This window comes from Haemaphysalis longicornis, unplaced genomic scaffold (genome assembly GCF_048455015.1).
Source record: "Haemaphysalis longicornis isolate Haplotype H1 unplaced genomic scaffold, Haemaphysalis longicornis Haplotype H1 scaffold_1, whole genome shotgun sequence".
In the NCBI taxonomy this organism is placed as follows: domain Eukaryota; kingdom Metazoa; phylum Arthropoda; class Arachnida; order Ixodida; family Ixodidae; genus Haemaphysalis; species Haemaphysalis longicornis.
Genome location: NW_027526203.1, coordinates 331,991,498 through 332,210,856, shown reverse-complemented (window position 1 = coordinate 332,210,856; position 219,359 = coordinate 331,991,498). Strand labels below are relative to the sequence as shown.

The following is a 219,359-nucleotide window of genomic DNA, read 5'->3' as shown; positions in this document are numbered from 1 at the left end:
ACTGGCATAAAAATGCCCTCATGATTACTACACTCCCTAATATGAAATATGTGCGCAGCGCGAGCTGCAGTCTTTTCGGTCATGGCGCATTTCTGCTGAGTCTCAGGAAGTGTTCGCGTTATCAGTGAACATACGGCGGCGTGGGTTACTCTGCTGCTACCTCGTAGTGCGCCGCCGCCGCCGGCCAGCATGTTGCAAATCATTTTTGAACCTCCCGCGCAATAGTCACATGGTTCGGATTAGCCCCGCACAATTGAGCAGCGAGCATGTTGCTGCATATGGTGTTTGAACCACCCGCGCAAACGTCACGTGGTTTGGATTAGCGGAGAATGGAACAGCGTCTGGGGAAAGTGTCAGGGGGAGGGCACTCCTTGGTGGCGGTGCATAAGACGTGCGAGGGAAAGGCAGTGAAAGAGGTGACACCATAGCCGCACGTGTCGTACTCCCCTTCAGCCTTCGCCAGACACTCCTCTCCGTTTTCTTCCTTTCGTCCCTGCTGTGTTCGCTCACTAGGATACGTGGACAAAAACAGACGCCGCTCTTGCAAAGCCCAGGTAGCGGTTACCAAAGGGCAGCCCCCTAAAACGACCGAAACTCACCGTCACTGTTGACGCTCAAATTCACTTCGCCAAATAGCTGCAAATCCCTGCCGGTAGAAGAGAAACTTCCCCAGTGGGAATGCCGGCTTGAGCCCATATTTCTTTTTGAGCTTGGAAGGCCTTCCGAGCGACATTTTCGCCGGTGTCTTTCATGCCTAAGTATGCGCCATCATCGGTGGCCGGTTTATGCGTGCACAGTTTGCGGGTAAAAAAGGGGGGTGTGCACGCACAGCTAGGCTTCTTGCCGCTGCTACTGAAATGCCGGTGGCGCTGGTGCGAGATTTAGATGTCAAAATTACATGGCTCAATGCAGTTAGTTGGCTGTCCTCCTTAATCAAGCGGTTCGGGTGGGGGTTGATGTGTTACACATACATCTTGCACACACAGGAAGATCCATACGAGCGGGAAGGAAAACGTACAGCCACATCTTTGTCCTGGAGAATAGAGCTCAAGGGCTTTAAGGTTTTAAATCGTTATGTGACGGATGCATGCCGTTTGTTTGGAGGACGAAGAGCAAGAATTGAAGCGTTGGCCCGATCACAAGCGCCAATGGGCACAAAAACAACAGAAAGCTGCTGGCGGCGCCGTTACCGCACCAAGTTCACCTCTTCGAGTAGCGACAAATCCCTTCCGCATGAACAACAGCTTGCCCGCTTGGAACGCCAGCGTGAGCCAATATCACTTCAGAGGGCTATCAGGGGATATTTTCGACGGTGTCTGTCACTTTTAAGCACGTGCACATGTCTGGCTGCCGGTTTACGCGTGCGCAGGTTTGTAGTGAAGAATAGTGGGAGGGAGGAGGGGGGGCGGGCACGCGCAGCCATGGGTTTCTTGCCCGCCCTGATGGATGGAATGTCCGTTGTGCTGGTGTGAGGTTTAAACGCGGACGTTAAACGGCCCAATGGGAACTGTCCGGAGCCCTTAGTGGTACAGCGGATTGGGTTTGTATGTTAAGCTATGTTCAGACTACAGACGCAAAAGCCGCATCGTGATCTATGGACGAAAAAAATGGCATGTCACGCAGTTCGTTTGGCTGAGACGTGAAATGACGTCATTCTTTAAAGTTATTACGACAGTTGTGGCAACAGTCTGAACCCGGCGTTACACAAAGAGTAAGATGGTTACGACGCGGGAGGGACACAGGCAGGACCATGTTTATCTGCAAGAACAAAGCTTGGATCCTTCAGAGGTTCATTCAGCTAATTGGCTAGGAAGGATGCTCCATCGCAAATTACGACAAACGTGTTTTGTTTCGTGCACTCCGTGGACTGCATCCAGCTTTGCAGGTCATCCTTCACACAGTGGAAGGGCACTCATTTTTTAATTGAAATTCAGTGCAGATGAGGTCGACAGAAAACAAAAGGACTATGCTGCACTTCAAAATAATTAACACAGAATAAAGCTTCTTCCCACCACAACGAAGCATGTAAAGTTGAGCAGCTTTATGTGGCAAAAATGGTTTAATATACCAAGTAATTCGGAGTACGAGGTACTGCCTACAAGAAACATGGTAAACCTTTCGCCAGTTCGTACCTTTCGTGTCTTTCGTTAAGTGTACTCTTCATGCAAGTACCAAGAATTTTATCACGGTAGTTGATAGGCACACTTAGCTGCCAATTGTTGCAGGGGTCCAAGCTGAACGGAGATGCATGCCTTCTGTGAACGAAAAGTTCGACATCCTTCTGAAGTGCAGCCGTACAGTAACAAAGGAAAACTGCACACCTTTGTGGGGAACTTGGAAGTAAGGAAATGAGAAAAATTTGTCCTTCGGAATTGTTGTCAAACATTTTCATCGCAGAAGCTTGCTCCGTCTTGGGTGTTACCCCGTTTGTCCTAGACGAGTTTTGTAGTAGAAATTGTACATTTTTGTCTCGCGGGTTTCACAAAGCGATCAGGGTGACAAGCACCTCAATAAGAAACGCTTCCCGTGGTCGTAATGGAACCAGCATCCCTTGCATTATGAAACCATTGTCTGTCAGACTGCGCCATTCTGACACGGTCGAAGCAGTTTAGATTTCGGACTTTGACTCAAGTTGCAAGAGTGAAAGCTTCGAGTTAAGGAGGCACATCGGTCTTTGATCAAAAACATTATTTTTACAGGTATGACAATAAATTTTGGGGGACATGTAGTTTTTCATTCTGAATTTGTTTCTGTTTGTTTCTGTGTTTCTGTTTGTTTCTGTGTAATGCGTTTCTGTGTAATGCTTGTTTGTTTCTGTGTAATGCGATTATATTCAAATTTATTTGGATTTTTATGTTTGATTTTACGACAGCCTTTATAAAAAAAACTGCTGGAGGGACGCTGCTGAACAAAGTACCAGTGAACTGTGCACAAGTCAAGGAGTGCAATAATACTAACATTATCATTCTGTAGCAGGGGTTACAACCATTTGAAGTTTGGGCCTAGAAGGTGGGAACCAGAAAAACTGGTGTTGCCGTCCAGGCCCAAACTCCAAACAGCTGTTACTTCTGCTACAGACCATATATTATGATAATGTTAGTCTTATGGCAGTCAGTCCTTGATTTGTGCACAGTTCACCGGTACATTGTTCAGCTGCATCCCTCCAGCAGTTTTTTTACACGCTCTCTCTTTACCTTCTCCTTTTTTTACTGCTTTTCATCTTTTTTCCCATTGTTCCCCTTCCCCACGTGTAGGAAAGCAAACTAGGCCACAGCCTGGTTGACATTCCTGCCTTTCCTTTACTTTTATTCCTTCCTTCCTTCCTTACAAAGGCTGTCAAAAAATCAAACATAAAAATCCAAATAAGTTCGAATATAGTTGTTTTACACAGAAAGAAATTTCATATCTACAGTTTCAATGAAAAATTACACCTATCCCTCGATTTTTATCGTCCTAACTTTAAAACCCATGTTTTTTTGGTTTAAGACCAGTGTGCCCCCTTAAAAAAAATCATTTGATTTTTGGTAGACAGCTCGGTAAAAGACCTCCTAAAAGCAAAGATTGAGGTGTGTTTCCGTGTTTCCACCATACTACTCTAGGGTGCTGGTGGCAACTGCCCGGGATGAACCTCTTTTAAACTTTATTTCAGGAAATGAGTGAAGGTCAATCCCCTTTTACGGTGGGGCGCTACATGAATGGTTCATTTTTAGCCACTAGATCCAAATGTCATGTCTTCATCTTCTCTTTAAGGGGTTTTGGCACCTCCCCTTAAGGGTGATTGACCTTGACTAGTGACAGCCACGCAGCACTTTTTCCATTTTTCCATTTGTAACATCCTGCCGATTTGCAGCCCCACTTCCAGTTTGGTTCCTCCTACTGTGCACTGTGGAGTTCAGACTACTGGGTGGTAGTAGTGTCGCCAGCAAGCAGTCCTCTAGCTCCCACGTTGCTGTTCATCTATTCCATCCAGCCGCACGCCTGGTTGACAGGAAAGTACAGTGGCTACTAAGACTCCCAACCCTTAATTTCGTCCATTTGCCTTATTCTCCCTCCCTGTTCGGCTGTGTGGGAAGGTTCAGACGCAACTGCTGTGCTCCTCTACTGCTCCCTTTCCTGTCCAGACAGTGCCTCTCCAGATTTCCTTCTCTGCAATAGGCATGTGCAAATCTGTGGCTGTTGTCAGTTTCATCATTGCTCCTTGCTCTCCGTTACTTGTTCTTTCATGTGTTCATTAATTGACATAATTACAAGTAAAAAAACATGCACCCCTTTGTCTTACGACAACAATGGTTAACTCGGTTTTCTCGTGAGGGATTCCTTGCTTTATTGTCATCTGAGCTTAAACATTGACTCGTTGAGCTATCACTTTGACTTGCACGCAGTTTGTACTTTTGTTCGCAGTGGCTTTGAAACTTCGCTGCTTGATTTTGCATGACGAGAGCTTCGCATTCAACTGCCGTCGTCGTTAGATTGCGAGGTACACTATTTTTGTCTAATTTCAGGACCCTCACACCGCAGAAACGAATCAGGACCCTCACACCGCGAGGGTCCTGATTCGTTTCTGACTACAGGAAGCATTTTATTTTCTGCACTTCTTCACCCACGATCACTATCATTGTCAGAGAAAGTTGGCTTTTCTGCAATGCCTTTTTGGCATGGCATATTCCACTGGTGAGACATAAAAAGTTTTGCTTTAAAATCAGGGGTCTTCCAGGACTTTTGGTCCAGTGAGTAGCAATCTGCACCTATTTAGAGCCATACAATACTGAGCAAGCACCCTTTGGTCCTTCCTGTCTTGTGCTAGCAGTCTCGTCATCTAACACATAAAGGTGCTCTCGACTTTTGTCCACACTTTTCACTTATCCCACAAACTGACCCAAACTCTTTTGTTGATTTCCAGTTGTGCACGTCACATTTGCATTCAGGGTCACCTTGGGGCAAATAAGTGCCTGTTTGTAGTATTTTTATCAAGTGGTATTAGCCACAAAGCATGCTTTGCACTCTTGCGTGAGCAGCGTTATGGGGCCTTGTTGCATGTCCAGCAAGTGATGTGATGCCATGTCAATAAACATTCTTCAGTGTTTGTGACGACTTTGGTGTTTTCTTGGCTTCACTTTCACATAGTAAGAGTTCCTATCCATCAAGAAGCATACACTTACAAATGCTAGGTATTCTTTTTTTTTTCTTGGAGGTGACATTTACAGTTTCCTTGGCAACACAGCATAACATCAAAACAAACAAAACCAACTAAAATGGCAAATTTGGCGTATTTTTAAAAATAATAAACAGTGCAAAAACAACAGAGCACGGGAGAGAGAGAGAGAGAGAGCACGAAAAGTGACAGCACTGCCTGTTTGTACTGTTTTGTTGTTTTCGTGCTAAAATTTTTCAAATAAATAAATATGCAAGTAATGCAGATAAAGAAGGGTAACTTTTTATTCGAGCTCGTTCCTTGGACATACAAGTACATTTCTTGAACCAATTGCTGGAATCCTGGATGCAATTTTCGATATTAGGCAAGCACTGGATTCTCGAAGGGACACAACAGTAAGTTGGTTCAATTCTTATTTGCAGTTGCATAGTGCAGTTTCACCCGCACAAAACATTTTGGCCAGTCCAAAGCATTGGTTTAGGTAGAACAAAAAAAATGCCTGTGTGCCAAGTTTTCGAAGCATGTCAAAAGATTCATAGGTGGCCTGACTTAACCTATAGCCCTCCACTGCAGTACACCTCATAGTTGGCCCAAGCTATGCCGAGCTTTGCCATGTGAAACCTAAAAAGTCGAATTTTGACGTTTACAGCTATGCTGTGCAATGTATAAGCCAAGCATAATTTACTCTTCAGTATTTTGGCTCTATCCAGGTTTTCTGTTTATTACACCACAATCAAAGTGCGCAGTCAGTGTTGAATTGATGAGAGTCAACCCATTCAGGTTGAAAGCACGAAATGCTCTCCAACATATACGGGCCCCGAGAATAGGGGACCGCCCCATTGGCCACCTTGATGGTGACCCCTTTATGGGCTCAAATAAAGTTCAACCAACCATCTCCAACAGAAATGGCAGTCTTCACATGTGATCAAATACATAGTTCTTTAACACTAAACAAGGGCAATGCAGAATGCCAGGAGCGTAAAATATACTCGACGAGGTGCAGTTGGCCAGTGCGTAATTTAAGCAGCATTGTTTTAAGACAAACGGGGATTGGTGAAACAGCCGTCAGCTTCTGACAGCAGCTATCATCGTGACTGGCCAATTCACCTGAGTGGGGATGTTAGGGCTATGTGTTGTAGCTTGAGCGTGTGACCTAATGAATCGCCAAGAAATTTCAAACTCATAGTATCTCGGGTTGCTTGTACCTCTGGACGTTTTTTCAGTTTAAGGTCACAATGCGCTCCCTGGGTCCACCTTTAGTCAGCTAGAGCCACTGAGCTATAGTGGTGTCAAGGATGTAATGCTGGATTTGCACTAGGGACGTCCTGGGTTTGGTTCCCATGCGGTTTCAACCCTTCCCAAAGTTGTTTTGAACTCAATTCACTCTTTGCACTGCCGGCCAATTTAGGAGCTGTTGTGCTAGCACAGACAGTGGATAGTGGCTGCTTAGTCAATGGGCCACATATTGCTTTCGCGTTGATAAGGTAGCGTTTTCAAGATTATGTGTTATGGTCGGCTACAGTTGCTACATTTAGGGTGCTTAAATCCGACCATGTGCAAGTTGCAGGCCTGTGATAAATAGGTACAGGTGATTATCTAGATGCACAAAACTGCGCTTACTGTCAAGGCATGCCGTGAATTTGTTGGTGGAATGGACATTTACAAACATGCATTGGCATGGTTTACACTGCAGCATAAAAATTGAGGCTCCCTATATGACGACACAAAAGGTGCATTGTACGATTGGACTACGGTAGCGTTGTCTATGGGTCAGCCACTAAAACATTCCTCAGAATGCTGGACCCTGTGCCTCATCTAGGGCTCCATTTGGCGTGTGGTGCCTTCCGGACTAGTCCAGTTGAAAGCATGTATGTGGAGTGCAACAAATGGAACCTACAACGCCAGCGAGCATACACAGATCTCCTTTATGCTTTTAAAATTTCATCCATGCCTCGCCATCCTTTTAAATCAGTTTTTCATGACACATCGATGACTGAACTCCTTTAAAATCAAACATCGTTCTCTGCGCCCTTCTCTTACAGAGTTAGAGAGGAAGCGTCAGAGCTTGCTGTCTCCTTTTTAGATACAATCCAAAGTTCACCATGGCATCTCCGCCCTGTATCATGCGACACATCTTTCACACATGTAGATAAAAACCGAGCTCCCACATGTGCAAATCTGCAGCACTTCTTGTATTTGCAGCAGAAGCATCAGTGTTCTGAATTTTATATGGATAACATGACAATTCCAACAGGGACAAGACCACTTTGTTTTGGGGAGCTTTACCCAAAAAGACCATGGCACTTGGCAATGAAAAGAGCCCCAGCAGAAAACAGAGCAAGGCCTCACGGCTTGTAGAGGATGCCCTCATGGTAGAATGAATGATCCAGCAGTAACTGCCTGACATCATGTGATTTCGATTGCCGAGGCGTCTTCGCCGCTGTGTTGGCATTGAAGGAAGGCGACAGGAAAGTGTCCACAAAGTCGTGCGCCAAGGCTACTATTCCTGTTGACAATGTCCAGACAAAAGCCAAAATTACTACTAAACTAGTTTTCTGCACAACAAAGAGGTCACTTTCTTGCTTTGCTAGAGTTAATAACTTGCCCTTAAATAATCCATGCACAACGTATCTTCATCACAGATGGGTTTGGGTGCATCAAATTATTTGTTATACAGAACCTTTTTTACTGCACTAAGCAGTGCGAACTCGCAGGAAGCAGTTTTATTTCGTGTAAAGTGTTTCCAAGAGCAACGCAATCACTTTGTTCTCTGTCTACCTCACTCATACTATCAATTCTTAAATTTATACCAGCAAATAGATAACAAATAGAAGGAAGAACACACTTCTGCACACGAGATATCCCCAGCTGTTCATTGCTTTGATACTCGCAGAAAGACTTGTAACGGTCAAGCTGGCATAGATCCGTAGATCGTTTGGTTTTGTTTTCACTGGCAGGCATTTCCAGTACACACGCTGCTGTCTTCATGGCTATCTACTGCCACGTTAGTGTAAACACTCGCTTTAAATGTACGCACAGAGTGAGAACGCAATGGTGGATCTAAAGTATACCATAAATTACAAGCCAGGCAAGTGCGGGAACCCGTTAGGTTGTGACAAGTGGCCTGCGAACATTAGTTCCCACTGGAATGGCAGGATGAGTGCTGCAGGCAGGCTAGGGGCACCGCGATTGCAGTCAAAAGATGCTGCAAGAGAAAGAAATGGAACATGAGGAATGAAACACCGTTGGTTACAACGCCCTCACGAACCACACGCACACACGAAAACCTTCCCAACAGCGTTCTGTCACGCTCCTACTGCAAGTTCATTTTCGTTACAACACGGTTAGCACAAGGCACATTGTCTAGAAAAAGCCTCGAGGCTAACAAGTGATTTTAATGACGCCACATTAAAGAAGAGACAAAGAAACGCCATGGGCGAGACGGGTTTGCATGCGAGCGAGTTTCTGCGGCGTGCAACAAACCGTCAACAGCTCGCGATCGCCGACAGAGGCGAACAGAGCAGCATAAACAGTGACAATGACGCAAGACGGTGAGAACGCGCCGTTAAGAATTTCGTAAACGTCGCTAATATAACTGCAGCGAGCAGAAAGCAATTGAGCTTTTCAGTAGGAGATATGCGAACTGATTGCGAACCCGCCAAAAAGGAGCGCTCACCTGAGTCGGCCGATGGTGGACAGTTGAACGCCCACGGCTGATTGCACAGCCGTAGAGCCAGAAGACGCTGGAGCTGTTGAACGACGATTGACAGGGCGACAACCATTCACACTCGCGTTGACAGTAAAAGTCCAACGCGGCTACTTGAATCTCTACGGCGCGCACGCCGTGTAGGCAGCACTCGGAAAAATGTAAACATACCGCGCGGGAGCGCTGGGAACAAACGTGACGTCACATCCGCCTAGCGCTCATCCTCACCCGCCGAAACGGTCGGTTAATTCCTCCCCTGAAGGGCAGGTCGCAACAACTGACACATGTGCACATGCATGTGTAGGCACCATAACATGTGGTTGCGCGGTGTTGAGATACGCAGCGACGCTTAAAAACTTGGTTGGGATATACAGAATACGAAGTGTAGAGTTTGAAACTTGCCTTGATTTTTCTATGCGCGTTGCCGTGTACTTTGAGGCGACCAGTTGAAGATCAAGCGTTTTCGTCGATGTCTGCCAACGTGAATTCATCGTGGACGTCGTTAAAAATTCACGATGAAATGCAAAAAGCAGTTCAAGAACTTAAGTTCGCGCAAATGACTCCTGTGCAGGCATGTAGCATGACTTTTTTTCTCTTTCAGCGTGAGTGACGCGAAGGAAAAAACCTCGAATTGTTGCGCGCCAATTGTGAAAAACATCGCCGCGGAAATACGCGCAACTGGGGATTGGTTTATAAACTTGCTGTTTAACCGGTGACGGAAAAACAGGGTATCGTGGTGTCTTTTTCCGTCTACTGTGTATTGTAAGTGACAGTGACAGTCTTGTAATGTAAGGTTCAACAGTTCTTTCGTTGTGTTTTTCACAGTGCTGCGCGGCGTGAGCACAAGAAAAAATGTGCTCCTGGTTACGAATGCTGCCTGAACGTTATCTATTTTCGCATCAGTTTTTGTTGTTTCTTTATTTGTCAAAGCTTGAAGTAGTTTACTGGTCACTGACCAATGTCAAACTATACAAATGATGTTACAATATACAAGTCAGTGTGAACAAGGGAGCCGTAGTGCTCCCGAAACGTCATTTGTATATTTTGACTTAGGTCAGTGACCAGTAAACTACTTCAAGCATGTCTCCTGACCAGACGGTATGCTGTCAAATCTTCGACTTCCTCAAAACTTCTTACATTCCTTTCCCAAAAATTTTCTCACTGATTTCCATCTAGTTCTAGTTCTCCATCTTTCAACGTGAGGTATAGTCCATCTTGGGCAATCCCCCATTTGGGTGCCAACCAAGGAGTATGTTCTAGATTGTATGTAACGTTGGTGTATTGAAGCCATCTCAACAACCCTCCAGATGTCGACAGTTTTCAAACCTGGCTAACTTAGCAGCATCGTGCTATGTTCAAGTGGCCTGTTTCCTGACAGCTGTGGCAACCTGCTCACATCCAGTATGGCAGTGCAGCAATAATGTGCAATTGGCAAAGGCGTGGACTAGCCAAATTGCTATGCAATAGTGGTGGCCTGGTAATCACTGACGAGGTTTTGATATATCTGGAATCTGCTTGAAATATGATTTGAGATTGCTTGAGACAAACTTATTGTACCTATAGGTGTTCATCTTGCACTGTAAGAGGGTTACAGCAGTCTTGGGCAGTAACTAGTAACGTAGTACCAGTAAATTGTTACTTTTTTCAGTAACTTGTAACTGTAACTAGTTGATTGATTGATAAGAGTGTTTAACGCGCCGACGCAACGCAGGTGATGAGGCGCGCCGTAGTGGAGGGATCCGGATTAATTGACCGTGGGAGGATCTTTAACGTGTGCTGAAATCTCGTACACACAGGCGTTCTTGCTTTTCGCCACCATCATAAAAGCGGCCGCCGCGGCCGGGAATCGAACCCGCGACCTCGTGCTCAAAAGCGCAAAGCCTTAGCCACTGACCCTCCGCGGTGGGTTAACTGTAACTAGTTAAGTAAGTAAGAGAAACTTTTTTACGCAGTAACTGTTACAGGAAATACCGTTACAGTTACTGTATTTTTATTTTAAAAAAATATCCAGCAGCAACACTCGTTAAAAGCTGACGTAAGCTCGTGCTTTCCACTTTTTTGGACTCTTCTTTCCCATATCCTCTCCACCCTTCACCTGTCCACAACACGACTTCACTCGCAGTTTAGGAGAGAAGGTCACTAAGAGGATTATCTTTCCTCCAGAAAACGGGGGTCGGAGGTCAGTCTTAAAACTTTTCCTTTGTCTTGAATCGAGCGGAAATGAAGCTTAGGAGGAGGCTGGCATACCGCATTGGGACCTACCGAGAGCGGGGCACCCGTAACGACACTGAGGGTGCATCATCAAAAAAGTTGATGCAACGAAATTAGGCGTACACAACAATTGTTGCTGTTGAGTCTCAGTGTGCCCCCTTTTAGGTTCCCTTCGTCTAGGGTATTGCCACATGGAATTTTCACTACTCGAACAACTTCATGCGTTTCTATTAAATAAACTAAATCATTTGGTTTGTGATCTATAACTACGTTTTGTACATTAAAGGCAAAGTGATGATGCTTTTTCACAGTAACTGTAACAGGTTACTTTTGGAGACTCTAACAGAGTTACTTTTTTTGGTGTAGGTAACTGTAACACTTACTTTTTGCTGGTAACGTGCCCATGACTGGGCTATCGGCTTGCCAGTGTTTCGAGACACCCTAAGTTAGTGTCATAGATAAGTACCTGCATGCGGACTGTCAAATTTTAGTGTTTTAAAAATGTGAAGCTTAAGCCAGAACTGGTGACTTGTGGACCGTCAGGGTAACAGAGTGGCTAACAAGAGATGAGACTAGAAGTAGACTAGAAGAAAAAAACCATTAACTTGGTGGAGGTGGTGGGGTGAAATGAGAAAATCCAGAGAAAAAGAATGGACTAGGGCATCATAGCACAGGAACGGTTGGAGGAACATGAGAAGGGCCTTCATCCTGCAGTGGACACAAACAGGCTCATGATGATCAAGTTTAACCTTTAGTTCAGCAAGTCCTGCAAATGGTGCCTATTGCCTCCCAGCCCCGACTCTCAGCTTTTTTTCGGAGAGGCCAAGATAAGAACAGGAAATTATATGAGCCAGCAGTTGTAATTTTGACCATACTTCAGGCACTCGGTAAAGGTGATTGTTTTGGTTTTGATGCGAGCTGTATGTGGGACAATGCGCATAATTATTTGGGATTTCAAAAAATAATTCTTGCATAACCATTTTGTTAGTGTTCACACCGAACAGGTGCCTTCTCTGTTCAATTTTGTTTAATTGGAAAGAAAGAAATCTAACAGTAGTATTTGCTTACTTTGCATACTAAGAAATTATATTAACTGCCCTCTTAATTGGAAATAGGTGTTTGAGATCTTCACCAATATTTTTAAGGCTCTGAATATGGGTGAAGTAAAGGCTCATGAGAAGGTATTTATTTCATCCCTGTTTACCTTTTTCCCAGTCATCGCTGTTCCATTCTAATCTTTCTCGTAGATTTTTGTTGCTTTATTTAATTTGGTCTTGTGTCACAAGCATCGATTGTTTAGTTTGCTGTGTGCTCCCCATAGTGTTTTGTAATTGCAAGAAATCCTCTTTTAAGCCCGCCTGAATTTAGGTCACCGCAATTCTCTTTGCTCTATTCTTCCTGAAACAGTTGGCATAAGTTCAGTGCCTTTGCCATGATTGTTCTGAAACAGCCCAGAACTTTTCGCCTGTGCAAAATCTGGACCTGATCTGTGAGTGCAAAGGAAGCTATTTTGCACATCGCCAATGTAAAGAAACAGTTTTCAAATTCTTTTTAAGGCTTAAAGTTAGCAAATTACTTCAGTAATTAGGTACAAGCTATGGCAAGGGCTGTGTGGGAAACTGCATATGGACTGTTCCTCGTCCCATTACCTCTAGCCAAAACTGCATTATGAACAGGCAAGCATTCGGGGTGTTTTTTACTTTTTCTTTTTAATGCAGTCAGGCGAACTCTGTCATTGAATGTAGTATACAAGCTGAGCTGTAAGAAGGACCCCTCTGGGGTAATATTTGAGCACCATGAAACTAAAAGTTTTGGCAAATAAAATTTGAAAAATGTGCCACATCAAGGCACATTTAACTCAACTTGTCACTAATGCAAAACACATTCTCTGCTTTCAGGCTACAACCATCCCCCTCTTCTTGTCCAATAAGGATGTCGCTGTAGAAGCAGTTACTGGAAGTGGGAAAACGTTGGCCTTTCTGGTTCCCCTTCTAGAAATTTTACTCAAAAGAGACGAACCACTGACAAAATACCAAGTAAGTTCCGTCAGTATTGTGGGTACTACCCGCAAAGATTTTGGGGTTTGCAGTTAAAGTTATCATAAACATAATTTTCTTGTTGACCCATGTACAATCATGGACAAAAAAAAAACATTAAAATAAACTGCAACGTGCAAAGTCCAACATTATGCTTCTTGGGGGCAAAAGGGTGGCGTGATTTGAGCATGCTTACAGGGCGCCATTCCCGCAGTTCATCACTAACTGAGCCATGTGATAATTTGGCTTACTTGGAAAGAAGTCGCGCAATTTGTGTGTTCAGGCTCATGTTTGGCATTTCTTTCATCCATCGTGTTCATCTATGACTGTACAGGCATGAACGAATTAAGTGGGATTACAGGATCAGCAGTAAATAATCTGCTTGGACGCGCAGCAGTTTGGCATACTGTGGAGTGAATTCTTCACACCACATCGTAGACACTTCTGGCATTGGGCTTTGGGCCTACTGCGATAGGACACAGATATTAATAGCTGGTTTCATTCTGTTTTATTCTGTCTTTAGTCACACAGTGTAAGGTGCTTTTTAGTGCCAATGTGTTTGCGTACAATAGCCTGTTTTCAGCTGACAAGTATTTCAGCCGATCTTGTAACTAACAAATGACATGTATGGCTAACAATTCCTAGTGATAAAATGTTTAACATAGTTCGAAAATTCAGTTCTGAGGCTGTCAGTGATGTATGGAGTAACATGATTGCAGTAACAGGAGAAAGTATGATTGTTTTGTGGCATCATCTATAGATATTATGAAGAGCTCAGTGAATTCCTCTCTGGCTATGGTGGTGCTCTTTTGGCCATTGTTTTGACTCGCTGCCTTTTTCGGTGTTAACTGCTGTCACAAGCGAAAACCCAAATGACGTCTTGTTCTTGATTGTTTTGAATGCTACTTGAGGTTTAGTGGGTAAAAACAACCAGACTGAACATAAATTAACTACACTTTACTATATGCCCTGCACAGCAGACACGAGGCATTTACCTTCCATGGTATGCATTAAAATGCAGGTGATAAATGAGCTAATGTTGTATTAAGTTTGATATTGGGCCAAGAGGTCATGTTTCTGATCTGTGGCAGGGAAGCACAAACTCACATGACACTGAGACTGTAATGAAATGCTTGAGTGGTCCAACTTGAAATGCATCACGGCAGTATGCATCATAGCCTGAGTGTTGCACAGTGAGCATGCAAAACATTTTATCCCACAACACAGACAGAAGTTTTTAAACGTCTTAGTTGCTGTGCACAAAACATGCATATCTCTTTTTTTTCCAGGTTGGCGCAATTGTTATTTCTCCAACAAGGGAGCTTGCTACGCAGATTTATCATGTCCTCGAACACTTTCTGAAGTTTGTGCCCCAGTTCACTGGACAGCTCCTGACGGGAGGCTATAACCCTATGAATGATGTTAAAGCCTACAAAGAACATGGGTAATGCATATTTTTGTTGCCATGTTGATGGCAACATTTTTTGGTGTCCTGTGTGGTGTGGACAACATGCGGTGCACTTGTTTTTGCAGAGCGAACATCATCGTGGCGACTCCGGGGCGTATGGTGGACATGCTTGAGCGAAAAGACGACAACTTCAGTTTTTCTACTTGCGTGAAGTCTTTGGTACTGCACAGTTACTTGCTTTGTATGGTCTTCATGTAGTGAACAGTCTGTGCAGGGTGAAAGAGCATGGCATTCTTAGTGACCACTTTTTCTCTCTTGACCTTTGGTCTGAAACCATTTTGTTTGAGCTTTCCTTCGTACTACCTACCAAAGGAAGAGGCTTTGTGCCTGTGTTGTAATTTTCACTCTTTCTGCATTTGTAGGAAGTGCTCGTATTGGATGAAGCGGATCGACTGCTTGACATGGGCTTTGAGAAGAGGTACTTTCTTTTTGTCTTGTGCTAGACACTAAGCAAGCTCACTAGCATAAGCTGAGGCTATTCTTTATTGCTGGCCCCAGTTCGGGTGGAAGAAGTGAAGAGTTACATTGTGCTCGACTCGCTGTATTTTTGGGTCTACAAATCACGCGGTTATGGAAGTCACACTGATTCGGACCGACCAATAAATGGCCATTATCTTAGAAAATCTGGCACACATGTAACGTGAGTTGCACACCTGTATGAGTTGTAAACCTGCAGAGCAACAACACTACCCTAATGGATCTGTCGCAACAAAATTTCTGCAGGCAAAAGGGAGTTTAGGTATTTACCCCCCAATGAAGCCATAGCCGCATCTCGCCGTGTGTGTGAGTGGCTGCTCACCCCTCCACTGCACAGCACTCGAACTAGATTCCTGTGAAAATCTTTCAAAATGTCGAGGAGGTTTAATGTCGCAACCATGAAATGTGATCATTTTGGGTGAAGCCGCCAAATTTATCTTCTGAGTCGGACCAACAATGGTGGTGATTTGATATCAATGGTCTTGGGAGCAGGGAAAAATCCTCAGACGCAGCACCCAAGCCCTCATTTATTGATTTTTTTTAAGAGTTGCGACTCTAAAATGGTGCGCGTTGTACCCTGCTTTGAAGCTTTTTCCCCCAAAAGTGTGGCTGGCAGTACCGATATTTGTTGGGTGAAAAGACGAGGCAAAAAATTTGGGTCACATATTCTATGCAATGCTTGTAAAAAGTGCTTATAAATTGTGCCAATGCCTAAGTTGTGCCTGAGAAAATCTCGGGAAAATGCCTTGATGCATACACTGAGCAATACAATACATTGCTCAAAGCGAGGAAAGTGTCTGCCACAATTGATTTCTGTGGGAACCAAATCAATTTGATTCGCACAGACCCAACTTGGGAGCAGGGAAAAAACCCTCAGATGCAGCACCCAAGCTCTCGTTTATTTTTTCTCAAGAGTTGCGAGTGTGGCGAAAGGGGGCAAATACAAGTGCACGCTCAGGAAAGGCAAGGAGAAGTGTATTTCCCAAGGTTGTGTTTTCTAGGTGGTTTCGGTCTTTATTAAGCATCATTAGTTGACTTTTAGTGTACGTTTCATGTCTAGGTACAAGTTAAAACCCTGAATTTGCTCGCTGCAGTCCTTTGTTGCCCTGGGTAATAATATTATGTGGGTGTGTAGATTGTGCATCCCAAGCTAGGCAGGATGTACATAGCTATTCATGCTTTTTTGCAACATGCTTGAAAGTGCGGAACCGATAACCAGAGTAGCTACACTGCGTGGAGTTTGAAGAGTTGACTCGTGTGTTTTGGTATTCTAAATGCAAAATGAAGCATAACCTCCTCCAGAGGTATTAATTCTGATAAACTGAGTGGTGTGCAGCGAGAACAAGGGCAAGGTGGAGATGAGTTAATGAGAAAACCCTGAGCAATACTGAGCTTACGTTTACCAGTGGTAGGAGGACAGTATGCCTTTTATAGCAAGAGCAGAAAGGTGCTTTCCCCAGGCACTCCAGAAAAAAATCAAAACCCCTTTCTTTAGAGAAAGATGGTAAAACGTGAAGCTTTTTCCCACGAAACTTGAGTCAATCTCAAAGTTCAAAATCCAAACTGCTTCGACTGTGTCGTAGTGGCACAGTTGTATAGACGTCAGCTTTATATAATGCAAGGGACCCAGGTTCGATTCTGACCACGGGAAGTGTTTTTTTTTCTTGAGGCGCTTGATGTGTCTTTGTGGAAACCTATTGTGCAAGTTGGCTTTCCTGCAGTGCGTTTTGGGCGTAATGATCTGGATTTTGAATTTGGAAGACAGTGGCTTTCGACCAGAGAAAGCTTAGCGTTTCAACCATTTTTCACTTCACCCACGATCATCGTTGATGATGATTTATGATGATGGCTATTGGTTTCCCCTTTGTAGCAGGGTGATAACATGTCATCTTACCAAAAAGGACTGCTATATCTATGTTTTATGCTCTTGGTTTTATCCTATCACTGCTTAATAGGCACAAAATACTTTTTTTTTTCTGTAACATGTGGTAACTGTCGAAGGCAATATTCCCCTTTCTGCTTTTTGTCCACCAGCATTCTAATATTTCCGTCACCTCGACAGCCTTGAAGTTAACTTCCTCTGTGCTACCCTTAAACCCTAGGGCTTCTGGAAGCTGAATATACAGTGGAATCTCGGTGATACGAATTCGGTTGATACGAATTTCGTTGTGATACGAATTTTCGAAATTCCCCGGCCAAAATGCATTGTGTGCAATGTAAAAAAATTCGGATGATCCGTACGCATTTATCACTCCGGTGCGGGTGATACGAACGCGCGAGCAGACGACTGCGGCGTGGACGGGAGGCGGGAGTGTTGGAGCGGCCGTGCGGCCTTGGTTGTGCGCGAGCACAAAAGCGTTCTCCCCCGTTGACAGTAATCCTCCTCGTGGGGAGGTGCTGTTACGAACGAACCGAACGTTTCGCCCTCTCGACGCCTGTGTTTTCTCCCTCCCTTCTTTTATCTCCCGCTGCAATCTCTTCTCTCGGTACCTTTCGTTTCCGCTGGCTGCAGCTCGGGTGCCTCTAGCTTCCTTTTTTTTTTTTTTATTATTATACCTCTTGAATAAACCGCGGCAATCAAGCGTTCCTTCATTTCTGACCGCGAATACCCTCGCCATTTTGCCTTCTCTGCATTCCTCGCTTCCGTCTATGCCCCGCGCTCTACCTATCCTGTTGTCGCCTTGCCGTGTTGCCTGCGCTACTTCCACGTCGATTATGTTGAAGCGTGCACCGTATGGAGCGTTTTCTGCTCGCGAAAACACGCCGCAGGCGTGCTGACGCCGCCGCGAATACCACCCGCATGCTGCGCGCGGCGGCAACATGGCGGCGTCACCAGCCGCGAAGTGGCGCGGGTAGCTCGACCGACCGCTTCTGATCGCTCTTTAAGATGCCACTTAAGAAACAAATGAAGTCGCTTGTACAGTAAAGGAGCTGATAATGTGGGCGAAAACGACACTACAAAGCATCGTCCGCGCGGTTAGGGGAAGCGCCGATCAAATATCCGCCACCGTGGTAAGCCTAACCATCTCCGGCGGGGCCAGCGGGCTGTCCGGAGCGCTTTCAAACTGCCGCCGTGAAAAGCGCGCCTCCCCAATGGAGCAAGTCGGCTGGCTCCTCCCACTGCCGCGCATCATTTTCCGAGCGAGGTAGAATCTGACGCAGGGGCGAAATCGCCGACGCAGAACGCACGCGCAACGCCGACCCGCACGTATGCGGTTCACGCTTGTTCGTGTGCGTGCGTCGCGTCGGCGATGAGCGCGCGTTCCTTTGACGCCCGTGTCGACGATTTCGCCCCTGTGTCAGATTCTACCTCGCTCGGAAAATGATGCGCGGCAGTGGGAGGAGCCTGCCGACTTGCGCCAATGGGGAGGCGCGCTCTTTAGGGCGGCAGTTTAAAAGCGCGCGCAGCAGCTGGCTGGGCCACCTCCGCGGCGGATATTTGGCGCGGATATTTTATAGTGCAGTTTTCTCCAACACTGTCAGCTCCTTTTTACCGCATGAGCAATTTAGTTTACATCTTGAGCTGCATTTTAACAAAAGGTTAGAAGCGGTCGCTGAAGCTACCTGCACCTCTTCACGGCAAGAGCCGACGCCATGTTGCCGCCGCATGCGCGGCACATTTCCATTTTTTCTCGTTTTCTGATGATACGAATTTTCGGGTGATACGAATATTTTTGCCGCCCCTTGAGATTCGTATGACCGAGATTCCACTGTATGTAGATTTGGATGGATACCCTCACATTCTAACACTACGTGCCGCATAGTTTCTGCTTCTTTTCCGCAGACCACGCATACCCCATCATTTTGTGAATAATTCCCCACAAAGCTCTTAGTTCATAAGCAACTTGCTCTAGCCTCAAAAAGCAAAGCAGTGCCCTGGTAATTATCGTAGAAATTTTCCTTTCTGATGTTCAATTTCTCAGCCCTGTACATCTCTAACGACGTTTTAGCTTCCATTTTTTCCCTCCATTTATTCGTTTCAATCTGCCTTGCCTCTTTTTTGGTTATCTTGGCTGTTTTGAATTCTCCACTGTTCTTTCCGTATTTCATCGTTAGCCTTCTAGTCTTCCTTAACCACTGCGTGTCCACGCTTTTCAAGTATAGGTACTTAAAAACCTTAGCTGCCCACCTTCGTTGATCCATTGCTCTCAACCTCATCTCAAAACATATTTTACTGTGCGCTTCTCGGACCTCCCTGTACTGCTTCCTTAGTTGTTTTTCCATGTGCTCCTAAGGCCAAACGTCCTACCGTTCTCTGGTTCACTTCAAGGCCTGATAGAACGTCTGATTTTAAGCAGAGTACAGCATTCGCAAATGTGAGACCTGGAACCATTACTCCTTTTCACATTCCTCTCACTACTTCATATTTGTTATACCCCCACAGAGCTCTATGCTTCATTATAGATGCGTTTCGCTTTCCCTTAACCTTAAGTTGATTGATTGATTGTGGGGTTTAACGCGTCGACGCAACGCAGGTGATGAAGCCCGCCGTAGTGGAGGGCTCCGGATTAATTTTGACCACCTGGGGATCTTTATCGTGTGCCGAAATCTCGTACACACGGGCGTTTTTGCTTTTCGCCTCCATCAGAAAAGCGGCCGCCGCGGCCGGGAATCGAACCCGCGACCCCGTGCTCAGCAGCGCAACGCCTTAGCCACTGAGCCACCACGGCGGGTCCCTTAACCTTAAGTTGCTCCTCGTGAGTACTTAAGTAGTTATCCCCTTCGTTTATCCACACCCCCAAATATTTATATTCCTTCACTCTGGGTAATTCGCCTTGCTGGATAGACACTGCATCAGTGGTAGCATCATTGAAAACCATTATTCCCGATTTTTCTGCACTAAAATTTAACCCAAGGTCGGTGGCTTCCTGGCCGCTAATATTTATTAGCCATTGCATCATCATCAGAGAAAGTTTGCTTTCCTGCAGTGTGTTTTGGGGCATAGAAAGCTTCGCTTTAAAAATTTTCAGAAGCGTTCACCAGCTAACAGTTCTTAGAGAGGACAAAAAGTACCTTTTAAATGACTCCAGTTGCCCTGACAAATTGAAGTGAGCAATTTAATGAACTATTTAGTATCTGTGCAGATAAGTGAACCACACGCTGCTTAACCCCCCTTTGCAGTTCATTGTCAGGCCATGCCCACACGGCCGTACACAGAAACACGGCTGTAGCGGTCTGCTGTCAGGGTACGCCCGACTTCAGGTGTTCAAGGTTAAATTTCGCAGTTTGTCTCCCAAGTGGGTAAAGTGTCCGAACTAGAAAGGGTTAAATGATGCAAGTTTAATATGTGCAATTATATATGCAAGGCAATAACAGTGAGCATAGTACTTGTCCCTGCAGTCTAACAGACTGTTCGAAACTTTGGAATGGCTGCTGCTAAACAGTGCTTCCCACGAGATTGCAGGAGCTGCTCAAAGCAGTCCTATCATCAGTTGCACCATTTAGGGACACAAAATGGTAACTCAGGGACACATCAAAGACCACCAAGCCTGTATTATGGTCATCAACAAATGTCACTCGGTGCTTGGGGATTGTAGCAGCAAATAGTGCTTTGCTACCCAAGGTGCTTTTCTTGCTCCATAGTCTTGCTTCCCTACAAACAGGAAGGCTAATTTGGTATCTTTTTTCAGCCATTTCTAAAGAGTACTCTTGTTAAGATGTAGCCTCAGTCACGTTCTAGCTGTCACATTTTTTTTTACATCTGATAGAATTTGGCACTGGAATTGTTTGTTGTCTTGTGCCCAGTCCAGTTAAGCTCAGCAAAAGAGAGTGCGTCTTAAAAGTCTATCCTGCATCCTTTTTCGTGTTAAACTTCCCAATGTGTTGCACTGGAACATCTGCACCAGTGAGCATGCTACAGTCGACTTCATTGTCATCATTACCTTGTTTTCTTGCGCAAAAGCTACTTGCCTTTCTGCTTCCACTTCCAAATGCCCATCTGTTCACCCGCAGCATCAACACAGTCCTGTCTTTCCTGCCCAAGCAACGGCGAACGGGCCTCTTCTCGGCAACCCAGACAAAGGAAGTGGAAGACCTGATTCGTGCGGGGCTTCGCAATCCTGTCAGTGTAACAGTGAAAGAGAAGCCCACCGAGGAGTGTGGCCACACCCAGCGGACTCCCGCACTGCTGAAGAATTTTTATATTGTAAGCCGAATCTCTCTGCCTAGAATCTCTCTCGAGTGTTCATTCGGCCGCATGAAACGTGCCTACTTGTTTTCCAGCTCTGTGAAGCGGACCAGAAGCTGAGCACACTGGTGGCGTTTCTAAAGAACCATCCCAACGGGAAGCACATGGTTTTTTTCAGCACATGCGCATGTGTCGAGTATTTCTCTGCCATTCTAGTACAGTGAGTCACTTTGCATTGTTTGGCCTTGTCTGCGCAATTTTCGGCTGCATTGTGTAGTGTACATGCTGAGTGTATAGTTTATAGCACTTGGTTAGGTATTGGGCTTGTGTTTTCTAGTGGCTACTTGGGTGAGTTGGTTGGACATGATCAAGCCGAAAAGGCAGCACAGCTGGAACACCGACAAAAGGAAGGCTTGACACACACGCGCACAGAGTGTGTGTCCAGTCTTCCGTTCGTCTGTGTTCCAGCTGCGGTGCCTTTTCTTCTTCAATATCTTTTCTTGTAGTAAATGGATTAATGGAAAATTATTAATAGATGAAAATTATCCCCAGCAATTGCTCCTTGGGAATTGCTAATTAGAGCATTAAAGATCTTTGCGATTGCCAGTTAAAACATGGCCTACCCACTCACATTATGTGCCATGCATTCAGTTCAATTCAAGATCCCTAACTCTGTTTGCTTTTGGTGGCATGTGTCTGAGGCTTGAAGGGGCCACGGGGAGGGAGACAAAATGCAGGTGTGATTCGTTAAAAAGAGCGATCCTAGCAAGGACAATTTTAGTGCCAAACTTCGGACAACTAAGCAAGGTATTAGGACAACGGGACGAGGCGGTGGTGACTCGCCGGCCACTTTCACGCTTGGTCCTTGGGGTGGCACAGAGGCCTGCTTGCGTGTTTGGTGGCCACCACCAAAAACCATAACTCGTTCAGTTCTGTTAGTTCTTTAGTTCTAAAAGTTAGTTTAGTTCTGTGGTTTATAATCATACCACCTGAATGCTAATGTGCAGATAACATTAACTGCTTTTAGTATCCCCTATCACACAGCATGAAATTTCAAATTATGTATGTCCATATTTCGCATGTTTTTTCGCTCAAAAAATCTGGAACGAAGTTGAGTGAATTACCAAAGGCTCGTTCTTTCAAATTTTAAACACGGTTGCATTTTGTCGTCACGGTCCCCTTACAGCATTGCATTCAGTGACTTGCATGGCTGCACACTTGCATTTTGTCCTTCTGTTTCATCACTGTGCTGTTACAGTAATTGCTAAGATGCAAGAACTGTTTGAGATAACGCTGCCTTAGCAAAGATGTGAAGTTTTGTCGGTGTGAAAAAAAATGGCCCCTATATAATTATAAGAAGACCGTATAGATAACATTATATATTAAGTGCTATTGAAATGGGGCTAGAGTTTTCTGTTTTAATCTTAGAGTGACTCGCATATTTTACACCACACTTTGTTATAGCCTTGATTTGTGCAACGGACGTTTGGTTGCTTATTGGCCTTGTTTTGACTTCATGCACAGACTACTAAAGAACATGACTGTCATTAGCATTCATGGCAAGATGAAAGGAAAAAGGCAAAAGATTTTCAACAGGTTCATGAAAATGGAAAAGTAAGTGGTTTGAATTTATCTAAGCTTGTAACTTTGGAAGCATTATGGGCTGCTTATCAAATATCTGTGCTTTACGTCTATACGACATCTTCATCCCAGCTCTTCTGGTGTGACCTTTAGTCTGAAGAAATGCAGAATAAAGGCACAAACCTTATACAGTCGAGTCCACTTTTATCAATACCGTTTATAGCAATAGTATATCAGATATAACAATGAACAACTATGGCGGCATCCAGGTTTGTATGCTTTCAGTGGTAAAAGAAACCACTTATTACAATGCTCCAGTGCTGCAATATTGGATACAATGATTGAATCAGGTTACAGCGCCAGCTCTCCCCACCGATGGCATGCGCCGCGAGCCGCGATGTGCCTTGCATCCCTTCCACCCCTCAGAAAGCGAGTCGACTGCGCTGCTTATGAGGATGCGAGGGGAGGAGGAGAGAAGTTTTCCTTCTGAACCCCCCTCCCGGCGCTGGCGCTTTGGCATCGTCCGTGCACTTGCTCGCGAGTCCGTGCCCCGCTCGCTCGCGTGTTCGCTTGTTGTGTCACGTGCACACTGCTTTGAACTTGACTGGGTACCTTTTCAACTGTCTCCATTTTATTGCGGAAGGGACGTTAGGGCCAATGTTTTAGGAACATCCGAGTGCCTCAGTGAAGAGGCAATCGTTGCGCGGATACAAGCTGCGGACAGCAGTGACTGTGACGACTCTGACGACGCGGTTGCGCAGCCTACCCAGGCAGTGTCTTCGCAGGAGTCCCAATGCATGATACAGTCCCTCGGGGACTTTGTTTCGGGCAAGGACCTTCACTCATCTAGGTGAAGCACTTATAGATGCTGTTGAAAAAGATGTACGCCAGCTTCGCTTGCAGCACATAAAGTTAACCGACTATGGCTTCTTTTCTGCAAATAAGCAGTAGTATGACCTTGTTTCCATGCGAATAAAATGTTTTGAGCTCTGTTCCGTCTTTTTATTTTGCAACCCACACATAGCAATTATCGGTTATAATGATGGAATTTACTTGGCACTTGGATATTGTTATAAGTGGACTAGGCTGTATATGCGTCTATAATAGAAGTATCTGTGCAACAAGAAGTAAATACATAACTACGGATATACAAGTGCAGAGGCTGCTCATTAATTTGACCTCATTTAGTTTGTCATGCTGTTTAATTTCACTGAAGTTCGATTCTAATCTATTTGGAAGTTTCTTTCCTTTTCACTTCATTAATTATTTAGTTGATACCTGGGAATGAGGCTGTCAATTGAATGGCCTGATGATTTTCAACCATATCAGCGGAATTTCGTGAACTGCTTTGAGTTTGAGAACTATTGAAGACAATCATTGTTCAGAGTGGTCATGTGGTAACACCAGATCACCTTTCAGTTCAATGGCAGGTGCTTTCAATGGCCATTGAAGGGGCCATTCGGCAAGGTTATGATTTAATCTGAATTAAATATCATTACATAATTTACCATATTGCAAGAAAACGCATGATATACCAGTCGCAATTATGGTGTACTTGACTTCCATGAAAATTAAATTTTCTATTTTTTAAGGTGTGGTCGTACTTAACTGAGGCACCCTGTACTTTGCGAAGCGTTCTGTAATGCTGCCAGCATTGCAGAGCCATATTGCGAAAAAGGATGCAAAGGTGTACCAAATTTAATGGCGCTTCTTTCTTCTTTGCCATCTTCAGAGGTGTGCTGGTGTGCACAGATGTCATGGCAAGAGGAGTGGACATTCCCGATGTGCAGTGGGTCTTGCAGTACGATGCCCCAAAGTCATCCAGGTTGACTTATTTTTTCTACATTTATAATTTGATCATTCTAGCCATGCTGCTTGGGTGGGTGCTGACCATTTTGACAGTTAGTAAAAATATGCATAAGCATTGCTCCCACTCAGCCACATTTGGTAAGGACGCAGTGCAATGGCCACGGTGACCTGTGCTTCCTAACGGAGCAAGGATCACACGGCCTCGCGCTGAACTGGATCCAGTGGTTGGGTAATGACGAGGTGTCACAGGAGTGGCCGTAACTGTTCTGTGCACCAGTGTATGTGTTGTGTGAATCCTAAGGCAGGCAGTGACAATAAAACAGTATAGATTGTTCAGCCTCCTCAAGACAGCTGAAAAATGCTTCTTGAGAGATGCTGCTGAGCCTAAAGTACTCTGGAACATGGCTTACCATAGGATTGGCCAAAAATTCACATTTCTCCACAGTGAGCGTGCGTCGTTGCTAAAATTATTCACTAATTCACTACTACATCATGATTCGAATGCACCACCATTGTAAACAGAAAGTGGGGAACACAATGAGAGGAAGTAGCAAGAAAAAAATTGAATCGCAACCCTGAAGCCAGTTTTAGGACGCACTAGTAGAGTCACTGCTGTCTCATAAACAAAGGTCCTTCAGCACGTTCTTCAGGCGGTTTTAGATTCCAGTGTTTTCGTTCTGCAACAAAAGTAGCTGAAATATTCTTTTTTGGTGAAAGCCCACAGTGACAAAATAAAGATATTGTTTAACAGGTAGCAACTGCTGTTCAGTACTCATATTATATATCGCACTTACTCTCACTGCCAGCCAATCTACCCATGAGATGGCAAGGCCATTAACAATGAAATTCTATGTCGGTGGTATTTTCTGTGGTCGTAACCCTTGTCTTGAGTGCTTACTACAAAAAAAGTGATATAATATGTAACAAAAAAAAGTGGTACGTAACAATATGATAGATATATCAGCAGTAGTTTAGATTTGCAAATCTTCACCATTCATAAGCACAACATTGCCAATTAAATTCATATGTGCAGTAATGGATGGAGACTAATGCGAACAAAGACTAATGTAAACCAGTCTTCGTGATGCATTCTTCAGTCACCTAACAGAAATACATTTAAAGTCAATGTGTTCAAACTGGTCAAGAAATGTACACACTGTGTTTGACCCATGTAGCTGAGCAGACCGCTGAGCTGTCAAGTCTGTTCATTTTCGGGCATTCAGGCTGGCGAAGCTCTGTATACATTTACGTCTTAGAAAGAACATAATTACGCTCATATGACCTTCTTTTAATGAAGGTGTGATGTGCACCGTGTAACAAGTTTTAGTAGCGTGGGAATAATACGTCAGCTTGAGCACCTTAAAAAAAATGGTCCCTTTAGCCATTGCCACCTAACACTGGTGTTGATGGTAAAGTTAAAAAGGAACAACCCAACGAACTTGGCTCTTTCAAGTACAGTGCTCGCTGAGGAAAGCACCTGGAAAAAACTCGTGTATTCTGTAGAGAAGCATTGCTGGCAATCATGTCTGGCCACTGGTCAGATAATCAATGTTTATAGATACTTCTTCAGTTCCGGAACTGCGCCTTCTCAGGTGGGCATGATTTCTTCCCAGGTGCTGAGAGGGCGCTGCGGGCGCGGGTTGCGCGGCGTTGGCGGCAGCATTGATGGCATGCGCCAGTCAGCTGAGCTCAAAGTTACAGCGTGGTTGCATGTCTACTCTACAAGTTTCTTCTGTTCGCCTGCGTTTGTCTTCACCCCTGTGTGAAGACAAACGCTTGCCCTTTCAGTGCATTCAGTTTGTGGTGCTATTACAGTGAGGCCGCGTACAGAAGCATTTCTTGACTCTGTCAACACACCACGCTTTTTTTTTTTTTTTTTTATGTGCTGGGCTTGGCACACTGCGAACCCTGCTGTACGAGCAGGTAATAATAATAGTAATAATAATAATACATTGCAATACAATACCACTTATTAAGAGTTCATCAGAAGCATAGATCAAGCAGGTTCGCCTAAGCCATCAAGTGGCTTATAGAGCGAAGCCGCTCTATATATATATAACATAGATGTGCTCATTTAAAAAGTTGTTATGAAGTGAAACTACAGTAAATGCAAATATAGCAATGAATTACTTGTAAATGTACTGAAGCATCGAAATGAAATGTTTTTTCGAATGGTATTGTGAGACAACTTCAAAAATTCAGTAATTTATACACAAGATCGTTACAAAGGGATAATACTGTCACCCAAGCCAAACTAATTCTTATTTCTTGGGTGAGCCAAGTGTGAGATTATAATTCCATTATTATAGGCATATCTCATGTTATTCTAGTTATTGCTACACATTTTAAGCAGAAGAGAGGCGACAAGAAATGCGTAAAATGCACAGTGATTATTGAAAAGCATAATAATAATAATAATCTTTATTTATAGGAAAAGTAGATACAATATTCTAGCCCACTTAACTGGTGAGCAGGCTGGGCAGCCCAATTTTTTGCTCGAGGCGCATGCTTATGCTCTTTACAAAATGTACAAAGATAATGAGGAGGAAATCTCCTCTGGCTGAAAAACTATTATAATACAACAAAGCAGGCTAATGAATAAAGAAAGCAAAATTAAAATCCCTAATTTTAACTTAATATAAGGGGAGAACACGTCGAATTCAAACGTGAATGCAAAACTTCATATAAAACCGTTAGGATATGGGCATGAGCATTTCAAATGTGCAAATGTCTAGCTAATTTATCAAGGACTTCGGGTTAGCCATAAGCTCTGGAACAATTTGATTTTTGTGAAACAAGGGTAGTGTCTGTTAAAGAGAGCGGTTTCTTTTCCCATAGTTAAGATGTGGGGAATTATGTATTTTTCAATACACTGCAGACATCTTTGTTTTATGTTGTCAAATTTAAAGTCACGTGAAAAATGTTTGCGAAGCGCATCTAAGATGAACCGTTTATCAATAAGCATCATTTCAAGTTGATAATCGGCCAGATATAGGGGAAATCCATCTTTCCTTTGTAGCCGTACGGTAGTATTTCAGGTGGATGTCAAATTTTACTTCGCATTTCAAGTTGATGCATGATTAAATCTTTGTTCTCTTTGTAAATGTGTGTTTCATATGAAATGCTGCGATATTCTTTTTTTATGCGGTTTAATATGTTTAGTTGGTATTGTGAGGCTTAACCACAGATAGTTAATCCGTAACTTACTATTTATTGATCCTCCCAATGATTTGTATACAATTTTTCTTATGAAGCTGTTGATGTAACTTATAAGGAATATGGGTAACTGCACACTACCTGTTAGAGCTTTTTAACTTCTTGAATGTTTGTATCCCAAGCTGATGGCTCATCAAATTTTAAACCTAGGTACTTCACAGTACTTGACAATGACATAGTTGGACAGAAGCAATGGCAGCATCCGCTGTCAAGTAAATGAATAGGCCTTGATGCAGTGAGATGCCTGAATGGGTTGTGAAAGCAAAGTAAGCTTGTGATTTGTTAATGAAAATACAATTAGATTGTATTGAACAAACCGATGTCAAATATTTCTTTAAAACAAACAGAATGAGCATGAACAATTTCGCATGGAACAATACAAGTTAGCACTCAGTGGTTCTGAGTTGCGCAGTTGCTGAACTCGAAGCGGGCCACCATCTACTGAGGCTCAAAAGCGATCGAATTCGTGTGCACGCTTGACAGCCACTGCTAGGTTAGCATTCATTTAAAACGCTGTCATTCTTTATATTGTCACGAGGAAGAGATGAAGAAGTGGGCAATTACACATGCCGCCATGTTTGCCCACCTTCGAAGAAGATGAAGCACATCGAGTGACATAGCCGTGCTCATGCCAAGATGGCGGACGGCTATTAAAATCATCGTCTCATCAATCATGGCTCGTCTCATCGTTATTCCACCACGTAACAATATTTTAGCCACCACTCAAAATCTCTGGGTGAACACATTACTTGCTGCATAATCGGGCCCGTTTCAAATAAATCGCGAGCTGGAATAGCAGCAACAAAATGCCAAGCAACTTTTGAGAACAGTTATTTCTTTTGCAGTACGCAGCCAGAACTGGTGAGAACCTGAGATGCCAGGGCGGAACGCTGCCTGCTCGCAGATGGCGCTCGCTGTCCTAGTGCAACCCGTAACCGCAGCGCCGTGGTGGCGAGAATCGCGACAGGCCACCTTCTCTCCATGGGCGTGGCAGGGGGACGCGGAACTGAAAAAGTATTTATAAACGCTGTCTGATAATCATATGGTGGCACCATTGGGAATTAAGAATATTCTATTTGCCAGCACATTAATTGTACACGCTGCCCTCACCTAAAGTCTCACACTGTGCTTTCGTTTTAAGGACACATGGCTTGGCAAAAGTCAAGTGCACAAGGCCTGGAAATGTGAGCTTGTGCACTGCAAATTACACCGCAGCTGCCATGTGCCACTCGGGGCAGCCCTGTGTGGCTGCTGGTCTTTTTTTTTTCTTTTGCCCTCTGAGAGTAACAAAGATGAGCAGTGCCTAGTTGTGCCTCTTTGCATCTTTTCTTTCTTATTTTCCTTAGTTCATTCATTCATCGCTGTGGACGCACTGCCCGAATGGGCAATGAAGGCAGTGCGGTACTACTGTTGATGCCCAGTGAAGATGCCTACATCAAATTCTTGGAGCTCAATCAGAAGGCAAGTAGCTGTCATGTTCAGAAGTCATTTAAATGAAAGAAATTGTTCACTGCTGCTGGCAACACCGGGACGGCATTCTGATAACCCTGGGCTGAACCTCGTTTGTGCAAACTAAGTGTCTAGAGTGCTGGTTCTCAAACAAGAGTTCACAAAAACGTTCCCTCACTTTACTGTGAAGCCACCTTCTGGAGCAGCCACTATAGATGCAGAAAGCTTTGTCTGATGAATGCTCAGTTTGGCATGTGATGTGTTGTGTCAGTCACAATCTCCTTCTTTGCTGACAGGTTACTCTGGAGAAGATGGATCCCCCTCCAGTGATTAATGAAGTGACATCGAGAGTAAAAAAATTGGCAACGAAGGACAGGCAAGGATCTGCTCTTATACATGCTTTCGTAAATACGAATACCTTGGGGGAGAAAAAAGGCATGCCATCAAAGGTTTCCAAATTCTATTTTTCTAGGGCAATCTATGAGAAAGGAGTTCGTGCCTTCGTGTCTTACATCAAGGCCTACAGCAAGCATGAGTGTTATCTCTTATTCAGGATGAAAGGTATGTTGAGAACACCTGGATGTGTAAATTATGTGCTGCAGTGGTGCCATTTTTTGTTATTTTCCAATCTTTTCCAATCTTGCAGATCTTGACTTTGGAAAGGTGGCCCAAGGGTTTGCACTGCTAAAGATGCCATACATGCCTGAACTTAGAGGCAAAAAAATTGAGGGCTTTCAGCCAAGTGGTGTCGACGTAAAGGCCATCCCATACAAGTAAGTTTTGTGGAACGCTGGCTGTAGCTGTATTGATGCCTAAGCGTCTGTCAGGAGAATTTCGAACCTGTCTTTCACTTCAGTAGCAGCAGAGTGTCCAAGGAGTTCTGCCCTTGGACTTCACGATGTGTGTTGCAGCAAACCACGCTTCATTCAGGGTAGAGAGTGATGGACGCATGACCTTCCTTTTCATACTAAACGACTATGCATGGCCTAGGTTAGTCTAATGTCACGACCCCCCTGGAACCTTGCAATATTAGCCTTCCAGGGCCTTGGCACCAGCAAGGAGGGAGTTGCCACTTTGCAATACTGAAACCTAGGCAGAATATTCCAAGGTGGTTAGTACCGCAAGGTCCTGAGGATTGTTTGCAATCCTCAGGACCTCATCTTTGCAACTGTATTTTACAGTAGAGTTTTCTTGAGCAGTTACTGAATAGTGGCTAGAGAGATCTATTCCATTTGCCAGGAGTTCTTTAGTTACATTCATGGACAGGTACTACTCACAGAATCAAGGCTGTTGCTTGTTCTATTTAGGTGACCATTAGGTGTCTGTTTCTTGACATTACGCTGTAATTGATAACGTGAAAAACAGAAGCACTCTGCGGACGCTCCTCAGCCTTAGATCACAAGTTTGATTCCTAGCTGCAAGACAAAAAAAAATGTAAATAAGTGTGAAAATGTCTTTCTGTGTGGTGACAATTTGGAGATGTTCAGGATTACAGGCGTCAAAGCTGAAATAATGCCATGGACTTTTTTATAGTGTAGATATTGCTTTGGAACTCCGGGACAGCAGTCAGACCTGGTCGTAAACAGGTTACTGCGCTAAAGAATAGTCCGGTACATTGAATAGCTTGTCAATTACCTGAACATGCATACTACAACCAACTTTTCTGGTGTTTTTGTGATGCAGGTGCTTATTGACGATGAGAAAAAAAAGTAAGGAAGTAGTTACTTTTTTGAAGACAAAGCTATGCGCTCTGTAGGCCTGTGTTTGTTCCCTAGTGTCACAAAGTGCAGTGTCTTCGACTCGTGAAATTGTGTGGATGTGCTTCAGTGCAGTGCTGGTAAAAGCACGTGTGCAATCTATGCCACTGGATAACGAGCAGTCATAGCCTAGGTGAACCATGCCCCCTTAGCTGTGCCATCATCCCCTCTTAGCCGGGCCTTGCTAATTCATTTCTGAGCACCGAAGTCTTGCTGGGTCATCATCATCGTCAGCACATTTACGTCTACTGCAGGATGGGGCTGTGGTGTCCCGTCTTGCGCCGCGTGAATCTATAATTTGCTTTCGAATTTTCTCATCTCCTTCCTCTATCGAGTTGGCTGTCTTCCCCTACTCCTAGTCCAACCCTTCATTAGACATTTTGTTGCTCGGATTCTCCACTGTTGCCAGTCTTCCGCTGTTCATATCAGCCACAGAATTCCTGCTCTCGCGTATCCACTTGTCAATGCCAGTGGCATCAACACAGTTTTTGTGTACACTGCCTTACCAGTGGTCAAGTAGCCAACCAGAACCACCCAAGCAACAAAAAAGGAAGAATACACACATGAAGCCGACTGCATGCAGGCAGAATTTTGGCATTGGCAGTGGCCACTTAAAATTCTATATATCCAGTGTCCAGTTTGTTATGGGAGATTTATTTGATCTCGATTGATTGATTGTGGGGTTTAACGCGCCGACGCTACACAGGTGATGAGGTGCGCCGTAGTGGAGCGCTCCGGATTAATTTGGACCATCTGGGGATCTTTAACGTGCGCTGAAATGTCAAACACACAGGCATTTTCGCTTTTTGCCTCCATCAGAAAAGCGGCTCATCCGGGAATCGAACCTGCATCCTTGGGCTCAGCAGCGCAACACCTTAGCCACTGCAGCGGGTTTGTTATGGGAAAGTTATTTTGCATAAATTGTATCAAGTCTCGTATGTTTGATACACAGAATAGTTCACTGTTTGCTGGGTTCGTTATATACTTGGATTCAACTGTATTACTGTTAGCATTATTATTAAGCAGTGAAAAATAAAACTCCCTTTTAATTATGCCTATTGTTTAGTCTAATGGGAACTTAATTGTCTCGATAATTTGTCATGCTTGAGTAGTTGTATGTACTGTTTTCTTTCCAGGGAAAAATCCAGAGAAAAACAGAGGCAAGAGAAGCTAAGCAGCATGCAAGAAGGCAGCAAATCTGACACAAAAAGTGCCAAAAGGAAAGGAAAACAGGTGATTAATCATAGCTGTGCACAGACCGCCTTTTTATTTCCTAATCTTTGTCACATCTATGTGCATAGTTAGGAAGCTACTTGCATTTTTCCTCCAGATTCACTGTGTTCACGCAAACAATTGAAAACAGATTTTTTCGAGGCTATACTGCCGCTACCATTCTATGTTATGCAGGTTAAGCCCCCCCCCAAAAGTTACAAGGTGCAAACTGTTCAATGAATGTCTTGTCTTCAAAGAGCATGTATTAGGCTTCCAGTCTGTTGTTCTTTTTCTGGCCACCCACATGAATACTTTGATGCACCAACAGTGACGTCGTTGCACATAAGGTGTAAGGTGGTTTCAAGAGAGTAAAGTAAAAAATGTAGTGGAAATAAATGGTAGAGTGTGGAGTTAGGAGAGCAGGTTGTCAACAGACAAACTGTCAGGGAGCATCAGCTTCTGACGTCTAATAAGTGACACCATGGTACCTCTTAAGCTTTGTTTGGCTGAGTTGTTGGTATGTAGCTTCAGATTAAAGTTTGCGTATTGGCCACTGCTTTTCTGGACAGGGGAAGCAGGTAGCCACAAATTGTTGTAGTTGGTGGCTTCATAACCATATCAAGAGTGATTGCACCGAGATCACCATGCATTGCGGTGCTACCAGGTGGCCAATGCGTGCACACAATAACTTCCGTGTATGTAGTAGCTGTTCTTTGTTACCCCAACCTGGCCACTGGAGAAGGAGTGGTAAAGTAGGGGTAACGTCACTCATTGCATGCCCGCCACCAATGCTGATCACATTTACGTGGGTGATCATCCCCTAAATGATAGCCACGCCTTAATTTTTTCCCCTAGACACCACTTGCAAAGAATATCCGACATAATGTGAGACGAGGAAAGAAGCGAAAGACAAAAGAAGACTACGAGAATGAAGAGTGGGACGAGTTAGCCTCGGATGCAAGGCTGTTGAAAAAGCTCAAGTGCAAAAAGGCAAGACTTGGTTTAGTTGCAGCATGCTTGCACTGCTCTAACACTGCCATTGTTATCTTTTTTTCCAGATCACTAAAGAGGAGTTTGACGAAGCATTTCCAATCTGAGCAGAACCACTTCTGCACAGCGGTCGCACGCCCTTCCGTGAATGTTGCTGCAAGAGGTGGAACTGCTGCAGATTTAATCAGCGGCGCCAAATAAAGACACAGATACAATTAAACTTTTTTCTTTAATGGCTGATACTTTGTAGACTAGCTCCAGCCCACAGAAATGCAGAAAACAGGCGCAAAAAGTACGCACGTGTAAACCAGCATAAAAATGAACATGAACAGAGTCCAACATTGTGAAAACACTAGTGAAGGATTACCAATGTGCGCAGACACAAGCGCAGAAACTGCAAACAAGAAAAGCAACATAGCGCCCATGGTGACCTGCACCAGTCTTAAAAGGTAGAACACAAAATGTGAAGCATTGACTTGTGGTGTGCTGCATTTGCCGAACAAACATTGGCGATAAATGAAAATATCTCACGAGAACACAAGTGTCAAGGGAAGCATCCAAGATTGCAATTACTGAAAAGGTCCCGTTATCTTACCATAGCACTGTGTGTGACAGTCGTTGAGACAATCCCTACACATTTGCATGTGCTGACAGGAACTGCTGCCATACTCCACATGGGTGCATTATAGCAACAACTCTGATGCCCCAAGCAAACTCAACCAATCTTGCCAAGGATTGTAAAAGTTTCTAAACAACTGTTTGTCACAATTAGAAAACATATTTGGACACTGCCAAAGCACATGGCTCGACACACTGCGATGAGCAAAGTAATTGTATCCTGGTGAGGTGCCTGGTCAATGCACATGAAACACTAGAGGGCAGGCAAAAAAAAAATTGTGCAAACAAAGTAATTGTATCCTGGTCAGGTGCCTGGTCAATGCACATGAAGCACTTGTGGGCAGGTGAAAAAAAAAATTGTGCACACTTGAACAACACAGGGTGTTGCATGTATGCATCCAACTATTTAAAGACTGAAGCCTAATAGGAAAGTTCAAGATCACATTTTAAGACATGCAATTTCTGACCTCCTACCTGTTCACACCTCCTTTTTCATGGTTGCGCAAATATAGCCTCTAAACTAAAATAAATAAACACGACTGTACATAAAGACATTCTGAGCATGCTGTGCACTATGTCATCATATTTCTTTGACTATGCTAGCAACTTTATAAAAATGGTGGTGAACAAGTAGCATAATGAAAATTCAATCATGTCTTGGAATGTGATCTAAAGATTTCTATGCACACTTCTGCCATTAAATCAGTAATTAAAGTTCTATGTAATTAGCCAATTCAAATGAGTAATTTGGCAATGGCTGAAAAAATACTTGATTTTCTACTGTGCTTTGCTAACAACATACATTTTTTTGTTTTCACCCACAATGCTCCATCTTGTCTTAAAAATTGTCGCATGATCACCGAGACCAACAATAGTATAATATTACAGGGGTGCATGTTACTTGGGGCAACCGGCATACAGAAAATAAATACCACTTGTACCATGACTCCACATTTCACAATATAGAACTTTGCATAGACTCGCAGCATGATATCAGACCTAGGACCAAAAGGAAACATCCCATGTGCTCTAATTTAACGCATTCTATATATAAAAAAAATCTGAGTACACCTAAGAACTTATGGGTCATGAATGCAAAAGCATTAAGATCCAACTGAATGCCACCGAGTGGTTTTTCCAGTTTTGCCCTGCAAGTAATTTTGGCTGTTGTGCCACTGTGCCAGGTGACTGGGGTGGGTGCTTGATATGCTGCCAAACATCGCACTCGTAACCACAGCTGCAACTCTCCGCTTCCCACGTGGCTCTTCGTTGCCTAGCAGCACAGTCATTGTGCTTTTATTCTGTTGCGAAGCTCAGAGCTTGCACTGGCATCACCGTAGCTGCCATGTTGGCACTTTCGTGCGAGATGGGAGGCTGTGAACCTGTCTGCCTCTCTTATTTAGAATAGCGCTGAGAAAGTTGAGAGCAGTGCACCAGAAAGGGCGGTAGTGGCGCCATGTGCAAGCCTTACTATGCTCCTCAAGGAGCCTCTTCTGTGGCAGATGGCGATGCCGGACGTCGGGCTGTTTCACACAGTAGGCAATTTAGTCCCTTCCACATTTCACTTTAAAGGGAAGAATGTAGTCACCCAACACATCCAGTACTTAGATTAGGGGGTCGCAATGTACTTCAGCCAGAAATTACTGCTCTTAAATGCTTGCAGAACGTAGTCACCCAACACACCCAGTACTTAGATTAGGGGGTCACAATGTACCTCACCCAAAAATTACTGCTCTTAAATGCTTGCAGAACGTAGTCACCCAACACACTCAGTGCGGTACTTAGATTAGGTGTCGCAAAGTACCTCAGCCAAAAATTACTGCTCTATGCCCATCAGATAACTTGGAAACTTGCTCAACAGATTTTTCTCTCTCCCGGTTTTGATGGTCTCCGACCGCTCGAATTACGTCATTAAGGCCATATAGCAGCTCTTGGCCGGTTTTCCTTCAGTTGCAGCAATGAGTGCTTTTCGATAGCAACTTTAAAAAGGAACAAAAACAATGCAGAAACAGAAGGCGTATCTGGCGCGACAAGCAAATTACGCAGTGCCGCTCCGTGCTGGCGATAACTAAAGCTTTCGCAGTGCTTCCAGACGCAAAGGAAAGAGTGAAAGCGTTTATCAAAAGTGTTGCGGGTCCCTTTAGAATAACTATCATTTCTACCTGACACTACAAATTACTGTGGAAATAGCTTAAATGTCACGCCTCATTTAGCACATTACTGACTTTTGCAAGGGCAAATTCAGGGCACTGTATAAATATCAAGGAGAAAGGTATTCCATTCGTTTCAGTGTAAACAAGCAGCTCACACACCAAGTTGCATTTAATCTCAAGCTTTTTATAAGCATCCAAAATTTACTGTAACAGACATGAACTGTGTGTTCTTTGCAAGGCCTTGTTGCAAAGCGCACACAATTGGACCCTTAATGTATCAAACATCGTTGGTAAAGGGTAAATATTGGACTATAATGTTTGAACCATTACCCCACTTTGAGTGCGTCTATCTTGAATTATCTACGACCACCAAAAATCTATTCACTGGAAAGGCAATTTGTACACTGGCAGAATTGTGCTGCCGGCTACAGAAATTCATGCGCAAGCATAGGTGGCTCATGGAGCAGGGAGGGAATCTGGCAGCCAGAAAAATCCCCATTAGCTGCAACGCATCGTGTGGCCCCATAGGAACGGCATCATCATTTCCAAGGGGCCAAACAAATTGCTGGAGGTGCAGTGAGTGGGAGGCGGGTAGTCATGACTTGACATTAGGCCTAACCTTACGAATAACGGTGTCATCACTGCTAAAGGACCAGCTGAGCTGCTGGTGACGCACCAGCAGGGGGAGATGTGGGCATGTGCCGGCACAGCGTTACGCTATGACAGTGACAAGATATGCGGTGGCTCCTGTAATGGGTGGAAGGAATGGGTCATCCGCACAAGTATGCAACAGTAGAGGTGGCAAACGAGTGGACCAACACGGTGCGACCTTTGTAGGGGCTATGCAACCCAATGATAAAAGCTCATCATATCTCGGCAATATGGCCAGAGTGCGTATAATCAGGTCGCAAACACTGCGCAGCACACCTATGCTTTCGCATCCTCGCACATAAGCAGAGTTAGGTGTCCTCTGCAATCTTTTTAACAAATCACGTAATTTCTCACAAATTTGTCCTTTGGCAACAAGCAGCAAATCACAAAATTCAAATACCGAATTCTTGAAGCTTCAAGACAGCATCATGGTTGTAACACCTCTCAAGCAGCATTACTATGAGAATTCAACATACCACTGGTAGGCCTATGTCGCCTTTGTCTCCAAGGGCACGGATTGCATGTTTAGGTTGTAAAGCTGAACAGCACATTCAATTACGTCGTATAACTGGTATAGAAAATTAAAGGCTGGTTTGAATGAGTTAAAACTGAAGCTGACAACAGTGACAAAAGTTCCGATGCACTGCCTGGGCACTTTGGACCTACAGTGCACACAAAAAAACTATCAGCAGGGAGAAGTTCAATAACAGTCGTGGTAGCTCCCTGCTGTTCAAGGCGCGCTCGGGAACCCTCAGAACTGCTGTGTGGTGGGCCAAGTGTAGAGGCAGGGCGAAGTGCGGTGCGCGGCTTGTGAAGAGGAGGACGAGTCGTTGGAGCACGTTGTGCTCGACCGCAAGACAATCCAGTCTCGCCAGTCTAGTGGGACCACACTGGAGCAGGCGTTGGGTTTTGAGCCAAGCCAACCCCCAGGGGGCAGCCCAATAGCCAGCAAGGTGAGTAAGAAAAAAAGACTGTGCAGCGGTGGCCATGGAAACACAGGCAGATGCCATTGAGCGGACGAAGCGTTGTCTTGAGAACTGGTTTACGATAGGACGTAGGAGGAGTGGCATTGTACGCTAGGACCTGTGCGGAACAATCTTCCGGACGTGGTGCTCCACCCGTTGCAGAGGGAACAGCCACTACGACATCATCATCATCACGTGCACAGTCCTTTTTTGCGAGGAGCTCTTGCAGCAGCAAAAGCAAACTTAGCACTGCACACTTGTAACTGGAGCCAAAGAAAACTGCGAAGCGTTGCAAATTTCTTTTCGAAACCTTGCATACCTGCGATGCGACTAGGAAAATTCGGTAAGAACACAACGAAGACGTAGTCAAGAGGTAACGCACAGACTGTAAAAGTGCAGCTGGAAGGTTAAGGGTTGAACATTTTTTCACAGATACCTTCCTATGCACCGTGCGTGCTGCAATAGCAGCAGATTTTTTGTTCAAGTTGTATAGGCCTGCACTCACAATTCGTCGCCTAGCCTCTTGGGCCTAGGCTTCTGCTTCAAGAACAGCTCTAGTATTTTAACCAGGTCAGCTTCTTTATGATCATGTATGACGCTGCCAACTGCAGACTGAACTTTTGCAGTCCTTCCAACATAAAACATAAGCGTTGGGTAACGATGCACTTGCGCTGCATCACAGGCATGCCAGTGCTCCTCACAATTGACAGCACCAAATTTTACACGTCCTTCAAATTTTTTGGCAACCGATTCAAAAACGGGCCTGAAGGACACGCAGTGGCCACACCAAGGAGCGTAGAAGTCGACAAGCCACGGTGAAGTGTCCTCGAGGGCAGTCTTGTAGAAACCATGATGATCAAGTTCCTCCACGCTGCTAGGAAGAAAATGCATGGCCCAGTCCCTCAGGGATGCAGCGTCCCTTGACCAGCCGTTGAAGGTGGAATAGTGGCGACTGCTGAAGTGCCCACGAGGGTAAATTCGAAGGTGAGGATAAGAGCGCACGCCATGCTCAACACAAAAGTGTCTATGTGCTTCGCAATCCAGCTGACCAACATTTATGTTTGGCTCATCAGCTACTATCTTGGCAAATTTGTTCCACTCTGGCGCTAGTTTTTTGCAGTGACCACACCAAGGGGCAAAGAAGTCGATCGCCCAGACATCATCCTCGCTTTTGTTCTCTACCAACTCCGCAAATGTTCCCGGATCAAGCGTTACCACTTTGGGGTCGAGAGATATTTCAACAAATTCCTCTATTTCCACGGCAGTCTTGTAGCCACTCATGGATGTCGTCGAGCCATTATGGAACAGAACAAGGCTCGGGTACGAGCTGATCCCATTGGTTTGGCAGACTGATGGGTCCGAAGTGCAGTCGACCACGCCAAACATGACGCCCTCAATGGAGCGAGACACCTTCCGGAGCTCGGGAAGCGTGCGCATGCACGGTGGACACCAAGGTGCAAAAAAGTCAACCAGCCACGTGCTTCCACTTTGCAACACGTTTCTCCTAAACGTTGCTGCAGTCAACGTCTGCAGGCGGCTTCCGGCGCTTTCCTTGGCAAAGGAGGCCAAGTCCCGTGCGTTCACACGGCCATGATAGACTTCATATTCCCCACCTGACCGGAGGAGGATAAATGAAGACTTCGTCACCGAGAACTGCGTACAAATGTCTCGTTCCTTGGTGCAGTCAACAGAACCCAGGCGCACCGACTGAACGTAACCCCTGATGTGTTTCAACTCCAACTCCTCTGATGCATCGGGCTGGTTGCCCAGTGTAAAATGCAGAAGCCACGGCTCTGATTCATCGCTGCCATCCAATTGCTTCGTAAGGTCCTTAAACATCTCCATTGTGATCAGCTCAAAACTTGGGAGCTCTTTGAGAACAGCTTTACGCAATTCAGACGCATCGTTGCCTTCTAATCGTCTGGGCTTTTTAAGCTCACTGGTTACTGCTTCAAAAAAGTACACGCCCTCACCAGTGCCCAGCTTTCTGCAAGTGACTGCATCTTTGCTGCAATCAATAGTGGAGACGTAAGCTAGACCATCTAGTGCAACAGCCAACTTCTTCACCTCTTCTTTTGCTATGCACACGTCAGCGCTTGTGCAAGAAGCAATGACGACTGATCGAAGCAGTGAGCTGGCTTCCGCCTGAAGAAGGCCTGTTTCAGATATCTCAACATCCAGGTCGGGAAGCCGACGCAAAACAAAATCGTTCAAGTCTTCAAGGTCTCGAGATCCAGTGTACTTTTCCCTTTCTGGGTAGAAAATGAGAGAGGGAAACGAGTGTATGCCCTCCTGCCTGCATAGCTGCCAATCTTCCTCACAGTTGACGGCGCCAATTCGTATGACCCCTTCGAAGCTCCTGGCCAGCTGACGCCAGGCCGGCGCAAGGTGGTGGCAGTGGGAACATTGCGGGGAGTAGTAGTTGACAAACCAGACATCTTCGGACTCGACTACGGAGCTTTGGAAGTCGTTCCTACTCAACGTCACCACTTCGGGATCGTCGTCGTAAATGCCAAACTTTTCGTAATAGTAGTTCCAGCTGTGGTACTGTCGCCCCCACCTGTTCTGGTCGCCGTCCAAACCTTCCTCTCCGTAGGTATCGTAACGTTTCCGGATGTCAGGGTCCTTTAGCACTTCATACGCTTTGTTGATCTTCACGAACTTGTCGTGCGCCTCGGGGTCGCCCTGGTTTTTGTCTGGGTGAAACTTGAGGGCGAGCTTCTTGAATGCGCGGCGTATGTCCCGGCTGTCAGCATCCCGTTCGATGTCGAGAAGTTTATAATAGTCTTCACACAGCACTGCAGGGCACAGAATGACGAGAAACACTGTGGCACACTTCATTGCGTTGTCAATGCGTTACCGTGGCTGAAGCACGCTCAAGGCGACAAGAGCCCTTGCGAATGCGTGACGAGGACGGGTGCTCGCATTACCAGCTCAACGTCAACTACAAATACGCGTTTGAGTAACGTCCACACGTTACGCGTCAGCGTTGGTTAATTTAACGCCTAGTAAAATAATGCTCTAAAATTAACGCGTGCAACAAGACCGCACACCGTGCACCGGGCACAATCACCCACGCAGGCTTTCGCGCAGAACCCGCGGCATACCCGCGGACACGAAGACGATTTGGATTGGCGTGGCCACAGAATGAGGAGGCGTGGCTAAATGCCAAATTATTTTGCTATGATGATGATAATGCTTACCTTTCCAACCTCGCCCATAGTATTTCTTTCTCTATGCCGATAGGCCCTTCCTTCATTTTCCTTCCTTCAGTTTCCTTCATTTGTCAATTTAATCCCAAATTCCATTTCGTCACCGCTTTTCTCGGTGAGCTGGCACACTAGCGTAAGGGCAGTAAGGGTAGCCAAGGGTAGCCAAGCCACTCTGTTAGCCGTGCACACCACTGGGTGTGCACCATGGTGTGCACATTCTTTGTGCAAATAAAAGCAGCGTAAAAACACGCGCACATCACCGCGTGCGTGCGTGCGTGCATGCGCAAGCAGGCTTCACGTACTCGCTCACCGTTGACATGCCCGTTCTTTTGGGGGATGATATTTCAACGTGCGCGCCTAACGCCCGATGCGACCTGACTGATGCAGGGGCGTCGGAACAGGGGGAGCGATGGGTCCCCACTCTTTTACAGATGGGGTAGCACGGCACCCCCAGTCAAGGGGCTCCTGGAGACTTATAGTGAGCCCCAGACGGCTCCGGGAAAGTTGGGTTTATTTGCAGAAGGCGAAATGCTTAAGGCTACGACAATATTCAGTTGAAATCCCGGCGGCACTGGTCACTAATTAAACATTTTTCAAATTTATGAACGCCCCCAATCTGGGGGCATTCACCGCCCCCCCTCCCCCCTCCACAAATTGAAATTCTGGATAAACCCCTGGCCCCAATTCTAAAGGAACAGTTATTTTGACGCTCCCGTCTTTAGCATATGTATAGTTGAAAGGCCTTTGTATGTAGCATTTGACAAGATAATCTTCCATTGCAAATATACGATGCGTGCGGTTTCAATCACTTGCCCTTTGTGTCGGGCTCACATTATCACGATAGTAGATAGCTTCACTGAAAAGCAGTCTTTACCAATATCTATTTACGCTCAGATTTCTTAGTGAACCCCGGTTCCCTGAAAGGTTCACACCAATTGGATAATTACTCACGTTCTAACAAGTTGTCAGCAGAGATATTAGCAGTGCGGGTATAAATTACGATATATGAATGTGAACGTATCATACCACTGGAATTTTCAGGCATAGCACATACAGGCAGGCATAGCACATAATCAGAAATAATCTGTACAAAATTAAAACAAATGATCCGTTGTGCATACTTGTACACTAATAACACATACACACGTGGTTCAATTTCATATTCCCCAAATATTAAACCAGAACATTACGAATTCATCACACAGTACTGACCTCACAGTACATTTAAATGCAACTTCTTTTTTTAATTGATCTGTGTAATTAACTTTTTTGCTTTGTCACTATTCATCATGTAGGCCTTCATTTCGTAGCATAAACACGCATGTCTCGTAGTATGTTCCCGCTTAGGAGGCATGCATATCAATGTGCAGGAAGTATATATGTATTGCTTTTGCAAATTTCTTTTTTTTCATATAGTTATATGTACACCGTTTTTTTTTTTAAATAAAAAGCCGTATGAAAAGGCATACTACCATTGCCTTGTGTAAAGGGCACAGTCGCTGTGAAGTCAAGTTAGTTAGTTAGTTAGTGAAGACAAGTTAGCTTTAAATGCCTTACTAACGGCATCGTTCGTCAGCCAGCCTAACAGAATGTGTTTAACAAAACGATGACAATAAGCGAAGACACATCAAGCGCCTCAAGAAAAAGAAAAAAAACACTTCCCGTGTTCTGAATCCAACCTGGCATCTATTCGAATGCACCATTCCGACACGGTCGAAGCAGTCTGGTTTTTGGACTTGTAACTCAGTCAGGTAGCATGGGAGAAAGCTTTGTGTTTTAACCATCTTTCTCTTAAGAAAGGGGCTTTGATTTTTTACTGCGCTATCCAGCATCTCTGATGTTGAATGAATACTTGATTATCATTGTAGTGCCACTGTACAGCCCCTGCAGAAGTACTGAAAGAAAATAAATGATCATAACAACATTTAAATAGTAATAACGTAATTATGATTCCACGTATGGTAGCATATTTTCTGCTCCCCCAGGGGGAAAACTAGTTCCGATGCCACTGCTGTGATGCCTACGACGCGGGAGGGAAATTGCGCAACCCCATGTTTGTCCCATAAAATCAAACTATAGTCCTTCCTAGTTTTGTTCAATTAATTCGCTAGGCAGTATGCTCAATAGCCTAGCCAGTGCGTGGAAATAGTTTTTCTTTGCTGTGGGGACTGAACAGAGTCAGTGGCGATCACCTGCTGCCTTGACGAGATGTAGTCCAATGTCAACCATAACATTTGCAGAACAATTCACGCACGTTTTAAGCATGCCAGGCCATCCAGGGGATGTGCTGCCTGTCTCATTAAGTGTGCAGTGAACTAAAAACATGGCCAAACTAAAATTCCTTTCACTGCTTTACATCAGTGGTAGTTGAGCTCCTTCCAACTAAAACATTGCCTCCAATTATGTTTCATTTTTAATGGGCCACAATAAAACCAAATGTAAATTTTGGCAGCAAGCAGGATCCAGCTGCTGCATGAACTTGGAGTTTAGCTGACAGAAATGTGCCTCTTAGACCACCGCAGTGGCCAAACATTCCTTTTAAAAAAGAAGGAAAAAAATTTCTAAGGAATCATGCCCGAAGTGTTGCTGGCTCCTAATAATGGGCCCCACCCTAAATATTTATTTGTTCCGTAATGTCATTGTATTCTCTTCTGAAGCCTCCCGTCCACAAAAAAATAACTTACCAAAAGTCACAATTTTTCCAATCAGTACTCTCTGCTTGCCACTCAAAGATGAACTTCTGCTATACTGTCAGAAAATTGGACTGAGAGTTTTCAATGGGATTTATCCAGAATTTAGATTTTAGGGGGGTGTCAAACTCCTCCTGGGGGGGGGTGTTGGGGCGGGGTACTCGTGGTTATGGAATCTTTTTTGCGGGGTGTCGAAGTTTTCCTGGGGGGTGTGTACAAATCCCTGGTTTTCACTGTTGTGGTTGGAAACGCAACTACCTCTACAGTACGCATAAATGGCAAGTGATGAACAGTGAACTCAAGCACACTATGAATCTCCACCAGGCATGACGGGTAACAGGAGCTTTATTTTCAAACTGCACTACAATTTACAGCCTACATACAAACGAATTTCCTTGCACCAGTGCAGACTTACACTGGCATGTGCCATTCATTATACAACTATTTTCCAGCAGTCATTTCACTTCTGAAAAGACGACTGTGTAGACAGACTACTTGACCGTGTTAGAAAAATACAGAACAAGCTTTGAAAACGCAAAACTTTAAACCTCTATCCACCATGCAGTGTTGATATAAAAAGCACATTGTCATCAGATTTGACTTCATAGCTGGGACCACCCTGAAAATGAAAAGAAAGCGTCAACTTGCGCCTCAACAAAAAGACCATAAATGTGTTCTGATACGAAAGCGTCACATCGGGCAACAAGCGATAACATTTTACTTTGAGGAAATAATAATAATAATAGAAATAAGGACATTTAAGCAATTCTTATGATGCGTAAATGCGAGAGCATGAGTTGCCCCTGAGCATGTTGCCGAGTTCCTCGGGTCAGCTTGCACTATCAGTCGATCCCCCACGATGCAGCACCCAATTGAGCTACACGACAGATCTCAGCCAAGAGGAACTTATGTGCTATTTAGCTGCAGCAAGTTGCGATACAGCAGGGTTTTTGCACAATGAGCCAAGTAATGTGACACATTTAAAAAATTTTGGAAGAGATCCCCATCACAAAAAAACATGGATATGTCCCACAGATATGGGTGGGTTGACCACAGTTGACCATAATCAGTGATAAAAAGATAAGGGTGACACAAGGAACCAAAAGTGAAAATAAAACACTTTGGCGCGAGCGGCTTTACCAGTTTTGTACTGTTCTAGAGAGCGACCAAGACCACTGCTGTAGTAGTTTGGATGGCAACCGAATGAGGGGGGATGTGCCAAATTACAGTCCTTTTCAAATTGCAATACGGCAAAACATTTTGCTGTTACTGTAACGACACTTGGTACAGTCATACTTGCGTTTTGGTGGACAAACCCAGAGCAAACAAGCAACAACACTTGGAAGCAGGGGTGTGTGAATAGTGATGCTTGCTTTCAAAGCAAACATACAGCGATGTCCAGCAAGAAAACTCAGGCATGCTTCAGTAACTAGTCTAGTAAAATACAAGGCTCGTTTAAAAGCATTTGCGTAATTTTCCTGCACCATAAAACAAACACAAATGAGCTATCCTGCCGCTTTTAGCTTTACTGATATGGTATTTTATACAAGAGCAACTCTCATCTTATGTGGTGAACTCAATCAAAAGTGCTTCACTGTATTAGTGTAATTAAGGCACAACAATATGTGTTCTGACAAGGTATATGATTAACGCAATCTCCTTATGAGAAAAAAATGTAAATGTTAGTACTATAAATTCTCATGTCAGCTCCAGGAAAAAACTTGGCGTATGAATCATTGGAAAGCCTAAATAATGAAATTTATTAACCCTCTCAGGCATGCCCTAATGGCGTTATAGTATCATCTCCCCTGGTGGAGTATCCCTTTTCAGAACTAAGAACCCGTGAATGTTACTTTCAAAACACACTTGTGCTCCCACACAGCAAGAATCTTTTCTGCGAAGGGAATTTTATGCCTAATATAACATAATGAAAATTGTTGAGACCGTGGACGGACCAGTCCGTAAACCAGCTTCACCAGTGCGCCGCGTCAACGCGTGTGTTAAGAAAGCTTTATTAAGGTTCCTAGGAATACAAAGCTAGACACAATGAAGTCTTTCCGGCGTCGTATGTAGAAAAGAGTTACATTACAGCTAAGAATAGAAGATACGCTTTGCGCACCGATTATAAAACCAGGGACTGCGTCAGTACGCATCTGGGCTTTCCTATCTGGGGAGCGGATTGAGTGCGACATTACCGGGATGCCAAAGCGAAACACGAGGGCGGAGCTGGCCCAATGCAAAGGAGATAGAATGGGCTCCTCAAAAGTGCCCTCCTGCAAACAAGTTCTACTGAAGTAGTTCCCTCTTGCCATTTAGCCTCATGTCACCGGTGCAGTGCGGGAAAGCCCGTTTCCGCTAGAGGAGAACGCCAGTGCACGCTTGCGGCGGTCGATTGCGCTCAGCACCACAAACACCTTTGAGCTATGGGAGGCAGCTCTGACCAGCCCTAACCCTGGGGTTCTGAGGGACTTGGTTCTTTGAGTGTGGAGAGAAGCGGAAGAGACCAGGGCCCTGGTTGGAGGGACCCGCCTGTAGCCACATCTCAACCACTCCTTCCCAAATAAATGTTTCTCTCTATCTTTCTCCCTCTAAGCATTCGAAGTGAGATACATCCGGTGCCCAGCCAGTTTTGACTCGTTGCAAAAAAATCGGCGTGCGTCTTTGCGGGTATTTCCCATTTTCAACAAGGCACTATCAGCCTAGTTCATTGAAACAACTGTCCCTTTGCGTTTCTGAACGCCGAAATACTGTGAAAACTTATTCGAAAATTTCAAATAGTGCTATTTAATTCAAAACCAAATCGAGTATTCACACACCGCTACTTAGAAGCAATGCAAAACGTGTCGCTACCACTGAGCAAGTCCATTGGGAGAGAGTTATTTACCAAGAGCTCCCAATCTGTGTCATTCACTAACACAAGAATTCCTGGTCTCCTGGAAAAAAAAAAAGATGGGTGACAATGGAAAAGTGGCCATTTGCTTCACAATCAAGTGGAAACTAAATCAGCACAAGTTGACACATTTGTGACACTACCAGTGAGGCTGCTTATAGGCAATACAACAGCCTACAGAATCGTGCTGTAGGCAATATGCCATAAGAGAATACGATGACAATGTTGGTGCTAAGTTTTAGCTATTACATGAGCCCATGTGACTCATCATAACAATTATTTTTTATACTTATTCAAAAAGAAATCTTTTATGTTTTCAGCTTACAGTTTCATAAAACAATCCTACATACTGGCCATCCTTCATTCGGGTGTGTCCCGAGTTAAATTTGGGCTGACCAGCATATAAGTCATGGCGATCCAACTAGCTCAGATTCTGCCTATTCTAAATTCTATAGTCACCTTTCACTAGTAAAACTTTGTCAATGCAAAACTTTTTTCTCCGAATCCCAACAGTACCAATGATTTTCTACAATCCAGATTAGCTTTTTAAGCCAGTGGCAGATGAGGAGCTAGGAAAAATTGCCCACATCATAACACCTTCTGAGTGAAAATGCACAACTATTTTTTCTGAAACTGTAGGTCAGCCAAAACATTTTACAAAACTCAAACAATGTTTTACTAAGGACAAGTCCCTTGGCTTGTACAAATGCACAACTATTTTTTCTGAAACTGTAGGCCAGCCAAAACATTTTTACAAAACTCGAACAATGTTTTACTAAAGACAAGCCCCTTGGCTTGTACAGACATTATACATGCACATATGTAAACTCCTTTCTTCTTCAATGCACTTTCATTCGTGACATGCTGCATTGTGGTTTTCTAACAACACTACTATATAATTTTGATATTTTATATTTCTAGCATATATTACCACTAGTGAATGAATTAGTGAGTGAATTATTACCTTATTGCACTTTTTTTTCTAACGTATTTCTGTACTACTCTGCCAAATCCCCGGTGTGGATTACAGTATTAATAAGTACATAAAAATTAGAGCTCAACTACTATTTACTATTTCACCAACACCTTGCATACTAAATTAAACCCTGCTACAACAAAACGATAAGGACAGCAAATTAATCCATAATAAGCAGTTCATTAGAAGCAAAGCTCTGTTCATTACATGCTGTAATGTTAATGTGCAAAAAGCATCGAAATACCACGAGACTTTAAAGCAATCGACTAAGCAAACAGTCATCACATTTAAAATGCAGACGCTTTTAAATAGCCAAGCATTTGGCCTCCAAGCACCATAATAGAGACAGAAAAGAGAAGGGGGAGAGATAGAGAAAGAAAGGCAGAGAAAAGTAAAAAAAAAAAAATAGGAGCCATTCCGTTCCATGAAGGTGAATGGCCAGCGAGGCTGCATGGAAACACCATAAACCAACTCCCAATTACTTAGGAAAGGAGAGGGCGATGCCACCGACTGTAGGGATGTATGTGGTGTACAGACAAATGATGGAATATTAACATTGTGCGTATTCACTTCGCCGAAGTGAGATGTGACCAACACACTCTGGTGGTAGCCATCGGTGGCGTCAGTGTGAATGTCTCCAAAACAGACAAGAATTTTGTTTCTTCGGCTTACGTTGGGCGAGTTTAAACTAGAAGAAACCAGCATTTCTAGTGTAGTGGTGGAGCCTTCATTAATTATTGATAAATCACCCACAGTTGTATGTTGCAAAAATGTGTACAGGCCAAAGACTCTTTAAAAGGTGATAGCCTTTCTAGGACTGCCTAAAAGCGAAAAGTTTGATTTGCCTGTACGTCACTCGATTCAGCCACACAGTCAAAAATCAGATGAAAAAAACGCTTGGACAGGATGCATCTTTAGGCAGGATCACTCCAAACTGCTAAAGCTGCTGCCACGACTCGTACACACCCACATTATTAAGGACATTAGGGCACACCCGAGGCAAAATATTACACAAGCGAGAGTGCCACCTTTCTTTTAATTAAGAATACATGTTGAATTGGTCTTTATGAGAGCAAATGAAAAAAAAAGTGCCAAAAATGGTGTCAAAGAGGGGCGAGATAAAGTGAACACTACAACAAAAGATGCCGGCTTGAGCTGTTCCAAAAACAAGAACAAGAGGCCCAGGACATGCTGTGGGACAGTGTGACGGCAGGAAAACTGAAGTGAATTGCATTTTCCACAAAGCAGGCAGATATGCGCCCAACGGTTTTGTCAATGGCTTCGATGTGGATGTCTCCAAACCAGACAAGAAGTGGTTCACCGTTTATGTGGGAAGGAGCCCAGCATTCCTAGCATGGTGCATGGAGCCTTTATTAATTCTTGGCCAATCCCCCCCAAGTGTATGTTGCATAAATAGGCATGTGCCAGGGACTGTCTTTATTGATAGATGGACATCAAAAACCCTGCCACCCTTGCCAATACAGCTTCAGTTCAGGCGATGTGCTCCAGTGAAGCAGCATCGATACTTCTAAGCTGAACGCACTGTTACAGTCTGAACAGGAAAACTTGGTACACTCTGTCTGAGTAAATGGAAGGGAGTTAAGCCGGTAATTCGGGAGAGTTGACTCCTATTTCGCAAGCAACATACAGCAATGCCTACCGGACAGCGTGGACTAATATCAATGAAATGACTGAATTATTCCCAAGGCTGTGGACTGCCCCAAGGCTGTGGCTAGTGTTCCATTTATTGAACGTGAGTCCAAAACTGCCACACACTAACGACAGCACCTCAACACAACCCCAGGTAAGTACGATAAATTGCTTTTCTAAACCAACCCAACCCAATGTGATGATATAGCACGTCGCCCTTCTGAATTCTACCAAGGTCCATTTATGAGCCAAGGAACAGTGTCACAAATATCTAAAAGCAGAAAAAAAAAGGGGGGGGGGTGCAGAAAAAGAGTGGTGACATCCAACGGAGTTACAGAATCTCCATACTTCTATATTTCGTTCCGAGGCAGTTTCAGTTTGGTTGGGGTGGCACTCTGCCCCTGAACGCACCTCGCGTCAAAGGGCAAGGGCAACCTGGTGGCAAGCATAGGAGGCCCAAACCAGCCGTCTGCTTTGGTTCTTTTAATGATAGCACAAACCGCACATGCATAGCTAGCTCCAATGAGATTGGTTGACTGAACTCCTCCAGCCAGGTTGATCCAAAAACACGCCTGTGAATGTGGCAGACGCGCAGCATGCTTAAACTCACACTGTATCATCTTGGACAAACAGCTCTTCCTTTCCTTTGAGAAGGTTTGCTCTCAACCACTTGATTAAGTCACACAACGTCCCTGGGGATAGAAAATTCAATGTTACAGCACCATCACAAATTTCATAAAATCCAAGTTGACGTTTTGGGGCTCACATTTCTCTGGTCCACTCGGTAGGACAACATCGTGCTTCTTTTTATTTCCGAAGAGGAGCTCCGCACCACCCCTGGAACAGCGAATGAACGCAGAGTAATTGCTCTGGATTTTACGAACGGCTAAGGTTCGTTAGGAAGTACCGTACCCAAACTCAACTCGTAGATGAATGTCGGTTGTCATCACTGTTGCTGGCACGCGCGGCAACTGCGGAACATGTGCTGCGCTGTCAACGCCAGGATAACGAAAACCCACGTCGTTTTATAAAGCGCAAGCAAGCTACGGCTACCAACTTTACCGCAGAGCAAGAAAATGCCAAACCGGCTCAGTCGCAGTCTCAGTTATTGCAACTCACTGATGGGTACACATTTCCACGCTTCGCCACAACGCCGACAACACAGCAATTAAGAAACAAACGTAAAAAAAAGCACGCGAAGCTTGCGCAATGCCTGCTCTCACGCTCATCACGTCCGAGGCTTTAACTTAACTAGCGAAAACTTATATTAGTAATATTGTAATTACGGCTTATCTCCAAACATTTTGGCACAAAATGTCGGGTACAAGCGTCTGTAAGCAATTACAAATTGAATTTAAGTTCTGCTTTTTGCGCCATCTTGCGCTGCCTTTTCAAACGCTTTCAAAAGGCGCCAAAGTCCCAATATGGCGTCAAGAACTCGGTGTGGTAGTGGTGATAGGCGCTTATTTGTTACGTTTTAGCACATTTGTATCCATTATTTGCTGCGTTAGGTAGATTTAACTGTAGCATCATGTTCCTCACGGAATGGTGCTGATATTTCTAGGATGCGCTGCGCCTAGTCTAGTTAAGATGGTGCAGCCCAGAGGCTACTGAACCCTCGAGTTCGAAGTTTGTTTCCTGCTCACCGGATGTTACTGGTAATCAACGTTTCCTTCGCATGCGGCGTTTACGGTCTCTTAATCAGGCGCCAGTTACAAATATATCTTCCAACGCAACAACCGTGCTAGGAGATACTTATTTAGGTTGATTATACTGCCCGGGTCACCGTTGACAATTTCGGTTATTTGTTTTGTTATGCCACCAGTTCTACATGGGCGCACTTCGGCAGAAACGCAGAGTTCCGCGGCCGTTTGATGGTTTGTTCGGTCAAATAGCTAGCACCAAGGTACGCTGCTGCCCCTGGTTATCTAACAAGTACCGCCAAATCGAGTTATTCAGTCAGGAGCAGTTCTGAATAGTTGGCGAGCAGTCCAGACCTTCCCTCGCTGTAAAAATGTAAGAGCGAAGAAAAACAAAATACACAGCTACTGTAGGGCAGTTCTGGGCAGCCCGAAATGACAAATCGAGGAGGCCGAAAATTTAGTGTTTTTTTTTGGCGACATATTGCTGGTCCGTCGAACTGTAGTTACATAGCCGATTAGAGCTTCCTTGCTTAAACTGCAGCGTTACGTATGCCGTATAATTGATATTTTAATGGAAATATTACTCAACTATTTAGATATTTCGTTCTTTACATGTGTGGCCGCATCCGCACGTATTCTCGCTTTCGAGATGCACGTATCCTGGAGACGAACACGTCGTGTGTGCGTTTCGCTATGATGAAAGCCATTACGCGGGCTTTTCGAGCGTTCTAATTTTAGTGCAGAATTCGGAATGACCCATTTGTGGCCGAGAACCTTAACTAAATAGATTTGACATTGCAGTATGCTGTTTTTGTCCCGTACTTCCCATTCCTATGTGCACTCATCACGCGAGCGTTTTCGGGACGGGAAGTGGAAATTTTATTAAATTCGTGTTGCATAATAATTACTTTTCGTTTATATTGGTTGGCAAAATAAAAACGCTATTACAAACAAGCAGCGTGCACGCGTTCACACGTGGCAGGACTAATTTTTTTATGTGTATCCGCGTTTGATATTCCTGACACAAAAACCTTAAGTGTGGTCTTCTTGCTTGGTATTTAAGCTTAATGAGCATTCACTGTTACTAAACCCTCTTGATGGCCTCCATAAAAAAAAGCCTTTCGTTTATGCCATTGTCTTAGTGAAAATTGGGGGCATCAGTTGTGAGGAAAAGTGCTCAGTGTCACGAACTAGACCTCATTGACACCTATTTCCTCAGTTCAGTTGCAGTTAGTTCGATTAATGTCTTTAAACTCTCATTGCAACTATTTTAGTGACTGCCTGGAGGGGGGGTAGTTTCTCATAAAAGTGTGATAATGCGAGGCGAGACATCAGAACAGTTATCAGACGAAACAGCGAATGCATGTCACTACCATCAGCCAGCTGTATTATTGTGCATAGATACGGAAAGCAAATGTTCCTTCCTTTGGAAAAACATTTCACTCACGAGCTTGTGTAAAGAATGGGTGTAGATATGTATTATTTTTGTTGTTGCAAAGGCTCCAGCCTTTGCAAGGTGGCGGTCGTACACCTCCATGTAAAGGGCGTATAGGACGCCTAGTTTGGCTGCTTATCCATGGTGTGGTGTGCGCCGGTGGACATGCTTCAGGTGTTTCTACTACTCCCATTGGGAAGCAAGTGACCAGCCAGGCAATGTTATACAAGTGACGTTGACCCAAGTCACCGCAGGCTAAATAAAGTGCCGAAGCTGATAACTGGCAAGCCCAAGTAGTTTTCAAATTACCAGCTCGAAATGCTTCCCGCCCCTGTAATTTTTTGCTTTGTTTACTGTTTGTGTTGGTTGCACTACAGCACATTATCAACCCCTCACTTTCTATTGCAGAAGTCAGGACAGGGTTCAACAAAAACGTTAGAAGTGACTTGGGCTTGCAGAAATTAGCATGTGCCCTGCCACACAAGCTGTTTGAAAATAGCATGAGCTGAACCCACGTGCATCATTTCAGGCCAGCTCAGAAACGTAGGCATTCAGATCACTTGTAGATCTTAAAGGGGTTCTGCGTTAAGTAGCGTGGCTGAAGGTATATAAGGATGACCCGAGTACGAAGATGATCGGTTCTGGTCTGTTGCAGCAATTCACTATCAAGTCTTCACGGTGCTCTTGCTTTGGAAATACTTTGTAAATATACCAGTTTGAACTGCATAACATTGTTGGTAAGAGAGGAAGAGACAGTGCTTTGATTGCAGTAGGATTGGGGGATCGTGGTGGCTGCTGACTCCAGCTGGGTGGGCACTAGCATAACCCTGTCCACAGAAGGGGGGGGTAGGGGGGAGGAAGGGAGGGGGAGTTTTGTGCTTGTGCCATAGCTACCCAGCACCCCCTCGCACTGCTCGTCGGAGGAAATTAGAGGGCAGCTCCGCATGGAGTGGAGTGCAGTGGGGTGCGTGCCACACATAAGACAATGGGGAGAGGGGCAGAGGGAGGGATGGATGTGAACTACCGCTCAGCAAGGGAGAGTGCAGATGGGGAGGAGTGTCCATGTCGTTCCTACGTGTGGGTGAGTCGAAGATGAGTGGGGGATACTTGCGGTGGTTGAGGCGGTAACAGGTTGCACTGTCGTGGTAAGTTGCCAGTCTGTCCCTGGCAGATCTGGCCCCAACGGTAGGGGGCGAGGCTAGGGCCTACTCAAATTGAGTCCTCAAGCGATTTTGTGGGCTGCCTCATTTCTGCCCCAAGCCCAGCGTGGGCTGGTGCCCAGATTAGTTCTACCCGGGAAGTTGGGGAATTTTGTGCTGAAATTTTGAGGGTTAGTGGCAAGATAGGAAGGAGCCAAGTAGTCATTATGCGGGCCTTTGAGCTAGTGCCCAATTCACCACCAGTCAGAGCAAGTGGAAATCGCGATTCACGTTGAGCCTTGCTGTACTGAACGATGGCTCCCAATCTTTAGCCTGCTGGTTGACATCGTCTAGGCTTGCTGGAAACTGATTTCGTGAGGTCTGAAAGTTCTTTGTGTTAAATTTTTGTCATCTGTAACGTTTTGTAGACTCATTTTAGCATGTATCAAGCAGTGCACATTAAAAATAGCCTTACAAAATGCTAACATCACACAACTTCAGTAGCAGTATTCTTTGTGTATTCTAAATATAGCACGTTTCATCTGAGGTAGTAGGTTTGGCGAGTGTGTACGTATTCTTTCAGTTCTAGTATCTTAAATTGTTGTTAAGCCAGATGGTGATAAGGGTAGGGGTGAAGCTTCATTGTTATGGAAAAATGAAGGACCATGTTAGAGGCTTTTTGCAAGAGGGCAGATTGATTTGACGTGTGTTTTAAACGTATGCATAAAGGATCTGCTTTCCTTCATTTCATTATACTATTCTACAGTAGGATGACAACTGTGGGGAAGCATTAACGCAAAATGGATTCAGCTTTGCGCAATAGCTGTGTCCTGGCTTGGGTTTTTGTTGGCCTTTGTGTCCTGGTGCGGCACCAGTGATGAAGCAATCTGTGCGTTGTAACGTGGCGTACTGCTCGCGTGTGCAGTACGCCATGTCCCGTGGAGCAGTCCAGGGTGGCCGGGAACTGAGGCTGCGAGTGCGGCACAAGAAGCCAAAGCGCCTGCTACGCAGCTGGTACAATCTGATTGGCCAAGAGCAGGCGGCCCCTAATGGTGTTGACACATTGGATGAGGTTAGGATTTTTGAACTTTCTCACAGCTGTATGTGGCATGCCCTGCGCTGCACAATGGAAGAAGGACACTTGGGCACCCACCTTGATGTTCCTCCACGAGAAGCACTACCTTGAGTGATGTGTACCATGAAAATATGAAAAAGGTGGAAACACATGTACCAAATAAAAAGGCAGAATTAAGAAAGAGGTGTGCAATTAGCTTGCTCTCACAGGGCTTTGCAACCCTCTTCCTTAATCCTTCACAGTATAGATGTTCTAGCTTTTTATTTTTTGACATAGGTTAGTGTGCAACTCATCAAAACTTCTTTGAAGCATTGCACCTTTTTTTATAGGTAGGCTCTGCTGCTTCAGAAAGCTCACTTTGATCTGAAGGGCATGTGGTAAACTGGGGGAGATGGGTGGTGTAATCAATGCCTACTAGTTCCTTCCTGATCACCTGCATAAGCGTGGTATGATATAGTAGTGGCACTATTGCTCTGGTCTATTGTTAGGACATGTGCTGTTGGCTTGTTCAGGCAAACCATAGTATTCGAAAAACCTTTAGAGTGCCATAAAAGACAAATCATTCATTGGAAACGTATGGACAGTAGAGATAACTTAAGGTCATTTGTTGCAGGCTGGAGAGCTAATTCTGAAAATGCATAGTAGAAAACATGTATTGACTCTGCTTAGATGTGCTATACACTATTATGTTGCCCCAGTTTGCCAGTTGGGCTTTTTTCTCATGAAGTGTGCACTTGTGGTCTGTGGGAGTAAACTTATTTGGAAGAGCAGCACTGTCGTGTCTGCCTTTACCTTTGTCTGTTACTTGGCTCCTTAATGGCTAAGGTCGCGATGCCCGGACCACCCTTCTGATATGCTGTCTCCTTTAATGCATGTTGTAGTACCAAGGCAGGGTTCACTGTTGTCAATCCCTTGTTAATGTCCTGTGTGGTGCAAAGGCATCTCTGGTAGACTTTTAACTGCTCCCGTCCTATGTCCTTTGAACCCATTTCTTGTTCCCTTTGTATCTCTTACCTCGTTCATCCACCAGAATCATGGTCTTCTCCTACCTGTCGTTCTGTTCCTAGGTGTAGCCATCCTGTTACTTGAATGGTGGTCCCCTTGTGGTCCATCCTCTGCATCACATGGCTGCTCCTACTCCATTTCTTTCTCTAATTTGAGCTCTAGGGTTTGCGCTCCAGCTTAAAAGATATTAGGAACAGCAGCCCTCCTAATGTCGTTGCATGTGACCGCAGATGCAGAGTACAGTAATGTGTCTTTCAGTGGCACTTCGTTGGCACTGCATGGTGGCTCCTATTTCGCTTGGGCCGGCTTTTATGTTTCAGGCTTCGTGGTTAACTTTCTCCCCTTAATTCTTAGTACAGAGTAAAATTTGAACCACTGAGTTAAATTCCAGCTGTGCACCATCATTCCGGTTACATTGCCTCGCTGGCGACTTGTGACATGCCCATCATAGCTTGCATTGTGAGGTTTTGACTCTTGACTTGCATTTAGCATTTGAGTTGAACAATAAGCACCTTGTGGTACTCTGTGTGGTATGGCATCTTTAGGCATCTGCTTGAAAGTGGTGTGTAAATTTAGCTGCACATTTTCCCAGTGTAGTTGGCAACGTGCAGGAATAAACCGGTTGCTTCCCAGTTTAGCCTCCCAGGACCTGCGACAGTAATGGCTTTACAGACTGGTTGGAAAAAGGGTATGATCTTGTTAAACTTAAGGGACTGGTAAAATCTGTTCATCAGGAATTCCATTCAGTGAGATTGGTTTTTCGAAAAAGTCCAACAACATCAGAACACTCCCGATGTTGTTACTTTACTTAAGTGGTAATGCTATTTAGGGGGCTTTTGTTTAGCAAGGTTCTACTGTATAGACAGCAGAACTCAGTCTATGTATGCATTTCAGATTATTGCTTTTACCTAGGATGTTACCTTGTCAAAGCTCTGTCCTATTGTGACATTTTATTTATAAGTTTCGATAAGACATTTTCTCAGATCATATGTTATCATTTTGCAGTCCCTCCGAAAATGGATTGATGAGGTTTTATGGTGTGCATGTGTGTTTGTGTAATTTTCTTTTTACGGCGATTACGTGGTAGCCATGTGGAAAAAGTCGAGCAGCAGGCAAGAAAGTGGTCATTCCAATGAAGCCGTTGCGCAAAGAAATTCTAGCTTTGACTGTTCTAGCTCTGCACTGCAGCAGGAGCAAAATAAGGATTGGGTTTGCGATGAGCGATAGTGGTGTTCCTTCTGGCCCCGTGTGAGTAGTAGGCTCATTGTATTTTTCGTAAAGGACAGGGGCGTCGAGAATGTTGCTCCCCTCCTTTTTGACGCACGGAGCATAATAAGGATCATGATTCTGCTACTCATTCAGGACAGTTGTGCACTGATGGTTATGTCTAGTGTAATGCTGCTAGCAATACAAAGCTTGATGTTTTTTTGGAAAGAAAAGTCCTAAGGAAAGGGGTAATGCGCCACATTGTTTGGGACAACTGCAGCCCTAAATAGAATGCTGCCTATCAAGTCGGACACAAGCTGAGGGCCTGTGTCACCCCATTGATTAGTTGTAGGTCGTCAGCTGCAATGCCAGAGCTTGGCAGCAGTGTGTGTGTCTTGTACACTATCCGTGTCTGAGATGCCGATTGGCTTGAATATAAACTTATGGCAAATGCCTTATGGTATGAGCGCTCAAGAATGCTGAGAAAACGTGTTCAGATCTTGCTTTAATTTAAAAGCAGCATTTAGGTTTGCTAGAAAGGGGCGTGTGTAGTTGACTATTGTGGGGTGTAGGGGGGCCTTTAGTGGCAGTGTACGTCTGGTAGAGCTTAGATTGCGTCTTTAACTTGCAACTGGTTATAGCTGGGGCAATCATTTGAATGTCAAGGTGATGCAGGGCCAAATGTGCACGCGCAGAAGCAAGTGGTTATGCTTTTTAAAGGCCCATATTTTACGTGGTTTCGCAAACCGTTTTTATCTTATCCACCTCAAGGCATGTAGAATGTCGTGTGTGGAAATGCATTTGTGACATAGGTAATGTGTAAATTAGTGGGTAAAGAGGTTTTCGAAATTTAATCATTTAAAATGTGAACAAAGGGGTGTATAAAACAAGCAAAATGCAAAATTTGCGAGTGGGCTGAGTCTAGATGAAAATTTTAAGTTTGAAGTGCACAAACTGTGAGTCATGCCCTCGGCTGTCACCTTTGTGAGCTCTGGCATTAGAACGAGAGTGTTTCACTGTAGCAAATAAGCGGCGATGGCATCATTAGCAGCCTGTAAACACAGTGATACATTCCGAAGGTCTTGCATAAGCTTAATACAAGTCTTATGTGAGAACATCAAAGTTTATGCAGAAGTATATTGAATGAAAATGTGGTGCTCTAAGAAAATTTTCCTATATTGCCAGTGATACCACTGTGAGGGCCATTCCATCTTGCTTTAACAGCAATTTCACACATCGTGGTGCATTCACCAAAATATTCCAAACCCTTGAAGGTCAAAATGAATTCAATGTTTCCACTTATTAAATGCTCACAGCCCAACTTGAGTCAAGTCTCTGGCTGCTGCGTAGTGTCCTAGCTGTCACATTCCACCTTTTCTGGTCTGATATGCCCTCCAACCTTATGGTATATCAGGTCTGCATTTGGATCGATTCCCACAAAGATGATTTCATTGAAGCTTCTCTTGATGGATACCATCTTTTGATGGAAGAATGAAGTTTTCTTCTCTGCTAGAAGTTGTAAGTGTTCTCTACAAAGTCGTGTGGCAGCTTCCCATAAAACAACGCTGGAAGTGTTGGAACTGTTGTATCATAATCATGCTTTTGTGCCTCGTAGTCGCACCAGAAACCACATGATTACAAAAGGAATCATTTCTTGCTAACGGGCTATCATCAAGTGGAAAGACAAACAGATGATTTGGGGACGTGTTAGGAAAAGTTGGGCCCATTGTTGAAAAGTAAAAAGGCAGGCAGCTGTCTTTACTGGCGGTGTCCAATTAGTGGCCGGAAGTGCACTTTCCTGGTGTTTGGCAATGTCCGACACGGGATTCCAGACAGTTGTGTTTAGATGATATGACATCATCACATCCCCACTGTCGCTAGCATTAGGAAACCTCCAGTGGCAAAACAATGCAGTCTCTCTTTTTTTTTTTTTTTTTTTACTATGCGCGCATGCACTGTTTGCGCGCATGCACTGTTTATTATGAGTCAATCTCATTACCTTTGCATTTGTCAAAACAGGGTCAAACAGAGCCAAAATTGGTAGTATAGTTTACAAGCCGTGCATGGAAGGGCTTGACTTGTCCACAGGCCCCAAATTAAATCTTTAGTGACCATTCATACATGTCAGCATGATCAGATGATTGCTTTTGCCCAGAAAAGAAAAAGTTCAAGCTCTGTTTATGCTCAAGATTATGTTGTTGCAATGAAACACCACCCATGCATTCTTGTGTCTTGAAATTGCAGTGCTCTGTGGGTTTTCCAGCGTCCACAGCAATGCGTAGTGCTGACATTATTATTTTTAATAGAAACTGAGAGGACCAGCACAGCCTGTGTTTATCTAGGGAATTCCTTTTGATACAAATGATATTGGCATTCAAGGTTCTCTTACAGACCCACAAAAATCTGCAGTTATTGCATCATTTAAAAAGGACACTAAAGAGCATTGTTTAATCATTTCATCAGGTTGTTTAGAGAGTATGGCCCATGAAGTATTGCTTTCCAATTATCAAACGTTTTTAACGAGGGAAGTGTATTCTAAGGGGGCCATTAGTCTTCCACAACCCCTTTTACATCATTTGGAATGCTTTCACACCACAGTCGCAATTCCACAGTGTGTCGTTTATTACATTGCGTATATATATGCTGTTTTTTGTGTGGGGGCAAAAGCACGTGATATAACAACCTTGAAATGGGTTAAGCCTAATTGGGAAGACTGAGACGGTATTTCAACCGCATGGTACTGACCTTGATGCCGGTCATTACAGCAATGCGGCCACAGTGAACTGCACTTCATTCCTCATTTTCTGAGCTTGATAAACTGTGGCTCTGTACTTACAGTGGATAGTGGAATGAAAATGGCTTTAGTTAGAGCTCCACGATGGACCCACAGATACGGCTGTCTCATATGCCTGCCGTGAACTTGTGTCTGGGTGTACCAAAATACATTTTGTGGTGAAGCTGTGGACATGCTTAGCATGTCTTGCAATAATTGCGTTAATTGCAATTGCAGATACACAAGGACCTAAAACACCACTCCAACAACAGTCATACACTCAAGGAGGCTGCGGTTAGTGGAGCTAACACTGCTGCATCTTTACATTCATTGTTGGCTGTTTGCACACTACAATATTTTTCTTGTTTCGCAGCAGTCAAAAGACGTGAAGCACAAATTGAGCAGCCACGACATGAAAGAGCAGGTAGGTTTAGCGTAGTACAGGTATGCAATGTGGCTGCAGTAAGGCGCTTACAGTTGGCCTTCTTTGTTTGTTTCTTAGGTTGTGAATGAGAACAAGCATCGGGGCAGCAGCCAGGAACTGAAGGAGCCAGTAAGTTGCAAGCGATCCATCCTGAACACTCGGTGGTGTGTGTCTCATGTAATTTCGGTATTAAAAAATCCTACATGTAAGAAACAATGGCAACAGGAGATTCTGTTGAAAGTGAAGACAGAGAAAGTGAAAGTTTATTTCATAAGATATATTATTATACAGAAGGTTATTTATTATACAGTATTATTATACAGCTCAATGCAGTCTCGTTCATTTGAACTTAAGGGGCACTGAAAAGTAATTAGTGAAGTTAGGTTTGAATTATTGAAGCCCCTCTCAGTAAGCTTAAACCATAATAAGGCCTGCAAGCTTGTTTGAATAATACATGAATTTGTTTATTCTTAGTCTGCAACGAGCTGCAATATTAGCTGCGATCATGATGCAAGTGGAGAAAACGGTAAAAAGGCAGATGCGCACGTTTTCAGCAAACGCTTCGTTTGCTTGCTGCTTAAAATGTGTGCCTCATTGACTGGCTTTTGCACGTTTCCTCTAGCCATGCATTCTTCCTCTGCAACCTGGCAAAAGTTTTTTTGTTCAGGAATATCACTGATTAGTAATACTTGATTTGCAATTTTTCATCTTCAGTAATATCAGTTGTACAGTAAAATCATGTGCTGGAAACTGCAACATGGACTTTTTTCATGTGGGTGCAGCTTTATGTTAGCCACCCATGATTGTGGGCAAGTGGAACGCTGCTACTTAAAGCAAAGCGCCCTTGGGAGCTTAATAATACAACCAATTCAGTGAGATGTACTTTCTTCTGCCACCAAGCAAATGAAACCTTGCAATAAGTGTTTTCTCAAGAGGCAACTCCTGCTTGTACGGCAGGTGGATGGGGGCTAGAGGTGCAGCAGGGTTTTCTAGACTCCTTGGGGGGTCTTGTAGAGTTTGGTACTTGTATTGTTATGTTGGGACAAAGTATAAAGGCAGGAAACTTGCATTGTATCCACACCCTGGCATGGAGGGCAGTCAGGTAGGGGATATGTCATGTAGATGTAGCTTCATCACTGATGAAAGTTGTTTGACTCTAAATGCTGGGGAAAAAAAGCCCTTTGCTGACAAAAAAATTCATCTTTAAAGCAACCTGCATATCTTTTGCAGCAAATCCCTTGGGCTCCTAGTTCTTCAATGCCAAACAAATGTGAGAAGTTGTCTGCCTCGGCAACTAGAGTATCTGTCATGGCAGTTTCGAGCAAAAACTTGTGAGCCTTGGGTGCGGATTTCAGGCCACACTTCAGGTCCCATGGTCCATTACATGAAAACATGCGAAGAATCAGTTTGCATCGTTAGTTCCTGCGACAAGTGGAGACAAGCTGCTGTAGTACAGCCTGACTGAAAATCTAGCGGTGCATTCGCTTGCAATGATTGGGCTAGTTACCTGAAGATTGCTGTACATTGTGGTGTCTTGGGAGACTCGCTTTTAAGCCATGTGCCCCTGTGTGTTTGACTCGATGTGGTTCAGTCATTGAGGTAGCTGTGGCTGCATGGTTTTCGTCTTTTTGGCTGGAATGCCTCTGCAGGAGCCTAGGACGTGGCGTTGCCTCTGTTTTGCGTGCCAGCAGGGCTGTAGTTACTATTCCATGAGTGCACACCTTTGTTCAGGGCCCTCGTGGACAAACAAAAGCACTGCTACTTCAAAATGTGCGAGGGAAAAGCCAAACTCCAACATTTGCTGCCGCTGCTGTCGCCACCAGACGACGGCACAAATCAAGTCGCATCGATCGCAGTGTCGCCATGGTAATTTTCTGCATTTCTGGCTGCATCTGAAAGCATGGGTGGAGCCTGCAGGGGGTCCCGTCGGGCATTTCTTGCGGCCCTCGTACTCTGTAGCCGCCGAGGTCCGTGTCAACAGATGCGCTTGGCTCCCCCGCTTGCCACGTAGACGTAGTGCTGTTCATTGCATTGTGGCCTCCTCTGGATCTTGCAGGAGCCAATGTAAATTTGTTTGTGATGTGCTGATGCAAGCAGATGCGCATTGCGTGTGCGTGCGTGCATGTGTGTGTGTGTGAGAGAGAGAAAGGGTGGGTGAATGATGTACGGTTGTCCATTTCCTCCTCTTGCCCACACACAGTCACAGGCTCCCTTGCACTAGAGCACCAGCTTGCATGGAGAACAGTGGCATTGCCTGCCATGCTATCTGGTTGGCCTTGTTTTGGTGTATGCATGCACACGAGAGCTGTATGTGTGTGGAAGAAAGCGAGAAGGGACACAATGTGGCGCCACATTTCAGTAGCTGGGTGGCACATGGTACTAGTGCACATATATCTGTGCGGAGCAAAGAGCACTGGCGTGTGTGAAATGCACCATAGGGTATTTTTGACTTAGCATTTCTTGTGGCACTTCGCATACAGAGACATATTTTGCTGGAAGTTCTCATGTAGTCTTCAGTGCCATGGCCTGCATATTATTTCACAAAAATTAATATAAAAATTGCCTCATAATGATGCAGTGGAACGTATCTAGGGAAAGAAAGTTATGCCCAGAAGTTCATGTGGCTGTGTTTGAAGTTAAATTATCACAGCTTAAGTGTGGCTGGGTTATGATCCTAATGACCTTTACATGTAGCAAGTACTAAATGATTGCTCAAAAACCACTCTGGCATGCATGTTAAGCTTGTATAACGATTGGTCACGGCTAAATCGTGCCTTCAATTTTCTCCAGGTCCAGGAGGATGAGAAACAAGGTCACAACAGTCATGAGATCAAAGAGGTGACAATTTTTTGTTTTTCGGTAGCAAGTCTTTAAGTGTGGAGCTGTGGCAATACCTAGAAGTACTGTATACGAATAGGCTGTTAAAAATGGTGCAGTGCTCAGTTTTCAGCAGATTTTTATCAGTGACTTATGCAGGATTTCATTTCAAAAGCTCCCTTCCCCCCATAGTAAGAAGTAAGAGAAGGTGAACAATTGTGGAAAAAATAAATTCAAGATTTAAAAGAAATTCGGGTTGCAGTGCATGTACTCTACATATAGTGTCTTCCTGATTAGTCTGCTGGTTATACATACATAAAAGCTGAAGTTTCATGTGATATGGACTGTACAGGATTTAATTTTTTGAAATCATTTGCCAAGTTTTAGTCATCATCCTTAGACGAGTGCTGACACGGAAGAGAATGCACACACTGCATTATTGGCTCAAATGCTTTTCCACTTGTTATACTTGTTGACTGGATAAGATCGCAGAGAAAACTCCGCCCATGAGCATGATGTGGCTGCCTCGAGTTCCTCCGCAATTGAGAATTCGGTTTTGTAATAACGGCGCTGTTTTACACCGGAGGTGCCCAAGCCTGAACATGGCAAATCATTAGTGATTGATCTGTCAAAGCTTGGCAACTCTTTGCCTTTATTTTTAGCTGGCATTTGGGGAAGGAGGCATGCCAACATCGGATAGTGCTTAGCAATTCAAATTGTATGATAATGCCTGTACGTCAACACCATGCTATCCACCCGCCGCGGTGGCTCAGTGGCTAAGGCGTTGCGCTGCTGAGCACGAGGTCGCGGGTTCGATTCCCGGCCGCGGCGGCCGCTTTTCTGATGGAGGCGAAAAGCAAAAACGCCCGTGTGTACGAAATTTCGGCGCACGATAAAGATCCCCAGGTGGTCAAAATTAATCCGAAGCCCTCCACTACGGCGCGCCTCATCGCCTGCGTTGCGTCGGCGCGTTAAAACCTCACAATCAATCAATCAACACCATGCTATCCATCATATTGGCCGTTGCCTATTCTCTGAGTTACCTTGTGGCCTGATTTTTTTAGATGCGACGGCATCTCATTCACTCGCCTTGGCCCTCCATACGGCGTTGTCGTTGTCCGTCCACACCCCTCCCCCATTCTCCTCGCCGCGCGAGCTGTGCTCTCCGCCGCTCACCCCCTCTCCTCTCCGATAGCGAACACTCTCTCGCGAGGGGCATTGGATTGGATTGGATTGGCTTGGCTTGGACTCGATTGAATTTGGATTGGATTAAAGTGGATTGCGTTGCGTCATAGCCGCGCCACGTTGCGTCATAGCCGCGGCAGGGGGTTCACGACACGTTTCACGCGATGGGAGAATCAACCTAACGGAAACAACAACGGAACCCCCTATGCGTCGCATCTACACAGGGGTTCCCGCGAGGGGAGGTGGGAGTAATTTTGTTTTATACATGCCATTTTTGAGAAAACAATTTAGTGTGTGTGTATATGTCAGGAGTGAGACAGCTGCGCATATTGCGCAGTTTTGATACACTTCCATAATCCTGCTCCAGGCTGCTCCAAAAGCATGAAAATTGCGAAAATTGCGCCATACTGTTTTGCAACGGCTGGAGAGGCAAGGATTTTGATGCTTGTGTCAGTTTCGGTGGGGCAAAAGGCTGAGTTGACGACGTGGTTTTCCAAGCAGCTTAAGTGGTGCTGTTTTTTGGCAGGATGAGGTGATCGTCTTGGTATCTCTAGGTCAGCTGAATCCCCGTCTTGTGCCTTCTGGTCACCGCTATTATCGCCGCTCGCTCGTAAGCACAAAAAAGGCATTAAAGAAAGACTGTAAAGCGTGATTGGCTCTCCGGCTGTGTTCGCTCAAATGGCCTTCCTGATTGGGCGTTGCTATAATGACAAAAAGCATGGCTGCTGAGTGAAGCGGCTGCTGCGTAGTTCAAGTGTTCAGTGTGCTTTGCCGATCTTTTCCCTGGTTCGGGTTACGCATTCAGTTGGATTCTCGTTAAGTAGTTTTATCTGTTGTGGTACTGAACAGTGACGCTAAAGCAGGGATAATGTTGAGAACGTGTGCCAGATATTGCAGGAAGTTGCACGGCTTGAGGGGAGTCCATTGAAAACGTGGAACCAAACTTTGCCGTGGGTTTATTTGAGTGTGGAATGCGGTGCGTGCGTCGAACCGTTGGACTCTTTGCGATATTATAAAACGTTCAGCTATTGCTGTGTTTGACAGTGTGCTCGCGAGCCTTGGAAATCGAATTAACGACGCTCATCCCTGCGAGGTGTGTTGGGGCATGCGTGCCTGATAGTAGGACTGGTTACACGAGTGGTAATAATTGATGTACATGAAGGGAAATTTAATGCCAAATGCGATGTGGTTAAGCTAAATGACGTTACTTAAATTAATATAGGGGTGAACGTACTCTTCGGGGATTGACATGGTGCAACAACTGCTACCTCGCTTTGTGCAGCTTTTGCCGTGGCTCTACCCGCGTTCATACTATGCAGTTAGGTATTGCAAAAAAAAATTAATTTCGGCTTTCAAAGGATCGATTGCACTGTTTTTCAATTAAAAAACTTTTTACGACATTCTACGTTGTCTATGAATATAGCCTCAATACAATTTAATAAGTATGCAAGAAGGCAACGCAGTTTGTACCTTGTGACACTGTTAAAAACTTTTTCTTTAAGGGTTACTTCAGTGTTGTGTATTCCAAACTGATTCAAAAGGTTACTTCTCCCCTAGAGTTGCTACAAATTAATTTCTAAGCTTCTAAGATGACGTATTAAATGTTGTGGACTGCTCCAAATCAAGGTTATTGGGCACCAAAATCGAAATTTCGCTGCTTTAAAAACTGCTCCCAGATATGTTTGGGCTCTCTGATCCCTGATATATATATATTTAATTTATTTAAAGTACCTTACAGGCCTTGACAGGGCATTGAGTAAGGGGGGGGGTACGTAAGGAAAGGGCGAAATCAACATGATTTTCAAAAAGGCACTAGAAAGAACCAGAGTCCACGAAAACATTATACAAGAAATTGGCCGTAAATACGTATCTAGAGAAACGCAAAATACAAAGATAACGTGTGCTATATCTTGCGCGAACCAACACTAACATACCGCACATTCAAGATAAAAAGCACGCAAGGGTAAACAGACTCTTGATGCGCAAAAATGCGAAACACAAAGTTCACATAAAACAGTGATAACAGATTGGTACAGTATTAAGAAAAAAAGTGAGCATGAAGAAGGTTACGGAATGCGTCGTGCTTAGATTCAGTGGCAATGTTATATCAGGAAGACCGTTCTCAAGCCTGATGGCCAGGGGAAGCGGGGACAAGTTAAATGCATCAGTTTTACCATACTGGCGGGAAAAACTATGTTGGTTATTTACCCTACGTGAAATGTTAGTCGAAACGTTAAAATGTAGCGTTGAGTGTGCTGAATTGTAAACATATTTGTGTAAAAGGCATAAAAGAGAAATGTTGCGTCGAAGATCAAGCGGGTGAAGGGAAAGATTTTGTTTAACTCTTTCGGGACCGCCGGAAAAAGTGATGAAAAAGGGAGGTCTCGGTACAAATTTTTTATTACATAAAGCAAAGGCACCATCCTGCCTTAGCATATACCAAAATGCAGCTAATTATATGTTCTTTGACATGGAATACCAAGTTTTACTTCAACACTGGCGATAGAAGCATGAAAAAATCCGGAAGTAATAATTTCGTAAAAAAACTACAGAAAAAGATGGAAAAAATCGTAAATATAAAAATATTAACAAAGAATAAAATTATTTCAGGATATACAAAATCTAACACAATGCATTGTTTCTTCATCGCGAAAGTTTGATGCGGCTAGGTGTAACTGGTTTATTGTTTTGTGTGTGATCTCTTTGGCACTAGGGCCATGGCTACGTCGTCGCCCAGGTACACGCCGGGCTCTTGTCTCGGCGAAAACTTGATCCGTTTCTGCGCTGGTGGCAGGAGATCACCAGCATAGGTAGTTAACACCCTAGCGAACAAATATAAACCAGCCAGAACATAGTTTGAGCGCACATATCTACTCCAGAGCCAATTGAAACCGAAACCAACACCCACCTTTGAGCGCGATTTGATGTACCAGGCTGATCGACACCCGAATCCTCACTCGAGCTGAAATCCGATCTCTAAAGCCGCATTCCGACTCTTTACTGCCATTCTCATCGTTAAAATCCAGAGTAGAAGGCGAAGATATGCGAGACGAGACGAGGCGGATTTCTTATCGCGCTCGCGTGAGTATGACGCCATGTTTGTTTACATTCGAAACCACTGCCCGTCAGAATATCTGATGCGTTGCCGCCTGGCGATAAAAAAAGAAACTTCACAAAAGAGAAAACTCCAGTTTTCAAACTATCTCCTAGATGTCGCTAGGTGTTCCATCGAGTGAAAATTTGTATTCTGCAGGCTCGCGAAACCATCGATCATATGCGATCGATGGCCTATGGAGCGGTCCCGAAAGAGTTAATCTCTGATACACTGGAGGGCTACTTGTGTGTGTGTGTGTGTGTGTGTGTGTGTGTGTGTGTGTGTGTGTGTGTGTGTGTGTGTGTGTGTGTGTGTGTGTGTGTGTGTGCGTGTGCGCGTGCGCGTGCGCGCAGTACACACATTAAACTATTTTGTCCGTGAAATGTGCACCTGATATTGAGGTGCAGACACTTTTAAAGTTCCTGCATGTAGGCGTATGCCTGCACTTTGTAGCGTAAAAAATACCTGCACTAAATAGAAATTTCACAGAAATTAAATTGTGACAGTTAATTTTGTTTTGTTAGCCATATTAAAAAAGTCAACAAACCTACACCATGTATTATATTACAAACGTACCTGAAGGGTTTAAATTTGGCTGATACGTTAAGATGAATTGAACAATGATTTGGAGTGAAGATGTTCGCAAAGAGAACACCATAGCACTTCATCATCTTTGCTTACTCTTTTTTATCACATAAAATACAGCTAATAGTGCCAAGGATAGAGACTAATTTTGTTCAGTAAGAACGATATTCTACCTGTGAATCCCACCAGAATAAACTCTGCGGCCTTGGTCGGTCAGCTACCCGAATTTTTTATTCTAGTTGGCGATCTCAATGCCCATAAAGTACTCTGGGGCTCTTCTTGAACGGATGCCGGGAGTGGTCTCATAGGGTTATACCATGATCAGGAGCATGCCTATTCAGCAAGAAACAGCGTACTTACCATAATATAGCACACATCCTTTACTCATACCTCAACCTGGCAATTGGCATAATTTATTCATGTCTCGTGAAACACGTCCAGGATGACGAGTTTTTCACAATTTCCCAGTATGGCTTTTGCTCTGGATTATTTTGCACAACCCAATTAACAGAATTCATTCACAGTATTGCACTTGGTATAAACAAGAGCACAAAGATTGATGCGGTATTTCTGTGCTGGCTTTTAATGTAGGGTCACAACATACTTCTGTCAAATTATCTCATTTAGGAATTGCAGAGCATTTACTTGGCTGGATAAAGGACATATTAGTGAATGATGGTTGTCCATGGTGCATCGTCCTTCTCCGTTGCAGTGTTATGTGGTGTACCACGGGGGTCTGCGCTTTGACCCTTGTTATTTCTTAATATAAATGACTTGCCAGCTGGTCTGAAGTTCACATTAGACTGTGCGCAGATGGCTGTGTGTTGTATAAACCATGCTAAAATTTTGCTAACAGACCTTGACGCCATTACCAGTTGGTGTGATGGATGGAAAATGTCCTTGAATCTTGAATGCAAAGAAGTGCTTCCATGTACATTTTACAAGTAAAAAAAAAATAAGACAGCCAATTTATACACCATAAGTAAAATTATTTTTGAATTGAGTTACACAGTTAGTTATCTGGGTGTCGCATTTTCTTCCAGTTTGTATTGGTTCATGCACGTAGACACATTTACTGTTCAAGCGTCCGTCCGGTTGTACGTTTCTCAGAAAAATTTTGAGCATGCCCCTCCAAAGTAATAACAAATGTATGTTACTAACATTAGGCCAGCCCTAGAATACACTTGCCTAGCATGGGAGCTGTTTATTAAAACAAATATAGGCAAGTTCAGTGTGTCCCGAAACATTCAGCATGCTTTGTGATTATGATTATGATTTCACTGTAAGGAGCACAAGTATTATTGAAGACCTTAGTTGTAAAACATTGGCAGCATGCAGAAAAATATTAAGATTCAAATTTCTACATAGCCTTGAGAATACAAGGAACTTCATCGCATCACTGTTAGATGGTATCACACAAGAAAAATTAGACAGTATCAGTCCCTCATGAAGGGCTACAAATATTTGTTTTTTTTCCTAGTTGGTGACTGGGATGCTGTCCCCAGGGAAGTGGGGACTGTGCCTGATTTTAATGCTGAAATCGACAATTGTGTTATATAATGTGATGGGTATTTATGCTCCACTGTTCTTTGTTTTTACTTGCTATTTCGCTTTTTCGCTATTTTTCCTAATTGTTTGACAGTTTTTGTGTTTTGAATCTCCCTAGAGTAATGCTATCGTGACACTGTAGGTATTTGTAATGAGTAATTGTTTGTTGGTGTTTTCAGTTTTAGCTGTATTCACAGCTATTTCACCACTAAAATTTAACGGTGTTTTTCATTTGAAATTTGGTGGTCTGTAACCTGCTTTATTGCATGCAGTTGATATCTTGACTAACTGTATCTGGCTTTGAGTTGTCACTGCCTACATCGCCAAGTCACATTAATAGGAAGTGGCGCTACTTAATGCACATCCTGAATGAAGGAAATGCATTTGAATTGGCAGAGTAGCTTAGAACATGGGTTAAACCCTGTAATGTTTTACCTGGTAAACAGACTAGACAGTGTTTAAAGAAACTCTTCAGTATCTTGCCAAGTTTGGGGGGAATCAAAAATAATTATAAATGTCATTTTAGAATGCACATGCACTGAGGAGGTTGTTGTTTCTGTGTTGTACTCTTTTTCCCAATGATTCGCATTGAACAATTACTCTTTTCTTGTGCAGTCCAGTGATAGTGCTCTTGGGTCCAGTGTGGATGCTGTGGCCTCGGGCAAGGTGCGTGTTAATGGCAACATCTTCCATAATGGACTACCGGAAAAGATTGCCAATGGGAGGTGCCACACCCCTCGTCCAGGTTAGCGCAGTCCGCACCACTTTGGGGCCTCTGCGAGGTCAGGTGCCAGCTTTGGTGCAGCACCCCTACTTTCCCCCTCCCTTGCTTGTGCATGTGCTGCCCAGGTTTCCTTGTGGCCTTGGTGATGATGCTTTGCTTTTGCCGTGGTTTCAGATGCTGGTGCCAAGATTGCTGTCGAGCCGAGTTGTGAGGGCGAATCTGAACATGACGACCGTGACCTGGTCTGTAGTGTCTGCACCATGGGGGATTCAGACCCCCCGAATGAGATTGTTATCTGTGACACCTGCAACAAAGGTAGGCTTTCACACGTCTACTGGCACCTCCAATTCACTTTTACCTGTTCCAATGACCATTCATGAGAAGTATACATGCATTTTGAGCAAGACTGTAGGTGGTGTGCAAAAGTTTATCGCAACATTAATTAGACACTTCCGGTGGTGCTGTTTTCCTGTTGTAGAAGTATTCTGGCTCCCTAAAGGCCATGCACAGAGACAGCAGTTGTTTGGTTTCACTCTTTCGGCTATAGTTTGTGTCCTTGCGCCCAATTCTGACAGGTTTTCATCAGGCCTGCCATACGCCCAAGATAAGCGACCAAGTCCTTCTGCCAAATATTCCTTGGCACTGCCGCAACTGCGTCCCCGTTGGCTCTGTTCGGGTAAGCATTGCCATGCTGGCGTCGGTTCAGAAGGCTTCTCTGCTGAGTAATTACGTATAGCCTCAACTGTTTGAATCTGGCAACAGTTCAGTCAAACTTCGTCCTGCTGAATTCCTAATAATTTCTTGGGGCAAGTATAAGCGTATGTTCCGTGACTGTGCGTGCAACATTTTACTGATATATTTATGAGAGTTTTTGTTTTTATTTCAGAAAAGTGCAAAGAACTATAAAAATGGTAAGGTTGGCAGCTCTGTTCTTTGTTTAAAATTGTATGAACATATTTGAAGAGAAGGAGTGTAGATGCAAATCATTATTCAGATATGAGCCACTGTCACTGCTGCTGAAAGGAGGCAGTATGCCTTGGTGCTAGAACTGTCTAGTAGATGCAAGCGTCGCATAGACATATAAAGGGATCTGCATGCAAAACCAAATCAGGACGGTTGTAGCTGAGATAATACCATTGTTCTAAACGGCTTGTCTTAGCCCATCTCTTGTATTTGTAGACATTTGCTATTGCACGCAGGCAATGCACGGAACTTCAGGCTCCTAAAGAAAAACTCTTAGCTTGCCTGTGTGAGTTTCAGCAGAAACAAGCGAGCTTTGGGGTCAAATTGTTTTAACGCATGCTTTTGTGGGAGTGATGCAACATATTGTGTAGGCCTACCCCATGTTTATACACGAAGTGGGGGTGAGCTCCAGGCATTCACCACTGGAGTACTATTGCCTGAAGGCAGTGATGAAGGGGCTGTGCCAAGTGTGTCCCGGGTAAATACGCGACTATGATTTCTTTAAAGTGGCCCCTTTTGGGAAAAATTGGCCCAAAGTAGGAAAGACAAGCATGAAGCAGCATACCCGCATACCCAGCTAGCCGAGGGAAAATCAATTACAAGTATTTGTCACACCTTTAAAAAAGGGCGTGCGTGCATGCATTGCGATATTCTACGTGCACTGCCTCAAGCAGTTTTCCCTCTACTATCTTTCCACTGTGTTCTCGACAGTGTTGCCCCCTGTACCATGTGTGATGCACATGGCACACATTTGTACACACTGTGTCCGTCTGATGGTGATACGTCACAGTAGGTAGAGTATATCGAAAACCCACATGTAATACCAGAATTTTGTGAGATTTCGGCATGTAAAACTTGCATCCTGCAGAGTATGTCGATCTGGATGATTTTTCACTCGCTGAATTGCAGAACATATCCCGCCTTCATTTCACCCATGCCTGCCAAAAAAAGTTATTTGAAAGTGTAAATTGCACAAAAAAAGCCTTTTGTTCCCAGGCAGAACGAAGGCCCTTGTTTATGGTATTTGCTGTTCTGTTGCGTTGTGCTTGTTTGGAGCTGCAGCAAGGACGCAGGATTATCTGCAAGAGCAGAGGTTGCAGATGGCAGGACTGTGTTGTGCCAGGCCCCTCTGATGGCTGTACTGAATAAGTCTTAAAAACTTGCTTGTTATGTACTATAACAAGAACATCCGCAATGCCCCTAAAGAAGGGAGAGAAACTGGCAGCTGACATAGTTCAGCTCGTTCACTGGTTTCAGTCTGTCCTGTAATATGATGGTCGTTCTGTAGCACACAGTCCTTGGTTGCCCTTTTATTTTTGAGCTTTCTGGATTATTGGTCTCCGAGAGCAAACTGTGGCCTTGGATGAGCACCTCTAATGTGTGGGAATGAACTTCTATTTGCAAATGCTGAATAAGTGCTGCTCGCAGACTTTCAGCTTACAGATTTAATGTACTTTATAGAACTTCACATGTAGATTATTCTGACGTTAAGATGCATTAAATATGACTGCTTACTCCTATCTGCACCATAGTGCTAGTCTAGGAGCATTTCTGGTGGTGGGTTGCATTTTGTTTGTTTTGACTTCACAGTGTTCTGCACACAGACCTGCAATTATTTGTTATTGTTTGGGCAACACATTTCGCAGTGCAGTAAACCCTCATCATAATGAAATTCTCGGGACAGAAAGCTAGTTTCGTTATAAGCGGTACGTCATTAACCCTTTCACTGTCGGGTGTTTCTAGTCGTGATGCACCCCCCAGTGTTGGCTTGGTTTCTGGGATATCAAGGAAGGAGCATAGTAACTTATTTGACTATGATAGCCTCCAGAACGTAACGCGCTGAAAAGAAAGAGCGTGGGTGAGAAATAGCCTTTCGTCCAGATATTTTCAGTTTGCCGTGCACGCTTCCGCAACGATGACTCCACCGTTTCAACATCAGAATCTGACGCTGCGGAACTCACACCCCTTCCTCGGATGAGAAACTCTCTGAATGCAAATCTTAGTTCGGCTTGTATTCGGATTGGAATTGGAAGAACCATCGCTCCTGTCTGCAGTCCAAGACCCCGCGTGGTCAGCTACCCGAAAGTAACCGCGCGCATGGAGGGAGCACTTTCAGCAGCCCGCACTACGCACAGAAATGACACGTTGCGAAATCATGATGGCAGATAGAGATAAAAAGGGGATACAACATTGATACAACAACCTCGTTTGCTGCTGGCAGCGGCAAGTGAGGGTGTGGCGAGCGAGAGAAAGCCGCTATCGAGTCATGTTTTGGTCTATTGGAGAGGCAACGGCGCGCTGGGCTAACCTGGCACGCCATAGCAGACACGGGAACAGAATAATAAAAAAAGAAACTAGAAACCCATTGTGGATGGCACAACAACCCTTGCACCCGTAATCGCACACATGCCACATGGTCACTCATCTTGACAGAGTACAGCGTGTGGAGCGACCATGCCCCCCAGCAATGAAGAGTAGGCGCAGTCGCTCTATACTCTTCAGTATACCCGCGCGAGAGGCGAGAGAGCTTGCGAGTGAAAATACGAGCTACAAAGATTTGACAGATAGCGCAAACAGTCCAGGCACGCTATCTTTGTGCTATGGCGCAAATTTTTGAACGCACAATGGAGAACGTACTGGTATGTCAGTGACACTGCGGAGAAGAAATGTAAAAATGTACCGGTACGTCAGTGGCAGCGAAAGGGTTAAAGACGACTATTGTATCCTCTTGGTGCTCTGCAGTGGAGACCATTGAACACCTAAAATAAGGCAATTTCATCATAACGAGGCTTTACTGTATTCGCTAGCAACTTCTTTGGATTGATTCGCTGATACTTTCACCTCCCCCAGTGGCACATGTTTTGGCGCATGCTCCAAAAGCGCATGTCGCTGATCCAAACTGGCATGTGTCCTGCTCTGAGATTTGTTCTGTGAATGACGGCAGTTTCGCAACAACCACAATTGGGGTGCCTAATGGTGCCTGTGCCAGTTACACTGCATTTTTCTGGAGTTGTGCTGTGAAGTAGGTTAAGCCTAATGGTGGGCACGGGAATGCACCTCCTGTGGAGCTGCCAGGATGGCTGCGTTTTTTGGCTGCACCCTTGCAGGCACTGTGATGCACCCCCCATCTGCGCACTGGTTGGCATCGTCTGTCGTAGCGTCTGACTTGGCCAAAATTGGTCCTTTAGGCAGACCACGCCTGCCGTGCCACTATTGCCAAGGAAAATGGACAGTTTTGTTTTTCCTTTTTTTTTTCTTTTTTTTAAAAAGAATGACCTTTGTGGCCCAGGAAACATTCAAAATCTTTTCTTACTCAGGTACCCGGGTTCAAATGTTCAAGCTTGGCTTCCCCTATAATGTAAGTTTCATCCGAGTTGTAGGTAATTTTCTGCGCCTCTTTGTTTGCTCTTTTTATGTTGGCTTTTTTTTTTTTTTTCCTTTTTCAATAACACACTGAGCACTTTATCTGCCTTAAATGCAGCAGTGTTTGGTTTATTGTGCGTAGAAGAAAGTCAATATTTCTTAGCTTTTGACTTGTCACTGGCATTTTTTATCATTTACAAAAATGGAAAAATGTTGATGTTAGAGACTGGTAGATTGCAAAATCTGAATTTGTGCAGCCGTTTTTTGTTAGTGTGCAGAAGCTAAGGGTGAGCTGACGATCGTTTCAGATGAAGTCACTCCAGTGGGATGCTCAGCACAAACTGAACACCGGAAACTGCTACTGCTACTGTGGAGGGCCGGGCCAGTGAGTTCACCTTTTGTGCGCTTCTGTGGTGTATCATCAGTAAATTTGCGGCAGTGAAGGCCTGGGCAGTCTTTTTTTTTTTTTTTTTCTTTCCAACGTTATCGCTGGTAAGTAAATATGCCACTGAAATATCTTACAAAGTGTCTATCTGGTATTCCATACAGCAGGTGAGCCCAGCTTGGTGCTGCCTTCTAAGCTAGCTTGAAAGAGTATTCCACACAGGGAACCTTAAGCCATCTTGGTGACGTTGAATAGCGACTCTGTGAATCCTGTGAATCCATAAGCTGCTTTCAACCGTGGCGTTGGATTTAAAGGCATACCTTCGAAAAACTGGACGCCGCTCACTCACACTCACCATTTTCCCTCGTCACTGACACTCACACTCGCACCCACTTGCCCTCCCACTAACATCCGCTGGTCCCAGTCATGGCCTGCATCCTGCACTCATGGTTGCACTCTCCACTTGCATTCCCTGCTCCCACTTCTACTCCCCACTCACATCATCACTTTACTAACTTGACCTCGCCATTTGCGCTTGCCGCTTGCAGTCACAGTTCACATCCACCATTCCCCTTCATTTACACTCCCACCCGCCACAACCATTCGTCACTCACGCTCACTACTCCCATCTGCCACTCACTTGCCCCTTGCAATGCCACTCACCATCCATACTGTGTTCGAGATTTCGGCACACGTTAAAGATTCCCAGGTGGTCAAAATTAATCCGGAGCCCTCCACTACGGCGTGCCTCATCACCGGAGTAGTGTCGGCGCATTAAACCCCCGCAATCAATCAATCAATCACACTCACCACTCAAACTTGCACACACACTCCGGGCATGTGGCGAGTGCTACTCTCCAGTGGCTACTTACTCGCTTCGAGGTCCAGCCGCACTCCGACAAGTGGCTACTCGTGGCCACTCGGTGAATGTTGGCCCACAGTGAGTGACAGTCCTCAGGGAGCTGCCATTCTGGGATCTGTTTTCCACCACCAATAGTCTTGTAATCACTGTTTTACCAGCATCTAGTTAAGACACTGCTGGAAGTTTTCCTTGCTTGATTTTATTTGGAGTAGGAGAAGGTGCAGTATAGTAGTCGTTTCTATTTATTGAAAACAGTTCCCAGATTTTGGATCTTGTATCACGGCTTTCTGTCACATCAGTTGAAAATGAATTCTTCAGTCTATTACTTTTATGAAATGTTATCAAATTCCTCAAGCTAAATGAGCATGACAATTTCCATGGGGAGTTTTTTTTTTTTTTTCTTACAACGATGGTGTTGTACTTTTGTGTATATGAATCAATATTTTGCCTAATGAGCTCTCTTGCTGTTCATCACTTTTGGTGCTTTCAACAGCACTTAGTTGTTACAATGACTTAATTTCACCGAAAGGCTATGGCAACAAATGAGTTCACATGCTTGTAATATTTTTCCACCATGGTACTAAATTTCAAGTTATAGAAAACTGAGCTAGTTGGGTGACATGCATCATGAATCTAACAGCATGTAGACGGCAATGAAGGAACAAAAAAGGAATGCAACAGCAATGCTATGCTTCTTTTGTGTTGTTTTGTCGCCACCTTCAGGCACTGTATTTTTCATAATGGTACTTATTATAGCACTGGAATTTCTTTATTTGCACTTTTTCGTTACAGAATGTGAACTTTATATTAGCTACATGTTTGTAAAGCACATAACTATATTTTATGGAAATCTTCTGTGCAGCCACATTGATGTTCATCCTGTAAATAGAAACTGATCTTTGGGACTCATAATTGGAAATCTGTATCGTTTTTTTTTTTCTTCTTTAAGGCTATGTCTAAACCTTTTGATGTACTTATATGGGTAGTTCTGATAAGTACTCTTCTCGGAGACGGTCGCAGCACCCTAATTTGCTAAAATGTAACCTCCTGAAATGACCAACCACTCAGAAAGAGGCAGAAATTCAATAATAAAGCATAGTAGGGCCTTATAGAATATGGAACCAGACCAAAATGTCCTCTGGTGCATGGTATTTTAGCTTGGGGAACAATAGTGTAAGCCACTAGAGCAAAACCGTGTAAAGCAGAGGCTAGCCATGCACCCGATGAAGGAAGATCTGCGCAAAGCTAAGGAGCAAAATCTAAGCTGCCAATGCCACATCGCTAGGAAGAACTAACGAGCAACGTCCGGAGCATCTTTTTTAGCCCGGCCGCAGTGGCAGCTTTTCTGATGGAGGCGAAAAGCAAAAATGCCCGTGTGTACGAGATTTTGGCGCGCGTTAAAGATCCCCAGGTGGTCAAAATTAAACCAGAGCCCTCTACTACGGCGCGCCTCATCGCCTGCGTTGCGTCGGCGCGTTAAGCCCCCCCGATCGAATCGAACCTTTTGTAGCAGCGGTACAGTGCACACCACAAAGGAACAGTGTTGGTGCACTGTCTTTCCTAAACCGTCATACGTAGCAGTCGCATTGACACTGGCACGATGAAGCAAGTGTGCAGTGCAAATGCCTGAAATGCTGCATGGAAATGACAACAAAATGTAGGCTCAGCAAAACTTGGAAGTGGGCAATTTGGGGCCTGAGCACTTTGAAGTGTAGGAGAGTGCAGTGATAGAACAAGAACATACTGAAAAAAAAAAAAGAAGAAAGAAAGAAAGAAAGAAGAAGAAGAAAAAAGATGATGGACAGAGTTAAGCGCAACCATGTGAGCGCTGTCATCGGTCTTTTTTGGGTAGATGCAGTACCCAGCGCTCCTCTATACTTGAAAATGTAAACTGCTGTGGATTTTACATTGATCTTGCACATGAAGCTGCACCCCTGCTGTGAGGCGTGTTGTAGTGGATGGCTGTGGAATAATTTAGACCACCTGGGTACGTTTAATGTGCGCCAAAATCTCCATAACTGGGTGTTATCGTTTTTTGCTTCCATCACCAAAACGGCTGCCGCAGCTGAGTTTGAATCTACGTCATTGTGTTCAGCAGCACAACATTTTTGCCACTGAGCCACTGTGGTGGTTCAGGCGGGCTAGCACAGACATGTGGTAGAGGGGAGGGGAGCACTAAATAGGCGGTTCTCTTTAGAGCGAAGCTTCAGTGTCCTCACTGGTGCCGTTGTACACCAATACGTCCTGCAGGGAAGCCAGCTTTTTCTGGCGATGGTGATCAATGATTGTGGGCGAAGTGGAAGAAAAAAACGCTTCCTGTGACCAGAATAGAACCTGGTTCACTGGCGTTATGAAGCCGGCATCTATCCAATGGCTCCATTTCGACACAATTGAAGTGAACGCCAAGCTGCAGGTATCAATTCACGCCGTACACCCCACACCCAAGCGTTAGGCCTATGGAATGCACACCCAAGAGTTGCTGTGGGTATTCTGGAAAAGCGGTGCTTACCTCCAGAGTAGCACGGTCTCACAGTGTGGGATTTTCCAACCAAAGAATTCATCATGAGAAAGCTTCCTGTTCAACCATCATCGTTGTTAGACGGAGGGGTGCATGATTTTTTTTTTTGGAAACATGATTTTAGCTAAAGGTTCGCAAATGAAGCGTGAACGCACTAACTATACTAATTTAAATAAGTTCTTAGCTCATCCATCGCTTGAGACCGACTATTAGGGCAACATTTACCCGTATCGCGATCATAAAGCGCCCGTCATACGACGCTTTTGCGCGGTCCCGTGAAAGTTGTATTATCGAGGTTTCACTGAATTATGAAACAAGGTCATCCTTGCTACTGAAAAATTATTCTGTGTAAGAACGCCACATTTGCAAAGCAAGCAGTTGTTGCTTTATAGGTGAAACTGCTCTACCACCAACCACATTGTTGCAACGTCACAGTGTGTAAATCCCTGCTTCCATCACTGTTAACTACAGTTGAACCCCGATCATACGACTTTCAAGGGGCCGCGCGAAACCGGCCTAGTAGACGGTCTCACGCGACAGGTGGGCTAAGAACTACTGCTATATTTAGCGTGTTCTTGCGTGATTTGGGAACCTTGAGCTAAGATCCCAAGTTTTTTTTTTAAAAAAGGAAACCCCTATTTTGTGCATCCGAGCTTGGCCACCAGGCAACCGCCGCGCACTACGCGACCCCCGTGCCGTCCCGCCAGCTCTGCGCCTCACACATGCAAGATAAGGCCGACGTCGTTGATCAAATTGAGAGGGGAAAAGGCGAGTGTGGAACTGCCAAGGCCAGCGAAACAAATGATAGTATGAGACGGCAATGGAAAAAAGGCAGCAGAGAAGGGAGCAGAGCAACAATGCCGCTTTGGAAGACACGGTTAAACAGAGAGAGAGAGAGAGGGGGGGGGGGGGGAGCGTCGTGAATGGAAGAAACTTGGATAGAGCGAGCGAGGAAAGCGGGTGTTGGTCATCGCCGTGGGGTTGTGTCGTATGTGTTTTCGTGTTTGTCGGTGGCTAGATGGGAGCTTCAAATCCATGGTCTGCCAGCCACCTGAATTTTTTCTTGTGGTTGGCGCATTGGCGTATTGCTGCCACGTGGGGACGTTGAAGGTTAACTCCCGCTCGCGAGTTTCCCCCTGCTTGCTTGCATATGTTCAGCAAGTGGTCTGGCCCGCCTGTGGACCTTTGCACATCAAGCAGCGTGAAACGGAAGTTAGGAATAAAGAAAGGTCAAGACAAGGCGGCGAGGCGGTGTAAAAGACGGGAAAAACGCCGGTCGCGCAAGCGTCCGTCGTACGAAGCAGACCGTGGGCACCCGAGCGTCACATCATTGGGGTTTTTAATGCATTGTTTCCTGGGGGAGTTTTGCCGGGACCGCAGTGATCCGTTGTTAGAAGTGGGTCGTCATAAGTCCAGGGGACGTATCAGCTGGGTTCCACTAGTTTTAAAAGAAACACACATCACTCTTAAAGGGGTTGTGAAGAGAAAATGCATTTCCCTTTGCCCTATTTTATCTGCTTGAACAACCTTTTAAGAGCATAAATGTGAAATATTTTCAAATTTCATTGCTTCTGGAATTTGGGAGACGAAATTCTCGTATTAAAGCACATTACAAGCAACCATGCGATATCGTTGATCGGCAGCGCAACTAGCCGTGGCATCATGTCAAGAATGTTCGAGAGTTAAACGCTGCTTGTGTATATAAGTATTTTGTAAAGCTGCAAACTTGATATCTTAAAAATGATGCATCCTTTATTGGTTGACATAACCAGTTTTCTATCCATGTGACCAGTGGCGTGGCCGCTTCAGTTGTTAGCCATTGTAGCAGAACTCGGACCTACAGTTTGTTCGTGCTCAGTTTTCCTGCTGAAGTTGCGTTATTCCGCTGAATTCTCTTTGGAATCTTACCTTATTCGTATCAGATGGCACAAAGCTGCCGAAGCAAAAAAACAAAAATAATGTGGCCCCGCATGTGATTTGAACTTGTGGTGCTGGGCCAGCACGCATTGAAGTCGTACGCTTTGCCCACTTGACCACAGGCATAAAAAGCACGTGCAACTGAAAACTACGGCATAAAAGCCACTCCGTAATTTGCAGCCCGGCGTTCCGGTTTGTTTTCATAAATTGTAATCCACCCACAGCTTTAACTGCCACGTTAACCTCATTGTTTATTGCAGGAAAGCAGTTGAATTGCGTGATGGTGGGACTCGGCCACACGCTGTATCGTTGCTTCTCATGCATTATTATGCTTGAAGAGTAAAAGACAGGTTAGTTTTAATTTCTGTCTACTTGAAGTTCCTTCGATAAATGTTTTCAGGTAGTGAATTCCCATTTTAAGCTTGCAGTCATTTATCATGTCAGGTCGGAAAGTTCTTGTTTGTGTAACTCACACTAGAGGCTATGTAAGACAGACGTTGGCAACCTTTAGACTAGTGCGAAACAGCATAAACAGTTCACAAATACCCAGTTTACTTTAAACATGGTTACTTCTGCCTGTGCCACTTGCCCGTGTTGTTGACTGGGGGTTCGTTCATGTTGATCAGTCTTATGGCAGGAAAGCCTCAGTGAAACCGTAACAGCATTTTGTGACCTATTTGACGATATTGTGCAACAAAACGGCTATGCATAGTTTGTTTATATCAAGGTTCCACAGTTCTAAATACTTACACAGCACAATTTCTTTCAAAATCTCTTCACGACCTCTTTAATTTTTATGGAAACAAACTTAAATACTCAGTGCACTTGCTACGTGGAGGTGCAAGCCAGATACAGTTGATGTAGGGCAAGTGTCCGGCCAGTGTTGCTCGGAGTGCAGTAACAGCACGGACTCGGAAGCAGTCTGGCCGGTATGTACATGAATTAGTGAGATGTATCATGACCAAGTAAGCCTGTACATTTCGTCATACAAAGATCACGGAGTGCATTTCATGCTGCTCATTAGAACTTGTGCCAGCGTTTCATTCCGGAGCTGAAATTACAGGGTGGACAAGGCTATGTGCGAACAAGTGTGAGCACTGCTCACTGCGAGTGTCTTTGAGTGCTGCTCAAATTCGCAAATGGCAACTTGGTGAGTGGCGCTCAAGCTGCTGAGTAACAACTCTCAGTGAACGGTGTTCAAACCGGCAAGTGGCAACTCGCGGTAAGCAGCACTCTAATTCACTTTTTGTGAGTGGGGATTAGCACTGTTACTCGCCTGCAGAGAGCCTTGTGCACTCTGTAGTTGCCCTTCAGGTATGGACCATGGCTGCAAATCAACTACTCAACAGTGGGAAATGGGGTCTCCAATATGCCTTAGAAAGACGAATTGAAAGACTCCTTTAAAATTATGAAAAATATATATTTTGCCAACTTGTGTACGTTGTGGCAGACTTCATTCTAAGTTCATGCTTTGGTGCATATCATGTGTGCATGGCATTGTGCATATTTCAGTTTACACCAGTGGTGCACTTCCATGTTGTATTACTTCTTTGCGGCTTGGGAAACATTAGCTTGGTGCTTGTGGCTCGTAGTTTCCAGAAAGCAATCCCGTCACAGGCTCAACTTCTTGTGTTTCCTTCATGTTAGATGCCGGTCTTGCTGCCTTATAGAATATTTAGGCCACCTGTTTGCACATTGCTTCCCAAGGCATTGTTGCAAGTGGGGCTCTGGAATTTTCACCTGTAAAACATTTTATACTTTCCTTGCACACAGGGCTTGCTTACACGCCATACTGTGTGTGCGTGCTTTTTTTTTTTTGTTGTTCAATGGGGATCTTTACATCAGCAGTTGTTACGCTGCTTTGTGTGCATTAGCCTGGGGCAGTGTGCTTACAAATTTCTGTTTGGCATGGGAGTCTATATTAGTTCCGGGTGCTTTTTTCAGCGTTTGTGCAATTGCCACCTGCTTCGTGATTAGCATCCCGCAGCTTTGTGCAATGGTTTGGAAGGCAAATGACTCACTTGTTTCACATACCACCAGTGTCGCCAGGTCGCCAGTGGGCATCCTTCACCTCATGACATCGCTTGCTTTTTGCTCCTAACGATGTTTCCTTGTTTGTCCACGTTTCATTCCGTGGCTACCCTGTCAGATTAGACGGGTGTTCGAAAGCTTTCAGTGTGTGCTCTGTCATCATTCAATAGGCTTTGTACAACCTTTTGCACGCGCAATAGTTTTGCATGCTGAAGTTCCTGTTTCTCTGGGTGAGGTGATCGTTTTGCTGCCACGTGCGGTGCTCTGAAATGCGTTGCTCCCTTGGTTGCTTTCTTTGCATAGTGGCATTCTTGTTTCAGCGGCCTACGTTTTCTCTCTGTGGCTCTCTGCATGGCTTTGTTGAGGAGCTATTACCGCTGTCTTTATAATTAGCATTGTGTGTTTGTGTAGCACTCTTGATGGTGCAATACTCACAGCATTGTGGGCTGTTCTCGAACGTTTAGCAACGCAGCTAATTTTTATGATGATATTGGGTCACTTCGAAAACACATCAATTGCATTGTTCATGTGCCAGTGTCATTCCAGCAGTCAAGGTTTATTTTGGTGGTTTTGAGTTCTATGCTTACTTCACCTATTGCTAGTTTTTCTGCAGCTTAGCTTATTGTTCTGGCACTGGCTGTAACTGTGGCGCTTCACTGTTTGAACACAACTCGAACACAAGAATTCAATCTGGCAGAGTTACAACTCTATCTCTGCCCAAGACACACTGGCTCACTGCTCGCATCATCTCCAGTTTTTACTGGCACAAGTCTAACTATCAGAAGTTTGCAAATGGCTCAAGAGAATCTAAACGGCGGTCAAGTAGAAATACACAAAAACTCCGAAGTGGACACGATTGTCCCAACATGCAAGCAGTCACGTGCACGCTCAGGAGGGCACCGCTGTCTCCATGATACGTTGCTGCATGCTCCTGCTTGAAGTAACTCTGTGCCACCTCATCCGGAGGAGATTGCAAATGCTCGCAATGGTCAGTCGCCTCTTGCACGAATAGGAGAATTGGCCGCATGTAATCGAAACTCATCACAGCTGATTGGTAACAATTCATGTACTAATCACTTCTAATCATCGCATCCATACCACCAGTATGTTAACATGACATAATCACTACATCGTCGTGTTGGCAGTGTGGCCTTTGTTGCCCCTTTTGCCATAAAACATACATACGCACAGAAAAAGGTTGGCGGGTTCGAGTGCACTCGCCACCTACGAGTGAGGGACGAGTCAGCCTCTCGCCATTGTTTCGGGCTGAGGAGTGTGGGTGGTGGCACGAGTGGTGAGCTTGAGTGGCCACTTGTGAGTGCCAGTCACACTCATGGTGCGCACCGCCTACCACGAGTGGTGCTTACATGTGAGTGCACCACTCGCAGTCACAGCGAGCCCCGCTCGTAGTGCTTGTACTCGCCGCTGGCTACACGTCACAAAAGGCGCTCGGCTGACTCCCTAGTGGTTGCCACTCGTGCTGTGCATTCATACGTACACTAACTGGATCATTGCGCCTTTGAATTCAGCTTCTGGAATTGGTCGATCTGGCTTGTCTGCTACAAAGCACTGTAGAATCAATTCTCTGGAGGCATGTAGACTTTAGAGATCATTTCACGTGTCGGGAATGGACTGTTGCACACACTATCAAACGTTGCTTCGTGCTTGTAGGGATTTGTGTCAGAATAGGCGTTAATGTTGTGGCCAAGTTGTGTGGTGTGGCAAATGGTTGGCCTTCGGGGAGTTCTGAGCTTGGGAGTGAAAATACGCTTTCTTTAGTGCCGCGAGGTGTGCGTGCGCCTTTTTGCTGCCTAGTGCGTGCAGCTGGCTTCAACACTGTTGTCGCCACTGGGATTTGTGTGGCAAGCTTATTTTATTACTGCTTGGAATGCTTACAGCTAGCAGCCCACCTCAAATTTGTGTGTCGTCAGACTAGCACAATTTATGGCGAAACTTCCAAGATTATGATTTTTGACTTATTGGAGTTGCAATGCTTACTGGCCTTAATTGTAGTATTGATGTTGTAAGCCGTTGGGAGTCATGGTTGTGGGACCCGGAGATTCTCCCTGTTCTATTAAGAACAGCAGTTGAGGCTCACATGTGCTTTGTGTGCACCAGTTCAAGACTGGCCGAACTTGCGCCTCGTTCGTAGCATGTCAGGGTAATCGCTGACGGAAGGACCTTGCATCTTGCTTGTTTTGCATCGTGGCGATCACTGGTGGGAAGGGCTTTTGCATCTTGTTCATGTCTTGGTAACTGTTGATGCAATGGACCTTGCTTTGCTTGCGTCTCGTTGGGAATTCGTCTCGTACTGTGTTGCATCACAGGTGACTCGTTACCTTTTGTCGACTGGTTTCATCGCCATCATCGCTTCACATAGGGACTGCTTCACGTTTCCCTCAGGCCTTGTACCGTGCTCTTGTAGCTGGCGACAGTTGGCCAGAGCCACGCAATTGATGAACTTGAGTTGTTACTAATATGGTGCACTTAATGTAACAGGCCCATTTGAGCACGTTGAGCGTGGAGCTGGTTTGCCTCAGCCCAAAGCCTTTCCTGGTTGCTATGCGCCTCGTGGCCGTCTGTTCGTCGTTGGCAGCGTCAGTGTAACCACGTTGTCAGCCATTGTCAGTGTAACCAAGACTGATGATAAGCTCACCTTTTTGCCTGCTGCATGGCAGCATGCAAGACTGCTGCTCCTTGAGGCGCAGGTCAGCATGTCTTGGCCGGAAGGTAACGACGACAAGTATGTGGTTGTGTTGGTGACCAGCAACAAACTTCACCTCGATATCACATCCTTGAGTCGTCCCAGACATGCCACTTCAGCAGGGGCTGTCTTTGCTTCTGTCTTCTCCAATGCTTTCTTCATTTTTTTTTTTTTTTTTTCGATTCTATTGACTGCTTATTTTTATAAAGCTGTTTACGTGGTTGGTTATTCACCAGGCGCACATTTTTAAATTAAGAACAGGAAACAAACAGTATTATGTGAGTGTTGTTGCTCACACACCTTTACACAAATGATCTCTAAAGAGATGCCTTTTGAAGTGCCATAGGTTGATAGCAAAAGCAGCGGATAAACAACTGGTTGGGGCAACAAGCGTGCAACAGGCTTGCTGGCATGCCACTCAAAGCCCCTGACATACATCTCGGCTGCTGGGACGACACCGGCATTCGACCCGCCGCAGTTGCTCAGTGGCTAAGGCGTAGTGCTGCTGAGCCCAAGGGTGCAGGTTTGGTCCCAGCCATTGCGGTTGTTACTCTGATCACGGCAAAGAATGAAAACGCTTGTGTGTCAAGATTTTGGCAGTCGTTAGAGTTGTAATTTTTCACCTGAGGTATGTGAACAAAGTGAGCAGCGATAAGTTTTTGAAGGGTCGCAATATCATCATAAAAATAACCTACGTTGCCCAACATTCAAGAAAAATGCACAGTGCCTTGAGTAATGCACCATCAGAAGGGCTGCACGGAGACATGAAATTCTAAATATGAAGTCAGTGATCGAAGCTCCTTGCTGAAGCAGTAAACAAGCCGCAGAGTAATAAAATAGTTTCCTCCTTTCACTCTTGCTGCCATTGTTCACTTTTTCTTTTTGATCTTTGAAGAACATGCCTGTAGAAAGCAATTCACCACAACACCAACCCATTTTTCAGCCGATGTGATACGAAATCCGAAATGTGGGAATGCCTAGTTGTTCAAAAAAAGCGTTGTGTTACCTTCTTCTCATTCATAATAAAATTAGGTGAGGGAAGCTCTCAGCATCATTTCACCAGGATGCTGGTAAAACAATGGCTACAGTTACCACCAGACAGTAGTACTTGTAGATGACAGAGTGGGCGTTCCCCGAGAACGGCTACTTGCTGGCAGTTTGAGTGCCGCTTTCCAAGAGTGGCCACTTGCCGTGAGGTGTAGTGCCACTCACTGAGTGGTCGTGAGTGCGTGCTGGTGGTGAGTGTGAGTGGCGAGGGGGAATGTTGAGTATGGGTGCAAATGAGTGTTTGGGGAAAAATATTTTTTTTAGTGAGTGCACATAAGTGGTGTTCAGTTTTGCTGAGGTATACCCAGACGTATAGTTGAAAGCATGTCCCATGTTGATCAGCTCTCAACAGCACAGCTTCTAATTAATAGCTTTTATTTCATCCAGGTTTAGGTGTCCAGGAGCATTTGCTCCTACCTGCTCATCCTTCACCTTTTTTAGCTATTCAGTTTATCTGCTGCTTAGAACCACAGCCTCTTGTTTTTATGGTGCAACGTAAGCTTGCCTATTTGAGAACTTCACTAGACCTCACTGTTGTCCTTTCTGTTGTTAGCTGATGGGTGCAGCTTCCTGGTATTATTTTATCAGTTACACTTAACGAGAAGTTGCCAGTTAATGGCTAATGCTTTCAAACAATAAATGAACATTCGTAGCTTGCTGCTAGACTGATAAAGATGGTTTGCTTTAAAAAAAAAAAGGCAGTTGTGGCGTTTATCTGTGTAGTATTCTTCTTGACGAGTGTGCCGATGACTTGTATTTTTAATTTGACTTTTTCAGGTGGAATATGAAGATGCTTCAGTGCAAGCTCTGCCGACAGTGGTTCCACGAAGGTACTGAGACTAAACACTTCTTGTGTAAATAATTATGTGGTTTATTGCTATGTTATATCTTTTTAAAACTGGTATTTAGTTTTTAGCGTGGAAAAGGCCAGTTTTTCCTTGACATTTCCTTTGTGGAGGTTTTTGCTAGAATGCAGTTTTCTAGTGAGGGAAATAAAAACTGAGGGAAATGCTCCACTTGATGTGCGACATTTCTGGTCAAGGGTATCAGGGCCTGCTTTCCTTAACTCTTTCGCTACCGCGCCTATCAAAATCGATCAATTTGATCGATACTTTTGGGAGCGCCTTTTCATAGCGTTCCAGGCGTTCCTCGAACAAGTAAAGCTGTTCGGAGTTAGATCAGAAAATGGCCTTTCAAAATCAGTTTGGTTTTCATTTTTGCAACGGAAACGTGATTTTTGACACGCTTTTGAATCACCTGGTTGTGGAAAAGGGGCGTGGTCATCGCGCCTCAAGGCTACCAACGAAGAATGCGTGCAACTCGTAATTACTCTGCACCAGCGCTTGTTTTTTGCTATCAGGGCGTGAATGGGGAACTAGCAAACGATTTTCAATCGTCAGGTTCACGCTCTGACAGTAATAATCCCAGAAATCGGCTGAAAATGTCAAGCAGTGCCTGGTTGCAAAGCTACTTTATGATTTTAGGCAGTTTTATTGCCTTTGCGCAAGTTGTCCTATGTACTCTGGTAGTTCTACTTACCCCAGGACCATTCCCAAACAGTTTACAACAGTTTCGGTTTCGTTTCTGCATCGCGAAATTCATATTTAGCGCAACTACGCAGTTACCCAACTTCAAGGCTAACTGCCATGGCGCCTGAAGCGTCCGCGACTGATCCTCGAACAAAGCACGCCGCTCCTCATTTCCCCCCACCCTAACCCGATTTATGCGATAAGAACTTCAGATGCAAGTCAAAAGGTCACACCCAGTCGCCAGATATCTGTTCCGCCGAGGACAGCGCTTCAAACCGGCCTTACACTGCCAGCTGTTCGCCTTCCAGTTTCGTTTTCATGCGAGGGTATATGCGGGTGTCTAATGTTGCTGCTTAGTTGAACTGTCTATTCGGACGGAGTCTCTGATAAGTTTTTGTACTGTTTCATTTGAAAAATGTTAGGTGGCGCTGCAATAGAGGAGGCTCGTTGTGCTGATCTTTTTTAGCGCGCGAGTGCTACTCGGCCAAAGATCGCAGGGCACGATTCTAGCTCATCGTACCTCATTTTTGCGAGCAAGGCTACAATTGCGAGTAAGAAGATGATAATAAAGCTCAGCTTTATGTTTTGAGAGATAACTGACCGTGAACGACAACAAACATCAGCCACGGCGTTCCGTTTTCAACTTCATGCATGTTTTTTTCTGCATCGCGTGCTTGTCCCAAATATTGTGCTCGCTGTAAATGCAAAGTCAGCCATTGACAAGATGTTTTTACGTTATGTGGGGGCAAATTGGTGCCTCTGATAACGTCAAACCGCCAGATTTATTCCAAGGAACCACCCAAAATTGCACAGTTTGAATTAGAGGTTGGGCTTCACCGCATGACACGAGCACCGTGCGTGCTAACATTTTTTTTTATATCTGAAAAACTGTTCCGCGCAAGTCGACATTTTTTTTAGGGTGTGTTTTTGAAATGGTTCCCTGCAAAATGTATATTCTAATTTTTTTCTACTACCGGTGGTTTGATATACACAACTCCTTTTTTATCATTTTTTTCGACAAGTTGACAAAACTGTTGATTTTGATATTTTTTTTCACAACTATGATATATGAAAACCTTTAAAAAACTGGTGTTATTGGAAAGGCTGTTAAATAATCTGCATTTTGTGCTCCTGCAATTAGTGCCTAAATAATTTTTTAGCAGAAAAAAAAATGTTTTCTTGGACCCCCCAAAATTGGTCAATTTTCTGCGGTAGCGAAAGAGTTAAACTGGTTGCCGAAAATTCACTAGGCATGCTAGGCTAGGCATGCTGCAATTCACTAGGCACTTTGAGGCAGTTAGTTCTCCCTAAAAAAACTTTTTTTTTCTGGATTTTGTTTCTCACACTGTTACAGCTACATATCATATACAGTGAGATGCTGTAACAAAATTGACTATGTTAAGACTTATTTACGCTGGTGTGCCTGCTGTATAATTGGCACATCTTTATTGACAGCTAATAATGTGGAAGCTGTATCATATTTGCTGTATTCTTTTTTTTTTTTTTTTCAATTCAGTGACCTTCAAAATTTCAAATGCCATTCAAACTGGAAGGAGTTCCGCCGATCTACACAATTCTCAAAGGCAGTTGAAAGTTTCTGCGTTCAGCCGCCATGTTTTGGTGGCGCCACCGCTGCCCTGTTTCGTTATTGACAAAAATTTAATTTTAGCGTTAAATGAGCAAGAAAACAGTTATTAGTGATCAAATTGCGATCTACAAGCGTGCAGAAAACATACGCTGACAGCCAGTTTTCGTGTTTTTCTCCCCCTACCCTTTTTTTTTTCGCAGCGCCAGTGTTGAGAGTACGAAGTTACCTTGTGATCGTAGAGCGAGTGATAGAAAACAAAAACAAGTGAGAAAGTATGAAGATTGTGCACTTTAAGCCCCAATTTTTACTCGTAAATAATTGTTTTTGTAATTACGGCGGGCAGGAACTGCTCCCAAGAGTACAACCGTTTGTGTTTTAAAGGCCTTTGAGAACCTCAAAAGTCGTTGGTGGTGCTCCTTTGACTCGAATGGCATTTCGACCAAAGGTCTTTGAAAAATGTCGTGTAGCAGCTGAAAGGTGTCATTTGAGTCAAATGCATTAGGCTCAAAGGCCTTCGAAACTCTCTTGTAGCACAGGTATAACTTGTTTTAGCAAAGCAGGGTTCTCCCCATGGTGGGCAGCGGTGGAAAATGCTGCCCACTGCTCCAGCTGACCAGTTTGAAATGTGTGCCTGAGGAACTAAAAACAGCCACTGTGCGAGAGCAATGCCAGCAGCAGTGGGCCGCATCTCCTGCCATCTGGTCATGCGAAAAGGAGTCTGAACTAGTGGCTTTGAAATCCCAGATTGCCAGTTGCATACACATCTTTGAGTCGGTGCTTGGATTTACCACTTTTTTATTTTGTTGAAGAGCATTCACTTTTTAACACACGGCAGCCATGCAGTGCTCGGTATTTGACCACATTTGTTCAATATTTAGAAAGAAAATTCTGTTCTCAAAATGTCCACCTCTCAAAAATTCCTGGGGAGAACGCTGTAGTAAAGGCTACATCTTCCATGTTCACAAAGGAAAAAAAAAGGTACTCGCAATGCAGAAAGTTCTGCTTTTTATAGGGCCTGGCCAATGCAGTAAACTAGAGCACCTCGCCAGCTGCACACACACACGCTGATCACAAAAGCTAGTTATGTACTTGCGATGCTACGTCAGCGTGCTGTTGAAACAAGCGGAGGCTGCTTTCTTAGCTTACGGTAGGTGATGGTAGTGGCGATTCTAGTGTGAAGTCACACTCTATCACATTTATCAACTCATCATGCAGTGCGCAGTGCCATCATTAGGCTTAAAACAGCACCCACATGGTGAAATGCAAGTTTCCATTCAATGTGGCCAGTCATCACCAGTCTGTTGATATCCACTGCAGGACAAGTACCTTTCTCATAGACTTCTAAACGCTGCTATCATGTGTCACCAGTATCTGCTCTTTACCCCAAATTTTTAATTTTCTGTTTTCTCTCATCCCAGCTCAGTTGTCTCTCGGTGGTTCACATCTGGTTGACCCTTGGTACCACATGTTCGGCCAAACTGCTTTTTTTTTTAATATGTGCTAAAATGCCTTCCTCACAAATTTGTTCACCAATTTGACACTTGTTTCCTATCTGTGAGGATGCTACTATCATCCTCTTTTATACGCCTTTTTGAACTGACCTAGGTTTTTTTTAAGGTGTTGATATTGTTGTTCCCAAGTTTCTGCCCTATAAATTAGCACTGGAAGTACATAGTGGCCTCGTACCATTCTTTTTAGCGACGGAGATAACCCACTTGAGTTTGCGTTTCAGATGTATGGCATCTTGTACTAACCTCTGATTTCTTTCTCATGATTAGAGTCAGCACTAACAGTGAACAAATGTTTACAGCACGGAAAAAATGAACGAAGGACGAAGAGTGGTGACACGGACAAGCACTACTTCCAACTGAAATTTATTTCGGAAAACACACATTTAATTATTGACACATTGACACATATTGGCATATGTGCGAATACGTAAATGTGTGTTTTTTGAAATAAATTTCAGTTGGAAGTAGCGCTTGTCCGTGTCACCACTCGTCCTTAGTTCTATTTTTTTTCGCGCTGTAAACATTTGTTCAATGAAATACCAGCTAGCCCAAACTTTCACGTTAATCAGCATTAACAACTGGCCCAGGATAATTATACTCGTCTTACTCTTAGTACTTCATCAGCCCCCCTTCTGAAGTACTGTCTCATTGCTTGGCTGTTAAGCATTACTTCAGAGTTTTAGTGCACAAGCATTAGGAGGGTCGACCATGAGGAATCCGTGCATGTCTGAAGCTTCATAAGTGTCTGAAGCATGTGTGCACGCTCTGGAGAAAGCAAGCGAATACCAAAAGAGGTCAATACATAGGCATTTACGCCGAGTCCAATGCGAATGTGCTAAAGATGACAAGCTAGACCCTTTTGGGCCAACTTTGTGATGCAAATGAGCAAATGGACAAAGTTATGACAATATATATATATATATATATATATATATATATATATATATATATATATATATATATATATATATATATATCTTTTTAAAGCCTACGGCTAGGCTTTCTCTATTGAGGTCCTCAGCCATTCTTTGTGGGTCCTCTCCAGACTACCTGGAAAAGGCAATTGTGTCGGTAAATTGCAAGGGGCTCAAATATTCTCCATTTACCTTTATTCCTAATTTTTACCTGTCGAGCTCACTGAATACTTTCAAACCCGCTCATAGCAATGCTGACATGCCAGTGAAGTGTAATTTATATAATAGCTGATAATTGCAACATCAGCCTCATCATCATGGCAAAAAAAACATTAAGAAACGTATAATGTTCTGGAAGGAAATGGAGGTTAGAAGATTCATAGCCTGGAGGTAAGTAACTTCCCAATGGTTAATTAGCCAGTATCACATGGCAAGGAAGGATCTTTTTGTAGTTCTGCTAAGTAGTAAGATTTAGTAATTAACTAGATACAAATGAAGCCATATGGGGAAACTTGGTAAATGGTAATCGCTTAAACAAAATTGTTCCAAAGGCTTGAACTTTTGACTGTGTGAAGGGTTAATCGTGCTCGTGCATTTTTTTGTACATATCGGCTAAGAACCCTGTGTAGGGCTATGGTCCTTTTCCTTTAATATAAAGGGACACGAGGTGAGTTCGTCGAAATTTTATTGTAACTGAATTGCATACTTTAAACCATGCAGTTCATAATGTGACTGCTTAGCGAACCTGTAATTGACAGAAAAGGAAGCGCCAATGCGCCGTTCACGACGACCACAGCAACTGCCACAGTGGCATCACAGTAGTTAGCAATTGGGATACCTGCCGTGATGGCTCAGTGGCTAAGGCGTTGTGCTGCTGAGCACGAGGTCGCAGGTTCGATTCCTGGCCGCAGCGGCTGCTTTTTTGATGGAGGCGAAAAGCAAAAACGCCCGTGTGTACGAGATTTTGGCGCACGTTAAAGGTCCCCAGGTGGTCAAAATTCATCTGGAGCCCTCCACAACGGCGCGCCTTATTGCTTGCATTGTGTCGGTGCGTTAAACCCATTCATCAATCAGTCAAGTTTGCAATTGGTTTGCATGCAATCTCAGCATTCAAAATTTCAATTTTTACCCATTTCGGGGTCAAAACGGCCTTTTTGTAATTCAATTTTTACCCATTTTTGGGTCGAAATGGACTTTTTGTTTGTTCAAAAACGAGGTGTACATGTTCGACATGCAAGCAATCTGTCCAATTTCGCCCTCTATAGATTTAATGTCATAGGTATTAGAAAACCAGCTGGGGGAATGGTGTGAGGGAGAGAGAGAGAGAGAAAACTTTATTATGAACAGATGGGTTAAGGAGACGCAGTGGCCACCAGGCTGGGGGTGACTCAAGCAGCTTGTTCAACCAAGGGCTCTTGGGTGGCCAGGTCTGAGCTGCCCAGCGCTTCCTCCCATGGTGCGAGGGAAGTGTCACTTTCGAATGCACCTTTCACGTTTAAAAAAAAAATGCACGTAAATCGATGTGAAAAACTCAGAACATCACCTCTGCATTCTAGACTTGAATCTGGTACGCTAATTAAACTATGTTTACACATCATTTCAGCATACCTTAGCTTCATTTGGAGCCGCTGTTGTATTTTTCAGGCAGCATGTAAGGGTATTATACGTACAGGGAAAACTGGGCTACTAAATCGGCACCTGCACCAACATAGTAGCCCGGTATGGTCCCAAGCCATAGCAAGTGCACTTCTTATCAGCTGAAGTGGGAAAAGACTTGCACACATGAATATTTCACATTGAAAAGCCTTGGTGGTCTGTGTGATTAGTTCATGTCCCTTCGCTAGAGCCATCTATAGTGGTTCTCCAATTTCTGAAGTTACTGTTTAGTGATAAACAAAATTTGCAATTTTTTTATCCTCAAATTTAGGAGCCACCTGACTTACAACATAAGAGAGAGTGGCACTATCAGCTAATAAGGAGAAGTTAATCAGAGCAAAAAAAAAAAAAATCTTCGTTGCCTGTGATATTTCTTTGAGTATTGGAGGGTTTATTGCTAGCCACTAATGTAATAATGGTATCATTTGGGTTACCCCCCCCCCCCCCCCCTTCAAAAAAAAAAAAAAAAAAAACAGGAGGCATGTAAGCTTTACAAAACCATTTTTGCTTAAGGATTTTTGCTTAATCCTTACTACGTTAAGCATTTTTGCTTAACGTAGTTTTACAGGCAACCCCCCGTCAGGAGCAAGCGCGAGTGGGGTGGCACGCCGCTTTATCGGGTTGGGAATGGAATTGATGGGCGAACCTGACAGCTTTCGGACACTTTGAAAGTTCTCCTTAAAGCACTGTCAGACTTGTCGCTGCTGACATACCGAATAAATGGCACTTACCGATTTTCGATGCCGCATGGACATCTGATATCCACGCACGGCACGGAGCAAAAGCCTGTGACTGTGGCGTCATCTGATCGCCCCGCAGTCTTCAAGGAATGCCCGCATGGTGGGGCACCGGTTGCCAGAAAATGGCCGACCCGGAAAAATTCTGGTCTATAAACTAGTATGTTTTAACTTTGAATTGAATTTTTTCAGGCAGTTATGTGGCACATGAAAAATTCCCAAGTAATTTGTTGTCTTGTGAGCTCTCGTGGGAACCTTTTACAATGCTCGAACTTTGTTGGAACAGAGTGGTCAGCTGTGCAGCATCTTTTGTCAAATGGGCAGCAATGATGGGCCTTATGAAAAGTGTCAGAAGTGGCACGACTGTCCTTTATTTATTCATTTATTTATTTTTTGCTACCTTTGCTTACTTACCCCGGCAAACAACACCACTAGGTCGCCTGCAATTCTTTCAGTGTGGCTCTGGTGCAACGGTTATTGCAAATCCTCTCTCTCTTTCTTCCCCTGCACTTTTGCTAGTGGAAGTGGGCTTGCAGCCCAGCGCGAGGAAAAGGAAAGAGTGACCGGTCTCCGTGTTTTGTGTTCCAGCCTGCATTCAGGGCCTCGAGACCCCGCTGCTGTACGGCGACAGCTTTTACTACTTTGCCTGCTCGGTGTGCAATAATGGCCCGGAAGTTGTCAAGCGGATGCAGCTCACTTGGTTGGTGCCACTTTGTGCTTGTTTGTCTCTCTCTGCTGTGAAGGGAGCAGGTGCGCGTTTCGCCTCGTAAAGCATGCCTTTGAAATTAATGACTGGTACTATTTATACCGGGCAAAGGAATTTTGGTTGTTACGATGTGCATTGTGAAATGCTTCATCGAACCTGGTGTCCCTTATTAAAAATAAAAAATTCTTCCCATGTTGAGATGGCAAATTATACAAATTATTCCACGTCAGGTCTCAGCTTTTCTCGCTTTTTGTTTGATCTTATTTTTACACCAACAGTTTAGTAAGCACGACCTCCGCTAATTACTGTTGGTGTGTGAAGTTTAGACCATTAAAGATTCTAAACGCAGTCTTGTTATTTATTTCTGTGTCTGTGAACTCCCTTCAAAGGAAAGTTCAGTCTCTCCCTCTTGGAACAGCCTGTAAAGAGAGAAAAAAAATCTCTGTGCCTCATAATATATGCATTTAATGTGCTTGAAAATAGAGAGGACAGTGCGGTTCTGCAAGTAAAAAAATATAAAGGAAGTAATGTAGTGCTCGAAAGCCTGTCAAAGTTCGCAAAAGAAAAAAAAGGGAGGTTGGGCCACAGATGTTATTGTTCTTGTACAGGTGCTCCAAAAGTTAAACGGAGCACGGGAGCGGTGGCCGGAGCGGGCAAAACTGCATGCCAGCGCAATCTGTGAATAGATATGCCGCAGATAGCAAGAATGCGTGGGCACATCCAGCTGGCCCATCTCGATACGCGGACGCTCGCCTTATCTCCGGCTCAAGAGAAGCCACGCTGCTGTCATCCCTGCTAGCCAGGGGCGCTTCCAATGCGTTATGCACGAATCTGTTTGCCCGTGTCGGGAAGAAAACTGATCTTCAGCGGCGTATGGGTCCCATTTTGTTAGGGACGCCACCCCTTGCTCCACGTCCCTGCCATGGTTGGCGATTACCCCAGCGGTGAGTTTGTGGTGCCATGAGGCTTAAACGCGCGTGAATCATTCAGCAGCTGCGGCCTTAATCATGCTTGCCTCAAGGAAACGCATCAAGACTGAATAAAAACGTAGAGTTCATGCGTGTATTGACTGCATCGCTTCCATGGTTTTAATGGGCGCTCAAGAGGTTTGAGAAGGTGAGCCTGTCCGAGGCCAGCTTCTTCAAAACAAGTCGACTTTATTACACAAACTTCAGTAAGTTATGTTGGAAAAGAAGGGTATCCCAGCTTAACTCGCAAGCACTGGAAGCGCCCCTAGTGAGCAGGGATGACAGCAGTGCGGCTTCGCTTGAGCCGGCGATAAGGCGAGCGTCAGCGTATCGAGAAGGGCCAGCCGGATGTGGCCACGCACTCTCGCTATCGGCGGTGCATCTATTCATAGATTGCGTTGGCATGCAGTTTTGCCCGCTCCGGCCACCGCTCCCGTGCTCCGTTTAACTTTTGGAGCACCTGTACAGTCTACAGTAGACAACTGGATTTATTTTTTTGTATTTTTGTTTTTGGTTTGTAAAACTCACTAGGAGTTGACGATTGATTGGTTGATCAACCTTTTGACTAATCATTTAAGTACCACCTTAAATATCGGCGTGAGCGTGTTGGCGGACAGTGTTCAAGTTACATGCCATACACTGCAATAGGAAATGATTGAAGCACGCCCAGAGATTGTAGTGGTCAAAACGGCATTCTGATGAACAAAGAAAGATCAGAAAATGGCCAAATTTTTTGTAGACGCGTAATGTCTGCATGGTCCTAAAAAAAAGCAAATAACCTTCACACCATTTTGGTGTTAGTTGGATTTATGGCGGAATAAATGTTTGCCAACTATTCAGACATTTTGCCCTGATGGTAGGCGCCACCATTGAAAGGGATGAATCCAGAAATAGTTAAACTTTTTGACCTTTGATGCTGTGAATGATTTAATTTTCTGTAAAATGAAATCTTTTTGCTATAAATGTCGGGAATTATCTCTATCACCGAGTTAATCACAGGACACTTGAGGGGGACTCACCTGTTAACATTCCTATGGTACTGACTACTTCATGACCCATGGACTTAACCCTTTGAGGGTCGAATTTTTTCGCCAAATGCGACCCCCCAGGGTTGATTTTTTTATTGCTGATTTAAATTCTTTGGATGAATCTATTTAGAGAAAAAATTATCGTAATTTTTTAGAATGACCATAAAGTGACAAAAAAATCGTTTTTGTTATTACATATATGTGGTTTATTCATGAGTAACACAAAAAAATTCTAAATAAAAACGAGAAAGTAACAAGCCAGCACCTTTTGAGTGAATCAAAATCAGATATAGACATCAGTTTCACAGGCGCAAAAAGTGGGAAGCCCCCGTAGGACGATACCGAAACCAGCCGCTGCGGGCACGGCCGGATGCGGAAGCAATAGACGGCGCACCGCTCATAAAATACAAAAAAAAAAACGAGAAAAGAGCCTCATCAGTTTGGCAGGCGACCTTGGTCTGTGGCAGGCGCAAGAAGCGAGAGGCGCCCGGTGGGCGATACCCAGCGCGCCCCCTCATTAGCGGATGCGCAAGCGATAGCCGGCGCGCCGCTGAAGTAAATAAAAATAAAATACAAATAAGAGCCATAGGTGCAAGAAAAAAAATTTGACGTATTTCCGAAGTGTGGCAGCACATGCCAAGCAAGAGAGGTTGGCAAAAAAGGCGCGCTTTTTAAAGATACAAGCAATGCCGTACATGTATGTCATTGACCATTTTGAAAGTGTTTGCCGATGCCATAGATGTACGGCCGTGACCCTCAAAGGGTTAAAAATCATGGGGCACCAATTCTAAAAGCTTTACAAATACATGTCAATGTTCACAGCGGCATAGTTTGCTTATTTTAGAGGTATGTCACTTCTGCACTGAAATAGAGAAAACTTGCTTGCTACACAGCTAGCGCCATCTAGTGAAAAATAGATGAACGGAATTGTTTCTTGTTTATTTTTTATCTCAGTAAAAGAGTGGTATAGTTCTAAAAAACGCAAACTGGGTCGTTAGGAATATTTCCATGTATTTGTAATAACTTTTGTGTCAGTACATGATGCTTCGAAGCCCGTGGGTCATGAATTAGTAAGTCCCATAAAAATGGGATCAGGTGAGTCGCCTTTAAAGGCCAGTCAAGTACCCAATATTGTTTTTAATGTTTTTATGAACAAGCACAATCAATTGATACATCTTTTGCCAATACAGGCTAAGCTTGCCAATTAATTGGGTTAAAAATTTTAATTACCACCAAGCCTTAGTAGTTATACATACCTGCCAACTCTCCCGAATTGTCCGGGAGACTCCCGAATTTTGACCTTATCTCCCGATTGTACGAAAGCTATCTCGAATCTCCCGAAAAGTGGCCGCCACCGTAGAGGCGTTTTTTTTTTTTTTTAATCACGCGCGTGCGTCAGTCTTTCCTGCTGCGACAGTTGTGGTGCTGAGGGAGAGCACTCGCCACTATACTTCTAGTTTATTGTAACCTTACCGTAGAGTACCGCTAGACTGCTATAGAGTACTGCGCATCTGGGCAAAGGCGCCGTAAGACGTGCTCGCCACCGTACCGAAAAAAGGCGAGGGAAATGGTACCACAACTTTCGCGTTGATGCGAGTACTTTGAGAGTGTCTGCGTTAGCGGCGTGTTGGCAGCTTGAAATTTGTAGCAACGCCGGCCACTTCGGATCGCCAACTGCCGAGATTGGTTGGTTCGGTGGAAGGGGGGCATACGCGCCATGGAGGCGGCGCCGATCGAGGCGGCCATGGCCGTGTGTGCGGAAATCTGTTGGGAGCGACTTCCGCAAGGATCGCTAGCTACCACCACTGGAAACAGGTCTTTTATGAACGCGGCAGGCAGGCATCTTGCTATAGGAGTTGTTGTTTAGAGCACGACTGGGTTTAAAGGACGTGCGAGGGCATTTTGTATGCTAGGCCTACGCCGCCCACCTAGGCGTCAGTTGCATGTTTTCCCGAGTTCAGTTGTAAGATCGATGGCGCTGTCAAAAGCAAAGAAGAAGTACTTGCAAGTATTTCTGGACTCATACACAGCTGAGTTTCCGTGCTTCGTGACTTCGCGAAAAGAACGAAGAAGCTCAAAATAAACATCCTTACCCCTTTCTGATGTCAAACTCCAGTCTCAGTAATTTGCAAAAAAAAATCCCTTCCCCCCCCCCCCCCCCCCCCCCTTGCTGCGGTCTCCCGAATTTTTATGTTGCTAGGTTGGCAGGTATGGTTATTATACATTATTCATACGTTCAGTTATACATTTACTGCTGATGGCACAAAAGTGGAAATATGTGGAAGTTAAAATAATGCTGGAACAGTTCGCACCTGCCTTGGTGCCTAATAGCCAGTTCTCCCAGTTCACCTTGTTAAACCTGTGACAGTTTCACTGTTTATCACATGGGCGGATAACCTGCAAAATGGCAGGCATTTATGGGGGCCCAATGATGCAGGATGGACATCACTCACTTGACGTTGTACAACCTGGTCATGGAGCGTAATAGGAAGTACTACGACTTGGACGACGAGATCCTTCCGTACCTCAACTCCATATGGCTTGCCTTGCAGCTGCCGTCCGACGTGAGTACACCACTGGCTGCCCGCCCATCCCTGTGAAACTCCCTTGTAAAGGGACATGCTTGGGAGTTTCAACAGCCTGTTCGCGCTTCTCTTTTTTCTTTCAGGTTTTCCGATGTTCTGTTCATGAAAGGCGAACAAACATCTACCAGTGCCTATGCAGCGACAGCTCTAGGTAGCGTCCCAGTTCTTCGGTTGTAACCTGACTTGTCATCATTGTGCGCAGCCGGTGCAAAGGGGTGCTGTTACTCTGTTTCTCCTCTTCTGAAAGGTTCAAGTCGGGCAAGGAAGTGAAAAAGCGAACATCGCTGTGGGGCCTTCGGAACCGGATAGCTCCGCCCATTCCTGGAGAGGTTGTGGCTCCACGGGAGCATAAAAACGTTGTGCCTGTCTTGTTTCCCAAGGTTCCACCCGCCAAGCCCACATCGAGGTGAGCACACGCTTGTCTTTTTCGTCAGGGGGAAGGAGGTAATGTGACTGAATGGGAGTGAAGTTTTCCGACTATAATGGAGTTAAGCGTTTTTTCCGGTTGGGTTTTGGCCACCACACTTGCATTGTCGTAAGTACAGCCAAGCGTGTTTTTTGGTTAAAGCATAGGTGGCATGGTATGCTAGTGGCCTCAAATATTTGAAATTCGTTTTGTAATTTTTCGTTAAGGTGATGCTGACTCAGTGGTGAAATGCTGAACGTCCTTTCTAGATCTAGAATTGTCATCCTTCCACTTAACTGAGCTACAAGTTTTAGCGCTGGGGTTCGATACTATCTGTAATATGTGCATGAATGCACCAGAGAACCTGCAATGCAGGCTCTTCTTTGCATCAAGCAACTTGGCTCATGACTTCTCATGGCATTAGTTCAGTGCCCACAGCACCTTGATCTTGCACATGACGTTAAAACTCTACTTGACTGGGTGGAAAGACATAGTGGCTATGTACTCAACGTCATATGCTTTACTCTGAAGGTCTCGACCCCTGTGTGCCTAATGGCCTGCCATTACTTCGGCCCATAGGCTTTGAAGGTTCATCAATGGGGCCCTAAATTTGGAGAACCTAAACGTTGAAAATAATCATTTGAGCTTCAAAAAGGACAGTCTGAAGAAACTTGTTAAGTTGTAGACAGACAGGACATCTGTCTGCACCTGTCCCATTTGTCTGCATCCTTGTTTTAAATATAATGTTTTTTAAATAGAATGTGCAGTAGAGTGCTATAGTAGTGGAGGTAAGATCACTAGACAGGATACTGGTAAACTTTCCCAGGAGACGAAAGATTTGATTAGGAAACGGCAAAGCATGAGTCTCCACCCCAGCTGACAGAATAGAGCTAGCGGAGCTTTCGAAGTTAATCAATGAGCGTAAGACAGCTGACATACGAAAGTATAATATGGAGAGGATTGAGCCTGCTGTAAAGAATGGAGGCAGCCTGAAAGCAATGAAAAGGTGTCTAGGCATGGGGAGAAATCAGATGTACGCATTTAAAGACAAGCAAGGTAATGTCATCACAAATAACGATAAAATAGTTATAGTAGCTGAGGAGCTCTGTAGAGATCTGTAGAGTAGCCGCGACATCCAGGATAATACCGAACGAGGAAGTAGTTCAGAGGAGGTAAACGTGCCACCAGTAATGACAGAAGAAGAAGGCTTTGAAAGGATTGCAAAGGGGCAAAGCACCTGGTGAGGACCAGATAACAGCAGACCTCTTGAAGGATGGTGGTCAAATTGTACTAGAAAAACTGGCAAACCTGTATACGCAATGCCTAATGGCCGCGAGTGTACCGGGATCTTGGAAGAACGCGAACATCATCCTCATCCATAAGAAAGGTGACATGAAGGACTTGAAAACTTACAGGCCGATCAGCTTACTGTCAGTCGTCTACAAGGTACTCACCAAGGTAATCGCTAACAGAATTTCTGCAACCTTAGATTTCAGTCAACCTAAAGAACAAGCAGGGTTCGGTAAAGGCTATTCAACAATGGACATATTCACACGATCAATCAGGTGATAGAGAAGTGCGCTGAGTATACTGAACCCCTATATATAGCCTTCATAAATTATGAGAAAGCATTTGACTCGGTCGAAGCCTCAGCAGTTATTCAGGCATTGCGGAATTAGGATGTAGACGAGCATTACGTAAGAATACTAGAGGATATCTACACTTCGTCCACAGCAACCATCATCCTCCATAAGGAGAGCAGTAAAATACCTATAAGGAAGTGCATCGGACAAGGAGACACCATCTCCCCAATCTTATTCACAGCATGTTTACAAGAAGTATTCAGAACGTTGGATAGGGAACAAGTGGGCGTAAGGGTTAATGGAGAATACTTCAGTATTGTCAGATTTGCTGATGACGTTGCCTTCTAAGTAACTTGAGGGGGCGAATTGGAAAGCATGATAACCGCACTGTACAAGCAGAGTAGAACTGTGGGCCTGAAAATTAATATGCAGAAAACTTAAGTAATGCACAATAGCCTCGGCAGAGCACAGCCGTTTGAGACAGGTGGCGAGGCAGTGAAAGTGGTAAGCGAACATATAAACTTAGGCCAAGTAGTGACCCCGGATCCCAACCATGAGACAGAGATAATTAGAAGGATAAGAATGGGGTGGAGTGTATTCGCAGGCCTTGTCAGATAATGAATGGCAGCCTACCATTGTCGCTGAAGAAGAAAGTGTATGACAGCTGCATCTTACCAGCTACTCCCCTACGCGGCAGAAACTTGGAGGCTCACGAAGAGGGTTAAACTTAAATTGAGGACGACTCGGCGAGCAGTTGAACGGAAGATGATAGGTGTAATGTTAAGGGACAAGAAGAGAACGGAGTGGGTCAGGAAACAAGCGCGTATTAAGGACATATTAGTAGAAATTAAGAAGAAGAAATGGACGTGGGCAGGGCATGTAATGCAAAGGCAAAATAATTGTTGGTAATTAAGTGTAACAGAGTGGATCCCGACAGAAGGCAAGCGTGCCAGGGGACGGCAAAAGGTTAGGTGGGCAGATGAGATCAAGAAGTTTGCAAGGATAAATTGGTCACAGTTAACACAGGACGGGGATAATTGGAGGTCTTTGCCCTGCAGTGGGCGTAGACAGGTGATGATTGTTTTAAAAGGACCTAGGTGGTAATAAGCTCAGTAATATAATCAATGACAGACGTATTTCAGCCAAATATGAGCCGTGTGCACTTCACGTTTACCATATTTACCCAATTCTGGTGTGCATCCTTTTCCACCAAAAATAGGTCAACTGCTCTCAAAATTTCAACCTCCTGAAAAAGTTATTTTTGTGTAGTCTGCCTAAAAAGACTGCGAGATACAAAATATGGCAGCTGAAATACGTGTATCCGCGACGCAAACGACCATCAAAAATCTGAAATTTCGCAAGCGAAATTGAGGAGAGCGAGGCCATTACGGCCAGGCTGAAGTGTCGTTCCAGTCGGCCCAGCTGGCGAGCGACCGGCGGCACGCAGCCGGCCGGTGTGGGCAAACCTGCGCACAGCACATCGCCCTACTGGCTCTCCTGGGTGGCCGTAGCAAAGAGCACAGGGCCGGCCGCAATGTCACTTCCGCTTCATGGCTTTTGGCGCGATCCATTGACAGGTGCAGCGTTGCCTGCGACTGGGCTTTTTTGAATGTTTATAACCAATTAACCGCGCATTTCACTGGGCTACCAGTCATGTCCCAATTGGTTTGGTGGTACGTACTAGTACGTTCAAAGTAAATTTGGCTGATGTGAAATTTGAGTGCAGTGGACCTTTAATTAATAATTGCATTTGAATTAAAATCTGGTACAAATCACAACAATATGGCGGCTAAGCTAACCTGCTTGTGCATGCGTCATGGCCTTTGAAATGTTTACAATTTACCGTTACCTGTGATTTCTCAACATGAGCATTACAATTGGGTATGAAATTTTGGGAATGAACTTGTAAAGAAAGACATACCTTCTGAAGGTCTGGGTAGTCAGAATAGCTTGGGCATTCTTCTTCCTTGTTTTCGTGGTAAAGATATAAATGATCTGCACTCAGAGAACAAAAAAAAAATTCATTGAAGACCCATTGGTGGACCCGCTCCTTCAAGGGGCCATGAAGACAAAACACAAGTTTGGTTCATTCAAAAGATTGCCTCGTTAAAATCATACTGACACCACTTTTAACCCGCATTTCGCTCAAATAAGCTATATAGTTTAAAAAAAAGGGAATGGCCGTGCGACCCACTAGCTCGTTTTCCCGCAACAGAACCAATGATGTCATACCAGCCAGCTCTGCGATTGGGGAAGGCCGGCGAAAGCAAACGCAAATTAGGCAGAGCTTAAAAGCTCGCTGAACGAGCTGTTTGCGCTTAAATTTAGGGCACATTCTTTTTACACTAAGAATGGGGGGGATAAACAGTGGAAGTTGCGAAAGCACACGTAAACATAGAAGTACCGATGCGTACTGTTATTGGTACTGTGCGCACTGTGCTTGTTTCAGCTGCGCAGCAGTCCGCCTCTTCCGAGTTGTCTTACACGCACTGGCCGATTGGCATAAGCGGCGTTGTCTTATGTGACCCTGTTTGTCGAGGATATTCCATGTTTCACGAATTGATCACTTTCTACAGTAACAAAAACAAGCCAGATGCAAATACGGTCGGAAAACAAAGCAATGGCAGACAACGGTCCGTGCATGAGTATGGTAGCGCCATCTGGGAAGACTTACGGCAAGCAGCGCTGCAGCTGAATCACGCAGTGCAAGTTTGTTTGTATACGTGCGCTTATGACTTCATTGCTGACATCCAGAAAACGCACGATATGGCGGGAGAATCAAAATGTTAGCCTAAACTGATTACTTTCTCAGTGAATACGCCATTAATTTGCTGCCAGACAAGTGCTAGGAGCTCTATAAAACACGAAATCTTTCGAATAAAAAAAAACTTGTATTTTGGCCTCCTGGCCCCTTTCATGAACTTCAGGCTCAGCCTGATGTGTATGTCTTGCTGCGGCTTTAGAAGCTGGTAACACAGTGTTTCTTGCAGATCCCTTGCACATCATGCGAACCGTGTTTAGTGCTCTAACCATCGCAGTGGTCGCGTTTGCTTGCTTTAGCAGTAACATGGGCTGCCTGTTGCTCCTTTCTTTGTCCACCAGTATCGGTATTGCATTGCTGTCATTCATACTCTATCCTCTTTTGTCACCTTACACTCCGCTTTACAATGCTTACAAGTGGTGACGGACAGCCAGCGAATGCAGCATCATTGCAGTCAATGCTGCTGCCAGCTCAGGGCTCCACATCTGCTCTGCTTACGGATCAGTCGCACATTCTTTTTCAAAAAAGAAATATTCGGCTCTGAGCATCCCCTACCACCAGCCAGACAAATAGCATATTCCCATGGGTTAACTAGTGGATTTGATGCGTTTTCTTCTCCACGGATGGTGCCAGTAGACTTGCTTGCACAATTTTGTTGGAATGTGATTGTATTCATCAAAACCAAATGAGGGAAATATCCTTAGGGTTTAAAGGAGTACTGACACCAATTTTCGGCGTTAATATTATTTCACAGTTCGCTTCCTTTACTGAACGGAATACCCTGGTTGAAGTATGAGTGGCCTGCGACGCGAAGAACATAGTTTAATTGGATCTCATTTATTGCGCTGACAGAACAGCACGCGGAGTAGCACTCAGCAAATGGACATCAGCGTGACATCATCCCGTGGTAGCCAAAAGAAGTGACACGGCCAGCCCTCGTCAAAAACTCTCGACGTCGCTTCACGCGCGCGGCCCCGCGAGCGGCGAGTGGGCGCCGGCGCATTCACAAACAGGTGCACGTAGCCAGAGCTACCGCGCGACAATTAATTGTCGCGCGCTGAGGAATTTAAAGTGCTGTTCCGGATTCGCCAGACCATTTAAGCATCGATGTAAGCAATAAAAGTGTAACATAAAATTTTCGTGTCAGTACTCCTTTAAAGGTGACATAAAAAAGGTAAACTACAAGATTTTAAAAGTGGCTAAAAGAAAATTGGAATGCTGGTAGAGGAAATGCAGTGCAGCAGTGCAGAGTAGTGCAGCTGCCGCCCGTCGTGAACAAAGTTTAACTTGATTCTGCTGCTAATAGCAGTGCTAAATATAAAATAGTAGTACAGCATACATACAGCATAAACACGGATTACCCCGATACAAAGGGGATGCCATAATAAATGAGTCAAGCTGCAGATTTTTAGCACAGCACCGTTGCGGGCTTCTGCTTTTGAAAAGCACAACCAATGTTACTTGAAAAAGGCTACTTTGGGGTGTTGTTTTTGCAACCAGTGAAAAGCACTTGGCTATTGCTTCCGTGAAGAACAAACCTAAGTCGCAAACATCCGGCAAGCATTCTGCCAAATGCAAACGAACAAAGACAAAGTACTGCTGATACAGTGCAGTGTATTTGGCATCAGGCAGAAACAAAAATTACCTTTAAAAAAACATTCTTAGAAAACAAGAAGCTTTCAGCTCAACCTGTCCAGATTCGAATCTGTGTCTGCTGAAAGCCACATGACCTCAGTGTATAGGCCATTCAACCAATATAGGCCGTGGCTTAAAAACCACAGAATAAGACAACTAGTATCTCGCCTTCCTGATTGGTTCAAATTGGGCCAGCTTCTGTAGTACTGCAGGCGGCTTGTGGGATAAACTGTAAGGCACATTCCCACTCGCGATTTGCCTCGTCGCGCGATGAGGCCTTGAGGTGGTGTTCGCACTTGCGGTGAGCGATGATGCGACTGCGTTCAGCGCAGCTGCTTCCCAACTTGTACAACCTCGTTGGTGCGTCAACCATTCGCAGTCAAAGAAAATGATGTTACGCGACAAAAGAAGGTAGAAATCAAACTAAAACACATGCTACTAACCTGGAGCAATGCCAAAAGCATTTGCGGGTTGTGGGAGGAGCAGAAAATAACAAACTCAAGAAGGCTCTTTTCAACATATTATTGCACAAAGAAATGCACACGCTTGCTTTCTCGCCACAACACCCGCATCACGGCCCACAAATGTCGCTTCTTTTCACAGGCGCAAAGTTCCGACGCCTCCGAACTCTACGCGTGTTTACCAGTCGCCGATAGAAAGAAGAGGCTGCAAGTCAACCTACCGTCTTGCTGTCCACCTAGCTCTATACGATGATTACTTGCTTTTACAATCCATACACGCTTCTCCACACTGATGAGTTCCACGCTATTCGTCGATTAGTGCACGCGTACGCTGAAGCCACTGACCAAAGAACCGATGCACACGGGAAGTTGCTTGCCGGCCCGACCCGGCGGGTACAACGATAGCGGGCCGAGCGCATGGCCGAGCGAGCCAGCGGCGGTGGCGGCGGCTCGTCCTCGCTCGCCCGCCCGCAGCATTTGCATACCGGATGTAAAGAAACGTTTCGTTTCCGGCTACGTCAGCCTACTCCGCAGCCATGATTGGCTTACCGGTTTTGCGGGGCCGTCGCGCGACGAGGGAATTCGGACCGAGAGCGATCTGCTCTGCCGTCGGAAAGCGACGAAAAGCGGCGGCCGGCTCGTCGCTTTGCGACGTCGCTTTTCGTCGCGCGACGAGGCGAATCGCCAGTGGGAATGTGCCTGTAGAAAGCGGTGTATGGGTTCTCAGTGCAAAAAAAATCTGCGTTCCTTTCACACGTATATTTTTGCAGATCAGAAAGCGTGTTATAGTTTCTCTATTTTGGTTAACCTAATGGTTGCTGCAGTTTACATAAATGAGGGCTTCACTTTTCAGGCTGCTTTGTAAGCAGTATGGGAGCTTTTGCAGATGTGTCATGCCTTGCAGTCCACGAGCTTGTCTGGATCGTGAGAACAGCATGCTCCTGGTAATGCCTGGTTTGAGGCAGCTCGTATCTGAGCATGTACAGCGGCATTAGAAGGTCTACCGGGTCCTTCCTTGTTTTGTGTTGCTGTGGTTTCAAATTCTGCATTTGTTCTTGGAAATGCTGCAGGCAGCACACACTGCGACGTGCTGATGTGATGTAATCTTTCATGTCTGCTCTGTAGCTTGGTGCTGCCTACAGTGCTTGCTTCAAGAGGGTAGAGTAGTATTGCAAAATGAGAGCAGAATGTGAAAGAGAAGCTGGTGTCATGCCTGCTTCTCAGTTCAGCATAGTTTGCAGTGGAGCAAGTCCTCACATTGTCTAATTCTATTTTTGTCTTGGGTACAATTTTGTTGCTTACTTTCTTTCTAATTTTTCTTCCCCCAGTGTGCGCGTGTTTAAAGGAGGTGCTGTAAAAAACGCAACTGCACAGCAGAGCCGAGAGAATGGCCAGAAGAAGGGTAGGAGAAAAAAGCTCCCACATGCTCGCTTGAAGGTGAGTAGCTGTTAGGTATTCATTTAACCTGTATGGCTCATGAAAGGCAAGTGTTGTGATCGTTTTAATAAGCTTTATGCAGGTGCAAAGGCATTACACATGGAAACCATCTATTTGGCATTTCTTAATGGTTTCGTAATCTTCCTTGCAGCCTAAATGTTTACAAGGAATTGTGGCCCTGTGCATGACAGTGTTATGTCCTTTTAGTGTGGCAGCACAGCTGCAGCAGCATTCATTGTTAACATCTTTGCTTCTCCCACAATACTGTTTTTTTATGGGCTTCCTTTTGGCGACTTATTCGCCAGTACTGACTGCCCTTGTAAATAACATTGTACAGTGTTTTGATGCAAACCAGTTATATCTGGATAATTTACTGCGGGACGATTGGTGCTATGAGTAACTCTGGGTGCCAAGTTATTTGTTTTGTACTTTGTTGTACTCATTGAAACTTGAAAGCAAGACAGTACAACCACATGACTTAAGTTGTGTTAGGTAACCAAAGATGGGTGTAGGGAATTTTCCAGTCAAACATGGGTATTTCAAATTACAGTCACACCTCGTTATGATGAAATTGAAAGGGTGCCACAATTTGCTCGTTATAACCAATATTTCCTTATGGCTGTAGCGGGCATTTACTGCAAATATTGTGCACTGTACTTACCCAAAACAAATAGCGGGCTAAGTTGGATCTCACCACATGGCAGTATGCAACAAAATAACCACATTCAAGAGATGAAAAAGAAAAGTCACGCACCTACTTCGTGCAGCAGGATTTGTAGTTGGGCAAGGGGGTACATCATTTAATGAAACAGCATGACACACAGGACAAAGGGAAGAAAAGACCTAATTTATTTGCAAACAGAGGGAATGTTACAATCAAAAGAAGACGCTATCTCAGCAAGTATGAAATTTCTTTTTCCAGGAGTGCTACTGACTGTGTGCTTACACACGAGGTTCCCGTGTCGTGTATCGCAAGCGCTTCACAGATTTTGTGCGTGCGCTGGCCTTTGCATCTTCATAAGATACTGCATTTCTCGAACTGTGGTGTACACCGACAAGCCTTGACATGTTGAGCAAGCATGCTGCGCGTGCCAGTCTTCAGTGTGTTGGCATGCTCCCTGAACCTGTTGTTGATGCAATGCCCGGTTTGTCCGACGTATGATTTGCCAGAGGGCACCAAGGGGATCTCGCACACTGCTGCTTTCTCGCTACAGTGGAACCTCATTACAAAAGACACTGTTACAAGAGACACTTGGTTACAAGAGACATTTGAACGAAACCAGTTTGATTTCCCCTATGTTTGCCATGTCAGCAACATCGCATACAAGAGACCTTGGTTACTTGTCAAACCCGCCGCGGTGGCTCAGCGGCTAAGGCGTTGCGCTGCTGAGCACGAGGTCGCGGGTTCGATTCCCGGCCGCGGCGGCCGCTTTTCTGATGGAGGCAAAAAGCAAAAACGCCCGTGTGTACGAGATTTCGGCGCACGATAAAGATCCCCAGGTGGTCAAAATTAATCCGGAGCCCTCCACTACGGCGCGCCTCATCGCCTGCGTTGCGTCGGCGCGTTAAACCCCACAATCAATGGTTACTTGTCAAGATACACATTTCCTGGGCCCCTTCAGTGTCTCTTGTAATGAGGTTTTATTGTATTCACTCTTCTGCAGAGCCTGCCCAGCTTGTTGGGGGCAGAGATCTGCAGCTGCACACACGACCGTCCCACTATCTTTTTGAGCTTATGGCTGACACCATGGATGTAAGGAATCATCACTTTTTTCTTGCGGCTCGCGGTAATTCCATACATCCATGGTGTCAGCCAAAAGATAGGGGGATGATCGGGTGTGCAGCTGCTGTTCTCTTCCCCCAACAAGCTGGGCGGGCTCTGCAGAAGAGTGAATAGTGAGCAAGCAGCAGAAAAAGGATGCCCGAGAAATCACACCAAGCCCTATGTCGAGCGCCCAGAAGCAGTGGTGTACGAGATCCCCTTAGTGCCCTGGAGAAAATCGTATGTTGAACAAACCGGGCGCTGCATCAGCGACAGGTTAAGGGAGCATGCCAACACGCTGAAGACTGGCACGGGCAACAAGCAATCATTCCTCACCAGCCCCAAACTATGCAAGGTGAAGAGCTGTGCCACTGATTTTGTGGCTGGTCACTCACCCGTCAGCGTTGTCTTATGTGGCTTGTGGTTATGTCTGGACAAATTGTCCACTAGTTGATGGAAGAATTGTTTCCTGCCATGCTGCGAATTAGCCGGGCACTTGCTGAAAGTAGCCTTTCGGAGCTGCATTGACTAGCTGGTATATTAGAGTGGCCGGAAATAACCTGCAGAGCATGGTGGCACTTTTCCCGGTGTTGTCAATTGGCCAGTGCAGCTCTCGTGATCACTGAGTGCCCTGGCGCTTTGAAGCTGCCAAAACTGGGATAACTTGGGTGACTTTAGCCCTCGGTGCAGTCACTGCTGGGTTCGGTTGTATTGTGCCCCGTTTTCTGCAGTGGGTGTGAACATTTTCTGCACACTACGTCTGCTCACTCTGCTTCTGATGGAGTAGACCAGATTGTGAGAAGAGCATTTCCAGCGCTCTGAGACAAAGGAAGGGCAAAAACCATTCCGTCACGGGGCTGCACGAGGCAGCCGTGCCAAAAAGACCGTGTGTTCGCAAAAGCAGCTCCCTTATATGCGGTGCATCTCTACTGGGCATAGTTGGCCAAGTGCATGGCACACTGTGCTGCAGTGGACTGTCTCGGTGCAGTGTGTTGTGTACAGGGTGCAAATTAGGTTGTCTCTATGCATTCTGCTCCTCCTGTGCGATACTAAATTTGCAAGATGTATGTCACGTGCGCAGCAGCGCCACCTTTGCAAAATATGGCTGCATGGCCATTCATCCTGAGCAAGAGCTCTGCCCAAAAATTGGCACACACTTTGGTTGTAATCTACAAATAGCTCCTTGGCATGCACAATTTGCAACGGATCTTGTAGATGGAACAGTTGCATGGCATCACTGTCGTTGACTACAACAAGCCTCCTTACGGCCACAGTAGTGAACTCATTTGGGGCTTCTACAGGATGCCACTATGCGCAGGAGGCCTTGGTATATGTATGTATGTATGTAGTCTCAGCACAGTAACCTACTAATGCAGGTCAACCATTACTTTAGTGCCCCTGTAAGTTGTACTGCACATTTTGTTTACTTCGCACGTACCATGTCTCGCTCACCATTGTGGTTGAAATTTAGATCTAAATGATCTGCGTTTGTTGCTTGAGCAGGAAGATAACATGTCAGCAAACCCTCGCGTCAGTTCCAAGTTTGCGTCTTTGTAGTAGTGGGCAGTGGCACTGATGCTTGACCAAAAGAAAGGCCGTAAGGCACTCCTCCCTGCTTGAGGAAGTGAAGCTGCTTTGTCAGCGTCAACTCTGCCCGCTCATCTTACTCGAGGCTTCCCAGTTGCACGCGTGCGAAAGTGTGCTGTATGATCAGCTGTATTTGACCAATCGGTATGGAGGACACTGCGTGAACGAGGTGTGCACTATAATGACATGCTTGCTGCAATTGTTTTCATTGTGGCCACAATAGGTGCTGCCTCACTGCAGAGCTGGGGGCCATTTGTTTGCCCGTAAAGTGGTAGCCTGCTTCTTCACTCGGGGCTGACTTCATTGCTGGTTTCAGGGCAACAGCAGCAGCCAGCCGTGCAAGCTCCCCAATGGCCTGCGCAGAAGCAAGGCACTGGTGCAGAATGGCAAGAGCGGGCGCGATGCCTTCAGCAGCGACGAGGACGCCGGCAGTTGTGACCAGGGAGAGAGTGGCACTTTTCTGGACGCCTTCATTCCGCCCCTGCCCGACTTGGAGGGCATCAACAACCCATTCCGCGACGAGGCGCTCTTCCCCCTGCCTCCGCAGCCGCGGGCGAGGCCCGGGAGGCCCCCAAAGAAGCGCAAGCTCCCATCCCCGGCTCCTCCCCCGCTGCTGCACACGCCTGCCAAGCAGAAGCTGCGGGGCTCCCAGCGGAGGCGGCTGCCGCTGCTGGCCGACACGGACTCGGAAGATTCGAGCAGCGTCAACAGTGGGTGCACGGCCACCAGCAGCAGCTCTTCCTCCTCCAGCACTGCCAACTCCTCCTCTTCCTCCTGCAGCAGCACAGACAGCACCGCATGGGGACGGCCAGTGCGTGCAGAGTCAGTGGACAGTGGTGGCGGGCCCCCTGATGGCAGCGCCAAGGGCAGCTTCAGCCTGCTGGCGAGGCGCGTCAGTGCCGACGGAAAAGTGCAGTACCTGGTCGAGTGGGGCAGCCCTGGCGAGCAGACGTGATGGGGGGTGACTGCGCTGCAGGGGACTGCCTTGGGCGCCCGACTTTTTGCGAGACATTTCCGGGTGTTGCGTGTGTGCGTGTGCGTGTGTACGTTGGTGTGTGCCTGGATGTTTCGCATGGTGGTGCACTGCGAAGCAGACCACAAGTTGGCAGGAGGAGTTCTGGTTATTGATTGGGCACCGATGTACAGGCAGCTGCCAAGAATGGATTAAGTTTTCCCTTTTTTTGGCCAGTATGCTGCATGTGAACTTTTGTTCTTTTTTTTTTTTTTTTTCAATAGTAAACTGTTGGATCATGTGAACTTTTTTTTTTATATAGTAAACTGTTGGATCTGTACAAATTATTCAAGGCAGGGATATGAAAATAGGAACGGGGTAAATTACCTGGGAAGGAAGGCCTCTTCAGACGACTGGTTTGCTGAAGATAAGGCAGTAATGAACTGAAGAGTTTATACATGTTGCATTTTGGGTGGGGGAATTGCAGAGGTGTGTGCTGCTGAGTTTCAATTTGCGAGTTGTTTATGGGGGTGATGCACGCCTCTGTCTGCTAGACTTTTCCACGGCTCAGCGAGAAGGCCCATTGGGCAGGAGGAGTTCTGGTTATTGATTGGGCACCGATGCACAGGAAGCTGCCAAGAACGGATTAAGTTTCCCTTGTTTTGGCCAGCATGCTGCTTGTGAACTTTTTTTTGTTTGTTTTTTATAGTAAACTCTTGGATCTGTACAAATTACTCAAGGCAGGGATATGAAGATAGGAACGGGGTAGATCACCTGTGAAGGGAGGCCTTTTCAGACAACTGGTTTGCTGAAGATAAGACAGTAATGAACTGAAGAGTGTACACATGTCGCATTTTGGGTGGGGGAATTTCAGAGGTGTGTGCTGCTGAGTTTCAATTTGTGGGTTGTTTCTGGGGGTGATGCGTACCTCCGCTGCTTAAGTCTGCTAGGCTTTTCCACGGCTCATCGAGAAGGCCCATTCGTGGTGGCATCTGCTGCTAAGTAACAGGTGTTTGTGTAATGCCCTGGAGTCGTGAGAAAGATTTATTTGAACAACTTTTGCATACCGTTTTCTACAGTCAGTTCCTAGCTAAATGACAGGCTTGCGATGCAAACTCTGTCCGACATTTGATTTTTCTCTATAGCACGACGTGTTACCTGGGGAAGATTCTTCCCTGTGTGATGCGCAGTCTGCCTTTCTTTCCAGTAGGTAAATGAACTGCCACTTCTGTGTCAATCGGCGGATGCTTTAAGCACCACGTGTGCATTTTGCATTTGCTAAAAACACTGCCATTTTCTTTCTAGGGTTATATAGTTGTCCTAGTCTTCGTGCACCTGCTTTCCTGTAAAAGACTTCTATGCTGTTCATTGTGTGCTTTTTGTTTTGTTTTCTCTAATAATTCCCTGAAAGGTCTTTGTTCTTTTGCATTGGGCACTTTTGCGTTTGTTGATGTGTATACTTTATCTGGTCGAATGGATTTGAAAAACTGCTTAATCCCAGTTTACAAGTCCCCTCCCAGGAACACCCTCAGTAAGAGACTTGCCTTCTCTTTCTCTCATAAGAAAAGGATTTCCACCACCATACCTTAAGCACTTGCAATGTGACACTCCTCGAAAGATCTTGGCACTGTTGAGAATCCATGACTTGAGACCGCAATGAATTGTGGTTCACTATAAATATACGCCCCCAAAAAAGCTTAAAATTGTTTCAAGCAGGTTACTCCAAGGTGTCTTATCTGCATTTAACTCTCCAGTGGGGTGCTTTGTTTCTGGCTGTGGCGTACACTGTACTTAAACATTGGTTTGGTAGTGGGCTTTGCAACATCGCACAAGATTAAGTTAGAACCAAAGAGTAATGGATTCCATCTAATGTCACTGGGTGTTCACATCAAAGTGCTGTTATAGTGAAATAAAGTTATATTTACACATTTTCGGACCCTAATACTGTCACAAGGTGGGCATTCTCTGTTAACTTATTCTTACCATTGCAGGTATGGCCTCTCAGGTAAACTGCGCCCACTGGTTCACACACCTTTAACATGTTGCTATTCCTGTCAAGAAAAACTCATCTGCTGGCGCTGTCTCTATTGACATTTGACACCAGCCAGAGGAGATTCGGCTTCAAAACTGGTGCAGGATTTAGCGCATTTTGTTTGCATGATGGGAAATGCTGCTGCGAGAGGCATCAATACCCAGAGGCAGTGGCATTCGCACGATGTTACTTCAGGCTGCCGTCTCCTAAAAAAGTCAGAGGAAAGTAGGAAAAAGGCAAGTCTGTGAAATGCAGCTTAGCAGCGTGAAAACTTGGGCGAGTTGGTGATGCATGTTGAACCACAGCGCTAGAACTGCGATAGAATGTTCTGATAATATGCGATAGAACTTTTATGATAAAAGCCAATAAGTGCCACATACCACTTTAAAAAACGAGATGGGGCTGCTGTACGATGCCGTTTCCTCTCGAGCATCTCATCTGTAGGTAATGGTCGCTTGTAAGGTCTCATCTCGGCTACTGTTTTGCAGCTGTGGCAGACCGTTTTTTTGCGAGGTCAGAGGACATGCCGAACGGCTGCAAGAGGTAGAGAAAGAAGGCTCTCCCATTAAAAACGTTGTAATGCAGGAGGCACACTCTACAGGGGCTCCCAATTGTTTTATTCGTTGTTTTTCTTCAAACGCATTGCAGTATGGATAATAGTCGTGACGCAAGCAGACATCAAAGCAGTGTATGCTTTGTGCATGGCTTGCGAGAGAAAAGTAATTATCAGCACTCTTTTCTACTACATAGCATTTTTTGGCCCCAAAAAAGCCCCAGGTAACTAGCGAAATTTTTATTTGTGCTTTTCGTGCTGCAATGATTTTTCTTGAACACAAGTAGTGCATAAACAAAAATTGGAGTTGTTTCGATTAGACATTCATGTTGGATTGGTTTTTAGGAAAATATGAAGAAAACACGGGTTAAAGTGACAGAGCTTTCAAATACAAAAAGATTGTCATTCAGCCGTGCTCATATGAGTGGACAGCGAAGCAGTCAAAATACTATAGAAAATGGTATTACAAAATGAATGACAATTGTGCTTTAAATTTCAGTTTAACAATACTTTCTTCACACATGTATTGGTTGGGGCTTAGTCTAAATGAGTGCAAGAAACAAAAGCATGGCTGTTTCCAGTGAAACTTGATAGGGCTGTGAACAATTTTACCGTAGTAAGCATACACAGGGCTGTCCATTCCACAGTGGCTTTGTAATGCGGCTGGAATAGCTCCGTGTGGGGGGAAGGAGGTGTACGAGGTAGGGGTTGTGTTGGGGGTATAGGACATATTGGGGTCCATTGGTGCCCTAGAAGTGGGCCTGGTGGAAAGACTGGTAGGTCGTTTGAGTTTCAAATGGGCAGACTTAGGCTTTGTACTGATTGCGCTGGACCGCTTCAATAGAACATAGTGTGCAATGAGAGACAGTATGTGGGGGGTCCAGGATATGTGGCGTCAATGTGTGCGGGAGCATTGGGGAAGGAGTGGGGTTTCTGCAGCAGGTGCATTTTGAAAGCAAGGTGCTGAACATAGAATGGGGTGGAAGATGCGCTGTGGGGACAGCGAGGTGGTGTGCCATTTATGGAAGATCTCTGGAATCTGGCTAGCTCTGGCAAGTACTTGCTCATGAAAATCTTGGCTGATCATAGGGAAACTGCGACTGATACTTATCCGTAATACCCGCAGAGATACTTCCCACAGTTGTGTTGTTTGAGCAGTCCAACATCATGCAACTTGTTTCGGTATAGTCTGTATTGTAGCTGAGGAATTTATCGTGCTAGTGAACATCAATGTGGACTAAGCAAGAGCGATGAATTCTGTAGTTAGCAACCAACTTGCTCAACTTTCCGCTTAAGTTGACCTTGTGTATTGACAGCAGATGTGGTTTCCGATAAGCTAACGAATCAAGAATTAAGATAAGCTAACGAAGCTTGGCGCAATGATAGAGTTGTCTTTGCGGCCAATTGCACTATGATTCTCTCCAGGATATCCACATTAGATTGAGAACTACAGAGCATTCGCAAGAAAGTTCGCTTTGCCGAAAGTGTCTTCTGCTGATGGACCACGACATGAAAAAGTCCAAAGTAGTGAGCCATGTGAAGATTTGCTGTAAAAAAAGTGAGTGGGGAAAGCTCAAGCTCAGTTTCTACCTCTAGACGAGGGCTAGAGGTGTCCACACGTCTAGTCCAGTCTCTCTTCATGCTCAAAATGAATGCCAACGGAAAGAATACTACCATAAAAAAAAAATTCCTGGAGCGAGTTAAGCCTTTGCTCTACATAACCTGTTTTTGGGAGAACAGAACCCCTGCCGTTGGGGCCCATTCTTCCAGCATGAAGGGACTACGGATTTTGGGAATGTCATCTGAAGCCAAAAAGCCTGCAGGTGCAGGTGATTGGGCCGTGGAGGGAAAATCGTGACAGTTCGTTTTTCCCCCCCTGAAAACTATGAACTTGTGGCGGAACGAGTGGAGAAATTGTGATCCTGCTTTTTTCAGCAGAGACTCACTAGCAGGCTGTACACATCGTTTATTTTTTATTTCTCACCTGTGTTACTGGTGGGCAATGGCCAGTATGCACACTAACATACTGGATTATTAATTTCTGCTTCGCGTTGCACACCTCTGGAAAACCACTTTTAAATTGCACTTGTTATACCAAGCAGGTGCAGGAATAGCATCTTTCATGCATAATTGGATAGAGAGAAAAAACATGCTTAATGCCGAGCTCAATGGGACAGGATGGTGAGGGCACTGGCCCTGCGGGTGGCGTTAGCTAGTCCGGAATGCCCTGGTCCTCGCTGGCTGCTCGTGCCCTCTTTATCAGCATGCGCTGTGTTGAGAGGTCCGAGTTGGACAGCCAGTCCACCCACTGCTTGTACATGAGACGGGGATTGGGTGTGGGAGATGGGAATTGTTGGCATTTGCAGACCAGATGGTACAGGGTGCCGGGCTGGAAAAGTTGCAGGTACGGTAATAATGGGTGGTGTAGATGTGGTGGAGGAGGGTAGAGGGTAGGAGTTGGTCTGGAGCTGGTGGAGTGTGGTTGCTTCGGCTCGGGAAAGGTGGGAGTGGGATTTCAAAGGAGTCAGTGACACCAATTTTCGGCGTTAATATTATTGCACAGTTCGCTTCCTTCACTCAACAGAATACCCTGGCTGAAATATGAGCGGCCTGCGACACGAAGAACATACTTTAATTGGACCTCATTTATCGCGCCGATGGAGCAGCACTCAGCAAATGGACATCAGCGTGACATCATCCCGTGGTAGCCAAAAGAAGTGACGCAGACAGCGCTCATCAAAGACTTATGACATCACTTCACGCGTGCGGCCCCGTGACTCGCAAGCGGCGACTGGGTGCAGGCGCATTCACAAACGGGTGCACGTAGCCAGAGCTACAGGCATAACCACTGCCCAGAAAGGCACTGTTGGCAAGAATAAAGTTCCACACACGCGAAAGAAAGCGATAATATAGCCCGGAATCACAATAGAAGTCGCCATCAGGATTTTAATTGAAAGCGGTCATCGAATTTCCGCCGCAATGGTAGGCCTAGCACCTTCAGGCAGCTCAGCCGTTCAGCTCCGGCGGTGGCGCGGTCCAAACAACGCCCCCACCGGCCTCCGCAGTGTTTTGACGTCCGCACAAAGCGGGGAGGTCATGCCGGGATTCTGTCATATGCGCCTTTCAGGATGAAAGCGCGGGAATTTGAAACAAACGATTTCAGGCTGTTCAATGTAATTATCGCGCACTGAAGTATTTGAAGTGCTGTTTCGGGTTTGCCAGCCCATTAAGCATCGATAAAAGCAATAAAAGTGGAACATGAAATTTTCGTCAGTACTCCTTTAATAACAGCGGTGAACACGACATTGAAGCTACAACAACGGGTAAAAGCAAATTGGCCTATATTGGTCTATGAATATAAATACAGTCGAACACGGATATATCGAACACGGCTATATCGAATTATTGTCTATATCGAACTCATAAATTATCCCCTTGAAAATTCTGTGTAAAAGTATAGGAATTCGTACGTTTATATCGAACCGTATTTTCCCCAACATTGGGTATATCGAACGCCGCGCGGGCTGGAAGGTGCTCTTCGGCTGTCGCTGCACCCCCGATTGAGGTTGAGGAGGATGTGAAGGAATGCGTGGGCATGGCGAAGACTGGCTCGCGGAACTAATTCCCCCTACCGGAACGAATTTGCGCTTGCCCAGTCGGGCCCCGCTACCGGCCGCCGTAGCGTTAGCGTACGGAGCCCTGTATGCTAAATCTCTCTAGGCACACAAGCCCGAACGCTCGGAAAATGTGATAGTGCGAGGTAGGGATGCCCCGACTGCGCACGTCCTTTTGTTTTTGTTTTTTTGTTTTTTTGCGGCTGAGTACGTTCCTCGGCTTGCCGAAAAAGAGTCTTTTTTTTCTCTCTCTCTCTCTCTTTCTGGGTCTGTCTTCCCCCGATGTCGTCTCGGGAAAGGGAAGAGGGAACGAAGGCGCTGGCGGCCTCCTCCTTCTTTTGCATTTTGCTGCTGTTGCTGCTGTTTGGCGAGTTGTCCCTCACCTTTCGGAGATCACTGTTTCTCTCGGAGATGACCATCGCGAGCGCTTTGTTGGAGTCCGTTCAGAGAGCCTTGGAATTGTTACCTTCAAAGTTATTGTGGTACGTGCGCGCTGTTCTTCTTTTACGTGCGTGTTGTGGACGGTGTGCGAAGGCGCAGCGTACTGCTGGAATTTCCTAGTTGTGCAGCCTCGAGAAGATCGAGACCAGCGTCTTTAATTTCATTTCCTGGACGAAGAAGCAGGCCAAGATCAGCGATTTTTTTTTTTCACGGAAATAAAGCGTCCTGTTGCGTCCTGAGTGCGGAATTAGTTGTCATTCTTGAATGCGATGATCGGTAAGTGATCGTTCTCCATAGGTGAGGTCTCAGAGCCCATATTTTTTATATCGAATTTTTCATATATCGAACTAATTCGCGATCCCCTTGGAGTTCGATATATCCGTGTTCGACTGTATACCATTCACAGCAGTAGCAGTTGCTTATGAATGCAGAAAATGCCAAAATCGTGAAAACAGGTATTGTTGCCCCGTAAACTTCCCTGCACTACATTTCGCGACGTTGCAAATATTTAATAGTGAAGTGCGGTGTTAGTGGAGCTTACTGAAGCATTTTTCTGAAACGAACACTAAGGCAACAAGGACACATGGGATTGTAACATAAATGTATGCAAGAACTTTCGCTTGTCATGTGCTTTTAAAAGGCAAACCTCTGCTAGCAAACGTTATTTATAAAATAGTAGGATGCCTCAGTCCAAGATTAAGGCATTCTATTGTTTGAAGCGAAACGTTCCAAAGTTGATATACCGTATTTGCTTGATTCTAAGAGCCCCCCCCCTTTTTCCACGATCTGGATGTCCAAAGTGAGGGGGTGCTAGATTCGAAAAACTTAAATTACCCCCTTCCCCACGACTTTTTTTTTGTGGCCGTATCTCGACGAGACGGGCGCAAGGACCAACGTTTTATTTTGCAAACATTCAAAAGAAAGATAGGTACAGGCAGTGACTCCACCGCCTACATCCGATACTCAGTCACCCTCACCGCCATTTGACTCCGTTGTGCCGCTTGGGCCACAACGGAGTATCCTCCAGCAGGTAGTCTTCTGTTCCATTTAAGTGGTTTGTAATTGTAAACTTCACAAAATATTTCGCCAAAACGTCAACTCGGGCCCGCTTCCACGCGTCTAAACTCCACCTTGCGATGGTTGCTCAGAAAAGGGGGTGCTTAGATTCGCAGGCGAACTTTTTCCCAATTTTTTTTCCCCCAAAAGTAGGGGAGGTTGCTTAGAATCAGGGGGTGCTTAGAATCAAGTGAATACGGTATTTTGCCTTGTGTATAAGCGCAATCGAAAGAAGCATGCATGTGACTCAACGCCAGAGCCTACCATACCTGCTTACCTCTCGCTCGTACGTATGCAGCAGCCTGTGGCAAAATCAGATTATTAGCTCTAGTGGCTTGAAACGAGGCAGCCAACAACTGCATTTAGCAATTCTGCGTGTATTTTCTACGTCTGCTCCCGGGCAGCAGCATCTCCTTGGAAAGCTTACGCAGGACATCAAGGCCTGCCTATAGAGGAACCTTGCATGTCCACTGCCATACCAAAACAGATGAAAAAAAACTGCTTTTTGATTGGCTTCCCATCTTCGCGACAAAAAATAAGCCAGTAAGAACAGGCACTCTGGAAGATGGGGATGACAGCAAAATTAAAACAGGGCCCCGGCTGCTCTGGGAATGTCATGATGTGCTCTTCAACATCATGAAAAAAAGTGGAAGGGAAGTAAAAGAAAAATGCCCCCTTTAATTATTTTGCAACGAAGAAGGCATCATTGGTAGTCTAATAAATACTAAGAGACATGCTAAACGTAAAACAAAAAGTTAAAACACACCCTGTGTTCACAAAACTAGCTAATACTTGGAGGATTCGGAAGTGCTTTGAAGGTGGCAGGGAGGGGCTCAAGACAATCTCAAATGACGATGATCGTGGAAATGACGATAATGGGGTGGCCACCCTAACGGTGGTGGTCATGAAGTATTCTTTCCTCCATGGTGTTGGTTGTGGTAGTGGTGATGATGATGATCGGGGTTCTGGAAATCAGGATCGTTTTCTTTCAGTGTCTGAAATGAATTTTTAAGGCAAAAGCCTTAAATCAGTTTCATAGAATGTGTGAGGTACAAAAAATCGTGAGGTACACAGTGTCGTCCAAAAAAGTTGCCTTAGCCGGTGATCGCGCACTAGGAAAGGGAAACAGCAGTTTGAGGGAAGGTTCGGAGGAGGTCTCGGAGAAGGAGTGACAGCACGTGCCAAGAAAGGGAAACAGCAGCTACTTTGGGAGGTTAAGGTAGCAATAGGGCAAACAGGATGCTCCTGGTGACAGCTAGCAGGCGGAACAAGCTATGGAGGGAGCTGTCGAGAGAGCTAGTCAAGTCCAAGTTCAACCAAAAGTTGGTCCAACTATGCTTTCGCCTTAACATTCTTAGAAAGTTCTAAGCATTCCCTCCTTTTTTTTTTTTTTATTAAAACTGGGTCTTTTATTAAAACCCATTTATCGTAAGTAACAGTATTTTATTAACTTCAAGCAATTGTCCAGGAGGCCGTTCTGAAATATTTCACCTTGTCAGCGATGTTCCACTACAGAACGCTGTGTCATGCACGGTGCGGATCCGAGCAGCTGTGTGGCTCCCTGTCAGGCAAGGTTACATATGTGTGAGCCATGAAGTCGATGTCCATGAATGTTGCTTCGACAGCCCGGAAGCACTCCACAGACCGCGACGTGCACACTTCCAGTGCGATACAAACGTACTCTCTTGGGAAAGAGAAAAGAGAAATCGTGTGGGAAAGAGAGAGATAAGTGGGAAGGCAAAGAGAAATAATTAAGTGAATGGCCAATATTTCACAATAATTGACAATCTGGCTGAGTGTGAAAATGGGTGACAAAAATGCAACTGGAAAGACCAATTCTCTGTTCTTGGCTCCCGTCTAACCCCATTGGGGGTCAAAACAGACGCGTCAGCCTTCAGATAGTTTGTGACAGGGGGGGGGGTTCTGACCACCTGCTGGGGGGGGGGGGGGGGTCAACTAGTGCCAGGGTCACTTCTAGTGCCGGGGTCAACAACCTACGGCCCGAGGGTTGTTGACCCCGGCACTAGAAGATAACGAATACAGTCAGTGACGATCGTATATATGTAAATTTTTCTGTCGCGCACCGCGTGTGCTGTGTTCTCTTATGTAAATATAGAAGTACACGTGCTTGTTCCACATCCTTTGATTGCACTTAATTTGTTTATTTAATGCTATATTGTTTCGTCTTCTACCCGCTAGCAGGGGTGAGACAGCTGCGCATATTGCGCCTTTCTGATACAATTCCATTTTCCTGCGCCAAGCTGCTCCAAAAGTACGAAAATGGCGAAAATTGCGCCAAACTGCTCCAGAAGAGCCTCAACGGCACGGATTTTGATGCTCATGTCAGTTTCGGCGGGGACAAAAGCCTCCCGCATCCCGCGGTCACCGCTTTTATCGTCGGTCAATCGCAAACACAGAAATGGCACAAATAGAAAGATTGAAACGAAGCAAGCGATAGCTTCTAAAACTCGATTCGCTTTCCGTCCGGGTTCGCAGAAACGGCCTTGTCGATTAGGCATCGCTGTGGCAACAAACATGGCCGCCGCCTGATCTGGCTGCTACCAACGCGCTCAGTGCGTATCGCCGATATTTTCCCTGGTTTATTTTACGCTATCAGCTGAGTTCCAGTCTATTCATTCTATCTGTTGTGACTCTGAACAGTGACGTTAACTCAAGGATATGGTTTGAGATTGGTGCCAGATTACGGGAAGTTGGGCGGCCCGAAAAAAAGTTCATTGAAATGTGGGGCCTACGACTTCGGCGTGGTTTGTCCTTGAGTGCGAAACGCGGTGCGCGCGTCTATAATCGGGTTCGTGAAGTGAATTTTTTGGCTTGTTGCGCTGTTGTAAAATGTTGAGGTGTTGCTGTGCTTCGAAGCGCGATCGCGAGCCTCGGGGATGGAACGGTCGACACGAAAGTTGCGGGCTGTGCTGCGGCGCCGCGACCTGTTCAGGCAGCGCCCAATACCTGCAGGACTACACGATTGCCATAGAACGCGACTATAACACTTGATGTATGCAAAGTGAAATTTAATGCCAAAATATAGGTGGCTAAACATTAACGCTACTCAAATGACCATAGGGTGAACCTGCGCCCCGGGGACTGAAACGGGTAGGCTGGTTGGGCTATGCGACCGTTAGCTCGAAGCTGCTCAACTGTTGCCGTGACTACAGTCGTTCGTACAACACAGCCTGGGATTTCAAAAACAATAATTTTAGCATTAAAACAGCAAAAAAAAAAAAACGTCACAATTGCGGAGCAATTAAATTTGATAAGAGTTTTAGCAGTCCGTCTGTTCCGTCGTGTACGTAGTTAACGTGCTCACCGGGACTCGTCTGGGCACTTGGGCATTCGTAGCCGTAGGGGGATTAGTTGCCCGCGCCTCCTCGCCCTTCCGCGCGCGCAGGCGCAGACCGGTCCCGTCAACCCGGTAACAAAGTAACCAACAGAACAGACGGACTGCTAAAACTCTCTAATGTTAACGGCAGTTTTGTTGTCAGTGTTGCGTGCAGGCGCAACACAATATCACCAGTTAGGAAAAAGGTAGTGCAGTTAGTACTTTGTGATACTGTTAAAAATTCTTTCAGGTAAGGCTGTTTAAGTGTTCTGTGTATTCAAAACTGATTGAAATGTGCACTTGACCCTGAAAATTACTGAAATAATGATTTTTTAAGCTCACAAGACGATGTATTAAATTTCCCTAACTGCTCCAAATCAAGATTCTTCTGCTCCAAAATCGAAATTTTGCTGCTCCGAAAACTGCTCCCAAATCTGTTTGGGCTGTCTCACCCCTGCGCTAGTATACATGTATCCTGCCGTTTGTAAATTGTGCGGCGTAAAATGTTGCGCGAAAAATCATTTAGTTTGCCGATTTTTGCGAAAATACAAAACAAAATTTCCGCTCGTTTTCAAGGCGGTGCCGGGCCGTGAGGGAGTCAGTTGAGCCGGCTGCGCGCTGCTCGCGTCCGCTTGCATGCTCCTGCTGAAGCAACCTTTTTCAGTTACCTCAGCTAGGCTATAAGGAGAGTAACGTTCTGTGTTCAATGCTACTTGCGAACTGTTCCTTTATCAACTGTAGGCAAGAAGACTGGACCATCCGACCGGGCGCTACTGACGCACGTCGCGACGATCGCGGCAGCTCGCTCAAAAGAAAGCCGATAAATCGGCTTGTTTCAGCGGATATTATTTTGTTTAGCCTCTGCAACTATTTTAAGGGCACTTCAGTATGCTATCATTTGAACGCACTAAAACGTGATTAAATTAAGTACAACCACGTTTTCGCTGGCTTGTAATTGAAAACACATGGAAGGCGGCGCGGGTCGTCTGCTTTTGTACTATCCAGACGCGGCGGGCACGAAGGGGCGATGCATGTAGCCGAAACATGTAAAGTCTTTAGGTACCTATACATGAAAAGTGTGGACACACAGTGGCTAAGGAAGACTAGAAAGGCTGCCAAGATAACCAAAAAAGAGGGAAGGCATATAGAAACGAATAAATGAAGAGAAAAAAATGGAAGCCTAAACTTCGTTAGAGATGTACAGGGCAGAGAAATTGGACATCAGAAAGGGAAATTTCTACGATAATTTCAAAGGCAGTGCTTTGCGTTTTCAGGCTAGAGGAGGTTGCTTGCGAACTAAGAGCTTTGTGGGGAAGTATACACAAAATGATGGGATCCATGGGTGGTCTGCGGAAAAGAAACAGAAACTATGCGGCACATGGTGTGTTAGAATGCGAGGGTATCCATCCAAATCTAGAGGGAAATATTCGGCTTCCAGTAGTCCCAGGTTAAGGGTAGCACAGAGGGAGTTAACTTCACGGCTGTCGAGGCCGACTAAAAGATTAGAATGCTGGTGGACGAAAAGCAGCGAGGGGAGTATTGCCTAGGGCAGCTACAGAAAAAAATAAGTATTTTGTGCCTAACAAGTTTTTTGTGCCTGCCGTAAGAGGAGCGCTAGTATTAAACAAAGAGTGTAAAACATAGGTATATTAGTTTCGTTTTAGTTTTTTTTTTGGTAAGATGACGCGTCATCACCCGCTGCAAAGAAGATACCACTCATGGAGGAAAGTGATACCACTGATACCACTATCCATCATCATCATCATCATGTCGTGCGCGGATTGGTGCGTTGTTCTTTAGCCTCATTTTCAGGTGCCCACTTGCCCAGAAAGCGGCGTCTTCACGAAGATTTCTGAAAGCTTCTTAAGAAATTCTTGTTCTTTTCCAATCCTTATGACAGCATGCTGTATGGCGTAAGCTAAGCTGTCTTCCTAAATACGTTGTAAAGCAAAACGAAAAAAATGAAATCTATATACTCTTCGGTGGCGCTGTACTTGAGAAGAAAGAAAAGGTCAGTGCGCACATGCGCGTGGGCATGGTGTGCACGCAGAAGCACGCGAAGCGCGCGGTCGCATCGAATTCGAAAACTGCCAGCACTGGCAGCGTGGTGCTGGAGGGACTCCGTGTTTTCTTAGGCCTGTCGTCGAAGGGAAAGGCTGTGAGTGCAGTGAAATGAACAGGCGTGAGTATGCTAGTTTAGTCTCCTGAATTTTTTAGCCGCTTCATCGCGCTAAAGTGCCAGTACAGATGCGTGAAGCGGCTTCTGTACTAGTCGACCAAACTCGCATCGCTGCTTGAAAATGAGCTGTTCCTGAGACGATTCTAACGGTTTTATTTTGTGCAATACGCTTGTTGCAGATTATTCTGATTAAAACCTAGGTCGAAGTAAAAGTGTCACATTTATTTTAGATTTGTTTCGTGAGTAAATTATGATAATTGATTGTGCGCGACCTTCGTATGACCGGTTGAAGAAATGTGCATTTCAATCTGGCCGGAGTGTCCCGACCTCTCCGATCCGCAGAATCTCACGAACAGCTATATTTACTCTCATAACTACTCTAGAAGCTGGTTCGAACCATTCAACGATACTGCTATGCATTGTACGCATGTTTTGAAACTAGTTATTCTAGGGTTGTCTCACGCGAATAGCGATCAAGGTTATTTTTCGCAAGTTTACGCAAGGGACGTCGTGCAAGGTGAACGTCACCTTGCCAAAATGCGCGGAAACCGCCCGAACAATTCAAGGAGGATGCAGTGAATTGGGCGAGTTGGTATTGATCCATACTATAACTGCGCGGTAACACGAGGACACAGAAAGAGGTACATGCGCCGCGTCCTGTATTATATGTGCCTCTTTCTGTGTCCTCGTATTACCGCGCAGTTATATTAAGGACAATACGTCTCGAGCTTTGCGATCGCGGCGCCGCCTGCCGCCGGTTTTCCGCGGCGTTTACGGGATGGGCGCTGCGTGGCTGATAGAGGCTCATGCAGTGCTTTGGTTTTCTTTCACTTCTTTTTGCCTTCCCGCGCCCTCAACAAACTTGTTATGGTGACGTTTGTAAGCATGCAAATAGTACGTTTAGGGCACTTCAAAAAACATCTGCGTCTTGGTAGGGTGCTCGAGTGCCAACAAGAGCTATCTGGGGATGCGGTTCTGCGCGCGTCTTATGGGCGTTCTTATGCGTGCTCTTATGGGCATTGACCACGGTAGCAGCATATCATACTGCAACCTCTGAATACGCGAGCACAAGTGAATTCTATTGTCCTTCCGTTTAGGCCTGATACTGGCACACTAAGAGGTTTGGTTCGTTTTGCGGCGTGGACAGCGAATGCAGCTTTGTTTCAAATATATACGTTTTAGAAAAATATGATTCGGGGATATAATTACCCAATACCTGACAATAACTTGCCTTTTATGGGAATAAGCCACACGAAAATGTTGTATATTCCAAGGCTGCGTGTCTTTAAAAATGTGCCCACTCACGCCTTTTTGCAAGACCCAAGGAAAGTTAATGAAACTACGAAAAAATAAATGGTTTGCAAGTCCTGAAAAAATAGAAAAGCTCGTACAGGAATGAAATGAAAAGAAAAAAAAAAGTCCCAGTGCAGCTGCGGAAGTGGTAAAGGCGTTCGTCGAAATGCACTTCTATTTCGCAAGACGTGGGAAGGGGAAGGGGGACGCTTAACTATCGTGTACAAATGCACAGTGAAATCAAGGAATGAACTTTTTAGTAATCACACACACACTGCGCGTTCACTTTCCTTTTGTTTTTCGGATTCAATGAACAGCTGATCACTCGGCGGACGCATTTTTTTAAGTATACAGGGTAGGCAGTTTCAAGCGATAACAGGTGTCCTTGGAAGAGTGCGGTATCTGATAAGGCCCTCTGATTTCAGTTTGTGCCAGATGCTGTAGGCTCCCTGTGTCATATGACGATTTTATGAAGCTGCGTTTAGCTGAGGACGCGTATTAGTCTGGAAGCCCATCTCCGTGCTGCTTGTGGAGTATATATGGATGCGGGCGAGTGCTCAATCATGACCATCTGAGGAAACGCTGCTTACGGAGACACTGCTAGTAAATTTCAGAGCAGTGGAATCACAATCAGGGCCATGCATAAGCTGGTTTCGCGACGCCGGCCTGTTCCACACTAAGATCATGTCAGGAACATTTACTCTCGTAAATACACCACATTTGCGAACAGAGTGACTGCTCCGCATAAATATGTATTTCCAACAGATATAAACGGTAAATCTCAGTCATGAACAGGCAGCAAAAGCAGCGGCGCCAGTGGGGAGCGGGGTGGCGCTCCCACGGTTGCTTTCGAAACAGGCCACTAGGGGGATTTCAGTGGCGCCCCTACAGGCAGCGCTTGAGGCAAATTAGACACTTCGCGCAAAATGTGCACTTGTGACTTACATTCTGAGCATTTCGATCCACGAGAACATAAAATGACTCTAGTCAAAACAAAGATTTTAGTTGAGAATTTAAATTCTTGCGAATTTTTGGCATTATCATTTAAACCAGCCAAAGAAGACAGCCTAAAATTGCATGGACATATTTTTTTTGTTGTTGTTACTCTCCATCTTCTTTACCAGGGGCTGTATTGTTTGGGGAAAGCGGAACTGTTCTTGCGGACTCATGTTATTGGCTGCACGTGCAGAACGTCATGGGTAACTGCAAGCAGAGCCAATCACAGGAGACCGCAAATACAACCGTGTTGGAAAAGTGTCGGCGCTCCAGAATGCGGTCTCGAGATTTCCAATGGCTCACGACTCCATATGCACGACTGACGTGCCAACTTCAGTTGCTGAAAACTGAAAATCAACTCAAATTCAGCCATGCTTTCTGAAGAGTTGCTCAGTTCACCCCATTTGCTGTATTTTTACTAAATCAAAAAATCTTCCATGGTCCGCAGCGATTTATTCAAGTGAAGATTTACATTAGTTTCACTTAGTTTCGGCGTTTGAGCTGGTTGACCCGACCCTGCCACGCCGTTCAACCGATAATAGTGGTTACGTACAAGAAAGCAACGTAACCTAATATAACCTGACCTCATCAAACCTAACCTAACACAACCTAACATAACTGAATGTATCAGCTTACCAAAATCCAGCCCAACTGCAACAAACTTAACCTAACCCAGCCCAGCAACACAGAACACAACCTATAATAAACCTAATCCAACCTATTCCAGAAGTCCTGTGCGTTGATCTCAATGCAATAACCAGAATAAAAAAAAAAGCGTCGACAAAATCACCATGAGGGGCCATACAAACAAAGGGGCCATGCAACAAAATAAAAGTCTGTTTAATTATAGTGCCCCCAGCGTTTGTTTAGCAGCAAGCGATGCTTTATTCACCAAGAAATTAATGACTAAGTTAAAATTTAAATTTTTCACCAAATCGTGTATTTTGCAATGTCTGCGATGATGTATCAAGTGAACGTCTTCAAGTGAACGTTAGCGCACTGTTTACTCAGTAGCAGACTGCAAAATGTCTTTTTTACTGTTAGTCCTCCTGGATGGCACCACCATGCTGTGCAGGACCGCTGTCTGCCTTTGCTTTGTTTTTTACTGTATTTGCATGTGGCTTTTTTTTTATAATAGGTAGTAATTGTTTCGTGAAGCATGGGATATGCTTGACGAACACGGTCACATAAGACAATGTCGCTTACGCCAATCAGCCTGTGTCGTGCGAGACAACCCCAAAGTGCCATGCAGCTATAACAAGCATAGTACGCACTGATACTTCTTTCATAAAGGGTTGACAGCGCATAAACACGACACAAGGAAGAGAAGACAGGACAAGCGCTGACAGGACAGGACAAGCGCCTTGTGTCGCCGTGTTTATGCGCTGTCAACCCTTTATGATGCTACATTAACTAGCCCACCAAGCCATCCTCGTGAGATACTTCTTTGTTTACGTGTACTTTCGTAACTTCCATTGTTTGCCCCACCATTCTTACTGCTATAAAATGAATATTCATTACATTTAGGTGAAAATAGTTTGTTCTGCAAGCTTATAAGCCCTGTCTAACTTGACGTTTGCTTATGCTGGCCTTGGCCAATCGCACAGCTGTGCATAAACTTTCCATGAGCTATTTGAGCTTAAATTTAGTCCACATTCCTTTTATAGCAGTAAGAATTGTGGGGTGAACAATTAGTTACGAACAAACACGTAAGCACCGAAGCAGTTAGTGTGGCACTTAGCCTGCTGACACTGCCCAACACAGCCGTCGGACGCATTGGACTTGTCCGACATAACACTGACCAACTGACGTAAGTGGCACGGTCACTTACATGACCATGTTTGTCGAGTTGTAACTTACATTTTTGGAAATTAGTATGAACCCTAACAACAATACTGCAGGTATAGAAGTCCTGCCAGAAGCAAAGTGCAAACACTGGCACTGATTGATTGCTAATGGTATCCCTTTTGTAACAGGGTAATGACGTGTAATTTTACCAAGGAAACTTATACTCATCGTTTAATTCTAGTGCTGCTGTTGAGGCAGACTCAAAATACTTTTTTCTGTTACAGGTGGTCGCTGTCCTAGGCAATATTCCCATCTCTGCTTTTTGTCCACCAGCATTTTGTTCTTTTAGTCGTCTCGACAGCCTTGAAGTTAACTCCTTCAGTGCTGCCCTTAAATCCTAGGGCTTCTGTAAATAAAGTAGCGGCACTTCGGCGATATTGCAGCACCATCTATGAAGTGGGCGATAAACAAGATAACAGCCGTCTGCGAGATGGTAGCAGTCGTGGTCAGCAGGCTGTCTTTAGTTCTAAGGCCCTGCTCTGGATAAGTCATTGTCGACATCATGAAAACTCATGATTTTGCTGGAGAATTGAAATTTTGGCTTAAAATGTTTAATTCTTCAATGAATAAAGAATTGTTGCTGCTGGACAAGCGCTGAGGGCACTATAACCACTAAATCTTTTGAATAAAGCAAACTTGTATTTTGTCTCCATGGCGCCTTAAGCATTCTTTTGTAAGCACCCCAGTGAAATTTGTCCATAACACAAAAAATGACTCACAACCATCCTGCGCTCCTTTCTTTCTATTCAATGGGAGCAATAAACTGTTTTCCTCCTCCTTGTATCTGCACAGAAATACGTAATTGGCAAAGCTAAAACATTTAATTGTTATGATACTGTAAATGTAGATGATTGGTAGTTTTGCAGTCAATTAGGAATACTTCAACCAAGCAGCTCACCAGTGAGACCATTGTCATTGATTGATTGATTGTTAATGGCATCCCCTTTGTGTTGGGGTGATGATGTGTTCTATCTCACCAAAGAAGCTAATGTTTCAGCTAGTGTAAAGTCACGGACAAATGAAATGCAAACATGAAAATATGAACCGGAACAGGCAAAACTGAAAAATATTTGTGGAGGTCCAATAGTGGCACGCTATTAGTATATTTGGGAAGCCACATTTGATTTGCGTGGGAAAAAATCACGCTATCAGTGTGTGCTGGTTCATATTTTCGTGATCGTGTTTCATTTGTCCATGACTGTCTGTGAAAGTAAGCTTTCCTGTCAGGCCACCATGAAAGCTTGCTTCCCTGCATTGAATGTGGGTGTGCAGAGAAGCCTGCTGCGGGGCTGGAGTATAAAGGAGTACCGAGACGAACGGTCAAAGCTGGGATTCCTTTGTATGTGGCGATATCTCCCAGCAAGTTTCAACAGTAACCGTTTAGTATAACTATTTTAAATCCATTTTAATTTTTGCACGCACCAGAAAGCTCAGAACGGATACCCTTTCGCAATCAGCATAAGCATGACGCCATCTGCTAACGCGAGGGCCCCCGTGACGTGGCCAACGCGCTGGCTGCGGTTGGCACGCACTGCTCCGGCGTGTATCACGTCGCGGTTTCGGGACTGATGTCATGCTGCCCGGGTGCATGGGGATGGTGGAAACTATGGCCAGTCTGGACGCATGCGTGCGTGTTGAGACTGGTAGCGGTGCGACAAGAACGGTGACGTCACGAGCGCCCTCCTTTCATGGTGGCCGCCTAGGTGCTCGCTTTGTCGAAACCGAAACTGACACAAATAAACGAGGCTGTAAACAATTATTTTCACTGCACCATCATCATCACCACCACCACCAGCCTACCTACGCCCACTGCAGGGCAAAGGCCTGCCCGACGTGATGACCGCCTCAGCAGGTAGACACGTTCTTGAACAAGGATGTCAATAACGTCATCTGCTCGCGATTGGAGAGCCATGGGAATTTGTCGGGCTTTTCAGAACCCAGGAGTAGCTCCAGCGTTGACCTCTATGTGCACGGAGGCCCTTTGCTCTTTCCCAGTCCTTTAGCGAAAACCTCAGGGAATTCAGAGATTGCTGTTGACTTTGTAAGTGGAGCTTCACTTCCGGTATAGCTTATTCTGCAGAGTGAGAACCCCAGAGCAGGAAACCAGTCTCTTCCCAGCAGGCTGGTGCCAGATCCACACACAACAAAGAGGTGAAGGCATGGAGGAAAGAAAAGGTTAGGAGAGGCCCTGACGTCACATTTGTGAAGCCGAGTCCCGCCATGACTTGAGCCCACGGAGCCCAGCACTCTATCCCATCATCCTTTGCTGTCTCCGGTTTGATTTGACTAACATGGCGTCGCCCTGCCCTCCCGCTTCGAAGCGAAAACAGCTTCGTCGCGAATTCCTCGGTGCGATGTCATCTTCTAAGCTGTTGATTTCGCCTTCAATTCGCCCATTCTAACCCTCACCCAAAGTTTCAATCGAAAAACGGCCTTCGTTTTTGAGATAGAAGGACGATTTTTCAGCTCTTAAGCCTGGCAAAGTAGCGTTTGTCATCGTCATAGCAACAGGCTCGCGCGATGGCGAACGCAGACGCCTCCGACGGCGGAGTTTTCAAACTGGCCTAATCTAAAAACGTTTGTCGTAGCGACTGCGCTGGTTTGCAAGCGCAGTGAAGCAGCCAGATACCAAGAGCCTTAAAAATATGTCCGTTCTATTCGCCCAAATTTGGCCGCCGCAGTTGTAAACAAGTAAGCAACATTGTCCATGGGCTCAAGAAAAATCACGTGACTTCCTCCACACTTTTCGCAATGCATTGGGGTGCTAGGGGCCTCTCCTGAGTATTCTTTCCTCCATGGGTGAAGGTGTGAATACTATTTGTGGGCGCTCTTTTCTTCGTGCGAGACTGCAACTTCTACGAGTCACAGAATATCTAGGTGCTCTTTTGTGTAAGAATGAAGTTGTAGAGAACTAGGATGAACCTCTTGCCTTGGTAGACCAAGCGTATCCACGGTTCCCTCACTGATGATGCTGCAGGCAGCACGACTTCCATGGACAGTGGTATATTTTTGATGCGCACGTCCACACAAAAAGCAGGCGAAGTGCAGTTTACCATGGCGGACTTGGGTGTTCCATGCGTAGGCTCGTCTGAGTATGCATCGGCAGCAGTGACAGGGTTGACATATCCTCAACTGGGTCACGGGACTCCAAAACGTGGTGGTTGCGTCCACAATATTGTAACCTTTTCTTGGGGTGCTTGCAATGATCGGGTTTGGAAGCTTGCTGTTCTTTCGCTGCTTTCTTCTGACAGGCTTTCTCGAGGTGCCCCTTGTTGCGGCAGAAGTAGCAGAAAGCTGTACGGTATGAGCAAGTTTGTGAGTCGTGCTCACCAGTACAACGCCAACATGGTTGCATAGGAGAAGTGGGTCTCTTTGCACCGTGGCGCTTACCCGCTGTTTTGCAGTTGGTTGCTGTCAACAACAGAGTTAACCTTTGAGCGTCGCAGTTCTCCAGTCTTGGTGGCTGCTTCTTCCACTGCACGAGCCAGTAGGATGGCCTCGGACAGCTTAAAGGTCAACTGCACTCAAAATTTCGACAACGTAAAAATAATGTCACCTAATAGTACACATAAAAAGAGTGAAATGCAAAATACTACGTTTCAGACATGAACGCCAGCGGCGCAAACAGCTCACAGCGTTGGCGTTTTCAGAACTGGAACTGAATAGAAAAGGCGGCCATTACCGGCGGCTGGACGTTACGTACGTGATGGAACGGAAGCGGCCGCGCTAGAACCGGCGGCCGCTCAGAGCCGCCTTCAAATGCGTGTGGTAGCGTCGCGTTTCACACTGTTATTTCCATAGAAGAACTCACACTAACGTTTGCTCAGGATAATGGAGTTTGGCGCAATTCCGACATCGCGTTGCTATCAATCGAAATAAAGTAGACCGTACGACAGTTCTTTTTGCATCAGAATAACTTCCGTGGTAGCAATTCTTGGCATTGAAAGTGAAAAAGCGGGCCAGTGATTTACAAAGCTAGTTGCTCATATGATATCGAAAAACAGCTTTGGTTAGCCGGCGCCTCGGCTGTCACATCGCTCTCTTTGAAGGGAATAAACCACACGCGGGTGGAGATTAATCTCTATTTTTACTATATATTGCATGGAAACAGCTTCGTGAATATCAGCCCAGTATTTTTCGCCTTGCTACACATCGAAAATCGAATTATAAAAGGCATCTAAACCTACAAGCCAGCTTGAACAGCTAAATGATGCACTAAAACACGAACAAAATTATTATCTACCGCTGTTTTCTACTTTCACCAGAGACGTGTGCTGATGAAAACATTTTACTTTCAAGTAAACTAAGCCTAGCGCTCTACAAAAGTAAATACTTCTTTTGGGATTTGAGTGGAGCAGTTTTGTTAGCTTTCGCACTTCGCGAAGACGACAGCTGATGTTTGTGGGGATGTATTTGTTACTGCGAGCAAGGCTGATTTTGGTTCACTTAGTGAGTGAGGCAAAATTCGCACAAATGTTTATACCCGTTTGTCCAACTCCTGTTAGGTCGTAAAACTTTTAGAAAGGTCTAAGGGATCGAGGTGGCGTTGGGCTTGCCCAAATGTGGTAAATATTGGACGCGGAAGTGCAAGTGGACAAGAATTATATGTATCCTTTTTTTTCAGTGATCGATGCAATAGGAATGACAAATGTAAGGCAAGTGTGCGTGTCGAGCTATTTTTTTATTACAAAAATTATTTTCAAGTTAAAGGAGTTTTGCTAACTCCAGAACGTTCGCAAGTGTGTGAATAGTTTGTAGGCTTCTAATCTTTTATTGCACTGGAAAAAAAAGGCAGATATCGTTACCTATGCAGTTAGTTTGAATAATATGGCGACGACAGCGGTACAGCGCGGTGGTGTAACAGAGAAAGGCCGGGCGAACGCGTTCCTTCGTCCGGCGAAGCGCTGTGGAAGTCGCCGGAGAGTGCGAGCTTCATGGGACAGGTTCCCCAACCTCCGTCACAGGCCGCTCGGAACTTGTTTCGGCGGCTCTGCGCCAGGTGCGAACGTCGTCTGCACGGAGCTACTTTGAACGACGGTACCTAGTGTGCTGTGTGCTTACAAAGCTTAGGATTTTGCCATGGTGATTTTAAGAGCCTAGACTACTTATTTGGATCAAATTTGGACAAAGAAAAATTTGAGTGCGGTTGGCCTTTAAGGTCTGGTTCGGCAAGAAGGTGCCTCTGAATTGTCTCGTCACGAAGGCCGCAGATAAGGCGATTACAAAGGAGACAATCTAACCAGTTCTTGAAAGCACAGTAGCAAGCAAACTGTCGAAGCGCTGGATGTGCTTGAACGGCGTCTCTGATGGCGCCTTAGGTGCGCAGAGCGAGCGCAGCAGAGCATACGCGTCGACACTGCATACATTGCACAGCAAAGTGCGCTTCTTGTCATCCACATATGTGCGCTTGGAAGAATTCCAGGCACTACCTGGACAGGCCAGGAAGAAGGCTCGGCCGGAGAGAATTTGCCGATAGCGGCTGGAAGCAGCATGGTTGCCATTGTTGACGGCTAGTGCTTGAAGAGTGTGGCTCTTAAGGGCTGGAGTGGATTCAGGGAGTTTTGCTAACGCAGTCAGAGCTGGCTGAAGCTGCGTGCTTGGGACTGCAGCGATCCCATCCTCGTCGCCAGTGAAGTGTTTGCGAGCCGGAGTCCAAGGCATCTGTTTATTGCAGCCAAACGTACAGTGTACGTTGAGAGCGAGTGGGTCAAGAGACGAGAGCAAGGAGGACAAACATAAAGAGGGCAAAGATTCGAGCGTGTCAGTGGCCGGCAGTTACATGAGACGCAGCGTCAGGGCGTCGCGGAGTTCACGCAGATGGAGTTGCCATGTGCAGGTACACATTACGTAAGCAATGACATAACACATTACGTCATTGCTTCCGCGCAAACTTCAAAACACACCTAAAAAAAAAAAACATTGGGGGTTTTATGTGCCAAAGCTACCACAGGCTATGAGGTACGCCGTATTAGAAGGCTCCAGATTAATTTTGCATACCTGGGGATCTTTAACCTGCACTGAAATCTCGACACGTTCTTGCTTTTCCCTTCTACCTGAAAAGCTGCTGCTGCAGCGGAGAATTGAACCCGCGTCCTTGGGCTCAGCGACACGTATTCACCGCTTTTATTGCTTTGACAGCCCTGCTACTGAAAGCAGGCATCCCATCGGCAGTTTGTGGCTCCGCACACCATTCGTCATGCTTTGTGGGCAAAGCCTGACTGATTCCGGGGAAGAAGGGGGGGCACAATGGAAGCACTTTCCAAGCATTCAGGGCAACCAAGGTCTTTCTGGCTTGGCTGCATGAAAAGGTTCAGGCAAAACCACCGCAGTATACATTTGATGTCCCATAATATCAGCTCTTTGCCAGCCCATAGTTTTTGCACAAAGTTTTATTCTGGCGATGACCTGTAGGTGTGGCTACCTGCATCAATTTGTGATAATGCCATTGCAGTGTTGCCGCTCGCTAAGTCATGCGTAGGAAGCGATGTCGCGAATTCCTATACGTCCTAGGTGCTGGGCTATGTTTCCGTGTTTTCATTTATAAGGGGAGGAGGGCATCGTACTGACATTCATTTCGAGGGTTGCTGCTTACTGAGCTATTTTTGTCGACCCTGTAAATACAGTCCCATATAAATATATTCAATGTGACGATGCCCATTCATAATGGGGGATATCCTGGTGGTTAAAGGAAGCAAACGGTATAATAGTATTGAGTGAAAAAAACTGGTGTCAGTAGTCTTTCCAGCTTACATCTTTTGTCTTGTATCGAACCAACAATAATGGAGGGAAGTCAACCCGCACATCAAAGTACCGTAGATGATCTAACCTAAACCTGAGTGTCAAAATTGAAACCTTGTTTAGCCTCTAAGCATTTTCAGCATGGCCAATTGTGCACACCAGCATAATGGGGAAAAACCACATGCAGCGACACAACGGACATAGCTCAGTGAGTAATGCAGACAGGTAGTGCGGGCGAAAGCGATAAGCAAAAGAATCTATACACTGCCGCCGGAGACCTCTGTCGCCGTTGTTGCCCCCCGGCAACCTGCGTATAAACTTTTTCGCTCATCGCTGTCGCCCACGCTGTCTGCGGTACCCATTGAGTTACGTTCTTTGTGTCGCTCGTCGCTGTCGCTGCATGTGGTTACTCCTTAAATACTGTGTCGCACTGTTACATTGCAAGGTGGTGATCTTGGCACATTGAGCCTTACCCGTCTGGTGTGGTTACATTGCAAGGTGGTGATCTTGGCACATTGAGCCTTACCCGTCTGGTGTGTGCCAAGTCTGTCAAAAGTCTATGCCTTGTTTGCTGCCATAAATGCGTAAAAAGGAGTTATGATCAGGAGCCAGTAAAGTCTGCAATGTTTGTGGCAGTTCCATTGCTTGACAGTTCTATTTGTTGAGGAGTTCTGTGTACAAAGCAATACCAAACTATGAAAATTTTGCGAAAGCAGCTCTTGATAACTAGAACTGCACTGTCAACATGCTATGTACATGTTGCATAACCAACTAAAGTTCACCAATATTTGTTCATGCAAAAATAAGTGGTGTGCATTTAAAGCAAGTGTGCAGTGCCCAACACATTAGAGGAACACAGGACATTAGAAGGGTGGTTGGTGCCTGTCACTGGCCTTCCTTAGCTGTGCCTCGGATATTAACAAAGAAAATAGAAACTGAGCAGTTTTTTTCCTGCCGCCATTCCCCAGCCATTTAAGCAAGCAATTGAATGGGCTTTTCACAGGTTGCCATGGATGATAAGAAAATAACAGGAGCATACCCTGCTGCATTGAATGAACTGAGCAAGCCATCAGTTTCTGTTTTCGACGGCACCAAGGGAACAGTGCTGCTAGCACTGAACAACCTAGTCATAATTGAAGTCTACGAAGGAGATGCATCACGGAAGATTGAGTTCACAAGTGACATCTTCTATAAAGACAACGAGAGGGTCTCGGGTGATCTGAGAGATGTCCTGGGTCAAGGTGATGAAGTGACTCTTGACTACATGGTCGGCTGGATGGGCCGTGATGAGGTGGTCCACTGCAGCGCGGTATGGCAGGGCGAAAAGCCACAAAGTGCCCTTCACCTTGACCCGGATGAATTTGCAAGGAAGTTGCACGTTGAGGAGCCGGCTAGCTTTGACGGCACCAGCTTTGACGGCACCAGCTTTGACGAACCTGGCTATAGCGGGGATGGCTATGGAGACTTTGTGCCTTAGTATGTATTCCTTTCTTTACCATTGTTTCCTTACCTCTTGTTTAGTGAAAAATTCAAATGCATACCTGCCAGGTTCTCCGAGATGCCATTAGGGAGCTCTGACAGGGGAAGGGGGGGAGGCTAAGGGATCAAAAAAAAAAAAACTACCACCTCCGAACCCGTGTAGATGCGACGCATAGGGGGTTCACGTTGCAGCGTTGGACAGCGGAGGAATGGCGCTAGAACGATGGAGCGGAGCGGCGCAGGCGCTGCGTTTTATAGCGCGCATAACGGTGAGGAGACGCGCCGGCGCCAGTGCGTCTGCCGCGGCTATGACCCAATACAATCCAACACAATCCACTTTAATCCAATCTAAATCCAATCCAAGCCAATCCAATCGAATCCAATGCCCCTCGCGAGAGAGTGTTCGCTATCGGAGAGGAGAGGGGGTGAGCGGCGGAGAGCGCAGCTGGCGCGGCGAGGAGAATGGGGGAGGGGCGGACGCCGACAACGACGCCGCCGATGCCGGATGGAGGGACAAGGCGGGTGAATGAGATGCGTGGCATCTAAAAATTAGTAGCAGCAGAGTGCAATTATTTACACTGCTTCGTCCAAACAACTAATGAGGTATGCACCACTGGTCAGATGCTAAATCTTTGGCGGGGCTGACGCCACCTTTTTCAGAAAGTCCTGGTAATACTGTAGAGCGTAACAATGTTCGTACCTGTGACTCCTCGCCAAAAGAACGTGGCTGAGGGTTGTTAGACATGATGATGATGAAAAAACGTTCATTGCGCAGAGTGGAACGTGTTACGGCCGCTCGCCGGTAGGATGGGTGCTCGGAACTGGGTGCAATTTTTCTTTACCATACTGAACTGCCTCACATTTTGCGTTTCTGTGTTACTAAGCAGCTTAACTTGCACGCATGGCCGACTACGCTTTTTAACCTCCTCACTTATCACGATGTCAATGGCTGTAGGATTGTATTAGACTGTCGGGTAGCTCCGGCGCAATGTGTCCAAACTGGGAGAAAGGTTTGGCCTGACACGGGTGTGTATTCGGGAGATTTTCGTTTCGGCTGTACAATCGTACAAAACCATCAAAATTCGGGAGTCTCCCGGACAATTCGGGAAACCTGGCAGGTATGCAAATGAGATCCTTCTACAGGAAGTCATGTTTAGGTATTTGATAATGCAGGCAATCTGGCGATGACTAAAAGTACAAGATGGCAAAGCAAACTCCCTATTTCATGCTGTTCTTTTTTCAGCCTTTGTGCTCATCACTTGATACTGAAGTAATTTTGTCAAACTTCTGCTCATGTCTGTACTCCATAGACTGGCTCAAATATACTTTTCATCATTTATGTGAGCCCTAAAGTAGTATCTAATCTATAGAGGTGGAAAGAAGAGAAAATACCATGCACCGTCTGCGGTGGCCACAACAATTATAGCAGTGACGTCAAACTGTGAAATTTTTGTGCAGTGTTATTCTTGACTGCGCTTTGGGTTACAACGTACGCAAATTAGAGAGGACAAACAAATGAAGTGGACAGCATGAGCGCAAACTAACAAGTGATCTATTACAAGTACAATTTGCTTTGTTTTGACGTATTAAATTAGTTGCGCTCGTACTGTCCACTTTATTTGTTTATCCTCTCTAATTTGTGTATTTTGTATCTAGGGGTGGGTTATTGATCGATTAACCTTCCAATTAATTTTTTAATCCGGTTGAATGGCTGAAGTAATGTGAGCAAAATGAACCAGGAGCGCCATGTTAAAATTCTGTGCATGTCGAGGATCATACTGGTGTTCAAAAAGTTAAAGTTGATGGTGCTGGCTTCTGTTATTCAAGCCCCACTCGATAAAACTTTAGCCACAACACTCCAGGGCACATTGTCAGGCGCAGAGATTAAGATGATAGTGTAAGACTCACCACACTCCTTTGTGCCTCAGTGCATCTGGATTTTCGACCATGGTTTCCTTCCTTTGTTTTCCTCAATCAGTGCCCACCAGCGGCCGGAGGTTCTGGGTGGAACAGAGCCGCCCGTGAGGCATTACAGCCAGGCAGACTCTGGTGTCCTGCTGTACAATCAGTGCAGCATGCCGTCCTCGGAGGTACCTGCTAACGCTTCTGGTATGGTTCAATTTTCCTCAAAAGCTTTCCTGCATTTCACCCCGACCACGTTGCCTTTTAACAATCTCCATTGTCCTTCTAGGCGGTGCCCACGGCGGAGCACATCCCACCGGGGTGAGTTGCTGATCCTTGTCATATTCATACGCTAGTTCGCAGAGCAGTACTGCTACTAAATGGTGTGCACACTAATTGGTGTGTGCGTTAGCGTCTGGAGATAGGAGGTGCAACACATTGAAGTACCAGTTCAGTGACTTGTACCAAGTGACACTCATTTTGGGTTGTTAATGCTTGCCAGCAGAGCTAAGAACCAGAACTTGCTTATGTGCGGGCTTGCTGTGCAAGGGCAAGGAAAACGATTTCCAGCTGTGTCTGGTCAGGTATTATGCGATCGCAAGTTCTAAGGTGCATACATTATTACATGTAGTGGTGTGGAGCTAGCTTTTCTCAGATGAACTCTCCTATTGTGAATGGGGGATATGTATGTGTATGTATACACAATACAACACACAAGCCAAGTTGTTGCCTGCAACAACCAACGTATGTATGGGATGTGTTAGACTCTTTGGAATTTTCCACTTTCATTACCAAAAACTGAATACAGCCTGACATACAAGATGTGCAAATGTTATTAAGTGAATAACAAAATATCATTTACTTATTCACTACTGGTTTTAGGGCAAATTTAATGTAAAAAAACGGTGGGCTGGTAATTTATGAAGTTTATCCTAAACCTTGCATGTGGCTACGGCATCCCTCAACTTTCCCCTCAAATACACAAGCATTCTAGTTCATGTCTAGTACATCTGGCTTCGAAAGGTGTAATAGGGAATATAATTTCATTTATGAAGTAATTCATTATTAGATATGTGGGTAAAACATACAGGAGAAAACTGCCAAATGTACATCTGGCTTCGAAAGGTGTAATAGGGAATATAATTTCATTTATGAAGTAATTCATTATTAGATATGTGGGTAAAACATACAGGAGAAAACTGCCAAATGCCCCCACTAAGAGTGTCCTGTGCGGCCAATTTTTTCCCGTTTTTTTTCCTTACAGCTTTTAGGTCTTGCAGTCCTCACTGATTGTATGCCGACAGTTTTATGTAGAAGCAGACATTGACGGTTGGTGATTAAACAAACGTGTGGCTCACTTCCGGAGAAAACCTGCAGCGGTGGCATGTGAAATGTGGCATACCTGGCAGTTGAGATGGTACTCCTCGGCACATAGTGCATGTCTAGACAGTTGTGCTCTATAGATTACCGCGCCACTTTTGTTATCGTATGGCTGTGCATGACTAGTACATCTCGCAGGTTAGGTGACACATGAGGCAGATAGCGTAACAGTTGCTCTGCAAGTGACCATTCCTTTTTTTTTTTTCTTTTGCTGCCTATTTTTGCTCATTTTAGTCACTGATGTGGAAATTAAGTTACTGCAGTTTTTTTTTTTTGGTAGCCTGATGTTAGGACACGCAGTTTCATATTAATTAAACGTTCTATACTTCTATACGAGATTTCGTAATGGTAATTTGTTGGAAATTAAAAGTGAGCCTTTCTGTGTTCAGGAGAAGACGTTTGAGTGGCTTACCAGCAGGATTTCTCAAGAAGTTCGACGCGCGCTTCGAGAAGAGATGGATGTAGTCGTGCAGCGGTTCCGTCAGGGGGACTACAGGATCGAGCGCCGCGATGCGGGAACCCAGACGGATGATGACAGCTCGCCTACTGACCATCACTGAAGAAAGTTCATTTCACCTTTTGACCTGCCACACCTTCCCTTCAACAAGACTGCCTTCCTCTAGTCTTTTTTTTTTTTTCTTTTTCTTTCCACACCATGTACAGCCACCCAATTTTTTAGGAGTGTTGCTCAAGCATTGAAGTGCTGGCATGTCAGCGCTTAATTTACCAAGGCACAGAGCACCGAGTCCAAGTATGTGTGCAGGAAGCTAATGGCAGCTCTACCTGCTTACCTCTGATTCACAGTTTCACATGACTGTAAAGTGCTGACAGTTTGGCAGGTCAATGCTCGCACAACACTGCTAGAAAATTGGTCAAGCTGTACGAAGACATCTGTAATAAAGTTTGCTGAAAAAATTAAAATGTACGAGTTTTGTAATTAAAGTCTATCAAGGCTGTGCGAGTGCGTTGAGATGCACTCATATGCAGACCAGGGGCCGAATTCTACTGGGTGCCGGAAGGCATCAAAAGGGTGCCAGAAGGGCACCCGCAGGGTCTATGTGACGTCACCTAATTATAGCCAAAATTTATTCGCGTGGCACAAGCTGGGTGGTGTTTTCGCTCTGCACCAATAGCGCAAGACCCCACGGGAAATCAACCCCGCCAGACGTCTTCCGGCACCCTTCCGGATGCCTCTCGCCACCCAGTAGAATTTGGCCCGAAGTCGCCTGTTCGGCATGCAAGTGTCTTTAAAAATTGTTTTGGCAAAACGGCTAGCTTGATAAGGCTTTAACTCTGCACGAAGGTAGCATTTGTGTAGTTTGTGGAAATACAGGCAACCATTGCTCTAGTTTTTTGCATTCTAAGAAAAACCTTTCATCTATGGGCACAGGCTAAGCCTTTTCGGGTGTATTATGTGTACCTGCATAGAGCAAATATTTTTCAAACTAGCTCTAAAACTACAATACTTGTGTTGCCTGTGCTACTTTCAAACATTGATCATAGAGGCTTTTGCACAAAACTTCAGTTCAAGGAATTCAGCAGTTTGTAAATAAAAAGTAAAACGTATCTGTACGTTTTACATCGTTAAAGCCGGTTGTAATGAGCATACCGAGTGAGCACCGGACAGTGTGAAGTCTCCAAAATGACGAGGGTTCACCAATGTTATTTCACGGCTCTGATGGGTCATAACATCACTCGTAAATCAGTGCATAGGTTTCGAACAGGCAGGGCAGCTCAAGCTTCACATTTAGATACACAATTCAAATTAGCACTGTGCCGGAACAGGGAAGATAAGGGGACCCCTAGTCTTGAAAGAGGGCAAAGCAGCACCTCCACGGTAAGTGTGAACGGCCAGCAGCCTCGATTAGTTGTCGGGCATGTTACTGTGATCATTATTTCATCACTTTGCCCTCTAAAATTTGTGTTTATCAGATAAGTCCGAATAGCCAAAAATTTTACTGCAGAGTTTTTCAGATTTATCAGAGGACAGAGCCCCACTGATGCTTCACCTTTGCCATATGAGCACAAACAGCCACATCTGTGGTCCGGAAAGCACAGACCTCATCTCTTATCACTCCATCCCGTATCCACTACATGCATGGCATCCTCTCGCGTCCCACTTGCTCTACACCCAACTGCCCTTCCTACCCATCAGTAAGACACCTTTACTGGGAGTGCCATCCGCCAGGCCTACCACTACACCTGCGTTCCCATTGCTTCCTGGGAGGACTGGTTGAATCCGGGTCCTGGCGTAGATGTCAAATCGACGCAAGAACTTCTGGCGGCCTACTGCCTTCGTGTTAGTGCGGACCTCTGAGAGTTCTATGGACCAGCTGTCTCCCAATGAAGAGACTGTGGCACGATGGCCCGGACTAGGGCTGTTTAAAGAATAGTTTTCTCTCTCTTCCGGTAGAAAACAAATGTGCTGGAGTGTGCCTAAATTAGTCCACACAAGCACGTGCTTGTCTCAGTTCCCAACAGGGAAACAAGTGGCCTGTGCGTGCCATTTACGTATGGTCAGTCAAAGCAGTCCAGCTCATGAAAACATGGCCTGTATACTATCCTGGATGCAGTTTCGAGGCAAGATTAATATAGGTAGCACAAGGGTATGCCACAGCGCGACATGTGGTGGCAACAGCAGCGCCACTGCCTGCTCCTTGCACTGACGGCTTAGTTTACCAAACAGGCAAACTACAAGGTAGCAGGGATGGGCAGTGACACTCGTAAGTGGTGGGAGGCGACATCCACTGGAGTGAAGCTTCGTACCAGAACTGATTATTGATTGATTGTAGGGTTTAGCGCACTGACGCAACGCAGGCGATGAGGCGCGCCGTAGTGGAGGGCTCTGGATTAATTTTGACCACCTGGGGATTTTTAACGTGCGCTGAAATCCCTTACACACCGGCCTTTTTGCTTTTCACCTCCATCAGAAAAGCGGCCGCGGCGGCCGGGAATCAAACCCGCATCCACCAGTACTGATTAGCATGCCTGTCAACCTGGCGACTTGGAAATTCGTAAAACCTGCAGACCAGGGGGGGGGGAGAGAGAGAGAGAGAGAGAGAGAGAGAGAGAGAGAGAGAGAGAGAGAGAGAGAGAGAGAGAGAGAGAGAGAGAGAGAGAGAGAGAGAGAGAGAGAGAGAGAGAGAGAGAGTCCTCGTGTTTTCACAACCACACGTGAAAAACGTCAGTCTTGAAGAGTAATGAGCAACAACTCCATTGGGCAGGAGAAGCAAATTTCGACGTACGATTTCAAAAATATTTCGTAGTATTGTCGTGGCTTCCAGCCCACTATTGCACTGCAAAGCAACTACTGCGGTCGTACTGCATCGGATGCGGCAGTCATACAATGAGGGACGCGAACACGGAAGCCCTAACCCGACGCCCAACGTGCTATAAACAGGCTTGCCGAGGTAGCGAGTTCTGGATGTGGATGTGTACCCCACCCTGAGAAGACTGCAGAAATCGCTGCTTTTACAGATAACGATAACAAGAAAACATATTGCCCGCTCGTGGTGGTGCAAGGTACCACAGTGTCGTTTTAATAGATATTCCCCTTTTTTTTTTTGAAAGTTCATAAAATTTCACGCACGATTCGTAAAATCTTAAGACGGGTCAAAATTCGTACATTTTAAGAAAAATTTGGAAGAGCTCGGGTTAGAAAAAGGACTTGTGCCATGTGCCAAGAAGACCAATGAGGAACGGCCTCGAAAGTTGATGCCTAGCTGGGAGCACTAAAGTGGCTATTTGGGCTTGTTGGTTGAACATGATAGGGGACTACAGAGCAGCTTGCACACAGAAACACGGGAGAACTAGACACACACGAGCGCTGGGACCAACAGTTTATTGAAATAAATACACACACACATGTATGTGCAGTAGCCACACTATACTGCTTGTTTATCAGCGGCGCATGCGTAGGAAGTTTAGCTGCGAGGGAGAGGTGGGCACAGGCCTGTAGTCTTCGATTAAAAGATTTAATCCAATTCACTGGCACGCTTCAATTGGTTGATCAATCAGTAGAGGTTATTTATAGACACAAAATGATAAAAACATTCTTTCAGATATTGCCTTCACTGTAAGGTCACCTGCATGGTGAAGCTAAAATTATTAAGGGCACTCATAAAGTCAAACAAGTCTACCGACATTTCTTTCTGCAGTAGTGTGCGTGTGAACGACATGCTTGCTCGCAGTCACCCTAGCTGTGCTACCAAACCCGACTGTCAGAAGGCACTCAGGTGACTGGCACCCCTTTTCACTGTTTTCATAACATAGTGCACACACCATGATTTCAAGGGGTCCAGATTATTGTTGGTTACCTCTTCCAGCATTAGTTTATCAAGTACCCAAAATGGTAGCATCTATGAATGGATGCAAGCTGGCATTTCTTCATGAAGTTGACTCGTCATGGTCAAGCCTATTAAAGTTCACTGTAGAATGAAGGCCTCTTCCATTGACTGTGCAGTACTACTACACAGTATGATTACTTGAAAAGAAAAAAAAAAGTATCAAAACATTTATTTTCACTACCACCACAAGCTTGCAGTTTTTATGACAATGCTCTCTGAGCATGCTGTTACGATGCAACACGGGCCACTTCAGCAGACCCGTTACCTCCAGAGATGTGCACGCACGGCTCACAGAGCAAACATGAGTTCAACCAATCAACTGGTCTTAAAGGGGTCATGGAGACGAAAAATTCATTCGAAAGATTGCCTCATTAGAATAACACTGACCCCACTTTCAGAGTGAACACAAAAATAAGCCATATAACGAGGAAAACAGAGCATAGGCATGTGACACCCTAGCTACTTTTCCGCACTGAATTTATTGACGTATTAGGGCAACTCGTTGAGATTGGCTGAGGCAGACAAAATTCAATGCAAATTAAACGGCAATTATAAGCTTGCAGAATGACCTACTTGTGCTAAATTTAGTGCACGTTCTTCATTTTACAGCAGTAACAATGGTGGGGTGGACAATGATAGTTACGAACTAACGCATTAACATAGAAGCACCAGTGCGTACTGTGCATATTACACCGGCTATAGCTGCAAAGCCATCCGGCGCATTAGGCTTGTCTGACATGACACTGGCCAACCGGCATAAGAAACGTATTACGTGACTCGGTTTGTCAAGCATACCCAATGTTTCACAAAAGAATACTGTCAACCGTAACATAAATAGGCCTAGTACAAATCCAGTCAAAAACAAAATGAGTGCTAACAACGGTCCTGAGTGGTATTGTAGTGCCATCTCGGAGGACACACATTAAATAAGGCAACAAAAGGTGTTTCGTCATTCGCTGAAGCCGTAGTCAACATACTAACATTAGTTTCAGCTCCATGCCCTGGATGCATCATCGCTGACATCATGAAACATGCGATGCAGCAGAATTAAAATTTTGGCTGAAATTGTGAACAGAGCATTGTTTGCTGCCAGATAAGTGGTGGGGGCACTATAAAACACCAGATCATTTTAATAAATCACACTTCTATTTTGTCTTTAAGACCCGTTAAAGCATTAACAGGCCAAGCATTTAAATCTGACAAATCACAGCCAGCCACCAGTGCTGCATGGACATTTGTGCACCAGAATGTGCAGCGATGTGGCACACTTGGGGCTGACAGTGGCAGACCTGCAGTGGGATCGAACATACCGAGCGGGCCTGTAGCTTCGAGCGACGATAGGTCACCCTCCAGGGAAAATGACGACTCCGCCCGCGAGACGGGGGGCTATTGAGATGCCATTGTCGACCTTGGTTGGGCACAAAAATGTTGCGTTTATGGCTATGAACAGGCTGCATTACTCGGCTAGCAATCTAAAGCATGAGCCAAAGCTACAATCCACTTTGTGGCATCACGAGGAAGCTTCTAAGGATTCGCTTAACTTACCAAGAGGTGACAAAAACACGCTAAGTCAACAAACCACGCATTAATGGAACTTGATTGCTGGCTAGTTGGTTCATGACGTACGAAGGAATAAGTTTGCGCAGAAGACGAGGACGCTCGTCTTGTCCTGTCTTCTCTTCGTCCTCGTCTTTTGCGCAAACTTATTCCTTCGCGTGCATTAAATGCTCTGCCACAACATGGAACACTCACTAGAGCGGCTGTGGCAAGTTTGAGGTGGAGGAAACAATGTCTCCATGAGCTTATTGAGCCGTCCATGACCAGACCAGGCCTGTCCTCCTATGGGGGGGCTCACCCGGTCTTGGGGTCAGGGAACATCAGTTCCGGGTTCGACCCATGCAGTCCCAGACAATAGCAGAAAAAGCCCAAGTGGAAGCATTCAACACTCACCAGCTCAGTTGAGACGTGTCTCCAGTGGGGAGAAGGATGCTAATGGGAGCAGGAGGTACTGGCATTTCGTGCATCCCGTCCGCAGGGGAGAGAGGGCGGGAATGTGTAATGCACAATGCAAAGGGCACATGCGCGCAGCACGCCCTCGCCATCAAGGCAGTGGTCCTGTCAGCAGTGTTGGGCTACTAACCCCAACGAAACCACATAGCATGGCATGAGGACATCCATGGTCCCCCACAATACAAGTATAGATGGCTGAGCAGCACCTACTTCCTGGTATTGAAGTAGGCCATCAGGCCTGCAATCACAAAGGAACATGCCGAGCCATCAACCCAGAACAAGCTGATATTCACGGCAAAGCTGTTCACTTCTCGTTGGCGAGGAATTTTAGTGGCATTTGTGTCCAGATAGAAGGTGCAATCGAGTCAATAACCGGGACAGCAAGAAAACAAGCAGACAAAAAAAAGCACGACAGCAAACCTGACACAGGGCACTCACTTGTCCCCAGAGAGCAAAAAAATTGGGGGGAGGAAGGGGCTGAATGAGAGCAAATGCGACACAGCCACTCATGTGCTGCTCAAAAAAGGTCAAAGAGGACACCTTCCCATTAGCTTACTGGTAGAAAAGCACGTGAACATCGGGAACATGAAAGCTTCAAGGCCATGTCACTAACACGTGCACAGCTAGCCACCAACCACATAGACACTGCCAGTCGGAAAGATGCAGCAGGTGTAGCACGAAGAACACACGGGAGACAGAGGGTACAGAACGAGCAGCTTGGCACCTTACGCGGTTTTTTTATACGGCCACATACCGCTGTTGTCAGGCAGGATGTAGCTCAACACAAACTATTAGCGCTGCATGGGGATGCAGCCCTTCAGCTATTAAAACATTGTAACAAGTACCCTTTTTATTATTTTTTTTCCCTTCACGTTTCATTAAGGTAGGGGGGAACGCAGCCTCCTCATAAGAAGATCAAACTAGTACACACAGGACCGTGAAACTAGGCAAGTTGGCATAGGTGTACCTGCAAACATCAGTGAAGCTAAAGCGCAATTAGTGCGATGAAAAATGGTTACACACAAGTTCGCAAAATGAAGCTGGATCAGTGATAGAAGCGATGCAGTCGGTAAGATTGTTCCACAATGATATAGCCTTAGGAAGCGCAGATAAGTTGAATGCCTTCGTTTTGCCATAGATGCGAGTGAAGCTACTATGGTAATTGTGCAGGCATCTGGACATGCGCAATGGTGCTGTTAGGGGTGGCATAGAAAGCCTGGTGCTGTGAATATATTTATGTAGCAAACGTAACAGTGCAACTGCGCGGCGAACGTGCAATGGCGAAATTGAATGTTCTTGTTTCCATGATAGAATAGAGTCCACACAAAACAGCAGCCCAGTTTATATCCCACAATTACAGTACTCACTACAGCGTAACAACACTAAAACAAGTCATGATTGTTCATATGTATAAAACCCTTGACAGAGACAGCCTGTACATTGTTATTATGGGGGTGTACAACAAATGTTGGTGAGAAACTTTTTCACAACGAAACTGGAATTCTGCTGCTGAAGATGTGCTTATGCTGCCTTTATGGTGCTCTTTCCCTACCCACGTCACTTCACAGTGCAGTAAAGCAAAAACAAGAATGCATTCACAGCAAAAGGAGGAATGCAGTTTACTGCTTCAACTAGTACAGCAGTCACGGACACACTCCCGTGAAAATTTATTTGATGAAGCATGTCTGAACAAAGGGTTTCACCATTTCACGATGACCCACTGAAAACCCATTCTTCGTGGCACCGTGGACACTCGCCAGATATGACATCCCCACTGGAGTGGAACGCCTGCCGAGTGCAGTGATGATGCATCTTTACAGAGCAGTCTGCACCAGGGCACTTGTAACCCTAAAAGAAGAAGAAAAAAAAAGTGATTGTAGGGGAGGGGGTCATTGGGATAAGATTTGTTTTAGCTCAAAATGTTAGAACTGGACTTGCTGAGAATGTACGCGATACTCCACTTCGTTTAAACTGGGTTTAAAAGAATTGGTCATACTCTTTGGTAACTTCAAATTAGTTTCATCAAATGCTATAGCATTCCCTGGGCATAGCACTGTGACTTGGAGTCCGAGGAGACAAAGTTTGCGAGGAGGACAACGACGATTTCAATTTTGAACCATCATAACCTGGATCGCAAATTAAGTCCAGTATAAGGTTACAACAAATGATGATAAAACAGGTTTCAAACTAAGGCTCCGGTCTTAAAAACTGCCACCACTATTTGCCTTCTCCATTCTTTTCTAGGCACTATTTCCAGGCTACATAGGGCGTTACGACGATAATTGGAACACTTTTTTTTCTGAGCGAACCGCTGCTCGGTTCATGCCCAAACTTCACACGAAGGTCACATTTTGAGGTCTAGTTTGTTTGACACCGGGAACAATGTCAGTACCCACCTGTTTATTCTGAAAATAAACAAAAAAGATTTTCGCTTATGGGAAAATGGCGGCAGATTTGGATGTGCAAGCCAGTGCAAGCACATCTTGGAACGACGGCGCCACCTGGGGTATGCAGAGCGAAACAGGCGATGGGGGTTCACAGCAGCGTTACTTGATATAGGAGTTGCGAAACTCCCCATAGGCCCCATGTATCAAAAAGTGGCCCTAAAATTGGTCCACTGCTTTGGATCTTATTTTACAGTGGCACCATCTTTTGGTGACAAAATAAACTATACAACTTGATTCGCCGCTCGACGACCTGGGCGAAAAATGGTATTTAAGTGCTTCTGTAAATTTGTTATGCCAAAGGAGCCCAATGTGTTGAACTATGCAAGTGTTTTATATACATACGGATCAAAAGTAGTAAAAAAAAAATGCGTCCATAGGGTCAACTGTTGCTTACGCACTGTCGTCTGCTGCGCGTCCTCTTCAGTCTTCTGGCGGCAAAAAAATAAATAAGTCGCTTCGACGGCTTTATGCCAGCTGAAACTGATTATTTAGAGCCGCTTGATCGGCTACTAGATTAGTTTTGGCATACAATGAGCTGTAGGCCAAACGATAACTCCAAATTTGGTACTTCAGTTCGGACCTATGTTGTGCCGGAGTGCCCGCACAAGCGCCAATTGGTCGAGGCAGATGCGCGGACGCAGATACAATCGCAACCAAAACACCGGAGTTAAGATAGCAATTAATAACTTACGAAAGCACAAAAATAAAGAATTATGCACTTTAAAACAAAATTTAACGTTGAAAAGTCAGTTTGAATAATTAGTTCGTTTTTGGGATAGTGCATGCGGCGGCCACAGTGGCGCCACGGTATGCACGATCCAAAGGGGGGGGTCCAGGTGCGGGCCGTTTTTTGAGGCGGAGTTTCGCAACTGCCTACATCGAAGAGCTCTGGTAGCAGACGATCAGAAAACCCCCTTCATCTCTAGTTTATGATTATCACAAATAGTTGCATAACAGCTGATACCAATAATAAAATATTCCTGTGGTTCATTGTTGCCAGTAAACGTTGGATTTGTTTCCTCACCTGCTTTCACATTTTCTGATAGCCTGCTACCTCATTTGGCTCCTCCCTACCGTGGAAGCAGCCAAATGAGGTAGCAGATGATCTGAAAACCTGATTTTACATTTTCTGATCGCCTGCTACCCCATCTGGCTCCTTCCTGTCGTGGAAAGAGCGTGCGTTTCGCTCTGCATACCCCAGGTGGCACCGTTGTTCCAAGATCAACTTGCACCGACTCGCACGTCGAAACCGGCCGCCATTTTTCAATAGGCAAAAATCGTTTTTATTCATTTTCAGAATAAACAGGTATAACAGAATAAACAGAATAACAGGTTCCAGGAGTCAAACAATAGACCACAAAATGACTTTCAAGTGAAGCTTGAGAGCAAATTGAGCAGTGGTTCGCTCAGGAAAAAAATTTAAGGTGTTCCAATTATTGTTATAACACCCTGTATATCACCTAGTTATGGCTAGTGGCTGCCAAGGTTGCCAGAGATTTGGAGATGTTCCTTGCACGGCGTTAGTCATTGTTTATTTGTTCCTGCCCCCCCTCCATGCATGATCCATCAGTGTTAAAAAATGAATGAGGGGGTGCGGTGGTGGTGGTAGCAGTGGCCGACTGTCTTTTTTGCAAATAACGGCTTTATGGCCAGACAGCAGAAAGCATTTTCATCACCTCACCCAAACTTGAAGTTTTTGGTAAATTGGTAAGAAAGTGCTTCCCACACTGCATGGCTAAATGGCATAAGGCAATCTGAAGGTCTTTCCATTTTTCAGGATACAATAACATTTATAATTTACCAAAAACTTAAGTCTGGGTGATAGGACGCAAATGCTTTCTACAGTTTGGCTATAGAGCCGTTATTTGCAAAAAAAAAAACCCGGCTATGGCTATTTTCACCCACCGCACCCCCTCACTCATCCTGTAACACTGATGGATCATGGGGGTGGGGAACCAGGAACAAACAAACAATGATAAACGCTGTGCAGTGAATGTCCTCAAACGTGCTTGCTTTCCTGACGAAATTGTCATTCAGGGAGCAAATATGTTGTACGAAAAACCATGGTTGAAAGTTGCACGGCATTTTTTACACCTCCACGCAAAGCTGCCAGTCTGTCTGCTTTGGGTAGTAGTCATGTCGCAAACACCCCAAAAACGAACGAAAGGCAGCACACAGCTTTGCGTTATTTTCGAAGTTAGGCAGCTCAAATATTAGTACAATCTTTTCTTTTGTTTTTTTCAGCAAAGAACAATGCTTTTGTTACAGAGGACTTTTTGTATTGAAAATGACAGGCTCCAAATGATCCACCTCCCAAATAAACGTTATGACATACCAAAGAATGAATGACTTCAGCGAGTACACAAAAGTAGGCAGTCAATATGCCGACTACATCTCAATGGACGTAGTCCGACAAGAACTGGTGATCAAGATATTACCTCTCAACATGGTGAAACCCAAAGGAGCATTTCACCTGTGTAATGATGCAGGCACTGGTTCCATGCTTGCTTTAGATGAAGAACTTCAAGTTTGTTACATTTGACTAGTGAGATAGTTTGAGCTTACCTGAACTTTCATTGGAACCTTCAATGTCCCAGAAAACAGACTACCAGGTTCATGACACTTCTTTCCATTTCAGTAAAGTACTAACGTTTCTCCCAATCTTTCTCAAATTTGTGCTCACACAGGCTGCCTTGCAACACCACAGGTGACGTTATTCAGCAAAAGTGGAAAAGTGCCTCTAGGTGTTACCACCCTATCTCCTTCTTTAGCCCAATTATCTATCCTAATTAAGTGCAGTTTGAGTTGCTAAAGTTGGCATATTTGTTTTTCTAGTATGGCAATCTTGTGAATGAAGCATAGCTGTACACTGCCTTCATGGTCCATTTAACCATCTCAAAAATGACAAGCAGGACGCTAGCAACAGAGACCAATTTTTCCCATGCTCCATTACCCAAGCTACAGAGCTGTTTAAATACTTAGATCTTAAAAGTCAATAACAAAAAGGAATTTTAACTTGATATCAAAATGACCTCACTACGTCAAGGTAATGGCAAAACACTTGAAATTCTCACACCTTGTATTCACTGAATTTCACGTTCATAAATGAGCATAATAACACTCACCTTAATGCATATTTGTTTACATGCATGACATGTGGGCAGTCGAGTTCCAAGTTGCTCCCGAAGGTAAGGTTCCATTTCAAGCAGTGTCAATCGACCCAGGTATAAGCTGCCTCCAGCCTAAAAGTGTAGAAACCAATTAATTTCACTTCTGTGCAAATGTAAGCATGCTATCTTAATGCAACAACAATGGCATAAATACCTAATGAAAGTGTTAAATAAAAGGATGATTATAAGCATTCGGCTTTACAGAGAAGGTGGCATGGTATAGGCTCTACAGGACAGTTTATTTTACGCCGTCCCAGTGAAAGCCAACACGGATTTTAAGATTTCTCTCTATGTTTAATTAATAAAAAAGATCAAACATAGTTCAGCAACAAAACCATGTACCTTTCAGTACAGATTTTCATTTTGAAAGTTAATTTGTTCAGTTGCCAACCTTGGAGATCAGCTGTGCCTCAACTATTTAAATTCTTTGGTCTCAATATATCTAGATCTATGCCATATCTATTTTGGCAACCCGCAACAAAACATTCCCAGCATTTTGTCATAAATGTATTAATATATATGTATGCCAGTTAAGCAACAGTGCGGTCCTGAGTTTTGACCAGCAGCTATTTAAAGGGGCCATGCGGACAAAATACAAGTTTGTTTTATTCGAACGATTTCGTGTTTTATAGTGCCCCTAGCGCCCTTCCGGCAGCAAATGATGCCGTATTCACTGAGAAATTTTAAACCCCGAGTTTAAACCCTGCCTATTCTGTGTTTTAACAGCACAGCTGTTTAGGCTGACACAAATCTGTCCGGCGTAGACAGACAACCCTAAGCGCACGAGCGTGTGCCTGGCGGCGACCGTCCGGCATCCCCGGCACAAGGCACGACCTTTACGCAGTGACTTTGGGGGGAGGGAGAGAGAACGCACACGTGAGCATGTGCCTTGCAGCGACCGCCTGGCGTTGTCCACGATTGCGCGAGTGCTTATGCCACATGAGGAGCTCCCGCATTTGTTGTCGTAGTCATGTAGCGACCGCCGCACCATGGCTCCGCCGTGCCAATGATGATGACAAATATGTCAAGCCATGCCGTCACAATCCACACGTGGAGACGGCCACCGGACCAGCTGACGAAGTGGAGGTCTACCAAGGCGAGGACACGCTACAAGAGGATTCGGCCTATGCGGCTGTGCCAGCGGAAGACGACGACCAAAGGGATGACGACTGCTATTGAATAAAACACTGTACATACATTAATGGTCTTTGCTTTACAGTGCCGTCCAAAACGGCTTTGCACTGCTGCGGTCCAGCTGCTCACTCTCTCCTGGCATCTCCTGTCAGCCTTGCACCAATAGTGCAAGCTGCACTTTTTTTTTGTATCACTTTTCCTGTCCCGCCACATCCCCGACTATAAAAGGACAACTAAGATGGGTACAGAGGTAGGCCTTCCAAAGGACGATGCAGCATTGGTGATCATCAATCCACCCCCAGCAATGCAGAGCATTTAGTACCAATGGCCACACTGTGCTAAACTAAAGTTCCTGCTGTCAAAAGGTATAACCGTTGTTTTGGTTTTGTAATACTGTGTTGTTGCATTGGAAAAACCTGTGGTGTTATTGTTTTGGAACATTCAGAATGCCGTCGAGGCCACCGAGTGAAACAAACGAAAGATTGGTTTATTCCCAATGCACACAGTAAAACCGGGCATCTGCCACACTTTGTCACCTGAATCCAGGTTCAAATTCCTCAGAGCATCTACCAAGAAAGTCTGGCATCTTATATACCAAAGCGTCCTCCTGGCAGAAACCATGCATTTGGTTTTATGTTCTACATGGCTAGGCAGAACCAATTGTAGCTTTTCCATTCGACGTAAAATGGCATGGGCATGCAAGTGTGCACCGCAGAGGCAGCAAAGAGATGGTGCTTGTTTCCTCTCCTTTGAGGCCAGGGAAGTGAGAGCTGCACTAGTCAAGTACGGTGCACTCACTCTGAGAATTCCCCGGTCCTGAACAGGGTAAAAACTGTTAGCCAGATTGCACAAGAAGTGCACCGCAGCTAACTGGGGTCCTTGCTCTGCAACATCACCGCCACTGGCGCTCCACACTGCGCTAACTCACAATTTGAAAATGACTGCAGCTTAGTAGACCCTACCCATTTGAGCACAACTATGTCAGAACTCTCATTACCAGCTTTGCGCAAACGTGATTCGGCCTTGCCTGTTAAGGGGCCATGAAGACAAAATACAAGTTTATTTTATTCAAAAGATTTGGTGTTTTATAGTGCCCTAAACACTTGTCTGGCAGCAAACGATGCTTTATTCACTGAGAAATTAAACATTTTAAGCCAAAATGTCAATTCTCCCGCTAAACCACGTTTCTTGACGTCAGCAATGACGTATCCAGGCCAGGGCCTTAAAACTAAAGACAGTATGCTCACCAGGCCTGCTACCATTCACAGACACCCATTTGGTTATCTTGATTACCTCCCGCTTTCATAGATGGTGCTGCATTACTGCTGAAGTACCAGTGTTCGCACTTCGCTTCTGACTGCACTTCCATACCTGCCGTAATCTTGTTATGGCTCATACTAATTGTTTTGCTAAAACAAACTGACTCGACAAACATGGTCATGCAAGATGCCGTGCCGCTTATGTCAGTTGGCCAGTGTTGTGTCAGACAAGCCCAACACTTCTGATGGCTGTGTTAGGAAGTTTCAGCCGGGAAAGTGCTGCACTAACTTGTTCAATGTTTACGCGTTCATTTGTAACTTTCATTGTTTACCCAACCATTCTTATTGCTATAAAAAGAATAAGCATTTAAGCACAAATAGCCATACCTTGGCAAAACTGGGTGCCACTCACTCATACTCACACAGAAAAAAATATTTTTCCTCACACACTCACTCACACTCACCAGTCGCCCTCACTACGCACCCTCCACCACTTGCACCCACTCGTGCTCACGCTCACCCCTTGCACTCACTCATGCTCATCATTCGCCGTCACTACTCGCATTCACTCGCGCTCACCATTCATCGTCTCCCCTCGCACACGAGTGGGAGCAGTGGACGCTTCACGAGTCATGAAACAGAATAGTATTAGTGCAATACGGCATCAGAAGGCCATCCAAATCATATTCCTAAATCAACATGCCACCAGAAATGGTCTCTTTTTCTTGCCTGCTCAAAGCAGGTCTGAGCAGCTCCAAGCAGATGCATATTTTATTTTCCCAAAGAACGTCTATGGTGGGAGCAGTTTTGGGCTGCTTGGAGCTGCTCAGAGTTGCTCTAGGCAAGCAAAAAAAAAAGACCTAGAATTAATTCTGGGGGCCCCATAGCAGGAGCTCAGTGACGACATATTTCTGAAGCTAAAGCAATCCTGCATTAACAACCATCACACCGAGCGGCTCCTGCGACGAATAGCCAGCAGCGAGTACAAGCGCAATAGTGGCGCTCACTGCGGTGAGCCCCGCAAATGGGGCAAGTAACGCAAGTGCACTCGCGAGTGGTGAGCAGGGCTCACTGCGCGTAGGGGCTCGCACTCACACTTGCCAGTCCAAAAAGATGGTGAGGCTCAGAGTTACTTGATATAGAAGTTGTGAAACTCCCCATAGGCCCCATGCATCAAAAAGTGGCTCTACAATTGGTCCACCGATTTGGATTTTGTGTTCAGTGGTGCCATCTGATGGTGACCAAATAAACTTTCCAACGTTGTTCGTTGCTCGACGACTTGGGCGAAAAATGGTATTTCGGTGCTTACATAAATTTGTTGGGCCAGAGAAGCCCAACGTGCTCAACCACGCAAGTGTTTTATATGCATTCAAACCAATAGTAGTAAAAAAATGCGGCCGTGTGGTCAGCGAGATGAATGATCGACTGTGGATTGTCGTCTGCTACACGTCATCTGCAATCTTTTGGCAGAAAAATAAATAAATAAATAAATAAAAAATAAATATAATAATAAAAAAGTTCGCTTTGACAGCTTTACGCAAGCTTGAAAAGATTATTTAGAGCTGCTTGATCAGCTACTAGATTAGTGATGTAGGCCGAGCGACAACTGCAAATTTAGTACTTCAGGTCGGACCTGCGTTGGGCCAGAGTGCCTGCACAAGTGCCAATCGGACGAGGCAGTTGCGCAGACGCAGACACTATCTCAACAAGAAACCGCAGATAAGAACGCAATGAATAACTTAGGAAAGTACAAAAACAAAAAATTATGCACCTTTAAAACAAAATTTAACGTTAAATTGTCCGTTTGAATAATTAGTTTATTTTTTTAATAGTGCGTGTGGTGGCCGCGGTGGCACCACCGTACGCACGATCCAAAGTGGGGGGAGGGGGGGTCCAGGTGCAGGCCATTTTTTGAGGCGGAGTTTTGCAACTGCCTACATCAAAGAGCTACATCAAGATTGTCCAACTGCAGACTCAGTATGCGAGTCTCACTCACACTGCCAGGCACCACACAGGTTATACACGCTACATAGTTGGAACCATGCCACCGAATTTCCATGTTTTACAAACATTTGGCCCAGGTTCCTCGTGCGACTAGATTGCCAGGGCCTCGTTCCTTAGAAGAATTTTGGCAGTTTAACACGCCTGGGCTATGAAGTGCGTTGTAGCGGATGGCTCTGGATTAATTTTGACCACCTGGGGACCTCTAACATGCACTGAAATCTCGACACACGGGTGCTTTCGCCTCTATCTGAAAAGCAGCCACAGCAGCTGGGATCGAACCCACATCCTTGGGCTCAGCACCACAATGCCCTAGCCCTGAGCAGCCACAGCTCGCATCTCAAGTTCAATTAAGGGGGGCAGATGGGTCTTTGGGGCCGAAAAACAGCCAAAAAATTGTTTTCTGAAAAATGGCATTTTTGGCATCCACGGTCATTTTCTGTCAGTTTGCAAATTTCCTCATCAAAAGGCACCGCATTTTATTGTAAACAGCATTTTAAATTTTACTCTACAGCTCAGTTCGCGCAGAATTCGACAGTGAAACGGCATTTTTCTTGCAATGCAAAGCTAGCATTTCGCCCTCGGATATCTCGGCACCCGGAGCAGGTACAACTGTCATTTGTTTTGCTTCTGATACCTACATGTGCGGAGAATAAAATGTTGGAAATAAACTTTTCAAATGGAGGCTTTGGAAGATTATTATTGTGTTCAATTGACACCACCTGTGAGCCATTTCTGGCGGAGCGCGGGAGGAGTAAAGTTATATCAAAAAAGTTCTTCCAACATTGTATTCTTTAGTCATTTGTCTGCCTAGCACAGGGTAATTGCCATTCTGTATGGAATGGTTATTTTGTAATTGTGACCCAAGATAATCGAAATTATGCTGAGCACGAGGTCGCGGGTTCGATTCCCGGCCGCGGCGGCCGCTTTTCTGATGGAGGCGAGAAGCAAAAACGCCTGTGTGTACGAGATTTCGGCGCACGTTAAAGATTCCCAGGTGGTCAAAATTAATCCAGAGCCCTCCACTACGGCGCGCCTCATCGCCTGCGTTGCGTCGGCGCGTTAAACCCTACAATCAATCAAATCAATTAATCGAAATTAATCATTAATTATCTAAAAAAAATAATCAACTTGCAAGAAATGTACTTGCAGATTTGAAATCAGCACAGAAAACTCCATAATACTGTGCAGTTTCATTACAATTGGGCAGTAAATAAAAACAAAGCTCTAAGACCAGTCTGCCCTCTTAATGAGCTACTGTTGGCCATAAAGCATTTTCGCTCATGTGCTTGATCAAACGAAGCACGACTAGGGAACTGGTACAACAAAGTGGTTCCAAAGTGGTTCCCTGTGGTTCCTTCTGCGCAGTGCTGATTAACGTCGTGGCACTGTTCACTACTGCCATTAGCATGAATCAAGCCAAACTGAGCAGTCGTGAAGGCCACGTATCTTTTCACTGTCATAAGCCTTGACTCCTCTTTTCCTCCATCACTATGCAAGGCTACGTAAGCTGTTGTTCTGTACACCCTTGGAGATGCATCAGCAAACGCATGCAGCGTGCATTAGTGAGTGAACGTCTGGGCCACACGACCTAGGCCACAGATTCTGTTGCGGTTTATTTGGCAACTGCTGCCCACTGAAACATTTCTGCTTTTTGCCAACAAAATTTTCGAAATGCTCTTTCATTTTCACATCCCTCTGTCAGCAGAACACACGACTGAAGAGCACAGAAGAACAATGTGTAGGGAGCACATGGAGAGCTGCCTTTGAAAGTGGAAAGAGCTTCATTCGCAATGCTGGATATGTTGCCATGAAGACAACACGTTCAAGCACAGCTCACAAGCTGCCTCTGCTTTGATTGATCTTGTGACTCCTACTGCTACTGGTACGCATAGCCGAATGAAGCGTGCAGCCAGAGCAGGTGGCAAAAGAGAAAAGAATGGGAATGATGGCGATGAGTTGTCGATAGTGGCGGGTAACAAAAGGAGTGAAAAGCAGCCAATGCGGTGCTAAAGCAGGCAAACGTGACCCCCGAGATGGTTATGGCAGTAACAATGGTTGGCACGGCGTACGACAGACACGCCAAAAACGCCGGGTTTGCAGACTTCAGGAGTGAGAGAAACGAGTTCGCATCGGGCCGAGCCTCAAATTCGCAAGGAAGAGGGACAAGGTGCATTCTTAAAGCTCCATCGATGGATGGATTTTCTCTCCATCAGCCCGTCTGGTGCGCAAAGGCTTGCAGGACACTTGCACGAACCACTAACCATGTTTGTCCTCCAGAAAAACTGAGCCAAGTAAAAAGGCAATGCAAATAAGTGCCCTTACCATCTGGTTAAAGTAGCACCCCCACCAGCAACGTTTGTCATGATTAAAGATCAGTGCAAGAAAAAAAAGAAAAAGCAAACACTATTTTTCGTGCTGATCTTTAATCACAAACCTTCACTAACTCGCCCAGCTCACAGTCCTCTTGAACATTTGTCACGTTTGCACTGTGTGCCTGGACACACAGCGACAACAGCTTTCATGTGGTAAGTTGCACCATGGGATCAAAAGGATCAGTTTCTTCTTCAAAAGCTAAAACAAAACCATCCCTCAGCCCAGTATGGCCACAGATCTCTCACTGTAGCGCCAAAATGTGGGGCACAACACAGCAGGGCTGACCTTCCACTGCAAGTGGTGCAGCAATTTCAACCAGCAATATATCATTTGAAACTGAGCAGCACATATTTCACATGGGGCAGATAAAACACAATTTAGCCAGGAACAGTGTTGTGCAGAAAGTCTTGGAATTCACGAAAGCAGGTGTACGTACCCGTACTAAACAGCCAAGCTCAATCATTCGGTCCAGGAAGCTTTCGCTGATTTTTTCAACAAAGTTTTCTTTGCTGTCCTCATTAACAACGTTGAGCACATCTGTGGCTGGCAAGCTGCCACCTTCAGACTCCGCTATCTTCATTACCTGCAAAAGTATGAACACAAAGGAGGCAGTGGGAGAAAAAAAAGGGGAGATTACTTCTTGGTGAAATCATGGCAAGCGAAAACAAAAGAACACACAAAACTGGCAACATATCTTTCTTACATGTCCTAGGCATCAGCAATTAAAATTCTCTGTGAATAAGCAACACTCAACAGTTAAACAATAATGGCCATTAGGCCCAGTGTAAGACTCCAGTTTAGATTGGTTCAGGTTCTTTACACCAAAAAGATTTGTAGACAGGAATTTTTAATACGCCTCCATGAAAAATGCCACACCTATGTTCATGAGGCCTAATTCACTGAGAGCCCTAGAGAAGTTGGTAGGTTAAGCTGACAGTGCAACTTTTATTACCAGCTCTTCACAGTTGATCCCCACTGGTTGCAAGGACACATGGTAGTGCGCTCTATTAAAACGAGTATACAGTGACAGAGCCCAGTCATTTTCTGATGCATTTTCTATGTTCCATTGTAATTTCTCCTTGTCTGCCGTTCACATGCCCATTTGAAGAAAGAATTGCAATGGTAATAGCCTTCCCTAAAGGGGCACTGAAGGCTATAAGATTTCTTGGGTCAAGTAAAAGAGCACACCTGTCACAGCTCTTTTGGCTCTTGTTCTACAGCAATTGATGCTTTGTTCAGAAAGAAATAGTTAAAGTTGGCATTTCTTTTGTTTTCATTCAATTTTTCAGTGAGGCTTTTTTAAAAAGTCTGTCACACATAGGGAAGAGAGACCACCTAGGAGGAGAACGAGTTAATCGCGCAATTTCCTAACCTGGCAGTTGATGGTAAAAAAAGTTGCATAGCTATTGCGTCAGTAATCTCAGCATTTTGCTGCTGGTTGTTGCATAAAATAGACATGGACAGTGAAAAGAGCCAACAGCTCTTGCGTTCACTTGCACAAGCCCTTTGACTGTACTTGTACAACTATGCAAACATTTGACCGAAATCAAAAGTGAGAAATTTTACCACCAGGTATTAAGAGAACCTGTTTAAGAGTGTTTAAGAATGCTGAACTGCCAGCATACCACTTTTCTATATCTAAGTGTATCTAATTTAATGTTGCTTCGGGAAACTGCTCAGACAAGTTCCACCAATCCGGTTTCACCATTCACGATTTTTGATGCCACAAACTGCGGCGCGGAAAAGTGAGTGGGGTAGCAATACTTGTTTTTATGCTTTATGCATTAATAAGCAAGTGCAGTTCCGCAAGTGGTTTATTTGCTTCACGGCACTGCAACCTACAGATAGGAGCTAACTTGTTTCCATGCTTTAGTGTCTTAAGTACTTGGGCACCTTTGAGAAGCAAGATTGAATTTTTTAAAAATTTCCAATGCTTTTTGGTGCACCTCGAGCCACGTCATCTGCACCACTTTTGATCAGGAAGTGTACACGGAATTTAGCCCATTGAAGGGCTGGTAATGATTGCAGATTCCAATGGCACAACTATGAAAATGTGCATCACATGATTAATACAACTGGGAAAATGCGATTGCCGCTGAAAAAAAAAGCGAGTGATTGCAACAGGTGGATTCGCATATCTGGTTGGCGAGGTTCGTGGTTGCTTGCCCCGAGTGCTTATGGTCCTCGAAATCTCTATCATTAGTCTCAAACTACATATAAATTACATGTCATTCAACTGTTCCGTTACCGAACAAACTGGTTGATTTTTAGGGGTTAAGAAAACATTTTTTTTTTGCTAAGCATTTATATTATTGATTAGGCACGTATTGCAGCAACATAAGCTACATATGATTCGACAACCTTTCCAACAATGCCAGTTTTAAAATGTCTTCGTGAACAATTTTGGCCCGAAAAAAAAAAAAATGATCAAAATCAAAATTTTTGTCAAGGCGTCAAAGAAAATCATAAAAAAGAAGCTGTTTATAACAAACCGCTGATACCAGAAAAAATTTAGAATGCAGATTTTGTAGGCAAACATTTCAAAAACACATCCTAGAAAAACATTCAGTTGCACGGAACAATTTGTCAGACACAAAAGAAAATAATAGCATGCGTGGCGCCCGCACCGTGCGGTGAAGCCCAACCTCAATTTCAATATGCGGAATATTGGATCGTTCTCTGGAAGGTATTTGGTGGGTTAAAATTATTAAAGGTACCAATTTGTCCCCACATGATGTAAAAATATCTTTCAATGACTGACCTTGCATTTACAGCCAGCAAAAGAGTCCGGACAAGCATGCAATGCGAAGAAATCCGTTTGGAGTTGAAAACAAAACTCGGTGGAGGATGCTTGTTGACGTTCACTGTCAGTTTATCACCATTTACCTCTCAGAGCTTTCACTTGCGGTTTATTATCATCTTCTGACTTGCTATTAGTCCTGCTTGCAGGAATGAGATGCGATGCGCTAGAATCGTGCTCAGCAAGCTTCCACCGAGTAGCTGTTGCGCAACAAAAAGAGCTCAGCACTACAAGCCTTCAGCATTGCAGAGCCACCTAACATTTTTGAAAAGAAACAATACCAAACCTGCTGGAGACTGCCACAATAGACCGGAAATACTCCCATACTGGCTCCCATACAAAGCAGGCCGGCAAACAGCTGGCGGTGTGCAAGGCTGATTTGAAGCGCCTTCCTTGGCTGAACTGATATCAGAGTTTGGTGATGATGATGATGATTTAGGGTTTTATGGCGCAAGGCTGACGAGGGCAAAGAGCGCCATGACAATGGTGGGATGCTATGAGGTGATATTAAAATGGGATCTGTAAAAAATCCACTACATTAAAATTACTATGGAAGTTGGTGTATAGGGCCATAATTAAAAAGTGAGAAATGTTTTCATGCAAGGTGTTAAAAACCCCACGATACCGCCATTGTTTTGTGACGGAACATGAGGCCAAGTGAGGTCATGGGGAGTATGATATGTACTTTAAGAAGTCAACATCGGCAAGGTAATTAAAGACTTTTCTGTAAGAAAACATGGGACTATCTGATAAAAATAATAAAGGGTGCAAGGGTTTGTAATGAGTGTATATTTCATGAAAGTGACGTTTTCTCTCTATGTTGCACATCTCGCATTCAATAAGCATATGAAGAACTGATAGCTGCCCCCCACACCGATGACAGTGCGGCTTGTTTCCGTCGTTAAAAGGTACGAGTGTGTGATGTGTGTGTGGCCAATTCTTGATCTGCATAATGCTACCCTCTACAAATCTGTCATGTTTTTCAGCAGGAGGCTTTTCTATTTTGGGTTTAACTATATGTAGTTTATTCTCTACTTCTCTGTCCCATTGTTGCTGCCAGTGGTCCCGCAGCTTCCTTTTTACAAAAGGTTTCAGATCTCGATATGGGACCTCATTTATGTCTATGCTGCTTCGAAGGGCGGCAGCTGCAGCATTACGGTCAGCAGCTTCATTTCCAGCAATGCCTCAGTGGCCAGGAACCCAGCAGACTGTGACGAGTTTCAGGCCATAAGCCGAGTAGAGAGCTCTTAAAACGCAATTAAAAGTCGGGTTTCTACTGATCTTCTGAGATGAAAGATTTGAGACGACACCCAGAGAGACTGTGTATATAACTGAGTTCTTAATTTTGTTTTGAAGAATGTGGTTCAAAGCCAGTAGAATACCGTACGCCTCTGCAGTGAATATACTTGTGTTCCTGTTCATTGTTTTGGACATATTAAGTAGGGGGCCATTTGCAGCACACGATACGGCTGTGGTAGTTTTTGAAGCATCTGTGATTCAAGTTTGGTGTTATTGTTCAACTTTCAGATGGAGCTGTTATTGCAGAAATAAGGCGTGGGTGATGTGAAATCACAAGCGGCATGCTTTTTTTGAGGAACAGTAGCGGGTGACAAAGGTGCCATGATAAATCAGCTTGAAGTTGGGTACCTGTGTAGTAGCACCAAAACCGAATTTTGCAATGCCAAAACGGAGCCCAAACTGCTGGAAACTGGCTAAAAGTGCCAGGTCCACTTGTTAGACAAACACGGGACCTTCAGAAATAAGCTTTGGCAGAATAAAGCTACGCATCCTCCAAACCAAACTCACTAGTGAATAGCTGGTGTCATTTTCAGGTAATTAGTAGGTACCTCTAAACGCTGTCGGATTACAAAGCTGACAACATAATTTGATATTTAACTCCCTGGGAGCCTTTTGATCAAAAAATTTGATGGTAATGCAGCATAACCATGAGTGGCACGCTTTTTGTCAAGTGCAGCAGTCCCAGCACCTTTCGTAACAAATGCACCTCAGCTCACAAAAAACGCCTGCAAATATCTGTGTCGCCGGAGTGGGAAAATTTAAACGGATTCTAGAAGTGCAGTGCCTAGACTAACCACTGTGGTAAGTTATGTGCACGAGAAACAACTACAACATGTCGAAATTGGCGATATAAAGCATCAACCACCGGGGATCAATTTGAACAGGTGTGGTAACAAAAGAGTTAATGGGAGCATTGTTCTCACTTTTATGCCAACTTATCTGAACTCTTCTCAAGGGGGGAGAAATTGATTTGAAGCCTAAAGCTGTGTCAAAAAAAGATTGAATTCTTAAAATTAATTTTTCTTCCCATCTTAGTCTGAAAGAAGCGGAGGTGTGCGAATATTCACAACTTTTGAATACCGATGCAAACAACATATCTGATTTGGCTTCGAATCAAATAGCACTATTTGAAAAGCATTTCAAAGTACGAAAGTGCAAAAGAACAGTTGTTTCAATGAACCCCGAAACGTGGAATTCTGCCTAGATGAAAATGAGAAATTCCCAGCTAAGAACATTATAAAAATATATTCTTTGCAACGAGTTTAAACCAGCTTAGATGTATTGCAGTCTGAGCACCTGAGATTGAGTGCTGCAAACATGATACGACTTCCTCCACTAGCGGCAACAGGCTTTCCCGCAACGTACAAGTGACGTGCAGCTAAACGGCACGGGGCAGGTGCTTATGAAGCCCCTCTCATCTCCTCGGCATAGGGCCACTCCAGCCTTGTGCTCCTCTTTTGACATCCTGATAACGTGGTCATGTTTAAGCTGCCCCTGTCCACACTCTCCAGATAAGACAGCCTAACCTTGTACTGTCATACTCCCCCCAGAGTCCCCAGTTTTCTGACCCTATGATGTGCATAGCTGTCTTTTTTTAATACCTGTAATGTTTGTTTTTCGTTCTGTATAGGGCATCCTAGCCAAGAGCTTTCTTGACAAGAAGGTGTTCATACAGTGGCACCGACCACGCATGTTTGTTACCCTGTACTTGCGCCAATTTTGGTTTCAACCCTTTTTGCACATTTATATTAGGCAGGAAATGCCCTTCTCAGAACTTGTAGTCCCGGCAGCAAAATAAGTCGGGGCAGGCGAGCACGTGGCAAAATAAGTCGCCGCGACATCTGACGTTGCACTTCTGGTGTCAAGACATCCATGTGTGCGTGCGCATCCAACCACTCTCGCTGTCCTGTCTTTTCTTCCACTTCAAGCAGCCAAGCTGATCACATTCAGCGTTTGGCCATAGGGGTCCCTTTCTTTGCCAACATGCTTCGCTCACACACGCTTCAGCGGTTAAGTGGTGAAGTGTGCGTTGCTTGCTCTGCCCCGATCCAGCAGATATGTCTTCCTCACCTCGGTGACGATCTTGTGCCACATATATCCCATTATGTTTTTGTATTTATGCTTAAACAAACAGTTGGTTGGAGCACACCAACACGGAAAAAAATTGAGGTGAGAAATAGATTATTTGAATAGCTGAACACAAAAAAAGAAAAAAGCGAGTGGAGATCGCCATGGTCGCGAATTTGGCAAAAACGAACAAAAATAGTAACAGGTTGCAATACGCGTTGAATTGATTGACATAGACACAGACCAAAAGTTTTGCATTTAGACAGAGAAGCAATCGCTATCACCCTTAAAACTAAGATATCGAAATCTCGTTGTAATGCGTCCTTTATCAGAGTCAGGTAAACAGCAAAGCAGGCTTCACCCACGGCGTTCACCGCCAAAGCATGTGCCAGCGAGACGTGTTGAGCATAAAAAGTTACCCCTAGCGGCAAGCGCTCAGTGCTTTCTGCTTTTGTTGCTTGAAGCAAAAGAAAAGACGGGGCAAGTATACAGAGGACGCGCACGCGCACATCAGTGTCTTGACACCAGAAGTGCAACGTCAGATGTCGCGGCAATGCATTTTGCCATGTGCTTGCGTGCCCCGGCTTATTTGGCTGCCGGGTGTACATGCGTTTGGGGCCATTTGAAGCGCAAGTAGTGTTTTCTAAAAATAAAATTCATACATTTTTAGTTCCAGGAAAGGAGGGACCAGAGAGCAAGCGCAAAGTGGGGACGATACCACTATGCCATAAAGGCATGCTGGCGAGGGTCTAAAACTCGTGCAAATTTTTTGTGCCTTGCATTGCCCCAACACATTGAGTTTTCTTCCCAGAACTGACATGAACAATTACAAAACTGCCATTTACATCTTTTAAAAGAGAAATGTGATAATCGAAGCTTGCCAGAGTATATATAATACTGAAACACCCCTGGTAAGGGTCACACATATCAAGGTTGCCACCATATAAAGTATAATATAACCAGCACCAAGCTAAAAGCCAGGATAGCTAGCTTCTGTGGGTGTATTTTATGCCATGAAAACATATTGCAAAACCTTTTAATGCGTAACTGCACTGATGGTTGGTAACTTCACTGGAGCATTGCCCTTTTCTGACATGATGGTGCTTGAAAAACAACAAAACTGCAAAGGAAAAATGTCCTTGCACCACTTTGTAACAATGTTTGCTAGAAGAAAAAGGCAGCAGGGTATTTAATGTGCCATGCTGTCTGTTCCTGGATTATCTGTGTACATGAACACTTGTTGATGACCTTAGGAGAAAGCAAATGTGCAGATTTCTTGACACCTTCAAAATGCACGTAGTGCAAACGTTATGCATATGGCAAAGCTCATAAAGAAAACAGTTGGGCGCCATGTTAACGGACAACAAAATATGTATTTGAACCTGCATTCATATATAGAGGGGTGGAAGTGGGCTTGAGCCTGTTGGAGCAGCTCGGGGAGCAGGAATAATGCTGTTTTGGAGCAGCTTTGGAGCAGTAAAAGGGTAGTTTTGGAGCAGCTTTGTAGCACCAAAAGGCGAATTTTGGAGCAGTGCAAGTCTGTTTGAGAGCATACTTTTAGAGCCAAACGTCATTTATTTGCAGTTTTTCATTTCTGGTAAGCACAGAAAATATTCAAATGGTTTCTCAACATTCAATCAATACCGAGAAGACCACTCTGTCGGCAAGTTAGAAAAACATACGTTCCCAGAATTAAAGCATCACAGCTGACAGAGCAATCGCCAAGAAAAAAACTATGAAATAAGCAATGCTTTAAACAGCTGCACCTAACTACACTATAGACAAGTAAAAAATAACACCATTACAGCCATGAGAAACAAACCAAGATTACAGCTAGGCGAAATGGCCTGTCTTGCACCTAAGATAGAAAGTTTACCTTCATTCTACCCTTAACGAGGCTATAGACAAATCCTGAGAGAGGAAGAAATTACCTAGAGATAATCTGAACTAGACCTGAGTAGATTCCAGAGAACGTAGAAATAATTAAATGTTCACGTTTACAAAACAAAGAAAAAAATATCCCAGTGGTTTATTTGCATTATTGACCAGGTAATTTACATGCTAGTAACTAAAAATACTGTGCAAGTGCGCCGTGTTTATCAACTTGTTTTCTTCCCGGAGGGAGAATGGAGGAGAGGATGCTCCTCCCCCCAGTCACCCCCCACAAGAAACAGGTGGCCTTGGGACAAGACACCTACGGAGTTGATAACTTGCAGATAGTTGGTAGCTTAAGAGAATCTCCCCTCTCACATGTGCAAAGCATCACCTGTTATTTTATCCTGGTGGACAGGGCACAGTTGCAACCTTTGGAATGCAAAGCACACTCTTGATAAGATAAAATGGTGAGGGTCCGACTGAACAATAAAAACAGCTTTAATTATTGCTTTTTACACTATGCACAAAGATTGCAATGATGGCTAATGCCGACGCATGCATCCCGGCGCAGTGCGCTGAACTTGAATTTCGGGCCAAAGCTTGTGAATTCACCCGCACCCCAAGGTCACTCCCAAATACCGTGAAACCGCGCCGCCATTTGGAGACTGGGAAATTGTGACGAGCAACTTCAAGTTCCGAGCTTTTTTTTAGGGAGTTCGCCGGAGCGCGTCATGTCGTGATTGACAGCTGAACGGATGAGTCCCTAACTGCTCCGTGCTCAATGCGAGTGGCATTGAACTTCACGTCACGGTTGCCTCATATCTTGCAGTGCCAGTTTAGAGCAGTTTCAGCGCAATTCTGCCTTTTGGAGCAGGATGGAGCAAGAAAAGCGGATTGGAGCAGTGTGGAGCAAATGGAGCAGCACTTCCACCCCTGTATATACTACCACTGTTAACAACAATGCCAAAAGATGTTGGCTCACGACTCACGAAAAGAGATTTCTTTCTTACCACTCATACAATACCATCACATCCTCTGCTACTGTTTCATTGTGGCTGCTTTTTGAAACACATTGCCCACATTGCCAAGTTTGTGTCTACCCGCATTTAGTGTGGTGTGATGATGGTCAATGCCACTTTTACGGCTGTGTCCCCCAACAGCATGCTGAAGCCGCTAATCAATTGGTCATGAAATACAGCAAAGCAACGAATCGTCAAGCACAAGTGGATTAGAGGTTGTGCACAGTGCTACATGTGCAGAGCCACATGTTTTGCCCACTGCTGGATTTGCAGGCATATTGTCAAACAACTATGCTGTGCACCATTGCACACTTTGGGATTGCTAAAGAGAGTAGCCAGCTTTAAAAATTCATTTTGGCCTAAACTTTGAATACATCTCATGCAAAGCTGTAGAACACTTCACACCCCACGGCAGGCGGTTGTATTTTCTACAAGCTGCAAGTCGAGCACACCTTTATTTTTACTGAACTTTCCTCGTGTCTCCCCGTTTCTGCACCATGCTTGCAAGCCAACACAACACAGAGGTAACGCTCGCAAGCGCTTGCCCTAAAGTCAAACCTCAGACTCACCAGCTTTTTGAAGAACGTCATCTCGGTACCAGAAAACATGGCAGAACATTTTGACAATTCGTCATCTCTCATGTTCACCAGCGCATAGAAACATGAGCCATCCTCTTCACTCACAGCCCCTTTGATGCGCAAGTGAAGCGAAGATAGCTTGTTATTGACTTCTGATATAAACGCTGCAAATGGCTCTGTGCTGCTCGATGAGGGGGGTGGCACTGAAAGGGTGAGACGGTCATCATGACACAACTTTCAGATATGTGGGGGCATTACGATCATGAAGTGGATATAATCCCAGCAGCCAGAATTTTTGCACCATCAGGTTATTTTGCTGACCCTGTCTTCTGACTGGCTGAATGGGCTTGCTCGAATGTGACTGGTATTTCTCTCTTTTAACACCAGTGAATGCCAGCCATGCTAACATACTGCAATGGTATTGCCTGACTGCAGGTTTGAAGTGTGGGGATGCGATTCTGGCTCATTGTTTTTTTGGGGGGGGGGGGGTTATTGTTGCTAACAAATTTTTGTCCTTGTGCTTTCGTTTTGTCTAGCAACTAGGTGACTACGTAATACGGGTCCCCAGGTATGTTTTGTTGCGTCTGGGGTTACATTAATTATTTCGGACCATATTTAGGTTTGGTTAAACTTGGCTAAATAAAAGCATGTGCGAAAAAATGTAGCAGCGCGGCTGGCAGTAAAATACCGATTGCCGGCCACATGTCCCCACACACTAATGTGCCGCACAATATCCACACCCTCACGCTAAACGGCCAAATCCTACTTTCTAAAAGTTGTTAACATCTACTTCAGGCAAAAAAAAAAATTAGCAAGCAGACCGTTTCAAGATTTAAAAAAGGAAACGAAAAGCTTGGGGCCAGAGCTTTAAAACAAGTAAACTAATTCATTGCCGAAAAGAAATAACAGAGTACAAGCACCGCCGAAAATATTCACTTGAGAACTACGCGCACTCTTTCCTGCGTACGCGCCTTTTTTTTTAACCCTACGCCATGCAGCTTTAATTACATCGACTATGGCAATACATCAGGACATTCACCGCGCATCACTGCAGAGCAAATTAAAACCAAAGGATGTGGGTTACGTCGAAATTTCGCAGAGTGCCTCTTTAACCTTTCAGTTTTAGGTGCCCGGGTACCGCTCACTTTCGACTGTAAACCACACTAAGAATAGCAAACTACATAAACTTTCGCAGTTTCCAAGCTATTTACGGTACGCACGAGCTCTACTTAACGACAACAAAGGCGAAGTGACTAGAGGCTATGAGACCAATGATCCGTGTACTTACGCCCGCACTTTTCGTGACAACCGCAGACAGCTTCTTCTAACTGTGCCGAATTGAGCACCCTGCGTGCAAGCATTACTTGAACAAACACCCGGTGGTGATCACCGTACATGGTGAGCGCCGTCAGAAATGCAAATTATATGAAGCTAATTTGGCATAGACTCGCCAACTGCGCCGCAATGAAGGAAAGAATGCTCCCCCAAACAACGCGCCATTCAACAAGCATGTCGGGCCAGAAGGCGCGCGCGGCACACTGATTGGTCAATTTAAACTAAGCTGATTGGTCGGTTCACAAACGGATGTGACGTAGTTAGGTTGGCGTTTTTTATGCGTTTTTTTTTTGTGCACTCCAATTTTTTTTTTTTTTTTGAAATGGCGCGGACGTTGAATGCAAGTGCTTCCAGCGTGGAAAATAGTCCTTGCTGCTCTGTATGCGTGTTCTCGCGCCGAAAAAACATGCTTCACCACGAGAGGAACGGGCACCGCACAACTTGGACGCCGAGGTTGTAGTGCTGCAGTGTTCGGCGGCACTGGAGGTAAGAAAACGGACGACGTTCGTGTAGTGCTCTGAGGTCGTTTACTATCGTACGAAGTGTCCATGGGTAGCGCTGAATGCATTGAAGTGTAGATATGAGCTGATGTGTAATTGTTATTTCATCGAGTAAACGTTATTAATGTGTTAAAGTAACGACTGTTTTGTTTCATATCTTGCTCCGTTACCATAACAGCTGCGAGTTTCAAGCGTTTATGCAACGCAATGTGATACATGTTTCACTCTGCTAGATACACCCACACGGCATGCCTTGGCTTTTACAAAGCCTTTTATATTTTGCTCGTCAGTGCGAGTACCCTACCTAGTTTACACCCACCGCGTTTGTTGTGATCATACTCGGTTCAGATGAAAAGCAGCACAAAATTCGCGCAGTTGCTGTCGCATTCATCCCTAATCATGCTGCTACTGCAGTTGACTGACTAGAAAGTTTGACTGTTCTTGTGTTTTGACTCTAGTGTTGTAGTAGCCACACATGCGGAGGCGTTATACGCAGCGCACATTCTGACAAGCAGGGTTGCCACTGAGTTTGGAGTGAATTTCGCCTGACGGCGAGCAATAAGTCGCCAAACTAGCCATTTTTTCGGCAGATTTCGCCAAAAATGTCGCCACACTTGATATCTGCAGTAGCACCTAAAAATAAAAGCTTCTAATTTTGTATAATCTCATAAAAATCAGCACTGTTCAAAACACTTGCATTATATTGACGTTTTTCAACGCCAGTCGCATCGTGCGCTTCAGAATTCCTGATTCTTCGACTAGCCTTTAGATGGCGCCGCAAGGCTAGCCCAGTTATCATGGTAAATTTCTAGCACACTCTAACCATGGTGTTTAACGACGGTGCGGAGCACAAAACAGTATCACTGCAACAAGTAGAACTACCATTGGTGAAAGAGTATAAACATTTAGGAGTATGGCTGAACAACAGCGAAGATTACACGCACGCACATAAGGCTCACATTAAGACGAAAGGAAGACGGTACGCGGCTATAATGAAGCATGGAGCCCTCTGGGGATACAGCAAATACGAAATGGTAAGGGGAGTCTGGAAAGGGGTCATGGTACCAGGATTAACTTTCGCAAATCCGGTTCTGTGCATGAAACCAAAGACTCAAGCGGGCCTGGAGGTAAATCAGAGGGCGGTAGGCAGATTGGCCCTAGGGGCCCACAGCAAAACTACAAATGAAGCAGTACAGGGGGATATGGGCTGGTCGTCTTTTGAGGCGAGGGAGGCGCAGAGCAAGATAGAGTTTGAGGAGCGACTTCGTGCGACATGAAGGACGAAATATGGGTCGCAAGACTGTTTAGGTACCTGTATACGAGGAGCATGGACACGCGGTTGAGATGGAGGACCATACAGCTGACCAAGCGATACGGGAAGTCGGTAGGGGAAAGCGGGGTTTACACCACAGTTAAAAATCAGGTAAAGGCAGCAGAGACGACGAAGTGGACACAGAGAATGGAAGCGAAAAAAACCCTGGAGACTTATAGGGCAGAGAAACGGGAAATTAAGGAGGGATTCTATGGCAATACGAGAGGCAGTGCGTTGCTCTTCGAGGCATGGGCAGGGTGCCTGAGAACCCTGGCATACACGGGTAGCTACAGGCAGCAGGATGAAACGTGTGCATGCTGCGGCAGTGATCGGGAAACTATAGACCATATTGTCAGGGGCTGCACAGAGATACGACCACCGTGGGGTGAGGGGGAACGACGCTGGCCAACACCGACTGCGCTGGCGGAGGCTTTGGGATTTGGGGCGAGGGGGAACCTCAACTTCAAGGCCATAGAGGTGACGAAGAGGCGACTGGAGTGGTGGTGGAGGAAAAGAAGGTAAGAGATGGGTACGCAGGCGGAGTGATCATGCGGATGAGAATTCAGAACAGCGAGGGCAGAAAAATGGGGGGTGGGAGCGATGAGTTTAAAACAGGGAAGACGGGAGATGGGAGGGAGGAAGCAAATCTATTAGGTTAGCTGAGAGTAGGGCAGGTAAGCGTAATAAAACAGGCAAGTCGGTTGGTGACAACCGATGCATCGATTTAAAGGGAGAGCCACTAATCATCATCATCATCAGTTATCCTCATTAACTAAAGTTCGTTCATTGCTTTTAGCCAAAGCTTCTCCTAACTTTTTTTCCTTTGTGACTGGGAAAGCCAGACCGCAGCGCGGGGTGTGGGGTAACATAGCAATAGTTGCAGGAAAGGTTAATTAATAATAATAATAAACATTAAAATAACCACGCCGAGGCGCCCCCTTTAACTTCAGCCATAGCGTTATACAGTAGGCTATGTCTCAGCCGACGAAGGGACTTTTCCACTGACGTAGCATGTGATCGTTATCTTGCAAACACAGAAAAAAAGTGGTAGCTGCACTTGGACGGGTAAGTACCCAAAAGCGCCCTGAAAGTTAGCTAGCTGCGCGGTGCCCCAGCCGCGGCGGCGAAAGATTTTCACGGGAGCCGTGACAGCTGCGCATGTCCCACTTTCCGCCCCCCAATGCCTACCCCCGTGCCCCCGCCTAGACATGCGCACGCTTCGGGTGAAATGAGACAAACAGCCCTTCGAACGCTGCTTTCTCGGTTCCGCCCGACGGCAAAGCTTTGCACTGCCGCCGAGACAGATGGAGAAATGGGAAGCGGATAAGGGACGAGTCCAGGGCCGAAAATCGCCAGAAATTCGCCATGTCGCCATTCATGATTTTACGTCACCACGGGCCTCTCAAAGTCGCCAATTTGGCGAAAAGTAGCCACCAGTGGCAACCCTGCTGACAAGGAAGGAAGGCCAGGCCACCAGGGCTTCTGGCCGCATGCGGCTAAAAGGAGGAAATTATTCTATGCCCCCATTGGCTCCTTAAAAGTGACGTCGGTTGGGGGACACATAGGGAGAACACGGCTTTAACAAACGGGGAATTTTTTGCTTAAAGGCCCAACCACATGCATGCGTAAAACCGACGTACTCGTGCAACGACGTAAACCGGCGTAAGCGCGTAAGGAGCCAGCGTACTCTGGCGTACGCCGAATGCATTGGTACGCGCCTTTTACGCCCAAGTCAGAACCCGCCAGATATCGACGTAAACTTTCAAGCGCACGCGTTGACATCGACCTCTGGCGGTGGTGATATCTGGCCGTCTGGTCGCATATAATTGATAAATAAACTAACGTCACTATTATTTATGTAATAAAACTGAGTAATTTGAAAATGCTAATGCTAATTGATAAATTTATTCGGTGTCATGTGATCTGCTGGTCACATGACCACAAGCCCCCCCCCCCCCCCGGGGAACCGCGCCGAAATCGAAACTTCTGGTTTCCGCGTGCGGCTGTGCAACGTCGGTCCTATTGACGCAGATTGAGAACGAGGTTTTAATATCAGAAGTATTTGTCAGGGCGCCGCTTTGGCAAGCGGATCACCCGCAACATAAAAGCAAGCCCAAGAAGTGATCCCTTTGGGCTGAAGTTGCGGCTGCCGTGCTCCCGGGAGATCCTCGTGGAGGTATGTGCGCATATTCTGTATCCCGCTGTCGGCTATTGCTGTTGGTCTAAATAATTGTCATCTCCTTCATTCTCAGTGTCCGCTGTACAGACACGGTGGAAGACCCTTCGTGATAGATTTCGGAGGATTCTGAAAAAATATAAGGGCGGAGGAGCGGAGCGGAGCGGAAAAGGTGTCGAAGATGACGACGACGAGGAGGAGGACGAGAATGGCACGCAAAACTCAAAACGTTCGACGTGGTGCCATTACCGCCAGCTGACATTCCTGCGAGACCAGATGGAAGGACGGCCGTAAGTGACTATTTATTGCATTAGCGTTTTCACGATGGGCTCATTCAATTTTTTGCCGAAAGGGTGCTAATCGTGCGAGGGCATACCTCGTGCATATGCGCAGGGAGTTCGGTTCGACTCTACGGAGTTTTGTTTTAGATAATAAGGGCTTGTTTAGGGGCTGGCTGCTACAATTTTGCATATAAAAAAAAATAAATCTGTCAGAAGTGGGATTTGAACCCACGCCCACTGACGTGGACCAGAAGTCTCGAGCTCTCTAGCAGAGGTAAGGACGAACCTTGAGTCTGGCGCCTTAGACCACTCGGCTATCCTGACAGCCTCACGGTGCCACTCCTAAGAACGGAATAAGAGAACACTATTTGCAGTTACTCACAAAAAAAAAAGCTGCGTACTGGTGTGCGGCTGCTACGCGGTTTAGCAACTACCGTACTTACCCGATTCTAACGCGCCCCCGATTTTCCTGGCAAGAAACAAAAAATCTTTTAATCCAAACTCGTTACCCAAGGTCCAACTCAGAAACATCCCCCTCGCGAGGGGCACGATCAAATGCAGAGCATTTCCGGGGGCGCACGATGTTAAGTAGTTTGCGTTACGTCAATGTTGTTGCACTTGTTGCTGTTGGTTGTTGTATTGTAATTAAATGAGGAGACGTAATTACGTGGTCATGTGACATCATTTATTAGCAGGTGGGTATGGTTATTATTCTTCTCTTCTCTTCTCTCTCTTTTCTTCTCTGGCTGTTGTTGCGTCGTCGACGTCTAGATGCCTCTGGTTGAGTTAGTCTCCCCATTCGAGGGAGTCGATGGGAGACGTCATTGTTGAAGTTGTTCTTGTTCTTGCTGCTGCTGTATCAGCAGCTTCTTGACGTAGTTTGAATGAGTCAAGGATATAAGGCGCGTTCGTAGCCCTCCATTCTGTGTCGGCTTTGTGGCGCAGTGGGTAGAGCACCATGTACCTTGCGTTCCGCCCGCAGGGTTGTGGGATCGAAACCAGGCGCCGGTAAGTATTATTTTTTTTTTATATAGTAGGTAGAGGGGTGCGGACTATGATGGACAACTAGAACGGGTGACATCGTGAGTTAAAGAAATGCTCTGCATTTAAAAAACTTGTTCTTTAGATGTGCTACACTTCATATGCTTATTTATTTAGTATTCAACAAGCACAGATTAAGCTTAAAATTATTTACTTCGTGTATTTACACTGCAGTAAAAGCTCCTTAGTTTGAGTAATGAAAGCTCCACATAATGAAACTGAAGAATAACAGTACAATGCCATTGGTACCGAGGCCATGCGAACAGTCAAAGGGGTCGTGATCTGCAAATGTGTGATTGCTTCAGCTTGAATTGCATTTCCTTGAAGAACCATTGCGAACATGAATCCACTATATCTTAGCAATTCATTGCTTCTAGATTTTACTAGATGTCTACGGAATACTCTATACTCGTTTTGAGGCGCATCTCAAGAGACCATGCTGGGAAGGCTGGTAAAGGAGCCAGATACCTTAGACACTAAACCACTGGCACAAATATTTCTTTTCCAAACACAGCATTTATTTACATAGATATACATATATACATGATCCGTTGGCATGCATGAGCTTGCACTGTGTATACAAGGCACCAAACAGCTTAGTGAAGGCTTGCATTCATATGAAAACTGCCCTGCCGTTTCTTTGAAGGACATCTGGGAACATGGACACACCAGCGGAGAATGAAGAGACTGCAGAAAGCCTCCTCTTGGGCATTGTCGAGTACGACGACATTGATGAAATGTCCCTGACAGGCCCATCCACCGCAACGTCCCTGCCAGGCCCATCCACCGCAGCACTGCCAGGCCCATCCACCGCAACGCTGTCTGCAGTACCTGCCTCCTACCCAGATCGGTCCTGCCAATCTGCACAAAAAAAGAGAAAGAGAATAGAGGAGGTGGTGCTGCAGCAGCTGGACAATGTGAATGAAGAAATCGCTGCACACCAAAACAAGAAACGGGACCCTCTAGAGACATATACGTTTTCGTGAATTCCATTAATTCAAAAGGTCCCCCCCGAAAATATGATTATGCTGAGAATGAAAATTCTTCAGGCAATTGCGGAGTGCCAGTAGTGCTCCTGCTTTTTACTGTGTAACCTTTTACTTGTTTGCCTACTCGCCTACTACTTTTACTCGTTTCCACCATTTACTACTGCATGCTGTTACGGCGATTCAGTGATTGTTTTGCTTTTCCTGCTTGTGTAAAACTATTCTAATCCATTATTTCATTATTCCACTATTTATCTTTGCACTGTGAGCCTCATCTTCATGTCTTATGTAAATAAACTTAATGCAAACTGCTCAACTTGCACCCTCTCACCTCAGTTCTCTCGTCAGTCATGAAAGCCACACAGATCAAGGAATGCGTCTGAGTATGCAGATTACACATAAACGTATATTAGAACTGGAAACTGGAAAAAGTGTAATTAATACGTATCATTTGTCACTAAATTACCAAATTTGTGAACCTGCCATTTGTTTACAATTAGTTTCATTTACATTGGTGAATAAAAGCACTTTGTGGAATTGTAAGCTCTTACCATGAAGGCCGGGCTGGAAGAAGCTGCTTCACTTGTGCCTGAGCAGCCGCCTTCAACACGCCTGACTGGTTCCACTACCAGGGAACCTCTCCGTCAGGGCTGCAGGTGTACGCTGTGAAGAGGTCCCGTACAGCGGCCGCATTCAGGTTATAGTTTCTTGCCTGGGTCGTCTCCAGGTCAAAGAAATGCGGCTCCCCATCATCCACTTGCACCCGCTGAATGTTTTGCCGCCAGCATCCTGCAACAACATTACCGAACTGGTCCTCTGTGTCAACATGTGCTGGCTTATTGAGGACAGTCAGAAAGTTGTGCAAGATGCAGGCGGCTTTAATGACAAAGTCCACATTGTCTGGGTGCAAGTGGATGGTGCGAAGCAGTATCCTCCACATTGCTGCCGTGATGCCGAAGGCGTTCTCCACACACCGTCTGCAGGGAGAGAATATGTGACAAGTTTGCCCCAAAAATAAGAACCTTTCAGCCCTAGCCTTGCTGAGCATGTGTTGTTGCAAGTGTAGCAGTGGATAAGAATGTACAGGTCAATGGAGCCTAATCTAATTTTAACGTACGGTAAGCTTTAGTGTTCTCACTGATGGTGTATGTAAGGGGAAAACGGGTGAAATGAAAAAAAAATAATAATCAACGCTTCCTGTGGCTGGAATCGAACCTGGATCCCCCACGTTATGAAGTTGGTGTCTACCCGATCGCTCCATTTTGACATTGTTGAGGTGGTTTGCATGTGGAAAGGGGTGCTTGGACGTGCAAATTTAGACAGAAAGATCCTGCACCCCACCGTGTAAAGAAGACTATGCCTTAGGGTCTTCTGTAGTTTCCAGATAAAAATCCCAATAAACAAGCGCTAGGAAAAACTCAAGCGATACCGGGCTCTGCTTAGCCTGTAGTTGAAGACAATGCGGTCATCCCGGAGCTGCTTTGCAGGGAAAGCCGCATGAAGTCTTCTTGCAGTTGAAAAGCTTCATCACCCACAAACACGTAAGGCGCAGTCACTCCGGTGGCACCCGGAAGGCGTGCTGGAGGTGGGATGTTCAGCTCCCTGTTGTGCAGGGCTTTTCCAAGCTTGCAGTTTTTGAAAACCCCACCGTCGCTTTGCCGGTCTTCGGCGCCAACGTCAATGAAAACGTACTTGTATGCACTGTCCACAACCGCCATCAGCACAATTGAAAAGGTGTGCTGAAATATGAAGGACACTTGAAATCAAAATGTGACATAACTATGCCTTTATGATGCCTGCGCACAGTGTAGCAGGCTGCTTGTTTAACAGCAAAACACACACACACATGAAGCAGGGTTGTCTACGTTAAAAAATGGCCAACTTTATAAATACAGCTTGCAACAAGGCAAAATGGTGCAACTGGTGCCAACACTTCGAAACCCATTTCTTTCCCCTGCAACTTGCACGTCTCGCAAGAATAATTCGGAATGGTTGAAGGAGACCTGACTGCGACTTTACCTTGTAGTTGTAGTACAGGCTGCCGGACTTGGGTGGAGCGATGATGGCAACATGTTTGCCATCAACTGCACCCATACAGTTTGGGAATTGCCAGCGGTTATAAAAACCATCAGCAATTGCCACCCACTCTTCTTGGGTTGGCATCTGAAATTATATGAAGTACCACATTATGCTTGCCAGGGCTGTACAAATACGTTGGTATCACACTTCTAGTGGAATACTGAGTTTTAGTGCGGGCAACCACTTAGTATAGTGACAGGCTTTTGTTGCGGCTTGCACGTCATAATTTTGCTGTAAGAGGCAAAAACAAATGGGACTTCTTTGGAGCTTCCCTTGGAGCCCTTGTATCTATTCTTTTTGCAGAACGGTAACAGGGGTACAGTTAAATATTGCAGTGGTAACTACCACTGGCAGCCTTCCTCTAAACCAGGGAAAAAAATTTTGCGGGACGTCAGCTTACATAGATCACTGCATGCTCGTAGCAACTGTTCACTGTTCACGTTTTGGTAGGTGATAACCTTTAATAATTAAGACATGAGAGTAGGGTACAGGATACATGTGACAGCCGGCTCCATGGCGGGCGGGCACCGACCCCCTAGGGCTGTCCCTGAACGTCCACTTCACACAGGGTAGGGGGCGCTGGCAGACGGCCACAACATCTCCCCCTTTAAGTATAGCCATAACGGCGCGGTGGACGGATCAGTCTCCCAGATCGCGACCTTGTCCCCGGTCCAGCTGCCTGCGGAGATGGTGGTGCCAAGGGAGCCGCGTTGCTGGGTGTGTCGGTGAGTGTGTCACGCGGGGGAGGCAAGCTGTCAACGGAGACTTGATCTTCCTCGGCACTCTCACGACGATCGACAACCAAGAACTTAGCGTTTCGGCAAACGGTGCCCTGGTCCGTGCCAATGATGTAGGAGCGGGGCGCATCCGCCTTCGCAAGCACTGTTCCAGTGCGTTTCAGGTCCTTGATCCAAACCTTCTGGGCAGGTTGAAACTCCGGTCGCTCTCTGGCAGCATGCCTTCTGTTGTAGTTTAACTCTTGACGACTTCTGGCTTTGTGCTCTGAAGCCTTGAGGGCTGCTGCGTCTGCAACTGAAGGCTTCAGCAGTTCTGGTGCCAAAGGGATGTGCGTTCGCAGCCGACGGCTGAACAACAGCTCGGCCGGGCTGTACCCGTTGTCCAGTGGTGTTGCTCGATACGCCAAGAGAGCCCTGTACGGATCCGATGCCTTCGTTATTTTCTTTTTGGCGATCTTGACCGCAGCTTCAGCACAGCCATTGCTTTGTGCATACTTAGGGCTTGAAGTGATGTGTCGAAAGCCCCAGTCTTTGGCAAAAGCCAGAAACTCCGAACGGAACTGCGGCCCGTTGTCCGTGACCACTTCCTCAGGAATGCCATGCCTTGCAAAGATAGACTTTGTCTTCTGGATGACAGTTTCGGGTCTCTGGTTTTCCAGTAGTGCTATCTCAATGTAGCGCGAGTAATAGTCCGTCACACACAGGTACCACTTCCCGTTGGCATAGAACAAGTCCATGGCTAACCTTTGCCACGGTCTGTCTGGGAAGGGGGTGGTCATGAGCGGCTGGACTGGAGTTAGTCTTTGCTCCATGCAGCTGACACACTTCTCCACGGTGTCAGCAATGTCTCTCGCTATACCTGGCCACCAGCAGGACAGTTTGGCTCGCCTTTTGCACTTCGTGATGCCTTCATGCCCGTCGTGGAGAGAACCGAGCACAGAAGCTCTTAGGGCTGCAGGTATGAAGTAGCGCTGGCCTCTCATGATGATTCCGTCATGTAGTGTAAGTTCATCCTTGAACTGCCAGTATGGCAAACACTCCTGCCGCACTTGGGACTTCACCTTCGGCCAGGCTGTTTGAAGGTAGTCCACGATGGCTTTGGAAACGAGGTCTCCACCTTGTGCCTTCGCAAGAGTCTGTAAGCTCACGTCGGGGACGTGCACATGACAGATGAGGGCTTGCTCGAACTCTCTAACCTCGTCAGCAAGGTCTGTGCTTCCATGTGCTGCAAGTGGCTGCCGGGATAATGCATCAGCAACAACCAGGTCCTTGCCTGGTACGTGCTGCATCGTATAGTCGTATCGCATCATCCTAAGACGCAGGCGTTGCAGTCTTGGTGTGAGGTCATCCACTGGCTTCCGAGTGAACAGAGGGATGAGAGGCTTGTGATCAGTTTCAATATGAAACTTCAAACCAAGAAGATAGTCCTTGAACTTGTCCAATGCCCATGTGATGGCGAGGGCCTCCTTTTCGATCTGGGAGTAGCCCTTCTCTGCCTCTGTCAACGATTTTGAAGCGTAGGCAACGGCTCGCAGGCTCTTGTCTTCCTGACGCTGCAGAAGAACAGCACCCAGCCCGTAGCTGGACGCGTCTGCAGACAAGACCGTCTCCTTTGTAGGGTGGTAGAGAGCAAGCAGTGGTTGCGATGTGAGAGAAGCTTTAAGATCTTCGAATGCACGTTGCTGAGCGCTGTCCCAGCTGAATGGGACGTCCTTGTGCAGTAGGTCTCTCAGAGGAGCTGCCTTGACAGCTAGATTTGGTATGAACCGTGCGACAAAGTTCACCATGCCCAAGAATCTCTTTAGTTCGGTCACGTCTGTTGGAGGAGGCATGTTAACGATGGTCGCAATCTTGTCTGAGTCTGGAGTCACGCCATCTTTGTTGATCACATGGCCCAAGAACTGGACGGTTTCCTGAGCGAACACACACTTGTCACGGTTCAGTGTAAGTCCCTTCTGTTTTAGTCTGTCCAGGACTTCAAGAAGACGACTGTCATGCTCGGTTTTCGTCCTGCCCCACACGAGAATGTCGTCGATGAGGCACGCCACTCCCTCCTGGCCTTCTAAAAGCTGATGAACCATTCTCTGAAAATGTTCAGGAGCCGAAGAAATGCCAAAGGGAAGGCGGTTGAACTTGAACCGACCAAATGGAGTGATGAATGTTGTGAGCAGCGTTGATTCGGGATGCAGTTCCACTTGGTAGAACCCCGAGTATGCATCGAGACGAGAGAAGTACTTGGCTTGTCCCAAGGTAGCCAAAATCGGCTCTACGCTAGGGATTGGGTGATACTCTCGTTGTATGCTCTTGTTCAGCGCTGTGTAGTCTACACATATGCGCACTTCACCGTTCTTCTTTGGCACGACCACAATTGGCGAGCACCAGTCTGTTGGCTCACTCACTCTGGTGATGACTCCTTCCTTTTCCATCTTCTGGAGTTGGCACTCAACTGGCTTTAGCAGGGGAACTGGTACGCGTCTTGGGGATGCAACTGCCACGGGCTCTGCCTCTGGCTTCAGCTTGATTTTGTACGCGCAAGGCGCTTTCCCCAAGCCCTGAAATAGTTCTGGGTACTCGCTGACTGGGTCTAGACACTGCGTAGAACAGGCTCCGTTTACTCGTTGCAAGATGCCAAAGCTCTCTATCAGGTCTAGCCCAAGGAGTGGTTCGTCCAGGCCCCTTGTGACGTGCAGGTCTGCTGTGACACTCGTTCCCTTGTATGAGACTGTCGCATTCAGGACTCCAACGATGTCTAGACGCTGCTTTGCTGGTCCAAGAATGAGCTTGTCGGGTTTGAGAAGAGTGATCTGCTTTTCCAGCCTTGATAGCAGACCTGTTGGCACAACCGTGACGTCTGCCCCTGTATCCAGACGAAAGTCAACACTGTGACCGTTGACGGCAACTGAAACTTTCCACGGTTTCTTTTTCATCGTAGCGTTGACTGTTCCGGCAAAGAACTGTTCATCATTTGTTTGCGTGCTCTCACGTTGCTGGATGATCTGTCGTAGTCGCTTGGCTTTGCAGACCGATGCAAAATGACCCTGCTTGCCGCACTTGTGACACTGGGCTTTCGAAGCAGGGCACTGTTGCCTGGGATGCTGTACTGCGTTGCCACACCAGTAGCAGGGTTGTTTCAGCGCTGGCTCAGTCCCCTGTTTTGGCGGACCTCCCTGCTTGGGTTTTCTTCCCTTGTGTGACTTCACTTTCAGGCTATCCACGTAGGCCGCTTCGGCAGATGAAGGGTCGACCGGCTGCTTCAGGTTCTCTTGCTGCCGACCGACGGTTTCTGTTTGCTTAGTCAACAATACTGCCCTCTCGAGCGTGAGATCACCTTCCATCTGGAGTTTCGTAGACAGCTTCTTGTCCCGGACCCCGACTACGATCCGATCCCTGAGCAGCTCTTCTTTGAGGTTCCCATAGTCACAGGTTTCAACTAGCGCGTACAGCGCAGTTATGAATTCCGCCGCCGATTCTCCCTCACGCTGTGAGCGTCTGTTGAATACAACGCGCTCGTAAACGACGTTTCTTTTTACGATGAAAAACGCCTCGAACGCAGCCAACACGTCGGCGTAGGACTCTTGCTTGTCGGCCGGGATGGGGAGAGTGGGGAAAATTTCCTCAGCCTTTGGACCCATTAAGTAGACGAGAGAGTTTACTTGCGCATCTTCCGGCTTGCCGTTCAGTCCCGATGCGGTGCGGAACCGTTCCCAACGCCTCTTCCATGTCGTCCAATGCTCCGGTAGGAACGTGAAAGGCTCCGGCGGTGAAATCTGGTACGGCGACGGCGTTGGCGGCACTGGGCGAGTAGCTGGGGAAGCCCCGTCCATTGTTTCGATGCGCGGGCGGCGTAGGCCTAGCGACGACGCTTGACGAAGACGCCGAACTTCTGATGAGTCCGGGTTTCCAGCGGCTGGCCTGGCGAAGTTTGCGTGCGGGTACTAGTCCTCAACTTCTGACACCATGTTCACGTTTTGGTAGGTGATAACCTTTAATAATTAAGACATGAGAGTAGGGTACAGGATACATGTGACAGCCGGCTCCATGGCGGGCGGGCACCGACCCCCTAGGGCTGTCCCTGAACGTCCACTTCACACAGGGTAGGGGGCGCTGGCAGACGGCCACAACAGCAACCTTTCAAGTGAGAGTGACAGAATTTCGCCTTGTGAATAGTATAGGTAATACTGGCTCGTGTACATAATGTGCACTTGATGCTGCACTGTCCGCCCTTTTGATCCCACTTACATCACAGTGAGGGGCAAGCCTACATGATGATGTGCCTTTCAAGCAAGTTGCTCAATGACATGCTGAAGTGCTGGTTGCTCAATGACATAGGTGAAAGCAGCGCACCTCGTGGCACTGAGGACCTGGTGTGTGTAGTACCGTCAAAAAATTACCTTCATGAATTGGCCTTTGAGGCGTTCCCACAGTGCACGGCACGTCACGTGGATGGTGGTACGAGCCGTTTCAATGCCGACTCGGTATGCCAAAGCGACATCCTTGATATTTTGTCCAGAGGCCAAATAGCTGGAACAGACAAGCATAAAGCATATTTTGTGGAGCCCAGAGATGGCTATTTCTCTGTGTTAAAAAGGTACCACAGGAGGCCGAAACAGTGAATGGGGGATTTTTTTAGTACAGTGAAAATGCACAAAAACAAAACCAGAAGTTGGAAATAAATGCGATAGCACTTCACAAACGTGAAACAAACACACCAAGATTTTGCATGGCTGAAAAAAGCACTTGTGCACAATTGGCATCAGAAAGTGGATTCCAGATGAGCTACCACAACAATTAGTGCAAGTAGCACCAGTCAGCCTGCCATCAGTAGCACCAGTCAGCTTCCCACATGTGGGGAAAATAAATGCTGACTTCAGCCCCTGCCAACACTGCAACGTGATGCCCAACCAATGTAAGAACTTTATATGTGGCCTATGGCCGAGTTATATTCAAAAGTATGCTTGCGCAAACAACAGAAAAACTTGTTAATAACAGTACAGACTAAAAACAATCACAAATATTCGAAATAGTAATGCATAAAAGAAAAATAATTGGTTTCTAGAACCAATACAACTTAGTTTCTAAATACCAAGGGCTAGAAAAATAGCTGCGTATAACTGCGTAAATAATTATAATTTTTTATAGTGTTCATGAGTGTTTCAGGATGCTCAAAATATAAAAACAAATTTTTTTTCTTTGAATGCACTGTTGAAATCGGCCTACTGCCCTTAATGAATGCTGCAACTACTGCTACATATGCCTGAGAAATTAATTTCTCGCGCTCAAAATTAATATTAAAAAAATAATTACTGTGTCACAGGGTATTTCAGCGCACTACAAGAAAACGCATGACTTCACGAACCTCAAGGTGATCGCAAGCCGTTCGCCGGGTTCCAGTGGCTCCCTGATGAAGTGTTCCCGGGACAGGTCGCCTTCAACGAAGTCGAGCAGCCCGTCGAAGACCTAGGGGTCATTCGATAGTACTTGAAAAAAAAAATCATGGTCTCCTTCGCGCATGAGGCGCATCTGCAGGATAAAACAAAACATAACCGCATGATGTGTGCTGCTTCAGAATACAAGCAATAATAATAATAATAATAATAATAATAATAATAATAATAATAATAATAATAATAATAATAATCTCTATTTGCGGGAAGGTTGCCCTGGGTGGCAACCTTTCCGTATAATTGCCGCCTTTTTGCGCAGCTCCTCCTGCAATTTCCGCCTAGCGCATCCTTATATTTCCCCTCCCATTCGACTGACACAAGGAACGACGGAGGTATTGATACCACACAAGCGCTGTGTCCCATATTCCAACCTCTCCGCCTTCCCCTAAACTCCCGCGCTACACTACGCCGTTTCAATTATTTACACACCGATATGTCAGCAGGCCCACCTGTGACCTTTTTTGCTGAATTCAGTAGCAGGTACAGATAGCCACAACTTCTTTTTTTTTTTTGCGTTCAAGTAGCCCAAGAGATTACTTACTGCAGTGTAGTAGAGTCCTTCGTGCTTCCTCGCCATAAACACAGGTCGCACCCAATGGCCGCGCCGCCGCCGCTCTTTCAGAAGCTGCAACGTCAATAACACCTGCTTCTTCAAAAGAAGCAGGTGGTATTCTCGGTGCGCTTCCATGTTGCGTGACGATCAGGTCAGTGCAGGCACCCCACAGAACAGGGAGGATTTTAGAGAAGCAAAGGTCTAGCTTTGCCTGTAGTGCCAGAAAAAGCGTAGTGGCGGCGTCGTGAACCACCGAGTACGCCCGCTTGATGGCGCTGTAAACACGGCTTTGTACAGCACAGGGCAGACCAACATGGCTACTGTTTCTGGACATAAAGGGAGCCTATGACAACGTAGATAGGGGACTGCTGTGGCATATACTGGAAGAAGAGGGGATTGGGTCAGAATTTGTGGGGCTGCTAAGGGCAATATATGAGGATAACAAGGCGCATATTACATGGGAAGGACGTACAGGCACAGAGCCCGTGTACATTCGAAGAGGTTTAAAACAGGGGTGCCCCCTTTCGCCATTGCTGTTCACACTGTACATTAGAGGAATGGAAAGACGATTGGAGGAGAGTGGATTAGGCTTTGACTTGTCGTACCGAAGCAATGGAGAGTTGGTGGAGCAACGGATTCCGGGATTGATGTACGCGGACGATATAGTGTTGCTGACAGATAATGCGGAAGACCTTCAAAAACTGGCCGACATTTGTGGGGATGAGGCAACGTACCTAGGCCTACATTTTAACCCGCAGAAATCTGGAGTCATGGTGTTCAACGAGGAAGCTCATACAGCACCAATAAGAATTCAACAGGAAGCCATACCATTAGTAAATAAGTACAAATACTTGGGGATCTGGCTTAATGAAGGAAAAGGCTACCTGAATGCCCATGAAGAACACCTCAAACTGAAAGGGAGACGAAATGCAGCAGTAATGAAACATAGAGCACTTTGGGGATACAATAAGTACGAGGTAGTGCGAGGCATCTGGAAAGGGGTAATGGTGCCGGCGCTCACGTTCTCTAATGCCGTATTATGCCTAAAGTCCGATATCCTGTCGGGACTGGAGGTTAACCAAAAGGCAGTCGGCAGATTAGCACTGGGAGCTCACAGTAAGACTACAAATGAGGCGGTACAAGGCGATATGGGCTGGGCTTCATTTGAGGCGAGGGAAGCGCAAAGTAAGATACGTTTTGAGGAGCGGCTTAGACATTTAGATGAGAAGAACTGGGCAGCCAGAGTGCACAGGTACATGTACCTTAAAAGTGTGGACACCCAATGGCGAAAGAGGACGCGAAAGCTGGCGACTAAATATACCTTGACCGCGGTAAATAAACAAGGGGGGGCAGTTAAAAAGCAAGTGAAGGAAACAGAGACGCTCATGTGGAAAGAGAGGATGGAAAAGAAGGGATCGCTGGGAATCTACAAAGCAAGCAAAAAAGAGATCCGGAAAGAGAACTTTTATGACAACAATAAAGGTAGTGCGTTGCTCTTTGAGGCGCGGGCTGGCTGCTTGAGAACTCGAACCTACATGAGCAAATATTCGTCCCAGGATGAGACATGTGTTGTATGTGGCAGGGATAAAGAAACAATCGACCACATAGTAATAGGATGCGAAAAGATTCAGCCGGATAGAATTGGGGGGAAAGTCCTACTTCCTGAGGCACTGGGCTTCGCAATTGATGGAAGCATTAACTGGTCAGCAGTAGGTATTACTAAGCAGTGGCTAGAGTATTGGTGGAAAAAAAGCAGGGAAGTCGATAAAATAACATCCCAGCCAGGGGTAGCGGCAGGGCAGAATTAAAAAGAAATCCGAGTTGAGGGACTAAATTTAAATTCAAACTACTAAGATAGGCTAGATGGCGCACGCCGTCACCACGATTCAAAGGGGAGGCCTTTAATCATCATCATCATCATCATGTAAACATGGCGGATGCTTTTTGCACAGGCCGCTTGAGCTCTTTAATAACATGGCTGCCCTCGCACGGCGGCCGCCGGCTCGCTGCTCCACGGACGGACTCGACTCTCCTCCCGCGCGCGAAAGGAGCGTCGAGTTCGGCCGTGGCTGCTCCTGCTGGTTCCTGGCTGGCACGCTGGCCGCGTGTTTACTTGCGCCGCGCTAGTGAAGTGATGTTACGCCAGGTGACCAGATGGCCTCGACTGGCACAGACCACGTGAGCAGCAAGTGAGAACAAATCGTTTATTGACGTCCGCAAGTTTACAGAGGCCAGGACATCATTTCATTTCGATCGCTGCAATTGTACGCCGCTTTCGTGACAACATTTTTTTTTGCCATAACAACTCGTTCACTTGCGCTAAGATTTCGAACGAAGGGTGCAAATGAGGTATTGACGGCGACAACGGTTTCCTTTGCACCGTCTTTCTAGCGGAGTGCATAACACTCACCTTCTGTTGGAAGAATCAAATATTCTGGCCTCGACAGCTGTCTTCCGATGCGGAATTTCCCACATTTGTCACTCCACAAGCACTCAATTCCCGTGTTTTTCCAGTCCTCTCAACAACTGATGGACGCAAAAGCACATAACAGCAATAACAGTCACGAAACCAGTGCTCCGCGCACATAGAAACGGTGGGCCGTTGCAGAGGTTTCAATTTGAATTGGCGGCTTTGTGGTTGCGAATTCAGAAACGAGGTGGTGCACCAGTCGGCTGTTCATAAAAAGTTGCGTACATTTTTGCTCAACGGATGTTTGATGCGGAACTTGTTAATATTATTTTTAAATAACACATTGTAAGCGAACTGTGTGGGCTCTTTGAGTCACGAAATGAATGTTTTGTATTCTATACCAAAAGTAACATTTTGCTTGCGCCGTCTGGTGGGCGTGAGGTCGAAAACAGCGCTGTAGGTTGGTCACGTGGGGCGTCGATTTTTACGCCGCCTATAGGGAAACCAGGGAACGTCCAAGCTTGAGAGGCCTGGGCACCCGCGCCGGAGAGCAGACGAGCAGGCAACGGGGAAAAGCGGAGAAAGCGCGCGAACCCACGAGCAACTATGGGATCAAGGTAGTTCACGCCAAATATAGCAGATAGTTTTGTGTTTGCTAAGTGAACATACTCATTCTTAATGTTTTTTTAATGTTGCAAGTACTGTTTTAGTTGTTTCTACAATAAATATGTGGTATTTTGTAAGAATCGGCATTATATGTAGGTATTGTGAGACATGCGATATACCGAGTTAATAAAACAGTAAAAGAATTTCATAGAATCCTTTAGTCGGCGCATGCGTAATGTGGTGAGTTCAAGCACTTGTGTTTGGGTTCACCACGTGAGACAAAAATTGTCCCATATAAGATATAATATCAAATGTCATCAATAAAGCTAGACGAGAACGGTCTAGCTTCTTTTTTTTTTCATGATACAGTAAAATTTTGCATACCCTCTAGCTTATACGAGCCTTTTATGTTACTGTAACATGCTTGAGAAATTTCCCATTCCAGGTTTTCCTAGTAGAAACCTCTACAATTCTCTTCGATTCGCAATTATTCAAGCAGAATAATCATTTGCTTTGTATCCACTAAGAAGCATAAATGACAAATTGCATACCCTCTCGTAATTAACACCCCGGGCAGCTGAAGCTGTCTAGCTAACCAGAGCCAACTGCATTAAGTATGGCATTAAGAAAAATAAAAACTGAGCATAACCTTAAAGGGACACTGAAGTGAATTTGTCAAGCTCCCGTTTTTGCTTGCACTGTGTAGACTGGCTCAAATTAACACACTATTCATCGTTTATCCGGTTGACAAATCGGTAATTATTTTACAAAGCGCGAAAGAAGAAAAACTACTATGCGCGGTTTGCGGCGGCCGCACCAACTAAAGGCTGTGACGTCAGGAGAGGGGGGCACCGTGATTGGACGATGCCCAAGGTTAGCAATCAAAAGTTTCGGTTTCGGTTCTGTAAAACAACATGCTTGACATCTGATGGCGTTGTTGGGTGGGAATTCTCGATTTCTCAATTATCGCCGTACCGCGCTTCTGCCATGTTGTCGGTTGTCAAATGTCTAAGATAAACCTCCCAGGGCGGCTTGGAATCGTAGAAATCACTAGACGAGGCCTACGCAGTGGATGAATGCCCTCCGCGTCACCGCAGACTCTCAAATGCCATGCGCTTTTCCCGCATATTCGGAGCTTGCCTCACTCATGTCTGTTCGTAGAAAGCTAGTTCGCACCAGGCCAAGGGTGTGCTGATTCAGGCCTGGGCCCACTGCCCGCAAGCAGTCGGTGCTTGTGGCAACAGCACGCCAACGAGAACTCGCTAGCGCGTCATCGTCAGTATGCGCGCGTTCTGCGATCTCGCTCGTGGAGCAGTGAACGTTACGGCCCAAAAATGGTGAACTCAGTTAAGAAAACATCGGCCGCATACGAAAAAATCAACTTACAAAAAAAAAATTACATGTACGCTCGGGGATTCGAACTTGCGACTTTCAAAACAAATTCCAGCGCCTCAGACCGCTAGGCCACGAGCCGGCGCTGGCCGGTTTGGATATATAAGGTTTATAATGTATGACCAGTTTACACTTTTATTTACTTTAAGCATTTTAAGTACTTTATGTGACTATTTGTTGTATATCACTCCTGCAGTAAGTGTCCCCCAAACTTCCACAATATCTCACGCCTAGCAGTTGCATTTCTTTGACGGAAAAGCGTTCGCAGATGTGCGGTCGTGCTGCTGACCGCTGTGCTTGTTTACCCAGCGCAAAAAGTGCTTCCTGCTCCCTAGTTTTGCGCTGTACGGTAAACGTTTCCGGTGATTTTATTTTCTTAGTACCTATATTGACTTCGCTGACTCTTCTCCCGCCTTCAATTGGCCTTAGCTTTTCCTACTAGCGTAAAGTCAGCGAAGCGTCGCATGTGCACTTGTGCAGCGCTTGTGTGGAGCGACCCGGACTCTAATTTTGACACAGTGTACAAACTAACAAAGTAAGGAAAGGCACATTCTTTCATTCACCAAGGTGTTGTGGCTTAGTTTCAATTGAGCGAGCGAATAGCGACGACCCGTCGGCAGCCGGCGGACGAAACGCTGGGCCGACTGACTCGATCGGTAGGTCGGCTGGTCGGCGAACCGTGCAGTAGCGCAGCCATTTTCCAGCTCATCTCCTGCTGACGTCACACGAAAACGCCACAGAAAATGGGCGAGCGTAAAGAGAGGAGGACAGCATTTTCGAATTGATTTTTCTACTAAATAAATTCGCGTAAACGCGGCCAGAGTGGTCGAAACAATGCCTACGGACTCCGAACTACAATTTGCGCTAGTAATCCCGCAATGTTTACAAATCACTTCAGTGTCCCTTAAAATACAAAATCAAAGCCAAATCAGAGCATAATACGGTTACAACAGAAGACATTTTGTATCCAAATATTCTTACACGAAAACACAAAGTTAAAATAACTAAAACCACTGCACAGACTGTCGATGAAATGCGGTCATTCGTTGTGCGATGCCAACACTTTTTCTCGTCATTTTCTGTTCATTTTTGTTTCCTTTTCTTTTATTTTCTTTTTGCAGTTTTTATTTGTATTTTATTTATTTTACTCAGTTCTTGCCTACAGCATGCCGGCACTTCCTGTATCCATACATTAATAAAATAGCCCATTGACCAAGTGATGCCAAAACACAATTAGTTTGCTCTTGAATGCTCATTAATTCAGCAAATTAGTCAGCACCAGTACTCAGTCCACCAAAAACTGCATCCATGGACCACTGATGTGCTGATTTTCCAGAGTTAAGTGTATCTGATAAGCAGCTCAGGAGTGCACTGAGATGGGTTATTTCCTAGTTTAGTCATTTTTACAGCGCAATACTCACTAGAATTTTGAGCTGTTTACTGGCACTTGGAGTTTCTCTGTCAACATCAAATTTTTACCTAAAAAAATAAAAGCGTATCCACTAAGTGCAAATTTCTCTGGATACTTCAAAAACACCACTTTCAGTAGAGTCTACACAATGCATTGTGTGTGCATCCTTATGGTACTGCGCAATATTTTCCACACACTGATCACATTTTGATCCCAATAAACTTCTTTTGAACTTCAGTTTATAACCAATGTGCTTGGATGCTTTGAGCAGACTTTTTTCAAGTGGTAAATTCCAAATTATGTGGAATGTGCAGTTCCCCAAGACAAGAACAAAATGACATTCCATTCCAATGCAGGCAAAGCCTGGCATGATGCTGAATGTAAATTAAATGTAGTGATCAGCTGCTGCAACTCACACTTAGCCAGCCTAAAAGATACCAAATCAGACTTATTTATGAAAATGCTTCGAATTGGTTTTAAAAAAATTTTAATATTAAAAAAAACAGAAAATTCTAAGTACTGCTGAGTCTAAAATCCAAGCCAATCAAATCAAAAACAGAGACTCTACTTAGAGGAAAAAAAGACTGAACAGCGGGTTCCTTGTAGCAGTTGCTTAAGAGAATAGTGGGAGTGTCCGAAGCAAACCAGGAGATGGCACTAGGTTAGAAAAGCACTGCCTGGATTGTATAACCACGCAACAGGGAGCAGAATGTCATGAACAAAACACCCCCAAGTAGCACGTTGACAAGGGACAACAGAATATGCCGGAAACACCCGAACGTGATGCCACACAAGTAAAAGTAAATGTAAGTGCAACAGGAGAACACTAATTTCAAGTCTCACTGATACAAATAATCCACCATGGAGCAACAAGACACATGCACCTGCAAGATTCAACATACTAAGACCTATAGAGAATAGTTCAAGATATAGATGACTATCCAAATCATCAGAATCCTTCTCTTTTCAAGGAATGGGGTACAACACTGGACAGGAACGTAGAGACGTTTAAGGGTCCAACCATCATTACCATACTTGTTAAAAAATTTTACATGCAAATCTGTATGTGACCATAGTTTTTACAAAGAAAGATCACAATTGAACTATTTTTTTTTACAGATGAGGGACTCACTTGTGCCACATGCTAGGACTAAAATTTTGATTCTATATTCAACTTATACTCCCCAAGCTTCTGCTTCAGAATATCACAGAAAGCAGTATCGCTGTTTTTTTTTTCGAGAGCAGGACCATGACGAGGCTTTTAATTCTGCTTCTAAGTCATGACAATAACGATGCATCAAGGCGGGTGTTATGGAAAATCAGAAGACGAAGGGTTAGGACTTGCAGAGGGAATCATGAATTATATTTATATAACAATCATGATAATTTTGGCATGCTTTGCAATCGGGGGACTTCTTTCACAACATTAGGTTTAAAGGGGCCCTGAAAGGCATTTTGAGCACACTAAATGAACTAGCGCAATCGCTAGATTGGGTCGCCAACGTCACTTGTGCCAAGTATTACTCTTTTACGCGCAGCGGAAAGCTCACACTTTTGTTGCAAAGTTTGTCGCTTTTTTCTCACCCTTTCCTTCGTGTTTTTGGACGCCGCCATCTTCACATGTCTACATCATCGATTCCCAGATGTTCGTCATGAGCTAGACATCCTGCTATTGGGCGGCTTTTTCACGCACTTCCGGCAAAGAGATGAGTCGTCTGCTCAGCGTCGGCTCGCCGGCTGATCTGCCAGCGGAGTGCCGGAGTGCTTTGACATTTTACGACAAACGAAACAAGTGTAAACAAACGCTTAACCGTTTGTATTGAATGCAACACGGCCATAACACGACATGGATTTTACCTTACGTGAGTACGTACCATAAAGAAAGTCCCGTGGCACTTCTTTGGTGCAATCGCAGAGAACGCCCTGAGCCGAATGCCCGGGTTAGACGCGTACATTTTATTCAACTTCAAAACAATCCAGAGATGCGTTTCGAACGAACGCAACGTCACAACATGCGTTGCAAGTCTGAACCGCGATTGACAGACGATGAGTTGCCTCCTCCTGCCCGTCGTAAATACGGCACTCACCTCACACCCGGTTTGCGGGGACGAGCAGCAAGTCACAACTCTGGCGCGCAAGCGAGAAGGCTTTTAGCCAGGCACACTGCACATACCAAATGCGAGGTTGAGTGGTACGTCGTTCGAGAAAGATAATCCAGACCATGGTAAGCACTATCCACCCGCAGAAGTACAATGTCGCATTTCATCGCGAAACGAACGCGTCCACAACACACAGGAGGCGATGCACACACACACACACAGCTTCGGTCGCTGCATTGGCTCAGCTGCAAGCTTCGTTCGGTCAATCAGCGATGCTACGACGATACAGAGCTGCGTGAGGACGACGTGCTAACCACTTCACGTATTTAAAAACACAGGGGCAAAGAACTAGGTTCATCGGAAGCAAAAAATCTTTCCTCCATTATAGTGCCTGAAATATACTGACTAGTGTGCCGAGGGCGGGCTCCAGGCGGGCGCCGGGAGCGATGTACGCGGCCGTCTGCCGCTTGGGGTGCTGCCGTGCGGGAGTGTACGCGTTCATCCGGCCCGAGCAGATCGCGCGGTTACCTCCGAGCTGCGTAGCAGACGGCAGCGGCAGAACTTTCCATTCCCGCTTGCGACGAAAGCGAGCGAAAGCGCCGGGAATTCTGTCGCGCAACCAAAATTTGTCCCGACCATTCGACAAAAACGATCGTCGCGCGACAAAGCGACGGAATTCCTGCCGCTCTCACTCGCTTTCGTCGCAAGTGCGAACGGGCCTTTATGCGCAATCTCCGCCCCACATAAAACAAGCTCTTGCTTGTCGCCTGAGCATACGGTTGATATCTGACTACGTTACACTGTGCTTGCCAGTGTATTTAAACGATGTCACTAGGTTTGAAACGTACGCGCTCGGCGTGCAGCTTTGTAAACGCAAGCGGTTTCACATACGCACGCTATTTTGCTGCTAATAGAGTTTTAGTACAGCGTTTGTGGCCTTTGCATACGCTAAACGCTAAATTTTTGCGTCCCGCTACGTGACACCGCGATGGGAGTTTTAGTAGAGCGTCTCATCAGTTTTGCGTAGCGACACACTAATGCATACGGCGCCATCTGTCAAATGTTTTCCGAAATGTCTCGCCGGCTGATCTGCTAGCGGAGTGCCGGAGTGTTTGGACATTTTACGACTATCCAAACAAGTGCAAACAAACGCTTTCCCGTCAGTGTTGAATGCAACACATGGGTGCAGCTTGTCAGAACACGGGTTCTCGCTGATCGAGTGCAGCGTTGGTTTGCTCTTCGCCTTCACGTTCATCGCCGCTGATAAAGCGATCCGATCCGGCGCGTTTTGTGCACGGGTTCTGTGTCGGTTGAAAATGTCTTTTTTCACATGCCGCCGGTAGTAGGAATTACAACCACCGCAAAATAACACCCGGCACCAGCGGGGCCACATCTGAGACCGCGCTTTTTGGATAAACAGTGCGCGGTGTACCAAAGGGAACGAGCGCACGATTCTCCCCACGCGGCTGCGAGTTCGCCGCCGATACCAACTGCAGCCCTGCAGCTACGTACACCGCGAAAGGGCAAGGCCAGGCCGCACACATGCGGCCAGGTCATTCGTTCGCTTTTCCAGCCTGTGTCCATGGTGTCTACAGAGATGAAAAAGCCGAAAGAGCTGGCCCGTAGCAGACGGCAGTCTGTGGGAGCGCAATAGCGGAAGTACGTCACCGCTGAGGAGCGGAGCATCATGGGAGGGGAGGCCAACAGCGAAGAAACAGTTGAAAGGAGGAGGAAATACGGCGCGACGATAATTCGCGGTTTTTGATTTACGATTTCTCAGCTAATACTCATCGCTTTAACAAAATTCTTGCAGGAGGAGATTGCTAATACATTGCTTTATTTGGTTACATGTACATCCATGCATCGGCGGAAGGCATTTCAGGACCCCTTTAAAGGGACCTGGCAACCATGCCGATAAATGCTTTCACCTTTTCCATTATGCATGGAAGCACTGTAAAAGCTATGGTTATCGCCAGCACAGGGCGGCAGTGTACGACTTGCTCATTGCAGCAGATATGTCTTCCAATTCAGTCTTTGCTGTTGTTTTTGAGACTTTCTGTAAAGTGGGATTTACATGCGCTTATTGCTGGAATTGATGGGAAGTCAGTCAATAGCCGTGACATCACTCGAATGATGTGGAAACGCCTAGACCGGGAAAGAGAAAAGAACCCTTTACCTTTTGAGCAGGTTTTTATGTTATCTGATGGGCATAGAAGAGTAATTTTTGGCTGAGGTACCTTGTGAGCCCAGATGCTAAGTACTATCTATGTCTGCTGACTACAATTTGAGAGCACTTCAGATTCAGAAAGATCTTGCAAGTGTTGCAGTGGCCTTTTAATAGCAAGTTTTTGCTTAGAGTTATGCACACGTTACACTGTACAATTGTATACTTTTGGAACCAATTTAAGGAATCTGAACTGAACTCTGCTTTCTGAAAAGCTGTTGCAGTGCCACATGAACATAAAGAAAATTATACAGAACCTTGCATCGTAGTTCATCTATGTGAATTGTGTAGCGGTTTCCTTAGCCCTTGTACAGAATTCATTAAAGTTGGCCACATACTTAGATTGCTTAAATATTTATCAAGTTGAACATTTTCAAACAGAAGTTTTGCTTTCTCAGTGACCGTTCTTTCACAAGATGCGAGTATAACCCTTTTCATTTCAGCATTCTCCATCTGGAAAGAGGCTGTGGAGAACGAGACTTCCAGCCACTTCGTTGCATCTACAGGCAGGAAGCAATGCGGCCAGGAACCTTCAGGCGCTACTTGCACTGCCACCGTTCTGGACCATTTAAGAGCATTTCGACAGGCCAGCGCCAGCTCAAAAGCAAGGGAAGCTGCAAGATCAGCAAGCACTGCTTTGGCATGCTTGAAGTAACTGAGGAAAAGGACAGGGTGCTCGTGGCATTCCAAAAGCAGCACTATGGACACACTGCCGAACTGGGTCATCAGAGGCTCTCCAAGACTCTCTCACAAGGCATTGCTGGTAAAGCACTGTTTCACTTAGACAGCAACATACTGCCCCACTTTCATTGGCTCTTGTTACACGTCTCAATGAAAGAGAAAGCTTGCAGCTACTGCCACTGTGATACCAAACTCTAAATCAAAATACATTTCACTAGTGACATACTAGTTGAAATTTGTTGTATATGTGTGTAGACTTGTGCATAACCTCGCCTAATGAGAAAACTGATCCCTAAATAGTAGTAGACACTAAACTATAACAAATTCCTTCATTTTCCGGTGAAAAGTGGTATCGCACAATTTTTGCACCAAGTTTTGTTTATATAAATCAGGTTTAACCTAATACATATATCCAAGTCATTTGTCGTGACTAAAATTTTTACAATTACAAAAGGGGCTGTAGCATGACATGAAATTCTTTCTTCAAACCAAGACGTGCTGAATACACAAAGCACAGGATTCATACTGAACCAAACAAAGGTGTCATCACACAACCGCTTGACGATTAGAAAAACCACTCAGTTTCCCTAATTGCAATGGAGAAAAGAAAAGCATTGGAGGAGAGATTCTGATGCCATGTCTACTAAAGCTGAAAACACCATTTTAACAGGTCCTGTCTTCTCAAATTTTGTGCACAATCATTACCTCCTCTGCCTTCACTCGCTCCTCCTGTTGTCTGCACCTGTCAACCATTAAATACAACTTGGCCTATGTTGTGACCTCTCCTAAGATTTGTCCCCTCCATGTTGATGTCCTAGGAAAACCTGCAAGAAACTCATTTCCACTAGACACTTGCCATAACCGAGAGCTAATCAGAAAGAATGTTAACATTAGCCTGCAGAAAATGACACACAGGCATTTTATTAATTGCAAATTGAAGTGGTCCTCAGCCATAGCGTAATTATGGCAGCAACTTCTCTGTAACGCATCGTGGCACAAGTTTCAATTCCTTCTTTTTTTCGCTATTACTACTTATGTGGTGAACCTTTCAAGTGGGCATGTGTGTGCATGCTTTCACATATTGCTTTTTTCTACTGGAATTTCTGATTGACAGTAATGAAGACCATATTTCTTTCTCACTTGCAAATTTAAAATTAGTCCTAAAAATTTATTGCTCAAATTCAGAAAAAATAAAACCCATACATCATGTAGTTAACACATCCAGATGCTTGACAGTGCCATACATGCTGTGGATCTTACACTTGTATACTTTCAGGTCAGCTGGAGATAGGGGTGCCAAAAAGCAACTATTCTGCAGCGACTGCGGTCGGGTGTCGATGCTTCCAGTGGAGAACTGTCGCGGGTCAGCATTTTGTCAAGAAAGGACATCTCACACATTCGTGATGGGTACAACATAGACAAAAAAGAACAGCATGATAGCAATGACTTCAGAAGTGTTGAGATGTGGGTTGAGGAAATGGAAGCAAAAAGAAAGTCTCCCCTACTGTACTTCAAAAAGTGTGCAGACCCCTCAGAGTATACAAACATGTTTGAGCTTGCACTGATGACATTTCCACAGCAGGAATGTCTCCAAAAGCTAGGGTCAAATAAGCTTTGCACTGATTCCACCCGTGGCACTAATGGGTATGGCCTGCAGCTGACTACATTGATGACAATTGCCGAAGATGGTTCTGGCATACCATGTGCCTACCTCATTTCAAAAAGCATAGACACCAATACAATGGTGAAATTTTTTGAGGCCATCAGAGAAAGAGTGGGCAAAATAGAATGCGAAACTTTCATGTCAGATGATGCCCAGCAATATGGAAACGCATGGGAGCAAGTAATGGGCACCCCTAAAAGACAACTTCTCTGTTCGTGGCATGTGCTCCGCAACTGGAACACACGGCTCACAAAAATTGCTAGTGTGGGGCTAAAAGATGAAATACGGAAAACACTACGCACTCTGATGGATTGTGCAGAAATTGAGAAGTTTGAGGCAATGTTTTCGCAATTTCTGAAGCGGCTTGAGGATGCCTGCAAGCAGCCAGGACCAGAGGAGGACTCCGAGCAAGAAGGGAGCTTGACACCGGAGCAGAAATGTGCTTTGGAGGAATTCCGCTCCTATTTCGTAAAAACGTACTCTACCAGGGTACGCCAGTGGGCTTTTTGTTACCGAAAAGAGGTCAACTTAAGCACCAACAACCACATAGAATCGATGCACAGGACTTTAAAGTGTACCCACATGCATGGTAAGCAAAATTACCGACTTGACAAACTAATCTGGCTTCTCTTCACAATGACCAGTGATGTCTTCATCAAGCGGGTAATCAGACTGGTCAAAGGCAAAACAGACCACCGCAGGACTGCGCTGGCTAAGAAGCACAGGGTTGGACTAAATTTTCCCGAGTCCGACATCACTAAGGTGGGCGAGGGGCAGTGGCTCATAAGGACCCAGACTCTGTCTCAGTATAATTACATACTAGAAAGAACGAGTGAAACATGTGCTGGATGCCACCTGCACTGCACCTCTTACCAGGCCTGCCACATAATGTACAGGTGCTCATGCCTCGACCATGTAATGCACAATCATATGTGCAAGCATATCCATGCTGTTGCATCAAGGGAACTGCCATCACACAAGCTTCCAGTAAATGAGTACAGTCAGGCCAACCATTCAAATTGTGGCAGCATAACTAATTCGATGGTCGATGACCCTGGCTCCTTATTTGCAAGTGTTCAAGAGGGCATCTTTGGTGCAATGCAAGGAGTTCAGCCAGTTGCGTCAGCGAAGCTGCGCAATTCATTAAAGATTGAGTTTGAGGCAGTTTTCCGGACACTGGTCAAAAAGCTGCCTGACACACCTGATGATGAGTGCCAAACTATGCTGACCGATCTCAGAAAATATGCTGCAAAGCATAAGCTAGCTGTGTCAGACAAGCCAGGGAAAGAAATACTACCTTGTTTAGAGCCTCCAAATAAAAAAATTCAGAAACAACCACGCTATGGAGCTCCAAAGAGGTCCGCCAGAGCGGCATTTGGCCAGCCCCCCACTATATTGGAGAAGGAAGCTATAGAGCAGCAGCTTCTGTCCCAGGAACCACAAGCAGGCATTCAATTTATTCACACTGGGTTTGACCATAATTACTAACAAAAGCTAAAGATATGCCAATGAGCTACTCTTCAAATTTTAGTCATGCACTTTTGTTGGCCCACATCGCACATAAAAGATAAATTAAGTATAAGTTGCCTTGCAAAAACAAGTTACAAAAGGGCCATGATAACAAAATACTCAAATTCAAAAGATTTGGTTTTATTGTACCCTCAGTGTTTGTCCTGCAGCAAACAATGCTTTATTTACTTTGCAATTAAACAATTTAAGTTGAAATTTCAGTTCTCTGATCGCATCATACATCTCATGACATCAGCAATGACGTATTCAGGGCATATACCTAAAATGAAAAGTAATATGGTGACAGGGGCTGCTGCTATGCGGCAGGTGCCCTTTGTTATCGTCCACCTTCCTAGATGGCGCAGGAATATAGCTCAAGGACTCCTGTTCCCACTGGGTTTGCTTTTGAGTGGAATGTACGTGCACAATTTTTGTTATGATTGATAGCAATCATTTCGTGAAACCTGTAATATTAATCCGCAAACAAGGTCAGATAAGTTGCCGTGCTGCTAATGTCGTGTGGCCAGTGTAGTTTCAGACAAGCCCAACGGCTGTGTTAGGCAGTGTCAGTTCGCAAAATGCTGTACTAACTGCTTCTAAGTTTCCCTGTTTGCTCGTAACTTTTATTCTTTACCCCACGACTACTACTGCCACAAAATTTTATGCCCTAAATTCAAGCACAAAAATCTCGTTGAACAAAATCTGTTTAATTACCCTTGGATTTGCCAACCTCAGCCAATTGCAAACCACGTTCCCATAATACGTCACAAGGTCAGTGCAGAAAAGTGAACCACATGCCTATTTATTGTTTTTCCTGTTATGCTTCTTATTTGAGTAAAGTTTACGTTAAAAGCTGTGTCAATTAACGTTATTCCAAAGAGGCATTCTTTCGAACAAACCAAAGATGCATGTTGTTTTCATGGACCCTTTAAGTTCAATTTTAAAAAGTACAAGTTGAGCAAGCATACACTAATGAGCAAACAATTTTCAGCTTTCTATCGTGCCAATCGGAAAGTTTAATTTGGTTATGGGTATTCTCTATCACAGGTAGCTACCGTTTATAACACTGAATTGATAATGTGTGTATTAAAATTGGTGCATGTGAGTCCCTTTTAATGCTTATTTTATCTCTCGTATTGTGTTGTAAGCTTGTATAATTCTAGACATGTGTAAGTGTAAAAACACTGCAGCGTCCTCCAATGTCTGCAGGTGCTGTCTCCTGATTTATGTACAGCCCAATTGATTGGTGTGAAGTCCGCTAAGCTGCATTATGTATAGTTGTATACACAACCTTGTGCTGAGCTGTGTGGCAACAACTGGAATAGTGTATATGCGTTAAGGCACAAGAGAAGATGTATTACCCAAAGGCATGTTTATTGCCATTTTGCAGATTGTAAAATAAAAATACCACCTGTGTTACAAGCACACACACTTAAAAAATGTGTTTGTATCTCCATCGCAAGATATCTTTGTGGTGTGTCAAATACACTGGCGAATATGGTTATCTTGTTGCATTTCTTTGTCGCCCACTTCGTTCTTCTTGCTCCAGAGTGCCCACCTTCTCCTTTGCTAACCCTCCCCATTTTTACAGCACCGGGCTTGCATTCTGCAGGCTCTAGTTTTACATTAACCTAATATTTAACTCTCGCTGTATGACATGTGTGCACTGGGTTCAGCCAGTTACATGAAGGGAAGTGAGAATGCACCGACGTGCAAATCATGCACGAGTATCCACTGGCAGTAAGAACGGGCAAGGCCATGTCGAACCAATGACTTTGCACAAACACCATGTGTCTTACGTTTGTTCATACCTTCCCACTGAAGCACAGTATTGGTGGTCACGTCTACAGTGCTGAAGCTAGCGCAGCTCTGCAAAGACACATGCCCAGTCAAATAGAAGAAACTGGCTGCTGTGCTCAGCACCACAGTACGTAAAGTTGGAATCAATTTGAAAGCTATCACAGGGACAGTGCAATGACACTTTGTCAATGACACTTTGCAATAATCAGCATGAAACCGAGGTGGCTACACTCAACCCTTGGCTGTTGTGTAAATGGCACACCCCATAAGCAACAACGGTGCGCCTTTTTTTTGCTGTGCATACTATCCTTGCAGACACGCGTGCGTGCGCGTGAGCACATAACTGAATGGTAGCATGTTTTCTTTTTCTTTTTTCATATTCATTTTTTTCATTCATTCGGTATAGCTATGGAGCGACTGGCCGGCATTTATGGCTGTTGCAGTACGAATAAGCACTAATAGAAATTGGGGAAAAGCTATTGCCATAGCTTATGGTAATACTGGTCATTTATAGGACAGCAGCTCGGTAAGTGAAGCCAGATACTTTCACTGCCGCGGCTGACAAAATGCCGGGCAAAGGCACTGTGGTCTACCTTCGTCGTGTTTCCGCGACAGCTTTCAAATATATTGACTCACTGCGCGTGACAGCTGAAATTGAAGAGAGAGCCGTTGGTTTTTCCGCGTCTTTCACGGCGATTTGCGCGCTTACCGCTTCACGTGCACGTATAATATTTGGCTTGGGTGTTCCTGGAAGTCTAATCTAAATGTTGCGGAGGTTTACTTGCACTGCACGGAGAGTGTTGCAGGGTCCCTTTAACCATTTTTCTCCAGAACGGTGCCATCCTAATGGTGCAACTAGTGTGCACATGTGGGTGAAAGCCATGAAGATCAAAGATGAGCCAGTTGTATAAGCAGCAGGGGGAGCAATAGAAAAACAGCTTTCAATGAGTAAGATTTTGCTTTGAAGAAAATGTAAAGGAAATAGGCCTGGTAATGTGTGCATTGACTCCCCGCATCAAACTACTGAGAACAGTTTTCAGCTTACTAATTTCTTGTCTTGGGAAAGTCTGCCTGTAGCTCAGTGCAGGGTTGTGGCTTAATTTAGACCACCTAGAAATACTTACCTTGCACGAAAATCCGGATGTACGGGCATTTTGGGGGGTATTTTGGCCTTCATCAGAAAGACTCCCACTGCTGATGGGACATGACGTTTCTTTGTATTGTTAAGAATCCTTTATATTTGCTTTAGAAATTGTTTTGCTTCCGCAGGCAAATGCATGTGGGCTCGGCCAGCAGTTTGTGCTGTTTACACGATTGTTTCTTCCCTGCAGTTGCGTGCTAGATGTCTCCAATTATCTGTCCTATACTGTTCTTAATGCAAGTCGACATCCGTTATTTACATTGTCTGAAGGGACTGGCCAGTAAAGGACACAGTTGCATGGGAAATTCATGCCTTATAGTAGGCAAGCAAGTTTTCTAGAAACTCCTGTGGTGTGGTCGCAGCTTGACGTTTAGGCTTCCCTAATGTTGAACCCAGTCATGGAGGATAATGCACTCAGGAGACAGAGAGAATGTGTGAATGTGAAGAGCTAGCTGAAATCACCAAGCGTAAGTTTACTGCTTTTTAACTTGTGTGTACTTTTTTCTTTTTGCATCGACCGCATGGCACAAATATCATAATCAGTGTCATACCACAGGCCATTTGGCAGTTGCATGCTAAATAATGCCCCCACCCATTTAAAACCACATGCGAGCCTTATTACTCTTTATGTATGCTGATAATAAAGGTGTTATTTGTTTTAATTGAACTATTTCAGGTGTGGCCTTTCAGAGTATGATCATTCTCCCTATGTATTTATGCTTTTGTGCCCTGTTCACTGACTCTTGGTTGTTTTCAGCATGTTCCTATGCAGGTGAATGGCAAGCCATGCAGCACCCTCACCACTTTCATTCCGTGGTGCGAATGCAACGCAAAGGAAGTTGGGCCACACTCTTTGCATTTCTACTTCTCCAAATATACATGTTTTCCCTTGTCGTTTTGCCTCGGGCTGTCTCTACTACCTTTATGAAATGTTAGGCAGGTTGGGAAATGGGAACAGTTAACATTAGGTGCATGATGAAATATAGCACTATATGATGCCTCGACGCAAGCACGGCCAACAAGCAGTAGTACCTGTTGGTACCCCACTTGGGCACTTAATTTTGTGCAGCACTGCGAAGGGAAGCCAACTGAAACAGGCATGAGGTGAACCATGCGCTTGTTTGACAAATGCAACTTCCATGCCCCATTTAATACTACTTTTGTGGTGCCTTGCATGGTACGCTGCACCAAATCTCAACAGCAAACAGTACTCGATTTTAAAGGTGCATATGAACTGCAGCTACTGCTTAGCAAATTGTCTTGGTGTATGTTGGTTGTCGCATTTATTTTGAGCTACAATGACTAATGTTTGTGCTTCGTCAGCCATGGCCTGTTTCAAATGGAGATGACACCAACAAAAAATGCAAGCCAAGCACAAACTGTTGGTGTCAGTCTGCTAGAAGTAGGCAATGGTATGTGCCATTTAGAGAGTAGAAAAATAATGCACCTGCAGAGGGACCACATGCAATTAATGTATTGCGTACAATACTAAGACAGAAAGCACACGACGCTTCTGTTGCCTGCATGCCACGTTTTTTCTTTTTTTCCAGGTGAAGCAAAATGTCTTCGAAAGCACGTGCGAGCCAAGACAAAATTTGAGCCTAGGTCCTAAAGTTAGTGCAAACCAAGGTTGCATGTTTCCACAAAGGGGTTTGCTATCTATCCTGCAAGAGATGCGCCAGTCGTTTGCATCATCTGACTCGCCACACAGGGACTTGAGCTTCCCAATTGACCAGAGAGGGTAATGAGGGCTAACTATCAAGTTTCACATAAACAAATGGGTGGCCCTGGAAGGGGCTGTGTCAAGCAATCCGATTACTCATCTTCAGCACTGCCTCCCTTGTGCCGCAAGATGGCTCTTGATTCCATGGTGCCACACTATAGATGGTCATACCAAAGGCCATACCAAACAGTGCACTTGTTTGGCAAATACAACTTCCATGGTCCATTTCAGACCACTTTTTGTGATGTGGTGCACGACATTTCAACAGCAAAATGTACTCGATTTTAAAGGTGCATGTGAACTGGAGCTACTGCTAAGCAAATTGCCTTGGTGCATGTTGGTTGTCACATTTATTTTGAGCTACAATGACTAATGTTTGTGCATCGTCAGCTTTCGGCCTTTGTCCTAGCATTGTCCTAGGTGGCCGTACTTTGAACCTCGTGCAGTGTGTCCGGGGTACAATATACCTCGCCCGTACCGCCTGCCATGTGATTTCCAACTAGCCGTTCAGATCAAACAGTGGGTCCGTTCGATTCGCCTGCTGCACGTGAACCAGTTAGGGTGGTGCAGATTGCGAAACCCGAACCGCACCATTAGGTTCACTGGCTGTGAAGATGAGTGCAAGACAAGTGCATGGCTTTGTCTGCACTCCCAGACAGGGATGTGCAAAAACGGCCAAGCGTGCAGGCCTAGTTCCGCTGCTCACGCAAGATTTTTCGCAATGAATGGATTCAGAATTGGTGCCGGCTGAATCGGACGAACACAGAGGGGCTTCAGTTTTCTGGGCACTTGCAAGCGGTGTTTCGCACAAATTCAGGCACTACGCTAACAGGCTGTTGGAGCAAATATATGCACAAATGAGCAAAGCACGACTGAGAGTTGAGGTCGCTAATTACAGTAAATAAGCAAAGCACGATTGAGAGCTCAGGCCGCTAGTGATAGTAAACAAGATTAGCAGGAAAGACTAGCCATGCAGAAAAGAAACAAGATCAAGCACAGACTCGCTATAGGGACCGGGCGGCCGTTGTATGGCACCACCGTCGCTTCAGCGAACAGCGCCGCCCGTGGCGAACCGCTCGTCAGTGGAATGCCGGTGGCGGTCAGCGCAGCGTAACTGTGCATGGCTTTCTGTCGTTTTTCTGCGGTGCGGCTTGCAAAGCGTACGTAACCCCACGTGCATTTTTCAGATCGGTAAATCTTGAGCGTGGATGTGACGTTTACGAGGCATGCCATGTGTGTGATTTACGCCCATACTCAGTATTTACAAATAGCAGACGACGCTCAATGCGCCAAGCTGGAAGTGAAAGTTCGTTGCTTCATGCAATTTTTTGATGCCTGCATGCAGTTTCGCATATCGAGGAGTTTACTGCAGCTAAAGGATCCCACAAAGCCGGTGTGTGCAACCGATCTAGGAATGCTGCGGCGCTGGCCTTGGGCAGTTGATGACGAAACAGCGTCGACGTCGTGCACAAGCGAAAGACAATTAAAGTTGGGGGGGTGTCTTCTAAGATTTACCTCAAAACAGAAATTGTGATGGACGACGCTTCCGTAACTTCATTACCTACGGCTGAAACGTGTTTAATTTCACAGAAATGCAGTTACTACAGTCATCGGGAATCGTTGGTAGAATAAATACCGCATGATAGTAGAACGTTATTGCTTGTCGTGGAGAAGCATCACTTTACAAGAATTGCAATGGTTGCTGGCTAGTTGGTAAATGGTTTTTCAAAAACCAATTCCTAGGTCGCGGGTTCGTTTCCCTGCCGCGGCGGCCGCTTTTCTGATGGAGGCGAAAAGCAAAAACGCCCTTGTGTACGATATTTCGGCGCACGTTAAAGATCCCCAGGTGGTCAAAATTAATCCGGAGCCCTCCACTACGGCGCGCCTCATCGCCTGCGTTGCGTCGGTGCGTTAAAACCCTACAATCAATCAAAAACCAATTCCTGCATGGCTGAAGGACGCAAGACAGGAGGGCATACGTCGGCAAAGTTGGCGCGGCTCACTCAAACTCACTCACAATTTTTTTTAAGTGCGAATGCACTTTATAAGCGACCCCAAACCATCCACCGCCGGCGGCGGCGGCGTCCGCAGTGCTCCTCTATATTTAAAAAAGAAACAGCATCCGGCGCCAGGTTTCGATCCGAGGACTTTGCGGCCGCAGCGCGACGCTCTACCGACCAAGCCACGGACGTGACGGTGATATCAGTGTTAGTGACGCGCCTTATATCTTTAACGCATTCAAACTACGTCGTCAGCGGCGTGCGTTGGCGACTCAGCGGCGTTATAGCGGCTTGATAACTGCGTGGTGTACACGTGATACTACAAACCCGATGGAAGAGATGGAAGAGAAGGCGGCGAGGCGGTGGGCTGCGGGGGCCGAGCGCAAGCGCCGCAAGCGGGCCGACAACCGTGCATTCGCACTTTCACATTCTCCCCCTCGGGGAAATGCGGGGGAATTTTTTTCGAATCACCACTCGCTCAAACTCAGACTCAATGCTGACCAGCACATCTGCGCTCACTCAAACTCAAACTCACATTGAGCGCAAAACTCAGAACTCACTCGGACTCAAAACTCAAAATGTACTCAGAACTCAAAATGTACTCAAACTCAAAATGTACTCAAACTCAAAATGGACTCAAAACTCAAAATGTACTCAAAACTCAAAATGTACTCAAACTCAAAGTGAACTCAAAATGTACTCAAACTCAAAATGTACTCAACTCAAAATGTACTCAACTCAAAATGTACTCAAACTCAAAGTGAACTCAAACTCAAACTGTACTCAAAACTCAGAATGTACTCAAACTCAAAATGGACTCAAAACTCAAAATGTACTCAAAACTCAAAATGAACTCAGAACTCAAAATGGGCTGAGAACTCAAAATGAATTCAGAACTCAAATGGCCTCGCAACTCTCTCATGCTAGGAATTTACTCGGGGTCAGATGGACTCTGATTTCATTAGCAGTCAGTGTTTTCAAATTCACGCGGGGTAAAAATATTACGGGTGCAATTTCGTGAGCTCAAACTCTTGCATTCGCCACGACATGACACCATAGCTCCTGTGAGGTCGGAAACAATTTTCGTTGCAGATTTAATACAGCTATACCTGCTGCCCATGAAAAGTAGCGCTGGTTGTAAGAAATCGTATGTATATATTGGATACCAAACTCTTGATGTAGGCTCCGTGTTCGTGTTTATGACGGAGGCGGTGCAGACTCGATGGTGTGCTGGGGCCCCAGGTCGAAACAAGCAAGATTGGGTGAGGGGGCGTTCGCTCACTGCTCCGTGCATTTATGTCGAAGCTGTTTACGGTTACGGTTCCGCGCATTCTTGCTCTGCATCCTGAAAAAACGCCTTGTGTCAACGCGAACTGTCCCCGCGAATCTCTGAAGCGCGAGGCGTTCATGGATATACCTTTTCTGTTTTATTGCGTAGCATTCTTTGCCGAGTACACCCCTCCCCCTATCCCTGCCATGATCTTGTAACGCCCTGCATATGCACAAAAATGCAGATATCACGGAAGTTCAACCTGTAATCATTATAAAAGCGTAAATGTAGAGAATTGATAAAACTAAATGTTAAAAAACTAAAAAAGAAATAAGAAAAATATTGAAAATGGCGAACCGTGTAACACGGGAGTCATAGATCGTCTCAGATTGGGTGAAAATGCAGAGGTGTGGCGCTAAAGAATGTGGGGTATCAAATTGAGGGTCTCGAGGAGGGAAATCACGTGGGACAAGCAAAAAAGTGCCTCGTTGTTTGCTGAGGCACTTGTATTAGTTTTTATTAGCACTTGCTAGGTGGGATGAGCTCTCGTAGCTCGGAAAAACACCACGCTGTCATTGTAAGCAATGACCGCCACCGTACCCAGCTGTTAACTTCCAGCATGCAGGCGTGTGTGAGTGTGTGTGTGTGTTTGAGGGAGTGTGTGAGTGAGAGTGTGTGAGAGAGAGTGAGCGAGAGTGAGTAAGAGAGAGAGTGAGAGAATGTGAGTGAGATTGAGACTGAGAGGGTGAGAGTGAGTGTCAGTGAGAGAGTGTGAGTGAAAGTGAGAGTGTGAGTATGAGGGAGAGTGAGTGAGTTGAGTGTGAGTGAGAGAGAGTGTGAGGTGAGTGAGAGTGTGTGAGAATGTGAGTGAGAGTGTGAGTTGAGAGTGAGTGATTGTGAGTGTGAGTGTTAGAGTGAAAGTGTGAGTGAGACTAAGAGTGAGTGTGACTGTGAGAGTGGAGTGAGTGTGAGTGAGTGAAAGTGTGAGTATGAGTGAGTGTGAGGGAGAGTGAGAGTGAGTTGAGTGTGTGAGTGAGAGTGTGAGTGAGTGAGAGTGTGAGTTGAGTGTGAGAGTGAGATTGAGAGAGTGTGAGTGAGAGTGTGTTAGAGTGAAAGTGTGAGTGAGAGTGTGAGCGAGACTAAGAGTGAGTGTGATTGTGAGAGTGGAGTGAGTGAGAGTGAGTGAAAGTGTGAGTGAGAGTGGAGTGAGTGAAAGTGTGAGTGAGAGTGGGACTGAGTGAGAGTAAGTGTGTGATGTGAGTGAGTGAGTGAGCGTGTGAGTGTGTACCTTTTGCTATATCCTCATAATTATAACCAGAAAGCATTTTTATATTTGTACCACGTGATCCCCCTCGACGAGACCTTTAATTTAATGCCCCACACACCCTGCAGGGTCATATGGAATTCATACCAGTCAAACTAACCATGACTCTCATGACTGTAACCAGGGCGCATTATTTAAGTGTACGATCAGATTCCCCTAACTGGAACCTTCAATCGATGCCCCACATGCTCCAGCGGCCTCACCTTGAATTTAACGCAATCTATGACTCATAATGACTATCTCATGATTCGAACTACGAAGCCTTTTTTATTTGTACCACGTGATTCCCCTCGTCAAGACCGTAAATTTGATACTCTTCACGCCCTAGTGGGGTCACTTCGAATTCTACCCCAATATAAGACTCGCCATGGCAATCTCATGGTTATAACCAGGAAGCATTTTTGTATTTCTCCCCTGTGATTCCGCTCATCAAGACCATTAGTTTGATACCAATCACATCCTCGCGGAATCAATTTGAATGTTAAACCAATCATTGACTAACCATGACTATGTCATGATATAGCCCTACCACATTTTTGTCCCACGTGATTTTTCTTATCTGAACCTTCAATTCGATGCCCCGGACACCCAGTGGCATCATTGTGAATTTTAACCTAATTTATGACCCATTTTGACTATGTCATGATAATATTCAGGAAGCACGTGATTACCCTCATCGAGACCTTTAATTTGATACGCCACACGCCCTAGCATCATGAACTTGAATTTTAACCGAATCTATGACTTACCGTCATGATATATCCATAACGCATTTTCGTCCCGAATGATTCCCCACATCGAGACCTTGAATTTGATTCCCCACATGCCCTCGCAGCATCATTTTGAATTTTACCCAATCTATGACTCATTATGACTGCCTGATGACTACAATCAGGAAGCATTTTTTTATGTACCCCGCGTGATTCCGTTAATCCGGACCTTTCATTTGATACCTTACACGCCTTAGCCTCATCAGTTTCACTTTTCACCCAATCTAATGTGGTCATTATTCTGTCTTAAGGGGCGCTGCCCAGTCAATTCAGCTAATTCATTTGAAACAGCAGAAAGGACAGCCCCCGTCCCCATTTCCCCCCGGCTCTCACCTCTTCCGTTGTGGCCCATAGTATATCAAGCCGTTAACAGTAGCAGGCGAACAACCAGCACGCCAGCGCCGCCATGTGCTTTCCCACCACCCTTTCCCACGCTCTAGTGGATCCGTCAGGAGGAAAAGTTAAGACAACCCTTTTTTATGACCTTACCAGTCAATTATCACTCACGCGCCCAGCCGCGAAAATTAGGTATACAGCAAGTGCTTATGGCCATGAAAATTCTACAAGAAACTAAAAAAAAATCAGACACCCCCTCCCTCCCAACCGATCATGCAGATCGCGATTGGTGCCGTACCCGCAGGTAACCTGAATTCCGAGCCCAAAGTGACGCATGAAACTTAACAGCCAACCATAGCTGCCTGCTAGGCTACTCATATGTACTCAAACTCAGAATGGACTCAAAACTCATATGTACTCACAACTCAAAATGTACTCAAAACTCAATATGTACTCAAACTCAAAATGTACTCAGAACTCAAAATGGACTCAAACTCAAAATGTTCTCAGAACTCAAAATGGACTCAAACTCAAAATGTACCCAGAACTCAAAATGGACTGAAACTCACATTGTACTCAGAACTCAAAATGGACTCAAACTCAAAATGGACTCAAACTCAAAATGTACTCAGAACTTAAAATGGACTCAAACTCAATGTGTACTCAGAACTCAAAATGGACTCAAACTCAAAATGTACTCAGAACTCAAAATGGACTCAAACTCAAAATGTACTCAGAACTCAAAATGGACTCAAACTCAAAATGTACTCAGAACTCACTAGGTCTCAGGCGTACTCAAACTCAATCGGACTCAAACTAAGTCGGGATCACGTACTCGGCTCAAACTCACTCAAGCTCAAACTCACCATGCCACACTAGCCTCGCGCTCACTCAAACTCACGCGTGAGTTTGAGTCTGAGTGAGTGGACTCATGAGTGAGTTCGCCGACCTCTGCAGGAGGGTGCCCAAAACCTGTACTCAGCTTCACAGCTGAATGCTGCGGTCGGTTTACAAGCTGCCACCTACGCTTGAAAAGTAATGCACACCTTCATCTAACAACGATGAGGGTTTATCACAAAGCTCTATCGTATGGGTTTCCTTGGTTGCCTTCTGGATTTAAACTTTGACTAATTGAGCGTCGAATTCGACCAGCATGCAGTTTGGTCTTTTGATCGCAGCGTCTTTGACTTTGACCATTTCCCATTCGATTTCGCAGGAAGAAAGCTGTGCGTTCAACCATCATAATCATTAGACGGAGGGCTAGATGATTTTGCTGTTTAATTTTGAACTTCCATGCCCCCCTCTCCAAATCTAAATTTTGTCCAGCGTGTCGGAAATGTGTCTGTGCTGGAGGACTCGGGCTGATGCACCCATATATGAGGCAACTAATCGCGCGTTTTTGGTGTCTTCACCAGGCATTACACGATTTTTTTAGGTACTCTGTAAAGAATACTTAAGCATTAAAAAACACCGGCTGACGTTAATGCTGCCACATTTTTTTAACTATCGGTGCCAGCCTTTATTCTACACAGGTGGTAAAACGGGAAGGGGAGGAGGGATGGTGGATGGTTTGTAGCTTGGGCTGTTGAGTTGGTGAATAACTTTGGCTCTTGATAAAATTACCACCACAAATGTGGGATTTCCACTTCAGCTTTCAGGCTCCCATGCTGTCACAGGGTCGCTGACCAAAACCGAAGGCACAAAGCTCACGGTTACAGAAAGTGTAAACTACAGCAACATTTCTACGGCTACATGGTAATCCATCTCGTATGCAGGTGCCTTTCTATTTAAAGGAGTACTGACACGAAATTTTTATGTTACGTTTTTTTCGCTGCTATGCGTGCCTACCAGCCCACTAATCATAGAATTAGAGATTAGACGGTCGAGCGCAGCGTAAACATTAATTTACGGCGTCGTTTATTCGTGCCAGTTTCGGTTTCGACAAAAAAACGCCGAGCGGCCGCCATGACAGCATGTATGACATGGCGTCACCATTCTTGCCGTATCGCTGCCTCTCTGGAAGCGCGCGCGAGCGAGCGCACGCGCGCGCCCAGGCCGGCCGAGGTCTTCGCCGTCCCCACAGGCCCGGGCAGCATGACGTCAGTCCCAAAACCATGACGTGTACACACGCCCGAGCAGCGCGCGCCAACCACAGCCAGCGCGTCGGCTTCGTCACGGGAGCCCCGACGTCGGCAGTTTGGGGCACGTAGCAGATGATGTCACGTCGGCCCGCTCTGGGCTTTCTCGTGCGGGCGAAGATTAAAATGGATTTTAAATATGTTTCGCTGAACGGTTGCTGCTGAAACTTGCTGGGAGATATCTCCTGATGAAAAGGAAGCGTTTTACATAGTTATCTCAGCTTTGAAATTTCGTGTCAGTACTCCTTTAAAGCACACGTATCGAGGTATCCCAGCGCTAAGGCTGGCGTGGAAACCGCAGTCGTTGAAACCAGTGAAGATAATTTAAAGTGGTAAATGAATAATAATATTGCTAATAGTTTTATTCCTACTCGGATCGCGCGGAGCCAGGCGCAGAGCGCTGCAAAAAGCGCTCGTGTCAATGTAGCCCATTCCCAACCTTATAAGCATCCAATAAGCTTGCGTAGCCGTTAGTGCATTTAAGAAGAAAATAATATTACTAATAGTAGTTTTATTCGTACTCGGAACGGGTGTAGCCAAGCGCAGATCGCTGCAAAAAGCGCTCATGCCATTGCAGCCGATACCCAACTTTAGAAGCGTCCGACAAGTTTACGTAGTCATTACTGCATCTAAGAAGCCAACACTTCTGTCTGGACTTTGTTTCACCGCACATATACGCTCACAACACCACCGAAACATTCAAAGCACCGAAGCAAACACGACAAAAACAACGGGAGGCTGTGTAGTCCAATGCACCGGCTCATTCCATTGACGAGGGGAGCGCCGAGTGGTGGCGCCACCCGTCCAGCTGGACCGGTCACTGCTCAGAGGGCGTGACGAATAAGTACACCCAGCGCTGCCCCGCGGAAGCTTGAGCAAACTGGGTCGGTGGGACCCAAAGTGGGACCACGGCCAGTCTGGAGGAATGAAAGTGCGCGCCCGCCGCTCCTCCAGCCCGGCCGTGGTGGGACGTGGCCTCCGTGATTTGTTGCCGGCGGCGCACCGTTGCTCCGGCCGTCCCATTCGGCGCGGAAGCAAGGGGAGCGGTGTAATTTTGCTAACTCCGACACACGCCGCGAGGCGGCGCTGTTAGCCTAAGGTTGAAGCGAGGCTCGTCTGGCCGACGCTGCCTGCGATTTGAGTTGTAGATCAGCCTTCGTTGTCGCGTCTTCGGGATAGAAAGCTCTCAATATATGGTCTATGTATTTTGACTCGATCGTACAAGTACAAAGTTGTTTAACTCTCAGAGCGAATCCCACGTCGACTTGAGACGCTCTACCATCGGCTGCGCCTCAACGCAGCACTTACGAACTCCTACCGACATCGCCTCGGTCAAACCACAAACCCTTACTGTGATAACTGTGGTTTGCCAGAAACTACTGAACACGTTTTATTAGAGTGCCCGGCGTACAACCAGGAAAGGAACGACCTCGCCAAGAAGATCGAGTGCCTCAACAATGGACTTTTATCATTGAAAGCTCTTCTTGGACCATGGTCTTCTCCATCATCCCAGCGAAAAGTGTTAGATGCACTGTTTCATTATTTACACGACATCGGCGTCGCAGAGACACTGTAGAACTCCACATCGTCATCCTGTGAGAACACCTGGACTTTTACGTGACCCACGGAACACTCCATGTTGCCTTCTTTTTTACCTCTTCTTTTTTCCCCTCTCTTTCGCCCTACTTCCTTTATGGCCTTTACTTCCTCCACCCCATCCCCGCAGAGTAGCATGTAGGCGAATACATGCCTGCAGACCTCTCTGCTTTCTTCTAATAAAGAGCTCTCTCTCTCTCTCTCTCTCTCTCTCTCTCTCTCTCTCTCTCTCTCTCTCTCTCTCTCTCTCAAAGTTGTTTAACGTACGTTGTTTAACTTAACACCCACGATTGCCTTTGCACGCAGCTTTAGTGGTCGTTTGGTTGAAAGGCGAATGCCATAGCCCAGGGTTCTGTCATCTCGGGCAGAGTGAACGCCAGCGTGCTGAATTCTTTTTTCGCCGTTACATCGTTACTTTTTACTTCATCCATGATTGGAACGGCCGGTAGAGTGCCTCGATGCGCGCGCCCCCCTTAGAGTGGTGTCAGCTTTTGAAAGGGTAGGTGCCGCCTCGGCGCGAGCATCAAGGCACCCTAACGGCCGGAGCAACTACGCGCCGCCGGTAGCCGATCGCGGAGGCCACGGTGGGAAATCGCCTCTGATCGCCTCCGCGATCGGCGCGATCGGCTGCCGGCGGCGCGCCGTCGCAACTATGGTGGCACCATAGTTGCAACGGCGCGCCGCCGGAAGCCGATCGCGGAGGCCGTGGGTGGGAGCCAGAGGGCGGGCGCGCACTCATATGTTTGACACCTCTTGGTTGTTTGTTTTTGCGATTCTGCGATTGTTTTTGAAAGGCGACTCGTGCTCGAAAATTGTTCTCGTGAATAGTTTCCCCATGTGTCAAGTGATTCTGTGCGGTTTTAGGACAATTACGGGGATGGACTTATGCTTCCTGCCTTGCGTGCGCGAGAAGGGACATAGATTGTACGTGGCCGGGCACGTCTACGCCATGAAAGAAATTGAAGAGACAGACATCGTTGCGAAGTGCCATTCTCAGCAAGGGAAGCGTATCTACAGCGCTTCACTCCAGGTGCTCCAGGTCAGTACCATTTTTTTCGTGTATCACGGCTTAATAAAGTGAATCCAGCGTATACAACGGCGCTCCACGACAGCGGCGTGTTTGTGTTGTTTTCTCTGTTCGCGCAACCCCACTATATATAGTTCCTTTTTCTGTGGCCCTTCTTCAGCTCGGTTGGTGTTGTCACATTAACAACGCATTCTAAACGTAATTAGCTGATGACAAAGTAAACCCAGTTCCAACCGTGTGAAATCTGCTGATACAGCGGAGCTGCGGGTTGTCTTTATGAAGATTCCGTTTATCCGTTTAGTTTCGGCTTGTTTCTTGTGAGTAATGTTAGATTCGTCTTAGCGGCTAATTGTGATAAAATTTGTTCAGGCCGTTCATAATTCTTCATAACAGTATTTCATCCTCCTCCCCCTCCTCTGCTTAAAAATAATAACCTAAACTTTCAGAGTGCGGAAAACGCATTAAAGGAGTCAAATAACGCGTGTGAGCGCCACCTTACGTTTGATTTCTTGCCACGCTCTCGCTTGGAATGCGTGGCCGAAATCTGAACACTTCGGGGAACAAAGCAGGGCATGCGTGGGATGCGTCTTGACATTGCTTTTGGCACCACTTGCGAAGTGCTGTGAGCATTTTCTTGTGGCGCCTTTTGGCGGCCTTTCGGTGCCGTGAATGTCGCTGAAAAAAAAAAAATTGTTACGGCTAATAAAACAATAGTGGCGGAAGCCGTAATTCTTTATGTTATGCAAATATTACGGCATGCGATTCCCAAATATCGCAGTCTGCGATGTGTATATATGAAACTGAAAACAAACGTTTTAGTTTTACGGCCCTTCCTGCGCTGCGCATTAACGGTAATCGCAATTTTACTCCTTCCACTGAAAAAAATTGTCATGGCTTTCTTACTTACGCGATTCTCCGTGCTGCAGAAATCTTTTTCTTGAGACCTCCTTCTCCCAGGCTGCCGGGAAACCTGAACGATGCCAGATTGCCTTTCGCGATTGTGGCAGTCCTTCACGCAGCACTAGCGGCGCTACCACGAATTTTTTCCTGTAGAATTTTGATCCTTTCGCACACTGCAACTTGCCATTATAACTATGTTTCTTAGAAAACTTCCGCCACACCGCATCGAATTGCACGCAGCGCGCGTGTTTTCACGTGCGCTGAACGGCCGGTCGCCACATCCACCGACCCAAAGTTGCTGAGCGGTGGCGAGAGGCGGCGCTGCAGTCGCGGGCAAACTACGGCATGTATTAAAACACTTGGCATGTATTATAAAAATTAAGAAAATGGCTGAATCTGGCAAGGGAAACCCACTTCTGCTGGTCAAAATTGGTGTCAACACCACTAGGCGATTGAGTAACGGTCCAAAACAGAGCGAAATGAGGATGTTGAGCTAAAGAACATCACAATCCTTTTTTACCATATCGATTTATTTCTTTCAATCGCTTTTAGGAGCGTAGTTGAGCTCTCTGCTTCAATGCAAGCTTTGTTGCGTTGAGAGAGAGAGAACTAGTAGTTTAGGAAATGGGCCAAGGAGAGTTGAGGTCCTGATGGTGGTGGCGTGAAAGGGGCTTATGGCCGGGTCCCCTTCTGACGTCCTCTTCCGCCCTGTTACGACTGGGCACCCCACCGCAGTCACCGCAGGTGCCCTGTTACGACTGGGCACCCCACTCGCATCCCAGCTTGTCACCGATGTTGGGAATCGGCCATCCCGACGCTGTCACCACTGTTGAGACTGGCCATCCGAGCGCAGTCACCGGTGTAGTGGCGTTGCCTTGCTCCGTCCGCTATCGACGCGGCGCAGAGCAGAGCGATGAAGTTCTCGAGCCGACGAAAAGTCGAAGCAACATTTATATACAGTATGTACAAGGGTAACAAAGGCGTTACATGGCTCGCACAAAGGCGACAGCGCCTCTCCTCTAAATGCCTCCGAAAAGTGCCGTTGGAGAATGCCGCTGAAGAATGCCGACGATAAGTGCCTCCGGGTGGGTTTTTATACCCTCTGAAGTCCGTTGTGGCCCCGACAAGTTTGAATCGCTCCAATCAGGACTCTCGCTGGCCGAAGTTTGAAATCCGACGTATGGAAGCGAAGCGGTTGCGTCAGCCGAGCCGCCACGATGGGGCAAAGGAGGGCGACGTCCACGCCGTCTCCGTGAAGCCGCCTCCAGGCGTGCGGCTGCATGTCGGTTGCCGGTCGTTCACCCGATGCATGATTCCGCCGAGCCGCCGCGACGCAAAAGGAGAGGCGACTCTGCGGCGGTGCAAGTTTGAGCCTGTCGGCCGCGGGCGGTTTGGTCTGGTTTGGACGAGGCGTGAATCGGCCCCGCTGTCGGCGCGTCGCCCCGTGCAGCGAATTTGGGCTGGACGCTTGGGCACAACAGCCCGCTTGGTTTGGGGGGCCTGTGGGTCCGGGTCGGGGCCGCGAAGCGAGGCCTCTTACCTCTCCTCAGAAGGGATTACGGGGAATGGAAACAAATAATGGCCTTAATTATTGCATTATGCAGGATGCTTGACGAGGGGGAAAAGCGACTTGGGTCTGAGGTAATTATTGGTGGCTTCACAATTGCAGATAAATGTTGCTGCAGTGACGTCTGCAAGCAATTACCTGTCGAAATACAGCATTGTCTTGAGCCCTCCCCCCTTCCTTTGAAACACTTCCGTAGCCTTTCGACGAAGGAACGAGAAAATTGGTGATTGTAGAAATACATCTCACGGCGCCCTTAATGCAGTGTGCCCGTAAAGGTCGCCTATGGGGTCGCCCGTACTCATGCTCACAGCCCGCTGGCCGGTCTTGCAGAGAATTGATCCGCTTGCCGCGTCTCCCCTAAACTCCGCCGGTTGACTTTTCAACTACACGCACGTTTCTTACAGAGAAGCATGCTTTAGAGGCGGCATACATGTACGTACTTCGATGACTGATTTCCCGCTTTGTGGGCGAGAGATAGAGATATAAAGAGATAGATAGCTAGATAAAGAGAGAGAGAGAGAGAATTAACGTTTAATGGAGCAAGCGGTGATAGTTGAGCCGTCACTCGGTGGGGTGGGTCCGCCTCAGTCCAGGTAACCTTGGGCCTTTTGTCAGCAGCCCTGGCACGGGTTACCAGAAAGATCTGGTCAGCGTGGTGGGAGCTGGTCAGCAGGTCCTCCCACTGCTTCGGGGAAGGATTAAGATTGGGGGTGAGCGATGGAGTGTTTGACAGACCCACTCCATGTGGTAGGTAGTATTAAGAGAGGGGCAGGTGTGACAGGTGAGGGGACATTGGGTAGGAGAGATAGAGTGGAGGATGGGTGCTTTAGAAGTTTATTTGTAAACGACGCCAGATGAATGCTTCCTCCTTGGTAGTTGACGGTGGTGTTGAGGCAGGTTAAGGCGAAGGTCGCGGTTATGGTGGAGGATGTCGTTGTACCGTGATGAAACAGCGGCAGTTGGAGGACTCTGGGCAGTGGGTTCGATTCTGAGGGAAATGCCCAGTGGGGAAGGGCGAGGGAAGCGGAGTTTTACTCGAAAGACGAGTGGTCAGGGGTCCGGACATGTAAAGGTCGGAGAGGGGGTTGATTGATGTATGTATCCGTTAGGCGGGAAGTGAGATACGTCCACGTAGGATGTTACGGTGGGCTTACTAGAAATATGTCACAATTGTTATGTATTCGGATCCAGTGGTAGCGGCGATAGCTATGGCAATTTCTTCGGCAGTGGTGGTTGATGTGGAGAGAGTTGTGAGGGAGGTGGAAAGTGTGCCTTCTGAGTTGACAACCGCCAGAGCATGAGCCTGGCGTGAGGGGTAGAGGGCGTCGTCGGTATAGCGAGTATAAGGGTGAAAGTTGAATTGGGATCGAAGATGTCGAACCCGAGAGTCTTCGGCCTTGGTTGAATTCTGGGTGCATATTGTTAGGAATTTCGGATACAGTAATGCGAGACCTGATTGAAGACGGAATGTGTTGTAGAGCTTATGATCCAGGTGTGGTCGGGTAACCGAGAATCTGGAGGACGTGCCGGCCAGTGGTGGTAAAGAGTAGTATGGTGAGTTGGCTGTTGCGTTGAGCTTCCAAGAGTTCTTTGAGGGTGTTATGAAGTTTGAGTTGGAGGCAACGAGAAGTATAAAAGTTTGAACGGAAAGACCGAGTCCCATTTGTCAAGGTTTTCGATTTACTATGTCGGCTTTCTCTCGTGCTTTGGGTTGCAGGGTGACGTATGGGGAGGATTATGCGATGCGACTGATTAAAAGTGCTTGAATTAGTCGTATTGTATCATCTTATTTGAGGCCTTGTCGTTGGTTTGTAGTGCGTTTGGTGAGGTGGGTGAGTTGAGTGACAGTGGCTTGTAGCTTGGGAAGGACTGCGGCGCCAAGCCATCTCTATGGATTTGGACTCCGAGTGTACGAAAGGTGCGCACTTTAGGAAGGGGGGTAGAATCGATTCTTGGTGCAGGGTAGGGTGTGAAGGGAAAAAAATGCAATCTGTGTGACATCGTTGGAAGTGATCCAGATGAGCTGGTTCATCACTCCACCACATAAATATAAATTCCCCTATTAGTGCATGGAATGGAAACAAATAATGGCCTGAATATCAGATGTATTGCGCCGCGCGGAATGAACGTTTCTCCTTAGGCGTTGTAATTTCGCTACTCAAGCTGCATTAGATGAACATGCTGAGCGATAACCGCAGCTAAGTACGTCACAGACATGTGCGTAACACGTTACAAGGAACGAGTTACTTCAATTTAGTTACTATTTTCTGTAATGAGTAACGTAATTAGTTACTTAAAAAAAAAAGGAACGGGTAACGTATTTAGTCCCTTTTAAGGCCGAGTAACGAGTAACGGTACCTCGTTACTTCTGAGGAGTAACGTGTACAACACCGCTTAAACGGCCTTGTTTTTATTCTACCCTGTGCATGCGTCTGTAGGCACATTGCGCTGATGATTGCCTCGAAAGCAGCAGCGCCGCTTTTTACATTCTAGTGGTTAGGGGCGTCATTTCTATTGTGGATGATGCCAGACAGGATCGCAGATGGCTCACGACGCTCCGAGAGTAGAATCATGGTGAATGAAGGCTGAACTCTCAAAGTTTCAAAGAAGCAAGAATGGAACCTGGCGCCCAGAGAAACACGATCTAGGGGACGACTTTTTTTAGTTTTACACTGTCAACGCTCGTCGATGACCCGGAGGAACTTTCTCTCTTTCTCCTTGTTTCGGACGGGTACCCGCTGACCCGAATGAAGGCGCAGTTTCCAAATATTCACCAGCTCTTTTTGCAGCACAACACTGCCGTTCCCTCGAGCGCCTCGGTAGAACGACTCTTCAGCGTCTACGGAGATGTAGT

General features: G+C 45.5%; 8 protein-coding genes, 1 long non-coding RNA gene and 1 other non-coding gene across 28 annotated transcripts; 4 read left to right on the top strand and 6 right to left on the bottom strand.

Annotated features, from left to right (window-relative positions):
• Positions 1-5,473: 5,473 nt before the first annotated feature.
• Positions 5,474-9,115, bottom strand: LOC144152459 (uncharacterized). Of its 2 annotated transcripts, XR_013319173.1 has the most exons (3): positions 8,829-9,115; positions 8,224-8,357; positions 5,475-7,658 (listed from the first exon to the last, which is right to left on the bottom strand). It is a non-coding gene; the product is annotated as an uncharacterized LOC144152459 (long non-coding RNA). The 2 variants fall into 2 exon arrangements; XR_013319171.1 differs by having other exon boundaries at positions 5,474-8,357; positions 8,829-9,053.
• A 6-nt stretch (positions 9,116-9,121) lies between these two features.
• Positions 9,122-33,411, top strand: LOC144152448 (ATP-dependent RNA helicase DDX55). The gene is made up of 16 exons (XM_077683716.1): positions 9,122-9,429; positions 12,968-13,105; positions 14,395-14,549; positions 14,639-14,732; positions 14,936-14,991; positions 21,003-21,195; positions 21,273-21,397; positions 22,702-22,791; positions 24,491-24,583; positions 29,130-29,244; positions 29,529-29,608; positions 29,705-29,793; positions 29,879-30,005; positions 32,126-32,222; positions 33,057-33,191; positions 33,260-33,411. The coding sequence occupies exons 1-16, from the start codon at positions 9,328-9,330 to the stop codon at positions 33,296-33,298; spliced, it is 1,728 nt and encodes a 575-aa protein (XP_077539842.1). The 5' UTR covers positions 9,122-9,327; the 3' UTR covers positions 33,299-33,411.
• Positions 33,412-34,686: 1,275 nt separating this feature from the next.
• Positions 34,687-40,712, bottom strand: LOC144152438 (dnaJ homolog subfamily C member 10-like). Its single transcript, XM_077683711.1, has one exon. It carries the CDS (start codon positions 40,417-40,419, stop codon positions 38,080-38,082), a length of 2,340 nt encoding a protein of 779 aa, XP_077539837.1. The 5' UTR covers positions 40,420-40,712; the 3' UTR covers positions 34,687-38,079.
• A 3,095-nt stretch (positions 40,713-43,807) lies between these two features.
• Positions 43,808-50,276, bottom strand: Urm1 (Ubiquitin-related modifier 1). 4 transcript variants are annotated; one of them, XM_077683658.1, is made up of 6 exons: positions 50,059-50,276; positions 49,909-49,967; positions 49,763-49,833; positions 49,607-49,688; positions 46,365-46,413; positions 43,808-44,099 (listed from the first exon to the last, which is right to left on the bottom strand). In XM_077683658.1, exons 2-6 carry the CDS (start codon positions 49,941-49,943, stop codon positions 44,031-44,033), a joined length of 306 nt encoding a protein of 101 aa, XP_077539784.1. In that variant the 5' UTR covers positions 49,944-49,967; positions 50,059-50,276; the 3' UTR covers positions 43,808-44,030. The 4 variants fall into 4 exon arrangements, with proteins under 4 accessions (XP_077539784.1, XP_077539791.1, XP_077539799.1 ...); XM_077683665.1 differs by having other exon boundaries at positions 50,082-50,276; XM_077683673.1 differs by having other exon boundaries at positions 46,331-46,413; positions 49,909-50,276.
• A 140-nt stretch (positions 50,277-50,416) lies between these two features.
• Positions 50,417-113,187, top strand: Pcl (polycomb protein Pcl). Of its 10 annotated transcripts, none has more exons than XM_077683598.1 (20): positions 50,417-50,654; positions 54,139-54,285; positions 59,510-59,566; positions 59,649-59,696; positions 59,775-59,825; positions 61,428-61,562; positions 62,487-62,534; positions 69,541-69,670; positions 69,824-69,964; positions 70,225-70,325; positions 70,536-70,560; positions 73,930-73,970; positions 74,284-74,360; positions 86,217-86,269; positions 93,963-94,074; positions 98,514-98,640; positions 98,745-98,812; positions 98,909-99,067; positions 106,836-106,944; positions 110,610-113,187. In XM_077683598.1, the coding sequence occupies exons 1-20, from the start codon at positions 50,646-50,648 to the stop codon at positions 111,246-111,248; spliced, it is 2,277 nt and encodes a 758-aa protein (XP_077539724.1). In that variant the 5' UTR covers positions 50,417-50,645; the 3' UTR covers positions 111,249-113,187. The 10 variants fall into 10 exon arrangements, with proteins under 10 accessions (XP_077539724.1, XP_077539717.1, XP_077539753.1 ...); XM_077683591.1 differs by having other exon boundaries at positions 59,646-59,696; XM_077683627.1 differs by lacking the exon at positions 54,139-54,285.
• Positions 113,188-118,298: 5,111 nt separating this feature from the next.
• LOC144152311 (uncharacterized) lies at positions 118,299-141,113 on the top strand. Of its 3 annotated transcripts, none has more exons than XM_077683571.1 (5): positions 118,299-118,340; positions 136,336-136,808; positions 138,790-138,920; positions 139,003-139,034; positions 140,483-141,113. In XM_077683571.1, the coding sequence occupies exons 2-5, from the start codon at positions 136,342-136,344 to the stop codon at positions 140,651-140,653; spliced, it is 801 nt and encodes a 266-aa protein (XP_077539697.1). In that variant the 5' UTR covers positions 118,299-118,340; positions 136,336-136,341; the 3' UTR covers positions 140,654-141,113. The 3 variants fall into 3 exon arrangements, with proteins under 3 accessions (XP_077539697.1, XP_077539686.1, XP_077539703.1); XM_077683560.1 differs by lacking the exon at positions 118,299-118,340 and adding an exon at positions 124,324-124,460 and having other exon boundaries at positions 140,483-141,112; XM_077683577.1 differs by lacking the exon at positions 118,299-118,340 and adding an exon at positions 133,063-133,255.
• Positions 141,114-148,049: 6,936 nt separating this feature from the next.
• On the bottom strand, positions 148,050-170,006 carry Nse1 (SMC5-SMC6 complex component Non-SMC element 1). Its single transcript, XM_077683552.1, has 5 exons — positions 169,763-170,006; positions 168,466-168,677; positions 159,273-159,419; positions 152,022-152,138; positions 148,050-148,297 (listed from the first exon to the last, which is right to left on the bottom strand). The coding sequence occupies exons 1-5, from the start codon at positions 169,869-169,871 to the stop codon at positions 148,157-148,159; spliced, it is 726 nt and encodes a 241-aa protein (XP_077539678.1). The 5' UTR covers positions 169,872-170,006; the 3' UTR covers positions 148,050-148,156.
• Positions 170,007-170,124: 118 nt separating this feature from the next.
• LOC144152288 (uncharacterized) lies at positions 170,125-197,282 on the top strand. Of its 2 annotated transcripts, XM_077683543.1 has the most exons (4): positions 170,125-170,295; positions 173,691-173,797; positions 173,874-174,087; positions 175,766-176,514. In XM_077683543.1, the coding sequence occupies exons 3-4, from the start codon at positions 174,074-174,076 to the stop codon at positions 176,103-176,105; spliced, it is 354 nt and encodes a 117-aa protein (XP_077539669.1). In that variant the 5' UTR covers positions 170,125-170,295; positions 173,691-173,797; positions 173,874-174,073; the 3' UTR covers positions 176,106-176,514. The 2 variants fall into 2 exon arrangements, with proteins under 2 accessions (XP_077539669.1, XP_077539660.1); XM_077683534.1 differs by lacking the exons at positions 173,691-173,797; positions 173,874-174,087; positions 175,766-176,514 and adding exons at positions 195,504-195,823; positions 197,018-197,282.
• Trnal-caa (transfer RNA leucine (anticodon CAA)) lies at positions 174,286-174,402 on the bottom strand. Its single transcript has 2 exons — positions 174,365-174,402; positions 174,286-174,331 (listed from the first exon to the last, which is right to left on the bottom strand). It is a non-coding gene; the product is annotated as a tRNA-Leu (tRNA).
• On the bottom strand, positions 175,886-184,529 carry LOC144152277 (uncharacterized). Of its 3 annotated transcripts, XR_013319128.1 has the most exons (5): positions 183,313-184,165; positions 178,125-178,268; positions 177,535-177,844; positions 176,657-177,082; positions 175,886-175,980 (listed from the first exon to the last, which is right to left on the bottom strand). XR_013319128.1 is itself a non-coding variant. In XM_077683522.1 (3 exons), the coding sequence occupies exons 1-3, from the start codon at positions 183,457-183,459 to the stop codon at positions 177,545-177,547; spliced, it is 591 nt and encodes a 196-aa protein (XP_077539648.1). In that variant the 5' UTR covers positions 183,460-184,261; the 3' UTR covers positions 177,112-177,544. The 3 variants fall into 3 exon arrangements, 1 of the variants encoding a protein (XP_077539648.1); XM_077683522.1 differs by lacking the exons at positions 175,886-175,980; positions 176,657-177,082 and having other exon boundaries at positions 177,112-177,844; positions 183,313-184,261; XR_013319135.1 differs by lacking the exons at positions 175,886-175,980; positions 176,657-177,082 and adding an exon at positions 184,278-184,529 and having other exon boundaries at positions 177,712-178,268; positions 183,313-183,442.
• Positions 197,283-219,359: the final 22,077 nt, after the last annotated feature.

What these genes read in the sequence shown, in the direction of transcription:
- LOC144152448 (XM_077683716.1), top strand. Translation starts at nt 9,328, where the DNA reads ATGTCTGCCAACGTGAATTCATCGTGGACGTCGTTAAAAATTCACGAT. An exon ending in AAAGCCTACAAAGAACATGG is followed by an intron (nt 14,550 to 14,638) that starts GTAATGCATATT and finishes TTGTTTTTGCAG; the next exon opens with AGCGAACATCATCGTGGCGA. An exon ending in TCTCTTATTCAGGATGAAAG is followed by an intron (nt 29,794 to 29,878) that starts GTATGTTGAGAA and finishes CCAATCTTGCAG; the next exon opens with ATCTTGACTTTGGAAAGGTG.
- LOC144152438 (XM_077683711.1), bottom strand. Translation starts at nt 40,419, where the DNA reads ATGAAGTGTGCCACAGTGTTTCTCGTCATTCTGTGCCCTGCAGTGCTG.
- Urm1 (XM_077683654.1), bottom strand. Translation starts at nt 49,943, where the DNA reads ATGACAACCGACATTCATCTACGAGTTGAGTTTGG. An exon ending in CATCTACGAGTTGAGTTTGG is followed by an intron (nt 49,834 to 49,908) that starts GTACGGTACTTC and finishes TCGCTGTTCCAG; the next exon opens with GGGTGGTGCGGAGCTCCTCT. An exon ending in ACACAGATTGGGAGCTCTTG is followed by an intron (nt 44,100 to 46,364) that starts GTAAATAACTCT and finishes TTTCATTTTCAG; the next exon opens with GGTGGTCCCAGCTATGAAGT.
- Pcl (XM_077683591.1), top strand. An exon ending in TCCCCGTTGGCTCTGTTCGG is followed by an intron (nt 70,326 to 70,535) that starts GTAAGCATTGCC and finishes TTTTTATTTCAG; the next exon opens with AAAAGTGCAAAGAACTATAA. An exon ending in TGCAAAGAACTATAAAAATG is followed by an intron (nt 70,561 to 73,929) that starts GTAAGGTTGGCA and finishes TTTCTTACTCAG; the next exon opens with GTACCCGGGTTCAAATGTTC.
- LOC144152311 (XM_077683571.1), top strand. Translation starts at nt 136,342, where the DNA reads ATGGATGATAAGAAAATAACAGGAGCATACCCTGCTGCATTGAATGAA. An exon ending in GGTACCTGCTAACGCTTCTG is followed by an intron (nt 138,921 to 139,002) that starts GTATGGTTCAAT and finishes TTGTCCTTCTAG; the next exon opens with GCGGTGCCCACGGCGGAGCA. An exon ending in GCGGAGCACATCCCACCGGG is followed by an intron (nt 139,035 to 140,482) that starts GTGAGTTGCTGA and finishes TTCTGTGTTCAG; the next exon opens with GAGAAGACGTTTGAGTGGCT.
- Nse1 (XM_077683552.1), bottom strand. Translation starts at nt 169,871, where the DNA reads ATGTACGGTGATCACCACCGGGTGTTTGTTCAAGTAATGCTTGCACGC. An exon ending in TGACGTTCTTCAAAAAGCTG is followed by an intron (nt 159,420 to 168,465) that starts GTGAGTCTGAGG and finishes ATACTTTTGCAG; the next exon opens with GTAATGAAGATAGCGGAGTC. An exon ending in GTAAACAAATATGCATTAAG is followed by an intron (nt 148,298 to 152,021) that starts GTGAGTGTTATT and finishes TTCTTCTTTTAG; the next exon opens with GGTTACAAGTGCCCTGGTGC.
- LOC144152277 (XM_077683522.1), bottom strand. Translation starts at nt 183,459, where the DNA reads ATGCTTGTCTGTTCCAGCTATTTGGCCTCTGGACAAAATATCAAGGAT. An exon ending in TCAAAGGCCAATTCATGAAG is followed by an intron (nt 178,269 to 183,312) that starts GTAATTTTTTGA and finishes ATATAATTTCAG; the next exon opens with ATGCCAACCCAAGAAGAGTG. An exon ending in GCCTGTACTACAACTACAAG is followed by an intron (nt 177,845 to 178,124) that starts GTAAAGTCGCAG and finishes TTCATATTTCAG; the next exon opens with CACACCTTTTCAATTGTGCT.
- LOC144152288 (XM_077683534.1), top strand. Translation starts at nt 195,577, where the DNA reads ATGCGGCCAGGAACCTTCAGGCGCTACTTGCACTGCCACCGTTCTGGA. An exon ending in TCTCTCACAAGGCATTGCTG is followed by an intron (nt 195,824 to 197,017) that starts GTAAAGCACTGT and finishes GTATACTTTCAG; the next exon opens with GTCAGCTGGAGATAGGGGTG.